The sequence below is a fragment of the Semicossyphus pulcher genome, unplaced genomic scaffold (assembly GCF_022749685.1).
Source record: "Semicossyphus pulcher isolate SPU_LCO1_2020_fin unplaced genomic scaffold, fSemPul1.0.p SCAF_19, whole genome shotgun sequence".
Classification (NCBI taxonomy): Eukaryota; Metazoa; Chordata; class Actinopteri; order Labriformes; family Labridae; genus Semicossyphus; species Semicossyphus pulcher.
The window spans coordinates 14246772-14524079 of NW_027211692.1; the positions used below are offsets into that span (position 1 = coordinate 14246772).

The 277308-nt window shown below is 42.8% G+C and overlaps 9 protein-coding genes across 10 annotated transcripts; 4 read left to right on the plus strand and 5 right to left on the minus strand.

The window, feature by feature from the left end:
- Window positions 1-27506: 27506 nt before the first annotated feature.
- On the minus strand, window positions 27507-33639 carry shox2 (shox homeobox 2). Of its 2 annotated transcripts, none has more exons than XM_069668845.1 (5): window positions 33287-33639; window positions 31474-31682; window positions 29215-29272; window positions 28937-29025; window positions 27507-28078 (listed from the first exon to the last, which is right to left on the minus strand). In XM_069668845.1, the coding sequence occupies exons 1-5, from the start codon at window positions 33552-33554 to the stop codon at window positions 27821-27823; spliced, it is 882 nt and encodes a 293-aa protein (XP_069524946.1). In that variant the 5' UTR covers window positions 33555-33639; the 3' UTR covers window positions 27507-27820. The 2 variants fall into 2 exon arrangements, with proteins under 2 accessions (XP_069524946.1, XP_069524945.1); XM_069668844.1 differs by having other exon boundaries at window positions 27507-28114.
- Window positions 33640-36188: 2549 nt separating this feature from the next.
- Window positions 36189-158854, plus strand: rsrc1 (arginine/serine-rich coiled-coil 1). The gene is made up of 10 exons (XM_069668872.1): window positions 36189-36245; window positions 36799-37020; window positions 40210-40332; window positions 57566-57787; window positions 82484-82520; window positions 94803-94854; window positions 136095-136166; window positions 154184-154290; window positions 156598-156705; window positions 158464-158854. Exons 2-10 carry the CDS (start codon window positions 36815-36817, stop codon window positions 158554-158556), a joined length of 1020 nt encoding a protein of 339 aa, XP_069524973.1. The 5' UTR covers window positions 36189-36245; window positions 36799-36814; the 3' UTR covers window positions 158557-158854.
- Window positions 158855-159832: 978 nt separating this feature from the next.
- mlf1 (myeloid leukemia factor 1) lies at window positions 159833-168011 on the plus strand. The gene is made up of 7 exons (XM_069668679.1): window positions 159833-159959; window positions 160775-160937; window positions 165762-165845; window positions 165975-166103; window positions 166410-166569; window positions 166821-166959; window positions 167148-168011. Exons 1-7 carry the CDS (start codon window positions 159913-159915, stop codon window positions 167212-167214), a joined length of 789 nt encoding a protein of 262 aa, XP_069524780.1. The 5' UTR covers window positions 159833-159912; the 3' UTR covers window positions 167215-168011.
- Window positions 168012-168818: 807 nt separating this feature from the next.
- On the minus strand, window positions 168819-170290 carry med29 (mediator complex subunit 29). Its single transcript, XM_069668885.1, has 4 exons — window positions 170124-170290; window positions 169909-169967; window positions 169706-169790; window positions 168819-169350 (listed from the first exon to the last, which is right to left on the minus strand). Exons 1-4 carry the CDS (start codon window positions 170283-170285, stop codon window positions 169123-169125), a joined length of 534 nt encoding a protein of 177 aa, XP_069524986.1. The 5' UTR covers window positions 170286-170290; the 3' UTR covers window positions 168819-169122.
- An 841-nt stretch (window positions 170291-171131) lies between these two features.
- ppp2r1bb (protein phosphatase 2, regulatory subunit A, beta b) lies at window positions 171132-183886 on the plus strand. Its single transcript, XM_069668533.1, has 15 exons — window positions 171132-171227; window positions 171847-171937; window positions 172136-172236; window positions 172419-172651; window positions 172771-172918; window positions 173029-173184; window positions 175051-175165; window positions 175294-175364; window positions 177104-177238; window positions 179337-179510; window positions 179678-179738; window positions 181228-181382; window positions 181785-181927; window positions 182051-182142; window positions 182254-183886. Exons 1-15 carry the CDS (start codon window positions 171150-171152, stop codon window positions 182268-182270), a joined length of 1770 nt encoding a protein of 589 aa, XP_069524634.1. The 5' UTR covers window positions 171132-171149; the 3' UTR covers window positions 182271-183886.
- Window positions 183887-190176: 6290 nt separating this feature from the next.
- On the minus strand, window positions 190177-231925 carry sik2b (salt-inducible kinase 2b). The gene is made up of 15 exons (XM_069668490.1): window positions 231540-231925; window positions 228388-228504; window positions 223514-223577; window positions 213195-213356; window positions 205937-206061; window positions 204727-204850; window positions 201923-202149; window positions 200502-200654; window positions 199910-200068; window positions 198152-198383; window positions 197785-198072; window positions 196211-196368; window positions 195348-195461; window positions 195051-195136; window positions 190177-194509 (listed from the first exon to the last, which is right to left on the minus strand). Exons 1-15 carry the CDS (start codon window positions 231675-231677, stop codon window positions 193867-193869), a joined length of 2790 nt encoding a protein of 929 aa, XP_069524591.1. The 5' UTR covers window positions 231678-231925; the 3' UTR covers window positions 190177-193866.
- A 945-nt stretch (window positions 231926-232870) lies between these two features.
- On the minus strand, window positions 232871-239431 carry laynb (layilin b). The gene is made up of 7 exons (XM_069668570.1): window positions 239219-239431; window positions 237745-238051; window positions 237364-237521; window positions 236276-236320; window positions 235688-235765; window positions 235406-235523; window positions 232871-235127 (listed from the first exon to the last, which is right to left on the minus strand). Exons 1-7 carry the CDS (start codon window positions 239331-239333, stop codon window positions 234821-234823), a joined length of 1128 nt encoding a protein of 375 aa, XP_069524671.1. The 5' UTR covers window positions 239334-239431; the 3' UTR covers window positions 232871-234820.
- A 6462-nt stretch (window positions 239432-245893) lies between these two features.
- LOC138597523 (zona pellucida-like domain-containing protein 1) lies at window positions 245894-249365 on the plus strand. The gene is made up of 10 exons (XM_069669132.1): window positions 245894-245987; window positions 246400-246626; window positions 247424-247614; window positions 247728-247800; window positions 247875-247972; window positions 248056-248139; window positions 248216-248387; window positions 248896-248995; window positions 249074-249097; window positions 249208-249365. Exons 1-10 carry the CDS (start codon window positions 245894-245896, stop codon window positions 249363-249365), a joined length of 1221 nt encoding a protein of 406 aa, XP_069525233.1.
- Window positions 249366-250057: 692 nt separating this feature from the next.
- LOC138596697 (apolipoprotein A-IV) lies at window positions 250058-251236 on the minus strand. The gene is made up of 3 exons (XM_069667999.1): window positions 251188-251236; window positions 251009-251102; window positions 250058-250898 (listed from the first exon to the last, which is right to left on the minus strand). Exons 1-3 carry the CDS (start codon window positions 251234-251236, stop codon window positions 250058-250060), a joined length of 984 nt encoding a protein of 327 aa, XP_069524100.1.
- Window positions 251237-277308: the final 26072 nt, after the last annotated feature.

Here is a 277308-nt window from a genome sequence, read left to right on the forward strand (position 1 = left end):
CCTTCAAATACGGCCTTCGAAGGCCCCTGGATTGGGACACAGCTGATGTCTGGGCAGTGTGGAGCCGGCAGTTGGTTTTCGGAACATTCGAAAGAATGAATCCAACAACTGCCAACTTTAGAGTGTTGAGGTTAGTTGGGCTTTGTCTGCAGCCACCTTAAAAAACAGCGCAAGCTTTACATGCACACATGCCGCTGTTCCACCCTACGTCCACGCCGTTTACACAGACGCCATTTTGCCTCTGTTACTATCTCTGGTGCTGGCTCAGAGGCAGAAAGATTTAGCCCCACCATTCCAGCTCTGTGCCTTGTGAAAACGGGGCTTGTATTGTACTGCCATCATGGATATATTATGGCTGCCACTGGTAACTACAGTTTTAGAGCGGAAAAAGACTCATTTCTGGTCATTTATGTCGCGACAATGTAGCGCTGATGGAGAATGTTACGTTAGTCAGAGCTTCACTCAATTAAGCAGCTTCCCGCCAGTGTTTCTCCAACGTTTTGGAAGACACAGCATATTAGGACCAGCTGCTAGCTAAGCTGCCACTAAACGTTAGCTCAGATGGCTAGTAGGTTTAGATTCCTTTCCCATTTGCCGTTCCTGAAGGTTTTTTAACAGGAGCCGAATTAACTGCCGAGGTCTCCTCTGCTAATCAAATGAATGGGTAATTGAAACCAGTAAAAGCAGACACAAACGAGAATTGTGTTGAAAACATCTTCTGCATAAGGAATAGTTATTTATTTCTAATGTCTTTTACTTCTTTCTCAGTTATGACAGCCTGTCAAACTACATAATAAAGGAAATTTCTCTGCCGTACATTCTCTAAGCCAGGCAATACAATACAATGGTATCAGATCAGTTCTGGGTATGGGCTTTTACATGAGTTTAGGTATCGGGATGGGTCGGCCTTCAGTGACCAGTACAGAAGTCAGCATATGTGAGTGTAGACCACTTTCCGTAGAGGCACTCAGCTCTGCTAGTTACACTTCAATAATTACTTTCACTTCGCTCTCCATCCCCGAGCACCTCGCAGCCCCCGAATCTGCGCAGACAAGTGGCCTCATTTATTTCCATGGAGGAAAATAATTTAGCAGTGTCGGGCGCTAACGAGCTAGAGCGCAGGGATTCCTAATTAGATTCACTTTGTTTGTGTCATTTTAATTACGTTGTGGTCCCCAGCAGTGGAGCCACCAGTGATCCTTCAGTCTCTCAGCTCTGCTGCCATGCACGCTGCCGCACCGGGTCCCTGCAGAGCTTTGCAAAAAACCAACAAACTGAACCTTACTTCCTGTCAACCAAAGCTACGACAGGCCGGGGTTTTATGTTAATTTGTTGATTCTGAGCATGTTTTCCTGCCGTGTCACTTTAATCTCCGAGAAGCACCACAAAGGTCACTGTCTTCTGATGCAAACAAATACACCCTCTCTAAACTTTTTTGGTGATGAATCATTATTTATTGCTGTAAATGAAAGGCATGGGGGACAGCTTTTCCTGCCTCTGTAGTCTTAAGCGGTGTGTTTATGTTCCGCTTTTGAAGGGAAAGCTTCACTAAACCGAACCACTTTGAGGTTTCCTTTGAAGTATTCCCCTAAGACACGGCTGCTAATTATTCGCTGTTTCATGATGAATTCGGCTCAGTTCATTAGACTGTTTTAACTGATGTTGCTGTCTCAGATCCTGTCTGCCTTGGCGCACACACTGAACCATTTAGATAATTGAGTGATTAATTGATACCTAATGATCAGCGCAGACCTTATGTTCTACTTTCATTTCAAACTCGACAATTTATTATCAAGTTATTACCGGCAACTTATCCAGCAGAAGGTGATCGTGTCAGTTTCTGCAGCCATTAGGCGTTTGATGTGAGGTAATACACCTTATATCAGTATGTAAAGGCGTATGAGAGTAAAATATAAAAAGGAAAGTAAACAAAGTTGCTCAGAAAGAAAACCAAAGAGAATGAAAGAAAGTCGAGGAGAGAGAAAGAGGAACCCTTGAGATGTTTGCGTCGTCCCATCAGTGGTGTTGTTAGCAAGGCTTTCATCCCATCTGTCCCATGTTGTGTGATAGTGATCAGTCTTCAGGGACCCGCCTCCACAGATGAGGTCAGCCTCACCTGTCAATCACACTGGTCCGGGCCAAGGCCTGGTCTGCTGGGGTCACCCCGACCAGGGAATCCCAAACCTCCAGACCTCCAAATTGGACACACGACTGAAAAAGAATTTGGCCGATCTTCTGTAGCTTAGCATGAAATGCTAAAATGATTATCTTGGCCTGTTTATATTCGCCCTGTGATGGAAGTACATGCTGCTTTGTTGGCAGACAATATCTCAAATCTGATTATTCAATCAAAATAATATTAACACATCGTAGTCTTACAACTTTGAAATGGAAGAGGTTTCAAAGTAACAACATTCGATAAAAATACAGACAGTTCTTTCCTGTAACAGCTTATAATATGTTTAATATGATGGTTTTAAAGGTAAAGATGTATTTCCATGTTGGGGATATCTTTCTATTAGAAATGATCCCATTATGGAATAATGAAACGAGATACAAATACAGATTACATAATTTGAGATTTTCTTGTTTCCAGTCTTTGTGCTAAGCTAAGCTAGCACAAATCTATCTGTAACTGAACAGAAGGATATAAAAGTGGTATCAACCCTTTCATCTACACCGATCACCCATAACATTATGACCACCTGCATAATATTGTGTAGGACCCCCTTTTGTCGCCAAAACAGCCCTGACCCATCGAGGCATGAACTCCTCTAGACCTCTGAAGGTGTGCTGAGGTATCTGGCACCAAGACGTCAGCAGCAGATCCTTCAAGTCCTGTAAGTTGTGAGGTTTGTCCAGCACATTGTACAAATGCTCAATTGGATTGAGATCTGGGAAATTTGGAGGCAAAATCAACACCTTGATCTCGTCGTCATGTTCCTCAAACTATTCCTGAGCCATTTTCAGAGCGTGGCAGGGCGCGTTATCCTGCTGAAAGAGGTCACTGCCATTAGGTAATACTGTTTCCATGAAGGGGCGTCCTCAACAATGTTTAGGTAGGTGGTACGTGTCAAAGTAACATCCACATTCTGCAGGTTTCCCAGCAGAACGTTGCCCAAAGCATCACACTGCCTCTGCTGGCTTGCCTTCTTCCCATAGTGCATCCTGGTGCCATGTCTTCCCCAGGTAAGAGATGCACACACACCCAGCCATCCACATGATGTTAAAGAAAACATGATTCATCAGACACCTTCTTCTACTGCTCCGTGGTCCAGTTCTGATGCTCACATGCCCATTGTAGGCATTTTCTGCGGTGGACAGGGATCAACATGGGCACCAGTCTGCGGCTACGCAGCCCCATTCTCAACAAACTGTGGCGCACTGTGTTGTGACACCTTTCTATCAGAACCAGCATTTACTTTTTCAGCAGTTTGAGCTACAGCGGCCCTTCTGTTGGATCAGTCCATGCAGGCCAACCTTCGCTCCCCACGCACATCAATGAGCCTTGGTCGCCCATGACCCTGTCGCTGGTTCACCGGTTTTCCTTCCTTGGACCAACTTTTGACCCAGTTGTCCAGCCATCACAATTTGGCTCATGTCAAAGTCCTGCTTCCAACACATCAACTTCAAGGAAAAAAGGTTCCCTTGTTACCTGACATATCCCACCCACTGACAGGTGCCATTGTAACAAGATAATCAATGTTTTTCACCTGTCAGTGGTCATAATGTTATGGCTGATTAGTGTCCAATAGAAACCAAATAAGGGGATTTACCAAAATATTAAAATACTCCATTAAAACTCGTCATTTGGCAGACATTCTTTGGGACGTGACCAGCGCGCTGCATGTGCGTGGGTGTGCCTGGATGTCCGTGTGTGTCTACTAAAACTAACACAGCTGATGAGCTGTATAAACATCTGAGCTGATCCCAGATATCTTTTTGTCCAGGATCAACATTTGAACCTGCAGGACAATGCCTGCACAGAGGCTACACAGCTGTGTGTACACACGAACCGAGGTCCATCGCTGCAGGGTCATCATACTCAAAACACAGCAGAAACGCTTTACAACAGGAAGACAGAAGCTGCACACCAGGGAAATGTTCATGTTCCTACTGTTTGTGGACCTTTTTTTTCCCCATTTGTGAACGTGAACAAATGCAGTATGTTTTGAGAGCTTGTTCTTCTCTCAATGAGACTGCAGCAGTATGCTGTAATGTGAGTACGTCAGCACTTGCTGCATAATGCAAAATTGCGACTGTAAAGCGGCCCATCTGTGATTGTGAGTTCTGACTGGAGATAAAAGATGCAAACTGTTGGTTGGATTCACAAAGGCAGTGTATTTCTAATATGCTTGTGCACTGTGCAAAACAGACACAGCTAAACACACACATACACACACTGCTGGGATGATTCGGCTGGCTATTTTTCAATGTGGGCCTTTTGGATTCACCACAGGGAATGGTCTTTGTTTCCCCCCGACAAAAACAATTAGCTTTAGAGCTGATCTGTAAATCTTGGACAGTGTATATGATACAAGTGGTGTCTCTCTTTAGCTTTATTTTACATGGTCGTTGTGGTTTCATGAGCTATTACAGATTGTACAAACCCTAGGACCCTGTAACCCTTCAATTAGTAAGAAACTACTTCAGTTGAACCAAATGCGGTGGAATTTACAAGCCTATCAAATCTACGACACAAGTTTTAACCCAGGGATGTACAATACGTCTTGCATCTCTCACCTCTATCACAAAGGCTGAACAATCATTTCATTCACAGAAAATGCTACACCAAATTTGGTAATTTGGGGTTACAGTACCGAAAGAAACTCACATAGAACCTTTATGTTTGCATAAATGTTTTTAGTGGGAATCCTGCAACATGACTAACTTTATCACTGGAACTCAATAGTTTTCGGTTAAATGGATGTAGACCAGACTCATGTTTGAGGACACTATTGATTCTCTAAAAAGAAGACTGGCTGAAGGCTTTAATGATTTTTGTGAAGAAAACACCCTGCTGGAAATGTTGGGTTGCTAAACGGTGATATTTTGTATAAAATACGCCGGCAAAAGCAACAAAATCGGCTTATAAAATGGCAAACAAAACTACCTCGTGAGCAATGCTGCTCTATTTTAATCAAAACTTCACTGAGGAGAAGAGGCGCTGAAGAATCTAAATGTCTAAATGTCATTTTGACGACTGTGATATTTGTATAATTAAAAAGGAGAGGGTATCGTCTACCCCGTATATGATATGACTCCTGCATTGATGAAATTATCTATCTTGAAATAAATTAATATGTTTATCAGGTACAGAAGACAATTTAATAACTCACCTGTCAAAAGTACCAGATTATGTCTGGGCAAACTGGCAGCTGATAATTACCCACAATTCCTGCCTGAGGTTTGAATCTTTGCAAAAGAAAATTGGTGAAACACAATCTAAATTAGGTACAGTAATCCATTCCAAGTTATGATGGGAAATGGCCTATGTAAGGTGGATAAATGAAAAAGATTCTTGGGTTAGATTTACATAACCATAAGAGCTATTACAAGCTCAGTTTCATTCATTTAGACGTCACTCTTAAGTTACACAGTTATTGTCTTTATGAGATCCATTAGGAACGGTTTTATACACAGAGTGACCTCATACACACACGCACACACACACTCCGGTTCAAACCACCTGGATGTGGAAGTGCTGTCCGCTGTCCTCTCAGGCCACATGCTAAGTGCAGCCTCAGGTCTCTATGTGTCGTCTCACTATCAGGTTAACGCTGCCCTGTCCTCAAAATCTCACTTAATGCGTCCTGTGGTCATTTCAGGAGAAATAAATAGCAGCAAGAACCCACTTCTACTGTCTCACATAATCAAGCATGAGCATGCATAAAGCAGGTGTGCAATGACCTGAAGGGACATCACTTTTCCTGTCTGAATGCTGTTTGTTGTTGGGTGCGGAAAATGTGAATGAAAAGGCAAAAGATAGTCAGGAAAAGTGTGACTTGTGTACAAATCAAAAATGTTAATATATTAAATGTAATTTTCAGAAAATAGTTGCCGTTAAGTTGTCGTGCCTTGCACTCCGTAGGTCGAGCAAGAATCAACCACAGTAGAAATAATGTTACACCTTTGCTATGGACCGCTAGCTAGTAGCTACATCATATATTATTGGCTCAAATCAATACTGTTTGTCATAACAAATGAGTGTTATGGATTATGTTAGCTGGTGAAGAAATTTAGCTTAACAGCTAACATTTCCAGTCAGTTAGTATTTTGCTAGCATAGCAGTATGCAAGAAAGCTGAGATTAGCCAGCTAACTGTAATTGAGCTAGCTAGCTAGGTTAGCTAGCTCGTAATTTATCAGCCTCAGCGACAAAGCTTATGTTAGCTACAAAACGAAACAAAGGTAGCCTACATAGTTCAAATGCCCTCCAAATGTTTCCCCTGTGTTTTGGTGGGTGCCTGTTGTTTTTTCACCATAGCAAGTGTTGCACACTGTTGGTGCTGAAGGGGAATTGAGGCAAGCACACATAAATGTCACATCAACCCACTTTCCCTGAAAATTCATCCCGAATCTTACTAAGAAAGAGGTGCTAAATTTTGTACATTTTGTTACAATTCATTCACACATTGGCACTGCGCTTAAAAGGCTATATGTAAGTTGTTTCACATATAACCAATAAATTCAGTTACACGCTTTGAGGAGTTTTTTGGCAACAGAGCTATGTCAGTATGACCAGTAGCTTATGCTAAGTACCTAGCGAATGCTGCTTTTGCTGTTATTTAAACTATGGATAGATGGTAGTATTTAATTCCAAGTGTGGGAAATGTGATAACTTGCTTTCTTGCCAAGAGTTAGATAAGAAGATGAATAACATTATCATATCTGTATCCTGAATAGGCTATTGAGCTTGAGCCGGAAGCCTGTTAGCTTAGTTTAGCGTAAAGACTAAAACAGTGACAAAAAGCTAACCTGGCTGTTTCAAAAAGTTACAATACCCAACTACTAGCAAATTTTAAGTTTACTAGAAATCTGTTTTGGTTGTTGGTTGTACCTGTAAAAAAAAATGTAAGTGTAAAATACGCAATTTGGTGTATTACAGGGGCTAATGTGCTGGACAATTCCTTGGCTTTGAGCAACTACCGGGCAACAAATGGAGACTCCAGGAAGTTAGGCGTCCTTCTCCAGTTATAAACCAGGTACAGACAAACACTCTTTGAATTACAAACACTTTTTGAATTAGCTCAACTGATTTTATTGGTGTAAGAATTTGATTTTGGATATGACAAGAATATGATTTAATTTTGCTAGCCTTATGACTCCTCCATACTTGTGCTACTGCTAGCTAGTTTTTAGCATTCGTCACTGAAACACATGTCAACCAAATCTGGCCCAAAGCCAGGAAGAAAGAAGCCCTATCTCTCAAACAGTAATGCAGAGAAAGTATGACCATCATCTCATCATAAACAGGTCACTTTGCAGTGATGAGCGCTGGTATAGATACATCCAGAGCTCTGCATATGGTGGACAGCTGGACATTTAGCTAGAAACAAGCCAGCAGAGGAGCGGGCACGGCAGGCGGCAGAGTTTTTAATCTGTCTGTCTGTGTCTCCTCTCTGTTATTAACCTCACGCCCTGACAGCCTGCTCCTCCTGACACTGACCTGCTTCACCTAATGAGCTACCAATTACTACAAATTAGGGGAGAGAGAGGCCACTGCTATCATCCACTGCACACACTCTTCTTAACACTTCTGTGGGATTTGGATGTAGCGGGATGCCCAGGTAGAATAAATAACAAGATAAAAAAAAACAAAACGTGACAGTGACGTGCATTTTGGATTTCTGGTGTGATGTTCATAGAGATGCTGTTAACATTGCGTGTGTGTTGCTGTGCTGTGGTTGCTTTAGCCTGGCACCTCTAGTGGATTTCAAAGATCATTTGTATTTGCACCTGCTCCTGCTGCACCGTGTGTGTGTGTGTGTGTGTTTGTACGCCCACATAGTTGGTCTTTAACCTTGCACACCTGGCTACTCTGCGCGACCAGCTTCTCTCTGGCCCGTCTCGATGTTTATTCATTTATTTATGGGAAGCCTGGAAATCATCGCCCTTGTCTTGGTCTCTTGTGGCAGCCAGGGAAGGCAGCCCAAATTTATGCATGGCAGCAGAAATTAATTAGGCATCAATTAACTCATGCAAATGTGTATGCATTGAATTTTTTTAAGAGCCCGCCTGTCAACTAATTTGTAAAAACTGTTTCACAGAAAACGTCAACAGTCGGGGAACAGACCAGCGTCTTGTAGGCTATTTTCTCGTGCACAGAGAAAAATATGAAATCAGAGTGGAATAGAGAAAAGCCTTGAGATGTTAATACACAAAGCTGGAGGAGGAGGAGAATGTGGCCTGCAGAGGTCACAGCGCTGGAGCCGGCTTCTCCTTTTCATTTAACTGTGTCCCTGGTCTGGTATGGCCCTTCGAGCTACACACACACACACACACACACAGACACACACGAAAACATTCATAGAAAGACGGCGAGAGCGAGAAAGTGAGATGGAGGGAGAGGAAAGGGAAGTGAGGCGTTTATTTGTTGCTTCGCTCTTAACAGGCTGCTGGTTCGGCAGGGAACCCCCAAAGGTAACGTTCAGAGAAAGCGTGTCTGCGTGTTTTTGTGTGTGTGTGTGTGTGTGTGCGTGTGTGTGTGTTTGAGCTCTCTGTCTCGGCGCTCTCTTTTTTGCCAGGAGGTTTCCAACAGCTCTTGTGTTAATAGCGGGCTAGCCGCTTCAACAGCAAAGAACACTCATTGTCTGGTTTACAGAGAAATGTCAAGGGATCACGAAAGCTGCATATAGAGCGTATACAGTATATATGGAGCTGAACATATAGCAACCACTTTAAGCATAATTCTCACAATAAAAATGAGATGTAAACTCCTACACTGGTTAGAATCATCAAGCTTACATTAAAATACACAATTATACATCTCTTTGGTTAATTTCTTTTGAAGATAGCACTCGTATCCAGGCGCCAAAAGATTAGGACTTAAAAATAAAGCCTAGCTCAGGCCAGAAAGAAAACGTTACATGAAATAAAATCCAACATCCAGCATCGAGTAACATGCCCCGTGTCATCCGACTGCTGATATATACGATGGCTATCAGGCTATCTGGCTGTGTTCTGTTAACCTTAGCCTGCTCACGATGAGGACTCTTAGCAGCGTACCGACAGCTTGATCAATAGGTCAGCGTGCTGACAGCGGTCCTCGGGGTGCTGGTAGAGGGAGACACTGGGTGGGTTTGCGGAGGAAGGGGGTAGTTAAGGGTGATCATGTATCCCGCAGACACCAGGAGCAGCTTAGAAGGATGGAGAAAACCCACAAAACACTTAGTTAACAGATGACCCTAACCCCAGACTCCTACAGGAAGTACTTGTAGTCACCTTAATGGCCAAATTAAATGCTTTATTAATGGAGACAAAATTGGCAAAGCGTCAAGTCATAATCAGACTAAAAGGGGAAAAAATGAACACTATATATATCCTTGTTATGTGTAATGTCTAATGTGTAATAATTTACCGCAGGCCATTGACAGTTTGCATTTAACCCTGTGAATCACTGACACAAGCCTTGAATCATTCCATCTCGTGTGTTATTACATCCACCCCGTCCTCGTGCCCGTCAGCCTGACAGACAGATAAAGTCTGTGTTAGACACACGGGAGATGCCGCCACAGATAACCTTGCATTTACATTCAAACAGAGCTTTTGACAAAGCCTTAGAAACAGGCTCCTTAATCAGCGGGGCCGGCTGCGCATCCCCGGCCTGCCTCCTCCTCTCCTCTCCTTACAACCATGATCTTGAGAAGGAGCTTTAAATTGGAAATTATTACACATTAAACCCTCTGCGCGCAACGCCGCGATCGAACTGGATCAATATGTTGCCCGGGACAATAAATCAGATGCTTTCTCTCCCCGTCTCCGTTTTCCCCCCCTTTTTGCTTTTCCAAGCAGCTATAGGCCACAGCTCCACTGGAACATATTTAAATTTTCTTGTAACAAATTAATTCCAACATTTTCTCTTGATTGAATTAGGGCAAGTGCTGGTGCTGTCACAAGTGTTTGGGCCGCTCCCGGGGAGAGACAAATTGCCAGGCCTGGACACGGGTAACAAGCGGTGGTGTTGAGTCGCTGATAATCTCCCCACTAATTCTCCATTACAGCAAAATGAGGCCATAAATCTTCCTGACAGCTGATCGATGTAAACATTGTTTCCCCCATGATTGCCAGCTCTCCCAGCGGAGCTACTGTCCGCTCACAATCCGCTGAAATTACTCCCGCACCAGCCCTCCCTCCTCCTCCTCCTCCTCCTCCTCCTCCCTGGAACTGGTGTGTGTGTGTGTGCGTGTCGGACTGGCCTGGCGGGGAAACCAAAGTCACTGCTGTCCTGTCGAGGTGGCCGTCTAATTTTAGCTCAAAGCCTGCTAAACAAATGGAAAATATTAATCAAAATGTCTCCTGTTTAACCAGTGGCACAAGCTATTCTTTATAGAAGAGTGATTGCTCTTTTACCATGTGGACACATGAAGTTGCAGGTTGAATGAAAAGACTAGAGAAGGGTGAAAACAAGAAACAAAGGGTGTAGCGTGCAGTCAAACAATGATTTCTTTTCTAAGCGCAGCTATCAATCCTTCTCGTGTGTGTGTAATGGCATTAGGCAGAGTAAACGGCAGTGAAAGATTGAGTTGTCAAACAGTCAAAGCACAAGGCTCGTTATCAGCGTGTTCACTGTCTGATAATATTCTACACCATTATTAAAATCCAATATGCATGCAATTACAGAGACAGGGATGCTGTTTAAACGGGGCGTCTGGCTGTAATCACAGACAGAGAAGACCGTTTTAAGAAATCTGTTAAAGTGGCATGTATAAAACATTTTAGATATTTATTTTATTCAAATATAGCAATAAAAATTTTAGAAGCATAAAAGTAAAATTGGTTTCGAGAAAAAAAAACAGAGGGTAAACTCACGTGGGCGCCATTTTTTATTTCTCTTCATCTTATTATCCGCTTGATCTTTGTCATTTCTCAAAGTTATTCCTCCACGTCGGGATCTCTGCTGCTCCCTGACATCTTGCTTCTGGCATGTTTCTCCGTCTGTGTGTCTGCTGCTAATTGGCTGGTTATTTATCACAAGTGCTGATCAAGAGTTACCCTCTTCTTTCAGGGGTAACAGAGCCGGTCAAAGCAGCTCTGAAAAAGTTTCAGACTTATTTGTGTTGGATTCTTTCAAGCCTCCCGATTTTACTTTTCGCAGCTCTGTGTCTCTTTGATGGAGTCATTACTATGCTTTAAACTCAGTGGTTAAAACTAATGCTGTCTAATACAACAGGCAAAATGTCCATACAGTTGAATAAACTGGGTTAACATTTGTACCAATTACATTCATTAGTGGAGGCCTAATACCATTGCCCAGTGCCAATGCAGGATTTAGCGTGCTATTTGAGAAGCAATCGCAAAGACACCTGTAGTGATGACCAGCAAATGCAGGTGTGTTTTTGGACCTCACTCCAACAGCAACTCAGCAGAGAAAACAGAACACCGCTTTGATTTGTCCCAGGACTGTCAACTCAACATCCAGTTGGTAACACCAAAGAATACTGCCACTGCAAGGGCTTAGTCATTTGTACATAGGCTAAATCGGCAATCATTCGGAAGACGATTGTAACTTCAGTTTGGGTCATATAAGGTTAACTTTACCCAGTAACAACAGGTGATGGTTTTTCCCCTTTGATTTGAATTTTGATGGTAATGTTGGGTTATATACCCACACTTAAACACGTTTATTTTCATCCCAGTGTCAGACAAATCAAGCTCAAGTTTTGCCTCAAATTTGTATTTTTTGCTAGCTGCACCAAAAATTGTGATTATAACATTCAAAACTGAAAAGACACATATCTGTGAAGGTTCACAGCCATCCAGGTCATGGTAATTAAAAGCTTAATCCAAAAGGACTTTATTGAAGTTCTTGAAGGCGTTTCGCCTCTGATCCGAAAGGCTTGGTGGACTGAGCTTCTTTCAAACTCTCGCACCAATCGGCAGGTATTCATCCCAAAATGCAAAGGTTCTCAGTCATCCGGTTTAGAACTGAAGAAGCCTTTCGGACGAGAGGTGAAACGTCTTCAAGAACAATCAAGTCCAGTTGCCTTTTGGATTCAGCCTCGAATGAAAGGATATGAGTGTCACTATTTTGAACATGAAACTTAGAGTGCTACAGTAGATTGTAATAGTTCACATCTATAGTTATTTAGTTTGGGTAAATAACCAAACAGTTATATTAAAGACACTTGGTTGAGACAATCCACTGCCATTGGTTTGATTGATGACACAATGGTTTTCTACCAATTGGTAAAGAGTAAAGTTAACCCAAGATTATGTCAGCGCTACATTGACCCAAATTGCCCAACTGACTGGAGACTGTTCAAGCTAGTTTTGCAATCTAGTCAGACCTGCCTCCGCCCAACATTTGTACAAATTACATTCAATCTTTGGGAAATCCACACCACACAATGAAAGCCTAATACTATCGCTCAGCGCCAGATGCAGCAGCAGTAGTTAGCATGCTATTTCAGTATAGCAATCGCAAAGGCAACTGAAGTGATGACCAGCAATTGCAGGTATTTTTGACCTCCAACAGAAATCCCAATCGCGTCCTTCTACAATCATACCTCCAATTTGTTTCCTCTTCTTTGGATTTGCACCGTTTTTTTTCCAGGTTTCATCATCTGCAGTCATCCCACATTCCTTTGCTTGTTCTTCTGTGTTGACTTTTTATTCGCAACTCAACAGAGACCAAAGAAAACAGAACAACGCTTTCACATTTTCTCCCTGGTGCACCAACCACTGCCGGGGTTACCGCTTGTGGTTTTTTTCCAGGACTGTCAACTCAACATCCAGTTGGTAACACCAAAGAATACTGCAAATGCAAGGCCTAATCAGTGGTCCACGGGCTAAATCACCAATGTGTGGAGTTAGTCTGCCTTGTTATGACTCAAAATGGGCCAAACCAATACTTATTCTGCTGCACATATATCCTGTAGCTCCTCAGATGTCCTCCACTTTGCCCCTAATGTACAGCCCCTCTTCTCTCTCTCCATTCAGTCCTCTCTGGTCGCCTGTATGGGATCATTTATGAGTCCTGTGACCACCGAGCACCCAGGGGGCATGTGTGACAGACCAGGAAACATCCCGCACTGGCTCTAAAGGTTACTCAGGCCAGCACTCCATTGCAATTGGTCCCTGTCTGGCTCTGTCACTCGCATTATGACTTCATCACCCCCGAGAGGAGAGAAGGAGAGAGAAAGAAAAACAGTTTGCACTCATCCGTCAATGTCCATCTCAAATTACAGCTCAACCAATCACTGGCCAGGATCAATAGGGAGCGGCTGGGGGGTGGGGGGGTGAGACGGAGGGATGAAGAAAGGAAGGGAGGGTCTGAAGACGCTCGCTGAAAGACAGAAGAATAACTGATCAATACGGAAGGATGGATTTTGTCATTTTGAGAAGAGCTGTCAGAGGGTCGTTCACTCCCACCTGCTCTCAGCCATATCCTCCAAATCAGACCTCGAATGACACGTCACTCCATCACGTCGCTCCGGCCCAGTCAACCTCCTTCTCCACCTTGTATCACACATAACTTTAGAGATAACCACACGCACAACAGGCAGGTATTACTTTCATTGGCTATCAATTTGCATAGATCAATGGTGCACCTTCAAAGGCCAAATCTCAAACAATGATCCGTCTCCGCACGGTTGTAATTGCAGAGCGTTTCCATTATATCATTTCATCCTACGCCTCCTCCACATTCCAAGTCACAATGCGTGTAAGAGGCTGACCTCCCTGCACCTCCTCCACGCATGAGGAGAGGAAAATACACTGCCGGTGCCAGTCTGATGAGAGCAGCGTGCGTGTACTCTGGCTGATTAACTCAATGAGAAACAAAGATCTCCTTTATTGGGATGCTCTCTGCTGTAATGGTTGTTTGATTGGAAGCCAGTGTCTGTATTGACAGGTGAAGTGGACTGATTAATGGGGGCTTAAGCCAGTAAGGATAACAGTCCTTCGCACGGCTTATTTAACTCTAAAAGAGTGACTGATGGTCCACTGCAGGAGGTGTCGCCTAAATCACTCCCGGTTGAAGCCTCTAAGCACGCTAATGGAGCCATTTATGCACATCCCTTCAGGAAACATTGATTTGAAGGATTTTAACACGACCCTCTGCTTACTTTTCCTCTCAACGTGCTTCTACTCGCACTTGAAGCTAATTATAACCAGATAATGAGAACCATGGAAGTGTTCAATATTCAATCTTAAGGTCAGAAGAGTTTTTAATTCTAATAGCTTACATAATAGGGGATGCTTTTTCCCAAAGGCGCCAAGGAACTCGATACGAAAAGAAAAATGCTTTCAACAGGAAGTAATTACATTCTGGGTGGTAATTAATAACTTTAATGGTAACCCTGGGTCAAGACTGCATTGATACTTTTAATTTAGAAGTGTAAGTAAAGTGCTTCCACTATAGAACCAGCGTACCTTATATCCAGCTGTCTGTTACAGCCCGTTGTACGCTCGTATGCTAATCGTTTGACCCAAGGTGCAGAGTTTGAAAGTAAGGCCAGAGCAGTAAAAGGAAAAGTGGTTTTAGTCCAAACAAAGCGTGCAGAGGAACTGAATGAATATAGAGCACCAGTATTATGTCTGTCATGAGGGTCAAAGGTGACTTGTTTGGGGCTCGGTTGAAGCTCTGGTTTCAATTCGTTGGATCAGAATAGCTCAAATTGACACCAAGACCCATCTGCCCACTGAATTAATCCTCCACTCTCTTCCATTTGGCCGTTTTTTTTGTTTTCTTTATCAGCTCCATCCATTTCTTTATTCATTCGGTTGACTTTTGAAAGGGGAGAGGTGACATGTCCTGGGGCGTGCATGTGTGTGAGTGTGTTTTTTTTTTAAAATAAATCCAGCGATTTCAAGTGTAACATTTGCAGACTGCAGGGTCACTGGCAGTTATATTTTCCCTCTCCCTCCTCTCTCCCTCTCTCTTTCTTTCTCTCTCTCCCTGTGAAATCGATCGTTTGTTTGTGAGGAACGGAGCGGGAGAGAAGGATGCCGAGCTCTGCTGGCAGCGCGAGCAGAGCAGAAATGCTGCTGGGGAAAAGAGGCAGGCAAAAGTCAGAAAACCTCCCCACTCTCACCGTCAGCGCTCGTGACCTCGGGGCCACGGCGAGCTGGCGAGCGAGCAGAGCGGAGGAACCGCCCAGCATGCGTTGGTGCGCACACAGAGGAATTGGGAAGGCAGAGTGGAGTGCGGGTCTGCGAGCCCGAGACCCCTGCTTAAGTGAGTGCAAATTAACTGAAATAAAACTTTTAAAGGTCGATCTAAATTTGATTTGTTGTCTGCATACTAAACCTTAATCAGATTAGAAACAAAGATCCCCTGCTCTTTGAAGCGGCTGCTCTGTTATGTTAATCTGTTTGGCTGTTAAACATGAAGGCCGAGCAACAGGTGAGGAGCCTTTATGTGCGTCTGTGGCCCCGCAAATAGAGAGAGACTGCAGCGAAACACAGACAGCAGTCGACAGTAGCTGACACTGGCTATCAAACAAACAGCACAGAGAAGATGTCTGCCAAGGAAGCAGCCTCTGGTGATAGACGCAGAGTGGAGGAAAAGGGGGAGAACAGAGCGATAGCGAGAGAAGATGACAGAATGACACACAGGGGACAGAGATGTTTGTTTTTGTCTGAGCCCTGTTGTGTGTGTGTACGCTCTCTGCCTCTTCCTCTTGCTCTGTCATAGCCGTCTCAGTGGCGACTGAGGCGCTGGAGCCCCACGGGGGTCAGCCATGTAAGGAACATAAAAGGCCAATTTAATTTAGCACGTCCGCGGCTACAAAGTATTTTAATTCCGACAGCTGTGACTGAGGAGTTAATATTTGACTTGTCAGAAGTGGGGCCGGGGCCAGTGAATCATTGTAATTCTCATTAAGAGGCTCTCCCCCAGCAGCACCCTAATGCAGAATAATGAAAGTCAAGACGGAGTGAGCTTCTAATGCCAGTTGAGGCCTATCTTTTAATATTCCCCTCTTGATGGATTAGGGAAGCGGGAAATTCATCTTAGATCATAGGGCCTAATTTAATAAGGGATCATTCCAGGAGTATTGCATTTTATAATAATGTCATTTAAAGTGTCGTCTTCCATTTTTACCGTCCCATATGTATGCTTATATAATGGTGCCGGAGGGATGTGTTTTTACACTGTTCGAATCCTTCCTGTGTCCGCACTCCCCCCTCCAGACCACACGACACTGCCTCTCTGAGGTCTGCAGGCTCTCCGCTCAGGTTTTCAGCTCATATTTTGGTCACAGAGCCAATTGAGTGAGCACTTATGAGAAGTTCAGTTACTCCAGCATGTTGCTGTTTCCTCAAATGATTCCTAATAGCATTTAAAGGGGAAATCACTGTGATATGAGTGTTGGGATTGTAAATATCACCCAAAGGAAATATTATAAAGATACATTGCATTTGCTCCGTCACAAGCTTCTAAAAACTCTCTCAGTGAGGCTGTGCTATATTTATCCGGCCCACTCACAAAAGAAAAATGGCTTTTAGGGAATAAAGTAAACAAATGTGACTAATATGAAGAAGTGTTGACGTTAGCAGCCGAGCACAGCTCGCAATTATAGCTTGTAAAGGCTGGTGTGAGTGAAACAAGCTCCGGCATATGCATTCATGTTTTTATGTACATGCAAAGCTCGACTAAAAAAACAATCACAATGTAATCTTTGTCATTTAGAAGATGCAATTTTGCACGTATAGCATGTTAAACATCTCAAACCGAGTTAGAGTAATGCTTTTATTAGCACTGGTTCAGCTCTTTATATACTGTACTCTGCAGATGAAGATTATTATATTGCTTATGTTGCATCTACCACATGTGCAGCAATAACATGTAGTTGTTTACAAGTAGTCTTAGAGATGAATATGTCCAAGTCGTTAAATTATTTCTGGCTAAAAAAGAGAACTTGTTTCAGTATAACTTCATAAAAGCAAGTCAAATCCCCGGAAAACAACGATCAGGCAACTTTATTGCATACAACAACATATTTTTTTGTCTTGCTGGCTTCGATATTTTCGTAAGCCAAGTATAGGAGTATAGCAGAAATGATTAAAACAGCATGTACAGAGGCAAGTCCTTGACACATCAGCCGCAGGTTCAACTCCGACTCGTGGCCCTTTGCTGCATCATCCTCCCTCTCTCTTCCCCATTTCCAATCTAAGACAATCTTCAGCTTCTGATACAATAAGGGTAAAAGGGCCAAAAAATATTCTTAAACAATAAAAAGTTTTCTTTGACTTTGTTTTCTCTTGGTAATGTATGAAGCTGGGGACAGTTAGCTTAGCTTAGCACAAAGAACCGGACTTATCCAAAGGGGAGAGAAGAATCCCAACACTTTAAGGGCCTGTGTCCACTGATGACGCTTTTTTGCACTGGCAGCAGCATTTTCTATACAAAACCAATGCAGCTCAGTGTTTTCAGCACTCAGCGTCCTCAGCGCAAAAACGCCCTCTGTGTCAGCTGTTTTTGTCGCTGCACTCACAGCTCTCTCAGTTAAAAATTGTTCAACTTTTGGAACACCGCCGCACTCATCAATGTCACTTTTCCCTCACCAACCAATCAAAATCGAGAAGGGGCGGGACTTCAGATATCAGTTTTGTCAACAACAATGGCTGAGGATACAATTTCTAGGTGCTGCTAATGCCCGGACACGATTCCTTTCCATTGTTTTTATGTTTTCTTTGAATAAAAACAAATATTAAGAATACAGAGAGATTTAAAACAGACTCAACAGTCACCTCAAGGAAAAGCAAAAGTCCTGCCAGAGAACCTTCGTAACCTCGCAACAGTAAGTGCCAGTGGAGTGAGTGTCATGGGCGCTGCCAGAGCCAAAAACGCTGTTAGTGGACACAGGCCCTAAAATCAACACGTTATATTTTGTGTTTTGTTTTTATCTATGCAAAAAGTTAAGCGAAGGTTCTGTCCGGGAATATTTCTTGTTCAGGTGCAGTGAGTTCCTGTAGTCTCCACTTGTTGCAGGCGACGGCAGTATGCCAAGCAGAAGTTGTATAATAAGTTAGTTAATTAGCTTAAAAGGTGCTGGAAGGTTAAGTTTATTACCTTTGGATAGAGCCAGGCTATCTGTGTTCCCTTTTCCCAGGCTTTGTGTTATGCTAAGCTAACAACCTGCTGTCAATAGCCTTATATTTAACATACAGATCCTGAACTAGCATCAAGCTTCTCATCTTAACCCTCCACTACAAATAGTGTTTCCTGTTCCTCAACCAGTACCTCCCACTTCCTCTTAAGTGTATAATGGAAGACAAAACAAAACCTTCAACAGCTAAACTTCACCGATGAAACAACAACACAAACTAGGGCCTCAAACACGACATAAGATTTTAGTGAACGTCTCGGCTCATCCAGTAAAAAGTTCAGTTATAGTATAGAAAACACAAGAAACCTTAGCTGTCTTTAATTCTCCATTGTAATTAAAAATATCAAATGTGTTGTGTGCTACATTTAGCAAGATCTGTTTGCATGGATTCAACTTAAACCAGCTACCGTCCCCAGCGTCTCTTAGGTGGTCCTACGAGAGCTCCTCCAGCACACACTGCGTTTTGTGTGACCCTTTAAAAGGGTCCCTGTCATCATTAAGATAAGAGGCCGTCTCTCAAACATGCTTTAGCTCAACAAAGTGCTTCCTCTTTGGCACACTCACGTCTTTGGCACCTCCGTCTAGCTTACCTCCTACGTACTCCTTTCTCTATCTACTCTCCTCGTATCGCTGCCCTCTTCCTCTTAACTCGGCCTGGTCTTTCTGTGGGACTTTCTCTCTGTCTCTCTCCCGCCTTCCACATTCCTGGCTCTGTAGTGCACCGAAGTCCAAATCCAATGCCAGTCGAGCCGACTTCCACTGACAGTTGAAAGTTTTTTTCAGTCGTTTTGCTTCCTTTCCTATCTGCCACAGCGAGCGTCAGCTATTTTAAGACGCATGTGATGTTCATTCTCTATACGTGTGTCACTTCCTTGAATTTCCCTCCAACGCAAAACAAAAAGATGAGAGGAAAAGTACTTTTAGCTGCACATCGGTGTTTTCAAACTTTTAAAGATTCACTCTTGTGGCAACAAATTTCCCGTTCTTTCGGTGTCTGCTTCGCAAGTTTGAGTCATCAAGGAAACCACTGAATAAACACTATCTTGCATTAAATTGTCTACAACACTAACATCTACTATGACGAGTTCTAACAGCCACTTTCTCTGTTTAGATTGCATGTGAAACAATAACCTGAAAAACAGCGAGAAAGTGTGAGAAACTCAAAGAGACTGCCGAGCGCCGAGAAGTAGCGATATCACCAAAAAGGAGGGAGGGAGCGCGAGCGAGCGAGGGCCAAGTTGCGAGCTCTATTTTTACATCCCATTTCAGAATGAGATAGTGTCCTTCTCTCACACTTCCCCACCGTGGAGGAAGCTAATGCAGGCCTATCTAATTAGACGTTGGCAGATTGTTGAGCCAACAGTGTAATCAAATAGAACGTCGCGCCGCATCGGGGTCCTGCCTCCTCCGATGCCTCCTTGGCCCCCATAATGCAGCTCAGTCAGCTCTTCACATTTTGTCTGCCCTTCTCTCAGCTTGTGACATCAATTTACATTAGCCTGCATTGAAACAAGATGCATTCTTCCCACCAGTGACTCACACACACACACACACACACACACACAGCCTACTCTTCCCAGTTGAACTTGACATGGTCCTCCTCCATTAAACATTACCTTTCATGCTCATCTTATTAGCCTTTAATAAGCCATTGGCGTGTGCGTGTGCGTGTGTGTGTGCTTCTCGTATGTATTTATCTTGCAGCCCGGGGACAGCGACTTACATGCACTCGCCTAAGGAGTAAATTACCATAGCAATACAGCTGTCAATACTGCTGTATCAATGAGGGGACACAAGTGGCAGGATCAATGAAAACATCGGAATAAGATGCCATGGATGACAGACGTTTTCCTGATTTAAAATTCTATTACTCGGAAAGCACTTGACCTCTCGCTCCCGTATTTTACTGCCCCAAACACTTATTCATATACGGGAGGGTAAACTTACATTCTCATGGATAATGCTTTAACAATCAATGACATGGAACATACAGTAGGTGACTGCATGAGGACAAGGTTCACATTATTTGGCATTTTGCTTTTTAATCACTGAGAAGCGGACAGGAAGTAAATAAGGGTTGACCTTGACCCATATGGCAGTATTAAGTCTGACTAGTCATACAAACATTAACTGAACCCAATAGAAATAAGGGAGTTGAAAGTAACTTAGTGGATTTATGCAGATCTGAGGTACTAGTACTTTTCTTAATAACACGCTGCTTTCGTGCACAGTCACACGTGTCCAATCTCTTGCTTCTAATGTGGTACAAATATAACTTTCGCTTTAGGTGGCAAAAACTAGTTTGCATCCTTGCTTCCTGTGGAGTTAAACTTTTTCCAGTAAAGTAGCAGACTAAACCTATATCAAAAAAGTTGGTTTGGTTGGGGTGCTGGTTTAGCTCAGTTGGTAGAGCAGGTGCCCAGGCTGCTCGTATGCTGCTCGCTTCTGTGCGTTCACACCGAACGTGAAGCGAATATTCGCCTCGCGTTACTCATGTGAGTTTAACTGCCTGATCAAAATTTGCATTTAAATAACAGGCGAATATCCGCCCTTCGCTTCCCGGAATGGAGGAGAGGAAGCGGGGCTTATCTCCATGGTTACCAACGGTGTCAGGAGAATCTCGATGTTGATAGGCTTTTGCTACACCAAATTCGCGTGAGTTGAAAAAATGTAATTTCCTCGGCGATTTCGCATCGCGATCATTCGGTCCGCCCAACGTGACTTCACATCTACTCTCGACATTGCATTGACTTTGTATGGAATCTCGCCGCAGATTTGCGTCTATTCGCGTTAGGTGTGAACGCACAGTTAGGGCTGCATGATTACGGCCAAAATGATCATCACGATTATTTTGATCAATATTGAGATCATGATTATTTATTAATTTTATGGACAACGCTTTCAGTTCCATTTTGTGCTGCATTCTGGCTCATGTACACATTTTGCATCAAACTAAGAATTTGCTTCTTTACCTGAATTTGTTGCATCTTCTAGAGGCAAAGAGTAATAGAAGTTGCATTGGTAATTTTGCTGTGTCTTTGGGAGTTGGGTCGATCGGATGTCACGCTGTACAGCTTCACTGTAAGAGATGTCTGACTTGACGCTGGACAAGAACAGGGAGTAGCGGCGTTATTCCTCGTGGTCTTCATACACTCATCATGCTGCACTTTGTGTTTTTTCAGGTGGTTGAACAAGTTAGTTGTGTTGCTGCGCACCGCAGACACAGGTTTCCTGCACTCTGTGCATCTTATTTACCTGCAAACAACCGACGAGCAGCCGTGGGGGTGCTGGTGTTTCGGGTTAACGAGCGACCGGCTCTCTTCCTGTTTTAGCGGTAAAACAACAAACAGCGTTCAAAACGTGCCTGAGCGTTAGTAGCTTACCTGACATGATGGCACAAACAACACTTAGGGAGCACTTGATTTACCAGCAGCAGAGTTTTCTACGGGTTAATATATGTCGGTGTCAATCCATTTTTTTTATTGAGATTAATATTTGATTATCATCCAGCACTCTCTTCTCCCAGTATTTTTTTTCTGTCTCATTAGCTGTCCTTTCAATAAAGACAAAAATGCCCAAAAAATTATCTTTAAAAAGAAAAGTGGGTTTGGTCGACCCCACTTGACCCCACAACATTTGGACACGTGTCTGTGTGTGTGTCTGTGTGTGACTGTGCCTCTAGTCTTTCACTCACATATTGTACTTTTTACTCCACTACATCTATTTGACAGCTTTAATTAGAGATTTACACCCAAAACAAATAATAAAAAAGTCAACTACAGTAGCTTTAACTCAACCTATTATAATGGTAAAAAGCTGCTTACATATTAATGCATCATAGTAATAATCCTATAATATAAATTATAATACATAACACTACTTTTAATACACTATGTGCTCTAGCTCATCAAACGTTCTACTTAATACTTGTGACATTTTTAATGAATGAAAAGGAACATTATAAGATTAAATTTGTGTTATAATTTTATGGGATGTGACGGTTGGGAAGCATTTTGAGCTTTTCCAATCGCTCTTTCCTTAAATTTCACTTACACTTCCTTTTTATGTCTCTGTCTTTAAACAGCAGTAACCAGTTTTCCAGAGCTCACACAATGTGCTTGAAGCAAACAGAGGTAAGTTTTCTGACTGTCAACAGTTACTATGCCTATATGTCTCAAGCTAACATGAACAGACGGTTACTGCAGAATATTTTGCACATTATTGTCAAAAATCAAAATCATGGACTTAACGTCAGCATGATGAATATGCCACATTATATATCTCTCTGATGCTCGCCATTATACACTTTGCCTGTTGCCTCATTTTCCAACAGTTCAGGGCCATTTGATGTAACAAATGTAGCCTCTAACATGTTGTTCATGTTTACAGATTCCTTAGGTCACACTCTGAAGTAATCACAATACATTCCTCATAAAGTCATGATGTGTTTGTGCGCAGCTACGGCGTATCCATCTCGGTTTTGTATGTTTTCTAACATCAGTAAGATGTATTGATTTTCATACTGCACATACTTAGATTTATGGCCATGTGAAAACAACAGCTTTATATGAGTATAACATTTACAGTACACAGGTGATTGATGCCCGCACTGAAAACCAGGGGCTATTTTCCATCACGGCTGAACTTCGCCTTGACCGCACACGTCTGTCACCAGTTCAGAGAGCATTCGAATGCGGTTGACAGACGTATAAATGCTCATAAATGGCTCCCTTGGACTGGATGTTGAAAAAGCCTTTAACCCCAGAATGAATGATCCCGGACCTCCCCGGATTTACCCACATTAAAAAGACACTCGAGCATCCTGATACAAATATTGGGTGATTTGTCGGCTTCTTTGTCGTTTCGTGACATTTTTTAAAATGACATTCTGTAAACTTCAGACAGCGTGAATACAATCAATACGAGACGAGCCGGGCCTGTGTTTCCAAGAGGCTTTTTGTAATTTAAGAGTCTGTGTACAAACATCTGATGATTGAAAAGCAAGTACTCGATTATACTCGCACACACATGATTGGATCTTACCGGCTTGTAAATACAGAGCGGCATGGGCCAAATGTTTAACATCACTCTCCCTCTCCCTCCCTCTCTCTCTCTCTTCCTCTCTTTTTCCTCTGAAGCCACATTTACCCGTGCACACAAACTCACCCACCAGTGCATCCACAATACACCACATGTCACCTTTTCCGATGCAAACAATGAAATCCCCTCAGAGCTGCTAATGCCCACAGGCCTCAACACATACACCCTTGTTATGTCTCCTTCCCAGGGCAGGGAGTTATACATTATGCTATCTCCCTAATCTCCAAACCAGCTGCAACTGGAAATGAATTAATAACAAATAAAATGCACCCAGTACATAAAAATGTGTAGATCGCCCCAGGGCACCTAAACAGGAAACAGTGAAACAATTAGACTTCTTGTTTTGTTCTGACCTCTGTTTTGTTTTGTTCTGCTCAGCCCGCTGAATAGAAAGGAGCTGGAGATAGAGACTGTTGTTTTTCTTTGTCTGTAATCACCACGGTTAAGCCTCGCTGGTCGTAGCAGGGGTCAAATCTGTGTGAACACCCACTTTTTCATCCTACAGTGAAATTAAATACAGTCGAGCTCTGTGAATGCTGCAATTCTCCGCTGACTGCAACCCACACCGAGTGCTGTGGTTAGCCACCCAGGCCTGTACGGTGCATGATAACAGGCAGCGATATGGCGTCCTAATTGCCGGCCTGAGTGCTATTGGAGGGAGTTTTTCAGCAGGTTTCTTTCTCACTTTCGCTCCATTTGATGTCTTTGAAGTCGCTCTTTTATCTGCTGTTGCTCCTGATGGCTGTTGTCTTTGGTGCGCCCTGCTCTTTGAGCGCTCCTAACATGTAACAAAGGCAAGCCCTCAGAGAGAAAAGAGAGGAGAGGAGAAAGCTCGCATACTTTCTCACATAAATTCGAGCACAGATCCAAACAGTGTACACAATCCCATTCAGCCGCAGCCATTCACATGCAGCTGTCAGGAGGGGAGAAAAAAAAGTGCTCTGTGCGATTGTTTAACGTGGCCTAATTTGATAAAAGGGCCAAGTGCGGGAAATGAGAGAGTAGTGTATTTGTCTCTGGGGTTGTAGTGGGGTAAATATAGCAACAAGACAGCACCAGTTGATATGAAAGATTCCATGGTGTGGAGTGCTGTTGTGACTCACCAGCAGGCTGGGATCATCGGTGTGTGTATGCGTGTGTGGGTGTGTTTGCCTACATGCATTTGGACTTAAAGATTTCTTGTGTTTTCATTCATTTGAGGAACAACATCTCTTGTCTTCTCAAACATGCAGTACAATATAGAGAGTGAAAGTGTGTGTAAGTTGAAGAGAGAGAGAGAGAGAGATGAGGGGACAGCAAGGAGCGAGCGAGAGAGGAAAGACAGTGAGAAAAAGAAAGAGAGAGAGAGAGAGCCTGCATGCACGGCTGGCTCCCGGCTGGCTGCGCGGGGGTGTATGTCTTAAGAGTGTGTTGAGAGGAGAGCGAGAGCGCTGGTCGTCTCCATGTCTAATCAGGAGAACACTTGTGTGTCCCAGTCTCATTGTCTCCTGGGCCCCCTCAGGGCGGAGGCCCTCCACTCCACCGCTACACCTCAGGAACACGCTGATAGCTGCCGGTCCACTCCGCGACTTTGGACCATGAACGTGAAGTTTAAAGGGAGGAAAATATTCCCAAAAAAAAAATAATAATACACACCTTCACTTCAGGAGATAGCTCTGAGTACTTCAGGTGCTGCTAAATGTTGTAGGAAATTTATAATATAATATAGAATTTATACACTCATTTAATTCTGTTTTACAGGAACGTCCTTGTGGTGTACACAATGTTGTTGTAGTTTATGCCATTTTTTAATCAAATTTGACCATAATATGAATCCCTCAACCTTTAAAAATCGCCATTTTTATTCTAAAGGAGAATTTTTAATGCCTTAAAACATCCTTAGATGCCTCAGGCCCAACTTTTTCAGCTTGAAATAACTGAACGTGCAGAAAACAATGCCTGAAATATGTAATAAATAATGCCTGCTAAATCTAATCAACGTGATATAACCACTATAACTAGCTTAACCTCTTTCTGTGGTCACTACAAGTTAAAACACAACGCCAATAGCCCTAAACAGCTGTACAGTGGCAGGACAGGCGCGCGCCCGACCCCGGTGTCTCCTGTCCTATCGCGGGGCAGCTGTGCACGCGCCCGGCTCAGCAGTTTCCCAGTTCCGTCTCCTCCATTACTGGCGAGGGCTCCCAATCAATAATTCAATAGTTTTGGCGTCTAAATCCTGCCCCAAACGGCGAGATACACAAACACTCCAGACTGTAGAGCAGACTCAGTGAGATCAGTATTAATTAATAGCTAAAGACGTTGTGTTTTGTGTGGAAATATCGGAAGGGTAACGCGATCCGGATTCCTATAATTATCGGCTCCCGTGTCAGGTGTTTATTAAATGTTCAATAGGAGGCGGTTAAGATGTCAGGAAATGAATCAGGCGGATTTGTAAGTCAAGTGAGGCAGCCGTTAATAAATCTTTTTCAGAAGGCTTTTTTTTCCCTTTCAGAGCTGCCTGCGTGTTTTTATGCAGAATAGCAAAGTTGAGGTCATGACACATAAACCGGCAACATTTCCATTCAGTGGAGATGGCAGGAGGCCAGATTCAAGGCGGAACATAAGGGATGCACAACTGGAATCACATCGAATACCATTAACCTATATTATTTTTATGTAAAAATGTTTATTACTGACAGTATCTTAAATGTTGCTGCAGGGGGAAAAAATCGATTAAGGCCAAATATAAAGTTCTGCGCGCGCACAAACAAACCGAGGCTTTAATTAAATTAAAAATGCGTCTTTTGTTTTATATAATTAAGAGGCCGTTGGGGTTAGCTCGTTTAATTATTGCGGAAAAAATGAAATCTAAATGAGTGAAAATAATAATAATAATTGTGTGTATTTCAAGAGCTTCAGTTAATCTTTAAACGGCCCCTGTCTCTTTATCCTTTATCTGACACTTTTTTTTTCTAGCATGTACTGGAAATTACCAGCCCTCCTCTCCAAACGCTCCATAACCAAAGTATGAATAATGCATCGCTTTGGCACCGGAGCAGCGACACACACCCATGTTCCTCACTAAACGGGCCTGTCACAACTGTGACGTTATCAAAAGAGCGACAGCTACAGGCATGAATTATTAAAGGTGGACTGCCCTCAATGGTTTACCCGCAGCAACGATAATAATAACAATAATATTAATTTAGACGATAAAGTCCAATTAAGAACGTCAAAATAATGTCAACTCGTTAAAGAAACTTTCGTTAATTTATTGTAGGAACGAAAAACATTTTGTTTGCGTGGATTCACGTTTCACATGTGATGGAAAAAGTAAAACAATTCCATGAATATTCCTTTCTTTTTTTTCTTAGAAACCCGTGCCTCAGGTAAGTTCACTTTCACTGTTATAAAAACATCAAAATTACATACAGAAAGCACATGATTTTTTTTTAATACACAGAAATAAAAGTAAAATACAAAATGAACAAAGTCCCCACGAGGCATTCGTAAAGCCACTAAATAATAAAAATAATGCATGTTTCTTGTGTATAAACATATTTTACACGTGCCCGTACCGGTTCGCATACAGTCCACCTAAAGATGGCATTTTATGACGTAATCCTTTAAAAGGGGACAAATCACCACCTTATATGGACACTAGATCCGGTTATCCTGACAAAAAAAGTTCAGCATAGCCTACACATATATTATAATCTCACATTTCTCCCTATAGTATCACCTTTTACCAGAGGAGGTCCAAACAAGGTCAAACAGGCCAAACATTCAAGTGAGAGTTCCCCTTCCTCACAGAGAGGGGGAGAGAGGAAGAGAGGGGGGGGGGGGAGAGAGAGAGTGAGGGGGAGAGATGGTTCAAATCACGTCATCCAGGAAGACAAACTCATGCAAACACTGCGTGGGCATTTTTTCTGAATTTGGGACAAAAAAGAAAAGAGGGAGAAACACTTCGATTAATGTCACTTTGTGGTGTCCTGCTCTGCCGTTTCACAGAGAAAGTGTTTTTAGAACGAGGCCAGCCTCTTTAGATTCAAAAGTAACTCATAACATTAATAATATAATATTAAAACAACTGCAGAATGGTTCGCCTTGTTTGACAAAGTATCGACCGTCCCAGCTGCATCCTCCTCCTCCTCCTCCTCAGGGTGCCATGTGGCTGCAGAGAAGGTGGCGCATGGCCCTGCTATCCATCCGTCCAAAAATCACCTCTGCGTAGGCTATCACGTGACAGTCTCTTTCATTGTCTCTTCTTTATCTCATAAATAGCCTATATTTTTATAGTTATACTCGTCGTCCTTCATTTAAAAAATCATAAATATCGTCCTTGGATAATTTTGTCTCACTTTGTCCTTGTATTGTCTCACTTTGTAAGTGTTCTGCGTCTCTCAGTCGCGCGGATGTAGCAGACAGCGCGTGCACGGCATGCGTCCACCCGGCCACCTGGCGTCACAGTCCCAGCGCGGCCGTGTGCTTTTTGGCCTTCAGTCTCAGGTCGGCGATGCTGGAGTTCTTGCTGGTGTTCTTGGCGGCCGCGGCGGCGGCCACGACGGAGGCGGCGGAGGCGGACTCGGCCGCGAGCGTCGCCAGGGGCAGTCCGAACGGCGGCGCGGGGAACATCATGTAGGGCGCGTGCGCCGCCAGGTGAGAGTGCAGGTGGTGCTGCGCGTGGGCCACGGCGCTGTCCAGCTGCAGTTGCGCCTGCACCTGAAAGGAGAAGGGCGGCACGTTGCAATGACTATCCTACAGGACGGGACGCACGGGTGGGGAGAGAAGGGGGAGAACATGCGTTAACTTTGCAGTGTGTCTGAGGGTCATTTAACTATTGTGCCACTGTTGTAGATGTGCTGTGAGGAGGGAGGATGATCTCATGGTTAAAGAGGCCATCATTCAGCTGGACTTCCGGGTTAAATCCCCATAGCGTTTATACTGAAGGGTCATTGAGCAATATCAGTGGATGTCATCTGTTTCTGCAAACACTGTTGGCTGTACTGCAGCTCTTTTTGATTCAGAGGTCAAATTCTAGTTTGTGTTTGGACATGAAATCTGATCTCATTCAGCCTTTTGTGGCCTTTGGGAATCCCTGGCCTTCAAAATAATAAACACAGAGCCGGACAGGGAATCTCAAAGCAAGGACTGGACTTCACCAAAACTAAATGCAATATAAATAATGCACATGATATGACTATTCGGTAAATACTGCCCCCACATACAGGTGCACAGTTCAATAAAGAATATACCTTCATGTGAGGTGTATCGCCTATTTTGTTGTCTGAGTAACGTAAGGAAACATCAGGAAACGTCTGTCCTTCATTATCCTGCGCTTGGACTACTTACATGGTGGCTTTCTCCAGTAAAGTAGGCATACAAATGATCCATAAAACAATAGAGGGAATTTTCCAATTAGTGTGTACAGGCTACCCTGTGTTGGCACAGTGTTTTTCTGTCAGTGCAATAAGAGTTTAGATACCCCCCTCCCTGCATAGCACTTGTGCAGAATCTGTGCCAAGACAGCAGTCCGGGGATTGGTCTGGTTTTAAGAGTAGACGCTTCAAAGTAACTTGCCTGTTGGAATGGCATCCGTAAAGCCCCCACGTTGACATATGGCGCTACACGACAAGCTTCAAACTGATTGGCTGCTCCAATCAGGACTCCTGAAGGAGAAAAAAAACACAGACGATAGCCTAATTGTGAGGAGAAGATTCCGAACCAGACAGTTTTTTTTGTGCGTAAACAGTGCGTAAAGATGAAGGTGCATGCATTTGGAATAAAATGGAATAAAATAGAAGTGGTCTTGTGTAGTTTTGTGTTAATGGGAGCATGCATGCAGGATAAAAGCGTACCTTTATGTAGCTGGTTCTCCTGCTTTCTGCATTTGGCTCTTCTGTTCTGGAACCAAACCTGCAGGGACAGAAATTAATTAGAGACCCGCTGATTGGCAGCTGCTTGTGAGGCCATGTGTAATTCCTCTCAAAGTGACAACAACCGCAGAAAAACAATATCCCCGAGGAGCCCTGAAATATTAATGACACTGCTTAACCCCGGATCTGGATTATTTCATTTAGTCTACAACAAGAAAGAGAGGGAGTAAAGGGAGGATGGCGCAGGGAGGGAGAGAAAGAACAAAAAATGAAAAGTCTACGAGAATGGAGGGACATTAAAAGCTTATTAGGAGAATAGAAACACTCTTGTTGGAAATGTGCAGCACTATTGGACTATAATAAATAACCTTGTCAGCGCTGGTTTCATCTTTCTATAGATTAGTGTCCCCGAAGAGTTGAATGGACTCTCAGATATCGAATAGCAGCAACGCTATTACGCGTTTTTGGACATCAGAGCCAGGCGATCTGAGAGCATCTCCCTCTTTCTCTTCCCTACCCAATCTCCCTCTCATTAAATGACCGCTGAAATTAATTACCCTTATCTGCACAAAATCCATGTCAGAGAAGCGCTTAAATAGCTCGCAGTTTTTTGTTTTTTTTGTCTAATCACAGCCATAACACGCAGAAAGAAAGCCGCTTCAAAGACAGCACTCCTCTCTGTTTCCCTTTGCTGTTCAAATCGACGAGCGTCACTTTCAGAGAAAACGCCTTGAAACGCAGATTAAACGATTAATCTGCTTTGAATCTCGCAGACAAAGCTCGGCCTAAATTAGCCCACAATGCAACAACATGTCAGTCTGCAATCTCCAATACATTAGGTCCTTATACACACGGTGAAAGCACGTAGAAATATCATATCGATTTGGCTGTCAGCTGGCTTCATTTATTGACCACAGTGCATGTCAATCGGAAGTGCTTTTGTGCGTTCTAATGCTCTAATTTATTGCCATGATAAAAGCAGATGCCCTCCCTCTTATTGATTGAATTTTAAAGAAGAAAATCACAATAAATGTGTGGTCCCTGCATGCAACTGGTAAAAAGATATAAGAGAGAAAGAGAGAGAGAAAAAGCTGCTTGATTTGGGTAGAAAATAATACATAATTTATGTAAATCCCCGAGCTGTGCGCCTTGTTCGGGACACAATGCGCCTTATTGGGGAGATTCCAGTTCAGGACGGGAGAGCCCTGCAAAAAGCTGCAGCTTTAACTTTTTTTTTTTTGGAAGGGGTGAGTTTGGGATCTTTTAGGAGCTACTTTTTATGATTTCTTTTTTCCACAACGAGCGCCATATTCAAGACAAATCAGTCCTCCCCCCTGAGCCGGGGAACACGAAAGAGTCTGGAATTATTCTAAGGCTTGGATAAATCAGAAGAGAGGAGTTGTGTATATGTTCATCGTCCCCCCCTCTCGCTCCTGTTACACAAGACATGTCTGACTGAGCTCTCCCCCCCCTCCTCTCCCCTCCTCTCCCCTCCCCTGAAGCCTTACTGGGTTTCTGCGCAGATGGTGTGTCCCCATGAAAAAAAAAAACGACAGCATCTCTCACAAACATGGGCCCTGTAATGGTAACACACACCAAGAATCTGAAGGCAAATATTTGGAGGCTTATTTGTTGCCGTAGATTTGGACAATGAGAATTACAACGAGTCTCGTGACACGAGCAGGACTGAGATAATTGACAAAAACTAAATAATGCAGAGGAAAAAAAGATCTTGAAATATCTTCAACTTATTTAAAACACCCATGTGGTTCATGGTTCCACAAATTCAGACCCAACTTAGTTTAGAAATTAAATCAGTATCATTGTGCACATTTATAATGTGCATGAAAAAACCTGCATAAAACAAAATGTTTTAAACTTCAGCCTGCTTTTATGTCTGATATCAAAGTTATTTTAAAATAAATTAGCCACAAATGTATTAAAAAATATCCCTCCTGGAATAATATTATTATATTATTATAATTATTATAATTATTAATGTGGGACTCTGTTACCTCTGTTTTGACACATACATGTATAATCTCACTGCTCAGGATATGATTATGAAATATAAAGGAACGGTTCGGTTATTAATTTTTTAATGTTTTTAAATTAATATGGACCTCTGCTTCATTGTTGTTATTATAATAATTAATTGTAATATTAAAGACAACATTATCTTCTCACTCTCTTGTTATGTATTTATTCTCCCCCCCCTACAGTTGGAACGCCAGCTCCTACCTGCACTCGGGCCTCGGACAGTCCCAGCCTCTGGCTCAGCTCCTCGCGCATGAAGGCGTCCGGGTAGTGCGTCTCGTCGAACAGCCGCTCCAGCTCGTTGAGCTGCTCCAACGTGAAGTTAGTCCGACTTCTCCTCTGTTTGATTTTAGTCTGTGCCTCGTCCTCTATGGGCTTCGAGTCCTCTTTCCTCTCCTTCACGTCCGTGGTGCCTGCGTGTGGAAATATCAACATCATGGATCATGGATGGAGCTGCACCGCGAGAATTAAAATAGGGCGCGTGATCTTATAAATCAAACAGCTTACATCTGTTAAAGCTTAATACATCATCTTATCTTTCCTGCTCTTTAAACTCTTTAAACCACAGAACAAAACGTGCACTACAACCCTGCTAAAACTGACCGATGAATTATTATCGACCTGCAGCAAACAGAAACAAACCCTGTGATGATAAAGAAAGAAAGGGAGACATGCCCTGGCAGCCCTCAAAGAGCAGCCAGCTATCAGAGCTCGGATGTTTTGTAGAGCTACATAAAGCTCTTTAATTATTTACTGCTTATAAATATGCAGCGCTGCATGTGCCCACTGCTGGATGTCTGATACGAGCTTGTATCGGTTCCGCTTTTAGCCACGCTGCTGCCCGGGACCAACACATGACATTTTTGACAACAACAAACTCTTGACTTCTATCTGGTACGGTTTTATTTTGAAAAACCTGGGCAAAACGTTTCACGTTTTGCCCAGGTTTTTCAAAATAAAACACAGTAAACAGGCTACACAGCTTAAAATAAAAAAGCTGCTTGATTTTTCTGAAAGTGTAAACTATAAATAAAACATTCGAACAAAATTGGATTGATTCAAAGCACAAAAGCAATTATTGATACGGTTATTTATTATTAATTTACTTTGCGTTTTCTTTTTATTCGCCACATTTTTAGTTATGCAATTTAACAATTAAAACACTGAATTATTGAGGGGGGAAAAAACCCACCTAAACTGTGCATTTGACATTTCAAATATGAGCTCGTCAGATTTGCATTCAAGCACCTGACGTGCTTCCACACCTGAACACACACATCTCACGTCCACCGAGGGAGCGCCGAAATGACAGGACGTGATTTTTCCACCTTTCATGTGCAGGGACGTGTGTGTGTGTCAGGTGTTTGATACGGCTCCTTTTAGTTGAAACAACTACATGTAGCAGAAGTATAAAGATGGCTGATAGAGGTTTAATATGCAGATTGTGATAGCTCTATTGTTAGAATGGCTCTCTGAAACTGCAGCGTTTTTTTGTTTTGATGCAACTTTACTGCAAACCAGTGCACCTGTTTTAATTCTTCAAACTTATGGTATAAAAGCGTAAGATGGGCGTAAGTCTGTTTATATAATAAAAGAATGGTTATAAGTTTGCCAGAGGCCTTGTTTATTTCTCTCAAGGCCTTTTATGATAGATTAATCTATAAATGTCTAAACTGAATAACAAACATCACCAAGCTTAAAGCCTCATATTAAGATATAAAATATAAATTATTATATAGTAAAAAATGTAAATATGGCGTCTTTGACTCTGCACAAGGCAACAAACAAAAATAAAGCTGATTTACGCTCTTTCAAAGCTGCAACTAACATCCAGATCGATCGATTATTCGGTTGCTGAAAATCATCACTTCCTTTTGGATCTTATCATAAGCGTAAATAAAGATATTTCAGCTCTATTCTCAGATAAAAGCGTGCTTCTAATGAGTGTATGGTGACTTTATTACTCCTCTATAAGTCTGTGAGTCCTGCCTGTGTTTAGTACAGCATGCATTCCTACCGTCCATGAGTTTGGGGCTCCCCGCGTCCCTGATCCTCTCCGGCCCGAGCATGTCCGTGTCCCTGCCCGGCGAGAGCGCCACGCTCCGGGTGACTCCTCCTGCCGCCGCCGCTGCCTCCTCTCGGCTCCCGGGCTCCGCGGATAAAGACTCCCTGCTCCCTGCGCGCGCGGACCCTGTCTCCAACACTTCCCTGTAGGTTATCACTTCCTTCTTCTCCTTCACTTTCTGATCGAAAGACTTAGACACGAACGCGGTGAGCTCTTCCATCCCTGCCTGCTCTCTCCTCGTTGGAAAAACACACACCTCACACACACGCACACACACTCACTCACACCACTCTTTGCTCCACGACAGCTTAAGACATCAATGGTGTGGCTCGTTTTAAAGTCGACCCCCCTTTTGGAAAAATGATGATGATGCTGCTGCCGCTGCCAACTCTGGAAAGAGGTAAAAAATATATAAAGAATGAATCTTCTCAGCCAATTCCTCCTCCTTTGGTAGCGGAGTTGGGAACCTGCTGGTGATCCTCTATTGAAGTCACAGTATTTATACTTTGCGGCGCCTTGCCCCCTTGATCCGTGCAAATTACCTCCCCTCAGGATGCCGGGATGAGCCCCCCTTCCCCTTCTTCACTGATACAGGAGAGAGAGAGAGGAAGAGGAGTAAAAAAAAAAGACATTAAGCAGCACGGTCGCTATTGGCCATTAATCCGAGATTGACAAGAAGGACTAATTAATTTAATTAAGCGCTCATTCGCTGCTATTGTCCTGAGTTAGTTTTTTAAACACCCGGGAGATGGTCATGTCTCTCTCTCTCTCTCTCTCTCTCTCTCTCTCCCTCTCTCCCTCTCTTTCTCTCTCTCTCTCTCTCTCTGCAGGGGTGTGGCTTAAAAAATCTGAAAATGACAAGAGAGAGAGAGGGAGAGAGAGAGAGAGAGGGAAGCACATGGATGAAGAGTCCTTCCTCCTCAGTATATCTCTGTGATCTGGGGGAAAATAAGTCACAACGATGACACGGAGAGAAAAGAGGTATAAAAAAAAAAAGGAGAACCAGCTGGGAAAGCAGAGAGGATGAGGAGACTGATACAAGGAGCTGAGGGGGAAAGATGCTCGAGTGAACATATTTGGCTTTAACCCCAGTTTAAACACAGTTGGCTTTAGGCCTGGTACATTTAATCCATATATTTCTGGCTCTTTTATGCATCCACGTTGGGTGCTTTTATTTTGAAACGGAATGAAACTGCAAACAGATAAAATACAATTTAAAAAACACGGGTTTTTTTAGTGGAAAGCATACCAACCTAATTTTACATTCTAAAAAATTATAACAAAAATATTTTGATTAGCCTATAATTATTAATATCCTATACAAAAACTAGATATTAACATGCATGACGGTTAAATGCGTCATCAAAGTGTTGTGGACCCTCTGAGACAAATTACTGAATGTTTTCCCGCCATGCAGCGCTGCTTTACGTTTCTAATCTGCAATTATGTATTTTAAATTGTCATCATTAGTGAGCCTATATCGCTTAATATTAATTCTCAGCGGACTTTTTAAGCCATTAAGATGTTAAATAGCAGCTAAACGCTTCATTATAATGCCTCTCGCGATGTTTTGCCACTGGGCTCACTAATTAGTAACGTTTTCATCTCGCCCTTTTTTCCCGCTTAAAAGATCGCCTATATTTGCAAAAATAAATAAACAATTGCGGCGAAGGTAAGTGAACGCAGCACAGAGAGAGCAATTAAGAGAGGAAGAGGAGGCGACATATAGCCAGAGAGGTAACAGGATACAGCGGGACTCTGAAAACGTCGGGGTGAATTTGATGCAAAATTAAGCGTGTTTATTGATAATCTATATAAAGCCCCATTTCCACACAAGAGCTCCAACAATTCCCCTAATTAAATATTAACAATGTTTCAGCTTGAACCTTAGGCATTAATTACGATTATTTCTGCTGCATCTCAAAGCAGGATGAATTCCTAATCGCACTGATAAGCAGCCTCTTGTGTGTATTTGCAGTCAAATCCCCATTATCTTGTTTCTATCAGCCATTCTTATGCATGTTATTGATTCCTTTACTCATTCTTGTTGTCAGTGAAAACTGGTCGTTTCACCCTTAGTGCCGTCATGTGTTTATGAATTTCATGAAGTAGTTATTTCTTCTATATTTTGTTGAAAATAATTTGGATGCTCTATCTGCGTTTGCAGCTCTCTTTGTCTATACGTTAATGTAAAACCATATTTTCTGAGAGGATGACCTCATGCAAATGATCACTGGCACACCTACAACATTCATTTGTTTATGTTATAGTTTGTGGTGTGTTGGTATTGTTAGAATAAAACGAAATAAGACTACAGGGATGTTAAATGAATATATACTGTATTGCTATGAAAATTAACTGGAGACGGAAATTAAAATATGGCAGATATATTCAACCTAACAGTTCAAAGTAATAAGTGGATAAAAGATGTTACTGCTTTATTAATTGATCCATGAAAGAGTGTCGATGTCTAAAGTCACACTGAAATAAGCAGTTTAAAAATGTTGCATTTTGACATGCATTTTCCTCTCGAAGATCACATCAGTCAGGAAATAGTAAATGGCGATTTAGTTTCAATTATACGTACCTAAACATCTAAATAAATAATTCTACTTTGTTAGGGTTGGTTGAGGCTGCATAATATTGAAATATACTGTATGTTTAAGTGTTTTAGACTATACTTTAAGGTGGCAACAGCAAAGAATGCAGTAATATCTGATCCTGAAGCCATAATTTTAACTAATTCGTTTAACTAACTAAATCAAACCCAGGATGAGATGAGAGAAGTCGCTCGAGCGATTGCTCTGCGTTTGATTGTACTTCCTGGACTCGATCGATGCTTTCGGGTTTGATGAGTAGAGTCTCCAGAGCAGTGCATGGCTGAGTTGTGGAGCTTCACAACGATTTAAAGGTGAGGAGCGGGATTTTCATTTCATGTCAGCTTGTCGTTGTTTTGCAGTTGCACCTTTTTAAAATGTAACGTTTACAGACTGCAGCGCGAGACATGTTTACTGTCACGCGACTACAAGGCTTCAGTCAAAGCAACAACTAGCTACAGCCAAACGTTAGAGTTAGCAAGGTTAGCCAGTTAGCTAGCCTAAACAGAAAACACGTTTCTTTTTAATGTCTTTTATACATATGTCGTGTGATAGCAGTGTTGCAAGAGCTGTAACGTTTATTTAACTTATTTCTGTTACTTCCCTTCACATAGTTAATAAGCTAAGCTACCGTTGCATGTTGTGTTAGCTAGCTAAAATGCAACTACATCTCTTTACAGACCTCTGTGTTTAAAGTAGCTACAATAATAAAACATATGTATGTAAGATATGCTGAGAAACGCTCTATGGACTTTGTGTACTTGTGCTTTATGTTCACGTCGACACTGTAAGCTTAGTTGTGCATGAAACTGTTGTGTGACGAGACTTAGCTCATCAGTAACCCTCCTCATATGTTTGTTATTCCAGCTGACAGTCAGCCAGCATGGGTCGTCGCTCCTCCGACAGTGAGGATGACAGTCGGAGCAGGAGAAAGAGGAAACAGCGTCGTCGTTCATCCTCCTCTTCCTCTTCTTCGTCTTCATCCTCCGGAAGCAGGGTGACCAGCACCCGGAGCCGGAGGTCCAGTCGCCGGAGCAGGTCTCGCTCCAGAGACAGAGACAGGGACAAGGACAGAGATAGAGACAGGAGGTGAGAGTGCACAACATGCTTTTATTTCCAATCAGAGGTTTTAGGGGTGAGCCCTCTGTAGGTGACTGTTCTGCTTAAGTGTCCTAAACAAGACGGAAAGTGTTTCACCTCCTGGGGCACTATAAACACTTCTCTGGTGTTTACAGGTCTTTTTCACAGAAGACCTTTTAGCATATCACAGTAAGAAAAGCACAGGTGTTTATAGTAGCATTAATGATGGCTGTATTCCATTTAACTGCTTCAATTTAATGGGCCCGGTTGTGTGCATGCTGACTGCCTGTCATGGCTTTCTCAGACACCTGAATAGAACAGAACCAATGTTACAGTTATTATTAACACCTGTGCTTTTCCTCCTGTTAGAAGTCCAAATGTCCGCTGTGAAAAAAAGCCCATACCCCTGTGTCTAGGAAAGAAAGAGAGAACTCATCATTCCCACTGGTGTTTTATCAAGTGCCACCAAAATAAAGTTGCTCATCCTCCGTGTTCGCAACATCAAACAAAGCTTGAAAATACCTCTCTAGTTGTCTTATGTTGGCTTATTTTATTACAGTTGATTTCTGGCAGAGATAGCCAGCCTTCACAGGACCATTACACTGAGACCAAAGCAGCTGAATAGAACTCAGCCATCGTTAATTTGATTAATTACACCTGTGCTCTCTGCTTTCTTTATCAGTCTTCTGTGAATAAGGCCTATTGTTCATTCATGTGACTGTTCTGCTGTGACTTCAAAACACTTTAGCATCCATATTCCATGTAGGTAAGCAAGTGATTATTTTACATAGAAATAACTGATAGACTTATTAGTTTGGATTTGATTTCCTCAACAGGCAGTCACTTTATGTTATATCTGAGTTTTTCAGATTTCAACATAGATCAAGTAAGAATGCTGTCCTCTCTTGCTAGTTTTGGTCATGCTCAATAATAATAACTGCGGACAACTTTCAGGATGTAATATTTAGTCACAGTAATGATACACAGGAGACATTGGACACAGAAGGACCCTCATGCTGGGAATGGGAATTTACTCAAAGACATTACAAATAGCACTTTCTGCTTTGGACCCTTTTCCTTCTCCACCATGACTGTTGTTGTTGCAGGTTTTAGTGTAGATTTGAGTCTGAAGCCATTGTTTTGCACTGCACAACTGTCAGAGTAGTAAGCCAATATTGATAATAAAGGAAATGATGAGCTTGAATATCTGTAATTACAGTGGATTCGGCTATTTTAAATTGGGTCTTTATTCTTAACCCCATCCCACACTGTTTATAATAAATGCTCTGTGAAGGACAACGCTCTGATAAGACTCGCATATGAAATTAAACAGTACATTTTTGATTTAGCCCAACACCATTAAAGATGTTCAAATGACACAAAAATAATGTCACCATGTTGAAAGTGAAAATGGCTTTTTTAGATGTCTGGTGTGTCTAGTCTCAGAAAGTAAGTGCAATCAGAAGGCGTGTCTTAGCTGAGACATGAAAGGTCACAAGCTTCTACCACTTCTGTAAGCCTCCCCTCATGTTTACAAAATACCACACTTTGTAATTTAGCAGCAGGAGCAGGAGGAGGGTTCAGTAATAATCAGACATCTTTACAAGTGGCCAGTGGCTGGACCTGGCCTCCTCCATCCACCCACAGCTGCCACTGGCTGTGTGTGGCTGCTCAGACAAGGCCAGTTGATAGTAATTATTTATGAGGCTTGGTCAAGGTCCATTACTGCTGATTGGAAGCCATTGCCTGTCTGTGTGGGGTGGGGGGCTGTGGGGGCAGTGTAAACCCTGGGACCACAGGCCCCTCATCTATTAGCCATACGTTTTGATCAATTAACCAAGACCTTGCGTGAGTGTGTTTGTGTGAAAGTAGTTCTGTAAATAGGCTCGTATGAAAGAGGACACACATGTTGAGGCAACCTGAACGGTGCAAAGAGACCTCACATGTGGAAAACAGAAGAGTGTGTGAGTGAAGAGACGTGAAACTTGTTAGGTGCTCATGTGTAAGGCTCCTCGCACTTCCCACTCGCAAGGGTTTGAGACGTTATGTGTTTAATACATTAAGTCCACGCTGGCTTGTGTGTGAGTTAACGCCACCCTGCACAAAACCCTCAGCTCACTACTGTGTGTTTTCTCTGTGTAATGTGTGAAGCGGCTGTACGAGGGCTGTGGAAGTTATTTCATAAGGGCCCCGCTCATGGGATCCAGCCTTTGGAATACTAATGGATCCTTCCTGCGCTGCTCTAAGTGGTACAAATCTGGTTTGATAGTTCAGCCTCTCTGTTATTTGTATTGCTTTCCTCTTTCTTCGCTTCCCCTCAATCTTGCAGAGCTCCCGCAGGACCGCGTATGTTTTCTTTTTTTAATGTGTGTGCTGAAAAGATTTGGGTGTTTTAGGCTTTGGTGAAACAAAAGAAGCGATTTTAAATAATGAATATTGCTCAAACTGTTTGCGCAGCAGAAGGGGGGGGGGAGGTTCTGCTTTTACATTCAGCCCCATAAATGCCTCCTGCTACATGATATCAATAGGAACGCGGTGTGAGCGGTGTTTGGAAAATAGACGCTACACACACCGCTGCAGCCACATTAAAGAGCAGCGGAGCACCAAAGGGCCCCCGTGGAGGAACTGTAGGGCAGCCTGCGTGGCTCTGCTGCTCACAGCTGCAGACGAGCGTGTTGGCTAATGCAAAGTAGCCGCCAGGGACGCTCCTAATCGGTGAGGTTGTCTGGGACATTAGGACATATTTGCTGTTGAAATAATCAGCAAAAGAAATTAGGCATACAGCATCACTCATGCAGGAGAATTTCAGATGATGGTGTCTGCTTTGATCTGGTAAATAAAGACAAATGTCATGGCACTGTGGACAGAAGGGGGAAGTTATGAGGCAGCTGAATTGGGAAGTGTTTGTTTTTTTGTAGGTTTGTTTTAAAGACGTTTAACTAAGAGAAACCATAAAATAAAGCTTAAGGACCATGTTGAATTATGACAAATAACAAATGAATATTCTCAGGGATTTTGTCTGTGAACCACACCGAGCATTCAGAACAAATTTACATGTTTCCCCGATGCAGTTTTGCCAGAAACACAAAATGATTAATTGCAGAGACAATAACCTCGCCGTCTGATTGATGTTTAGTTTTTAGGATCCTGCCAGTAATAGAAATTAACTTTGTTTGTTTTTGTGTCTGTGCGCGCCAGGAGAAGAAGACGTTCCAGCAGCAGTTCGTCCCACAGTTCATCTCGCAGGAGGAGGAGTCGCAGTGCGGAGAGGGACAAAGGGAGGAGCCACCGCTCACACAGGTCCCGCAGCCGAGACAGGAGGTAACATCATACACACATTCACATGTCACTGTTTATTCCTCTATTGTCTAACGTTTCTTTAGTGTTGCATTGTGTAACCAGCAACACAATGCTTTTTTTAAAACAGTGAAAGTTCTTTTGAGTTTATTTTGTGGACGCTTCAGTGATATTGTTCATGAACATATCCTGCTTTTTATTGTGGCTACCTTAATTTTACAAAATGACAACAACAATAAACAAAAACAATAACAATTATATTAATGCTTTCTGAAGATGTATTTCATCATTTTAAAAATGTAAATGACACTGAAGGAAGAGGTAAGAAGAGAAGGAGCAATGAGCGATGGCTGCGTCATTAAGGAGTGACCAAAAAATTCTTCTCGATGTTTGTATTACAAATCAGTATGTGGAAAGCCATTGCAGACTTTTCTTATTAAAAAAGCAATAAGACTTTTGGAAGTTTACTTCAGTGTAAACAAACACATCTTTTTGTATTTACGTCTCATGTCATCAGAGGGAGCCACATGGAAACTTGCGTCTCAGGTCTGGATTAGTGTGTCGCGTGTGCGTGTACCCGTGTCTCAGTTTTGCCCCGGCTATCCGTCTTGCTGTGTGTGTGTGTGTGTGTGTGTGTGTGTGTATTAATGAAACAGAGACCAGGAGAGACAGCAGGTCAGGAGCAACACCAATCCAATCCTTCCCAAATGTCTCCTGGCAGCAGCTCTGCTTTCACTCATTATTGCTATTAAAACATCATTACCCATACATACTCTCTTATATTATGATTATTATTAGTGTGGCTCGCCTTTTTTTCGCAAGGGGCTAACTTATTCATGCAAAACTAATGTGTACACACCTGCACCACACTTCTCTCTCTCTCCCACACACACACACACACACACACAGAGAGCGAGAGAGTAAGTCGTGTATCCCTTTCAGAAACATAATAGCAAAGTCTCTGTGTGTGGTGGTCCATGTCATTAGCATAGCTAATCTGTTGCTAATGAACCAGTAAACTGTGCTGTTTTTAAATCCCTCTCACACGCACATAAAAACATGCACAGATGCACAATTGAAGAAAAGGTTGTCATAATATATGCGTGAGCGAGAGGCCCTTTGTTTACTTGTGTATGGCTGCGGGGGGAGCAGAGATCATTTTAATCACAAAGGAAAAAAAGTGTTTTAATATCTTCATTACAGAGGTGCGAGGACAAACAGATGATGCAACGGAGACGTGTCGACACAGTTGACGGAACCATAAAGCGACCCCGCGCTGCAACCCTCCACCCTTACGGTCACAGAACATTCAGTGGCTTCAGAATAAGAAACACATTTCCGCGTTGTGGTGCGAGCTGAAACCATTTACGAGGAGAATTTGACCAAACAGTTTGTCTCAATCCTCCCAGTGGCACCGGTGATTAAAACATCAGTTAAAAAAAATGGCATTACTGGTGTGGTGCGAGATGAAGGGTGGAGGGGATTTGGGAGATTTAGAACTACAGTCGATGACATCGGTGTTTACAAACGCCGCACTGTGATTAGGAGGGTTGCGACGTGTAATCGGCTTAGCGGTGAGCGAGGAGCAGGTGGGTTGGGCTGGTGTTGGTGGGGTGTTACGAGGTGGAGGCGGTGTTGGAGGTGGGGATGTGCAAAATGATGGCATTGATGATGAATTTATGCAGTTATGTGATGGCAGCTGCAATTTGTGTCGGCGAAAACTTGGTCGTTGGCGGCCACATGTGCGCTCGTGTCAAGGGAATCAAAACAAACCAGGGGATTTAATGGATGCAACTAAAGCTGAAGTGATTATTCGAATAATTGATTTGAGATATTAAAGATAAATCACGTGGAGGTCCTGCATTCCACCAGCGACGACTCTAGTGTTTAAATCCTGTACTGTACAGCTCTATTGTGGGACACTGCACATTCTGTATCCACTGTGGTGTAATAAAAGCAGGTTGGTGTGCACTGTGCACAGGTGCCCTGACTGCCATTAGTCAGTGCTGTGTGTGTGTGTGTCTGGATGAGGCTGCCTGAGCTGGCTGAGACTCTGGCTGATGGATCAGAGGAGGATTGAGTGGACAGGACCTCATGATTGATACGCAGATAGGATATGAGGTGCTGCCTTGCCGCCCCCCACCACCGCCCCACCTCGGCCCCGCCACACCGACCCGGGCACCACCTTCAGAATATGAAAGAGCGAGGCAAAGAGGAGACCGATGCACCGGCCGCGAAGAAGAAAGAGAGAGGGGACGAGAAGTTAGAAGAGAATGGAAAAGTGCGGCGAGGAGAGGGAGAGAGCGGGGAAGATCCTGCAGGAGGAAAATGAAGCGAGCACCGGTAGAGAGAACAGATAGGCCTGAGAGGGGGATATTATTCAGAAGAAATGAGAATAATAACGTCTGCATCGGAATATTGCAGAGAAGAAGATTAGGACCATAGTGGGGCCGTCGTGGGTTGAAGGGAGGGAATATTATTACCTTCTTTTCCATCTCTCATGTATAAATAAAAAATAAAGAGATACATGAAATAAGAATAATGCTCTATCTTGTGTTTACCATCTATCGTTGCTTACTCCCTCTCTTCTCTCCTTCTCCTTTTTTTTCCCGCCCTCAATCAGAGAGCGGCCAGGTCCCCCAGAGGCAGTCAATCTTGCCCTGAAATGTAAAACAGACAAGAGGAGCAGATTACCTATTTGCCATTAATGTTTATTCTCTTTGATGTGAGCAGGCATATCAGGCTGTACGTGTGTGTGTGTGTGTGTGTACGCGCCTTCCTGTCTGTGTGAGGTTGATTGAGCGCGTGCACGTATGCGCAGATTTGCGTGTATGCGTGTTCGTGGGGGGGGTGACACGCTGTAGTCCGCTGGGGGGAGAGCAGAGCGGAGCACGGCAGCAGCGGCGTACAGTGATCTGAGGTGTACCCGGGCCAACAAAGACGACGCAGCCTCTCATCACAGTCGGATCACAGGCTTCGTCTTTAGGTGAGCGCGGCGGCGCGCTGTAGTGCCGGAGCTTTTATGGGCGGTCACAGCAGGGGTTAAATGTGTGTGGCTCAGTCAGTCATCCTGTCAGCCCTTCATTCGCTTAACAGAGGCGCTGTTAGAAGACGTGGAGGAATGGCAGGTGCGACAAACCCACCACTTGACCCATCAAAGAGAAGCTCTCATTGGTGCAGACTCTCGCATGTATGCATGCGTGTACTGCAGGGCGCTCACAAATGCTTACATTTTCCTCATTAATATTTCAGGCCTGTGTTGAGTTAGCAGGGCAGAGTGCTAGCGTCAGGGTTTAGCCCTGCTAACACCGGAGCGCCTTCATCACTGGGCTGCTGTCATGACTGTAAGGAGAGTGAGACCTCTAATTACCCGTCTTTCCCCTAAAGGAGGAAGATAGCAAGCTAAACACACCGTCCACAATGCTTGGAAGGCCGACCAGAGTCTGGATTACCTCAGACAGTTCTTGAGGCACGTAGATGAGTTCTGGGAGAGGACTCAGGGTGGGACACATTTTAAAAGTTAAAAATATGGCTGCACGATGTTGTCTCCTTCATTAAAGATATAATCTTCATAGATTTTCATTTAAACAAATGTCTGTGAAGTCACTATCTATCGCTTAATGAGGTAACACAATGGTGATTGAGCCTATGGCCCACTGATGAAAGTGCGTTTGCAGTATTACGGACTGGGTGAAAAAATCACAAGCGGCGCCCAGTTAGCGAAGCGTTTTCATCACCCAGCAGTGGTTGGTCTGCCAGAGAGGGTAGGCGGAGCTAAGCGGCTGATGTTGCAAGTAAACTGTAATCTACTATGGCTGAACAAACAAAGAAAAGATCGATGACTACAGATACAACTTCAAAAATAAGTGAAAAGAGAAACAAATTGGACGCTCAGATGAAGACAAACAGTCTAAAAAGGAAAGCGACCGTCAGCGAGGAAAATCAAGAGTTACAACCGGAGCCAACCGAGGACGTCACACATGCAGCACTGTCTGGATATCTGGGAAGGATGCTCCCACAATTACCGTTTATCGCCACAGGTGCCGCTAAAGAAAACTGAACTGAAATCTTCGAGTTACCACTTTAAGGTTGACATTAAAGATTGTATGTAATGTAATTTATAAAAGTCATAAAGAGACACTTGAGTGATCCCCTTTGCGACTTTTGCTGTCCTCCTTCTGAAAGGTCAGAGGTCAAGGTTGACTAAAGAGCGCTGCCCAGAGCTGTCTAGTTTCATACCTAAGTCTTCTTCTTGAGGCAGTCAACCACTAAGCCACCCTGTCATCTCTCGCTGCTGCTAGAGCTAGGTAATCTAGATGTTTCACTTCCACAACATGAGCTCCGCTTTCTGTGCTGGAGATCACAGAAGGACTCGAGGCATCTGGGTGTGTATACGTGTGTGTGCATGCATGTGTGTGTGTGTGTGTGTGCGCGCTGGGGTTGAGCGATGGCCTGGTATTTATTTCGCACAGCAATTTTCCCCCCGTATGAGATGAGGTGTCGTACATCTGCTAGATAGCTTTTCCAGCCGAGCCCCCCCCGACACGGAGCGAGCGTGCGCAAGGTCATCCCGGCGGCTTGGGAACAGGGGAGGGAGCTGAGGTGAGGAGCCGAAGGGAGGAGGAAAGGGAAGGTGCAAGAAGACAGAGGTGGGGTGAGGAAACTTTATTGTGGACTCTCGGCTTTTTTCGCTGCACCTGGATCAGCAATTCCCCCGTCAGGTGGCAGGGTGGAAATGATCCTGCGCTTTGGTGTCCGACATGTATGTATTCCCACAGTTTGGAGTGTGTGTGATGTAGCAGGTGGTGTTAGGTGTCGCTGGCTTCATAAGGGAAGCAGACTTGAGTGTGTTTTGAGGACATGACAAATGAAATCTGCTTGCTCAACAAGCTGCTGAGATCTCGCCTTCATTAGAGCACATTTAGACATGAAGGTGGTGCTGATGGATAGGAAATACGATGAGGAGGAATGCAAACAACCTTCACATCCTTTCTCCTCTTTTACAGAGCAGTATCCCAGTGTTCCCACAGCTTTCCAGTGTTAGTGGTTAGTCTAGTGTGTACGAAAGTCTCCTGGCTTTTCCTCATCCATCTGTCTGTTATCCCGTGGTCTTCTCCCCCTTCCACAGGATGACATTTCGCCCTTTCTTCCTTCTTCCCCCATTACCGGACTTGCAAAGTGTTGATTTAAACTGAAAGATGACCTGGTTTAGTTCGGCTGCGTCTTCTCTACTCCATAAAAATCAACATGCTTCCAGTCGTGAGATCTGAGCACGTTTGTTGTTGTGTTTCTCTCTCTCTCTCTCCCGCTCTCTCTCTCTCTTTCTGTCTTACTCTCTTTCTCTGTGTTGTCTTTTTTATTTATCTGCTGTAAAGGCCAGTCAAGCGCTGCTCGGCTTTGTTGTCAGAAACCTTTATTTACCAAAGGGAGGAATAAGTGACTGACACAGACAGCCTCTTTCATCCCCGCCTAGCCGCAAGCAGTGTTCCCCTCTACCGCCAGAGGAAAACCCCCCCTTCTCTCCTCCCCTCCCTCACTCTCCCCCCCCCCCACCCTTCACTTCTGCCAAGCCGCCAACCCTTTCCACCCCACCCCTCCATCCTGCAGGCTCACAACACACTAGCCCGTTCCCCTGGGTAGCAACCTAGCTGTAGAGTCTGCACTGTGTAACATGCACACACACACACAGCAGTCCGCTCGCATAGACAATCAAATAAGGGAGTTAGTCTGATGGTCCCAAACAAAGATGAGTTTAACATCAAAGACGTGTCCCTTTTCGCTTTTTATCCATCTGTTAAACAAACCGGGAGTCATGACGCATAAAGCCCGTTATGCTGTAGCTCTGGCTGGAGGGGTAGTTGATGTGAAAATGTGCGAGAAGAAAACCTTTGGGCCTCAGAAATAAGTCAAAACACAGATTTGTGTTTCTATCAGAAAGTTAGGAGAGATAATTCACCCTCAAGCGGTGGTAATTTCATAATTATGACGATAAATGTTCATCAACGACCATTTTTCCACGATGAAGACGAGACGTTTACGAGCTTAAATGTTAGCGGTGGGCTGATGCATTTAAAATCCATGATATTTAAAAGCCTCAATCAGAGATAACAGGTGTCACGAAGGTGGTTATGAACTTTCTGTGTAAACTCAGGCTTTCCGCTCCAGGCTCTGTGCACGCTCACAGAAAAAGGGACGCATCATTTTGACGCTTCTCCTGCACAAAATTTGTCTGTCTGCTTCAGCTGGACTGTTTCAATGAGAAGTGATGATGAAAAGTAATTTTTAGATGCCGTTTCCTCCTCGTTCTTTTACTGTTTGGATGATCTGCTGAAATTTAAAGTGTTAATTTAACCTGAAGCAAACAGGTAAAAAAGAGAAGACTGGAGGAGAGAAAAAGTTGTGACTAAAATGTGATAATTTCTTTTGACTAAAACTGGACAAAATGTTTTGTTTTAAAACTTTTAAGGGTAAAAATGACAAAACTGTGACTAAAACTAATAAACGTTTTCACCTAAAGACAAAGAATAAATCTAAAATAGCTGCCAAAATTAACACTGACCCCAAGACGTCATCATTCTCATTAATATGGTTATAAAGAGGGAATTCTGTATTTACCACATTTAGTCAAACTTGGTAATAAAGGAATTCTATTTTGAAGAATACATATTAAGAGCTTTTTCTGCAGATTTCCAAAGCATGTGAAATCACCTGTGTTAGCCTACCTTCTTTCAATTAAAGTCAGGGTATAATAAATAGGTTGTTCAAGCGTCAAACCGTTACACTGAATCACTATCAGGATGCAGAGAATCAGAAAGGTGTCTAATAACAGGTAACAGCTTTTCTTTTATTTTCTCTCTTTAGTTTCACTTTTTAAATGTGGACGTGTTTTTGTTCTGTATAAAGTGCAGATGTCCACTGATACTGTTACACACGAAACAGAGAAAAAACAACTGCAAAAAAACAAGGTACTTTTAATTAGCATCTTTACATCTAAGGTTAAAATGAAAATAATTGTTACCGTGACCTCGTGCACATTCGGTGCCTGTTTCCGTTAACCTTAATGATCTGTATAACAGATGCTTATTACAGTAAACCTCCTATAACTTGAGATACATGTTGAATTGAACAAAAGTTAACTTTAAAAACAAAGCGTATCATTTTTTTGAAGTTTCCAGCTTTAATCATTGACAACGTCTCCTTTTTGAAAGCTGTGTGAATGAACGCAAATCTTTGTGATTAATTGAAGTATCATAGCGACCAGACTACAGTAGTTACTTTATATCTGCAAACTAAAGACAAAATTTGGCCGTTTGATGACTGAAACCGCAGAAAGTATGACACTCCCACCGTTAGTTCTGTAGTAGAGACACACTTGCACTGTTTAGCAAATAAAACCTGTATAATGCCAAAGACTAATGCGATGCATCAGCCCTCATTGTGTTCACTTTGTGACAGTGAAAAGCCTCGTCCGTCTGGCCAGACCGAGAGAAAGAAACGCTTTTAGCTCTGGCATAGGAAAACGAACACCAAATGTATCTCTCTCTCTCTTTCCTTCCTGCCTTCTCTCTGTCTCTCTCTCCTATTTAAGCTTCTTGAAGTTCTTCCAAATTGGGTTTTAAATGCCAATTAGGAGGTTGAATGTAGTAAAATAAAAGCAAATGCAGGCAGGATGGCCTCACCTTCTGGCTGGTTAGGCTTCAGAGAGAGCCGAGCCGGACCTTTGGCTCCCAGCGAGGCTTTGAGAGAAATATCCTGCCTAATGAACACATTAATTAGAACCATAACTATTTATAAGATGATAATTAGAAACGAAGGGAGGTAAACTGGGCTTTTCCTGCAATTAATGGAGGATTAATTACGGGAGCTAATGAAGTGGATTTTTGAAACGCGTGGAGGTGAAGTACAGAGATGTGCAGCTCGCTTTGTGATCACTGGCATAATTATTTTCTGCAGCGCCAAAGCGTTTGAGGCCCTGGTCCTCGCCGGCTCAGGCCGGCTAATAAGCATCATTGCATCGTTATATATGCACTTAAAAAGACTTGCCACTGAAATGACTGTCTAATTATTTCTAATTGGCAGGCCCTGTGTGTTGTCATTGAGCTGTTTGGAGCCGCAGCGGAGCCCTGGGTCTAATAACGCTCTGGGCGGAGAAGGAGGGGGTGAGAGAGAGAGAGAGAGAGGCGGCGATACATAGACAGAGAGAGAGAGGAAAGAGGCGGGGGGCTCTACCAGTTGCCTGCTGCTCATAGCCGGACCTGCACATTGCCCCCTGTGCCACCGCCCAGCAGGACGGCGGCTCCTAGAACGGCGCCCGGTGCACTCAGAGGTCACCTTGCCAAGTAGCCGTTTAGCAGAGTTTTATTTTATCGGTGCTTATTTTTCCCCTTTTTAATTAACAGCTTCTGCTCTTAATTTATGCACACATAAACGCCACCGTCTGTCCACGCTTCTTCTTTTTCTCACTCTTAAACATGCTACACACACACACACACACAGGGAGGGGAGGTATGTTTATGTGCTGCGTGTGATTCAGTGGCCAGCTTTTGAGCCGGTCCGCAGAGACCCCAGCTAAGAGAGCATGCATGGACAAACCTCAGTCAGGCGTGTTTACCTTGTACTCTGGCTGTGCTCTGGCTCAAACCATATGGACAGCATCATTCTCTGGGACTCAGAGGAAGCACTTATATAGTTTGTCTTTACAATATGCTGGCACAGTCATATTCAGACCAATGCCGTGCTGTCATTTCAGCAAACATTTATCAATGGGGGCTTTAACCGTAAGTGAATATGTGCATCTTTACATTAGATTTATATTTTCATTATGCGAGGCATTGATCTCCATTCTGGCAGTGTCATATTCACATGTTGGACCTCGCATGTTTGAGAGTGTTTGAATGATGGCCTGGGATTACGTGTGTGAGCACCTCACTTAACTCGTCCTAAGCAGAGCCATGTGCGTCGTCCTGCCAAAAGAACACACCGTCATTCCTCCTCTCCTTCTCCCCGGACAACTTGAGAGCAAATTGCCAGCTAATGGAACCACTGCCTGCACTTGTCAGTTCACTTTAGACAAGCGAAAGGAACCACACAAACGCACACACACACACGCACAAGCATGTGGTTTCACTCACACGTTCGGTAATTTATTTGCGGAAAAAGAGGAGAAAAATGAAAGAGAATGGCAGAGAAATGAAACAAGGATCATGTGCGCCCTGACTGAAACCTTGACAATCTTTTTGAAAGTAATGAAACACTTTCTCAGCATGCGCACGAGTTTTTCTGTTTGAAATTTGTCTCTCCTTTTTTGTTCCGTCTATCCATTCGGCGGGTTTTGGCAGAGTCGAGGACATGAGGAGGAAGTGGAGATAGATGGATCGTCCAAAAAGGATACGTGGCCAACTGTCGTGTGATTGGCTGAACAAAGAGCAGAACGCTTCTGTGACTGGTTGAACAGAGAACTCGACGTCGCGAGTTTGGCTCCGAATCAAAGCAGGAAAAATGTAATTATTTTAAATGCAGTCAACAGTTTCGTTGGAGCGGAGGTTTGCCAGGTTTCTCTGAAAAGTCGGAAGAAGCAAGATTGCAGAGAGTGCGCGCTGTCTCTCATGTGCTACTGCAGATGTGTAATGAATAGCATGGATGCCGTAACGTGGCGGCATCTGGATCCTGCTTTCAACGGGGCATGGCAAATCAATCTTTTGACTCCATCACTTGAACTTTCCTAATGAAGATGTAATAGTTTAGAATTCATGATATTAAAATAAAAAATATATTGACCATGGCTGCATCAGCATAAAGCTGTATCCTACAATAACATCGTAACATTCATCCCCGGGCTGGTTTTGCATCGACGCCATGCTTCACGACAATCATCCTTTGACCAACTGTGATCGGTACAAGAAGCTGCTTCTACTCGGGCTACTTCTAATTCCATGCATGGGACATGTAGACTACGAGGAGCGACAGATGTTGTGGAGGGAAGACGCTTTATTCCCCCTCTCACAGGGTGGAGTGCTTCTCTTTCTATTCATTTCTTCATCTCTCCGCCTGTGTTCGTCTCTCTCCCTCCTCCTCCTCCTCCCCCTTGTTCGATCTTGACAGCAGTTCATAAAAAAAAAAGATTTTTAGAAACTTCTTTATGAGACGAGCCTCTGTTCTGTCGGAAGACAACTTTATGTTATTCCACTGAAGAGGGGGGAATTTAATAGCGCTATGTTTTTTACAGGGCACTTTTCCAGTTGTGTCTTGGGTGTTTAATTAAGTGTAGTTTCCCTTTAGTGGTGGAATGTGTGTCTGCTTTTTGTCCGCCCGTTCCTCGGTGCCTTTTTACAGTCCACCCACATGGTTTGTCTCAGCGTTTATGATTTTTCTTATACCGGAGTTGTGAGGTTCCTAAATCACTTAAGCACACGGGGCCGAGCGGTGCACATTTAAACAATAAAAGGCTGTTATGCTAAGGGCCCTCAGATCTCCCACCACTTCATAAATACATGCGTATAAAAGGCAGAAAAATACATCTTCCCTGACCAGAGAGAGAGAGGGAGAGCGAGCGTCTGAGAGCACACCTGCTAATTGGAGCCAGCTTGATGTGAAGCACGGCTGTCTGCTCCGTCCTCTCTCCGTCTCTTTTTTATTCGTACCCCTTTTTTCTTACCCTGCTTGTTCTCCACTCCCCGACTTTTAAACCCCTTTTTTATCTTACCACTACTTTTCCCTCCATAACCTCCTCCTGTCCTTCACCTAGTGCCTCCCCTTGTCTCGCCTGCGCTCCCTCTCTCTCTCCTTCACCCTCTCGCAGACGGAGGCAATGACAACCAAAACAACTCTCTCCCGACTCGCCATAACTAATTGTTCCGGGCCGTGATGGATGGATTGAAGAGGAGGGTAAAAAAAAAAAAAGTGGGCTTCAATTGCGTGAGTGGCTGCGAGCGAGTTGGCAAGTTAGCACCTAGTCTAAGCGTGACCTCCACTTGACCTCGTGTCTGGGCTGAGTGGCTGAGCCGGGGCCCCCCTAGGCTCCAGCTGCTAATGGGTGTCATGTCGGGCTGCGGCTGCACAGAGGTCAGAGGTCGCGGGTGCGCACCAGACGGCCAAGTTTAGGATTGCGATGGGGAGGCTGAGTGACACTGGGCATATGTGCCAATGAAGACGCCGGGTAATCAACACATGTGCATGCATAGACACACATAACCGTGCACGCACACACACGGAAACCACATCCTGGTGCAGAAAGTCATCTTTTCCCTCGTCGCTGGCCGCCCGTCGTAGGTTCGTATAGATCTGAGGGGGCTTTGAAGGCCTTTGAACTCTGCTAAATGACTTGACCTTGTGGCTTGTGGCTGTAACCGTGTGTGTGTTTGGGTGGGAATGGGGGGCAGTGAGTGGGTGGCCTGCATGGGGTCTCATTTCGGCTTCACAGCGTAGCAGGGCACTGCAGACGTTTGTGTTGACGACGGCTAAATTAAAAGCAAACTGAAGATTATGACAAATCTAAACATTGCTTTTATGAAGCAGAGGGGGACGAAGAAAAAACATTTCTGCGAATCTTTCATGCTCTGCCTTTGCTGTGTTAATTGTGCTCACAATCAGCTACTTTGCACTGATTCCTTGTGTGCAACTCAGTGTGTGTGTGTGTATATTTAAGTTTCTGTGTGGGTGTGCGTGCGGTATGACGGAGTCTGTGTGTGTGTGCGTGCGTGTGCTGTGAACCGAGGGAACAGATAATGTGGCTGCTTGGAAGGAGGAAGCAGCTTGGGAAATGATTTCAACAGCTCTCATAATTAGAGGAATATCATAAATTAAACTTGTGTCTGCCGTTGCGTTTGAAGAGCACTCAAAAGTAATAAATTCTGGATGGTTAACATATTTGCATTCCATTCAGCAGGCAGCGTCAGGCAGGAACAGCTGTTTTCCACGTCTTTTGGCAGCAGGAAATGCACATTGCTCACTCAAGGTGCTTTTAGACACATTGAAACGGCAGAAAAAAAAGAAAAGTTTCTTTTAACTCGAACATGAAGCTGCTGCTGTGTGCTCTCTCACTGGAAATAACTCGGCGGGGAACAGCGCATTAATGAAGTTCTTCAAATATGGATCTTCTCACTTGCAATAGGCCCGTTTCTTTTTCAATCTGTCTGTTGCTTGGAAAAGTCGCTGGCAAGCTTTTTTGTAGTCTTTGTGTGTGTGTGTGTGTATGCTTATGACTGGAGAGTACTCAAATCTAGCTTTTTACGGTTAGTGAGGTCTTGGTGCGTTGGGCAAAACGTCACCTTTTTACTGCTAAAAAAAACGTTTTATTTGGAGCAAGTTTATCAGTTTATAATTTTAATTAAATTGTGTATTTCTACGTATATTTCTTCTTCTTCTTTGTTATTGCTGGTTGAGCTCAGCTGGTAGAGCGGCCGCCCCGTATGCAGAGGCTAAAGTCCTTGATGCACTGATCGCAGGCTCTACTCCTAGCCTGCCGATCATTCGGTGCACGTCATCCCCCGCTCTCGACTCCCCACATTTCCTGTCTCTCTTCAGCTGTCCTTTATAATAAAGGCAAATTAACGGCCAATTAAAATGAGTCTTTAAAAAAAACAAACATATAGAGTAAAGGTTTCTTATGAATTTTATTATTAAGATATTAGTAACAGTTTACCGTTGTTCGATAAGTCATGCACAACCCTCTTGCCTCTGTTCCACTGTTTTTTTCATTTTAAACTTTTTAAATGACGAATGATAAAAGAAGCTGAAATGTGCAATTTTTTGTCCATACTCTGAACTTACTGGGTCTCTGCTGCTGTACGATTGTAAGATTTAATACATTTCTAATGATAGGGAGACAGAACTTTTGGCTTAGAGTCCCAAAACTTGCTCCGTGCTCGGATATGACTTGTGAGTGCCGGAGCAGCTCGCCCTTTACCCCGATATCAAATCTGCACGGACAACTCCAGAGTCAAGTTTCAGCTTTTCAGAAGCATGCATGAAAAAAGACAAATGCTCTTTACAATCATAATGATAAGATGCAACAATTATTGTTTCTGATGATTAAAAATCAGATCATTACCACAGTATCTCACCAGGAAACACATTTTTAACCTTACAGTACAGCAGTATGTCTAGTTCCCATGCTTAGCCTATTGCTGGTAAGAGAGACTCTGGTCAGACCGGGGTCATTGTCGCCGGCGTCCACTGAAACACGATAGGGTTAAAGTCTCTCAGCCATTAATCACTGCCGCTCCACACCGGCCTAATGGACAGGGACGCCGCTCGGGGCATCACTGAGAACATCACTTGCTGTATTCCCAGCGGTGTTTAGGTTTTTCTGCCACGGGACAAAAGCAATATGGACACAAACTTTGTTTCTTCTTCCTAACGGAGGACGTCGGTCAGGGGGAAACGAAGAAACAATATGAATGTCTGTCACCGCCGCTCCAATAGGGGGAGAGATAAGGTTAAAGGAACAGTGAGGATGATTGCTCTTTCCGTGTGTTTGTGTGTGCGCTCGTGTGCTCCCCGTCCCCACACTGCGTAGTTTGAATAATGATTTAACCAGGGTCAGATTCCATTGGAGTCGTTCACCTGTATCTGACACTAGTGGTATCGCGTCGCTGCCATTAATGTCCAATTTTCAATGAAAACAGAAATAGAATACAGACTGATAAGGGCAACACACCATCCAGCTTCACACCCGACCACATAATTACCCCAATGGGCCGTGGTGAGGGATCATATCCTGGCGCACACCGGGGGGTCAGCGACGATAAGCTTCAGCCGAGCTCCCGACATGCAGCATAATTACTCTATTGATAATTCAGCAGGAAAATGGGCCCAGCCAATTGCAGAGCTCCGATTTAATGGATTGGACGGCAAAACGAGGGAGGAATGGAGGAAGGAGGCTGCGAGGGGGTGTGTGGGGTGGGGGTGTTATGCGTGGGGGCCACCAGCGAGGGCCTTTTATTAGAAATGAAAATATGTTTAGGCCATAGGGGGACCCATTTTCCCTGGAGATAATAAGGCCAATAAAATGTAAAGCAGGGGAAGGGCTTGGCATGGGGTCCAACTGTGGCTGTTTATCTGTGTGTGTCCTGCATTAGCCCATTTATCCCCAGCCTCAAATTAGCTAATCATTCTCCAAGGGGAAGGACTTGGTCAGGAAATTGACATTTAGCAGCATAGGCTCACTCTATTAACTACAGTAAATTTAATTTGCTGCACACCCCAGAAGTGGGCTGTTTTCTTTGCCATCAGAGGGAGAAAGACGGAGGCAGACAGAGAGACAGGGAGAGAGAGAGAGTTTGTGTTTATTGCATCTGCTGCTTCTGGCCACAATTTGCTTGGCGGTGAATATGAGACTTAGGCTTGGAACACTGCAAGTCTGTTGTATTTCCCCTCATGTACTGTTGATTACAAACATACGCAGGCATTGTCAACACATAGATTCACTCATTCCAAGGTCTGTTTGCGCCATTGATGGATTATCTCGCCTGGAGACTCCAAACCCCAAAAAACGCCAATGTTTTTCTTTTTCCTTTTTTTCCAATCAGCTGTGATTCTCTGACTCGCTTAATCTCAGCTCCACTGTCTCAAACATGCTGAATCAAATGTCCTGTGACTGACGGTTACTTATACCTCTGCCCTGAATAACATTTTTCATAATAGTTTTTGATAATCAGTCCAAGGTGTCTGCTATTGTATCTGTTCTGCAGAATGCAAGGAGACTGATCTTATTCATGCAGGACTCTGCAGCTGCTTCAGTAACTCTTAAGTCACTTAATCAATCTGTCTTTTTTTTTTTTTTTTTGTGAGGAGTTTTTCATTGGTCATGAAACAGACTGAAATTAATTCTGCTTACTCTATATGACCTACAAAAGCAAACCAGACTATCAGCGACAAGCTTGATTATTTCTATATAGTTATTGTTAATGCCTGAAACTGCTGGCGGGGGGTAGGTGTCAGACGAAGCGATTAACTGCACGCTGCCTTTGTTTACATTTTCCAGGGTTAAAATTTAAAGTGATAAATACGACTGTTAAAGAAAGCAGGATAAGATTTTTTGTTAAAAACCACCACTTAAGCATGTACTAAAGGACTAGGACTAAATCAGCAAAGAGATAAGAGGTACGGCTTTGTCCACAGGGGGCGCCAAAATCAACACAAAAAGTTCCTCATAGGAGCTTTAAGATTATTTTTGGGGCTTCTTACCTTTAGGACAGTTAAGGAGACAGGAAATGTAAAGAGGACAGAGTGGGGGATGACACGCACCAAATGATCAGCAGACCGGGAGTGGAACCTGCGATCAGTTCGTAGAGGACTGTAGTCTCTGTACATGGGGCGCCTGCTTTACCAACTGAGCTAAACCAGCGCACCAACATTAATCTACAACTATTCTAAGAAGCAAAAAGACTCACGGGTTTTGACCAGAGCTGCAAAAATTATGTGATACATTTTTTTCCCCTCATCATTTCATCGTTTTCATACATTAAAGCTCCTCAGATGTGATGGTTGGCTCTTTTTATTGTTCATATCTGATAACAAACTGAATAATTTGGGGTTTTGGACTGTTGGTTGAACATAATGTGCAATTTAAATAAAAAATCTTAAGCTTTTGAAGGGTCAAAGTCGGCAGTTTTCAATATCTGCAACGTTTAATGGATGAAGTAAGTCGCAACCCTCATTTCTTAAATGGTTTTAACTGCACCTTGGACCTAACATAAGACATCTGAGGAAGTCCTGTCGGGCTCGGGGAAACTGTAATAGTAATATTTTCACTACTAAAATCTGTAAAAATTGTGAGCTTTAACTGTATCAAGTGACTGGAAAAACATATGAAGTTATCACTTAATTTAACCTCTCTGAGTTGAAGCTGATTCAAACGATGCATTATTTCCTAAATGTGTGGTGACTCGTCTTTGTTGATGAGATAGATTTATACATCTGACTATTGTACTCCACTGGAACTTTTCAAAGAGAGTATCTCTTTTCGAGACGTTGAACGAGCGCAGCGACTCTCCGGCGATCAGGATCGCCTCGGCCTAATTGATCGCAACAGTTGTCAGAGTGTTGTCTGTTAGGATGGCGACAGGCGTCTGAAGAAAAGATTAGTTTTCCGTCGGCAGAGAGACAGCTCTGGATGTCCCAAACTGCAAACTAATAAAGAGGGGAAAGCAATAAAGCTCGTGGACAGCAGGTTTGACTGTTTTTATAGACAAATCAATAAAATGATAGATGATGGAAAATAACGGCATCTCAGCTGCCGATTTCTACTGGGGTTTCAAATCACGGAGCTTCCCGCACACACAGGTGCGTGTGTGCCGAGGCAGGATGCAGGCACACACACGAACACGGACTGTTTGTTTAAGGGGTTTTTCTGGATTAATAGACTCATGTACATTGACATATAAATAAGCGTAAATGTTTCGGTAATTTGTGTCTCTGTGTGTATTGAGACATGAGTTACATTCTGAATTCTCTGGTGTTTAAGCAGCGTGTGTGTAACTGCGTGTGTGTGTGTGTTTATGTTTGTGTGTCATAACTAACAGAGTAAATCTCCTGCTGTAAATCTGTTTGAGACCAGAGGGCCATTGTCAGGATCAATACAGACGACAGGCCCTCCTCTGAGCCCGCCTCTAATTGGCTCAATTTCAACACTGTCTGTGTATGCGGGCGCGCCTGTGTGTGTGTGTCACAGTGTATATGATATATAATTGTATTATTAGAACCATCCATTGAAGGATGAATCGATCCACCCCAGGAACATCTTATCCTTGTGAGTTTTATTATAAGTTTTGTTTACAGATGTACACGTGCTGTTAACACTTGCATCAGCTGATTTGTGTGCGTTGTGATGATTTTTCATTACAATCCAACGTAGACGATCGCTTGATTTGTCTTGAAAAGAAATGAAGTAACTCCCCTCAACTGCGATGATGTATTTTCCTCAGTGGGAACACAAACTCCATCGCTCCTGCTCTTACTGTTTCTGTTTCCTCTCACCGTTGCCACACACACACGCGTAACTGACAGCTAAGTGAAACTCTAAGCGCCACATTTTCTGCGAGTGATCAAAAGGCATTCTGGGAAATGCAGGCAGTAATTACCTGAAGTTTGACGAGGCAGAAAGTGGAAATAACTTTATTGTACCACTTAAAATAGGCCGATCATATTTAACACAGTGATAGTATTTGAAGGCTCATCTGTAGGGAAAAGCACGAGCATCTTACTCCTATTTAATTAAGAAAAAATAACCTGTTTGTTTTATTTACATGTCTTCTAGGTCTCACTCTCGTCACCGGCGCTCTCGCAGCGGGAGCGGCAGCCGGCGAGGGACCCACAGTCGCAAAAGGAGCCGCAGCCACAGTCGCAGGAGGAGCCGGAGCAAAGAGCGGGACCGGAGCCGACGCAAGGGCCGAGACCGAGAGAGGGACAAGGAGAAGGAGAGAGACAGAGGGAAAGACAGAGACAAAGACAAGAGCAAAGACAAGGCAGAGAAAAAGGGGTAAGTGATGGATGTCCTTGAACATTTATGTACACATGTACAGGTAGAGACAAGCACACCAAACAGGTATAATACAGACTTGAATATTGAGCTCAATCTCAGCTCCTCTATCCGTCCATCCATCACTTCATCCTTCCATCCATCAGTCCATCACTGCCTTTCTTTTCTATTTCCCTTCGTGATCAAGCACTCAGCTACACCGGCTTTGTAATGTGATTTAATCCCCTCTGGGATGAGAAGAAACTATGGATATAGAAGAGTAGATGGAGGTAGGAGTTGCTCCAGTGTTTGCAGAATGTTTTGGTCACCAGATGATGTCTGATGACTTTAACTCCACTTTTCACCCTCTGAGTCCCGCTGCAATAAGCCCAGAAACATAAACAGATCTTATGCATCTCTAATGTCTTTGGTGCTCACGCCAAAAAAGAAAAGACAATATCACTTGCATGCTTATGTCTTCCAAAGGCCGTAATACACACAAGAAACCGGTTTAGTGTAGCGAACCTTAAAACAGTGGTACTTAACTACCTTAGAGGCCTCTCTGTACCAGAATAGCACCCTCTATCCCTCCCCAGCGCAGCATGCTCTAATGTGATTGGAGTCCACAGTTATATGACTGGTACCCAGTTGTCTGTCCTGTTGAGTGGCTCAGATGCATCAGACTATGAATCCCACGAGTGGTTCAAACCAGCTTCTGTGCTACACGTCACATCTAAGTGTTCATTTTTCTGACAAGTTTATTTTTAATTAGTTATTTGATGCTGTCAAAATGATGATTGACAGCTCTGTTGACAAATTCGGCTCCTGCAGCCAATCAGTTCCGGGTGAGCAGAGCGGAGGACGATCCGCGAGTGGAAACGTAACTAAAACAATCACTACAGTCATTGAAGTTTCCATACCTACGTTAACCTTAGACCGACACAGAGAAGCTGTTCTGATGTTAAACATGCCGGTGTGCGGGATCCTTGCTGTTTTTTCCGGTAAGTTAAGTGTGTGTTTGGGTTAGCGGAAGTGGCTACTTCACTCGCCGATCTCTACTGCGCAGTCTCTGGCTCCATAGGACGTCGCCATCACAAGAGGGCAGCGCCTATCACAGGGGCTATTTTGGCATCAATTTCGTACAATGGGAGCAGATGCAGACGCGTTGTCCATCTATATATACAGTCATTGGTTTTACTTAAGACGAGCAGGAATAATCCGCCTTGAGCTGGCAGTGTAAAAGGAGCTTGTTTTGCCCTTTTCCCCTAACTTATAACTTAATAACTGTTAAGTGCATGGATTAGAACGTGTCTATGTTAATGATCATCTTGTGGTTTTTATGATATACAGACCCACATGTTAATCCAGGAGCAGATTGAGCTGATATTTAATTTTTTAAACAAAGGAATACTTTTAATACTTTGCACATAAACTTGCCAGAAAGAATCTTTTTAATTTTATATCTTCATTCAGGCTTTTCATTGGATTTGTTCAAAGAAATGTTACAGTAATAGCATAATGGCATCTTATGATTGTTGCTGTTTGATCGGACCAAATATCCCCCAGATGTATCGCTGATGCAATTCGACTGTGATATTTATCATGAGAAGAAAAACAGCTTTATGTCTGAGAAGTTTTTCTTTTGCCCTCCTGTTAAACTCTCACTGCACTAAAACAACTTTTTAAAGAAGTTGCGTGTGTATTGTATCTGATTAAGTGAAGTTGATGCTAATTAAAGTATCTCTGACAGTGAGTCTTAACTCATTTTATGTAGTTAGCGAGTACTGTGCGTAGATAGCACTGTAGAAAACATAGGCATAATTAGAAGTGCGGGTTCAGCATTTACATATTCAAGCTGTGGTTTCTTGATTATTTAGAATTTGTAAATGTACTTATTTCAAGAAATGATTCAGTAGTTTAGAGAGAAATAATGCTGATTATAATAAAAGAAATAACCTTTATGAAGTGTCTGCATACCCAGCAGCAGTTTTTCCTCCTAATGGAGGATTTATTGGTCATCAATGAAGACCTCAGGGCTCAATACCTCTGTGTGAAGAGAATATGGGGATTTGCTGTTAAAGGGAAAGTGCTGCGTTTATTTGCAGCCATTACATATTGCCTTTCTCAGATCAGTATCAGTAAAACAAATAAAGCTAACAGTGAAATGTAAGGCCAGCAGACTATATCTATTTTCTTATTAAGGCTTCAATATCCTTCAGCATCGATAGGAATCTCTGCCTTTATCTCTGACCCTGCTTTAGCTTGTCTCTGTGCGTGTGTGTGCGTGCGCTGATACACATTGTAAGTTTTTTGTGTGTGTGTGTGTGTGTGTGTGTGTGTGTGTGTTGTGCATTTCCACCTGTGGCAGCCTTAATATATCTCAAACTGTCTTTCCTCCTATCTGGCCGTCCAAATTACTCGAACCAGTGGAGCTGTGATGTCAGAATGATTCTGTCTAAAGCTTGTGGTGCCGACCTGCCATCATACCAGGTTACAAATATACATATGCAACATAGATAATCCTTCTGTTGGGGTTGTTAAATCTTGACATTATAGATGCAAACCTGGCTCTTGCTCCTTTTGAACGGATCTTTAAGTTACACTTTAATATCTTGCTTTTGTAATTTACAATTTATCAGTTGTGGAAAGAAACTCAGTGTTTTGGGGATTATGAGTTCTGTGATGTATGATGCTGGAAAATACAATACAAAATGTTACAAATAATACCCACCAGATTTTACTACTGAACATATTTTAGCGTATACTCCAGCAATGTAACTTCACAGAAATGGCTTATCAATTAGCCTAGCTGGTATTCCACATACACACACATGTAATCCTGTGCAATATAACAGGTGGCTAGCCATTAGCTCGATTAGTGACTGAGTCAGAGAACATGCTCAAAAGAAACACAAAGAAGTCGCCGCCACTTAACGGAAATAATGCACACATCCCACGTGAACAATCTGTAGTTAAATTCTGTAGGTTATTTCTCACTTACTTTCTTCACGAACGCATTCACTGCTTACGACGAGGGTTCTGCAGCCGGGGCGCACTGAAAGTTACAGATGTAACCCTCCGTTCTCATTTGCACTACACTAGGACCCAGGGCTGTCTAACAGGGGTGCCTGACCAGAATAAACAACATTAAAAACCCAGTCTGTAACGAAATATTTACAACCCAGTGAGTGGAGGGGGTATTGCAGTAAAAATTGTTGTTGGTTGATTTATTTTAACAGGAATTTTACTTGATTTTTTTAGGTAATTACTGAAGGTGGAATTTGAAATTAACATTTTGACTCACCAGCCAAACAAGATGAAAAGCAAGCATATTTTTGTACTGGCCCAAATAATAAATTGTGTGTTTGTGTCACATAGACATTTCTTTCAGTACACGTTAATGTGATAGCAACGTGGTGGGTTGTGTGTTTCTGTCAGAGTCCAACGGAGGACAAAGGCAGTTTGCTCACAGATGACACCAAAACATGGTAGAAACCACAGACATAGTTTATTTTATATATATATCCCTATTTTGCTACAAACATTCAGCTCCCAGCCTTCTGAAATGTTCTCACCAGACAGAAAATGTAGCTGCATTTGTTGCACAGTGGGTTAATTGAGTAATTACAGTACCGGACTTAAGACACACTCTGCTCCAGGAAGTCAAAGTAATGTGAGTTCATTATATAAAACACACAATTTATTTATTTATTTTATGGGAGTTAATTTTCTGTAGATGTATAATTTGTGACACGATAATTTCCCCACTTTATTTTGACTTTCACCACCCCTAATAATGAGCAACATTCAAGTTAAATGATTCTACCTGTTTGATGTAATGTTATCAGCGTCCAAAAGCTGCCTGGCATAAATGCTCCTGTTATTCCCCAGATGCTCCCTCAGGAGTCTAGCTGCCTCACACGTCCTCTTTCAGCAGAAGAAAGGCAGAAGCAGCGAGATGTTTCAGGAATATGTAAAACACAGATTTCTACACTGTATCCTGTTTATGACAAGCCACTTCTTCTTCCCCTGTCTCTTCCATTCTTCTTCTTCTGCTCTTAATGGTGACAGGGGTAGGGTCTTTATGTAAGCCCCCCTCATCCTCACCACTTACACACAAACACACGCCCGCACACACTGTAACACTCCAACCTCATTTACATCCAGGTTTCCTCGCCGGGTGGTGCGGGAGGAGTGAAACAGTGTGATGTTGATGGCGGGGCGGGGTGGAGAAGAGGCTCAGGAGCTTTATAGTGTCTGTCAGGATGAAAGAGGGGCCCCTCAGAGCGGCACCCTGACACTGACTCTGTGTGTGTGCGAGCGTGTGTGTGTGTGAGACGTGTGGTGTTGTCGTCATTAAACATTTAACACTCCTCTAGTATGACAGCAGGCAACTTGGTGCTCCAGCGGCATGTTTTCATGCAAAATTTATTGAAAACGACGAGCTGTTGTTAAGAGATCTTGTTGCCTTTCAGTCGTGGCAAAGGGTAAGTGGGTTATTGTGTGGTGTCAGTGTGTGTGTGTGTTTACCCAGACTAGTGTACAGGGTCAGGAGGTCAGCTTTGCTCTGTGTAATCCTCTGGTCTCTTCGTGTTTACAGAGCAAACATCGAGCTTCCTTTCAGATTTAAACCAGCCTTAAAGCTGTTTGTTTGTTTGCTCTCTTCTGTTCATTGATGGTTTTTATTAACAAGAAAGGTTGTTTGTTTTGTTGTTTATTCAGCGTTAACATAAATATACCATACAGCACTAATGATCCAGGTTTATTCTCTTGTTTTCATTTGGCTCTGTTTGATTTATGTTCATGCTATCACCATTTAAAGTGAGAAAAAAATTGACCCTTGACCCCATTATTTATTATCTATTTTAGGAATACAAGATTTTATTCTCTCTCTTAGTATCTTTCTGCTCTTAATTGTGCAGAATGTTATATAATTGGTTGCAAAAGACTAGTTTAGGGTAAAGCTGAGGCCTGCTGGCAATTGTGTGCACACAAATGTGTGGATTTTTTATAAATGTAATTCTTGTTTTTGTTCATCCTGACTTCTCTCATCCTGGTTGTGCTCAAAAGCAATTATTATAGTGTAGTTTATTGATGAACACACAGGCTTAGCTTTTATTCTCAACCTGTATTTAGAAGACGATCATTTCTCTTACATCCTTCTTATTCCAGTCAGGTTAGGTTGCATTTGATCATTTTTAACATTTTATTATTTATCTTTTTTTTCCCTGTTTTCCTAAATCATCCATCCGTCCATTATCAGAATCAGAATTGGCTTTATTGCCAAGTAGGTTTACATATACAAGGAATTTGTTTTGGTATATTGCTGCAGAACAATGAACATGGAGTTAAAAAAAAGTGAAACACTCGTAATCAGTAGTGCTCCTCCTTTCAGTGAACTTAAACAGAATAAGATAAAAACAGACAATAAGAATAAAAATCTAAACACGTGCAAGATGATATGAGTGCAAATATTTAACAGTATAAAATTAAAAACAGTGTGTAATGAGAACAGACCGTATTCAGTCCATCATCTATACCGCTTATACAGTTCAGGGTTGCGGGGTGGCTGGAGCCTATCCCAGCTGTCATTGGGCGAGAGGCGGGGTACAACCTGGACTGATCGCTAGTCAATCACAGGGCTGACAGATAGAGACAGACAACCTTTCACACTCACACACACATTCACACCTACTGTACGAGCAATTTTTGAGTTACCAATGAACCTAACGAGCATGTCTTTGGACTGTGGGAGAACCCACGCATGCATGGGAGAACAAGCAAACTCACACACAGAAAGGCCCCCTACGTCCGAACCGAACGTCTAGCTGTGAGGCGACGATCACTGCACCACTGTGCAGCCCTGTTTCCCTAAATCAGAGCAAAGGAAATAAACCATATGTATATGTTAACAAGTGTTCATCTGCCCCTTTGTATATACTGTAATTGACAGGAGGGTAAGTTGAATGGAACAGAATTATTCACCTGATGTTTTGACCCAGGGCCCACCTGTCATTACTGAGCAGAAATGTAGAATCCATCATAGATTGATAGATTACTTTTTTCTCCACTGAAAGACAAATTTTTTCATTACAGTCGGAAAGGTTTTGGCATCATGGAGTGCTGCAGAGGTTCAGGCTTTGATTAGTCCTAAAGGAGTTTGTTAAGAGTATTGATGGAGTACAGTCAGGGCCCTTTTTGGTTCTAATGTAAAGCACATACAAACACAAGTATTCATACTCTCACTCTTTTCCCGTGACCCTCCTCAAACTCGAGTCCTTCATCAGAGAATTGTTTCTGCTCTCAAAAGGAAGCTTCATCCTTTTCATTGGACGGCGTCGACCTCTTCGCCGGCCGACTTCCTCCACATCCTCAATCAGAGAGGTCTGTCCAATTAGGCTGAACTCCTTGTCAGTGCCGGGTCACAGGAGGAGCGTCGGTCCATCTGACTCAATTCCATGTCATTTGAGTGAGGAATGGGCAGAGGCTGGGCAGCGGAGGCACAGAGGGGCAGCGTGGAGACCTCTCATGGCAGCAGAGAGTCGTCTTTTCCCTGTGCATGTAAAACCGGAGACGGAATAATGAGCTTCGGGTTAAAGAAATGAAACGACTGCCTCTCTATCATTAAAGCCTTTTCTGATGTCTTTGTTTAAAGAATCATTTAGGACCTTTTCTCTGCTGGTAAGGGGCTGCTTTTCAACATTGAATAGCTTATTTTAAGAGGGTGGAGTTTCCTCTTTAAAGTCTTTAAAATAATGTATATTACCTGACATTTTGTCCAGATCGCTGTCCCCGCCAACACCGCCCATCCTCATCTCTTTCTGTGAATGTGATTGTCTAGTAATTCCCCTCATTACTGTGTTTTCCCCTGACAAGCTAAACAGAACCCAGCCTCGCCACGGGGGCCTCATCAGGACCCGCAGGCCTCAGTTTGGCGAGCTTTGCACCATCGCTCAGTCTTAACCTCTGGAAGCCTAGAGGCTGCGAGGCAGAGAGAAAATAAAACAAGACCCTAGACACAAGCGCACACACACAATCACACTCTCACCGCTGTTGATTTTCTCTCCCTCCTCGCCTCACTCCGAGGAAATGATTGTCTGCTTCTTTGCCTCTGTTGAACATCTATCAGCTCATTAGTGTTGGTAATACACAGAGAAAGTAAGTGTGTTTGCGTGTGTGTTTGCGCGTATGTAGCCCCTGCCTGCGGCGTCCTCTCAGCCTGTTGGGAGTGTGTGCATGGGTGGTGTGGATGGGACCACTGGCTGCTGCTTCTGCTGCTGCTGGTGTGTGTGTCTGTGTGTGTTTTTGCTGCACTCTTGCAGGACTTTAGGCTGTGTCTGGCTCTGGGAGCGGGTCTGGGGAGGTAAGAGAGACTTCAAACGCCGTCCTCGGAAGGTTAGGATACACTCACATTGACTTAAATCAATGAGCTGTAAGTGTGTGTATTATTTGTGTGTGCGTCAAGGGGGGTAGCCTAGTGGCCAGGAGCAAGAAGAGGCATGGGTGAAGCTGAAGAGGAGTAGGTGTGAATGTGTTTTTGTGTGTTGTTTGGGTGGGGGTTGGGCGGTTGGATGAGGGTGGGTGAAATAGGAGTGATGCCTACATGCCAAGGGTGGACGGCGCGCACACACGCACAACCACAGGCCCCAACAGACGCACACATGCACACATAGAGTGCTGCAGCTGGAGCGTTTCTTGGCCCATGGCTGTATGTAGTCATTAGCTGCTTTTTTCCACACAGATAATGAGCATAGATTGGATGAAAAACAGCCCGGCAGTGTAAACTCCATCTTCACTACACGGACAGTTATTTACACACAAACAAGACGGTCCAGATCCCTCTTAAGACCGACACAAAGATGCAGGAAAAACCTGTTTTTAAGCATAAGCTATTGCTTTGTTATCAAGCTGTAACAGAATTATTATAGGATTTCTGTTATCTTAAAGAATGCCAACATCAAGACATAAACCATTTGTTTAGCATCAAACTCCACAAGTCTTTATATTAGCACTCAATCAAACATCGCTCTGTAATCTAAAGGGTTGTTGATGCTGTCCAGCCTGTGTAGGTAACTTCCAATGGCTGTGTAGATGGTCTATGAATGTAACCATATAACAACATTTCTTCCATGCAGACTTTCGCAGGCAGTGCAAGTAAAGTGTGAGCTCACCCTCACTCAGCCCTCTCTTCAGAGCGTGTGGGAGAATATACAGTGACTCTGAAACTCGGGAAGACAGCAGACTCCATGGACCACACCGGCTCCTTCTGTAGATATATAGAGCTTATTGTTAAGAAAACGCAACAGCTGTTATTTTGATTGGTTTTGATTAAACGAACTGGGGTTCAACTTGCGTGAGCTTTGGCCACTAGTTCTCATAGTGCGAAGAACAAAACCACATGAGTTTTGGGGAAAGGCATATTGTAGAACAACATGCTGGAAATACACAAAAACAGGGGGTAACATAATCAGTGCAAAGCTAACTAACATATTCAGGGACGCACACACGATAGAAGGAGTCTGTCGGTTATCACTGATGTCTCCGTAGTAGGTGCAGTAAACGAGTCCGGGCATGTCTCCCTCACTGCCGTGTTTCAAGAGGATGTGTTGAGTCGTGCTGCGTTCAGGAGCGCTCAGAAACATGAGTGATCAGACAAGTTTTTACACATATTTTAAAAAATCAATCTCGGGATTTATTAATCAGTACAGGTTCATTCAAATGAGAATCGATTCGAATCCGAAAAATCATTTTTTTTAAACCCAGCTCTACTCCTCACTATTGTTGTTAAAAATGATGAGGTCCCGCCCCTTGCCCTTGTTGATTTTGATTGGACGGTGAGGGAGAAGTGACATTGGCGGCGCGGCAGTGTTCTAAATGTGGAACTATTTTCAAATGAGAGGGCAGTAACAAAAAAACAGCTGACGCTGAGGATGTTTTTTGTGCTGAGGACGCTGAGTGCTGAAAACACTGAACTGCACTGGTTTGTATAGAAAAAGCAGCGAGTGGACACAGGTCTTAAATTCAATCCCTGACAGAACCCTGCCTATAGAGCCCCAAGCTCTTACACACTGGACCTGTAATGCCTGTTAAGCAGGGTTTTTTTGGTTGTCTCTGGGTGTATTCTTTAAAGGGAACATGCATGCAGGAGAATTGGAGAAACTAGTTCAGGTTAATAAAGAAGGAAACTGGAAGACACAAAAGATGATACTGCCTGTTAACAATGATGATAATGATGATTATTTTTAGGTGTCGTACTCTATTCATAAGTAATGTGTGTATTCAGTTTAATATTTCTGGAATATATTATTAATTCCCACTCACACATTATGAATCAGATCAGTGAGAGCAGCTAGAAAGAACAGTTACTGCAGGAAATACTGTCTATGCCGGAGAATGACCTCGCTCTCTGCTCTGTGTGCAGATTTGTGTGTGTGTGTTGAGGAGGAGAGAAATCTGGCCACTTTTAATCGCAGGAGAGACACCCTGAGCGAGCGATAGAGAGCTGTGACAATCCACTTAGTGCGCTCTGTAATCTGTTTAACCATTTAGTGAGTTGTTAAAGGAGTATGCAAACACTCACACACACACACACACAAGTAAAGGCTATATCAGTGCACAGGGCAGTCTGCTTCCTGAACTGGGTAGCCATTCAGCTCTGTTAGAATTATGTGTGTGTGTGTGTGACTGTGTGTGTTGATGTGTTTGAGACCTGCTGTAGGCACTGAGAGAAGCCAGGCCTGGAGCATGATGACAGAGAGCAGACCCAGCCAAATAGAAGATCCCCCAATCCAATTACCCTGTTCCTCTCTTTTATTTCCTCTCCTCTCCTCTCCCTCCACCTCTCCTCCACCTCTCCTCTCTTTACGGCCCCGGTCTTAGCAGGAGCTACTGATGGCAGTCCTGGCTGCTGTTGAAGTGGCTGGCCGCTCCGTTTTTTTATGGATCAGAAGAGGATGCAGGCGGGATTATAAGCAGCAGGTTATGAGCAGCAAACATGACAGGCCAGCTCCGATTTAGGAGGGTTATGTAAATGTGCTTGTCGACAAAATATGTTTTTCTTCCCCATCTCTCTCTCTGGGAAAGCTGGATAGTTTCGGTCGGAGGAGGCAGAGCGGTGTTGAAGGCAGGGAGGGGAGCTAAACGAGAAGATTGTTATGGAGAATGATGTGTAAAAGAGACACACCGTTAATGTTTAATTTTCTCCAGACTCCGGCGCTTATTCATCTACACCAGGGGCAAGGAAAGGTGTTGACTGAAGTCTTTATGAGAGAGGCTGAGAGTGAGAATACATTACAGAGAGAGATGTTCGTTTGAAACCTCTCCTCCGCTCGTCCGTCTCTGCTCAGAGTACCTCTCGTCATGCACTTGACCTCTGCTGCTCCCAGACAGAAATACGGCTCTGCAGGTCCGGCCTAATGGCATTGATCATTACAAGAATACCTCCTTCAGACTGCGTAAACAACAGCCGCAGACATACTGTTAAGTACCATGACTCAGTTGTGGAAGTAAATATTGCCTGAGAGAAGCATATAATAATCATCCTCAGAGGAGGTTTCAAACAGCATTTTCAGGGTATTTTCTTTCACACAGAAATGAAACAAAAAGAGGAGTTATGTGTGCGTGTATACTTGCTTGTGACGACTGATGGTAGTACTTATTTCTGTCACTGATACAGTTGTCCGTGGTACACAGCTCATCCTCCCTCTCTACCCATTTAGCCACTTTTTCAGCAGCAGTTTAGATCTCTCTTCAGATGTTTAATTTATCTGTACTAATGTCTCACTCTCTCCTGCTCTTCTTTACTGTCACATGCTCCGCCTTGTTCTTTTGCAGAAACTTATAGAGTTGTCTCACCTTGTCTTACTCTCTTTTCTCTTGCACAAACAAACAGACACACACTGCTTAGTGTTTTCTGCTGTCCACTTTTGCAAACAGTCCATATGCATTCATATTTTATTTTGAAATGCCACTTGGGGTTAGCCATTATGTTTAAAATCATTCTCAGAATATTAAAATGGATATTTCAATTTCATTGATATGTACCAATAAGGCAGAAGGTTAGAACAATTATAGAATAATTAATTTGGGCATGAAAAAATTGTATTACAACCAGTATTGGGTAACGTTACTTTTAACTGCCCTTAAAAAGTAAGTGATTACATTACTGCGTTACCTACTGAGAAAAGTAACGCGTTGGATTACTTTTGCGTTACCAGAAGTTAAACCCTCTTTGCAACTCAATCCGCATGATGTTATATAGTCAGGACAGTGTGTATTCTACTGTACGTCTACCTTTAAATGTATCGACTCTACCGTCATTGTAACTCTGCAGCCTCATAACAGGAATTACAACAGGGGCTCTTAGTCCCACCAGTGTTGTGGAGCTGTGTTTAGCTTCAGGTGCTTCTTCACGTTTGAAGGAGAGCTCTTAACAGTGACAAGCACTTATCCTCCAGGCACTACTTACATTTCACCGTCATGTTGTTCTCGTCCCTTTCCCCCAAAAATTCAAAATAATGGGAATATTTCCACAAAGTAAATGCTGTCCTCACTGCCATCTCGCTTGTTAAATTATCTAAACTGTACATCGTCCCTTTTAAATAAAACAAAAAAATAAATACATAAAGACAAGATACTGATACAATGTCAGGATTAGGACTGAGTATCAACACTGAACATAATAACCCATCAAGTGTCAAGTTATGTCTAATCTGCTCCTGTCAAACTGCACCTGCATTCAGTCCTTCATGTTTCCAAATCTAATAGAAGAAGACATTTTTATGTTTTTTCTCACAGCCAATCACTGCAGGCATACTTCGATTTTACGGGCACATATGATTGGCCCATTAATGCTGCAGCTCCAACCCATATTGTCCGCGTTGTGGAAATCTAGGGTAGTGTATTTAACAAAGTTTGCAGTTAAAATGTATTTGTATTTGTCCGTCTTAGTACGGGTATCATCTCTCACTTCTATCAGTGAGTTCTTCAGACAGATCAGGCTGTGTTGGAGGTTTCGAAAAAGATTAAACCACAGACTTTGTTTCTGGTCTTTAAGTATAAGTCAGAAACTTTGCTCTTTCCAGCTTCTCCCTCCTGCACCTTTCTTTCTTTACAAGTTTTCATCCATCTTTCTTTCCTCTCACTATCCAGCACTCATTCAGCCTCCCTCTCCTGTTTTATGCTCCCCTGCCTCCTCCTCCTCCTCCTCCTCCTCCCGTGCCCACATCTGACGGCATGGAAAGTATGTACATTTGTGAATAAATATCCTGGGCACTGCTGTCTAATCAACAGAGTGAAATAATTCATTTTTTTCCTTTAGTACACACACTCGCTGATGCAGACCGGCTGAAGCCTGCGAGTGCCGAGCTCTGTGTGGAAAACGTTTTTAGGAGGGAAAGCGGAGTATTTCAGAGAATGAAAAAACAGAGTAGAAAATCAAACTTAAATTTTCAAACGCGAATGACTCAGACTGAATGATGCTGTGGACGCTGTTTTTTGTTTGGTACATAAATATGCATAAGCTACAGTTATGTTGAGCGTGCATTTAAGGAGAGAAGTGTTTTTATGTGGTTGTATAGTCCAGTGTGAGTGTGTTTGAATGTGTTATAGTGAGGGCACTTTGATTTGAATATCACTGCAGTCAAAATACTTTTGGTTCTTAGTGAAATATATGCATTTTTTTTGTACAAAAGCCAATTTCAAAAAGGTTAAATGTGTCCGAACACAAAAAGACAATGAATGTAAAACAGCTTTTATTTCTTCACAGAGAAAGGATTACAAACGGGAGCAGACGTTCAGTACAAACTTGACGTTAACTTTTAGACTTGTTGAATACGAGGGGCTGGATTCAGGTCTTCAGACTAGGATTTTTTCTTGCAAGTTGTCAGCATGCAAGCTGTAGCAACCACTCCGTCCAAGCCGTCTGTGTGTGCATGTAAGTGTGCACCGTGTTCTTCCGTCTATTTGCATTAGGGCGAGACTCGGGTTAACTTTTCTTTGTACCGCTTTTCCTTGAAGTCTACTGACACACACACACTCTTGACATCTCTCCCTGTCGGCCAGACTGCAGAGCGCTCGGGGCCATGTTGTTTTGTCTTCTGACGGACGGACAGAAAGAAAGAAAAAAAAAAAACCCCAGAAAGACTTACCCTGGCCGGTGATTACGCCAGTTTGACACCACAGACATGGAACGAGGGGGGGAGGGTGGATCAGTGCATGAAGAGAAGTGAAAAAGGCACGTTAGAAAACGGTGTGTAGATGATATGAATAACAATATACGCGGTGTGTCTCCCCGGACCCTGATAACCTGCAGACCACAGCCCGCTCCCTGTGACAGGCCGGCCTTTGTGGCCACTTTATCCCGCCTGTACACTTGTAAGGTAGAGCCGGGATAATCGCACCTAATCTAATTAAGGCTAAAGAGGGCCATGACTGAGGCTGGCCAGAGGCAGACTGGGCACTCTCTCACACACACACATACACAAACACAGCTCAGCAGCAAAATCCTGTTTGCATCAGAAAAATAAGGTTGTCATATTGATTATGCAGATGAGGGACAAACGGGGGCTAACTGCCTCTCGGGCCAGCCGGGTACAGCTGACACAGGCTGAAGAGAGGGATGCAGAGAGAGGAAGAGAGGATTAGGACACGTTTAGCCTCCTGTTTTTCTTTCTACCATTTTGCATGTGACACTTTTAGAAGCATCGCCCTCTTTAGTACCATGCTAGTTTTGTGAGGCAAAAACAGTTGGTGTAAAGGGCAGATAACTTGTTTAAATCAGGCCTTAAAATGTAATTCGTATACACAGAAAAGCGGAAAATCCTCAAGTTTGAGAAGCTGGAACCAACACATATTTGCCCCTGATAAACTAACGTAAAAAATAATGATCAAACTTCTTTGATTTATCGACTAATGTTACCTCTGGGTAAAGTTGCTTGTAGATACATGCCTATTAATAAACAGTCCGTGTAAGTGTGTGTTCAAATGAGTTGTCGCCTGTGTACACGCTTGTCTTCAGGTGTGTGCGTGTTGTGTGTGCAGCCAGCCGGCAGCCAGATTGCTATTTCCCCCCTCTGCCCCTATAGAAAGGCCCGGGTATTCTCTGGATGAGGGTGTGATGTACAATTGAAGGGCAGGATTGAAACTGATTACCTTGTTAACTCCTGGCACCCACTGGCAGCTTGAAATAGACCTGAGCGCCAGGGCCTGATTTGCAAATGAATTACCTCTCGCCCGGCCCTCCCCTTCCCCCTCCCCTCCATTTCCCCCGTCTTTTTTTTTTTTTTTGTCCATTCGGTGCCAAGATCATCTTTTTATATTGTGCCATGACAGATGCTGTGCCGGGCTGCCATTGTTCCCCATCAGTTTTCGTGGGGACGCGAGCGGAGCCAAAAGATTTCCACATGTGATTTTAACACAAGCGCCCCCTCCTCACCGTATAGCCCCGGTGCTTTACTCTTTGTGTACTCAGTGCTGCAATCTACAGAGTTTTGGAGCCGGCGGAAATGTTGGGGAGCGTCATTGTCTCCGTCTCAATAATGGAGAGGTATTCCTCTGATTAGGACAGGTTCTAATTGGGAGGTATGAAAAGGAGCGCCGGCTATTGAGGAAACCAGGGGGAAATTGATTGCTCTCCATGTCCCCCTTTTGCATTCTCTCTCTCTGTCTTTGTCACGCTCTCTCTCTATGTAACACACTAAAAAGAAGTCAATTTTCTTTCAAACTTGGCCCCAGCATTCAATTCCCTTCAGCACCGAGTGTGTGTGTGTAGACTGAGAAGAGAGAGACATGGGCAACCTGTAGGGAAGCACCTTCTATAATCTTTTATGTGTAAATAGGTCTGTCTTACCTGCCTCAAAATAAGTTGAACATGGTTCTTTAGCCATGACCCTACAGGTGCAAGAGTTTTGACTTTAATAGCAAAATGAATGCAAACATACACACAGGCACAAGTCCCCATCGGCCTACTTCTGTGTGGAATAAGCACACTTTTTAAGTCTTCCATAATCAAAATACAACCTTAAACATTTGATGATAATGTTTCACGCAAGTCTAAGATTCTGATTAAATTGTTGTAAAAGTTTAATGGTAAAAGTAAAGCCAGCCAATACTGGATTTTTTTACCGTGTAAAAATAAACGTATCAATGCTTTCTGCTAGGGGCGGTGGCGCAACACATCGCAATTTCACCGTTATCGCAATATGAGCATTCACAATAAACACATTGCAAGAGTCAATATACATCACAATAAATAAGACAAACTTTTTTATGTAAACAAGCCATGCTTCCTCACTCAGCACGTGGAGATTCTACCTATTGCATGGAGCCCTGGGGATAATGGCCGAGCTTTCACACCATTTTGATGCAACGAGATGAAGCTAGCTACTGATGTCAATTTTGTGGTGAAAATAAAAACTTTTGGATTCAGGTGGGACATGTTGCAAGCACAGGTATTGTGTAAAACATGCAGAACAGCATCGACATCTCAATCCACTCTTTAAAGAGATAGATCAGGCTTTGTAAAGTGGGGTTGTATGAGCTACTTCTCAGAAGTAAGTGTAGAACGAACAGTAGGTAACCGTCCGGCTTCCCCTAACAGTGGCCGTGCTGACTGTATCTATTGTATATACTACTATTACTGTTGATAAGTACCTCATACAACCCCACTTAAAAAAACAAACTATCCCTTTAATATTTTGTTATTTATTTGCACTGCACATCGCAGAGTTGTCTTATAGCTCACAGGCCTACTCTTTGCTCACAAACTATGTACAGTAATGTCTTCGGTTTGCAATAGGTTTTTATTAGGCTGCTTGTCAGTTAGCATATACACTGATACACCTGTAATAAGCTCCTGATAGTCAATATACTGTATATCAGCCTGGCAGATGTATCAGTCTTGTTCCAGAAAAAATTATTCAACACAAAAACTGTTTTACACTATAACAACTGTGCGCTCAATGTCCAGCAGCCGCCAACAAAACAGAGGTTTTAAAATAGGTTTTATTATTCCTGACATAACCTTGTTTTTTGTGGAGGTGCTACAAATAACGCAGGTGGTGTTTGGCGAGGAGTTACCCTCTTGATAAGGATGATTCTTTATATTCCTGCTCCACACGTGTCTCTAGCGTTCACTTTTTAACTTGTGCGTTAACAATAACCAGGTGTCACATATGGGCCTCTTATGAACAGGTGTGTGCGTGTGTGTGTGTGTCTCACAGAGAGCATTAAGGCCTGCTATAAATCAACTCTGTCCTTTCTTATTCCTCCTCTTCTGACTTTTTTTATTGACTGCACTTTAACCTTCCACACAGAAACATTAAGTGCTGAATTTGTTAGCAGCAGTTTTAATGGACTGCTTTTCTCTACCTTTTTGGGATTATGCTAAAGCAGAGCCCCCTCAATCCTGCGTGTGTGCGTGTGTGTGTGTATGCATGCTGAATTACATACAAAGCATAGAAGCATAAGTCTGTGTTTTGTTCCCTCTTGTGTGTTCTGCATGAAAGAGTGACAGCCCCTGACTTACCCCTGCATTATCCCTTCCTGTGAGCATGTGTGTGTGTGTGTGTGTTTCCCCCCCAGCCCTCCTCTTTGCTGTATAAAACCCTGAGAGCTAGCTCTGATAGTACACACACAAGAATACAATTTCAATTTCAATTGGCAGCGCTGTTAAAAGGGAGCTATGGAGATGGCAATCAGGCCTGGAGGAAAGCTCAGCTCCCTGTATTATTGTGTGTGCGTGCCTGTGAGTGTGTGCATGTGTGCGTGTCCCTCGACTGCTTAATATCAAGCTTTTGCCTTCTATTAGTTAAACAGGCAGATGTCACTGATGTGGACTGTGTATTAGTGCATTGTGTTCTTCGTTCGTGTGTGTGTGTGCGTGTGCGCGTGCTTCAGTGTCCCCATCACATTGACTCTTTAATAAATACGCCTGCCATTCTATCAGCAGTCAAACAACATATGAATGCTCAATGACACGCTTGACAAGGCATGCAACTGTGGCAAATGGGGCGCGCGCACACACACACACTCACACACACACACAAATACACACACACTCTTATGAATGATGTCTCTTTCATAGCACTACACTGTCCTGTCTTCCCTTTGCTTTTGCTCCTCTCCTCACTATCTCTGACTGCCATCAAGCTGAGGCTGAGAGGCTGCTGTGGGCCAGAATGTTTTTCCTGCAGCTTAACTTTACAAAGAAAAAGAGATAGGCGCGCTCTAGAAAGAGAAAAAAACCGAGACATACATTCAACATCATGATATTTTTCTAATCTGCCCCAGTGAAAAGCTTTAAATGCTCAAATACAGCTTGATTCTGCAGCTCTACGTCTGAATTGAGGAGTCATATTGAGCAGTTTAGTAGAGTTAACACATTCTTCCATGTAAAGTTGTTGGCAATTTAAGATCAAACTGACTGATAGACGGATAATTCATCTTAATTAATGATGTAATTATTTATTGCTTACATAATATTCAAGCTAAAATGACAATTATTCAATATTTCTAACTTCTCTACTGTGATGATTTTGCTGCTTTTCCTTCTCTGAAGTGATGCTAAACTGAGTCAGACCAAACTAGCAATTTAACACCATCGTGATCGAATTTTGATCAACTTTTCTTTTCTTTTCTAACATTTTTACAGACCAATTAATTCAGAGAACAACCAGCATATTAACCGTAAGAAAATAGCTGTTTGCTACTACTAAATAAGCCCAAAATAAACATTTTGTCTCTTGCTTAAAGACCCCCTCCAGTGAAAGTCGAGTGTTTAACCTTGTAAACATCTCCATGTGGTGTTCTTCATGTGCTATAAGACATATCAGGGACAACATAAGCAGTCATCTCCACGGCTGGGCCTGTCTGCTTTTAAACTGCAGTGTACCAAGGACGGGCTGAACAACACGTTTTCAGACTGGCAGATTTGAGACGTCACAAACCTAAGGAGCCGATCCCGTTAATGGACGGGGTGACGCTATGCGTATTATCATGTGTAACCTATGGCAACCACTTCGGCGATGCGCGAGCCAGCTGTAACCGTTGTTTTTGCAAATGACTACTAACGTTAACGTTACTACTGCTAATTACTAAATTTCAAGCAAGCTGAGTTTCAACAAGTTGCCACTAAACGACGGCAGAGACGGTGTTTTGTTTTCATGACGGAGGGGGCGGTTGGACATTTGCATAGTGGGCGGAGCCTATGCAGATTCAGGAATTTTAATGAGAGAGAAGGAGGAGATGCCTTGGGAGGATTTTTACAAGGTAATTAAATATATTTTGTTATATATATAACATATCAGACACAATTTATTATTTCAAGCAGAGGATTTTATACGTCTTAAAAAATGACTGGTCTTTAAAAGCCTTTTGCTGTATTTACTGCCAGATGTTAGAAAACCATTTTTTAGTGTATGGGTGTGAAAAAATAACAAACATTTTTAAGCAAGATGATTCAAATGTTGTTAAAGGTTTATGCAAGACCTTCTGGTTAACAGTGGTTCTGACTATTAACTATCCACAGATCTCATAATAAGTAAACAAATTATGATAGAAGGACACAAAAACTTAATGATCGTTTTGAATAAGATGCTCACATCCATTGCTAGTAAAGGAAGTTAAAACGATGGCTGTCACATAGGGTTAAAAGGTTGATACGGCCAGTGGAAGCATGCCTGATATTAAGAGGTAAACCTAGCCGGTGGTTGGCAGTGAAAGGGTTAAAGCTCCCTCACTCAGGACAGCAGGCCAGAGAGGTAATGCATGGCTGATGAGTGCAGGGCTAATGGGCAGCTCTGTTAGCTGGAAATCAAATGACTGCCTCTGCATTTTAAGTCCCTCTGTCGCCAACATTGACTGACTAAAGATATTTATCTCTGCCGTGTCAATGAGTGGAGGGAAGAGGAGGAGGAGGAGGAGGAGGGGGTTCAAGTAAAGAGAGGAAGAGAAAGAAACAGAGAGGCGAGGGCATGCTAGAAAAACCTGCAGACCCTAATGCAATTATTAGAAACTTGACCGCAAATGACAACTCATCTAATGCTGGCTGTGTAATTAATTGCCTAGCTAGCAAGAGGGACGGGGTCTGGGAGGGAGAGGGAGAAGGCAGAGAGAGAGAGAGACAGGTGGGTGATTTGGAGAGGGCCAAATGACAGGTGAGGAGGGACACGGGGCAGGAGATGAGGTAAGAAGAGGCAACATCGTAAAGATCGTCGTTAAAGTGCGAGAGGCAGAAAAACATTTGGACACAGAGACGAGAGGGGAAAGTGTGCGATCGGAGAGGATACAAGATGGAGAGGAAAGAGCTGGAATGAGAAAGCAGTGTGATGGATCCAGTGGCCATGCTAAATTGGTCAGTATTGACCTTGCCAGAGCTCAGTTTAACACTCACACTTGTTTGTCCAGTTTTACTTAATTGACCTCGGATAACTAATTACCGTTTCCTGGAACAACAGTACATTACTCTCTCTGTCTCCGCTCCCCCCTCCCTCACTGTTCTCTGTCTTCTGGCTGGCTGCTGATTCTAAGGGAAAGGGAAGTTGGTCTGCATATTAAGTGTTGCCAGTTCACAAATATTTGACTATTATGCAAACTAGGTTGTCACGATACCATCATTTCAAACTTTGATATGATACTAGTAAAAAATGAGCTAACTCGATACATGTTTCGATACCACGGCAACAAGAATAAAAGTCCTAAGAACCAATTAAAGAGAAGTAATTTTTAATTTCCTACCTTCACACAGTGCTGAAAAAAGACCCTCCGTCTGTATTTCTATTCTTATTATTCAGCCGTGTTTGGGACAAACGTCCACTTGACAGTGGTATGGAGCTCAGCCAACAGTCCGCAGGTTGGGACTTCATGAAAACGTTGTGCCGAGGAGACATGGCTGTCTCTCTGCTCTTTGTCTGTCTGCAACAAACACTATTATAACTTTTGCATATTTATCAGACGGGAAAGAGGACTTCACAAAATGTCCTCATTTGCTGGTCTGTAAAAGAGAACAGTCTGCTGTTTCAGAGCTGAATAAGAGCTCCAGGTGTGACTGAGGGGCGGAGCTGACAGAGGGCGGAGCAGGATTGTAGGGAGGTGTAGGCGTGTTAGTTTGTTGTTTAGAGTGTAACCGCTGTAAAATCAGTCTTATTTCTGTGTTTCACTGCGTTATTTACACTAACGGCGCTCTCTTCACTTCCTGTCTATGTCGCTCGACCACAGCTGGGTGTCTGCGGCGACATTTGCGAAAAAATCACAAGTGGCGCCCAGTTAGTGATGCGTTTTCTATCAGCCAGCAGTGATTGGTCTGCCAGAGAGGGTAGGCGGAGCTAAGAGGCTGTTTTTCCGGTCTCTGCAAGTGTTGCGAGTAAACAGTAATCTACTATGGCTGAACAAACAAAGAAAAGATGGATGACTACAGATACAACTTCAACAATAAGTGAAAATCCAAAGAAAAAGAAACAATTTCAACGCTCAGATGAAGGCAAACAGTCTAAAATTGAAAGCGACTGTCAGCGAGGAAAATGGACGTCACACATGCAACACTGTCTGGATATCTGGGAAGTGTGCTCCCACAATCACCGTTTATCGCCAGAGGTGCCGCCAAAGTGAACTGAACTGAGATCTTCAAGATTACAACTAAGCATTGAAAACCTTAGTGCAAATGTATCAACGCAAACATGTTGATCATGCAAAACGTACTGACTGATAGATGGGTCGAGGATAGGTGGTTGACAGGTCAAAATTGCTGCTAAAAAGTCTACAAACATCTTTCTTATCAAACTCAGTGAGGGAGCGGTTTAACATTACTTTCTCTTTGACGAGCCTTTCACCTAAAGCAACTTACATTCAGAGGACAATTTGGGATTTAGTTTCTTGCTCAAGGTCACGTAAACAGACAGAGCGTAGGATTGGACCATCAGCCTGCGGAGCTATGAGAGCACCCAGTTATCCAAATACAATCGTTGAATAGTGAGACTACATCTTACGCACTATTACACAATATTCATATTCAAACGTACTATTTAATGTGCCAAAAGTACAGTGACCTCACTGCCATGCCTTCTCACAGCATCACCAATCGCTGTCTTCCCGTGTCTTCCCTCCATCTCTCCCTCCCCTGCTGTGTGCCGGAGCTATAATGTGCTCCTATGGTTGTAGTGAGCAAGCCACAGTGTCTCTGAGGCCTTGTGCTACACCACCATTACTATCTGGCTTGCCTCCACTACAAATTGGATGAACAGGCACTGACACATTTTCAATATTATTACATTAAACCAAGTGGATTTTGATTGATAACCTAATATTGGCCTAATGCAAAACATCAATCATGGCAAGTATATTAATTATTTAATATTGTGGCGTAATTCAGAAATCGATGTGTGAAGGCACAGAGAGCGGAGGGAGGGAGGGAGGGAGAGATAAGGAGAAAAGGAAAGCTCTGTCCCTGAAGACCTCGGCAGATTATATGATGTTTTGAAAAGAGAGATGAGGATGTAAAGTGTGTGTGTGTGTGTGTGTGTGTGTCAGCTGTGTGCCTCTAATGGATAGAGCGATCCCCCTGGCCCTGGTGCGGACAGTGCTGCCGGACAGCTTGCCCTTGATAGAGTCAAGACAACAGATGACAGAGCGGGAGATTAAATGCAACTGAAGAGCTTCATAAAGGTTGGATCGCAAAAATAAAAGAGGGAGAAAAAAAAGATGTGGTCGTAAAACGGAGTGAAAGGGAAGAAAGGGGGGGAGAAAAAAGCGAGGGGGGAATGAGTGGAGGAGGAGGGATCGAGCGCTGCGTCTCCCCTGTGTTAGATTGTTTCTCACTAATTGCGCTTCATTAGCGGATTACACACACTGTCACCACGGTAACAAATGTCTTGCTGTCTGGTTGCGGAGTGCCCGTCATGTATAATGAATGTGGCGGGGTGTTTGTCACAATGTAATGTAATTACAGCGAGATGAAGTTTGCCTTAAGTGGTTGAGTTGTCTGCTTGTGGCTCACTGACAGAGCACACAATAAACAAGGAAACATCCCAAAAACATTTTTTATTCTTTCCTGTTGTTTACTTACTTTTGTTTCTAGCATTTCTGTTACTCCTTCATTACATTATTTATAATGGTGATGATGTGGGAACAGCTTATGTTGTGGTAAAACCCATTGTGCTGTAGGGCTTCTAACTGATGGATGGATGGAGGGAGGAACAGAGGGACAGTGGGATGGGCAGTGGGATTGTAGCTATTTGAATAAATTTGCAATTGTAATACATTTCAAATTGTTAAAAAATATGTTAACTAATTATTGGTTAATTGTATTGCTGCTTATACTATATTTATTTTAAAAGGGATTTATCTAAAAAAGAATGGGACATAAAGAGATGAAAGCATAGAAGATTTTAAATAGAATTATAATCCTTTAGAATTATGAGAAAGTTTTATAAGACTTAACCGGATAGGACAACAATATAAGATATTTATTAGGATATATAACCCTTGTAGGATTGGCTCCAAAATCAAGAAGAATTTGTAATTGGAATCCATAAAATGAATCACAATGTTTGTTTACAATAAGTTAAAAGTAGAAAAGTCTTTACAGTCACATACATAAAATGTAATGGAGCACAGCAAACAAGTAAGCAACAAAAAGAAAATGGTGATTTCTTGTTGTTTATGGGGTTGCAATAAAAATTGGAAAATGGTGTAGGTTTTTTTGTCATCTGTAAAAAGAAAAACAAGTTCAAAATCAGCTCTTGGGGCTGGTTTAGCTCAGTTGGGAAAGAAGGCGCCCCATACACAGAGGCAGAGTCATTGCTGCATGTGGTCCCCACTTGGGGTGGGACAAAATATCGATACAACAATATATCGTCGTCCTGACTCGTGCAATAGAACTATCCACAGGCTGGCGCCAAATAACGATATTTTTATTTACAAATACAGCATACGCTTATATTCAGATATCGTGTGGTATCATTATATGATTGTCTTGCATCTCTGTATCTGGATATTATAATTATCATTGGCCACGTATCGCGTATCATATCGTATATATTGTATCGTGAGTTACCCTGCAATTCCCACACCTACGCCACTCTCTGCTCACCTCCTGCTTCTTCACTGTCCTATCAATAAAGGCCGAAAAAACAATCTTTAGAAGAAACAAAAAAAAGCACTTTATTACACTTATTGTCTGAAAAGAAGGGCTAGCTAGGCATTGAGGCTAATGAGCTAACGCTGTGTTTTTAAATGAATGTTAGCATTGGTTGAAACCAACACTATTTTATAGCGAGTGTCTATGGTTTATAAGCATTACAGCATGTCGATAAGTTACTTCAAGTTGTATTGGTAATGCTCAATGGCTGAGGATTGTGTCTCAGACAGTCCAACCAGCCGTTAGATGAAGTGTTTGGTATGTTTGGTTTTTAAAGTTATTGGCAAAGCAGAATATCACACAGGTTGGACCATCGTGTTTAACTGTTTGTTTAAATGTTACAGTAAAGTCTTGAAATGTTTTCCGATTTCACAGCGCTATCTCGCCATTGATATGATCTATATGTGTATATCTATAGTAAATGTGACATCATGATGATCCAGTCCCGTTCAATTCTGACTAGAGTTGTGGGCATACCGGGTATGGGACCTGGACGGAGGGATGGATGGATGGATGGATGGATGGAGGTAGAGAGGGGTGGAGGGGATGGATTAGACAGTATGTAATATTAGAGATGGTGTAGATTTACACTGGGATGCTGCTGGCTGCATTAGCAACTGAAGCCTGTCGATAAGCCTTTCTCTGCGCACACACACACACACACACACACACACAGACTCAGAGTGAAACGACACAGCCAGGGTGGAGTTGTCAGTAATGGGGGCCGGAGTTGGATGGGGGGGTGCTGGGATCGGGGATGGGGGCTGTTTGTGTTCTCTTGATCTGTTGATTTCCACTGATGCAAATTTGAAATGTGCCAAAATTGCATCTATTATTTACTGCCAATTTGCTCTTTTAAAAACCGCCCGCCTCCCCCCTCTTCTTCTCCCACTTCGTCGCTCACCATTCTGCCGCCGCTACCCTGATAATCACACACACGCTTTTTTTTTTTTATTAATTCACAGATAATAAGCTCCGAGTTCTTTCTCTGTACTTGGAAATGATTATTATGGCTGCCAGCAGCGAGGTGACAACATTAGTTAACCTCTGTGTGTTGTTGATGCAAACACACACAAATGCACACAGGACATCAATAAAAGGCAACAATCAGGATAATTATTATATATTTTGTACTCAGATTGATTTACTAAAACCTTTTTGATATTCTCCTGATAACTTTCTCTCATCATGATGACTGCAGACTGATTTAACAACTAGCCAGGTGACAGAAAATCAACTATACAAGTCTATAAATTGTTTTTATTCAAGCAAAAATGGTTTCGTCTTCTCAAATGTTCATTCTTTCTGGCTTTCTTTTAATTCTACTCCATATTTTTGGACTGATGGTTGGAAACACGCGACTTACACGCCTTTTGGACGCATTCTTTAAACTACAAACTTAATAATTTCATTGAGAAAATTATACTCAGGAAAAAAAAGAAGGAAAATAATCGTGTTAAAATGATCAGAAATTGGTTCTTCTCCTGTCTGCATATATGTGTGTGTATTTGTATGATCTTTTTATTAAATGACGTTTAGTGTCGGCGCTTTATTTACAGTGGGGGAAATGTGTTGTTGTGTTGCAGGGACGTCGTGAACATCAAAGCAAGACTAGAACATCTGGTAAGTTTTATTTGACATCCCCCCTTTTTATCCCCACACACACACGCACACGCATACACACACTTTGATATCTACATTTCTAATGATACCTCTGGAATTGGAGCTGAATACCTGCAGCTAGCGGGCAGGAAGAGAGAGACAGAGAAAACAGGGATAGAGGGAGGGTAGTGTCTCCCTTAGGGTCCGGTCTAGCTTTGATATTAGCGTTTCATTTATCCCTAATTCCACCCAAACACACACATGCACACACAGCTTTTACACTCTGTTGTCCTTAATTTTTGCATTACATTCTAGTTATTTGGATTTTACGGCATATGTGCATACCTGTTTGCACACGGCAGATCATTTTTTTGTCACATAGACCCACACCCTCCGTCCCACCTTTCTCCCCTCTCCTGTCAGCATGAGGCCTTTCCTCCGTCCTCTCCCATCCATGAATGGAACGCCCACTGGAAACGCTCTCCTGGGACGGCTCTGAAAATTTAATAGCCGACGTTTCCAGCGTTTCTCCCGCTACTTCGCTTTAATACGGGGTCAGAGGGCCGTGCAACAAAGTGAAAAGGTTCTCTCTCCTCTTTTTGGGTGGGAAGGAAGCGAGGTTTTGATGTGCCCCATATTCCAGGGGATGAATTATAGACAGGGGTCAGCGAGGGTCCCGGCTCTCTGTGGATGTCACATGCCCTCCCTCCCTTGCCTCGCTGCATACTAAAGCGCAGCTCCCAGCACCCTACGCAAATGACCCCCCGCCCCACCATGCGCTACGCAAATGACCCTGAATATGCCACATAAATGAGTGACCCTGAAATTCAGACAGTTCGCAGCCACTCTACTTAGATAAAGTTGACCTCAGAATTCAGTGTTGTCATGCTCAGTTGCAGAACTGTTCTTACTTACTGACTGTATTCAGAACTCTGACTGAAGCAGGAATAGACTCCAGATTTTGCCTCTATTTCTTCACCACTTGCATTCAAATTTTGTCCAGTTTCAGCCAAAGTTCATTCATAATTATTACATTTACAACTATAAAACAATTATTAATTATTAAGTAGCGATGCACGATATTATCGGCCTGTATCGGTATCTGCAGATTATATATTCCACCGATAAAACAACGCTTTAACCTAATGCTATGACATTAAGTCACTGCCTGCGCAAAGTTATCAACAATATACAAATAAAGACTAAAAAGTCAGAAAATTGAGCCAATGAAAAGAAGTTAAACAACTTTCACAACTCTTAACTAGCTAACGGTAAGCTAGAATTCTCGTCATTTTACCGGACTTAACAACATCAAACACGCCGAAAATACACTCGCGGCCAAAGCCGACGCTAACAGAGCGTAGCATAAACATCAGTGCAAAACTAAAGTACATATTCATGGACGCACACACGATGAAAAGAGTCCGTCGGCGGATTCAGTAGACAAGTCCGGGCATCTCACTGTCGCTCTCACTGCCGTGTTTCGCGGGGGATGCTGCATTCAGGTGCGCTCAGAAACGTGAGAGATCAGACACGTCACCTTTTGTACAACGCCTCTTCCGTCAAGCATGAAGAAGGGTGCAAGATGTCTTTGATATGGCAGTTTTTGGCCACTACAATAGGAGTAGGCTTGATATCAATTTCACTACAGGGGAGACTTGATGTTCTCTGCAATTAGGTGGAAAAAAACATGTGCTTATATATCGGTATCGCAATCGGCAGAAAAGGTTGGAAAATATCGGCATATCGGATATTGGCAAAAAATCCAATATCGTGCATCCCTATCACTGAGCTAAATCATTGAATCCTGATTTGAGCATCTGCAACACCAGTGAGACACTGTTTTTCGGCTTTTGCCAATCTGTTTTTGTTCCACTGTGGGATTTTTTTCATGCACAATAAAGCACAAAGATCTCCCTAAGAATTCAAACACTTAATAAAATCACCCACATTAAATATAGTACACAATACAGTAATGTTGTAGTTTGGGGTTTGGAGGAGTCTCTGGGTGGGTCTGGAGGTGTGATTGATGTGGTCCTCTATAAAAGGTTGTGTGAATTATTCAGCAGAGGATTACATGCATAAACAGCATGAATCAATATGTGTATTGGCAGTTATATCTTGGCAGACATTAGGCAGTTTGTGTCTCATGTTGAGATGAGTGTTCCTCTTAAAGGAGAGTGGAGGAATGTGCACTCATTTCCATAAGACACAAGTGAGACTGCAGCAAATGGTGCAGACAAATGCGGTTATACGTAACTTTTTACACACTTCTGTAGCCAAAGTCACCTTGATTTGTACATCTGTGTGTCATATTATCATTTTATACTAATGAACTAAACTGTGGCTGTGTAATGTAGATCGTCATTTATACAATAATGTCCTTGCTGCGATTGCACATATGAGTGTATTTGTCGTGTTAGCTTTCTTAGCAGGGGTTGCTGCAGCCAGTTTGCACATGCATGTCTTGTTTTTGCATTAAGTACACCTATAGGGATTGATTATAACATGTTTGCATTATTGCTTAGGGTAGCTCAGGAGTTAAACTTACACATTTACACAAATGTGCACCAGTGCATTGAGTGTTTTGAATTTATGGGTGTGTTGATGCTTATGAGAGAGATTGCACCCCTGTCGTCAGCTGCCTGGGGAGCGCAAGACTCTGATTACGATTCGGGACGGAGAGCGGTAAATAAAGGAGCCGGTCTCCCTCTGAGGTAGAGTTACCGGGCTGTTTGAAATGTTGTTTCCCTCTATACCTCACACATATCTCCCTGTGGCTTTCTAAACAGGCGTTTATGACTCTCTGTTGATGTGCTGTGCGTAAGATTAGCGCCTGAACCGTGTGGAAACATCACATCACCGTGTCTCAAAGTCATATCCTTGAGTCCTGGCTTGTTTTAATTTCTCACAGATGACTCTTCAGTCGTGATATTAATTTAAATACTTTGCAATAGTAGCCAGTAACAGTTTCATTGTTTACTCCTAACAAGTACAACTTTTCACGCTGATGTGACAATCAAGCTCGTGTTCAAATAATTCTCACGCTTGATTTTTCATGATGAATGCTAACGTTACCTCCTGCTGTTACGTTAGCAGTCTGACTGAATGACTGCTGCAGTAATTAGGTGGGCAATTAAGATTTATGTGGTCTGAGGTTTGTTTTATTGTTCCTGTTTGTTTTGTTTTTCGTATTTCAGCAGATCGACTGAACGCGTATCAGTAGCAAAGCAGAAAAACAGGCTGTAGTTAATTGCTCCCAGTGCTCTGCGTTAGTTTCTGCTTTTGTACATACACACATGTTCATCCAAGCGCGCACACACGACTACCCACACACACACACAACTTTGAGTTGGAGGATTCCTTGCTCTGGGAGAAAGCGAAAGCAGTGGCCTACAGCAGCTAATCAGTCCACATGCACGGCTTCTTAGAGAGAAAGAAGAAAGCCAGCAGCTCAATCAATACACGAGGAATCAGCCTCATCAGGACTTCTGGCTCAATCAGCAGCTGGACCCATCGTGCTACCACGCACAGCGCCCGGGGAGGGATGGAAGAAGAGAGAGGAAGAGGGAGAACAGAGGAGCGAGGGAGGTAGACGTCATCAGTCCTGGGTTTTCGGAGGAGGGAAGGATGGTTTTCAGACAAGTGCAGGGCTGCAGGTTGAGCTGAGGTCACCATTCACAAGCAACTGAAGTGTGTAATAGCTCAAGTAGGTCTCTTGTAAAAGCATTAAGAAGGTTTTGTTTAATTGATTAATTTTCCAGGTCCGAAAATTAACTAACATCTTAAAATGTTGTCATCATAAGATACATAATGTGTCTTCCTATATCAAGTTATTTTGTAACAAAGCCATTAAGTGTTTCTGCACTATCCACAATCCAAAATTGATCCTCTAAGTGTTAAAGGTTGTGCAGTAACTTAGCAGGATTTGTTGTACCTGCACATTTTCTCCTTCCAGCTGAAAAACCACATCACTCTCTTTGTCAGATCCACTGCCAGAGAAATTCTTCTTGATTCTTCTGGTACTTTTGCCCAGTGTTACTTTTGGCAGCTATTTTAAATTTAGTCTGAGTGTTAAGATGAAGATGCTTTAAGTTTTAGTCTCATTTTTACCCTTCTATAGTTTAAGTCTAGTTTTAGTCGACGACAACTCAAAACATTTCAGTCAGTTTTAGTCAATAAAAAAATCATCACATTTAAGTCTTCACATTAAGTCAAAACGTTTTCTCTCTTGAGAAAATGTGACCGCCCTCTTACAGTCTCCCTCCTCTCTTTTTTACCTGTTTGCTTCATGTAAAAATGAAGACTTTAGATGTCTGGGATCATCCAATAAGAACGATGAGGACACAGCATAAAGATGACCTTTTTTGCTGCTGTTTAACACTGGAAATTTCCACATTGCAGGATCAATAAAGGTTTTGTTATTCTTTTCATCATCGCTTCTCATTGAAACATACTGACTGAAGCGGACAGCGATGATCGCTCCCTTTTGTCCGAAAGAAGCGTCAAATGACGCATTAATCGCCACTTTTTCTGAGAGCGTGCACAGAGCCTGGAGCAGAAAGCCTGAGTCTACACAGAAAGTTCATAACCACCTTCGTGATGCCCGTTATCTCTTACAGATGATTGAGGCTTTTAAATATCATTGATTTAAATGTCCGACAGCCCACCACTAACAATTTAGTCTTGTCTCGTCTCGTTAATGAAAACATACGTGTCGTCAGAGTTTTTACTCTCAAAGATCTATTTTTAGCTTGTCAACGAACAGTTTTTATCATAATTTTGGTTGAAGAAATTAAAACTTTAGTAATGCTTTAAGCTAAGTTGATGCTAAGTATATCAGTAATTCAAATTATTGCTCGCCAAATCATTGGCCTTTAAAGCCTTCCATGGGTAGTTTCTCTATTACTAGAAAAGGGCAGCAATTTAATATAAAACAATTTCATTGCTCTCAGGATGGTGAAGACTTACTTTTTGAGTAAGTTAAGCTTGTGGAGAGCAAAGTAAGAAAAAACATGATATTTTATTATCATTTTATGAACAAATATTGTACATATACATCAAACATTTTTTCATGCAAAGATGCAAAAAAACACACGTTTGTGTTATCCAAAAACGAAGCGTAGAAGTAAGGAGTTTCACACGGCTTACTTCAGGGACCGCTGATGCCTCCTCAGTGTCCCTGTGTGAGTTGAAGAGTTTACTGAGGCAGCCTTGTTGGCCCACTGACAGATAAGAAACAGCAGCTGAAGTCAGGACACCAAGAATGTGACCAACCTGGCACCGACCTGAATGTGGCAGCGAGACGACCTGAGTAAAAAAACACGAGAGGCCGAGGAGAGTTCAAAGGTCGGGACGATAACTAACCGTTCCTTCTCTTTGTTCTGCTTCTGTCTGCGTCGTCAGGCTTTAATTATCTCATTAGACACTTTCTCTTTATCTCTCACTGTATCTCTTCCTTTGTGTTCCTTTGTCACCGTCTCTTTTTCCTCTCTAATATGATTGTATAGGATAAAGAGGTGGAAACAGCTCAGGGAGAAAGAGAGGGAGATTCTATGCAGATAAAGGAGGGGAAGGAGAAGGGGGGGGTGTTGATAATCTGCAAACAGATTTCCATGCTTATTACACTAATGATTTCATGATATTTGATGTGTCGGCGGGGGTTGGGAGGATGTGGAAGCACGGGTGGAAGAGGGGTGGGGTGGGGTGGTCCTTTTTCTCTCTCTCATCTCGACGCGCGGCTAAATGATGGAGTAATTTGAGTGACCTCTGACTTGGGGAAGGCCCCGCCGTAATTGCATGTCATTCTGGCGGGGGAAAAGAAGAGAGGGGGGGGCCTCCACAAAATCCCCCTCCCTCCGTCTTTCCCTCATCACTTGTTCCTCCGTGTCTCCTTCTCATGTGTCCCCCATCACTGTCTCATCACTGCGTCTTTTGTCGCCTGAGTGTTTCCAAAAAGAAAACACCCCCCCCTCCCCAAACAAAAAAGAAAGATTGCATTAATTTCCAAATGATGATATTACATTAAGCGCGGAGATCTCATATATCAAAACGTGAGAACTACTCCCTTACTGTATGTGCTTCATCTTAATGGTATCGCTGGATGTCAAGGGCATGGAGGAAATTAAATCGGAAAGTGCAGATAGACCAAAGAAGATATTATCTCTGGATGATTGCAGTTTTGATAGGTATTCCAGTGAATTTCATTTTCTCCGGATGGGGAGAAGATGAGTTAGCCTGCACATTTGCTCATTTTTCTTCTACATGATTTATGTGAGTTGAGTATAAAACTCCCCCCCCTCACACACACACACCCTTCCTTCAGCCTCCCCCCTTTATCAGGGAATACATGCATGCACACACACATACACATGCACATGTAGGAGTAAATTACTGCCTTTGAGGTGCATGTTGGCCGGGGCAGTTAATGCGAGTGTGCGCATGCTTCTTGTATGCAGGCAAACTGCAGTGCATGTGCATGTGTGTGTTTGTGTGTGCGAGATAGCAGCAGAGCCATCAGCGGGAATGATTCCAGGGAGACGGGGGGGGGAGTGTCATTACTCAGACTTGTTTACATTCTAAATACGTAATGAAATCTTGTTGGTAATAATGACGGGAATAAAAGTTTGGGAAATTGTAAAAGTGGTGAAGTTTGAGAAATGAGCCCCGGCCTGTGAAATAGCATTTGGGGGCAGGAAACGACATTATTATGCAGTGCTCCTGCCTGCCTGAGACATGAAGATGAACTGCTGGCGGGCCATAAAATGCTGTTAGCCCTAGCCTGAAGTATGGCACATTGTAAAAGAGCCCTGATCCCATATTGCCATTATATATAAAAGTATAGCCATACACAACATTATTTTTCATATAAGATGAGCTCAGATGCAGCGGCCCAGGCCCCCCAAATACATACACTGATAGGCAGATTTCCCCCCCCCTTCTTATAAAAAATATAAATAAACATATTGCCATGGAACCCATCTCTGCCCTGATCTTATAGACCTCGATATTAAAAACAGAAATATTGCATTTTCTAGGGGCTCTGTTTTCCCCTGTCCTCTTTTGGGTATGGGATATATGTGTGTGTTTGTTTGAGGGGAGGCGGGAGGGAGGCGGAGAGGAGGAAGAGGAGATGAGGAGGAGGCCCGAGCGGAGTGCAACAAATGAAAGAAAATGGAAACAGATGAAGACTTTAAAAATATAATGACATGAATATTGAGCATATCAGCTCCAGCATAGAGAGAGTCAGCTGAGGTGGGCGTGTGTGTGTGTTTATATTGAAACTGTTTATTGACAGATAATGATGGGTACAGTGGCGCAATTAAGATTAATGTTACAGTAGATGGACTGAAGATGTCATTGAAGTCCCATGTTGCTCAAGTTAGGGTTTTGGAGACACTTGAGACTGTCAGGGGAGTTCACTGGAAGCCATTTCTCACCGATGCAGTCGCTCGTTCGTTCATTTAGATTCTTCACTTTTTAGGTGACAGGAAAGTAACTCATGACAAACGTCCCCGGCCTCGAGCATTCACCTCCTTAATAAAACTTCAGTTTGTCTGTTGACCTTGAGCTGTTGGGTCTGTTAAACTTTCCCCAATGTTTTTTTTTGGTTCTTAATGCTTACAATTGGTGAACGACATTTAAAAGACTGCGTGTAATTAAGCAATATCACACGAGAGGGAGGGATGTTGTACGAAATATTATCACCTGTGGCTGAATCACAGCCGTTATGATATTCACTCAACATCACAACCTCCAGTGTGATATTGCTTTTACAACAGTAACACAAGCAGCAAATAGTAGTAAACTTATTTTAGTAAAGTAAATTATTTTTTGCTCCACCAACGCAACTAGTTCCACAACTTAACTGAAACTGGACTTTTGTTGCCAAGCAACCCAAACATTCTCCTGCACCCTGTCTAGATCAGCTGTTTTTTATCATGTACATTTATCTGTTTTAATTCATCATCAACCAGTGAAATAAGAGTCTGCTGTGTGATTCAGAGGTACCAGCTTCATTAATGTAGACATACACGCTCTGCTGTGATGTTACTTAACAGTATTCAGAACATGTGGCTGAGGCGGAGTGATACACAGAGTGAAAAGTCCCAGTGATGTAGTACTCTATATCGCCACTCATGGAATGCTATTGTCTGATCAGATTACTTGGTCAGAAGTAACTGTTGTATAACCTGGCTTATCCACGCTCCAAGAAACAACCTACACAATCCTTACATTTATTGATCTTTAATAATACTTAAAATTGTTATCGACGAATTGAATGTTTACACTAATGAATTATTTTTGTAAATTAGCACCTTAATGGGCACACTATACTGGACTGGGGTCGCCGGTATAGCTCACTGGTTAATCACACAGAGGCTTTAGTTCTCGATGCGGCAGCCCCAGGTTCGACTCCCACCCTCGGCCCTTTGCCGTGTGTCAGCCCCACTCTCTTCCCCTGTTTCCACACTATCCACTGTCCTCTCTCTCAATAAAGGCATAAAAGGCCAACACATAAGAAATGTATTCGACTTTGAACCATTTAAAGTCACTTAGAATTAGATGAATATCTGTTTTATCTCCTCATATTGCTTTGAAATAATGTAAAAAATAGTTATATACTTTAATAATAATAATAATACACTGAAAACTATACATATTTTTAATCATTTATGACTGTAGGTTTAAAATTACACTATAAATAAAACCTTTTTATATAAATCGATTAATCGATTCTTCCAAATGCTTTTAATATTTCATGACACATCCTTTCACAAAATACCTACTTCTTAACTTTTCTCTGTACCATATTCTGTGCACTCTGCGCATACAGTACTGCTCATTCTGTAGAGTCGTATCAGAGTTGAGCTGCACTGTCTTTGCCCCTCAGAGCTGCCTGTGCGATGATCGGTCACTGTGTCTGCAGGTTCCAGAGCTCTGCTCGTCATCAGGACGACCAGCAGCGCTTCACTCTCTCTCTCTTTCTTACAGTTTCTATCAACACCTCTGGTTCCACCGTGCCCCGCCCTCTTTCCTTTAGTCTGTTTCCCACTTCCTTAACTTTTCGGTCGAGTCTCACCTGTGCCTGGAATTGACTGTAACTGAATGTGGTTAAAAGAGGTGTGTCCTTCTTTCTGCTCAGTCATGACTGAAGTTGTTGCGTAGTATGAAAGAGGGATTAAATCATTTATTGAGACAGCAGTCTGACCGTCTGACCACAGCCTGGCCACAGAGAGCCTCTCTGACGTGCTCTGCTTCGTTGCGCCTGCTCTAACAGGCATTTATTCATCTACTGACCCATCATGCTTTGCTTTGTCTGGTCGGCCTCAGGCCTAATAACAATAATAATACTCTCTTGGACCAGGGCAAGACTACAAATAGATGAAATTTCCCGCATGCTGTACCTCATTATAAACAGCGTAGCATTGTTTCTACTAAGCAGAGTGAGGGTTGTTTATTTTTCTAATGGGATGTGTTTATTTTTGACTAATGGGACGGACGCCGGGCACTTAGGCTCGGCTACGCGTGTCTTGGAGTGTCCGTCAACGCTGTGCTGAGGTAAGAGAACAAGCTGGAGGCCGACTACGAGCCGACTTCCTGTTACATGCACAGCAAAAGTTAAGGCCATGTGTGATCTTGTCTGTCTCTGGTCCCTTCTATTATCATATCATTTTTTTTATTTCTTCCACACCCTCTTCCCTCCTCCTTTTTCTTTGCCATACTTAAAAAAATAAAAGCATCTTTTTCCGTCTTGTCTTTGGTCCCCCTCTGCCTCCTTCCCCTTTCCTCACAGTGTGATAATCTAACATAACACATCCTATAAGGAACACGCACACACACACACCCAGCCCCTCTCTCGGTGTCTCATGTTTGTTTGTGAGCGTCGGAAAAGGCGCGGTTCTAATTGAGGGGCAAAGCCACTTCAGATGTGGCGGGTGCCTCTCTCCCAGTGGGGGGAACACAGATCCGCCTCTGGGGAGCACAATTAACGCCTTTTTATTGTTTACTAATGAATTACACGCAGAGGAAGCAGGCACGCATACAATGCTTTATGTGTGTGTGTGCGTGCGGACTTGTGTGTGTGGTTTCTTTGTCATAATGTTTACTTATTTGTGAGCTGACTTCTAAGTACCTTTCACATGGCTTTTGATGATGATTTGATATTAATTAGCCTGTTTCAGCCTCCTAGAAGGACAAAGATGTCTCTTATTTTTACCAGTTTCTGCCTCTCCTTCTACATTTATTTGAAGGTAATTCAATGCAAAATCACACGCGGCATAAAACTTGTAAAAATGTCGCACAAGTTTTAGGAAACAGGATTTTTTGACATCAATGTTTGGTGTCTTAAAAAGCTTGTTGTTTCGGAGCATCAGTTTTCTTCCCTGTGAGATTCAGTGTCGTATTACCCACAGCTGGCAGGACTGTGTGTGTGTTTGTGTGTGCGTGCATTGAGGATGCATGGTCTTACGCATGCCTCTAGGCCAATGTAAACAAATGCTAATGTAATTACAGAGGGGGGCGTCGTAATAAACTGTAACTAAGATGATTGCACAGCACACAATGATCAGGTTAGTTAAGCTGTGCTGCGTTATTGCTTTAAACGACGGCTTGCACCGAGACCGATTTCTGCGTCGATGTAATTGTCGGGCAGGCCGAGCCCCGTTCAATTTAACAGGGTTTGAATTATACCCAGGGCTTTTATTTTGTAGGATGCAATACTTCCTTATTCTGTAAAACAGTTCCGGTAGAGGAAAAGACGCCAAAAAAGCAGGAAAAATAGACCCCAATCACTTCTTCATGAGAGCTAATGGAAAGTGTGTGTGTGTGTGTGTGGGCGAAGGCCTCAAGTGTTCCTCCTCGTCTCGGGTATAATAGTGATTAGTAATTTCAGCTGTCGAGCGGTGCCAGTCAGTGTGAGCGTGATCCACTGTGTCACCTGCTACAGGGGATACACACACACACACACATGTGCGCACACACACACATCCATGTTGCATTAAGTGTGCGTCAGTCTGTCTGCAGTGCCTTGATGTGCGTTCCATCCATGCTACAGCACCCTGACATCGCTGCATTAAAGGGGGTCATTATATTTCCCCGGCTGCCATCGAAAAAGTGACGTTTTTACAAAGTGACACGTTTACAGTTTGATAAATCAGATTTTTTTTTTTTTTGGGAAGGGGCGGGGAGCCGGGATAAGGAATTGTGGGAGGAAGGAGGAGGAGGAGGAGGGAGAGAAAAGCGCTGCCTGTCAGCGTCGCCCCGGCCCTGTCGTCTAAATGATGCTCCCAGGCAGCGGATTCAGATCCCATCCCCATTAGCATTTAATTTCTCTCTAATCCTACACACGGGCTCCACCGCTGCATCGTAACGAGGGCCGCCGTGCCTCCGCAGACGCTGGAAAAACCTCCGAGAGCAATCTGCAGCGCGCTCGCCTTTTTTTACAGCGCGGCGCCCTGTCGTAGCCATCATTCTTCCTTGACAATTAAGACCCTCAAATCTAATAGCAGTGATATTGGAATTACAGCAAGGCCCTTTTGAGGGCATGTCAGGAAAAAGGGCTGCACCTCCCAATACAGCTGTCAAAGCATAAGGCCCTCCCCCCCGATCGTGCTCGCTAAGCGTTTCTGATGCACACACACACACACACACACACACACACACAGTATGGGAAGGGGAATATGTTGAGTCTTTTGGCTGTGATCTCTGTAAAATGTGCTCTCAGTGCCCTCTTATCCAACTCTCCAAAGACTTGTTACAGCAGCTTTTGTTTTCTCTCTTCTCTCTCTCTCTCCCTCTTTGTCTCTAAATTTCTCTTCATCTTCTCCTCATTGATTCTCCCTGGTGTGTCAGGGATGTTGTTGCTTTCTGTTTTTCACGAGCGGGGCTCTTACAGACGACTACGCTGCTAGATTGGTGAAGTTGTCCCCTGGTGCTCCGCGAGGACAGTTTAAAGGAACATTCGCTCAAATGGTTGCAGTTAAAGACGATCAGGGGTAAAATATATTTCCGCCTAAGGGACCCAGCAGTTTTAGAGTGAGATTACACCAATAACTGCGCTTTGTGATATTTCAGGCAGCAGGGTGGTAAAGTAAACAGGTAGATCATCCTTTGAGCCTCTGTGTTAACAAGTGTCTGTCCTGCTTTATGTGTCCTGCTTCTTCAACATGAAGAACCCCGTGACCCCTGACCTCTGTCCATGTAGAATGAACAAATCCTTGTAGAAGTCGCATTAAATATTCCATTATTATTATACATGTACTCATTATTGTCTTTTGTTGCCTGTCTTTTCCTTTTCCGCAGACTCCAGCAGAGCAGGCTAAAGTTCGGATGCATATGGTCCTCCAGGCTGCAGGTAGGGATGACTCTCCTGTTCCACTCCCTTCTGTCTCTTTGTGTCACAGTGTGGTTCAGAACGGTTGCCATGCTCTCACACTTGCCAATTGTGGCCACTCGCTCATTCAAGGGATGGTAACTTGAAGGCTGTGTGTGAGAGGACTGTGCAGAGCCTCAGTGTGAAGTCTGCCTCACTGAATAACAGGCAGAGATAGGGCGTTTCTGTCTCTATACTTTCAGCAATGTTACTGATATTGGCCTTAATGGCTCTAAGGCTGGTTGGTCGGTCCACCACTTTTCCGATACAAAATGTAACACAGTGATGTTGCTAGGTACGCGTCCTGCGTCTCAATACATTGTGAACAAGACCTGTAGTGAAACTCGTGTTAAAATCACAGTAATCTGTATGGGAAACCTTGCTGTCAGAGCGCCGCTGTTTCAACCCTCTGCACATCTAATCAGCGCAGAGGAGATTGCGTGTACGCAGTCTCGCGACATGCTGTTAGTTAAGCCGCAACAACTAGCCAGTCACCACGGATTTCATTTCAACAATTAAGGATACGAACTTTGTAGTGGTTAACAAACTCACGTTTCCATCGCTCACGTTCGGTTCACTTCCCAATGGCGGCCTCAGTTTTCTGATGCTCAGACGACGTCTGCGCATATATCCTGTTATCGCTCACTATGCAGTACTATTAATCATTGACAAATGCTATGGACTTGATTTACATTCAGGCTGCTCAGAATGCACCACAAACATATCGGCATCATTTTATTATATTTTCTTATTTTATGTTTTGAAGTTTTTGAAGTTACATTTTTGTGATAAAAATCACGATTGACTCAGTTCATTTTCTGATCACTCATAATCACTCATAATCACAAATCATTTGATTTAGTAGATGTTCAGACTTTTGCTAACAGTTCATTTTGAACATACGTGAATATATCTGTTCATTCTAACAGTATCATGCCAACATCAAACATGAGTTTGACACAATTTCTCAGAACCAAAAAATTTATTGGGGATCCTCTCAAATCACCACTCGTGGGTTCCAAGGACTCACTACATTGAAAACCTATCAACATCACTGGTAACATATCAGTTTATGAAACGACAGATGGTTTAATTCATAAATATGCCTCTGTGATATTACAGAGGATCTGCAGTACAGCCAGTGTTTACATTATATCTACTGTATGATCATATATATATTGTCATAACAAACTGAAACATATTTCTATGCTTATTATTTGGTCATTTATTTCCTTTTTTTTTTTTTAAAGAAACTTTTTGTACTGTGTAGACATTTAGTGCAAGTATCCGGATTTTAACAAAGCCTTGAAAGTTTGAGAAATGCTTCATTATAGGCTTTATATTTTTAAGGTTCAGAATATTATTGAATTCACACATATTTAAAAAAGCTTGATTTTCAACACTATCTGGTGTTTCATTTACACAATGATCTTGTTAACCAAAGATCTTCTAATATTGTAAATGGAGCAACCCTCTTGTCATATTGTTGTCTCCTGATGTCTCTCATGAGATGTAGAATGGGGCTTGAATGGGTCTCATAAAACGAAGCATTTTTCCATTTAACACTGTGTCGAGTTTAAACCTGTTATTATGATGGTGACGGTCTCAGAACATCATGTAAACTCTATTTTTACATAATAATATTTATTAGTTTTATTTATGAGTAAATGATAAGATCTGGAAATCTTTGGTTTGGGTACTTTTACTCTTAGAATGTTGCCCGACTCATGAGGTATGACTAGCTCTAGCAGAGCACCACTTAAAGGTGCTGATTTACACGCGAAGCCTGAGATAACTCCTTAAACGCCCCTTTAACACTGCTGGTTCAAGGCGGTATTATTACGCCTCGTCTTTTACGAAAAAAGGCACAGAGGCGGAATGGTGGGGCAAATATTTCAGCCTCTGAGCTGGCATCGGACGTAGTAACAGAGGTGAAACGGCGCCAGTGTAAACGGCGTAGCCAACAGGACGGAACAGCGGCGTATTTTTTGTTAACTTGCCTTTTGCTTCCCCGACGGCAGAATGCTCTGTATGGCGGCAAAGCTTGGTTCAATGTAAAATGGCAAAGGCTGCAAAACGGCACAACACCTGTGCTCTACACTAAACATCCTACTGTATATTCCAGTGATAACCCAACACTTATCTGTTCCATTAGTGATGGAAAGCTTCATTAACTTCAAGAATACGTAGAACTATAACATATCAGGAAATAAATGAAAAAAATAATACGATTTTCGCAGCCCCACCACACACATGTTCCTGCACTGGGCTGGGACTGAACCACACTCACTCTCTTACTTGTTTCCCCACACACACACACAAACACACACAGCCTCCCAGCTCCCCTCCCGTCCCTGCACACACACCACAATCTCACACACACACAGACAAATGCATACACACACAGTCTCCTGCCCTCCACTTTGAGTGCTTCTGGGCCCATATTCACTGCAGCTTAATTTCAAACACTCCTCCCAGTACATAAGTCATAGATGTCACCATGCACGCCGTGTATATATTCCAGTGTGTATTCGAGGGGTAGAGTTGCGAGCCAGATGTGACAGGCTGAGATTGACTGTGGAGAAAGATGTCTTCATGTTTACAGTCATGCACGCACACACACACACGCACGGCCGCAGCACTTCAGAACAGGGCTCTAATTTCACCACAGGAAATATATGAAAGAAGCAGGCATCTATACATCATCTATAAAGCACCCAGCAGCCACACAGCTACATGCTGAAGGCTCGTTCGGGCTGCTGTTGGCCGCACAACAAGCCTGCAAAACCCCACTGACTTTGTAAGGTGCATTTTACATACTTTTTAAAACTTTTAATTAAGCTAGTTTTGTTTACATGCCTGATTTATGGAGTGGAGGAATATTTAACTTTAACTGATTTATAAAAGTTTTCCCTTGCTTAATTATGTTTTCTGTTCTAAATAAGACCCCACACACTCCCTGCACTGCCACCTCCAGGCTAGCCTTGCACTAATGGTGCTGAAGCATCATAAAATCGAGCATGTGTCTCTGAGTGCAGCGGGCCAGACCCCGGTGCACACGCAGACTTAAAGCCAAACGGGGGACGACAGGAGAGGCTTTAATGCCCTGGACGTGTCTCTGCTTTTCCTCTCTCTCTCCTGGAGGCTTCCACAAGAACAGGTTTATGGCGCCGTCAGAGATTGTCTCCACCGGAGAGCCAACGACGCTGGCTGATGTTCAGTTAAATACAAACGACAAGAAGTTTATATTTGGTACTTGGGAGTGATTTATCTCTTATTCCAGCCTTGTTTTCTGCTGGCTTTCCTTTGTCGACGAGTGCCCACGCTAATTTAAATCATGTTAGTGTAATTAGAAATATTAGGGATATTTTCTTCCCTCTGACCCCACAGCTGCTGAGTCTCTTGCAGCCAAATCTTCTAAATTCATCCCTCTTATATCTCCTCGTATTCTTTCCATTTGCTTTCCTCTTGTCGCTCTCCGTCTTTGTTCCAGTGTTGTTAGCGGACGGAGTGATGCAGGGATGGAGGGCGAGAAGGAAGCAGCAGATGTTGGGAGGTTGTGTGAATGTTAATGTCCTGACGTAGCTGTGGAGCTTAAGCCTCCTCCTCCTCCTCCTCCGCCTTCCCTCCGTTCCTCTCTGAGCGCCCGCCAGGCTTTCTCTCTCGGGGTCTCCTGACATCCTTAAAGCCCGTGGCTCTCCACTCCTCTCCTCTTCTCCGCTCTCTTCCACCTCTTTCTCCCCCATTCCCCTCCCTCTCTCTCCCTCCTTTTGTGCGTCTATGGACTCTCTCTAGTCAGTAGAGAGCAGATCATCCCATGGCTAAAGCGGCTCAGGCCTTTGTGTTGGGGGGCTCTGTGGACCTGTAATGAGCCCCCTCGGCTGGCCCGCTGGCCTGCTTAGCGCTCACTGGGGGCTTTGAGAGTGTGTGTGTGTGTGTGTGTGGAGTGGGATGAGGAGGTGAGAGAGGAGGAGGGCAACACTGGCCCCCAATGAAAGAGCTGGATGGATATGTTTATGGGTCACTTCCTGCTTGGCCTACATATCAAACACACACACATGCACACACACAAACACACACACACACACACACATACTACACCTCATTTCCAAGACAAACTCGCTCACTAATTTCTTCATTAAGTGAATGATTTTCACAATTATATTACTTGTAACTTTGATTAATATTATTCACATGACAGAAGTAAACAGGCCTTTTTATTGTCAGAATATGCATAAATATATACATGGGATGCATACATTTAACATTAGAATATAATCATATTATTATTTTTTCTGACATATTTGACTCAAAGAATCTGATGATTATTTTCCATAAAAACTGATCAGTTCTTTGTCAATAAAAATGTCTCTTAATGGTAAGAATCAAAGTGTTTTGAAAAGCCCTCAATGCCTTGTTTCGTCCATATCCCAAAAATATTTAGTATCCTGCTATAGACGAGGAAAGAAACCAGAAAATATTCACATTAAAGAAGCTGAAATAAGATTTTTCTGTCCCCTTAAAAATAACCCAAACTGATAGTTTATCAAAGTAGTCGATAGGTAGTTGCAGCTCGTCTCTTGAAAATTGCAGGTTAAAGATTCTGTCGTTAATCTTCAGTGCTTGTCCCTCGTAGGCTTCCTTATCTCAGCCTGCATTACCAAATTGCAGTTAAACCTCTTGCACAGGTTGAGGAAGTTAAGCACTTTTTTTTTTAATTAAACACAAGATACATGTGTCATTATACTAAGGATAAACCCCTCCCCTTGTTTCCTTATCCAAATACTTATAAGCCTCTTTCCCACTGGTTAAAAAACCCGCTAACACCCGGCTTTTTTGCTTAGTGGGAAAGGTTACAATCGGGTCGAATGACTCTGCAGTAAACCAGGGTAATTATCGCCTGGGCAATGATGGGATCACAAAACCCGGGTCGACACGCTAATCTCCGCCCCCTTTCCGGTGCGATGCTATGACGCGCATTGAAGTTCCGGCCGCTGTTGCGTAAAAACAGAAGAACAACATACGACCACAAATTTGTTATTTGTTTCGTGCAAGATGCAGCAACACTGGCTAGACAGCGAGGTGAGAGAGCTTCTTCTGATCCGAGGGGAAGTTTGTTGTTCGCCCCTGCTTCCGGCGCGTTTGTGAAGTCAGACGGTGACGCAGCAGAAAAGAGACGGAAAGGTGTATACTTCACTGGCAATGGGAAACAATCTGCATTTATTAGCGAGTCTTCCCGGGTCTGAAAACCCTGAATCAACGCGCTAATTTTGGTGGGAAAGGTGTAATAATTACCCTAACCTACCCAATCAGCATTGCCAACTTGAACAGACCCAGGCTTCGTTCATGCAAGCTAATACTACCTACCCTACTGCATGGCTTCTACTGGCCCCCACATCTGAATTAAACACACAAGAGAAAAATATAGAGATGAGGATAGAGAGAAGAGTTTGTGTTAGAAAGATGACGGGGAAGGCAGAGCCAGGGAGAGGTGCCCTGTCTGGGGATAGTGCTCACCCCCGCTGGAAATCGTGGGACAGTATAGAGGGGATGTCACAGCAGAAAGTGTCAGAGTTTCCTCCATATGGGACCCTCGGTGTGTTCAGTGCATCTGTATCTGCTCTCTTTCTCTTGTGTATTTGAAACCTGAGTGAGCACCTATTCAAAGACCTCTTTTACCTTTTGTCACCAGGACACACAGAGGACATTTGTTCCTCTGCAGTCTCAGCAGTTTTTCTACAATCTAAACTAAAGCGATCACAAAAGAAAATACTTTTATTCATCCATATATACCTCCATGCAGCCACACACACACATACACACACAGCAACTACGACACCCCTACACATCCATTATACTCTTTCCTTTTCAGCCACTTGCTCACTTCTCTGCTCCTTTCATTGCGGTGTCCATTTCCACTCAAATGAGCATGAGTGCTGTGCGCGGCAGCGGGCCTCTACTTATCCACACGTCAATGGGGAGTGTTTGCAGAACACCCACTAAGGACCTGAGGGCCAGGGGTCATCAAAACCTCCGTCTTCTCCCCGTTTGAACCTTTGACAGCAGCAAAACAAACAATGCTTAAGATCTCATCAGAGGCTTGAACTTGGCGGGGGCTCGCTGGACTGAATTAACTTTCACTATTTAGTTTGTCTAAGTTTGACACCTGGATGGAGGCGGTAGGAGGAAGTATATCAGTATTTGCTTTGTAAGAAGACCCACACAATTACAATTACATCATTGACTGCTGCAATTCCATGACGTATTTTCAAGTACTTAAAGTCTAAAACAGAGTGCAAAGACGCAACTATACTTCCTGATGTACAACTATTTCACTTATTGGGATAAATTCAGACTTTTGCGATGTGTTTATTGTGAATGCTCATATTGTGATTTATGTGCAGCCCTAATACTGACCCACCAGGACACCATATGTAACTACATTAAAGGAAATGATCAGACATGTCTCTCCTCCTTTCCTGCAGGTCTGTGATGCTGCACGTTGCCTCATGTCTGTACGAGTGTCTCACTTGTTTGTGTCTGTAACTTTCCTGTCTGTTTATATCAGCTCTCTGATCGAGTGACGGATATAACGAGGGAAAAGGGTGGGGGTGGGGGTGAGTGGGGTTAGCCAAGCTTAGCAGCATCATGCGATAGGACTAATTCTTCCACAGTAAATACGGGGTATTAAGCTTCTCTGTCGCAGCAGGGGTCCTGAAGCACACACACCAAACACACACACACACACACACACACCCTTTCTCTCTGCTTCTCTCCTCCGTCTTCTATGTGCCTCCAGTACCCACCGCCCCCCTCCCACCTCCCCAGCCCACCCCCTTAGGCCCTGACAGATGTGTTCTGAACGGACCACATACATGGAGGGTGTCACCTTACCCCCTCTGGAACTAAAGGGCTAATGCACCACATTTAGGAGGCTGCCGCCCTTTGTTCTGCCCGGGGACGGGGAGAGTGACCCGGCTCTTTAACGTGGCACAAGTCTCCTTCTTTATGCTCCTCACCTCTGTGCATATTTCTTCCTCTATAAACTTATTTTCCTCCTGTTTTTCTCTTTTGTACCTTCTCAGATTGAGCAGTCATCGCTTGAATGCAGCACGAGATCTGTAGGAGGTAAATTACAGTTATCAGACATCGCTGTCACTCCGGCTGAGGCAGCAATTTTTTGTCACAAACGCCAGTCGTCAGTGACCTTTATCTTAAAGGGGATTTCTCATGAAAAAAAACAAGGGAATTGCCCAGTAATAACTCTTAACTACATGTTCTCTTTGCTGGACGTGTTATTGTAAAGACCTGCGAGTATTTAGAACCAAAATAAGGGCTTTTGCTGCAACAACGACGGGGGATTTTTTGGGCCAAAAGCCGGTAAACAACTTGATGACAGCTTTGTTTTGTGAAGAATACAATTACTCTGTCTTATTATGCTCTGCTTTGCCTCTCTGTATTACGGCTGCTGAATTTGGATTTTCTGATTAAACGTGAACGGTTCAGTCAAAGATCAGAAAGAGCAGAAAAAACGGGCTGCAAATGAAACAGCTAATCATGACTCACGTAGTTTAATGATTAAAACAGCTCGGTCCGTGGAGAAGTCTGCTAATGTTTACCCTGCGGCACTTTTTAAACACCAGTTTTAAAAGCTTCAGCTTAACAAATTAGAAGAGATGCTTTCAGCTTAGCTTATTATTTTGCTTTCCTCTGTTTTTGGCTGAGATTTTAGTTTCCACTATATTCAAATAAACGAAACAATAACACAACAGCAGAAATCCCCTCAGCGTCTGTGCAGGAATGCGTCTCCTGTTGTCCTTTGGGAGCATAATGGCACGGGGGGTGTCTTGTAATTTAGTCTCTGTAACCATTGATCAGCTGGATTTATGTGCCATTACCTCACTGTTCCAGTCAACAGTCGTAATTATGTCTCACAGACAGAGAGGGAGAGCGAGAGCGAGAGAGAGAGAGAGAGCGGGGACCCGAATACCTGAATAAGCTTTTATCAAACAGCCCCCGCCGCTCACTTAGCAGCACATTGACACGGGTGGCAGAGCGACTGACCTCCAGATGAGAGGGGTGGATGGATGGATGGACGGGTTTGTCGAGCTCAGTTAGAGAGTCATACCTCACAGCGAGAGCGCCGTGCCTCGAGCTGCTGCTCTGTTTACGCTTTAAAGGTGCGTTTAGGTTTAAAGAAGATCTCTGTGATCCTCTCTGCAAACTATGAGCAGATTGTATCAATCTCAGGAAGAAATAAGCCCCGAGGTTCAAAGGTGTGTGTCAACGGCAGGGCAGACTGAGTGACCTAAGGACTGTATGGATTAGACTTTTATGTACAATTGATTTTTTGTTTGTTTTATGGGGATAATAAACAGAGGTCCTGCTACGTCCTGGTTTTCTCTTTGCTATAGTAAGCTTCCAGTGCAGGGGCCTTTTGGCAAAGTCGACATTGAAATTGGAAATAACGGTAACGTGAACAGAAATTAATAAGAAGAAGTTAATCAGATATTTTGATGTATCGTTATATGATTGTCTTGCAATATATCAATTATCATAGAAACGCTGTATCGGGATATTATCGTTATCGTGGGCCACGTATCGCTCATTGTATCGTAACGTGAGTTACCCTGCGATTTCTCACCCCAAGGTACAAGCCTCTCAGTGTGACTTTCTTCTGTGCTGTGGGACAAAATTTTAACAAAATATTGATATCGGCAATATATCGTCGTCCTGACTCGTGCGATACACTTACGGATATGCTGGCGCCAGTTATCGATACTTTAACTTACCAATATTCTGCGCTCTAAACAGTTTTCCCTGCGATTCTGACTCACAGAGTCACCACTTCATGACTCCTCACGGTGGCGCTTATGACGTGAACGAGGGCAATGTGAGTGGAAATTAGAAGTTAATCAGATATCGTGATGCGTCATTATACGATTGTCTTGCAATATGTCAAGTATCACAGAACCGCTGTATCGGGATGTTATCGTTATTGTGGGCCATGTATCGCGTATCGTATCATGAGTTAACCTGTGATTCCCACCCCGAGGTACAAGCCTCTCAAGTGTGACTTTCTTCTATGGTACTAAACTAAATATGTTTGTGTTTTAAACTGTTTGTAATAAAGAATAATAAAAAATGTGAGCTAAGGTCCATCGGAAAATCGCGATCATTATTTTGTGATCTTTTATGACTATTAGCTGATTAATCAAGAAAAGTATCGACAGATATTTTGTAATGGGGTGGGACAAAATATCGATACAGCAATATATCGTCGTTCTGACTTGTGCAATGTTGTGCGCTCTAAACTTTTAAACTCTAAGATTTCCCTGCGATTGTGACTCACCACGTCACTACTTCATGACTCCTCGCGGTGGCGCTTATGACATGAATGAGGGTAACATGAACAGAAATTAATTGGCCGAAGAAGATAACAGATATTGTGATGTATCGTTATATGATTGTCTTGCAATATATCAATTGTCGCAGAATAACTCTTGTGATTTTATCGTTATTGTGGGCCAATCGTATCGTGAGTTACCCTGTGATGCATCCCTGATTGAAAAATAATAATGTTCTCTGAGGTCGTTTTTGACGATGAGTCAGACAAAACAAGGACTCTGAAGAAGATTCTTCTGGCAATTTTCATGATTTTCTTCCACTTCATTGACCAAAAAAATGAACCGATTAGTTGCCCTGAAAGCAGTTACTGTATTCAAAGCATGAGTAGGTGTTCTTTTATAGCTAGCCAGCGTAAATGTCAGCTGTCCTCATCTCTCTAGCACTTCCCTGAGATTGAAGGTCTACGGGTGTAAAAAGTACTTGTCAAATTAGTGTACAACTTTCCCTGCCGAGCTTTAGTGAACAATATATACTGTACAAGAGAGAGGCACTTAGAGGAAACTCTCTGATTCTGTGTTTGTGTATGTGTGTGAGAAACAGTGAGAGAGAGAGAGAGAGATGGAGAAAGCTTTGTTTTTCTTCTGTGGGCAGATTTCAAACAGCATCTGGTGAGCTCTTGAAAAAGACCGTTATGAGTATGTTCAAATCCAAACTGAATCATTTCTGCTCCCTCCTCCCTGTTTTCTCTCTCCTCCTTGTTGTTGGAGACACATGGTAATATCTCTCCTCCCTCCCTCCCTCCCTGTTTTTCTCCTCTCTCTCTCTCTTTCCTCTCAACATGTAGACATTTCCATAACAGAAAAAGAATATTTTTAATTTGCTGCTTTCCATAATTTCGCAACATATGGTATAAACGATTTTGATGCAAATGTATGTGCTAATTATTTGCAGACGAGCCTTAAACAGGCCGGCCATTGAAGTGGAATGAAAGCAAATTTGCAATCACCTTAAATTTTGCTAACCATTTACTGTTAAGTAAACTTTGCTAAGTAATTTAATTACCTTGGACCGCTGGCAGGCGCTCAGGGCTTTTCGGGGAGGAGGGGGCGGAGGGGGAGGCTGAATGCAAAGAATGCAGAGAGAGATGAGAAGTGAAAATACTGCTAACACCAGTGTTATTGACTTCTCACCATGTGGAAGGTATTTCTGGAAATGTTGTAAGAGATCTTTTACAAATCATCCTGTGACATCTGTTCTTTTTAGATTGGACCATCTCCTATGTTTCAGTGCTTGTACATGTTTCTACAAGGCTTTATAGGATGCAGCTTTCAACATAAATAGATTTTAGACCTGTAAATAGCCCTGGGTACGTGGGCCATACATCCGCACTATTTGGTGATCAGATGCCTTAACAGGTATAATAAGTAGGATTTTTCCTTGCACTTTGTCAACAACACGTTCAAACTGGGCCCCGCCTCCTGGGCTCTTCGTCACCTGAAGCTCACTCTCACTCTCTCGTTCGAGAACACGCCCACCCCGCCGAGCTAACACCGACTGCATCACGGTTACCTTTGCGCTAGCATGCTAACTGCCAGTTTGCTTGTCCTACCCGGTTTGAGGCACCTACCTGTCCAACAGAAAGAAGGCCAACTCTGCATCGCTCTTTCGCCATGTTCGCCGGTCTGAATGGAGCCCAGTTGTTAATTTGAACCACTCCCACACTCACCTATACGCTGTGATTGGCTCAGGGAACCACAACAGCGCCCCTCCTGAAAATGTCCCTTGCAAAGCAAAACAACAGAATAGATGCAGAGGGAAGGGTCTCACAAGGGTCTGCACACACACTCACCAACACACACGTATAGAGGCCCATAAGAGATGATTTATATTATATTATATTTGTAAAAGTCTATATTTTATTTATCTTGAAAAATCCTACTTATTGTACCTTTAAGATGAATTGGTGTCAGATAACTTTGGTGGCAACTTTTCTGAAGCTTTTCAGAATTATTTCCAAGTTATTATTGATTTTTTTATAATTGTATAACATCAGAAGGATAGAGGAACTGTATAGTTAACACACTTAAATATTTGTTTTTGGCATATCATGTTGTCGCTGCAGTAGTGGACAATGTTCTTGCACATTACAGATTTTCCTCATATCTTGTCGCCCTTCTGAAATATCAAAGTGTAAACCAATCGCAACCAAGTTGTCTCTTTACAAATATAAAACACAGAATGTAAGTCTGCCTATATATAGCGCAACAGAATCATCACCTTTCACTTGATCAGTAAAGAGTTCAGTAGTTTTAATTTCTTTGTGTGTTCAAATCAGCCTAACACACAGTCAGTTAGCATTTGCTACTTGTGTTTCCTTGTGTTCTTGGTTCCCCCCACTGACTGCATGTCTAAGATGTTTTTCCTGCCTTTCACCCAGTGCATGCTGGGACAAGCCCCAGCCCCCTCTGTGACCCTGAATAAGAATAAGCAGGAGTAGAAAAGGGATGGATGGATGTTCAGTGTTCCTGTCAGAGATGGAGCAGGATGTGTTGCTGCAGGGACCTTGGCCTTCGGACAGTAATCACAGTGGATTCTTCTGATGACTCTTGTGTGTTTGAATTGATCTGTTGTATCACTTTAAAGGCAGCAGCGACTCCACGGCTTGTTCTATGCCGATGTCATGACACTGACATATTTCACACATTTTGGCTAAAAATATTCAGTTTTTTCCCTTTTTTGTTTATTTTGTCATGCATTTGAACAGATGAATTTATAGTATACTCATTAAACAAAGATCAAGTGGTTACACATGTTTTATCTCGTGATACTCTAATGCACAGCTCAGCTGTTGAGCTGCATCCATGCATGATTGAGTCACAGGGAAGGGCAGATGTAAATGCAGTCAAACAGGGTGAATGATGTGTCCACGACGCCTGTGATTGCTTGCTGTGCTTCATGTGAATAATGGAGGAATGTTGATTTGATAGTACAGTGGGTGTATATTGTGTATATAATCAGTGTTTCCTACACTTACATTTACAGCCACCCAAGTATATTGTAGCATTTTCCTTTTCTTATCTCTATAAGATGGCCATCTACAATCAATAAGGCTTGCCTGCCTGTGTGCAGATGTAACAAAGTCTGCCTAACAACACCTCCAAAGCTCCAAAATCAGCAATCTGTCTTTTTTAAAGTCTGTTCAGAAACGTACGTTTAAACAAAACAATAGATACAGTATATATATGTTTTTGCAGGACTCTTCCTGAGATGGAAACATATGTGCATTTCTCAAAATGTCTTAACTTTGCTGTAAGGCTTTCTGAACTTACTAAATGTGAACCTGCCTGAGCACTTGGCCAACATTTCAAATCCTTTATGCAGCTATAAGGATATTGTAAAACTATGCAATTAAACCCAGTTAATTCTACAGACCTTCTGTGATGAAGGCAGTGTTTGATGTTGTTACGGCTAACAGTGAGCGGCCTGGAGAAAGCTGGAAGCTTCTCTGCTGGACTTCATCAGGCTGGTTAGCTTCTTCAAGCTTTACATGATCAAAAACAATCCGACTTCTGAATCTGCTGTTCCTCTTTTTTCATCTCTGTCAGCCTCTGCGTGCGTGCGTGTGTGTGTGTGTGTGTGTGTGTGTGTGTGTGTGTGTGTGTGTGTGTGTGTGTGTGTGGGTGAAATACGCTCCTGTATGTAGGTAAATGTGTGTTTCTGTGTGTGCTTCTGTAACAAGCTCGCCCACTGATTTCAATCAGAAATGTAACTGTTACAGAAGTTTTTAGGCTGTCTTTTACTATCAAATACAAACATCTGTCATTTCAAACAAGTCAGTACTCGATAAAGTTTTCCGATTTCTTCACGTTGAATCAGCCTTCTCCCTCCTTTTACACCAGCGAGGCTCCTCAGACACACACAGGCAGGCGAGGGGCTGCGATGGAATTGAAGTAATAAAAACCTCTTTGTTTTAGTTTGTATTGGACCATTCATCATCACTTTATTTAATACGAGGCTGTAATTGTGCCATCCCCAACCATCGCTAATGGCTGTGTTCGTCTTGTGTTTGCTTTGTTGATGGAAATGAATGAAATTAGGATAAACAACCGCAGAGTCGCGTGTAATCAAGCCCTGATTAATGTACCCGCGTTTCAGCGCCGTTTCTCATTCCACAACACCTGATATCTTTCCCATAAACAAATTCTGTTTGTCTAAATGAAGAAATTAAATGACGCATTTGATGAGTTTATGATTGACCCGGTCCGGCTCGTGGCTCATTATTCTCTGTCTGTTGAGGCCAAGAGGTATGTGACTAATGCTCTGTCACTTCCCACACAAGGATTTATCACCAGCGCTGATTAATGGCAGCCAAACAGCATTTTAATAATTTTATGATTGTGGTTTCTGGCAGTCGCAGAGAGAGATCGAGAAGGAGAGAGAGAGAGAAAGGGAGATAGCGGGAGGGAGGAGAGGAGAAGGGAGGGGGGTGTTTAGAGGGAGAGGGTCCAAAGAGAGAGAGAGAAAGTGTTCATCCCAGATTAAATGTTTGATGCCAGTGCAGCCTGTGCAGACGGGAGGCATGATTATGCGCCGTATGAACGTCCCCATGAATCTCCCTCTCGCACTTGAAAAGTATTTCATACACATGTTTAATGAATTTCACCCGCCTCATTATTACATTTACGTTTTCCACTGGAAAGCAACAAATTGGCAACAAATCTGCGTAAAATATCCCAGCAGTGAGCGATTGCTTCCCCCAGGGGGTGAAACGTGGAGCTGGATCCGGGGAATACGGCTGATTAACAGGTTAGGAAGAGGAAGGGGTTAAAACCAAGATTATCATACAGCTTATCTCACAGCAGATACTGGTCAAATGAATAAACATGATGTTATGGACTTGGGAAATGATTGTCAAGGACATTAATGTTTAAGGCCAGTGTCATCATACCGGCTCAGCTCCAACGTTAGCTCTTCTTTTCTTCCTTTACTTACATTGACTCTTCCGTTTAAATGCTCTAGCGTTGTATGTTTTTGCATCTTGACCACCAACTGCTTCAGGCATAGCCTTAAATACAGTTTGGTCAAACCCACTAATTTGCTGTTTACCATATTAACACAATAGCTTCACAGAAATTAGGTGCAGAATCAGCCTTTTACATCTCCGCAGTGCATCTGATTTCAGATAAAACAATTTCAGCTCATTAGCATATTTAGCTTCTTTGTTTTTGTTTAATGGGAAAACTCATTACAGTGCTGAAAGAGTTGGTTATAGGTGACAAGAGCTTGCCATAACAGGGACTTTGTAGCAGTATTAAATTACATGCTGACATCTGATTAATTCTGTTTTTATATAGAATCCATCACAATCTGCTCTCATTAAACCCGAGCTACATGCTGCTAACACTGTCTGTTTAGCAGCCAAACTGCTGGCCGGTGTGGTCCGATCCAACAGAAGAGCTACTGTAGCTCAAACTGCTAATAAAGTTAACACTGGTTCTGATAGAAAGGTGTCAGAACACAGTGCACTGCAGACCGGTCAGGGTGCCCATGCTGACCCCTGTCCACAGCTGAAAGCGCCTACAATGGGCATGTGAGCATCAGAACTGGACTGTGGAGCAATGGAAGAAGGTGTCCTGGTCTGATGAATCATGTTTTCTTTTACATCATGTGGATGGCCGGGTGCATGTTCGTCGCTTACCTGGGGAAGACACGGCACCAGGATGTGCTACGGGAAGAAGGCAAGCCGGCGGAAGCAGTGTGATGCTTTGGGCAATGTTCTGCTGGGGAACCTTGGGTCCTGCCATTCATGTGGATGTTACTTTGACACGTACCACCTACCTAAACATTGTTGCAGATCACGCACACCCCATCATGGAAACAATATTCTCTAATGGCAGTGGCCTCTTTCAGCAGGATAATGCGCCCTGCCACACTCTGAAAATGGTTTGAGAAACACAACAAGTTCAAAGTGTCAACTTGGCCTCCAAACTCCCCAGATCTCAATCCAATCGAGCATCTGTGGGATGCGCTGGACAAACAAGTCCAATTCATGGAGGCCCCACCTCACAACTTACAGGACTTAAAGGATCTGCTGCTAACGTCTTGGCGCCAGATACCTCGGCACACCTTCAGAAGTCTAGTGGGGTCCATGCCCCAACGGGTCAGGGCTGATTTGGTGGCAAAAGGAGCTTGTACACAATATGGTCTTAATGTTATGGCTGATTGGTGTATAATATGGGATCAGACCTGATGTGGTTGTGCACTGCTGGTGATCTGCAGAGGCCTGTGTGTTAACTGAGATTAGAGCCTGCATGTGTGGAGAGAAATGTTTGGATTGACAGACGCTTGATGTGGTTAGTCATGTGAAGGCACTTTTTTAAAGGGCACATGCCTGATTACAACTCTAGGTCCATTATAATAAGCCCAGCACAGCTGTGACATGTTGTTTCATATCCAAATTTAGGAGTAAAATGTTCATAAGTGAGTGTGTAAACTTCAAAACTAGAGCTAGACGGTCCTACAACACTACAAAATAAATGTAAACAATGACATTCATGCTTTGTTTTTATCGTTTTGTTAGTCTTACAGCACTTTGTATTAGCTGTCTTTATTTGAACGTATTCATATATATATTTTATACATATATTTGACAAAAAATGTCTCATGAATTAAAAAAAAAGCACAGTGACATCTGTCTGTTATCCATTAAGCATGCAGTGATTGTGCACATGACCATACTTTTGAAACAAAAGGTTGTTTTAGTTTCCTATAAGATAGAAAATGACATATTATGTAAGTCTACAATTAAGCTAACCAGCTACAATGCTACCATATTTAAAGACATACAGATGTAATCTAGAGCTTAAAAATCAGCTACATCTTATCCTTAATGCTTATTATAAACATATTACTCATTCAAATCTGTAGCTAATTGTGTGTGAACATACTTTTAACACTGACTATTTAGTGTAAGTTACATATTATGACCTTCTTCTGTAGGATTGATTTATTAGCGTGTGTACGCGTGCTTACATCTGTGTTCACTCTCACGGGAGCAAAGAGTTAAACTGAACATGCCAAAGCACATACTGTAGTGACTCCAATAGTTCTGAACAGCATGTGTTTTATTCCTGCCCACACCAGCAACCTTTCAAAGTGAATGTTAGTTTGAATTAGATTAGTGTGGGTCATTTTTCCTCCTAACTCAGAGACACAGGAATAAACGCAGCGCGGCTGATAAACATTTAGACACCTGTCGTCTCCAATCTCACGTTCCCGGCCTCAGTAACAGATGGAAGTCATGAGTTGTTTCTAACTTCTAATGGAGTCCTAATTTCGTACAGATTGCGCTGTTACCCTGCCCCGACTAACACACACACACACAGACTCAGCTCATTAAGTCTCTGTTCCCTCTCCGTCTACATGCTTCTGTCTACCCTTTCTACTCTCAATCTACTCGTTTCTTTTTCATTCTTTTTCACTGTACTATAGACTAATCCTACAGCTGGAAGGAGACGCAGCGGCAGGCTCAGCGGGAGCAGTGTCCTCCATATTGCTTAGGAGAACCACAGGGTTAGCAGAGTGGATGGTTCCCTAAATGGACTGGTAGAGGTCAAAATAAGGCCTCACTAGCCGTCCTCTGCCGCTCCGGCCATTCTGTTCGCTGACTTGACGGAATTTCTTCTGCAAGCTCGCGCTGCTGCAGATGTTTTGCCAGCCTTTACAACATAGGACCATCCTTCACTGTCCCGCTTATATGTCGGTTGATTTCGTCTTCTGCTCAAATCGTAAGGAGCGTCCTGACCTCGATACCTCCTGTTCGACATAGTTGCGCCTCTCGTCTTCTTCTCCTCTAACAATGCGGGCAACTTCATCTCTTCTTTCGTAGTTGTTGGTCGCATAAATATTATGTGATCGTCCGTCACAAGTCAGTTCCGCAACGTTATCTACTGGGGCAATTTCACTCGATCAAAGTACGTCCACAAAAAGAGTAACCAGAAACAGAAGTCAAGGAGAAGTCTCGCTCTGAAAATCTCGCGGAGAGGATTTACCCGATTTCAACGATGAAGATGAGGCATTCGAATTCAATGGCCCTCCCTATTCATTTGAGCCAGAGTATCCGACGAAGAGCTCATAGAAATTGAATCGAAAACGAGGTGATAGAGGAGGATAAAACAAATACACTAACCTACGCTTTCAGTACACCAACACAACAATGTCTACCAACATGTCTCTCCAACTCTAACTCACGTTTCCACCGACCTGTTCAGGTAACATCTCACCAGCCATGTGATTTTAGAGCGAGACTTCTACTTGGGCGAGACATACTTACTCTTTAAAAAAAGGACGATTTTTGTTGGGATCATTTCCGTAATGTTGTCGGACACCTGGAGTAACAATCTGAGCCTGTCAGTGGTAAAAACAAGCACTTTTAGTGGACATACACTGGTCAGACGCAGGGGATTATGTTGCAGCCATTGCAGCCGTATCGCAGCTACGGCAGAGGACAAAAGTTTTTGTTCCTTTGGGTCATTTCGACACCCGAATTTGTAAAGGTTTAAAAATACCAACTTCTCCTTGAAGACCTGGTCAAGACGACAGCAAGATGGCTTTCTGCTGGCTGATCATACTCTTAAAAGCTGCTCCAATAAGACACTTAAGATTTGGTAGAAGAAGAAATTTAAAAGCTCTCATCAATCATGTCTCAATTTTATAAATAACCATTAAATAATCACTTTTGCATTTTTAGCTGCATGTCGTCCAGGGGCTGCTACAGACCGCAGAGCCTCTGACTTGCATGTTTCCTCACTTATACAAGATGGGTTTTTTTCTGATTACAAAGCAATTTTGTTGATTTATAACCACAAGCTGGTCAGACAGGGTACCTATTTGTGGCAGACAGCGATTTCCTGCCCAAACTTTTGTACTTTCACTGTGGTTTTAATGTGCTCACTTTGACTCCAGCGCTGCTCTCATGTCCGTGTCTCTAAGGAGCGCAACACATTAATCAGCTGGCGGTTTCATTCTGAATGGCTCTGATTACATGTGGTCACTTCTTCCTGACACATACTGTAGATTTATGTCCGCTGTCTTCTTATATCTATCTTCTCTTATACTGTCTCTTTATGTGTTGTACATGAAGTCTTGGCTCAGACGTAACGGCTCTCACAGCCTTCCTCTGTGCGGCTCGGGCGGCTGATGACAGAGACATCCACCCTCGCTCATTCAAAAGGGCGGACGCTGCCACTTTATTTACAGTAGGCCACACGCACACACACACACAATTAGGAACATCGAAATTGTTCATTTGTCCAAAAGCCACACCCAACAGCCCTGTACCACCGGTTCCAGCAGAGGGGTGAAGAGAAATAAACAGTTAATTAATCCTCCATCGGATCGCTCGTGCATATTTCTGCTTAATTAGTAAACCAGGCAATAAGGGGCCCCTGGGTGCTGGTCTCCTCCCAGCCAGGGCCCCCGTCTCCAAGACCAGAGCTCCAGCCGTGTGTACATCGCTCCTCTTTCATCTCCCCGAGCCGAGAATTTCTGTGGGAGAATTAATGTTCATTTAATTTCCCTTCTTTCTTCTGCTCATATATTCGCATTCCTCAGGTATTTCTTGTCTCTCCATGTCCTCCCCCCCCTCTCTCTCTTATACACACAGAGAACAGGGGCCTTTTTTAAAGCTACTACATCTGCAGGACACATGTTCGCTAAATGTACATTTGTAGGAGAGTGAAATAGTGTGTGTTAGCTCGTAAGAAAGATGTCCGGGCCCGTATCTGCTGATGGCCAGACTATATTTTTCTGATGTCTTGGACATTATTCCTTGTTATCGAGGGCCCGTCTGTCACTCACACTTTGATTCATGTACTTCTAGAGCCAATAGAAGAAGCCGATCCAGGCTGCAGACTCGAGCGCAGAGTCCGATGCCATCAGCTCTGTTCATACTTAGAATAAACCTGTGTTGATCTGCAGCTTTGTGGACACGTTTTAAGCTATCTAGAGACGTGATCCAGGCTCCTGAAGGGGTCTAGCTGGTAAAAGTTGCATACCTGAAAGGTCACAATGGCGAATGGGTTTCTGCTAAATTGAAATCTCTAAGGGTGCATTCAGACCTGACAGCTTTGGTCTGAAAGTTCGGCCTGTTTGGACAGGTGAGAACACACTTTTGTTTTTTGGCTTTTTGCCTTTATTTACAGGACAGCTGAAGAGAGACAGGAAATGTGGGGTGTAGAGACTGGGGGATGACATGCACCAAAGGATCAGCCGACCAGGAACCTGCAATCAGCGCAACGAGGACTGTAGCCTCTGTAGATTGAGCGCCTGCTCTACCAACTGAGCTAAACCAGCGCCCCAAGAACACACATTTGAACTGTGGTGAAGACCAAACCGCTGGGCCGTGATCTGCCAGAAAAGACGGGACTCGGCCTGTTTCCAAATAAACCACGGCCAAGCAAACCAAAAAACTATTGTGGGTTGTTAAAGGATGTTGACACTGGCAGAGACAGCCACGCAGCCAGGCAGCAAGATGAGTAGAGGACAGACGTGGGGGAGCGACGAGGTGAGGGCTCTAAGAGAAATATGGGCTGACCATTTAGCAAATGCTTGTGGAAACGTACAAGAAGACAGTGTTCAGACTGTTAAGCGAAAAACTAAAGGTGGATTGAATTCGTCAAACTGTGGAACAATGCCGGTTAAAAGTAAAAAACACTGACAAAAAGAGATTAAAATCTATCTTCTTATTCTCGCTCTGTGTTTACTTCAGGGAGTTTTCACGCGTGGTAATTCTGACCAATCAGGAAGCAGATTCCACGCACATTAAAACTTCTGGGCTGTGTGAACACAAACCAAACCCAACAGCAAAATGCAACATTGTAACAATTTGGTCTTCGTCGGATCAAACAAACAGACTTTAGGTGTGAAAGCGACCTAAAACGCCAAGAAGGGAGTTCACCTTTCATTTGAGTAAATTATTTTCCTTCCAACTGCTTTATTTCATACAAATTTTATTTGATACAGCATTTTTGTTTTAGATGACTTTAATCAGAACTTAGACAATTTTTGTTTTTACTTCTATTTGAGTTGCAGTACATGTAAATGTGAATGCACGGATGTGTAACCTCTTCCCAGACTATCTATAACTTCTATGCTTTTCAGTGTCTCTTAACCTCTAGTTGAGAGAGAGGGAGCACACGACCGTGATCTATCAACAATATCTGTCTGAGATTAGCTTAGCCGCAGTAGTGTAATCTTATTTCTAATACTGACTTTAATCCCCCTTCTGTGTTAAAACCTGCCCGGGTCTTAAAAAAACAGGTACGACCTTTGACCTTGAACTGATAGAGTTTATGGTCTCTTATTGGAGTCTTGATTACTCCTGCTGGGACCAGTTCACTAACTGAGAGAGAGAGAGAGAGGGACACGCAGTAAGAAGGGGATCCTCAATTTTGTCAAAATTTCAGCATGTTTGACAAGAGGTAGAGGTGAGTGGGAGTGTGTGTGCGTGTGTGTGTGTGTGTCGGGGGGTGTCTCCAGATCAGGACTAATCGCTGGGATCAGCCGCAGTGAATAGGCGAGTCGTTATTCTGAATTGGCCAGGATATGTCGTTATATGATAGAGAGCGAGGGTTTAAATCCCTCAGCCGGCATTGTTGGGCCTTCTATACAAGCGGGCTTTTCTCCTCACACACACACACACACACACGCACACACACACACAGGAGTACGAGAGCAAGGATGAGCATCAATGATAAATATATAATCCCCAAACACACACACACACACCATTAAACCCAGTGGATTACAGTTTGGGGAATTACAGCAGGGATTTCTGTTGTCTCTCTTTCCTCTCCTCCTCTGCTTTCACTGCCCTCGCTTGTCAACAGCTCCACTTGGCCCGGGCTGCCAATCCACAGCTTTGATGAGGCGGTGTCAGCTATTTGTTTGGCCGAGCACAAATGCATCTCTGAATAGAAAGAGCGTAAGAGAGAGAGAGAGAGAGAATGGCCGTCCTGGCATGTGATAATATTGAGACGTAATCTGCCACCTTCTTCCTCCTACTTTCTGTTGTCTCCCTCTCAGGTCTCTCTCTCTCTCTCACTTCTTAACTCTCTCGCCCTTTATCTCTTAAACGCAGACTGTGCCAGTGTCGGCTTGAAGCTGATTACCGGTGTAATCACTCACATTTTAGATGATCTGATAGGAGAAAAGGCCTACAAATCATCTTAACACCCCCCTGAATCCGCTGAACTCCTTCTCCTGAAGACGGTGGCCAACAACAACTACTTTATTTTTGTCCTCAATATTTTCTCTCTCAAAGAGTAGGCCAGAAAATTCCCTCCGAAAAGCCCAGTTAGAACAATGCCGGGGTAAGCCCATTCTGCCAATATCCGCTGCTTAGTTCAGTGTAATGTAAGCCCTGGATTTGCTAGTGTAAGTAGATTGAGGCACAATGTCAGTACAAGTGGAGTTGATGTAGTTAACTTTGTTCTAAGTGGCAGCTTGCTGAGTCTCAGTGAGGGCTGCTCTCTGCCTTTGTGGAGTTAGAGGAGCAACAAACAACTGGCTGGAAGTACAAGAATTTAGTTCATCGAAGTTGTGTTGTTTGCTGGGGATTGTGTTATGATGCTGACAGCTCTATAAAAAGGAAAGTTTAGGTTTTTTTGAAGTGGGGTTGTTTGAGGTACTGATCAATAGTAAGTGTTCTATGTACAGTAGATAACAGTCAGCACGGTCCCTGTTTGGAGAAGCCGGCCAGAGTTCCTATACGTAAGCTAAGCTATGTACAGATGTAGACGGCGAGGAGAAACTTTAGCCACTTTAAATAGTCCTACATACAGTATACACTACACTACCAGTCAAAAGTTAGGACACACTTTCCCATTCACTTGTATGAGAATATGTGTCCAAACTTTTGACTGGTAGTGTGTGTGTGTGTATATATATGTATATATATATATATATATATAAAAATTAGTGTACACTATATTTTTGAATATTTTCTCTGCTTCACTTCGATGCCAGACGGCCCTTTCCTTCAGCAATATGTTTTTATCCGTCCAAACTGTTCCCTATCCCTTTCACACAGATGCCTCTGAAAATGCAACCAAGTTTAACACCTCTTACATCTTTAGCTAGTTAGTTCCTACAAAAATGTTGGTTTATAATTTCTTTCCTCATAAAGCCTTCCCATCAGAAAGCAGGAAGAGGTCTACCTGAAAGTTGCTGGTTCAATCCCCCCAACTAGCTTGAATATAGCTATTTCATTAGCGTGACATAAACGATAGCATTGTACTGCAGCAGTAGACGCGTTTTCCTATGGCCCCTAGTGTGAGACTGTTATGTGATGCTCTCAGAGTGCTTATGAGTTTCCCTTTTAATGTTACGTTACAACATTGCTGTTTCCCTCCAGTATATAAACTCATGTTGCTTCTGTAGTAGCTGAATTAAGGTGCATACATGAATCAAATATCCTCTAATAAAGTGAGTAAATTAGTCATGATCAGAACAGACTCAGTGAATGGCAAATTTACACAACTGTCTTAATCCAATTGAATCGATTTGAAAAAATAGCAGTCCATATAAACATCGTAATTGCTCTTTTCAAAGACCAACAATTTTTCTTTTGCTTGTTTGTGTGTGTGTGCGTGTTGCAGCTTAGGAACTGTTAATTACACATGAAGGGCTCCCCTAGCAGCAGGCTCGGGGGCCCTGAGGGGCCAGTGGTGGTGCTGGTGGGACGGGGGGGGAACAGATTACGGCGGTCTCGGGGCACCAATAGATGGCCAGATGAACCAGCAGGGGCCCCTTTCTTTTATTCATTCCCCCAGCGGACCCCCTCTACAGGTCCCGGACATGGGGTCTGCTCGCGTTGGGCTGGGACTGTTTTCTAGAACGGTTAGAAAACTTAGTTAATATAATCGCTTTAATTGAGTATGTGAAAGTTGGAGATGTTTAGTGTAGAAGCTCAAATTCAGCTTCAGATGCGAAAGAAATTGTGTGTGTGTGTGTGTGCATCATATGAGTCCTGTAACCTACTACTGTAATGAGGAGTGTGTGTGTGTGTGTGTGTGTGTGTCCAGGGGTGATAATCCCGCCTCCCGTCTGCACAGCCCCACTGAAACCCAGTTAAGCCACTTCATTCACTTTGATCCAGTTTTGAGGCACAGTTTAATTTCCCATAATGCCGCTGATCAATGATTTCCTTTCAGCGCTGATGTAATTAGTGGTTTTAAGCCACTTTTGCGCTCCTGTCTGACTGTGTTTGAGTAGGGGGGGGGATTTATTATGGGGGAGTTTAGAAGAGAAATCAATATGAGCTCACACAGAGGGTGACATCAGGGAGTGAGTGCAGCAGTAGTTTCTATTAAGATTATTCTAACTTGCATCACTTTTACAGTTACATTTCATTGTATGCTTTTAAAGTATTGTACTGTCTGTTTGCCTTAACATACCGTGTGAGTAATCGCAGGACTCCCTGTCAGACACGCGCACACATGACCAAACAGTTTCCTTAAATTCAATTAAGCATGTTTGTTCTTAAAAGTCGTGTCCAGTGTGAATTATTGAGCCGTCTAACAACTCAAGACAACTCCCACAGCTTCCCAGCTGTTATTTAGTGGGCCGGACTGACCTCCTCTCCACTCTGAAACAAAGACCAGAGACCGCTGACTAAATGCAGGCCTGCGCGTGTCCCCTGTATTTAAGCACACGCAGGCTGACGCTGTGTTAGTAAACTCCTGACAGAATCCCACTTAGGCACAATGAGCAGGCGTCGTGTTGATTGCTTTAATTTGTGCTGAGTAAATGTTAAACATAATCACATGAGAGCTTCAGGGTTTGTTCGGCGCGGAGCGAGACTGTTGTCTAAAGTGTTTTAATGAGTTATACGTCACTGCATCATTGTTGTAAAAACATCACCAGCTGTCTTCAATTTGGTAGAAATTTCACTTTAATGGATGTAGTTTGGAAAACCGTTTATTTATCAATTTTAACACAGTACAATTTTAGGCTCAGCCGAGATGTTAAGGCTGTGATGATGCAGAAAATTAGTTTAGTAGGCTTTAAGGTTAAAACATACTGATGACATTCTAAATGAATGAATTAAACAAAATGACAGAATGCGGTGAAAATAAGTCCACCATGTTTTCCCAAAGCCAAAGATGACGTCTTCATGTGGCTTGTCCAAAACCCAAAAAGAAAAAGTTACGAGAGAAATCACAAGACAAAAAAAAAAATTAGAGGTTGGAAAACAACTAGTTACAAAAGCAGTTCTTAAATCTTTTCCATTTTTTATATTTGCTTCAAATAATAAAAAAATACAGCCTTTAAAATTGGTGTCCCATATACAGAGGCTACAGTCCACGTTGCAGTGGCCCGGGTTTGAATCCGACCCTCGGCCCCTTGCCGCGTGTCATACACACTCTCTCTTTAGCTGTTTCCGACATTCTCCACTGTCAACTCTCTAAATTAAAGGCATAAAAGGCCCCAAAAAAGTGTGATAGACAACTTTAGTGCACATACTTGAGCAGCATCTTCCCCCATCCTCCCTAACACAACCAGTACCGCCACCACCACCACCACAAACACACACACAGAATTAAACCCACAAACTGACTGAAATTTGATGTTCAGTTGTTTTGCAGATATGACCCCTTATATACGGTCCCTACATGTTAAAGAGGGGGTATGATGCTGTGTCACACAAGACATATATATGATGTTACAATGTTACAATGTTGGATGTCCAGACTAAACGTGGCTCAAGTTTCAGATCTGTAGTTAGAAGTATGTTGGAGTAATCCCAGTAATCTCAGTCTGCAGGCTGCTGTGAACGCCAGGTTTCACACAGTTTTTTCTACACAATGCACTTTGTGACATCACAAAGTCCAGCCTCAGCAGGCCAATCAGAAGAAAGTGGGCTTGTAGAGGGTGGGGTTTCTTCAAGGGACGGACCTGACCGAGTCCTTTCAGGCAGAGGCTGTATGAGGGCCTGCACAGAGTTTTTTAAACTCTACATTAAGCTAAGCTACTTCACAAGAAAGAAATTAGCCCTTTAAAGAATTAACTTTTATTCCTACGGTTAAGAATCAAATGCGATTAATAATCACAATAAATCTCATCGGTTGTAGAATTGCAATACATATAGATTCAGCTAAATAAGTATTGTGATATGATGGTAGGACTAGATGGTCCCAGCCTTGAAGAAAAGCACATGAGAAGCTAGAGTTTGGTAATTTAGCGAAATAATGCGTCTGTATTTTTGAGTGGGGGGTCGTTCCAGTTCTGCATGCAGTAGTTGTTGCACGAGCCTCATAAGAGACATCGTTATTTTAGACTTCAGGGATAATTCTTCCGACGCTGCCCTACCTGAGTCTAGACGTTTCCATTCCCTCCTGACCCCTCCCTGACAGAGACCTTGTGTTCATCACTGACCAGCAGCCTGGTCTCTCATTTACCTGCCTTTTCTTTTGAACTGCGCTCGCTCTGCGGGGCTAACACGCTCCTGTGGAAGGCCAGAGCCTGAAATTATCACCAGGCCCTCTGCCAACGCCTGGCCAGGTAGTCATTACCCCCAAAAAAGCCTTTGAGTTTTTCACCCGTTTGAAGTGTGTCAGTACTTAGAAAGATAACAATGCTCCCGCCCTTTGACCTTGTCGGGCTCCTTAGCTGTATACGTGTGTGGACTTCGCTGTTTCAATTGGGCTGACCGGTCTTTAAAGTTGCTCACTGGTCTGGTTACAGCCAGGGGATGAGGCTCGGCATTGAGTAGTTTCAAATGGAACCAAACTAAGCCTATATGCAAACAAAACCCAGGGAATTAGGGGAACTAAGCTGGCCTGTTCACAGCAACTCCTCGGCCAACGCTGAAGCACAGAAGAGAGAGAGAGAGAGAGAAGGGAGGGAGCGACCGAGCAAGCAAGCGAGGGCTCTCTGAATTCTCATGAAGGGCCTGTTCTTTTAATTGTGTTGAACAAAACAACAGGGGCTAAGTAATGGGGTTTTAAAGTGAAGCACATTTGGATAGATTGTGTAACGCCCTGTGTGGGTGTGAGGCGGGGAGCACAGAGGAGAGAGAGGGAAAGAGAGACACCGAGGGCGAGTGGGCGGTATTGTGTGGCGAGAACAAAAGGCGAAAGTTGGCAAACGGAGGCACCCACTGAAAAGCCTGGAACCAAACTGGCCGGCTAATTACTGACATGCATTGTCAAGGAGGAGGAAACACAACAAAACGGGGATAAAGATAAATTTTCTACCTCATCCTCCTCGCTGTCAGACACACAGAAACAAATCCTGTAAATTGAAAATGAAGAAGAAAAAGCGAGGCGAGCAGATAGAGGTAGAAGGGATCAGAGGGATAAATCTATAGGAGTGTAGCAGCACAAAGCAGAGCTAGTAAGGCGCCTTTTCTTCTGTCAATCCCTCCTCTCGAACACATGCTATACACTCGTCTTTATGTTTCTTAGCTGAGTCTTCTCAAAGAAAAGTAAGGAGTGTTTATGAAGCAGAAAGGGGAGGATAAATAGGCCTGAAGTTGCTGCCAGTGTTCGTATTTGTAGGTCAGTTATAAAAGAAGTCTCGTATGGCGCCAAAGGTTGCAGAAGTGGCCAGAATACTATATAGAGGCTGCAGTTAGGAAACACAAAGGGCACGATCGGGAGTGGGTTGTAATGCGGCGAGATCTTAGAAGAGAAGATGAAGAGCAGAAAAGTTTGGAATGAGTGCTCGGATTATTAATATTGGTGTATTTCCGAGCGATCGCTAACACCTCCTGACATGTTTGTTCTGCATCCAGCTCATTTTTCTTATCCTTTGCTCCTTTTTTTTTTAAAACTCCTCTGTTTTATTTTGACAAGTGTTTTGAAAAAACCGCCTGTCATCCCCAAACTACGCCAGGCTCTGCTTTTCTTTCCCCTCTCTCTCTCTCTTTTTTTTTTTTATTACCATGGAGGGTTCACGAGCACACATCGGCGATTTGGAGATGAAAGGGATGGAATCATCCCGATTCCTGCCCTGCCACTGAGCCGCTCAAACTCCCTGACAAAGCTGTCAGACTCCATTTTGGCTCAAACTGCCAGAGTAAACTTGCTCTGCCATTTACAATCAACAAGAGGCAGCGCAAAGTCCCGTGTCAGAAACCCTCCGACTGCTCCTCTTTTCTTTTCAGAAGCATAAAAGTCTATATTTTCTTCTTGCTCTCTTTACATCATGTCTGGCTGCTTCTATTTCTCGCTCCTTTCTTCTCCTTTCTCTGTCTCCTTGTGTATCTTGCGAGGTTGGAAACACTCTGGTGGAAACTCTGCTGAGTGTAGTTATAGATGTTTATAGCCGACATAAGACATGTGCATGGAAAAACACAAGCGCACTCATACTGCACAAACACTTTTTTGATCTTTTCTATTGTTTGTTTTATCATATTTTCATGCTCTGTGCTCATGTTTGACAAATCATCCGCTGTTTATTTTCATTGCATGCTGTCTGCCTACAGACATATAATGCCTTCTGATGATGGGGAAGATGCTCATGTTATATTCCAGCGAGGCCTATGGCTGCTTCCACACAGGAAGATGATTATGAGGTGAATTCCACTTATATACAAACAGGGGATTCCCTAGTGTCCCTGTTTTTGGCATCATGTTGGTAGGCTATGTAAAAACTGTGTAGTCAGAAGGGATGGTCTGCAACTGCTGATTTATTTTTAACACATTTATACATTTATTTATTATTCAATTTCAATGCTCTATCCAAAATAACACACATTTCTTATACTAGAAGAAGTATAAACTATAAAATATGAAAGCCACTTGAAGCCCACATCAACATCAGCTTTCCAGGTGTATAATTTGGGATTTTATCTACGTAACTGTAAGTATCTAAAAAGTTAGGAAAGTATCTTAAATCTATATTTGTATTTTTGTCATTGAAGTTTTTTGTTAACTTGTCGCCTGCAGCTGTGTGTTTGTTTTGGGATGCAGGAGTTAGGTACTGGCCATCCAGAGTTACTTGCGGCAGTTGTTAATATGGCACTAGTTAACGCAGCGGAGCTACTGTTTAGCATTGCATTCAGATCTGAACTGGTGGGCTTCTCCGCTAATGTTCTTAATGAGACTCAACTTTGGTATCATAAAAGCACTTTTACTTTTTCTGTTTAAATTTTCAGAAGATTTAAATGTCATTTGTCATGAAAGTTTTTACAGTAATACAACTGCCGACTATCTTTAAAAGCTTTGAATGCATCGTGAGATATTCTGCATCCAGCAAAACTACATAGCCTACATTTGATTAGTGTGTGGAAGGTAAGAGTTAGCTGCTAGCTGACGTACCGCACCTTTTTTTAAGTCTTACACAGCTGTTAATGTATAAGTATGTATAAGTATTCTAAAGGAGCATGTTTTATGATATCGTAGGGCCAGATTATAAATGATTTGAATAATCCTTTAAGTGTTTGCTTCTCAGTCATATAAGGGAGGAAAGTTTAAGCATGTTTTCAAGTTTTTTTAAATTTTACATTCATCATTTTATACGTCACCGCCACAGAACCAGGAGCTGCTCCTCTGAGAGAGCGCAGAGAGACACAGAGACAGCGAGGGACAGCACATATAGACATGAGAGAGAGAGAGAGAGAGAGAGAGTATGCTTGGCTTCTCTCCAGCAGCGGTGATCCTGGTGTGAGAGAGGAAGAGTCTCCATTCTCTGGCTGCTCTTTCATGTAGAGACACCCAGGAGAGAATGAAAGGGAGAGAAACACAGAGGTGAGAGGGAGCAACGAGATGTTTACGAGCTAACATTTTAGCTCGGCTGCACGTTTAACAGCGGCCTTTGAAATTATCTGCAACTGTTTTCATAACGAAACAACAGATTTAGTCATCTTTTAGGCAAAAAATGGGCCTCAGATGGGACGATTCAAAGCTTTTTATGTGTCAAAACATTTAAAGACGTCACCTTAGGCGCTAAGAAATTGTACCAATTATACCAAATGATTAATCAGTTAAATAGAGAAAGTAATTAATCTCAAGTAGTCAGATCGCTTGATGACAGTTATTATCTATATAAAACTGTACCTGAAATATTGATCACCCTGGAGTCAGAGTGACTGCAGAGAGCTGTAAATCTACCATTAATGCAGCCACAGCTCGACTATTAATGTCTGATTTGAGTGTTTCTATCTGTGACAGTTTGTGTTTGTGCACCTGCACCATGGTCACTTCCATTACTTTGAAATAAAACCATTTCCTGTCCCGTTTATTCTGCCTCCCTCATCCCAGCCAGGCCCAGCCCCGTACCGTCGGCTCGGCGGGTCTCAGCGTGGCCCGACTCGGCTTGGAATGAAACGGCGCGTCCATAATCTCTGTGCCGGCATGTTAATTTTCAAGTCAAAGGGGCAGCTCCCTTTTCATCACGGCGGAGGCTGTGGAATATTCAGCGCGCTGCAGATGTTCATGAATAATGTCTGTGGCCAAACCCCTGGCTGAGGCTGAGGGGGGGTGAGGAGGGAGAGAGGGAGAGGAGAAGGGAATGGGGGAGGGAGGGAGGGAGGGAGCGAGGCCAGATGAATTACACGTAGGGGGGATCTGACAGGCGGCGTGGAGCTTTGTGATCATTCCAAAGTTCTAATAATCTCTCTCACCTTCTCCATCTCCCCAGTAATGAAAGAGAATAGGTGATTGCACCCCGGGCTATGTTCCCCGCGTAATGACTCCTCCAAAGGCACAGAGCCGCCAAGGAAAAATGAACTTTGAATGAGCGGCGAATTGGCTCTGACAGAGTGATAGACCGTGACACAGATTCTGTAGCAAAACAGACGTAGTGCTAATTGATTATCAATATTTTAAGCAAAGTGATGAAAATAAGCATTAAGAGATGAGAAAGAGGAACGCTACCTTCGAGGGGGGCTGTCGTTTGTCCAATCTCCCTCGCTCTTTCTCTCCCCCTGTGCTTCTTCGAGCCCTCCTGCGGCCAGGCTGTCTCCCTGGTGCCACTCTCAGTCTATCCCCTCTCTCTCCCCTCTCATGCATACTGTCTGTTATCCTTTCTCCTCGTTTCAGCGTTAATTGCCAAATATGTCCCTGAACCTGTATTAATTTTGTAACGCTTTTCTTTATTTATTTCTCCTCTCTCACCTGCGTTTCTCTCTCTGATGTTCGGCTCAACCTCGTTATGAAGCCGGCCATACTCACCTTGTCCCTCAGAGGGTGTCTTCTTTTGTTTCAATCACTTCTTCATTGTCTTCTTTAAAAAAGAAAGATAACTTTATTCAAATACATTGTTGGCAATGTCGGCCTGTATCCCTAACAATGAATACTTTCGCTGAAGTATTACATACACAGACACACACTCCGGGAAGTCCGCACCAAAGAGCAGGCCGAGACCACCAAGTTTGCGTGTCTATTCTGCAGTGTGTGTTTGTCCCTGTAATGTGGTCAGTGTCCCCGAGCCCCATTGACGCCGCCAGGGTCCCCGGCTCTCCTGCCTTTCTTTTTCTAAGTGGCCGCCCTTCTGAACCTCCTTGTGTCAGCCCTGCGATTAGCGGCTCCAGTTTACCTTTCATGTGCGGGGGTCCTGATAGACTAAGTCCCATCGCCATCCCCCGCCACCTCCACCTCCACCCATACCGCACACACATGAGACACACACTCAGTGGTGTGCCGTCACAATGGCTTCCAACAGGCTTTCAGCAGGGGAACCAGAGCCTATTCTCCGCCACACAACAGCACGCTCAAGTGCATTCACACTGGAGTAAATGAACAGATATAAACACACACACATGTAGACACACACACACTTGGGAAGCATATTTCTGCACTGAAATTGCAGCACATGTTCAACCTATTCATACCAGGATCAAACTGTTTGATTGTCGTTACTGGGGCCTAAAATTTAGGCAACTTTTCTGGAAAGTAATTTAAAGAATTGCTGACTAAAAACATTCTATGTAACAGAACGCTTTATTTTGAAAAGGTCATATTTCTTTAGTGGTCAGGCACTGCTTATTTCCAGTCAGTCAGAGCTCATTATTTTCTTTAAGCTCATAAACCAAGTCCACAATATCCACATCTGTAGGATGTGTCATTCCCACTGCACAGCGACAAACTGTCAAAGTAGCTGGAGACATTTCATTTTATACCTGGCGTCCGGGATTGTTTCGTCCGTGCACAGAGTAAAATGTCGGACAAACGGAGTAGTGACGCTGCCGACGTTGTGTTCTGTCCACAAAAGCTGTCGCTCTTTCTGCCCTGATCTCAGAAGTAACATAACGGCAACCTCCTAGAGTGTCGCCATGTCTGTTGTTTGCATCCCACACATACAGCAGTCGCACGCGGCCTGAGCTCTCTGGTGTGCCCTCTAGAGGTATCCTCGAGTAACGCGGGTAGTGCATAGGCAATAATGTGAACAATTACGCTCATGCTGCAGACGGTTGCGTTAGACAACGCAAGGTTATAAAGCAAGTATATCTCCAGCCTAAGAAATCCTGCAACAGAGACCAACAGAGCTCCTTAAAGAAAGGCATGAAGTTGATTTAAGTTTGCGCTCACACCGGCAGAGGCGAAGCAAATGGTACTTCTTTAATTTTGGGATGAGGACTGTGAGACGTGAAGCAACAGAGAGTTAAACATCACAGAGAGCGGAGCAACAGCTGGCAGAGAGATCTCTGATTTGGTGGCACTGGATGTGTTGCAGCAAAGGCCATTTGAAGGATGTGTGACCTTATGTCCGTCTGTTGTATCATTTCTTTTTGCTTTAGATTCAGTCTGTTCCTTTTAGTGCTCTAAAGCTGCTCTCCTTTGTGTCCTCCTCTTGTCTTTATTTGGCTAAAGATGAGGTTGTTGAGGTTTTACACAAAACAATGCAACATAATTAACTAAATATAGTCTGAATGAATGTCTCGTGATATTTACTTACAGTTTGTTGCTTCAACAATTGGCTTTGGTTTGTGCACTTCCACAGGAAATCCACACAAAGCCAACAAGTGACATCAGACTCTCCAGCCACAGGAGACAGATACTTACAAAGTTCTGTCAGTCTTATCACATTATAACAGATGATTTGGCATCATTACTTGATCCTCCTCTCTCGCTCAGGTCGTGCATTGTTGAACCTCGGGAGCGAAAACAGATCTGCAGTGGCCCTTTTTTAAGGAAACAAACATTGCCTCGTCTATTTGTGACAGGTAGCCGGGCATGAATGGCCAAATGTGGGCTGATTCTATATTTAGAGCCCTGTGAGGGATGTGTCTGTAAACAAGGCATCGCTAACATCGAGCACGCAGCCTCCTCAAAGGTTAAAAGACGCAACAAACCAGGAGAGTGTTTAAAGAAAGAAGATAAAAGAAGAGGAAAAATGGAGAGGCTGCGGCTTGTGGAGACATGACAGGGTTGAAGTTGAGGGTGAGATGTCATTCAGAGGCCCCGGGATGCTTAATATTTTACCGTGTGATCCCTGCATTATGGATATGGTCTGATTGCCCTCTCAAGACTGCTGTTATGCACTTACCTGCTCATCTCAGTCAAGTTCTCCTGACAGAACTTTTGTACTCATCAAAACCCAATGAAATAACTGCAGAACACAAACATGTATTAATGTAGCTTTAATATCCACTGTAAGCCCTATAAGGCGTTTGCAATTAACATGTGATATTGCCATAGTGAGGCTTGAGCTTGAACTCTGTGTGACCTGCTGGTTACATTATAGAGGCTTTGTTGTCTTCTCCTTCCCTCAGGCTTTTTGTGTGTGAGGTGCTCGTCGTTCTTATGTGGGTATATGGACATGCGTGTGTGTGTGTGTGTGTGTGTGTGTTCCTCAGGTGTGTGTGTGTGTGTGCAGCCCATGGCAGTGCGTGGTCCTCAGAGTAACCTCCCTCTCTGATCTCCCTGACCGCTGCAGGCCTCCGCTCCTCCCCACCTCTCCTGCCCTTGCTCCTCTCTGGCCCAGGGTCCGGGGCCCTCCGTTTCTCTGAGCAGACGCAGACTCGGGGGGGGGATGCTCGTTTCACCCTCGGGTCTAAAGGGCAGGTTTGGGGGTGCAAGGCCCGAGCCACCCACATGCAACTCAAAGGCCGCGCTGCTCAGCTGATTATTTGCTTGTTTGCCCCAAACATGAAACCTGTTCTCAACCCCAGAGCTCCTGAGCAAGGCTTTTACCCAAAGGATATAAGACCCCAGACCCCAGTGTGTTGTCTGGTGCAGAGGGGTTTGGGGTTATTTACTCCCTCATTAAATGTATTAAAAGTGTGTCATTTAGACAGAGAGACAGGAAATAAGGGGAGTAAATGTCATATAAATGCGTTGGTGTAAATACATTGTGGTCAGAATGTGTTCAGAAGGTAGTCTGGCTCTTTGTGATCTTATGCAGGTTAGTGTTAGGATTGTAAACTCAGTACGTACAGCGTGCAGGCATCTGTACCCATGTCTTCATGCCGCTCTGGACTCTGACTTTAAGTTTTTCTCTGGAGAAAAGAGATCAAATCTTTATGAGAATAACGAGAATGCATTAAAGTAGATTAACATGTAAATAAAATATCTTAAAGTTCTGTTTTGTTTCTATGGCGATAAACGGTAATTGCGGGAGCACACTTCCCAGATATCCAGACAGTGTTGCATGTGTGACGTCCACGGTTGGCTCCGGTTGTAACTCTTGAGTTTCCTTTTTAGACTGTTTGCCTTCATCTGAGCGTCGAGTTTGTTTCTTCTTCTTTGATTGTCACTTATTGTTGAAGTTGTATCTGTAGTCATCCATCTTTTATTTGTTTGTTCAGCCATAGTAGATTACTGTTTACTTGCAGCACTTGCAGAGACCAGAAAAGCAGCCGCTTAGCTCCGCCTACCCTCTCTGGCAGACCAACCACTGCTGGCTGATGGAAAACGCGTCACTAACTGGGCGCCGCTTGGGATTTTTTCCGCGAATGTCGCCACAGACACCCAGTCTGTAATACTGCAAATGCAAAGGCTTTCATCAGTGGGCCATAGGCACAGTCACCATTGTGTTACCTCATTCAGCGATAGACAGTGACTTAACAGACATTTATTTACATGAAAATGTATTACTTTAAGTCTGGATTACATTTTAATACCATCTGTAAATGGGGCGTTCAAGTCCAGCTCTTCAGTCGGGTAAAACGGGTCAAAAGAGGGTTCTGGTTGTAGAAAAAATTGAATGAGTTGTTTTGTGTCGTCTTAATAGGGGTTAGCTTTTTGTTACAAGTCATTACTAGAAACTGGAGTCACATCTACCTTTGAAAATGTGTAGGAAATGATGATTTAAGAGAGATTAGATCTGAACAGGTAAGGTAACGTTGGTCTTGAATTAATGTTGAGGGCTTCAAACTGCTTGTTTTTGTCGAACAACAGTTTCAAAAACCAAAGATTTTTCATACTCAGGCCGTTGTCTCCCCTAAGAAACATTAATGAAGTCCCTCCACCTTCTCTGATGATGTGCCTTTCGATCAAGCTGCTGCCATTTCTCCTCATCCTTAATATCTCGTTCTGTTCTTGTTCTTAAGGTGGTTCTGAGTCTTTTTCTTTTGCCTTGTGGGTTCTTTCAAAGACAAAGAGAAGCAGGGAATCTTTCTGGAGCAGGAACCAGCAATTTTTTTTTGGCACTTTTACTTTTGCCTGTGGGGGGGAAACAATCCTGGAGAAACAGTTTGACTTTGAGTAAATTCAGCTCATTGATTATTTGAAGAAATGTTTTGGTTGTGTTCTGCAATGTAAAAAGAGAAAGGGGGGGGAGGAAAGGAGACGATTTGTGTTCGATGCCGGCAGAATTTAGTTTGAAAAAACATTTTGTATTTTGCATCTTTGGCCTGTGATTGAAAATGAGTCAAATGAAAATGTTTGCATGAGCAGAAGAAAGTTTTTTCCTTAATGGACTGTATACACAGCGGGCAGGAGGATGTTTACATCCAATCTACCGCGTGTTGGCCTTTGGTTACTGAGATGTTCTGTAAATACAATCTGAATCTGAATTGTATGAGTCTGTGTTTGTAGTCTGCAGAGAAAATGAACTCTGGACCGAGTTACCTCCTGTTTTTCCCTTTGAGATGAATCTCCTCTTAGCTGCTCACCTCTTTGGGTTTGACAGATGCAATCCCAGCATGATCACCGAGAAGGAAAACACGAACCGGGAGCCCAGGTGTCTGTAGTTAAGAGGTTGTTTTAAAGATTAATCGAACAAATGCCGCGTCAGAACGGCTGCAGAGTTTTATATGTTGCTTCTGACACACGGAGGGGAAGAAGGCTAAATCTCCGTCTCCACCATCTCTCCAACTTCATGCGTAGCTTTGAGATGATCGTGTCACTCTTCTTCTTATCAAGCTCATCTGCTACAACACAGTGTCAGCGTGCAGCGATGGCAGCTTGCATCTGGCTCCTTCATGACTCGTCTCTGAAGCACCCACGGCACCGCAGGAGTACGAGCCCTAATTGATGCACGCCCTCCCCCTCCCCGCGTCAGAATATAGCTGTGAAACAAAACAGAAGCTTTTCAGACGATCGGCGATGAATAATTGATTGATTTTGTAAGATATCTCTCTCTAATTGTTTGGTTTGTAAATATTTCATGGGTGGCGTTAAATCAGGGCGATGACAGATGCAGGGGGGCAGCCTGCGACAGCGATCGCTCAAGTTCAGGTCGCGTGTCGTCAGCCTGAAGGAATGCACTCGGTAACATTTCACACATAGGAAACAATCATACACTTACGACTGAGACGCACGGATTCATATACAGCAGAACTGGTTACACTTCTCCTGAAGTTGCACAATGTCAAACACAAACTGCTGCTTTAAATGCAGGCGTGCCCTTGAATGCTTTTATGCTAAATATTTAAATCACTTCATGTTGTGTCTCTTCCTGTCTGCCCGTCCAATCAGAACGCAGGTACATTTGTTTCCCGTGTCAAACGATACGTTACGGCTACGAGGTCTAGATGAGCTGCTTTTTGATAGAGAGATCTGTACAAGCACACAGGCACCTGCATTTAAAGGCCAGAGTGGAGTCTGCAGCTTGTGTCGTCTGCATGCTCTGCCACCTAGTGGTTGCTTTGGGTACCTGCGCCTGCCTGTGATCCATTTAACCTCTACACCTGCTGCACATATCATCACACCGCTCCTTCAGATGCACTGGGCTTCTGGTGCAACGTTTTTCAGTAAAGAAAGAAGCTGAATTTGACATTTTTATAAGTTGATTTAGGAAAGTGTTTCATTAATGATTCCTCTATGTTGATGTAATCTACTTTATACAGTGCATTCAGTGTTATCCCAGCTTTGTTTGTGGAACCCAGGAAGACATGTGAGCCTCTGATTTAGGGCCATCCCTCTCTCTGTCTCTCTCTATGTTAGTATTATAAGTTATAAGCATTCAAAGCCCAGCCTCAGCATCTTTCTGTGGCGTTGGAGCCCCAAACTGTCTCAAATTAAGCTTTTTCTTTTCCATGTAGATCATTCAAGAACTCCCGGACGAGTCTCTCTTATTGTTGGAGCAGCGGTGCCGTAGAGCTGCTGAAAGCAAAAGGAGCAAAGTCTGCTTAAACCAAATCACGTTACAAAAGAGAACACATTAGAATTTCTTTAAATCGACAGCTTTTATAGAAACTAATGTTTTTTTTTTTTAGTTGGTTGGCTCTTGGAACTTCAATTCGGCTTTCGTCCTTACACTTTAATGTAATAAAGTTAAGGCTGGCAACCTTGGGAAAAAAGCCTCATGATGGTGTAGGTTTGGCTCATTCTTTTAAGTAAATAACAACCTAAAGCTGTACTAGGTCTTCCTTAACAAGTCCATCACTTCTGTTGTTGCATTTAAAGCCTTTTTAATACCATCATATTTATTTAATTAAGTTACTTACCTCTAAAATTAGTCAGGGAGTAATCTGATTGATGTTGGGCCTATTGTCTCTCACTACATTTCATTCCTTTACAGAGGGACTGTAGCACTTGTGATATTGTTGCAGCAATTATATATTTCTCTGTACTATGATTATCCAGTTGTCAGTCCGTCTGCCCAGCAGTTTGCTGTCTGTCTCCTCACCTGTCCGTCCCATCTTCTTACCTGTCAGGCCTGTTATATGTCAGTTAGCTTGCCTACCTGTCTGTCCCCCTGCCTCATTGTTGCTCTTATGTTTCTTTGTCTCGTCTTTCTGCCTGTCAGGCCCGCTATCCGTCACTGTGCCTACCTGACTGTTTGTCTGTCTGCCTGTCTCCCCACCTGTCTGTCTCTTCTTTATTTATTTATTGTCTTACGTGTCTCTCTGGTATGCAGCGCCGGTCGGAGGGCCCGGCTGCCGAGCTTCACTGTAAAGTGCTCGGCTGATTGGAAGGGACATTTTTCCAATGGCGCAGCGCTGCCTCTAATATTCTGTTTGTCGTTGGGTGTGAGGCTGATTTATCACGCCTCCTCTCCTGCTGACATTCAGATTCACTTTGATTGGCGGCTGGACCGAATCACACCCACCGCTACCAACGCCGGCGCAATCCCTAACTGCTGCTCTCGCACGCATGCACAAACCACGCGCAGTCAAATGTGATACTCAAAGTCAGGTATGCAGTGGATATGAATATGCCTGTTACGCCAACACATTCCCACTTACATTTAGACATGAAGACATGCACGCACATACATACACCCAGTGATAAGCTCACGCAGACTAAGTGGATAACTGCCGCGCTGACCTCTGTCTTCAGCAGCTCCAGTTTGTAAGTGTTGTATCGAGTTTATTGAGCAACGTGGGCAGACTGCTGCTCTTCTGTTGTTCTCTCACCTCACGAACTCTATAATATGATCGCCTCTCTCACTTCTAATGCTTACTGTAGCCGGCCTTAGGCCCGAGCTACCACACTCCTGTGTTGAATAACATCTCTCCTCTCCTTTTTCTCACCCTCTCCCCCCTCCTCAATCCCTCCTTAATAACTCTATAACTCACCTCAGCCTTAGATTTAATTGCTTATCTGTGTGTAAACGTATTAACCCTCTGCTGTATCTGTTTTGCTGCCGTCCCGGGGGCCCGACAAGCCTCTCTGACTGCCGTGCCTTACATCCAATGAATAGTCCTTCTCTGAGTGGTAATAGGGAATCAGCATCGTAGCAGCAAGCATTGGCGGCGTGTAAGAGATAAATCAGATTGGGGGTCTTGCTTTGCCAGTTTATTGAATCTAAATTGCGTGCGCGCGTGGCCCCCGCCGGCCCTACACGGCCCATCCATCTCCCGGCTGATAATGGAGCGGGCCCGATTCCACCTGGTGGGAGCATTATTACATTTCCCCTCTAACGAGACCCAGCTAATCCTGCCAAGGGGAGGAGGACAGGAGAGGAGGATAGGAGGAGGTGAAGAAAGGAGGAAAAGAAAAGAGATAGAAGAGGAGATCCTGTTTTAAAATAAAGGAATTGCAAACATTCTGGCAGGCTGCCTCTCCCTCCCACTCTCCCTCTCTCTCTCTCTCTCTCTCTCTCTCTCACTTTCTTCCTCTCCCTTTTGCCGTGCATAAAACATCTCCTAGCGCCATCGCAGCTACATGGCCCCTGGGCCCCTGAGCTGCAATTACACTCATAATCACAATGCGATTTCACTGACGCTCTCCGCCCCTTCCTGCTGCCATCCCTCGTCTTTTCCCTCCGCCCCTGCAGCCAAGACCCAACGAAGTCTAAATGAAGTGAAAGGCCTCTCCTCTCCCCAACACCGGGCCGTTTATTACCCGCGCTAATAAAAGTCCATCACAGAATTATCCTACAATGAACTGGAGCTGCTAAGTTGGCGAGAAATATACTTCCAATAACATCCTCTGCACACAGACATGTCTGTGTTTGCAGATGGGCTTTTCACAAATACAATGTTAAAAGACTTTTCATGATAGTGCAGCAGAGTGTTGCTGTAATGTATCTTTTTGTAGTTTATCTTTTTTTTTTAAAGCAGAGCTCCTTATTGATGTAATTAAATCGTATCCCTGGCTCAGCGCTCAGGCCTACTTTCATTGTTTTGAGGGGGCAGGAGCCCCGTGAGGCAGCGCGCTGATGAGAGATGGATAAACAGTTTGATTTGCTGCTATCGCCCCCAGGCACAGTGTACTGGAGAGATGAGCAAGAGGAGGAAGAGAAAAGCATGAAAACGGGGAGGGGTGGGAGAGGGCAAAACAGAAGGAGAGAAGAGACAGCGAGAGGATGAGAGAACCTGTTGGGGGAGGGATGAAGGGATCGAGGTGGAGGATAAACATGCAAACAAAAAGAGGCGACAAATCACTCCTGTTGTTTGTGTGAACATGTTTGTGGCAAGCTTTTTCCTCTTATTTCTGCTCGTTTGTCTCCTTCCCTCACCGTCAGTTCCTCCCTTTTTTCCTACGCGGCCCCCATCTACCTCCTCTTTCTCCCCGCCGTCTCTCCCTCCTGCTCCATCACACCACCAGCGCCGCTCTGTTTCCTACCTGCCTCTCGGTAGCCCCGAGCAAAGTGGGAACTGAAGAACACAGAGAGGAGTTCACTCGCTCGCACAAAAAAAAACACACACAGACACACACACACACACACACACACACACACACACACCGTGCATACAGGAAAACTCATGAATGCACTCGCAGAAAGATGCAGGACGGTGCAGCTCATGGTTTGGTATTTTTTGGCACACAGACTGACTAAATTATGACTGTGTTAGCTAAGAGAAATAGATGAGTTGCATAGACACACACACGCATGCACACACACACTGTAGCTGAGGGAGGTAGAGGAGGGTTCAGTCAACCATGTAGAGTCATTGTTAGTAAAGATGCGGAACCTCCAGACTTAACCAGCCATAACAGCAGTGTGACGGGTTCTTTGTCTACGCCAATTACTGAACAAAAACAGCAGCGCAGTCACACGGAGACGAGCGCAACCCCTGGCCTTCTGCATCCACACACACACACACACACACACACGCAGGGACGTGTTTTTATGTAACATCTTTGCTTGCAGCGCAAAATCTAACACACAGCCAGACACAAAACGAGCATATACGTACAGCGGCATCTCAAGTGGTGCATTAAACCACATTCGGACACCCACAGCTGTGCCCTAACACAAACATTCTGTAAGCGCTCACACCCACTCCTATGTTGTATAAACTTCCCCAAAACAGTGCACAGCTCTCCTCCTCCCCTTTCTCTCTCATCCGCTCGCTCTCCTCTCCTGTTTCTCTCTCCTCCTCTTTTTTTTTTCTCAAAGTTTAAACTCATTAAGTGTAATGATATTGGAGACTCAATTTTACATAGCTCACTCATCAACCAAGTGAGATAGCAATAAAGGCAAATGGCTCCGCCGAGGCCCTAACGCTGCGAAATAAATGATGCGCCGCAACGGAAATGTAATTAATTTAGAGGCAGTATTGATAGTCCTGCCATACATGGCATTATATTTTTTAATGTGGCTTAACATCTTGATTATTCAGGGGGAAAGGCGGCGTGAAAAAAAGGGATGCGCGACAACACGGCTGGTGATGAGAGATGCTTAAAACGCCCTGACGAGTGTTTACTCCCGCTGCCTCACTTTCTCTTAAGCTTTTCATTATGCCGAGACGATAAACACCTCTCAGGAAGACGCGCTGACTTTTACAGGGGTATGAAGGAGAAGCAGAGACGGGTGCCGAGGAGAAGGAGGCATGATTCATGTTTTTGTTGACTTGTTTTTTTTTACATTCTCTCAATTTGTTTCAAAAAATAACACCTCCCTCAGAAACAACTCGGTGTGCAAATATGTATTTTCGTAAATAGGAAAATCAAATATAAATAAAATGTGTTTTGATTAGATTGTCAGCACGAACATCATCTCTAAAAAAAATGCTGTAAATATTTTGTGTAATGAAACGAAGGGCTTCTGCTCCGCTCCTGACTCTGCCGTGTGCTGTTCTTTCTTCTCAGCCAAGACGGACGAGGTGCTGAAGGCTAAAGTAGCCAAGAGAGAGGAGGAGGCCCGCAAGAAGCAGGAGGAAGGTGAGTAATGTGTGTTTCTGTCCGTCACAGATCCACCGTGGAGCCTGTGATCAATACTGTATCGGCTTTAACAAACAACAATAGAGTCACAAAGGAAAACAAAAAGCATTACAACATAACAAAAAAATGTTTTATTAAAGTTGAACATAATGAAATAACACTGTGAGATACACATCAGGTTTTTACATGATGCGATTAGACACGTTTTATAAAGCTTACATGATAGAAAAGGACACAAAATATATCATTTTAAACCTCATACCAGCTACTGTTCTCACTTAAACACTCTTAACAAGTTCACATTTACACATTATCTCACATCCCTGTGTCTTGTAAAGCAGACTTCTTCCGTCACAGCTCGTCTGTACGTCGCACAAACACAAACTTTGATCCTCATTGCACTCCTTAGTTCTTTATTAGACCGCTGTAATCTACATAAAGATGCATAGTAGGTGTGCAACACTGAAATCTGCTTAGCAGTGCAGGCTGTAAATTTATCCTGGCAACCTGAAACCCCCCACCACCTTTAGCACCAATATAACACACGCACACACACACATAGATGATCTCGATACACATTCAAATAAAGTCAAGAGTAATTTGCGGTGGATGTTCTGGCAGTAATGAAAGTCCTTAGATAGAATAATGACCCTGGTCCCTGTTCTGACCAGAGCATAATATAAATATCACATGTGCTGTTATCACCTTCAGTGTGTGTGTGTGGCGTGTTTAGTAGCATAATTTGTTTCAGTGTGGGTGTTTTTATATTGCAGGATTCTCCCTCCGCTCTTTCTGTGTAGTTTTAGCATCGAGCAGGCGCCGCATCGTGACCTTTAAAGTTCGCTGACCTTTCAGCCAAATGAAAGTCCAGCCATCAGAAACTAATTAGCCCTGCTCTCCTCCTCTTGTCGCCGCACTTCCTGGAAGAATTCACTCCCCCCTCTCTCCTGTTTAGTTTTTTCTGCCTCGTTCTCACATTATTACATCTCATCTCTCTCGGCCCGAGCGCTCTGTCTCTTCCTCTTTCCTCTTTCTGTTTTCTCCTCACATTTTCCGTCTTTCCTCTCAACTCCATTTGTCCTCATAAAACCATTTACCGCCCCTCCTCCCCTGCCCTCTCCTCTGTCTCTTTTTCACTACTTCCCTTCCCCTGCTTCCCTCTTGCTCTGTGTGGAAGCTTTGCCAAAGTGGTGACTAAGTGCCTCGCTTTGGGCGAACAGAGCAAGGCTCCCAGTCAAACAGCTTTCTTAAGCTAAGTTCACAAAGCACTGGTGCCTCTTTTTTGGATTCATTCGACTCTTTCTCCCCTTTGCTCACAGCTCTCTCATCCTTCACTCCAACTGTTCCTTCTGTGTGAAATAAGGTGTTGTGCTTGGTTGTGTGGAGGAGCAGTGCGGTACGGCGTGCTGTGCAGGCGATGCCTTCGAGGACCATTATTTTATTCTTCTCCCTGCACGGGGACACATGAAGTGAGATCAGAGAGCCGTGACAAAGTGGCCCCGATGACTTGCCCCTGCCTCAGTTGCGAAGGAAGCCTGTGGCAGCGTCACAAACGCACACACACACACACAGGCATAGTTAGCTAGCTCTATCTTTTGCCCTTCCTCGCAGCGCAGCTAAAATGGAGGAGGTGGGCCACTGCTGCTGCTAAACATCAGATCACCAGGGGTCTCCTTATTCCCCGCAGGGCCTCTGAGAGGTCAACACAACTAGAAAGTTTACACTTGAACCGCTAAGTCGACTGAAATGAGAAAACCTTTAAAGAGAACGGAGGGGAGAAGTGAAGAACACATCCACCTACACTCCTCGTTCATAAATAGATTCACATCCTAGACTGGCGATGCGTTTGAGTTAGTTTAGCCCTAATCGAAACCACAGAGATCTGATTCATGCTATGATATGCACGCTATTATTGTAGCCAACTGTGGCTGCGTACTGCGGAGCCCTGCGAGAAGAGAGAGAGAGGGAGTTTTATCAGCAGGGTTTTCACTGAGAGAGAGAAAGGAAAGGATCAATAACTGACCCCGTGGTCATCAGTTAACAAAGTAGTGTTCACTTAAAAGGAGTGTTTGGCTCTCTGGTTAAGGGCAGCCAGATGATGCTGGTGGTTGAAAAAGGAAACATGTGATATGAAAAGGGTGCAGGAATGAGCGGGGAGGATGGCTCCTTTGTTAGTTGCTTGCCTTGTTTAGGCTATTAAAGCTGAGAGATGTTGTTTGTGTGCCCAGGAGGCTTTTAGCTCACATAGTGTGTCCAGCTATAATAAGAAGGAGCGACTGCCAGTGTTACACAGGCTGTTTGTGTGTCAGCTGGCACTTTAAACAGGCTGCTGAGCATAACCGGAGTTACTGCGGGAGGTTTGTAAGGTCGGACAATTAACTAAGTATGTGACGCAGCCGAGATTATGAATCAAACCTCCAACAGGAGGGGACGGGCTGCTTTGTGTTTCATTACTGTCAGATACAGGAAGTGCTTTCTCCTCCTCTTTTTTTCTCACTTCAATCATGTTGCTCTTCTTAGAAACGTCTTTAAACGGACAATAACTGCAGAAGAAGAAGACTAACCTACCAATCATCTCAGTGCGTTTGACTGGTCTTACCCTCATTAAAAAAAGATAAACATATAAGATGTTTGGATTGTGATTTCCAAAATTATCAAGACAAATACGTGGATAGAAGAAAGAAAAAGACACCAATTGCAAAAATACACAATTTATCAGAAAACATCCCCCAGAATCAAAAATAAACAAAGAAATAAACAAGGAAACAAACAAAAGCGCCTCCCAGAGCCGCTTGCCACTTGGTTACAAGTACTCAGAACAATAGTAATAATAATATTACAGATTATACATACAGAAATATACATACACACACATAAAAACATCATACATATATGTATATTGGGGAAACAAGGGTTCAAATCACTTTGAGATGCTGCCTACAAGAGGAAGAATCATTTTAGTCTCACATTTTCCATCAATTGAAGCAGGTGATAACTCCAGATAGATAACACCCAGCAATGAGACAGTGATTTAATCTTTACATTATTAAAGATATTCAGTTTACTGTCTTATATGAGGAAGAGAAGCATCGCATCCTCACATTTAAAAAGCTGTTAGACGGGAAATGCCGGCTGAAAATGGTATTAGATAGCACCAAAAATCTGTAGTTATTGAAGTAAGTCTAACATTTGTTTTCATTTAGATTTTACTTTGATTTGTCGTGGAGTTTGTTAACGTGTTTTTCAAAGTTCAATGGATTCACAGAGCTGTTGCAAATAAAGTTGTATCGATTAATTGATTAGTTGTCAACGATAAAATGTTTTGATTTTAAAATTATTATTCAAACTATTTTGTTTAATTCTCTTTTGGTTCCTTCCCGCATATAAATGTTTGTCCAGTTTCTTTACTCCTTTAGGACAAATTAACTAACTGGTTGTGGATGAAACAAGACTTTGGAGGAGCTATTTTATGACATTTTTTATTTTTATTTTTATTTTTTGGGGGGGGTTTATAGCTTTTTTACACATAGATACAGACAAAACAAAAACAGCTAAAACAAACAAAAATAATAATTATCTCCCCGTACCCACAGAAAGAAACAACACATTATTATTATTACTATTATTTAATGTTATTACATTTATATTAGATTATTAGATTTTTTGGGGGGCTTTTTGCTTTTATGTAAAGCCGAACAGCCGAAGAGAGACAGGAAATGTGTGGAGTAGAGACTGAGGGGATGACATGCACCAAATGTTCGGGAGTCGCACCTGCGATCAGAGGACTGTAGCCTCCGTACATGGGGCGTCTGCGCTACCAACTGAGATAAACCAGCGCCCCAGAAACAACACGTGCTTGACAATAGCAGCCACATCCATACTTAGACAACAAACAGAGCAGTTTCTCATTAAAAGGTAGACCAATGAGAAAAACATGTTAGAACTAAGGGCAGCAAAGTGGTTACAAATTAGTGCTTACCCTGAACAAACTTCAGTAGAGGGTCCCAGATGTTATCACACACACTTCCTCTGTCTCCACTATACACGCTCAGACTCTCAGTAAAGTGTTTTGTAAAGCCATTCTTTATATGAGGGAAGTATTGATGAAGAAGATGATTAAAACGCCCTCCTCAGTATTACAGCATGTTTAAGTGTGTGATCAGGTTTGTCATCAGTTAAAGCCCCATTAGGCTTTATTAGGTTTCTTCTGTGTCTCTGCTTAATGTCCAGCAGAGCTCAAGAGAAAGGAACCAGTCGGCTTGAAAATTGGTGTCAAATGCTTCATAACCCCAATTTGTCCCCCACGCACACACCAATGCTTCATCAGGCTTTAAACCCACCTTGAACGAGTGAAAGTAAAGTGTTGTGTGTCGTTCACGAGGCGCTGACGGACGCATCGTTTCATTTGTGCCCCCCTCTTTCAGCGTTATGTAGATATGTATTGGACACCAGCCTATAGCCTGCGGATGGTGTTTTAGCCCTTCTGCTGCTCCGTCCCCATTACCTCAAACCAGCACCAGATTGGGAGATCATATATTTTAATGAGACGTATAATAGCTCTTTAACCCATATCATTAGGGGGATATATACCTACAGTTTGCTCTTTTGGCTGCTAAACGAAAGGACTGTTTCCCTAATTACGCGGTGTGTAGGACAGGTCATGGGTTGGGTGTGTACCTGTGTGTGTGTGTCTGTGTTCAGGAATTATATGACCATTAAATATTCAGCCGCAGGCCCCCCTCCAGCTCAACGCCACCACCCCCCCCCTCCCCTTCACTTCCTCGACCTAGCATCCATTAACGCCTCATCACCGTTTAACTAGCTCTGTTGTCAATCACCACGAGGCCTCGGCTGGAGCAGAAAATGTCTGGGTTTGGTTTCCCTGCCTCGCTTGTTCAACATATAGAAAAGAGACTTGTAGGATGCCTCACAATCAATATAAGAGAAGTGTCATTAAGGGTGCACGCGGCCGCTCAGTCATCTGTTTGAAATAATATTCCTCTTGTTAGGTGTGATTACACGCTCGGCTAGACAATTTGTCAGTCAGCTAAAATTTCCGCTCGGCATGCAATACCAGTGTGGGTGTGTGCGTCCGTAATAAACGGTGTGATCCCTTTTCTAATTGAAAATAATAACTAATCCGCGGATAACAAGCTCTTGTATAATCCAAAGCCGTATCCCTTCAGTTCGGGCCTATCTCGCCTGTAATAAAAGACAGGAAATGAGAGGCAAGTGAGAGTGGTGGCTTGGACATTGACGCTTAATGTAATCTGCCTTGAAATCAAATTATTTGACCTGGAAAGCCTAACAATACAAAACTCCTGCCGGGCTGCTGTTAAATATTTAGCACGTGCCTGTCATGAATACAAATGGTGCGCAAATTAGAATCTACAGGCGCGTGACCCCCATATCACACCCCGGGAGCACAGGGGGGCTGGCTCTGCTTTAAATGTTTTAATTACCGGGGCCGTGGTGTGGCGTGCCGCGCCGCGCCTCCTCGCTTCTGCCACTTGAAGGACAAGCGGTGAAATTCATCCGCTGGTAAACACGAGTGATCCTGTGTCCATGATCTCATCACATTAACTAAAACATGGGGATTCAATAAGGAGAGTGTCTGAATTATACTGAGCTATAATTATAGTTCCCAGCATCCTCTCTCAGGGTGGATAGAGCGTTATACTTTTTTTTACACCGTTCTCTCCTCTGGATATGTGAGCCACCCGAGGACTCCGGGGAGGCTCTGTATTGCTCTTGTGCACTCTGCGCTGAAGGAAGATCTGTCTCAGTGATTTTGATGTAAGAAAATCTGCTTTGTATCGATTGAGTATTGATTAGAGGAGTTAGCCTCATCTCCTGTCGTTACTTCAGATAAATGGCCTTATTTGTTGTGTTATTATGTTCAACACAATCATGCCAGGAACAGTCAGAGGAATATTGAGCCGACACTTCATGGGCTTTATGGCTTCTATTTGTTCCAGGAATTAAAGGATGTCTCCCGCCTGTATGGAGCTGTGAGAAGAAGCACACTGACAATCAATTACGCTTTAAAGGTGTATTTCTAATATCATCCTACAGACTCCACACTTGTGTCTGATTTGTGTCCTGCCTAAATAATGACTGATTTGGAGATGAATAGTGCCACAGATTCAGTCGAGCCATCCCTCTCCTCTCTCCTCCCTCTTCATTCAGGTTTGTGGTTCCCCCCACGTTGAAATGATTAGTTATGCAAGGCTTGTAAGCACTGAATCAGAGTTATGGTCCCCGGGGAAATACATTTGGCAGAAAATCAGTGTGAGAAGATTTAATTATCACGAGGAGACCTTTTTTCCTTGCCTTGGCCCACTGAAGCCCAAACTCCTCTCCCCTCTCTCTCTCTCTCTCTCTTTCTCTCTCTCTCCTTCTCTCTCGCTCTCTCTCTGCAGCCAAAAAAACCCTGGCGTGCGGCACGGACGGCAGCCCTCTCCTTGCCTTCCTTCTCCTCCCAATTTGTTTCATTGCACGGTGATAAGCCAAGCAATTACTGCGTTATTGATTTTTCATCACTGCAAATTTAAAGTTGATTTTCTCCCCCCACCCCCAACCTAACCTCCCGCCCCCCCCCTCCCCACCACCCCTTTTCTCCCTCGGAGACGGCTCGGCAAGGTGATTAGGTGACCCCGTTGTCCTGCTGGTCCCGCATGCCGAATTCCGCTAACCCCGTGTGACCCCTTGTTGTCCCGGGGTAATGGGATGTTGATGCTGCCCGGTGTGCGGCTGTCACTTCTGCAGCGATGGAGCCTATAGCATAATCATTTCTATAAGGATATCTATGGGATGGCATGTTTGACCTGATAGCAGCCACGCTATCTCTGCCATAGGCTAGATTACACAGAAATTGAGCATGCAAGCTCCCAACCTGTGTTCACTCAGGTCAAGTGGACGGATGATGGACAGCAGCCTTTTACCCTCTGTGATTGGTAATCGTTCCTTGGGTCACCCTTATCAATTAACCTGCTACCAGTAGATGTAGATGCTACCATGTGCGTTCAGCAACCTGGCTTGAGTCATCAGGCTGATACATTTCCCAGATTTTTCCTATGTAATCTGTTTACATTTGGATAGTATTACAGAAATTTGTTGAAAATTAGGCATTAAATTCAAAAACATCTATTTATTTGTTAAATGTTTACAAACTACATCCAGTTTTACGAGCTAAATGTAGCATTACATAATGTTTTAATAGCAATAGCAAGAGTTTGCTGCGCTAACTGGAAACATTCCCGGTCTGTCAAAGTAGCTTTCTCACACACACACACACACACACACACAGAGACATGCGTGCGTCTGGACATGATCATACACAGCAGCAGTATACTCGTGCGGTCTAACAGGGTGGTCACACTGCAGTGATTAGACACACCCGCAGACTGTTACAGGTCAAAGTGCTGGCATCCTGGGTGGCTCTGGCCATGTGGTGGCCCATGACAGTTTGTCATTAGACATCAGAGGTCACTTAACAGAGTGTGTGTGTGTGTAAGGGGGGGGGGGCTGTTATGCGTACATGTGTGTCTCTATTTAAGAATATGGTGTGTGTGTGTGTGTGACGGGAGAAAGGAAGTTGTAGGAGAGTTCCCAACAGATGTGTGTGTTTGTGTGTGACGGGAGACGTTCGCTGAAATTTAAAAGAGTATCTTTTCAGTAAACAGAGAGCAATGTACCAGAACAACAATAGAAAAAAAACAATAAATAATGGTGGCAAAGAAACTATTTTAAACTCACATGATGCATTGAAACCATGTATGTCCACTCATGCAAGACTGTTGGCCTGTCAGTTCTTGGTATGAGCTGAAGAGTCACCTTAAACTGCAGTATTTTAGTAGCACAGATGATTCTAATTTTAGGACCAGTGAATGCACATTTCTTGTTCCTGCTTAGCCTATTTATTGTTTGATGTAATTTCTCTTTAAAGGCTGCTGTCTTGGCCAGGACTCCCTCGTACATCCTATCGTGTATCCTATCTCAATTAGGATATTCTCAGTAAAATACAAGTTAAAGCTCCTGTGAGGAGTTTTTATCTGGTCATGAAACAGACAGAAATTAATTCTGATTACTCTATATGACCTACAAAAGCAAACCAGACCATCAGCAACAAGATTGATTATTTCTATATGGTTATACTATACTGAAACCGCTGGCGGGGGGGTAGGTGTCAGACGAAGCGATCAACTGCAGGCTGCCTTTGTTTACATTTTCCAGGGCAGAAATTTAAAGTGAGTGATACATACGACTGTTAAAGAAAGCAGGATGAGAGTTTTTTATTATAAACCACAATTTAAGCATGTACAGGAGAAAATGAGCAAAGAGATAAGAGGTACGGCTTTGTCCACAGGGGGCGCCAAAATCAACACAAACCAAAAGTTCCTCACAGGAGCTTTAAAGAGAAATATAAATACAATATGTCATTGTTCACATGTGAAGTGGATCTTGTACACTGAACACAAACTGAAAAGTTTCGTATCGATGGTTTTCAAGTGTTTGCCTTCGCAGAACTTGTGTGAATCAGCTTGAGTACCGCAGCACCTGTGTTTTTCTTTCTCCTCACTGTCAGTCTGTTGACATCATCACCATCTTTAAACACCACCGTATCCCGTGCTGTGTTCTGTTTAATGTGTTGTCTTAATTTTTGTCCTGTCGTAGCCGTCAGTTTTTGCATCCTTTAACCTTTAACCTTTAACCTGTTTTTATCTCTTTTCTGTTTTTTCCCACTGTAAACAAGCCGACATCAAATTTACCGGACTTCTTTAAGTGGATTGATATGATTACAGCTAGCCCTCAGGATTGTGTGATCTGAGCTGCACCCCTAGCTACGGTCTGTTCTTCATGGCAACGGTGTATTATCGAAAAATAACAGACCTCAGAATGCCAACCAATCAGAATCAACTATTTAACACAGCCTGATAACATGATGCACGTCATCCCGTGATCTTGGGATTTTAATTAACCCTATTTACACTATTTGTCTAAAAATGTCAGATTGTCAGATTCGTGTATCTGTAGGGTCAAGAGGTGGCTGTGACATCAGCAGGAGGAGGAAAGAAGGAGGGTCATGAAGAGGAGGTTGTCAAAGTGTGTGGGATAAAGTGACAGTCAGAGAATGTAGGGGGGAAAGGTCATTACATGGGGCATTACGCTGTTTTAAAACTTGAGCACACTCATAATGTAATGCTGGGAGGAGGATTGACCCCGCCCCCTCTCACACAGCTGACAGGAATCAAAGATATCAGCACTGACTGGACATTAAAGTCACGCAGCAATTCATGCATTTCTTCCCTGTAATTTCAGAGTGAAGGGAAATAATTTACAGTGAGGATGAGGTGAGGTTTGGATTTACATGCAAATGATGATGTCACTCTTGTTTTGTCATTTTGTGTGATCTCGTCCAATAAGGCTACAGAAGAAAGGAGGGTGATGTATTACTCGGTGCCAAGGTCATTAGACTACAAGTGAGGTCAGAGGAGGAGGAGGTGGGGGGCCATTTGCCTAATTAATTACTACTCAGACACACTCATACACGCGGCCGTGACCTTTACTAATATAGTTTGTAGCGGACCACACAAACAGGAGCCTCTCTGCGTCTCAGTCCCTTCTCCTCACACACACACGTACACACACACGCACAGCCTGTCAGGAGCCAGCATAGTGAAAGGGAGAATCAATTACAACCCAACTAAGGGAAAAGAGTTGGTTGCTTGATGGCTACATGTCAAGAGGACTGTAGGTCATGAGGTGCGCGTGTGCCTGTTTGTGTGTTGGCGTTCATGTATGTGAAAATCGAGCCCGTTTCCTGGATTCAGATTACATCATTTTCATTTTAAAGACCTTGCTCCAATTAAGTAATTAGCTGCGTGGTGTTTCTCTTAATTATAGAGTTGTTCATAAAAGAGCTGCTGACCAGCCGGGGATCGAAAAATGGAGAGCGCTGCACTTTTTTTTCTCCCCCCCCCCCCGCACGCGCACACACACTCAAACACACACACATGCACAGCGTAGTTTAACATCAAGTTAATGCAGTCAAATGCGTGTTATTTCTGGTAAAGGGCAGGGCAGGACTCTGTATTCTAATCACGCTAAAACAGCACTGCGCTTAATAAAGAGCTCCTTCAGTCTCGCAGACAGTTTATGCTCCTTCATCTGTGTTCTGCTTTATTTTAACAACACTTGTCCGTTATCTTCCAAAGCCTCTCCAATTTAACGGTGAATTAAAGCTGTACTTAAGCAGTCTGTGTGGAGAGTGTTTAATACCAGCTCTAACCAATGAGCACTTACTTAAAGGGCCAGTTCGCCAATTTTCAACCTCAGTCCTATCATGTTATTATGAGGGGCTTATGTCATTATGGTAGAAAAAAATGCAATTTTGCTCTGTGCCTTTGAAGGATGGCCAAAAAACCTCCACCAGACTATGTAAAATGTGTCATATGGCGGAGGCCAGGGAGCTTGCTAAACTAGTGGTTCTCAACTGGTGGGTCGGGACCCAAAAGTGGGTCCCGGAGCTGTTTTCAGTGGGTCCAAGAAGTGTATTTTGAAAAAAAAAAAGTTGTGGCAAAAAGTCTTTGCTGTGCTTTTATTTTGAAGGACGTGGGTTTCCTATGACATGCATGCGGTAGAAGTGTAGTTTATTCACGCTCCATGTATCCACTGATTGGGTAATCCTAGCTACAGTTATATTTACTTTCTTGAAACTTGTTGATCCCCACAGTAGTTGCCTTTATATAGCACTTTTTTTTGTTTATTTCTGTTGAAAAAAGGCTGATTGAATGAATTGTAGAGGGATTATGTTCTTCTTTTGCAATCTGCACAGATTTTAATTTCATAAAATTGGTTAAAAAATGCGGGTCGCAATTGGTCACTAGGGAGGCGGTGGTGGGTCCTGAAGCGGGACAAGTTCAGAAACACTGTGCTAAACTACACTTCCTCAGTGTAGGACGCCCGCCTCCGATGTCATGTCTTGTTCAGAATCGTCAGGTTTGAAATGTTTGACTGCAGACCCAAAGACTTTTTAGACGATCCAGTATATATACGGTATATTCTCGTTGGATTTCATATTATTTTCGGAGACACCGCCTGCAGCGAGACGGTACTATTTCACTCCAGCGTCTCTCGCTGGGCCGTTCCTTTCAGAGGAAGGGGCGCAATGCACGCTGGGTGATGTAGGATTGTAGAATGGCCCAAACCACAAGCTGTTTGTGCAACTTTCTCCACAGCCATGGCGCCAATTTCAAATATTATTGATTCTATCGATTACAGAGAACACAGCTTTGACTGACAGTGCCTTTTCCAGGGGCGAATTGCTCGTCATAATGCACAAATGTTACTGGGGAAAAATTCTTTTAAAACATACTTTCTCGTGACAAAATTCTATACATAACTTACTCATGAGTTTAAGGTAACAAAAGCAGAACTTTCTCACAAAGGAATGTAATATTTGAGTGCAAAGAAACAAATGAAATATAAAGTAAGGAATGCCCCGAGTCCCGTCGACAGAGAAAGTGGCTGTGATCTTGAAGATCTCACCACTCAGCCTGTGAAAGCTTCACTATTTAATGAGATTCTGTGATGCTGCCCAGGCGCAGGACATCGGCTAACACTCATACTGCTCTCTTTCTCTCCCTCACACACTCACACACACACACACACAGCGAGAGAAACACACCCACCTGGTTTTGGTTAGCCCCCTTTTAGCACGGCGCAGTCAGGTCAGCCGGAGCAGTCAGGTCTTAGCTTGGATTTCAGATAAATAGCAGACTTATACGCGGGAGATATACAGTAGATGCTTTTAGACTTTGTTTGCACTAGTTTTCCCCGAAAGGTAGACCCTTGTTTTTAGCGATGAATGAATTATTTATACCGGCGATAGTGATAGCTACAATGTCAACAAGGCAACAATAAACATGTCGTCTCTGATTAATGGGAATTCTCCTTTTGATCCAATTACACGTAAATACTGTATGTTAGCTTTCTGGGCTGTAACGCAAACAGTGTCTTTGAAAGCAAGAATGTAGCATTTGTTTCACGAAATTTGTCCAATCAAAGTCTCATAAGTTAAACCTGATGTTTGTGTGACAGATCTATGAACAAACAAACCCTTTAGATCAGCCAGTTTTGATGGAAAGAATCAAACAATTACATGCATCATCTTTCCTTGTAAATAGAGCCTTTGGCTTCAGATATGCTGCATGATAGATGGATTGATGGATTAAAGGATAGACTCAATCATTGTTTCACAATCGGCATAGACAGAAAGAGGTTAAACATGTGCGTTTGATTGTATTTTTTTTTGTAGAATCTGAGGGGGAAAAAAGTCGGGTCAGCTGAGGAGAGGAAGTCAGATGAGCCGAGCGGGGGTTGAATGGCAGGGGAGAGAGACGTGGTGAGCAGGGAGGGATGATGTGGAAGGAGATAGCCGAGCATGGCGCGTGGCTGCCATGTCATCCTGTCATTAGCAGGTTGTTTGGGTCTTTAATTCATCATTCAGACCTTTATTGACTGGAGAGTGGGAGATCGCTATCACTCGGAGACACTAGAGGAGCGTGTGTGTGTGTTTGCCACTCAGTCACCAGCTGCTCTTCATTTCCTGATGCCAAATAGATATCGCATAAGATATCGCATAAACATATCACAGGCCATTATCTGCTAAGGTCAAACAATGCTCATCTGAAGAAAGTGATCATTTATGTTTGTTACAGAGAACTTATAGAGCTGGTTATTAATATTAAAGGCCTACAGGAGGGAACTGAGCGTTACACTGACAGGAGTCGTCCTGAAGCTCCACAGAGACCAGTTGACACTGTGATAACAAGGTGAGCACCGCGGGGGATCGCTCGGCCTGTGTGTGGCTGAAGGTGCATTGTTGGGAGACACGGGGGTGGGGGTTGATATATGAGTGACTGTGCGTATTATGTGTGCGGTCTCGTGGGGACGCACATTAGACTGGCTTAGCCACCTGCTCCGTCATTGGACATCTCCCCGCTCGCACGCTTACAAACACATACATACGCGCACGCTCCTCGGGGACGCACTGCGAGAGACATCTGGCTCAGCCTGTCAGAATTTTGCTTCGTTTTGTGTGACCTGTTGACCCCCCGAGGCAGCCACAGGCTTCCGACAGGCATCACATCTCGTCATTGTTCGCTGCCTTAAAGACGACCTACACATCTTGCTCTGGCCTTGACATTTGGATTGTTCTGATAGTTCAGGTGCTTCTCTTCCTGCCTCCTCGTACCCCTCTGGGTTGCTGATCTGTATTTTTCTCCTATTTCTGAAAGCATCTCTCTCTTTCTCCCTTACTCATTGAGGTCTCATTTTTCACTGCCTCAAGCTGCAGGGTATTAGTTATGCAAATATTGACGTGCAGCTTTGGCCTGCTAGCTATCAATTGAAATCAGCAAATCGATGGGCCTAATAGCTGCTCATTAGCTACTTGATGCATTTCCAGGGCTAACATCAGATCCTGTCAGCGGCCCTCTAATCAATACAGTCTAAAAGTATTACCTAACCAAGGCCCACAGCAGACACCTTTTAATAACGTAAGTTGGCTGTCTGGTGTTTTCTGTAGAAGAAGAGGAATTAGTCTGACTCTCGGGTACGGGCAGAAGGACGGCTTAAACTTCTCTGTCATAAAAACAAAATATCTAAAAAGCAGCAACGACCCTGCTCACATTAGTTCTTTTAAAGTGACAGTGTATTTAAATCCTCACCCCAAAGCGAAATGTCTCGTATCCTGTAATTTAGTGCTGGTAATGATTTTAATAAGTAACCTATTGTTTCATTTTTTTCCTGTTGTTGCTCAGTGTAATTCCCGAGCATGCGTCGGAGCAGCCTGTTGTTTGGGCCCGGAGAATCGTACGGTAAAGACTTTGATGCAGCCAGGAAGCTGCTGCTGAGAACAGGGCCAGACCGGAGCCCCTCTATCGCCCCCAGCACACAGCCCTGCTAAGCTTAACTCAGCTGTTTGATGCCAAGCTCTGCGAGTGTGTGCATGCTAGTGCATGTGTGTGTTTATCCAGCTCAGGGGTTACATAAACAAGAGCAGCTAGCCTACAGGTAAGACCCACAGGAGACCTGACGAGAGAGAGAGAGAGAGAGAGAGAGAGCCAGTCTCTTACCTTGGCATTCCCCTGATGTTGTCGCCATTGCTGGAGCTGGATGTTCGCTAATGAAGGGCGAGCTGGAAAATGACTAAAGGAGATAGTAAACAAAGTTGCTGCACACACACACACAAACACACACATTGAACAAAGTCGTACACATGCGTGTGTGTGTTAATGTAGTTAACTTGGTGGAGGCAAGCATCCGTGCATGTGTTCGTGTGCATCCCTCATGTATCTGGGGCTGCTGTAAAGAGATGGGGAGAATGTGGGCGGATGGGGGATCGGAGGCGGAGGCTGGCAGCGGGGCAGTTGGCCGCTGGTGCAGAGACAGAAAGAGTGGGTAAGGGGATTGGAGGGAGGGGGGAGGACGGGGGGGTACAGCGGAGATAAATCATTAGAGAGCAGGTTATTGGAAATGCAGGGAGATAAAAGAGTGAAGAAGCCAGTAATTGCCTTAAAGATCAGACTACAAAGCATTACTTTGGATTTTACAAGGCCAGCCAGCAACAAAAGAGCAGTAATTTATGAGCTCAGTGTAAAAGAATAGCATAATTACATTAAAAATTAATGCTAATGAGGGCTAAAATGGGTAAGGTGGTTATTATGAAAGTTTGTATTCATCTTCCCTGGGTTGAATGATGGCTAGTGGCTTGATTAATGGCTTAATTTCTATCAATTAGCAGGCAAAAAAAAATCTCCACAGAGACGGGCCTAAATTGAGCATTGAATTACACATCTTTACCGCGGTGCAGGGAGAGAGGTGGGGGGTGGGGGGCAGAGGGGAGAGAGGCCATTATTGAAACCTGGGAAACCAAGAGATGCTGCTGCGTGAGCGTGTGCACGGGAAAGCAAAGCACGGGTTACAAAACTTAAGTAAATGTTTCTCTGTTTTTAAAATACACAAGGATAGAGGGCGGGCTTTAAATAATAAATAAATCTTAAATTAGTTTCAATTTATAAATAATCTTTTCTTTGATTAAACAGGCCAAATTTAAACGGGAGTGAACGTTTTCCTTTCATAAGAGTCCCAAATATAACTCTTGTACTTGTCATAATACCCCCCATAAATCCAGCTGCACAGTTTGCCCTTTCTTTGCTACTCATTTTTAATACATTCATTAAATGCCTCTAAGCTCTATATTTGCCCTATAATTCCAAAACACTGTCAAAGATTTGCCGCAATTTGCAAGACCTCAATAAAACAAGCAGTTAGTTATCCTCTTTATTTTTTTTTCTCCCCACCAACAACAACAACAAGCGCTGCGGTAATTTAGCCGGCGCGCTAGTGCACTCAATTACTGGAATTAATCAGCAGCAGCAATATATTCAGCTCGGCTGCTCTTGATTGACAAACTGTAGACCAAAGTCAAGTGTACAAAGACAGCGCTGCCATCGCCCCGAGGCCTCTCTCTCTCTGTGCTCGTACGGCGTGTGGACATGTGTTGTTGAACAGCTCCCTCTTCTGGCGGGGACGTGTAACTGCCGCTCTCGTTCTTCAAGGCTGAAGGAGGAGATGAGCTGAAATCTGTTTTCATTGGCTGGTTTGATTTTCTCTCCTGTCTTCTGCTCTTAATCAATGAAGTGGACAAACAGCTATTTAGAGAGAACAATAGCCTATTGATTGTGAGCCACTCATCAGCACCGCTGTCTGTCCAACTAATTTCAGTAATGAGATGGCGAGTGAGTTTTCTGCCGCCCTCTTTTAAACACGGCGCACGCACACACATGCAGGGACACAAACACATGTTAACACACGTTGCTCGGTCACTCTACATTATTTTAAGCTGCTGATACAGAATAAAAGTGTATTGATTATTAGCTGGATCTTTTCAGGTTCACTTTAAGGCATCTTGGCTTCACACACAAATGCTACAGAGAGCTAACAAAAAGCTAATCCGAAGCAGCACGCACTCTTCTCCGTTTCCTCTCTCTCAGCTTTCACTTTATCCGCCTCCTCGCTGACAGAGACGCGTTCCTAATGCGGTGACAATCGAGTCGACCTGTTAAATTAATTTGCCAGATAATGTGTCAATATTAAATATCAACTTTGACCTCTCTGAGCTGCCGAGCGCGGCTCGCCCCGGCTCGAGTATTGATTTTTGTCTGCCTCTAAGATCGCCGGGCCCGCACTCAAAGTCCATTATTTTTGATTTTCTCATGAAATACATATCTTTCCCCGCTGACATCTGACAAACAGCATATGGAAGTCATTTTATCTACTAATAATGTGTTTGTCAAAAAGTCTGAGGCCTTAATGGATTCCTGCAGCACACACGGACAGCGCGGCAACAGACGGGCCTGCCAGGGAGATGCTAGCAGATACGCTGTGTGTGTGGATATAACATGGCTACTCCGGTTTCATGTGTAGTTCCTTATGTAGGGCTTTTATATTTGAAGAACAGCGGAGAAAAAGTGGATTATTTCATTGAATAGTTGAAGGCGTTAATTTCCATCTGAACACACACACGCTCATGCAGCAATGGACGTGTTGGTGACAGTGTAGTGACGGACAGGCCGCAGTCTCCAGGAGGATATTGGGCCAGTGTTCATTCTTCATCTAGCAGCCCAGTCAGGGTAATGACTATTTTTGGAGCGGCTGTGCGATGCGTCTCCGCTCGCATCTTCCCGCGCAGGATGACAAGCTCATAGTGTGTCATATAGGAAGGCTTAATTCCACTTGTCACTCAGTTGTCCGATTCTGCAGTGCATTTAAATCAAAACCCAGTTTGTTTGAGTGCTATTATGAACTATAATAGGGTGTGTATATGTGCTGTTTTGTGTGTGTGTGTGTGTGTGTACGTGCGTGAGATAGCATGTGACGCTTTGCTGTGAAAGCCGGAACAAATATTCATTTATTCATTAAACACCAGAGCCATGAAGATCTGTTGTGACACCCTTTCTGTAGCTGCTAATGGATTCAATTAATTCCTGCTATTAGCTCCAATTGCACGCTGCATGTGTGTGTGTGTGTGTGTGTGTAAGGTGAACATACGTATGCAAGCCATGAGTGCAAAGTATGAAAGTTTGCAAACACACATGTACACGTAGGAGTACAGTGTGTGCGTGTGTTTCCATTTGTGTACCTGTTTTCGTGACACAGCCTACATGAGCGGAGCAGAGAAACATGGATGTCTGCTGGATTGACAGATAGAGAGATGGGAGAGTGCAGGAGAGGACGGATGGATGGGGGAGAGAGGGATGAATATTGACTGATCAGCGGAGAGATTGACAGCCGGAGAATAATGGGAGCATTCAGACTCTGACGTTCTCTTTCTTTTCTGTCGCTAACTTTCCTGGCACACCTATTTTTTGCCCTCCTACGCTCCGGAAAGACTGCTCTTGAATTCTCGGAGTGATTTATCATCTGATATGCAGAATCCTGATGTGTTTATATCCCAGAGTCATTTACTGGAAACCCTTTCAGTCTTTTTGTTTGATTGGACGAACCCGGAGCAAAATACTTCCTGATACATGAAAACTGTATGAAACCTAATCTCATTTAGCCTCCATAATGAAATTCTGCTGCAGTGAGTTTGTGTTCATATTTTGATTATTTTAGAATGCATTATCTGAGTGTAATTCACTGTCTGGCTATTATCTTGTTAGTGTTTTTCCCCCTCTTGCCTTTTGTAGCAGCTCTTTGCCCTTGGCTAAGAAAGAGTCCTTTTTCATGGAGGCCAAGATTAAAATAGGGGAATATCAGATATTTCATATCGTACGTGTCAGGGAGCATTACACAGAGAGATAACATACAATCAACTAAGCCCAGTCCAAATGAAATCTGGTGCCTTTCACAAAATGACAAGGGAAGGCTGAGCCTCTGTGGCTCTGTGTACATGTGTGTGTGTGCTTTTGTTCATTGCCTCTCTTCTGTGTAACATGTGTTTTCAGAGGGAACTTCTCTGGAGGAGCAAGTGCGAAGGATAAAGGACATCGAGGCCATCGAGAGTGATTCCTTTGTTCCTCAGGCTTTCAAATCATCCCGGGATGATATAAAGGTGCGTTCTGTCTCTCTTTCTCTCCCTGCCCCTCACTCTCGCTATCTTTTCACTCCGTCTCTTATTGAATTTACCTCTCTGCGATGCTGTGCCGTCTGTCCAGAGACAGCCCAGACCAAATCAAACATTCATTCAGCGCCGTTTGTTCCGACCTGAGACGGTTTTCATCAGACGCTCCAGTGTTCGCCGCCTCCAAAGCGGCAGCACCCACACAAAAGCCACAGCAGGCACCATCGAGCCTCGGTGCTCCGTCTCTGTGTCTCTCTCTCCCCCCTCTGGTGGTGCAGATGCAGACAAAACGCACAAGTCATTATTGAAATGTCTCTGAAGGAGCAGGAATTAGATTTGTTGGGGCTCATGGCTGTTTTGAAAAGAGAGGCGACAACATGTGACAGCAAACCGGCACAGACGTTTGGGATGTTTGACAAAGGGCAAGAGCCGTGTGGCTGCAGACTGGACGGGACTGGATGGACTGCACAGATTGCAAATAGTTTACTCGGCTTTATTTAAGGCCTTTAGTGAACTTCTACTGTACAGCTACAGAGCAGCTTCTTTTTCACATATAGATCTCCTTTACGAGAGAAAAAGGTTAGATTCATACTGTAACTCACCCTCACAAAACATACAGTTATAAAGAAAAATAGATTTTCTTCAAATTCTAATGAAAATACGGTTTGAAAAAGGTGATTTAGTTCTGCAGGGTTTTATGCCTTTGCTTTTTAGGAAAACAGTTCTTTAATTAAATACAAATAAAAGTTTAGACAAAAAACAGCTTTTAAATTAATCTCTTGGGTTTGTGCTCATCTTCAGTCAAATATTACTTAAGATATCCAAACTTTTCATCCTTCGTTGGGAAGATTTCATAGTGTTTCAAAGTCTTTAAGCTCCATCACATCTTTGGCTGAGATAAAGAGAAGAATGACTTAATAAACTGTCATAGTTTGACCACTCTTTAGCAGAATCCTTTTGTTATTTGATGAAACCCAGAATTTGTTAAACCTTTCTGAACTAAATAGTGTAAAAAAACCCAAATATAACTAACATAATTGAACATGATGGGCGCCAGTTTAGCCCAGCGGCTAAATAGTGCGGCACACGTACAGAGGCTTCAGTCCTCGACGTGGCGGCCCTGGGTTCAACTCCCACCCTTTGCTGGTGTCATCCCCCACTCTCTCCCCCTGTTTCCAACACCGTCCTGTCTCTCTCAATAAAGACAAGTTTATTTGTTTATTTGACTTGTGTGTATAATGTATTATCTATGTGGTTGTGACCATTCATGATTTTGTGGCCACATTTAATGAGGGGAGCCCAGTGAAGCCTTTAATATCTGCTTCAATACATCCTGAAAGACTTTTTTTTCTCTGTTTCTCGCAGCCGGCCTTCATTAGAAATGTATATTCAGCATGTTATTACCAAGAATTCTGATGAGCAGTTATCCCGTCTGATATCTGGCACATCACCGTTCTTATTAGCCTGTGTGTTTTAAATCTTGCTCACTTTATGTATCCTGCCAAATGAATTTTAAATAGAGCTTTCCAACTGGGTAAACATTTGCTCCAGGGCTGCTTTTAGGAGCGTTTGAAACATGAATTGACTTGGCAAAGTATTAATTTTGATGTTTTTTCTTCATCAAGTACAAGGAGGAGAGGCTATCCTTCCAAATACGGGGCTGATTATGGATTTAAGTGATAGCTCTCGGGATGGAGGAAGAATAACGTCTAAATGTCTGTTTCCTTCTATTGGCGTGGACTGGAGAACTTTAATCCTTCAGTGTCATCTGTTACAACATGTGTCAAATTATATCGGGGCTTGACTGGCAGAGCTACGGTGTCATACAGCTGATTCTTTACATGAGACGATCACATTGCAGTTGCACAATAGGACTCACCTACAGAACTAATACGGTTGAGAATTTAAGAGGAACACGTCCACTGGTAGATGAGTCAAATAAGGAAATAAGAAATTACTATTATATTAGGATACAAGCTCATTACTATCAATACATTTCTCTCTAGAAGCCTATTGCATGAGATGTACTTCACTGCCATCTGCTGGACAAAAGTTGTACTGCACAATTCTTGTCTTTGTCACAACTCTGCTACATTCTAAATATTAATTATATAATATGTACGTATTGATTATATGTGTGTAATATATTAAAAAAGTATATTTTAAGTGCTTCACACCAACAGGAAATTGAGCTGCAATTTGTTGCTTCCACAATTGGTTTCCTCTATTTTATGCATCTATTTAATCAGGTTTCTGTTTAAGTAAATATTATAGCATGTTCTGTATATTCCTCTACAGACTGAGCCAGCAGACATCAAGCAGGAGACTGAGTGGACAGACTCTCACGACGTCAATCTTCCCATCTCCATCGTCTACAACGACACTGACACACTCGCCCATCCCAGCGTAAGTTCACACGAGGCAAACCCCTTATACTGTTTCCTGTTTGCTTCAAAATCACACCAAGCTGTCGTGAAAACTTTTTAACACCCAACAAAGCAACTTTCAATCCTGTGGCACCATGAAAGTGCTTCTTCATTTTATCTTCATGTGGTCTTGTTTTTATGACTTCGGTGCTCATTGGTTGCTCGACAAACTTTGCAGACTTCTTCTTTTAAAAGTAAAAACTGCTTCATCTGAAACCAGCCCCACTTTTTACACCATTCCTGCATATTCTGATGCTGTGCCTCGTATAGTATAGGACACTGCGGTACAGTAGATTACAGCCTCCTAACATCACCTCCTCCCCTGCCTGCAGACCAATGATGAAAAACGAGAAGGAAACTTTAAACTCCAATAACGCTCCCTGGGGCTTCCCAGTCATCTATCTCCACTGGGGAAACTAAGTTATGCCCTGACGTATGCAGATAACCCTCAAATACACACACACACACACTGCCCCCCCCAAGCTTGAAATGCACACACACACACACACGCACACCCTCAGACAGGCTGATGTATGGCAGCAATATGCCCCAGGCGGGCCCCGGCCTCAGCTTCAGCTCCAGCTCCTCTTCCAATTAGAACAGATGAGTCCCATTAGCCCGGCCCAGATACTGTCATCCCACACACACAGCCTCATTAGCACCGTGACACCAGCGCAGGGCCGACAGACAAGAACTCACTGGTGTTGAATCTAACACACAGATAACACGGGCGGCAGCTGTAAGCGGCGTAGCTCAGGGGTGAAGGATTGACGGGTTTCCTCTACAATCTGCATAATAACAGACACATATCATCACATAGATGTACATTATGTACACACAGCCTGCATGTCAACATTATCTCTCACCCCCCACACAGTCAATATAGAAATGATCTTCCAATTGTTTCCCTATGGCTCAGCGCCCTGCCTCTCAGTCCTATAGTCATTATGTTACTTCCTAATAAACAGATGCCTTCATTCATCAGACACTTGCAGCAGCAGCAGCTTTATAGCCCTCTTACAATCAATATCATTACTGCGGGTGATGTAGTGAGACGAGTACAAGTTGCATGTGGAGGCCTTTTCTGTCGCCAGGCTCACACACTGCGAGGCACACAGAAATAGATGACTAATATGTTTTATATAAAGTTTTTTTTCTCATTTTTTGCAATTTGAAGTTAGACAGGGAAAGACTTTGGAGGTGTTAGATACCACAGCCTTCACTCTAGAATAAGGTCATCTTCAGTGTGACTCCACATGAGGGTCACGTGGCTGTCAATGGGCGGTACTGGCGCAAGACCTCACTAGGAGACATAGCTCATTTATCCCTGTTACATTCTTAATGTGGGAGCTTTTGGACTGAGCAACCATAGCAATACAGACACAAGCACTGTAGTCAAGAGTGCCAGAGTAGTAGTATAACTTTCACTGCTCTTGTAAATTCAAGAGAGGCTAACCTTCACGTACATAAAGTGCAGTTTTTAATGCTCCTTTTTCGGTAGATTTAAATGCCCTTTCATTTAGAATTAAATCACTTTGATTATCTTGGTTTGCTTACAGAGATGTTTATCCATCACTACGGTCTTATGTTTTTGTCAATGCATGCTAACAATTTAAAGCAACATTATAGTTCTTGAATCCATGGCCAGATGTCTTCACTTCATCCCAGCTTTTCCTCGGTGGTTCGCCTTCTTTGTCTCCTGTTCTTACTAATGCGTCCTCTCTAAACTCCTCTGCAGTTGTTCATGGACAAGGAGAAGGCCGAGGAGCTGTGGCTCAACAGACTGATCTCGCTGCGGCAGGAGAGGCTCATGGGAAGTCCTGTGCCCTGAAGAAAACCAGGAAGATCATTCGTTTTGTTGAGGCAGTTTGAATCGCTAACTTTGCCCCTCCATTAATGTCTCTTTCCTGTTGTGTGAGACAACTTGAGCAAATTGACAGTTTTGGTCCTGTGTGTTTTTTTTAAACAATTTAAGTATAATTCAAATAAACAATCTGCTGTTCTTTATTTGGCTTCATTTGCTTTTAATGAAATACGATTGTACTGTCAAATGAGGGGTCCTGTTTTAGATGTAGCATTTGATACATTTTGTCTTTTGTAATCAACTGAGTCAATAAAGATTGCTGTGATTTCTTTGAGTGATAGCTGTCTTGTGCTTTGTGGGTGAGTGACGGACATAAACCTGTAAGTGGGATCAAATTTAAAGAAACGGCATCTCTCTCTTCATAAAACACTTGTGACAGCACTAGCTCCAGATAGATTCAGATAAATGAGTCACCCTACTATTCAGTACCTTTCTAAAAGTAGCCTGACTCACCCTGAGGTAACATTATCTCTTACGGCTGAATCATTGACATTAAACTGGAGGAAACATCTTCTCACCTGCCCTACCCCCCGTTTTGCTCTCACCTCATACTAATCCATGTTTATATATGTTTGTTTGTTCAATGTTGTGTGCCTGGTTGAGCAGGGATTCAAGGCAGTGTAGAGTCAACACTCAGGCCTATTTGTGGAACAGCCAGATGGTAAAGCTATACTGAGTCTGGGACACGGTGTGTCACTCCTATACTCTCCAAATAGTCAGCGTTGTAATGTAATAATAAAGGAGAATGTATAAAATTATTTGTAAAGGCAAGCACACAAATTTATATTTGCTGTGTGGATGAGTGCTTAAAGTGAGTGAAATTTGTCTTAAGTAGTTCTCCTGAATGTATTCACACCCTACAATTACAGTTACGTTCATTTAAGGAATAAATGTAAAGTAATTTAATTTAATCCTTGAAATTTGCCTTGAGATTTATTCTTCACCTTAGCAACCATTACTTTTAATTGTTATAAGTGGCTGGATATAGGTAACATAGCCAACTGGAGAGTAAAAGTTAATATAAATAATATTTACATGTGCGTTATATCAGAAAATTCTTAAGTGCCGTCTCCATGGCACCCACACACAACATTCAGCCCGCGGATGGAGCCTATTCAAAGCTTTGAATAACCAGCCAATCAGCGGGCCGGATTCACGTCATGTGACTGGTGTCAGAGTGAGTTTGGTTCTAAATGCTTTTGCATGACACCACCTCCATAGTAACCTTACCCTGGCTGAGCAGCGGAGCTGGGACACCTGTGACAGAACGGATTATTTCTTGAAAAATCTTCGTTTTTGTTTACAGTTTTAAAGTCCGTCAAAATGTTCAACAGTAATCTCAGGGAGTTGGATGAGGATCCGTTTTTTTCGTAAGTAGATGAATAAAACTTTATATTAAATGTATAACTGTTACTGTTAGTTGTAGTTGTTTTTGTTGTTATTAATCTTTTAGATCAGAGTAGAGAATCAAAAGCAGTTTAAGTAACCCTAGTATACGCAGGTCAACATAATACGGTGGACCGTTAACAGAAAAACTTGAAAGTATGCCCACAAGCTAATTATGTAACGCTGCAAGTGTTTTTTGAGTGACTAGCGAAGTGGAGAACTCAATTTTTATAATTATTTATTTAGATATTGTTAATTTTCATATTACTACCAGTCTGTATTTTATGGAAGTATTATGTAGAAGCATTAAAATTCATAACTTGTTTCCGCTACATTGAATGCCAAAAGAGTACAATGTAGCCTTATACATCTGCTATAGCTAGCTACATTAGCCATTTAGTTTTAATCTAAAGAGCTGTTTCCCAGCATCAACTGCTGTTAAGACGGAACGACTGCTTTGAAGTCCGACACATGTTGTTATGTAACTTTAGGCTTTAAAAAGCAAGTTTGACTGACACTGACTGTGGGCTGCAGTTACTTTGACTTATTTCATGAGTGGACACCTGCTGAGTTAGCGTGGTCACACTTGACCCGACTTCTAAGGCAAGTGTAAATGCGCTGGAAGTATTTCAAAGGAGCCTCTTATTTCAGTGTGTTGTGTTGTGCTGCCTTAAGAGTCTGTTTAGAGATCCCTCTCCAGAAATCTTTATCATGGTTTGCAGTCCGGACATCTTCTTGCTGAGTTTATTTTTGAATGTTGAGATTAACTTTGTCTTAACTTCCTCTTCCTCCTCCATAGTGATCCATTCAGGGCTCACAGGGAACACATGCGGCAGATGATGCGGAGCTTCTCTGAACCCTATGGAGGGCCCTTGATGCCCAGTATAATGGATGGGAGAAGCCGTGGTCGAGAGATGATAGAGCATCCCGGCTCATCCCACGCACTCAGGGACGAACACAGGGTGAGAATATACATTTCAAGAAGCACTCCTTTTGCCATTCTTAGTTATTAGTTTCATGTAATAGCCAATAAAGCTCTTGCCAGTGAACAACAATATCTATGTTAGTACAGTCGTGTGTCTGACTAACCTACATACATATCATTGAAGTCTATGAGGGGGCAAAGGATGAACCCAATGCCTCAGTTGGTCTCTCATACAGCCCTTATGACCGCCTTATGTCTGTCCACTGCTCATTGCATATAATCACAGAAGCTTAGCATTTGGAGGAGTGCAAAGTTTACTCAGGTTATAGCAGAAGCTGGCCACTGGCAGCGTAACTGGAGCACCACTTACAGAGGTATGGGGCCATGTGAGTCTCTGGTTTTAGTGGAAGGGCAACCCCCTTGGCCTCTCAGGACAGTTATATCTAGCCCTCAGGAGCCCTATTTATAGTGCATTGTTCCACTGACACAGTGCTTTCTTGCGAATACACGCGCAGACTTCTTTAACACTCAAACCAATAGCGCCCAGGAGAGCTCTGCTCTGCTGTGCTGCAGCTGAAAATAATCTTATTCTTGTTGGCCTAGTTGTCCTGTTAATGTAAAGATATAGCTGGTCTCAAATATAACTGCTTCCCTCTTTGACTTCGTACACTTATATATTATTATTTGCTCATGTTGTGGTGGTTAGAGTCCATATTAACCGATTGCTAAGTCTGGCAACATTTTGATTTGTTTTGAGTTTTAATGAACAGGCAGGCAAGAGTGTGGTTTTGATCTACCATTTTTTGCGCATTTCCCAAATCGAATCAGCCCCTGCACTAATTAGATGTCCCTACAAGTCAGACTTAGTCCCTGTCACTTGCATTAATCCCACCTGTTCATGAGAGCCAGTATGTTCATCCTTGATAATGACTTTCATCAGATGTCTAGTCTCAGCAGCCAGCAACCTGCTTTTCTTCTATTAGCATCATGCCATTTACTAGCTAATGCCAGCTGAGGAGGGACTAATTGACCATAACGTGATATTAGCTGGGAAGTGACTGGATGCTAGCATTAGCTGTTGTCTATGTGTAGTCAAATATGTTGTTTTACTTTGATGTATGGCCCGAAGCCCCTCCAGATTTTCATTATGGTCTTTTCAGTAGCTTATTAATCGTGAAGTGGTGAATGAACACACTTGATGTAATAGGAAAGTGGCTGCAGTGTGAGTATGATGGATGACCTCAGTGACAGCAGGTGAAATGTAGCTACATGTCCATCCAAATAACTTATTTTGTGTAATATTGGGAGTAATTTAGTGTTTTTCAATATATGCAGGTGGCTTAGGAAAAAAGGGATTTATTAAGCCTCCTGATCCCCGGACTACTTTGTTAGTTTTCACAAAAAAACAACCTTTTGTATGGCTAGACACATAGGAATAAGGTTGAATATTTATCACACACACTTGAATTTATCACAGACACTCCCACACAAGATAAGGAGCGGTCTTGTGGTCAGAGAGGTTGAAGCTCTGGTGCCGTGTTCTTGGCTTTGTAAAGGCATATGTGCGGATGTCATGGACACTCTGTTTTCTCATTGTTGCTCTTTCGGTCCATCTGTTTGGCAGGACGTGCCTTGGCAGTGCTGGTGCTTTAGCAGCCAGATGACAGACAGGCAGCTCACTGTCATACCGCTCTCCAATATCACAGGCGCAAATGTGCACACAATAATGCATTCATACTCACACACACACACACACACACAAAACACGCTGACAAAAATGCTGACAAGCATTACACAAAGTCACAGCATGCAAAATAACACAGACACACTGGCATGCAAATACACACATACAGACATGCACACACACACATATGATGCTGGAAGGCTTGTGCTTCTTGCTAAGCGTTTGATTCCCGATGGGAAAAGAATCCCAGTGTTGCCTTCCAAAGCGCTCGCATTTCCCAGTGTCCTGCCAGTAGCCACTACCTGGTTTATATCACTTTTCAAAGCACTCATTCATCCGGGCACTTGTTTATAAAAGTGCTGCTGAATGACAATCAAGCTTCAGTATAAGTTAGCTGTGCTGTCTTTGATTCTGCGGTTTGTACTGAGCTAGAGGGACTGGGGAGGTTATAACTGGGAATATTACATTTAGATTTTTACCCTTTAAGTCTGATCATTCTGCAAAAATAAAGTGAGACTTCCTACACTTCCTACACCTCTTATTCACCTACAGCAGCTTTAAAAACATCACAGTCTCCATAATCACATTCAGTACCTCCTTATCTCCTCTGTGGTCCTCCAGTTAAAAGAGCACACATATAACAAAATGCCTTTTAACTCCCTGGTGATACATCACTTCCTCAGAGCTGTGCAAGCCTCACTTTCCCTTTTAAGTATGAATCATATCGACTCTACATGTCTGCCATGGTGTAACTCATATCTCCTCCAGGAGCAGCCTCCCTCAGAGGGCACGGTGGCAGATTCAAGATCAGATTGCTGGAGCGATCGAAAGAGAATGTCAATCTGCAGTTGTCCAGACAGCCTAAAATAATGTGTTAAAGACCACTGGGTCTACGTTCCTTATTTTGCACCCTCAATCTCTCCTCTGCTCTGCCCCTCGTCTAAATATAATGCTGGCAGATATGTAACTGGCATTTATTAGTTCATACATGCCACTCTGGGATAAAATAGGCTGTGAGGCTTCATAGATAGCGATAGAAGCGTTTTACATCAGCTTGACATTTGAAAAGAGCTGAGAGAGCAGCCTTGGACTCTGTGACCCATGTTAGATCCCCGTCCTGACTGGTCCGTCCAGCCTACTGCAGCCTTCCCAGAATGAAGCTCAGTTTCAGTGTTAAACCCACGCTAATCTCTGGCAATGCGACCCAATTACACATGGAACACAAGTCATTCAACACCTCACTGATTATGCACAATACCCCTGCGCATCACACCCTCAAAAAATACACACACACACACACACGCGCGCGCGCGCATAGCGAAGGCTGTTGAGATGCTTATCCAGGGCTGTGGGTCATAAACACCTGTGGTTTTGGCCCAGAGAAAACAGGGTCTGACTGGAGGCCGGCGGGCTCCTCCCGCCTCACTTGTGTGTCACTCCTCGGTGCTCGCACTCCCTGAGGGGTTCACGGCCTTGGAGGGCTGTGCTTCAGGCCGTCAGGAGAGCTCTGTGTAGCTCTGTCAGGGGCTTAGTGACAGATGTAAGACAACCTAGCAGCTTACAGGCAACAACCTCAACAAACATGCAAAAAGTCAGATTTACGTGTGTGTGTGACTAGCTATGGAAAATACAACACTGTACTATGTTTCTTAACTCAGATTGTTTGAATCCTCAGGACATGAGCCGGTCATTGCTGCCCTTTGGCAGTACTGACAGCACGGTCAGTAAAGTTGCATCACTACATGATGAGTCTAATGTTCAAACCCAGACTGGCCAAGGGCATGCTCTAACTCTATAACTGACTCTATCCATCACTTTGTAAAAAGGAGCGCTCAGTGAAGTGATCACAGTGTTTCCTCTTCAAACCATCAAACAGATGTTTTTACACATAATGCACTTTTTCAATTATATTTGAACTCAAAATAATTTGGTTAAACCAAAATCCTAATTGCAATTTTGCTTACTTTTTACCTGTTGTTATTGAGGCCACAACACTTGGGATGCGGAGGCTGTAAAGGGAGTTTTCAACTATGAAGTAAATGAACTGTGCTTATATGGCGCTTTTCTAGTCTTCAGACCACTCAAAGCGCTCTTACACTACATGTCACATTCACCCTTTCACACACATATTCACGGCAAAGGCTTGTATGCTAAGTGCCAATCTTTAATCAGGAACTAACTACATTCATACACCAATGGCTATGCCTTTGGAAGCAATTTGGGGTTCAGCGTCTTGCCCAAGGACACTACAACATGTAGACTGTAGCAGTCCGACTGGGAGACGGCCGACTGTATCACAATGTTACAATGTTACAATTTCATATAGCAGATGCTTTTGTCCAAAGCAATGTCCATCTGAGAGTATCACTGAGCCACAGCTGCCCCAAGTATAAAATGCTGTCTGCCAAACAGTAAACAGTATTTGCTAATTGCTCATCCCTTTAAAGACACTTAATAGCAAAGTATGTTGCTCATATTTGCTAGAAAAATTATTCAAATCTTTATGTAAAGCAGACGTTTTATCCCAGAATGCCTTGCTTCTAACTTACAGTAATACATTTAACTAGTAAGTAGTTGTAGTTGGGTTAGTGTGCCCGCCTTCAGGCCACTGAAAGATGTTTTAAGAAGTTGGTTAAGTTTGCACGGGACAGAACAAGCCATTTGCAGAATGTTTTGAATGCAGCACACAATTAACTGACCTGTTGTTACATTTTGAGTGCATGGGGATGGATGATGTTGATGACTGGGACATGCATGACTGACATGATCGGCTTAAAATTAGGCACTGGTTGTACGTCAACAGAAACTAAGACCTGAAGGCAGTCTGTAAATTATAGCCCTGTTACATTAATAATAATAGGCCACCTTTGAATTGTATATTATGCAGGATAAATATATAAATACTTTTATGTTTGCATGCCCAACTTGGCTTACAGTTGTCTTATGAATGTCACCAGGTCACATATCGTGAAGTGATAAAATGTAAATGTACAGTGTCCTAGATGGCACACATTGCAAGACACATTTAGCTCACTGTACTCACTGTGCATGTGTGTTTGTACACATGACGGAGGTGCTTACGAGCTGATAATGCCCAGTGAACATGTGGCGTACGAGCCCTGCCTTTCAACTCTTCTGGCCTTTTAGCAGCTTTTTTTCCCTTTTGTGTTTGCACAGGACATGATGAGGAACCCTTTAGGCATGTTCGACAACATGATGTCCAACATGAGAAACCGGATGGGGGATATGCACAGAAACTTTGTGAGTTCAGTTTACTCATCTAATGATTTTGTGTTCTCTTCCTTTTTATGCTGCTTTCTCCGACTGCTGTGCTACATGGCCTGTGGTCGCTTTACTGTCTGCCTAACTGTTTGTCTGTGTGTTTGTCAGGAGAACATGTCCACAGATTCAAACTCCCACTCATTCAGCTCCTCATCGGTCATGACATTTTCAAAGGTTGGAAATGAGCCTCCCAAGGTCTTTCAGGCGACCTCTTCGACACGCCGTGCCCCTGGAGGGGTAAGTACCCCATCAGATGTGTTACTGCGTTGCATTAGAGCACATTCAGTACAGCTCACACAGGAAGTAAATCTGCCTGTGGAGGAATCACTCTCTGTCCTTCCTGAGTGATCACGGTGATTACTTCCCCCCTGATATTTCCATGTGAGAAACATTGCAAACTTTTCTTACAGTGACTAATGATGGTTCTGTTCCATTAGGCTTTACCAGGGTTGTGTTGATGAGTCTTCTATCTGACTAGATTGCCATGGAAATAAAGCAACATGTTTTTTAATCTCTGGTAATGCGCTAACATTATATCACCAGATTAAGGAGACAAGGCACGCACTTAAAGACTCTGAAAGTGGTGTGGAGAAGATGTCCATCGGTCACCACATCCAGGACCGGGGACACGTTGTTGAGAAGAAATTCAACAAGAAAACAGGAGAGAAGGAGTGCAACCAGGACTTTCAGAATTTGGATGAATGTACGTTAAGTGAAAGGCTGCTTTCCACTCCCCGATAGTCTGCTGTCAACTCTCTAAATCCTGCTCCTTCTGCTCCATAACCGTAGAGGGTCAATATATCATAGCAGAATATGTCATATCATGTATTTGTAATATTAAAAAAGATCATACATTATAATGTGTTTGAATTTGTTCAACACAATATTATTCCATAGTAAAAGCCACTGTCCACATACAATATTTCTAACATGATCCTGATCCTCCACCCGCAGCTGAAGCACAAACCTTTGACACTGAGTGGCAGCAGGAATTGTCCAAGTTTCAGCCGTCTGGTCCCATGTCTCGTCGGGCGGAGCCCCGACTCCGTGGTGTTCACAGGGCAGCCCTCACAGGTCCTGAGCAGACCCACAGGTCAGTAGCACACAGTCACACTCTATGTAGTGTTAAAGACAGGCCAGAATCTGCAGTTCAGGATGTGGAAAACAGTGGTTACATGCACATACAGTAGGCTTTAATAGTATATAGTTACCATGTTATGAAACTGAATTTATTGTAGCTTTTGAATTGTGATCACTCATTTTGTTTCGTGTTTTCCACAGCGACCAATCAGAGGACGGAGCTGAGGGTAAAAGCAAAGTGAAATTCTCAGGCTCAACGATGCAGTAAAAGCATCTGTTTGTGTTCTCATTAAGTCTTTAAGGCATCATACAGTCCCTCTGGTGCTCTGTACCCAGACACACACACACACACACACACAACCTGGTTTTATCAGTAAGATAGGCAGAATCAGAAGGCACCAGACCCACACTATAATATATTAAAGAGACTTTACGTTTTAAATACATACCAGAATCAGAATCACCAGTTTGTTTTAATAAAAAAATCTGCGGTATGCTTTAAAAATGGATGACTGGAAAATTAAACACATATGACTTGTAGTGTGTTGGCTAGAGAGTCGTATTTCTATGGTGTTAAACAGATAAAAGTCTACTCTACCAATATAAGACATACATCGTCATATAATTAAGGCTTATAGGAAGTATGTGTCATTACACATTAACAGTCACAGAGCAGTTAGGTTCTCATGTTATTTTCATAATGCAAGAAGACACAAAGTGTAGGAACTTACTGTGTGAACTCCACTAATGCACTCAGACAATGTCTAAACTGTCTATTTGGTCATGTATAATCCAGTACCTGATGCTTTAGTTATATATATTGTATCTGCTGTAATCTTTGTAAAAAGAAAAATAATATTCTTCCCTTTTTATATGTTACTCTCGTTTTCATCGGATGTACGCTGTGCCGCTGAGCACGACATCTTCTTGACAATGACTGGATTATCCTCAATAATTCTAGCCTTGTTATTGTATATTTTTTCAAGCTTTAAAAATAAGCTGTGTTTCAATACAGCCTGTTGTATGAAAATAAAAATGTGAAATATGAAGACTTATGTACTTACTGTGGTTTTATTAATTCCTAATCAGCAAGCTCTGTCTACACTGAACAAAAGAGTGGCCTTTTATTGTGGCCAGCCTAAGGCACACCTGTGCAATAATTATGCTGTCTAATCAGCATCTTGATATGCCACACCTGTGAGGTGGATGGATTATCTCGTCAAAGGACACACAGATTTAGACAAATTTCTGAACAATATTTGAGAGATATAGGCCTTTTGTGTTCATAGAAAAAGTCTTAGATCTTTGAGTTCAGCTCATTAAAAATGGGAGCAAAAACAAAAGTGTTGCGTTTATATTTTTGTTCAGTGTATGTATTTATCTTTATCTGGAAAAATGGGATGAGAATTTATTGTGACTTAAGGCTTGCATGATGCCCATGAGAGCATGTATTGCGATGAACCTTTCATGCCGGTTTGGTAGTGACCCAGGGCTGTATTTTTGGACAAATGCTTGTCAGTAACTGAGATTGGACTGAGATGTTACACAGCTGCGAGCGACACCAGTCTCCCCTCTCACATGCTTGTGTATCAGCCTTTATTTATGTCTGAGCTTCAACCTACAGAAAGGGGGGAATCAAGGAGTCTCTGACTATTAAATAGCTCAAAAAGTATCCAAATGTAAATCAATTCGTCATTCAACACACTTTTCTCTTCTGCCTCTGTAATATTTGTGTCTGCTTTTCTGTCCTCTGAATACGTCCTGTGTTAAATCATGTAAAGTCAGCTCTAGCATGACACACTCCTCATCAGTGAAACATTTAATGATAGACCAGTCTTTCTTTGTGCATCTTAAATCATGAGAAAACATTAGTATCAGTTAAAAAAGGTTTTAATATTTCATACAAATAAACTACAAAAGACTTGTGAATATTGAGTTGGTGGGTACGACTCTGCCACCACCTGCTGGTCATCTTAGGACATGACTGTTTTGTTAGGAATATTTACAGTGTTCACAACAAACAAAATGATCTTAAACAAATATACAGGATCTTGAGAAATGAAAAAGCATCTTGACCAATGTTGGGCAAAACTGACATCTGATAATGGGACAGCCCCAAATATGAAATCCATCAGCACCTTTCTAAAAAATGTCAGGAGAAGCAGAAGATCCAGGACTACATGATTCCCTGAGGCTGTCCCTTTCCTGCGATCTTCTTTGAACACTCCAGCAGAGCATTGTGGATGTCTTTGGCACAGGAAATCTGAGACTTGATCATGCCGAGGTACTGGGCATAAGACATGGACTCTGTCTGCACTGTGTCTGGTTTGGTGGCTGTTGGGACCAGGTTAGGTGAATGCTTGGCGCTGTCGATGCTCTGGGAGAGGCATTCATACGCCAGCCGCTGCACAGAGGAAAAAAAGTAGTTTATGTAACATACAGTAGATCTTAAAAGTGTTAACTATACAAATGAGAAGAATTTCCAGTGTTGTCTTGATGCAGTGTATACATCACTGTACCTAATGTTATAGCAATGCTGTATTTCACTGCATTCATTTAAAATATTGATAATATTTGAAAATAAACCCAGATCATTACATGATAGTGAGTCACTTTTTAACAGAGTATTGAACTTACTTACAAAACAAAGAAATTGTGTATTAAAGCAGTTGAATTATTGCAGGAAATGACGCATCCGTTATGGACTCATTACGATATTACAATGGTATGTATATGTATGTATTGTCTATAACACTTACCAAACACAGCTCCAGTTGATCGCACAGGGCATAAAACTCCTCAAGGCTTTTGTCAAAGCGCTGCACAGAGGTGTCGCTGCTTTTGCTAAACCAGAACAAACAATAGAGAGACAGACTGAAAAATCAAGGCATCTGTCTGACAGTAATATCTTTCTTCATTATAGGACCATTGTTGTAACGTAGCCCCCAAGCAGGTAACTTACATGCCGTTGTCAATTGATGTGTTGTGGGCTAAATTCAGGGATGCAATCTTCATTAAATTCTGAAAATTAAAGCATAAATAAAGCGTCACTATTTAAGCAGGTCTTCAGATCTTTAAATTATTCGTGTAACTACTGAATTTCGACTGTGAGCTCTAACTTTAGCTATGCACAGCATTGCAGACCAACATGTTTTAGGCATTTCCTTGTTCAGTTACCTGCAGACTTTCCTTCAGCTGAGGAATTAGCATCTTAAATCTGTGGACCGGGTCAAAGTCTTGCTGTTGGCTCAATTGCTGCTGTTGTTGTTGTAATGAAGTTGCTTGTTGTAATCCAGGCTGAGACATCGGCCCTCCGGGTTGCTGCTGCTGAGACGCCATCTTTCCCGGCTCTGACGGACAACTTCCGGAAAAGAGTAAAACATCCGGTTTGTCATGATTCAAAATAAAAGCGTTTCGTTATATAAGTGTCAGTAGGCTATACTCACTGCCTTCTTTCTGTAAAACTGACCAACACAGAGCTACCTACTATCTACCCTTTTCACACTCATACAATTTTTTGGTAATGATACCAAATCAATAACAAGTTTATTATTGTAGGGTACTTATGGCAAATACTGTCCGACATAATGTAAAATAAAATAAAAAGTAATGTATACTTATGTAAAATCTATATATTGTATATTATATATACGAAATAAGATTTTGAATCTTATTAATTACTAATATAGCAGTCAGCTGGATGTCATGCAATAAAGGTGTATCTTATTCAGGTGAATTATGATTTTCTCTATCTCCGTTAATGATTTCTATAGGCTATTTATGTGGAACAAATTTGGTCAAATCATCTGACTCAATGTTTACTTACATTTGTTTACTTTACTTTGTGGGCCTACTTTTGGTGCAAATATTTTGTTAACAGAAGACGACTCAAATTTAATTAAAATAATGGCAATTTGGCTGTTAAAAGACAATTTTATCTTTTGATCTTGTAACCAATGCGTTAGTTTATTTATTCAACACACTTTATATGTTCTTATATAATTTAACTTTTTGTTTGTTCAACATATTTTGTTTAAGCTTTAATGATTCGTACTCTCCAAATATATTGGCTCCTTGGCGGTGGGTTCTTGAACGCAGCAGCGTAGCAGCAGAGGAGGGAGGGGCCCTGCAGCCGCTCTTCTCTGGCAGAAACCCCGTAGTGCATCACAACAGCGCCATTCGGTAACTGCAGCAGTATCCAAAATGGCAGGAGCTGATGGAGACGACTCTCTGTACCCTATCGCCGTTCTCATTGATGAACTGCGTAATGAGGACGTTCAGGTAACAACACTAGTTCTGACTTTAATCGTAATGTGCTGTTTAAAGTAAAATGAGGGCATTTGAAGGATTTTCACGCCCGGGCATCTGATTACGCCTAGCTAACTAGCTCTTATGCTAGCTAACGTTCCCGGCCGAGGCCTATCAGGACTCCTCCTGCCGGGCGCACCCTGCCTTCAGATCCAGCTAGCGACTTTGCAGTTTTGATTTAATCGTTCATCGGGAGTTACGTTAACGTTGAATGTAATTTTCGCTCGGTTGTTACTTCTATCAGTTGAAATGTGAGCATAGTTGGGTTGGACAAATCAATCAGGTCATTGGATTAGCCGCTAGCGCTAACGTCGCATCGCTACTAGTGGTTAGCACAATGCTAGCTAACGTCAACTGACAAACGTTGAGTTCAATCACAACAGCGGGGCGTTTAGGGCCTCAGTAGGCAGAGCTTAATGCTGCCGGCGGGTTATTTCTTGTCAATGAATGTAAGGTGTAACATTTAAGCTAGCATTACCACTTTTTTGTCAATAAAACTGGAGTTACAGGGGCTACTAGAGGCTTATCGTCAGTCCTTAACACTGGTTATCCTCATAAACATGTCTCTAACGTATGTTTATTTTGTGTGTAGTTACGACTGAACAGCATCAAGAAGCTTTCCACCATCGCTCTGGCCCTTGGTGTTGAGAGGACTCGCACTGAACTCCTTCCCTTCCTCACAGGTAATAAAGTTATTCATCTAACTCGTTAAAATCAGCTGATGTTGAAACACCAGTGATGACCTCAGTGCTATTGAAAATGGTTATTACATGAGCACACTGGGCGGGTTGTACTGAAAACAGATCTATGCATTTTCAACAACTATCAGTCATAGTGTCACATGTTGTTTTTTTTAAACAAGTCTCCCTGTCATCCTTCAGACACCATCTATGATGAAGATGAGGTGCTGTTGGCCTTGGCTGAGCAGCTTGGCAATTTCACTATGTTGGTTGGAGGGCCAGAGTACGTCCACTGTCTCTTGGTAAGTTATCTACCTTTTAGATTAACCAAATCTTAAATACCAAAACATTGTCTATAAAACTTGTAAAGTATCTGTCTTTTGTAATGCATCTACCTAAAAACAACGCACCCCATAATGTCTTGTGTTAGAGCTTAGTTAAAGCACATTAACCCCATCTAACCTTATTCCTTCTTGATATGCAGCCTCCTCTGGAAAGCCTTGCCACAGTTGAGGAGACAGTAGTCAGAGATAAAGCAGTGGAGTCCCTGCGGAAGATCTCTCAGGAGCACTCTCCAGTTGACTTGGAGGTCCATTTCGAGCCTTTGGTCAAGCGGCTGGCCAGTGGTGACTGGTTCACTTCTCGCACATCGGCCTGTGGCCTCTTCAGCGTCTGTTATCCCCGTGTCTCCAGCACTGTCAAGGCTGAGATCCGCCAGTAAGGGAAACACTTTGTAACAATACTCAATAATAATACAATAATACAATAATTTTGTGTCGACACATGTTCTGCAGTCAGTTTTGTTTGTCTGATAAAGTGTCTGTCGCTTTCTCTAGGCATTTTCGCACCTTATGCTCAGATGACACTCCCATGGTCCGCCGTGCGGCAGCATCTAAACTGGGGGAGTTTGCTAAAGTCCTGGAGCTGGATTATGTAAAAAGTGACATTATTTCCCTCTTCACTGCACTGGCCTCTGATGAGCAGGTATGAACACTACTAACTTTCTTCATTGCCTAAACTGCAGTTGCACTCTGTCTCTCAGTCCCTTAAATTCTTTTGGCTGTTTAACTAATGTAATTACTTTTCTCCATCAGGACTCAGTGCGGCTGCTTGCAGTGGAGGCTTGTGTCAGCATTGCCACTCTGCTGCCTCAGGAGGACCTGGAGACACTGGTGATGCCAACCCTGCGCCAGGCTGCAGAAGACAAATCCTGGAGGGTGCGCTACATGGTGGCTGACAAGTTCTCTGAGGTAAACAGCTGACTTATTGTATTCCTCCTTCTGGTCAGCCTGGTTAAAGTACATGAATGCATTCAGCAAGAATACACCTGCTCCAAGTCAAAGACCAAAATATTTTTGAAAGTCTGGGGTCATTTTTCTGTCCAGAATAGGGGCAAAATACAACACAATATATTACAAATGTTTACACTTAAATAGGCAGTGCAGGCAATTAATTACACAATGTTGTTTTCCCTCTTGTTAGTACAAGTCTGTGTTTGAGTCACTGTAATCATCAAAGAGACACAGACAGCTGAAGGATCCTGGAATAAATGTGTCTATTTTGAAGATCAATGATTATGAATGCTTTTTGCACTCAAAAGTGTTTTGTCTGTTGACATGATGATGATGATGATGATGATGTTAAAGCCTGTGTCAAGCAGCAGCAGATCTTTCACAGTGCTACTACTTCAATTTTAGAACATTTCACCACACTTTTCTTTTAGTTTGTGGCTGAAAATGTTCATTTTGTTGAGATTATTGTCACATTTTGTCAAACATACGTTTCATAGCGCAAGAAAGAGTCGAGGCATGTATAAGTGGGAGTGGGTGAAACTAAACCGAAACTGCATTTAACTGTATTTGGTACAAATAGTATGAAATGTAATTCTATAGTTATGCAATGGTTTGTATGAAACCAGACTTGTAGACTCAAGAACATACCAAAGTGCAATGTATTCACAAGGTTTTCCATATTGTCATGTCTGCACGAATGGCAGCTTGCTGTTTCACAAAGCCTGCCCTAATGAAGGTGCACGGTCAACAAAACCCAGTCAGGATTTTGAATGTGCTGGTGACTAGCAGCTAGGTAGCTAACATGCAAAATAGAACAGTATTAAGCTGTTAAACTGTTGTTTTTCACCAGCCGGGTCAGGCTTACTGGTTGAAATTCCTTTCATAAACATGTGCCATGCTGGACAGCATGTCCAGGACAAATCTATAAACTGGACCCACAGAGATACAATTAATTACATCTTCATATGACTCTGGGTTCGACCAAACAACTTTGTTAAATATTCTATGTTCCTTTAAATCTAAATTTAGATAAAGGCCTGTCTGATAATGATTGCATTAATGAGGATTGCCAATTTACTCTGAGGTTGTTTTTTTTATTTCTTAAAGGCCATCCCTATTCCTGTCAGAGCGTCGGTGAAATAAAGGGAGTCCAATCGGTTTAACTCGTTAAAAAAAAAAATCATTTTTACATAATATCTTTGATTTAAAAATGTTTGGAACAACAAGCCAAGTCATAAAGTGCAAACAAAGCTGCTCATGAATGTGACACTACATGTCACATTCATCCATTCACACACTGATGACAGAGGCCATTGAGGCCGACCCAGTTGATAAATGCACACATCCCCGGAGGTCAGCGCTTGCTGGCACATATTAGCTCTAGAATTGCCACAGTTATCCAAGTAACGTTGGAGCAATCAAAGGAACCATAACTGCTTTAATGAGCCATTTGCAGTTTCACTGTACCGGCCGTTTGTACTTAGACTTGCAATGCTTAATCTTTGAGATAAGCATATGCCAATGCATATTTTATGTTGGCAATGATATGATGGTATTCTACCAGCATACAGTGCATATGTTCCCAAGTAATCTACTTTCCAGGTCAATGTGCTGAAACATAACGTCAATTAAAATGTTCAAGTTTAATTTCCATAGCCAACATTTACCCTGAATTTGGCAGGTGCTAATTTAGGTCCCTGTATTTATATTCAACAACCTTCTTTCATTCTTGATCCTCCACTAGAATCTAAAATGTCTTTAAATTGATATTTTCCCACATGCGTATTAGTATATTGAGGCGTTCTGATTTCTCTGTGAATGTAGCTCCAGAAAGCAGTGGGACCAGAGATCACCAAGAACGACCTGGTCCCGGCCTTCCAGAATCTTCTTAAGGACTGTGAAGCTGAAGTCCGTGCTGCTGCAGCCAACAAAGTCAAAGGTCAGTACATGAATACACATTAGTTAATAAATGTCTCGGGAAGTTGGAACAATTCCTTTCAGCTTCTTTTCCAGCCTGTTGTATATTTTATTATTTTATTGACGCTGTACTCTTCTTGCTTTTGTTAGAATTCTGCGAGAACCTCCCAGAGGACAGTCGCGAGCAGATCATCATGACTCACATTCTACCCTGTGTCAAGGTAAAATTAATAAAACCTCTGTCTGCACCGTTGCTGCATTTCTCAGCTTCTGCTTCACTTTTCAGCTGGACAAAAACACTTGTGGATTTCGTATAACATAATTCGGTTTGATAATAATTTGTTAAAACTGGCTCAAACTGTAAATAATCTAAACAAGAATCAATTAGGAAGATCTAAGAAGAAACAGAAGATGGTTGGACTTTCAGGAGTGGAAATGCGATGATGCTCTTTCAAAGAGTAAACTATAAAACTCACACACAGCATTCGAATAGACTCAATTAACAAAGATGGTCTGAATACATCCCTTTTGAGAAAGCAGACCTTAAACAGCCAGTTCACCGATTTTCAGCCTCAGTCCTATCATGCTATTATGGGGAGCTAATGCCATTATGGTAGGAAAAAAATTCCGTTCTGTGTCTTTGGAGGACGCTACCCGCGTCTCCAATGGGCCCGGGAAAACCTCTGCCAGACTACGTAAACGTGTCATCTGGCGGAGGCCAGGGGGCTTGCTTAACTACACTTCCTCAATCCTGGATGCCCGCCTCTGAGGTTTGAAATGTAGACTGCAGACCCTAAGATTTTTTTAGACGATCAACCAGTATATTCTCATCGTATTTCGGATTCTGTACCGCTCTGAGCCATTGCCGGCAGCGATCAATGTCCTTGACTGGAAAACGATAGCATTTCACTCCAGCGTCTCTCGCTGGGCCGTTCCTTTCAGAGGGAGGGGCGCAATGAAACCACGAGCTGTTTGTACAACTTTCTCCACAGCTATGGCGCCAATTTCAAATATGAATGCTTCTATCGATTACAGAGAACACCAGCTTTGACTGACAGTTGCTTTTTCCAGGGGATAATTGCTCCTTTAAACTAGAAAAGATGCCCTTAACAAACGTAATGCTGATGGCTATATGTGGGGATGGGTTTTATGTGCTTACAGAACACAAATAGTGAGGCATCATGTGTCTTTGTGCCAGTGTTGGTCTGATTTGAACAGCAGGTGGCACTGTTGTTGCATCTGTAGCTCTACTGATTAAAACATCTTATATCATTGCAAAGTTTATTTTTTCTGCTTTTATTTCACTAATGGTCATAGCAGCACAGCTCGACCTGCTTTGAAAGTCCTGCATCAGTGGTTTATTGTTTGTAAACGGTACGGATCATAAATGATCATTGTGCTTATCCTGTCAACATATCAACAGTGGAACAAAGGTGTACAGGTAGCAACAAACTGACACAAAAACCTTTTAAAAGCTGTAGAAACTTCACATGGTATTAACTGGGGACATGTGACCTATGATACTTTCATATAGTATATAGGGAAGGTGATCTGCTCAGGTTATTTAACATGTTGCTAATAATATGTAGATTGCAGCTTAATTAAAAATGATATCCTGAAAAGTGCTTCCACGTGATGTTTGTTGGAACAGTTATGTTTAATATAATCAGCCAGGGTGACACTAAGTCATTTCACTTCCCCTTGTTTGTTTTGCCGTTTCTGTCTACATCATATATGAACCTAGTCCACCCACAGTAAATAACTGCAATGGCTGCTGTCTGCACTAGCATTAAGTCCACTTTGCTGTGTATTTACAAAGAAGTCAATTACAGCCTCCCTCTCTGCTCTGTGTTGTAAATATGACCCATAGCAGTACTCTTGATGTTTATGTACCTGCTTTCTGTCTTAACTATTTGTTTGTGCTGATCTCTCTGTCTCCCGTGTGTCCCGCCCCGACCAGGAACTCGTTTCAGACACCAACCAGCACGTGAAGTCAGCTCTGGCCTCGGTCATTATGGGCCTGTCGACCATCCTGGGCAAGGACAACACAATAGAGCACTTACTGCCGCTCTTCCTGGCTCAGCTCAAGGACGAGGTAAAGGAAATGCACACTTGTAATTGTGGGACCCCGATCTTTCTTCTATATTTTAAACCGCTTTAGAAGTATTAGAAGCCCTCAAGGCGGTGGTTACATTCACAACAAAAGCTTCCTGTGAGGCGCCTGAGTTTGACCAACTTCTTTGGGCCTGATCAGCGCAGCTGAGACGGGGTTAAGCCACTTAGCCACCGCCACCAGATGTACCTGTCTGCCACCTGGCTGGGTCGGAGGATGATTCTTAAGTAGGCTGAGACCTTACAATTAGAGACTGAATTGCTGTGTCTGGAGGGAGGAATAATGAGGTGCTGGACACTGTGCAAGTAGATCCACTTAATGCTCGATGCATTTTGATTGTATGTGCAGTACTAAATGTAGGTATTTACTGCTAAAAGTAGGTTAAGCAAGCATGTTGTTGTAGATAATAATAAAGTTAAATTCTTCTTTTATTAGTCTGCTTTATATTTCTATACGTTTTGTTATCGTCAGCATTAGAGATGTCCCGATCAGTGTTTTTCGTCCTTGATCCGATTTTGTTAATATTGAGTATCTGTCGTTACCGAGCCTCGATCCCATACTTGTATTTGCCTAGATAATAGAGATGCACCCCATTTTTTCCCCTTGTATGTTGTCACAAACCTAGCTGGACATCTCCCGTAAGGCGGCGTCTGAAATTTAGTGTCGAGACAGCAGGACGTACCATGGCCCCAAAGCGCCAAAAGAAGGCAAAAATCAACCACCTTCAATGTGATCTTTTTGGCCTTTTCGCTTTCTCGAGGATATTCATCCTTCCTTTTAGAGTCCAGCGGTTGTTGCTTCGGCGCAGCCTTTTCCTCTGTTGCTTTAGTGAACGCGCTGTATTTAGTTGCACGTTTAGTTTTTAGATGTCGTATCAAATTGGTAGTGTTGAACGCAGCTCTACTGCTACCACTTCGCAAGACGATTGCATATATTGCAAGTGGCCGCTGGAGTGTTTTTGCTTTCTTTAGTTTGTCCACACTGCTGATATTTTTGGCCGCGGGGTTGCTACTGCTAAGTTACTTGCGCGTTTCTGTTCTGCCACAAATTGTGCTCAGTTTACAACAGCTGACGTAAATGATCGGGTGAGATGATCGGCTCAAATTGCAGATCCCAGATCAGTTAAAAAAGGCTCGGATCGGATCAGATAGTTGAGATCGGGACATCCCTAGTCAGCATACTTACCGAAATGATTTGTTCCTGGAGCTGTGAGTGTAACAAACTGTAACGCCATCAACATAAACTTCTGTTTTGAGTCTGCACGTAGTTCTAATGGGCTGATGAATGTCCTTGTACATGCAAAACGTAACATGTTCATGCACAGCTACGGTGGCTCGGTCACATTCCACATTTCCATGACATGAATTTTGTGCGGTGAGATTACAGTTTGGCAGGTTAGACACAAAGATATCTGAACGTTAGGATGGCTCGAGGCTGTCAGCTCTTCCACTGCTTTCCTTATTCCTATTTAAAGATGGCCCCGTTTCCTCGCAGCGCAAACACAAGACCAAGAGTGTCTAATTAGATTACAGTCTAAAGTGACAGCTTTGACGTGCAAATTTCAATAATTCAAGGTGCATCTATCTGAGGAGCGAATTAAAGGGAGCAAGATGGAGAACGTTGTGCAGACATGTCATTCATGTGAGAGCTGAGTAATTTCAAATTGTCACTATGCCTTACTTGGCTGCTACTCCGCTCCCACTCAGTAAACAAGCGTGACTGAGTGTCAAATCATTGTGCAGTGTTTGTAGTTTTTGGAACACGAGGGTGAAAAGTTTTGTTTAGCTTGTCCAGTCGTTAATATGGTGTCCCGATCAGAACTGCAGCAGATCTCCATTTAAGGCTCTCAGATGTAAACAATATTTCTGACAAATCTTTTCACAAGTCTGTTTTGTTTAGTTTGATTAAAGCCAAGAAATGTGCCCTTTGGAAGGAGGGAGAAAACAGAGCTATTGTTCAATTTAAAGCTAAACATGTTTCCTAATGATAAAGTTTGAGACATGACGAACATCTGATGTTGTTGGGATGAAGCTGCTGCCATAAGCTTACCACACTCCTCTCAATAATCTTCCTGTCACAGTGCCCCGAGGTGCGTCTCAACATCATCTCCAACCTCGACTGTGTGAACGAGGTGATTGGCATCCGTCAGCTCTCCCAGTCGCTGCTGCCGGCCATTGTGGAGCTGGCAGAGGATGCGAAGTGGAGGGTCCGCCTCGCCATCATAGAGTACATGCCCCTGTTGGCAGGACAGCTGGTGAGTCATGGAGTCCAGGAACATTGAGACCCATATAAAATATGTTTTAAAGGTCTTCCTAATTAGTACCATGCGTGGCACCGGGAATATCACAAGTGTGCAGACAAACAGACTTCTGTGGACTTTCAGGAAAGCGCTCTAATTACACTGTGTCCGTGTTTTCCCAGGGAGTCGAGTTCTTTGATGAGAAGCTCAACACCCTCTGTATGGCCTGGCTTATCGACCACGGTAAGATGTTCTCATGGGTTTTCAAAGCAGTTATGTTTGATTAAAACAAGGTGAAGCCAAAAAATGAATGTGCTGTGTCATGCCACAAAACAAAAGATGTTGTATTTGTAGTATGTCATCCTAAGAGTAAAGATCTAGTCCCAAATATATTCCTTAACCTCCCCAACAACACTAAATTCCCAAACCAACTTCATGGAGAAAGATCCCCAAATCCATTGTTCCATCTCAGGCGTCACTGCTCATACCGACCCGAGCCTAACCATTTGGCAGACATGACTTCTGCTACCACTCTTATCCTGTGTTATTACCACAATTGTGGTTGAGGAGAAGAGTTTGATGAGCTTAGAGGATTGCAGAGAGAAAATTGGGGGCTCAGGTAGGGGTGAGATGTGGTAATCTGCAGCTCTCTGACATCATGCTAATAGGAGGTTGTTAGGAGGCGTCTTTCTCTCTTTGTGTGCAGTGTTGTGTAGCTGCGAGGAGGAAAATAGCAATGTGAAAGATGAGGGTTTTTTATCAGAATTAATGTCATAGTGGAATAGTTGAGCTACTTCCTGTTTCTATTACTGAACCCGTTGAGCTGTAACCCTGTTCTGGTAAGCCTCAACCTGTTGTACAGTTTCAGTACGTGGGTTAAAACTCGCACTGTGGTTGGGTTTATTTCTAAGAAAGTTTGCTCTGTCTGCTACCCGGCATGTCTGTGACAATCACCTATATGCTGTTAGAGCTGTGTACTCGGGGAGCTACACAACACGCACTGCTCTGTTTTATAACCCACAACATGCTCTTTGGTCTTTTGCATACATTTTTCACTCCGAGTATATAGAGTTCTCTTCACATCAAGTTTTCTAATTAGACAGACACATGCTGACTATCGAGGACAAAGGGCCAGCTGGGTTACATCATTGGAATGCAGCTGGTGTGAGTTTCCGTACATATCAGTGTGTGTGTGTGTGTTTGGCTGTGGCTGGGGTTAGGGCTGTGCCACCCTTACGTAAGCCCTTCAAAGACAGACAGGACTAGAGAAATCAGCCCAGAATCTTTTCCTCGCTGACTCTATTACAAAGAGATCTTTTTGTTTCATTTCACATGACAAACAAACTCCACAGTTTCTGCTGCTTGTAAAGCTGATGATTGGAATTTTTTCACACCCTATCTACACAGAGTTCTGGATTAATTCTGTGCCGCCTATATACAGTTTGTAAGATGTTTCCATCATATGAGTAGGGGAATACATTTAAGGAAACAGGAGGAGCAACAGAGGAGGGATCCCCCTTTCATGCAGAACAAACATGCGGTCATTTCAAAAAGCCAAATCAGAAATGGACAGGATGTGCGACAGATTGTCATCTGAGGAGCAGTGAAAAACATCACTATGATTTTAAAACTTGGACCTGGGCCTCACACGTGTCTCTCCACCATGCAGACCTGGAAACAGATTAATTTCAAGCTCTCTAATCATGCAGAACGTTATCGCTGTGTTTTCTAGTGTACGCCATCCGTGAGGCAGCCACCTGCAACCTGATGAAGCTGGTGGAGAAGTTTGGAGCTGAGTGGGCTCAGAACACCATCGTGCCCAAAGTGCTGGGCATGGCCAACGACCCAAATTACCTCCACAGGATGACTACTCTGTTCTGCATCAATGTGAGTCATTGGCAGCTTCTCCTTTAAGCCTGCTCTTTTGTTTAGGTCTCAAATTATCATTTCATTTTTAGGAAACTGTCCAATTTTTTAAACATCTTTTTTATTGGGAATACAAAAGAGTAAAATTAGAGGCATTTCTCATTTTTGCCCAGGGGCCTCAAAGAGGGACCCTACCCACTCGACAACAAGAACAGAAAATAACAATACTATTAGTATTTGTAGCTTATATGAGTATTTAAAATATGTATATATACAAATAATAAACAACCTGATCAAAAGTGAAAAATCAAACACAGAATAATTTATTAATAATAAATTAATAGTGAAACAACAAAAAAAGAAATTTTAAAAATATAATTTAATGGAACTCCAAAAGTTAACTTTTGTCTGTATTTGTGTCAGGCTCTGTCAGAGGCATGTGGTCAGGATATCACCACTAAGCAGATGCTTCCAGTGGTCCTCAAGATGTCCAACGACCAGGTGGCCAACGTCCGCTTCAACGTGGCAAAGTCCCTTCAGAAGATCGGCCCCGTCCTTGACAGCAAGTATGTAGCTTTTGTAATTTCAGCACGATTTTAGCAACAAAAAAAAAGTGCTATCACACATTAATCAAGAACCAGCATTGATGATATTTTAATAATTCACACCCTCTTGTTTTTGCCACAAAGTGCCCTTCAGACAGAAGTGAAGCCAGTGCTGGAGAAACTGGCCACAGACACAGACATGGATGTCAAGTACTTTGCCCAGGAGGCTATCAGTGGTAAGCCCTTCTCTCTTCCTCTGTCATAATTGAAAGACATGAATCATATTTGACATGCTTTCCAAAAGTTGCATACTGAAATCCCCTTTCTCTTTTCTCTCCTCCTTCCAGTTCTGGCCCTAGCATAAAACCAACCCCACATCTCTAAACCAGACAACCATCCGAAACAACAACGCAAACACTTTTACAAGATATTTATTGATGTTCAGGAACAACTGGTTAATGTATAGAGAAAGATGTTAACAATGGTTTTATCTTTTTCTTTCTTCCTTTTGTTTACTGTCCTATGGTAGAACATGTCCGGGCATAGCACAGGCTTCTATGTTAACTTCCTCTTTGCTGTAAATGGGCGCTTCAACAAAGGCAAAGTGTAAAGACAATGCATTAAGTGGTGCATGCTGACTAATGTGCTACTGTACTAGCTAGGCATCGCTAACCAGAACCCCCTCTCACATTCCTCCCTTTTACATCCTTGGCCACTGTCGTACTTTAGCCACAGTCATTGCAGTTTACCACACGTCTACCCAGCCAAGCTAGCTCCCTGTGCCGCTGCACTTTTCTCCCAATGCTACGACGCTAACTTTGAGCAGATGGCTCAACAAGCTGTTTATTTTTGCTGAGATCTGTAAATTCGATAGCGCTCTTTTCCCCGGTGTAGATCTGCAGAGAAGTGATTGAAAGGACTGTGCAGGTTTAGTTTATTCCACCAGACCAAACCTGTTGTGTCTCCTAAATGCTTCACAGCGCTGTTTTGTACCGCGCTCTGACAAAGAAATAATGGGATGTCCATTATTGCATGTAATCCGATGAACTCTTTCAATGATTGCATGTTCTAATCAATCTCAAATGGAGTCGATTCCCAACTCCGTCTACCAGATTACCCCACCCCTCTGCACTGTTTGTTCTCTGCAGCAACTCCGATTGAATTGGTCAAACAAATTAATTACCTCGGCCCACTGTAATAGGGACCAGCTCAGTCGTAAAGTGTTGCTCGTAATTATCCCTCCTACAGATCCTCTGTGATTTGTGTTGACGTGCTAGGGTGGGAAGTAGTCGTCAGTTGTGGTTTTCTGCAATATCTTTCCCGGCATTGCTCTTAATCTGTGTGCCAATGATTTTGATAAGCAGTGGTGTTTTCTTTTAGTACGCCTGGGTAAACAGTTTTCAGCTGTCCTGTCCTTTTCTGTACGGCTACTTTATTCCTCTGAGGTTAACGTGATGGTAAGACTTAATTGACTACAGCTGGCAGGACCGTGGGACTTACCAAACCACGGCTCACATGTGTCCTCGAGCCACCCAGTTTTCCTTTAAATCCATGCTAAGTCCTCCACTGTGCGCGAGATTTAAAAGCATAAGGTCAGTGAACGTGAAAGGCCGCCCAAGGATTCCTGCTTCAATCTCTACACGATGGAGAACAAGTGCATGCTTTCAATGGAAGTAGGATGGTGAATATGGAGCATGTGTACGTAAGGCTGCATAATGTTTTATTACGGGGTGGGAGCGCGGGCGGTTATGGGCGGGTTGAATAAATGTGCCGTCTGTGTTGATTAAAGAAACTTTTGTCTTTCTCTGAACTACTCCAGCCGTTCCCTTCTCCTCCCCCCTCCCCTCTCGTTTTGTTCTCTGGAATAAACCTTGATTGTTGATTGTCCTGTACCACAAAGACCGTGCTTTTGTTTTTATTTTGAATCCTCTTCACACTTGGGATGCTGTATCTTGATCTGAATAAAGTAACACAAAGGAACTGGTGTAGTCTGCTTTTTATAACTAGTTCAAGTACATCAAGGCCGCTTTTAACAATTAGGTTGCAAACAGCTTTTAAAGTGAAGAGAAATGATTGTCGAAACCAACCACTTCTATTAGACTGAAGAATAAAATATACATTCACATCAACTTACAGTGGATGTTTGATCATAGAAGTCGCTTTTATAATTTTCGAGTGTATGATTGAGTTTGATGTCACGAGAAGGGAAATGGAAACAACTGAAAATGTCAAGGACAGAGTTCATACATTTCCTTTATGCAAAGCTGGAGAGCCCATGTGACAAGGCAACATAAAGTACCATGTTTAGTTTATTATATACCCTATAATATACACCGATCAACCTTTACAATTACATAGGTCCCCTTTTTGCCACCAAAACAGCCCTGACCTGCCGAGGCATGGACTCCACTAGACCTCTGAAGGTGTGCTGAGGTATCTGGCACCAAGACGTTGGCAGCAGATCTTTTAAGTCCTCTGAGTTGATAGGTGGACCACCAGGCCACCTTCTTCCACTGCTCCGTGGTCCAGCTCCGATGCTATCGTGCCCTCTGTAGGCGCTTTGCACAGGGGTCAGCATGGGCACCCTGACCGGTCTACGGCTACGTGGCCACAAACACAACAAACTGCGATGCAACTGTGTGTTCTGACACCTTTTCTATCAGAACCAGCAGTAACCTTTTCAGCGCTTTGAGTTACAGAAGCTCTTCTGTTTGACAGACCACACAGGCCGGCCTTTGCTCCATGACCCTGTCGCCGGTTCACCTCTTGTCCTTCATTGGACCACTTTTGGTACTGACCCCTGTAGACCGGGAACACCACACAAGAGCTGCAGTTTTGGAGACGCTCTGACCCAGTCCTCTAGCCATCCCAATTTGGCCCTTGTCAAAGTCACTCACATCCTTATGCTTGTCTATTTTTCTTCCAACACATCAACTTCGAGGACAATACTTGCTGCTGAACATATCCCACCCACTGACAGGTGTCATTGTAGTGAGACAATCAGTGTTATCCACTCGACCTGTCAGTGGTCATAATGTTATGGCTGATCGGTGTAAAATAATACATTATTAGTTTATGGACACATATTTTGTCCATCTGCAAACAAGCTCAAACTCCAAAGCTTGTTGGTGAAAATAAATGCACAATATTTTAAGTCGTGCCATAAATTCTGGATTGGCTCAAGGTCTGGTCTCTGACTCAGCCTCTCTAGGATTGTTATTTTGAAGCGCTTCCTGTGTAGCTCTGGCTCTGTGTTTGTGCTCATTTTCTTGCTGCAAAATAAATGTTGTGCTGCAGACGGTAGCAGAGTTTTCCTCGAGGATTTCTCTGTCTTTTACTGCAGTCATTTTCTGGGACGTGCTGCGGAGAAACATCCCCAAAGCAGGTGTTATTGGTGAAGTGTTTTAAGGAATCAGTGTTTATAAAAAAGCAGGAAAAGCTTCATTTCGGCCTCCCTGGACTGCGTCAGAAAAGGCCTTGTTATATCCTCTCTGAAAACCTGAAGTCAGAGACGGATAAATACTCTTTGTTAGCTCTCTGTTAGCTTTGTAACAACAGTTCCTCCAGCCTGTAAACGTGGGATTCATTTCACATGTCCCTGCTCTTGTGTTTGGTCAGCTCTAACCTGGTCGGCAGCTGCTGTGGAGATGAAAGCGCAGGTCCTCGGGGCTGTTTAGGCTGCGGGGAAGCGTGCAGAGCGGGGCAGGGTCTGCAGCTGACACCTGCCCTCACTTTGACTACTGCTGGGGAGGAACTCTGCAAAATAAGGGCTGGGCTGAGAGGGATTTTTTGTCCTCCTCAAGCAAGTGAAGTTTGAAAGTCTGAAAAACATGTTTATATCATTTTTGAGGAAAGTTTCCTGAACTATTGACACAGGAAATTTAGCTGTAAGATCTTAAACGCACCGTGAACTTCTTTTCCCTTTTTGTTGTTATTTCCAGATGAGCAATCAGCAGAGAGGATTAGGGCAATAAATCAGATGGCACGGACCTTTATGAGAATCTTAACCTGCCTTTTTTAATCTCCTCAAATCTCCCATCAGCCCTCCTCGGTGCCATGTGTCCTCCCAATCCTCCACCCAGCCCTGTTTGGCCGTGCGCACGTATTCCTTAATGCACAGGTTGGTTGAAGATGTCGATGTGTCAGCACTTTCTGCTACAGAGAGACCACCTTGAGAGCTGTTCAGAATATAGCCGAGCTTTTCATGAAAGGCTGCGATGGAGCCTTTGGGACTGCTAACAAAAAAACAATCCGCACTTTTGGACTTTTCCTCGCACACACCATGTGACGAGGAGTTATATTTTTAAGCTGGTGTTCTGAACGCAGAGGGGAGCACGCCAAGCTTTGAACCGCAATTTTTCCTACAAGTGAAAATCTTCATTAAAGCACGATTACTTGAGGACGAGGGCTAATCCGCCCCCCCTTGCTAAATCCACCAGAGTTCATGAGGCGGTAATGAAACAGCAGCAACCTATTTCTTTCTATTTAGATCCTGTTATTTGGGGGGATTTTCAGCAGCCGGAGCCCTTGACAGCGCTGAGAGAGCCCTGACGTCAATGCAGCTGCCTCCCAGGACTGTGTCATTTATAATGAAAGGAGTCAAGCAAAGCCCCCACACAGCACACACACACACAAACACACACACAGTGAGGTCAGACACTCGCAGGGTGACAAATGACAAACATCAGTCAGGGAGAAGAGGAGTGTCGGAGCTCTTATCTTCCTTAAGTCACCTTGTCACTTCCTCCTCTCTCTCCCTCTTATTCATCTTTGTCATCTTCCAGCAATGCATCATGGGATCTATAAACCATATAAACTTTCTCCTCTACATCACACCTTGGCTCGGCTATAACATTCAGCCCCGAGCCTGCAGGAGCTGGTTTTCCAGGCACTACTGGGTCATCTGTACTGGGATTTGTGCCTCTGTCCATCTGCTGGCCAGCTTGTGTGCAGCGTGGATTCAGAGACAAAGAGAAAGATGGAGGTGAAAAATGGGGGACACATGGAGGCAGTATGACCTTCAATGAGGAGCTGATTTTATAAAGGAAAATCACACACCATGCTGAGCTTCTTCAGACTCACACGCGTGCTTTTATATTTTATTTTCAGAGGTATATCAAAGAAAACGTGCAGCTTGTTACAAGTTCATTTTACCTCCAGCATCCCCGAGCCTCTTATTTTGTAATTCTTTGCAGCTCTAATTCTGAACACTGCTGTGATCTCCTGCTCTAAAAAAGACGCAGTAGGATGTTGTCATCCACCCTCCTCCCGTTGTCACGGCAACCATTGATGTCATTACAGTATACTTTGGCCTGATGAGTGAATGAGGCCTCTGATATTGTGATATTTTAGCGTAGAAAAAGAAAGGATTACCGCTGTCTGTCCTCGTATCAGCACTCTCTTTCTCTGTCTGTGTCTCTTCCCACACGAGTATCTGTGACAGGCAGCCTGCTGAAGGTTTCCACAGCAGATAATGGCACTGAATACGTACTATAAATAACTACATTTAGCTGGAAAATGCTGCCATCTTGTAGGGAAATTTGCTGTGAGGTCGCTCTTTACAAATGTGGAATTCAAGTGTGTCAAATTGCTCTTTATGATTTATCAAGTGTTTTTTTTCCCCTCTCATTCCAGAGTAAGAAGACATATATTTCCATTTTATTTTGAAAGGGTGCATCACATTTAAAACCACAGCTCTTCTTGCAGATTCAAATTAACTGCATCAAAGGCAACAGATTCAAAATATGAAGCTCCGTCGACTGAAATCAGATCAAGAGGGACTTTTCTGCTGAGTGTGACTCATCCCACATTTCAGACTTATCAGTTTGGATCAGCAGCACCAGCGGCGTGTTGTGTTCAGGGGCTGATCCCAGGAAAAGAAGTGAGACCCTGGTTTCCATGAACAGATTGACCCCCACCCACCTCTGCTGGTATATTAGTGGGATTAGCTGTTCTCTGTCTGAGTGGGCTGATTGGATTGACTTGTTCTTTCTTCATGATCCTTTTCCACACAAGTGGGACAAACCTGGGCTCTTGAACAACACAGAGGTGTCTGTTCATTTCCTAGAAGCAAATTTTACTCTGGATGCTTTTCAGCGGGCTACCTGCCATCTGAGGTCAACCAATCAGGGCTCGGCTCAGGACAGGCCCCCTTTAGCCTCGGTTCACTATCAGAAAAGGTGTTTGAGTTTCATGTAGTTTTGTAAATATTGACTAAACGTGATGTCAGATCTGTGATCTCAGCCACTGGTCAGTTTTTATCAGTAGTGCTGAATTATTCAGTCCCTCCTCCAGCATGTGAACACTGAGCATTAAACGTTCTGTGAGAGCTGTGGCTGACTTCTGGACTTACAAAATAGAGTAAAAAATAAAGTGTAATACTGACATGTGATTTTAACCATGAATATTATTCAGGTTTTATTTGTCCATGTTTTTAGTTATCTGTCTGAGATTCTGCTCTTTGTTTGCTGCCACCAGGGGTAGCCATTTTGTGCACTTGAAGGTGTTTGACCGTGTTTATAAAAGGTTAAAAAGTCCATGAAACGAAGGAAGGCATAGCTGTATCATCTGTGTAGCATTATTCACCTGTAGGCCTACTAAACTTAGACACTAAAGAACAACCTGATTAATTTCTGTGTGCCGACCCTTTATTGTACTTTTTTAAGGGTACCATGTTGAATTTTCAGAATGTTGTCATCAATAACACCAATGAAATTGTCCAGGGTTACGTTAGTTATACACCTGTATGTGTCTACTGTAAGCTACATAATTTACTGTTAGCCAAAATCAATGTTTAACATAATACAAAATGAGTATTGTGTAGTTTGGTGAGCTAGCAAAATAAGCAGATAACAAGCTAATGTTAGCCAGCTAGCTAGACTTAGCTACCGAGGAAATTCCTCGGAGGAATGTGGCTTTGTAGCTTTAGCTGATAAAGTTGTTTGGAAATGGTTAGCTAGATTGGCAAGATAGAATGGATGAATTCGCTGATGTTATCTGCGTAAGAAAGTATTTTGCTACGTTAGCTTGCTAGTAATTTATTCGTGTGAGGGAGCAACTTACTGTTAGGTAACATAGAAATTAATGCCACCCCACCAACTGAATGCCCTTGGTCACATTCTGGTTTGACCAGTACAGCCTCACTCGCTTAATGTTTTTGTGCTTTGTGTTGGACTGTTTTGATACACATGAACTTCCTATCCTTTGGACTTTCTCTACAAAACATTCCCGTGACCTTTAAAATAAGCCAATAGGCTTTTATGCCAACTTAAAAGGAAGGAGAAGCTCTCATTTAATATGTCACAATCTGCTAACACATTGGCAATACAAAGCAACTTGCATGTAAATTGCCTCACACATTTAAAGCTATGAGGAAGACAAATTAAATGCTTTTGCTCAATCCAATTGGAGCGGGCAACTACCCTCAATTTGATCATCTTCAATGTGGTGTATCAGTTTGTGTTAATTTGTTTACTTGCATAAGGATTGGGGATCTAAACCCTTCCGAGGGATGTAAATGTGGTGTTGGATGTCTGAATTCTCATGTCGTGCTTCAGTTTGGCTTCATGTAAATTCCCTCTTTGCAAACCAAACAGCACTTGGAAAAAATACTTCACCTCACCTGTTAGACAGAGCAGATCGGTCGAGTTGCCTGCCTCTGCCCAGGTAAACAAATTATCTTTTAAATACTTCCTCCTGCTGTAACATTCCTGGTGCTTTTTCTTTTGTCCTGAGCGAATGACTACACATCTGTCATCTCCTGTACAGTAGCGACTAGAAATATGTGACGCATTTATGACTAAAAGTGGTTCAGTATTAACCCTTTAAACGTTTTCTTTTTGTGTTTAGTTTAAGCCTAGTATAAGTGAATATAAATATTTAAACTATGTAAGAGAACCAGTCCTGTTGCTCCTGCTGGATTGACCGCCCTGGGAGCTTTAGTTCTGGTTGAAATGGCTTCAGGTTCAGCTGTGACTCAACAGTTTATATGAAGCACTCGGTGTGATTCATTTTTCCAGGTCATTAACCCACGCCTACACTGTGCAACCCTTGGGTGCTATCAGACGGCTGCAGTTTATGGTTAAAGGACGATTGGATAATGTGGAGAGGATAGCAGTTTGTCGAGAAGAAAATACTGAGCTCTATAGCACACAATAAAAACACAAAACACTTTTATGTTCAATAAACCTTTTTTAATCTCAACAGCAAGTTAGCTTATGTGTGGTCAACATCAATGAAGGTAAATATAAAACTGGATTTCTATTGATAGATTGATGTTTTTGTTTTATCAGCAGGAGGTGAAATTATGATACTTGGAAACACGTCCACTAGAATCTTCATGACTTTAGTCTTCAACTAGAGAAATATTGCTATAATACTTTTAAATGGCATACACTGATTGACCAACGAGAGAGAAAAAAAAGCACGGTAGAGAAGCTGACAGAGAAGCTCCAAAACTCCACACGGTGGGTCGTACAGGGAAACTTCTGAGGGACTTTGGTTTTGTACCTTTGTAAAACCTGGCTCTACGGATACAGAAAAGAAAAATGAAATCATAATAAAAATGATAAAAGGGTCCAAACAGAAATAATGGTGCTATTGAAAATCTTAATTTAGATTGAAAAAAGTAAAAGGCACACTGAACACGTTTCACGTTCAACACAAAATCCACCTCGGCGAACCGGGGATTCACTACACCTCTAATTTGTACAAAGAACACTCATCGTGTTAACTCTTTCTCGGATTAAAAATCAACAATCAGATAAAGTGTTGCTGTGTCTGGTCTTTCTTTGAAAGAAATGTGTTTTGTGTCCATTATTGGTGGGGAAGAGAGAGAGGAGAAAGGTGCTTCCTACAGATTACGGTTTTCGTTTCATCTGCCAGGAAACGGCAGAGCAATACAAACCTTTTCCACCTCCTCCTCTCTCGCTACATCTCCTCTTCCCGCGTTGTCAAAGTGCTCCAGTATTCAACTTCAACAGATCAACCTGTGGTCGCTTTAGCCTGACCATTGACAAAATAAAAGATCATCTTTATATTCACATAAAAGGAAAAAATCCACCCTTTAACGCTCCCACACTGACATTAATACTCTTCTGCTTGAGTTCCTTGTTTTTCTAAAAGGACATTTTCCGCATGACCTGCACACTGGGTGTGAGCTGATTCCTGTCAATAACATGTGGGTGTATGACCACATAAACATAACCAAGTAGTTTGTAAGTTTTAGGGTGGAACTATTAATGCAACCACAAGACCAGTTTTGCAACATGTCTTGTAGCTGCAGTGCACTCTGGTAGACAGAGGCCATTGTTGCTGGAGATGTTAGGATCTCTGTCAAATGTCAGGGTGAAATGATGACCTACTAAGCATGTGACCTTACATCCTGAGATATCGACAGCTTAATAGGTGTGTTACATACCATAAATAGACCAATGCGATGTCATACTGTTGATCTATTTTACACCAATGAAGTAAAAATAAGAGGGACCTAGGGAAAGTGTTGTCTGTCTGTTGAAGACATTAGCAGCAATGACAGTGAACATATCACATAAGCCATGTTCTTGCAAAAATTGTGGCAAATTTGCACGTTATTGTCCAGCTTTTATGAAAGTAAACACATTATTGTTGGGATTTTTACTGTTTTTCGTGTATTTAATGAATCAAGAAACCACCCAGCAGATAATTCGATCCCTTGTTCAGCCGTGATCTCTTGTGAATCAGCGTTAAAAAGGTGGATTTTTCCTTTAAGTCTTGCACAGGACTGCAACCACAGTTGGTCCATATTTTCTAGCCATCATTTAAGACTGTTAACTCTTACTATCAGGACAAGCTCTGGGTATTTGAGAGTCTCATTGTGAACTCTGCCCTGTCCAGTCTGAAGGCTAATCTGACCACAAACACTCCGACAGTTTAACACGCGACCTCTGAAGGTCACGCAGTCCGACAGATGGTCTCAGTCCAATAATCTCAACCCTCTGACGTTCGCCGTCCGGTTGTTCCGTGAAAAGTCGTTTCTTGTAAATCGTCGTCATCTGTCAGAGGAGATACATGTGTGCGCTTCAAGTAGATTGAACACAGTCTAAGTGCTGTAATAAAAATCTCTCGCCCTGTTGCGGGCTTGCTGTTAGTCAAAGAGAGCGGTGGTGAGCCTAAAGTCAGAATCCAGTGTCAGGCGAGTGACGTCGTGCTCGTCTTTGTCTCACAGCAGCCGCCCAACGTCAGAGAGGAAACATTCGTTCATGAAATCAAATGCAGGGAATCTTTAAGGGGTCACTCCATTATTACAAACATTATTAAAATCATTATAGAGGCATGACCGGAGCAGTGAGGATGTAAACCAGAAGTCATCTAAAAGCTACAGCTGACTGTGCACTGAGGGAAAAAAGCACAGTTTGAGTTGTTTTGAATGAAGGCGTCAATACAGTGTTTGTCATTTTCAGTAATGACGACGAGGATTTGACAAATTTGAAGAATGAATTGTGCAAACATACATAATCACACTCACTTTCTCACACACATATACACACACGCACGCACACACAACTGTCTCCGGGCTCGTCCCTGCACTTCCAGGGGGCGAGCGGGGGAGAGATTATCTCCTGGTTACATCATCAGCTCGAGTGATGTCACTGCTGACGATTCAAGAGGTCCCCGGGAACCAATCAGAGTTGGCTGTACAGGTGATGCTTCCATTCATCCTCCCTCCACATTAAGGATTAATAATATTGCTTCAGTATTGCCACAAAAATAGAATAATATCGACTGTCTAACACGGCTACTTCTCAACCGAACACGCGTTAATTACATCAGCCCTCATTTATCAGGCACACGCACGACCCACAGTTCAGCTGTTAAACAGATGCGTGGCCATTTCGCCTTCAATAATTCTCAGCTTATTGGGTAAAATGAAAACGGGCTAGTGTGTGCGATTGGGTGAAAGCTGGAAAAGCAGTTCAGTAGTGTTAAAATAAATCAGGATCAGTAGTTACAAGTTACAAAAACACAACGACAAAGAAAACTATTATTCATGTCACATAGCCGGCACAAACGGCTGCAGCTACAGAACTGTGTTATATTTTTAGTCGTTTAGTGAGAAAAACAGCTTGGAGAGAGTGCTTAGCGTTAGCGCTTAGCTTTAGCATTTCTGTAGCACAAGCACAACGAATGGTGCATTACTCAACAAGCATGTTTCACTTTATTTGTTTAAGCAAATGACAAACAAAAGCTGTTTTGCGTGCTAGTGTTGAAACCTATTCAGAATACGACCATCGTGTTCGAGGTCAGAGTAGTGTGTGAATCATTTTGATAAAGTGGACACTTTTAACACTTGAATCTGTGGTTGTATCTCTGGTACCGTGATAAATGAGGGCCTTTTTCTCTTGTTCAGTTGTATTTTTATCTACTGAAATAAAAAAAAGTGTTTTAAGAGCCAGTCTATTGTTGTAAGGTGTCCTATTTTAAATACAAAAAGCACTGCCAGCCATTGTCCTTTTGGTTGCCTGTCAGTCAGTCCTACATTAGTTCACTTCCAAACCATTTCTAGGTGAAGCTGCGCTCCGGCAGCCTCCAGGATGTGCAGCAGCTCCCCGGGCTGCGCGGCGCAGTCCTCACAGGTGGGGAGCAACATCCGTGACAAGAGCGGCCTCGCCAAATCAGCGCGGCGAAAGGTCGCTTTTTGCGCCACATATCGGACCTGTTCCTGCCTCACGTGGCTGATGAGAACGAGAACAGAGGAGAGGGAGAGAGGGAGGTAGGCTAAGGGAGGATTTTGGTAGAAAGGTTGTCTGAGGTTCGTCACAACTAAGAAATGAAAGTTTGTATTAGTCGTACAAAAATTAACACTTCTTCTTCTTCCCTGTTGCTACGCTTGTGGCCTCCGCTTATATCTCCACTCTCTCTGCTCTTAGTGCTGCGTGGGTTCTCATTGCTTAATACTGCTTCTCTCATCCCCTCAGCTGGGTTTAGTTGACCAGTACAAAGCCGTGCTGGGAGTCCACGGTCTCCATCATCTCACTGTCAAGGAGGGAGCCCTGCAGCTCAGGCAGGCCAAGGCCCTCCGACTGCCCAGTGCAGGCCATGACCCCACCCACAGCTCCGCCCTCAGCGTCTCCCAGACCAGGCGGGGGCAACAAGGAGGGGTCCAAGGCGGGGAACTCGTACTGCTCTGGGAGGAGCGCCTCGGTGGAAGGACCCAGGACCTGCTGCTCACAGCCCGGAAGGAAGCTGAAGCCCAGGCCGCTGGCGGAGGCGTCGTGAGGCTGCAGGTTGTGGAGCTGGTGGTGGAGGTGGGATCCAGGGGCAAGGTGCTGGGCGTAGTGGTGGTGGCTCATGTAGGGATCATAAACCAGACCCTCCCCTGGTTCCATCAACGGGCTCAGGCTGTGGCTGAAAGGAGGCGAGGCTTGAGGGCTGCCCTGCTGCTGGGGCTGAGGCTGATGTGCGGCTGACATGGGGGGGCCCTGAGGGGAGCTCTGAGACGCCGCCAGGTCCAGAGCAGGGCCGCCTGTGGGGTAGGATCCTTCGGCTATCTGCATCTGGTTAAAGTAGACCGGCAGCCCCATGCCCGGAGTCTGCTGCTGCAGGTACATCCTCTTCTGGTTCAGTCTGCGGGGAGAGCAGTAGAGCTCACTAAGATCGAACACACAAACAAAGAGCTTGCAAACATGTATGAAGAAACACTTGTAGACTGAAATACAATTGGGAACAATTCTGAATTCAAACATGGTATTTCCTGCATGTTTTGCACATGTAGAGGTCATTGTTTTAACCCTTGAATGTGATGTTGTTAGCCTGTTCTTACTTAGCTAACTGGAGAAATAACAGTAAAAAAGAGGCAAGCAGGATGAGATTGACGCATGAGTTTACCACTTCAGACCAAGTAAGGGCTACAAAAATTTAGTAACCACTTTAATACTAAAAAACACAAACATAATGTCAGTGTGAAAGAATGTTGGCCAAAATTGACTGAAGCATCATTTTTGTTGTACGACATCTCGTTTCATTCCTGCATTTGGCAAAAAGCATCCTAGATGAAACATGTGTGACTTGTTTATTAGCAACTACAAATGTTTGTTTACTCTTAATACAGAAGGAAAAACATTGTTAAAAGTGATAGAGTAGAGTAGACGGCCGCAGCGTGAGTTACCTGTGTTCCTGCAGCTGTTGCTCCAAAGTTCGAGTATCCTTACAGAAAAGTTGGCAGCTAGCAGGACTGTTAGCCAAGACGTTGGCCTTTTGGGCAGAAGAGAGATTGAGAGTGATGTTCAGGATAATTACCATGGCAACAGACTACAAACTGTTCTATTATTGTTGCATCTTGATAATCCTTAGATGTACAATTGATAGCACTGAATGTTAGCTTTGTTTCTGTATCAGGTATTGTAAATCAGCTGATCATTGATTGTAGGCATTATGAGTGTGTGTAGCTGGTGGCAGACAGTACCTGTAGTCTGTGAGTGAGGTATTGTGTCTCCAAACTCTGTCTGCGGGACAGGAGAGGCGGATGCGGCCCACCCTGGTATAAAGCTAGGCCCTCCTGCTGCTTGGATGCCTCGCCCTTTAATCAGATACATAAAACATTAGAACAAGGAACTCTTACGCTCATGCACTTGCACACGCATGCACACGGACACGCGTATCCAAAAGGCCACTGTCCTGCCGGGTAATAAAGCTGTGTCAGGGTCTGGGTGCTCGGTCGTGAGCTCTAACTGGATTATCCGTGCCGTCTCCTGCACAAATGCCTGCGTAGTGACTGATCAGCCAGATGCCTTTCTCTAAATGGCATGTACCACAGGGATTACACAGTCGTTAAATGAAATGAAAGCAAATTAAAAGGATGATGGGGGCCTGAGCATCATAACCAACAAAGAGCTGCGTTATTGCATTACGAGAGATGGGCAGAAGGAGGACAGTAGATCTTGTCGTTTTTTTTGCTTCTGGTTTTGTCCTCAGATGGTTCCCCCTGTGTGTTTATGCAAGTGTATTATTTTGTGTATATGTGTGCCCGTCTTTGTGTGTGATTGCAGCTTTGGCCTATTGAGTGCCAGTCACTACTATGGTTAAGTCTGACTGACTTCAACAATGGCTGCATTCACTTTGGCCTAGGCTCCAGGCCCCAGGGGGACGGGGAGACAGTAAACAAGCCACAGTTGGCTGCCTCTCCTGGGATTACACAACAGCCCGGGTGCCCGCTTCTTTTTTTTTTTCTGGCCAACATGGGGGATTGGGGCTGAGAACGAGTTTGGGAAGAGAAAGATTTTCTATGGGTTTGTGTGTCTTGTAGTGTTTTTGTGCGATAGGACTAACCTCCAGGAGGTTGTGCAAGTGGTGCTGTGGTCCCAGGGGGCCCATGGCGGCCCCTTCCCCGGAGCCCATCTGCTCTACCAGCATCTGGACTTTGTTCAGCTCCAGGATGCCTTTGGTCCTCGCCAAGTTCTGAAGGTGCTGCCGAAAGGCAACCAAACCTGAAAGCACAAACACAGAATCGGCATTAAACCTTGCAGCTGAGAAATAGAATCACTTCTCTTTTCATAACAGGAGTCTTTGTCTATTATTAGCGACATTAACTAACTGGTTGATCGGTGAGCACTTTCATCGCCCCTCCTGACAGTGAGACCGGATGACGTCATGATCTCCGGGGTGCGTGTGTGCAAAAGTGACAGTATCTGTTCTGATCATACAGTGGCGATGAGCTGTGAATGATGGGACCTGACTCACCGCGATGGTGGGAGTTATTTAAAACAAGAGTCAGCAGTCTGACGCAAAAGAAACCGCCCCATCGACACTCTCCAAAGAGGATTACTAAATTAAATGTATAAATAACCACAAATACCAACTCGGAGTGTAACAGTGCAGGCTGTCAGCGAAGAGCATTTTTTAAGCGATAATTATAGTTTGTACTTGGCTACAGCGCAGGTGATTTACAACAGGCAGGCGCAGAACAATGTAGCTGTAAAGGAAGAAATGGAGGAGGGGATAGAGGCTGCTTAACGTTCACTTGTATACATTTTTTCCACTTCTCTTTCTCTCTGATGTGGCGCAGAGACAAACCGTGCCTGCCGCAGACTGAACTTTGAATAGAGAAAGAAAAGCAAGGAAGGGGAGCTGGCGGTACAGAGGAAGAGAAAGAGAGAAGGGGGAAGAGAGAGAGAGAGATATGTGGGCAGGAACCTTTAAATATCTGTCTGTGATTCATAACTGGAATCATCAGTGTTGAAGTCGTCAGAGGGACGGAGAAGAAGAGAGAGGAGGAAGAGACCGGGGGGGGGGGAGTGTGAAAGAGAGGAGGGAGGGCAAATGACAGAGTGAGAATGAGGCACTTTTATCCAGAAGGCAGTATACATATATATATGTGTGTGTGTGTGTGTAAGGGTGTGAGGGAGCAGCTGCAGCAGGGGTGTATCGTCTGTGTCATGAGAATCAGTGCTCTTCCTCTTGACTGGTGCTCTTGGTGGAGGCTCAGACATCTGCACTGTGACTCGCTGCAGCGTGTCGGATCAGCCGATTAATTTAAGTTACTGATCGATGATTTTAAAGCATTTCTCATGCAGCTACAAGCTGTCTGACTTCTTTCTAAAGCCACATCCTCAGAACGTGTAAGTGTACTTTGTGCTAGTAGCTTTGTCATCTTTCCGATGTTCTTTGAAGCCAGCTGTCGCCCTCTCATCCATTAACCTGCTCTGAAAATGCAATGTAACAAACACAGAGAAATCTTCTATAATGGTGGAAGAATGGCCTTGTGTTATGAAGGTCGACCTGAAAATGGAGTGTCTGGGTATATCAAGAAGGATATTATCACCATTATGAAGTCACTTAAGTCTGAGTGCCTGTGGAGAAGTGGGTAGTGTGAGAGTGAAGACTAGACAAATGGTGCTTCTGACCTTGGGTGAGTGAGGTGTCGGAGGCTCTGCGTCCCTCTCTGAAGCTGATGGGGGAACGGTTGTGCGCCTCCCGATGTTGGGATGTCAGTGCGGCCATTGCTGGGTTGGCAGGCCGAGTGCCCATGAAAGTTGTACGGTTGACACCGGAGCTGTTGGCCTGTACCACCTCGCTGAGAGAGGGGGAATCCTCCAGCAGGCCGAGGTCGCTTTGCATGGAGCCCATGTCGTAGCCCATGTCCGAGTCCACGCTGCCCATGGAGGGGTTGTGTCCGAGAGTGAATAGTTTACCTTTTGAGGGGGGAAAAGTTTGTTGTTATTTAATGAAGCAGAAAGAGTCTAAAGGTGGTGTGATCAGGTGACATCATACCCTGGTTGGAAGGCCCTGGTTGGTTGGTCACTTCAGACAGGGTGTGTCGCCGTTGGCCGAACCGAGCCGTCTGATAGGCCGAGAGCAGGTGTGGCGGATCCTCCTCTGCGTCGAGCTCCTCTGTCTCAATGCCCTCATCAATCGACGTCTCCATCATGTTGCTAGGCGACGAGGTGGAGGACTTGCGGAGGACAGTGGGAGGAGGCAGGGGGTCCAGCAGGCAGCCATTCACCTAAACGGGTGAGGAGATTAAAGGGAAAGAAAGACGATAACTATACATCAAAAATAAACTCAAGGGTCCATCATCAGTTGGAGCTTTAATTGTCGGTATGGTGGCCACTTTATAGTATCCATTAGTGACTCCCCTCCACCCCCCCACAGCTGGTTTCATACTGGGAGTGTGCGTGCGTGTGTGATTGTTACAGCATGCAGGCGTGTGTGTTGGCCTGTGAGGTGGAGGGTGGGGATAAAGGAATGTAGGGACAGGAAGTGAGCTTCGACTGGAAGTGCTGTGTGAGTGACACACATACACACACACACACACACACACACACACACACACACGCTGACACGCAAAGATCATCTGCATGAGTGGCGGCAGAAACCAGAAAGCCTGGTGTCGGCCTAGAAAGAGAAACTTTGCCCAATTCCCCATCTGCTTTCTGTAGCGCGCTGGGATAGGAATGCTGTTACTCAACCGACACACACACACACACACACACACACACACACAGGCGGAGGACAAGAGAGGGAAACGACATTGAGAAATAGACGATGAAAAAGGGGAGGGGGTCATTAGGGGAGAGGGAAGTTAGAGGGTAAAAGGAGAGAGAGAAGAATCTGAATGGAAAAGAAAAATAGAGGAGGAGGATAAGAAAAAAAGAAAGAAAAAGATGAGCTGTTGGCTGATGGGTAGGAGGTCACAGCGGTGAGATCGCAGCTTCCTGTCCATGTGTGTTCACTCAGCTCCGCATTAGGTCACATCATCATCACAGGACCGGCTTACATAACCAGGCTCCATTCACGCAGATAACGCGCACCCTGTCTCCCTCTCTGCTCAGCACACACACACACACACACACACACACACACACACACACAAAGCAGCATACACATCGCTGTGTATTGGAGCCAGGGGAGGAGGTGTGATGGAAAAGAAATCTTGAAGAATGATACAGCATTTTATGTGTGGCCCTGAAGCCGTGTGAGGCCGACAACTCAAACCACTGGTGTCTGTGTTGTTTAATAGTCGGTCAGCTAAACAGGACTGGAGGAAAAGGTCGCTGGTTGGCACAGATAAACAGGGAAGAAGGGTGTGTGTGTGTGTGTGTGTGTGTGTGTGTCTGGAAGCCGTGTGGGACAGGCAGCTGTCCTGTCTGATGTGAGTGCTGGCTGAGTTCTTACATAAGAAAACAAGTCAGCTGGCAGGTTGACGGAGCAAGCAAAGGCTCGAAACCGCAAAGGAGTCTGGTGCACGCACACACACACACACAGTGATTCACACGCACGCACACACACACAGTGATTCAAAATGATATGTTGCATGCTTATCAAAGCGAATCACTGTCAAGCTTATCAGGATAATTTATCAGGACATACTTGTGTGAGCTTAATAACTACAACTTCCTTACAAGAAGAGGCTGATGTGAGTGAGCTGTCATAAGAGAACAGAGGACAAACACACGCAAACAAGGAGACATCAACGGCCCTCAGGCCTCATCCTCTGATTATTTTTTTTTCCACTTGTATTGGACCTACTTTGGGCGTGTTGACATCCTCCACCATGAAGTTCTGCTCTAGGGGACATGCAGTCTGGGGGAAGGTGAAAGCATCGGAGGAGGCTTGGGGCACTGCAGGGGAGCGCAGCAGACGAACGCCCTGCGGGAGCAAACCCACCTGGGCTGAACCACTGGTCGACTGCAGGGAGAGAGAGAGAGACACTTTGACATCACATGAAAAAGAAACCCTCCAGTTCATAGCAAACACTCAACATTAATTATAATGCAATTACGGCAAACTGAGCTGCTGCGAATTTGACATTGTAATCCAAAGAGACAAAAAAAACAATCCTAGACGCTAAGGCAAATGAAAGAGAAACCGTACAGAGTCGCTAAGAAGAGAGAGAGAGGGCGAAGAAAAGAAATGAATAATGTAACTGAGGCATTAAGATCAAGGCTGAAAAGACGGAGACAAAGCGGCGAGGTGAAGACAGAACCCGGCTGGGTCGTGTCTGCCCGCTTGCTTGTTTGTTCCTGGCTGCAGGTGTGAATAACACAGCTTTGATCACGGAGGTGTGGAAGATAATCTCCGTACACGTTATTCAGAACCCCCCTGGCCGCCCCGGCGTTACCTTGACAACAGTCTGTTCGGCGATGGTGCTGGGTCGTCGCTGGCGGGCGTCGAGCCGCTGTTCGACGGGGAAGCTGCAGCGATGGGCCTTGAGCCGCTCCACCAGCAGGTAGTAGATAGCAGCAAAGTGGTTGTAGCTTTTGTTCTGCAGAGACTGAAGAGGACAGACAACATCTCGGGTTACTCCTGTACTTTATAACTAAACCGTCCTCTTAGGATGACTTGACAGCTCTTAACATAGGCTGAGATAATTATGTATGTCTTTTTCCTGTGTGGAATTGGGTTATTGCAGCAGCTGAAGAGCAGAGTACTAATTAATAGATGGAATATGTTTAATTAGAATATATTTAAAGACAGCATATATAAACTGCAGCCTCTACACGGCTCTAATACCGAGCTTTGAAAGACTTCAGTGGAAGAAGAAATATTTCGCCTAAAGGTTCAGATGTGCTCAAAGAAGGAGTTTAACAGGAGTCTTATTATCTATTCAGGGCAAAAAAAAAAAAAACCTTCACGTGTTATTGTGCTGACTTTTTTGGAACAAATAAGTAGGGATCGACCGATTATCGGCCGGAACGATTATCGGCGCCAATATTCGGCATTTTGATGCATATCGGCAACGGCCTTTTTTTATTTATTTTTTTTATCCGACGGCCGATAAGAGTGCAGAGTGCTCACACACACGGCGGAGAGGAGAAAAAGTTCATTTCTTTGCAAAGTTTATTTAACTTTGTTTTATTTACTTAATAAAACTTCAGGAAGTTATTTATTTATTTATTTATTTAAATTTTCAGTTAACTTTATAAGAGATGCTGCTGACCCTGGGAACTCCCTGCGCTTTTTGTTTGTTTGTTTAATAAACATATGCTTAAAGGCATTTAAACAAAGTTAAGTGTTGGAGTTTCTAATATTCAAAATTTTGACGCCAATATTTTTACTTTTACTGCAAATGAATATCGGCTCCAAATATCGGTTATCGGTCTCCTTGACTACTAATAATCGGTATCGGTATCGGTATCGGTATCGGCACTGAAAAAACCATATCGGTCTATCTCTACAAATAAGCCATTAGGCTAACTGTGTTCTCAATTCATGACTGCACACACCTTTGTTCACTTATAAAGTCACTGCTTAATTATTGTAAATAGTCATCAATGCAAATCCAATATAGCACCTGACGCAACGACATAATATAAACAAGACTTGCACCAACTGTCCTTATGGTGTTTGTCAGGAGGCATGTGAGGCTGAGCTACTGTTATGTTTTATAACCACTTTCCAGTTGGGATAAACATTAACTACTTAGAAGGGAACAACCCTGGCACATAAGCGCTAGGGGATACTACTTTTTATTTCTACCTTGCAGCGATGATCCTCACCCTTTATGCCCGTGCAGAATAAATAAAGCCACCTCCTCCTCACCTCCACTGTCTTGTGCTGGTCGATGCCCAGGCTGTGCATCAGGCGGAGCACCTGCTCGCTGTACTCCCCCACGCCCGCCTCGCCCTCAGTAGACAGCGGCTGCTGATACAGAACAGGCCTCTGCACGGGGACATACAGAGCCATCCACTTGTGCTCCTTGATCTGAGCCACGGACAGACGCTTTGACGGGTCCAGGACCAACATCCTGCGGATCAGGTGCTCACAGTCTGCGAGGGGTTGGAAAGAACAAGCATAAGAGGATGTGAGAAGGTTTTTTATAACCTTTCATATTGAAGATTTAAAAAGGAAGAGGTTGTTTATGTTTGATAACGCTGTGCACTTCTTGTGTAAGCTATGATGAAGCAAATTAAGCCTCAAAGCATCATGTCCCCGTCAAAGCTGCACGGATGAAGTGGAGCAGAAATAAAAGCTTAAATCTGCTAAATTCTTTAGTTTCCTCTGTCGTCACGTCTAAGCAGCGTTTCTAACCTCTTTCCTCCTTTCCTCCCCTCCTAATGAGAGCTCCTCACCTCTAGTTAGTGGCTAGATGAGTTTGACGTCAGACGCAGCTGGGTTCATAACAGGATTACAGTTCCCCTGGCTGTGCTGCTTTGGCCTGCCTGCACCCCTACTGCCTGCACAGCATTCCTGCCCACCACACGGTATCTTTACCCACAAACACGGCTGCTCAGGTCTTACAGCAACCAGGTGTTATTTCCAGAAATAAGCCCTGGATATGCTTTAAAATTAATCATCTCCACCTTGAATTTGTATAGTGATTAAAAAGTGAGCATCCAGTCTTCTGTCAGAGAGTTAGGCAATGGATCTGTCTGCTAACGTCTGCTAACATCACATTTTTCTACCTTGCATAACCACTGTGCCTTTCGATGCACGTTTACCACATGTTAGCAGCTTAGTAACAAACAAAATACAATAAAAAGATACAATTTCGAAGTCGCTCCGGCTCTGCTCGTTGCTACAGCCGTGTTTATAGCAACAGCTGAAGCAGAGCACATGTTTCAAAGCTACTACCCACCAGGGGAAGGTCGGACTATGTGAAGGGGCCCGACGCTGCGAGCTCGTCCAGGCTGGCTCATTGATTGACACTCTGCTCCTTGCCAGTATGTTACACCACCATGACTTAACCACAGAACCATCCCAGTTAACACTTCTGCATCCCAGCGGTGTAGAGTTGCAATGAGGGAGAACAGACTGACTGCTGCACGGAGTTGAAAAGCAGAGAGTGGGTAGATACGCTACATGCACACGTTTAGGAATGAGTTGCAACACAACCTGCATTTTAAGCCTTCAGACGTCACCTGGAAAGTGGCCCTGTTGCGTGCCTGTGTGGGCTGTGATTGGCAGTACTGCTGCTACACAGCAGAAGAAAAGGATATGACAGAAGCAGCTGATGTTCACAAGGGCGAAGCTGCCTGCAAAGTGTGTGTTTCTATTTCCAAATGGGACTGTGTTAGAAGTCAACCAGTAGATTGAATCAATTTCTTTAACAACAGGAAAACAACCTATTTGCGGGCATCTATTTTAACTTGAGGAACTTGTGATAGCCTTTTTAGCCTTTCCGGCCTTTTGTAAAAAGAATGATTCACAGATTGATAAAAAAAAATCAGCTGTGCGCGTGGAGTGTCAGCTGCAGATGTCGTGCACAGATAAAGAATACAAACTGGAGGGCTGGTTTGTTTGCTGTTCTGGATAACATGACTCTAGGCTATCCTGCACTACTCTCTACCAGGACTGTGCATTATGCAACAGCAGGATACACATAAGACAACATCCACGTTTGTTATTAAGTTGGGAGTAAACCACACTGTTCACAGCGCTGGGTGAGAGTTGACTGCGCGGTGCAAGGCGGTGCTGTGCACCACAGCCTCAAACCGGTGAGAGAAACAGGAGGAGATGAGATGGACTGTTTCTGGATGAAGAAATCGGCACACTCTGTTCCCCTTGTTCGGGGAACAGGGGCTGGACTGGGGGTGGGGAGGCGGATTTGGATGTCAGTTTGGCCAGGGAGCTGACATTACACTCCTACATTCCCCTAACGTCCTAATTGTTTCCAGAATTAAAAAAAAGAAATCTGGTCGACTCTCTGAGCACACCCCCTGTGGAGAAGTTGCTACAGACTTGCAGATGGGATACAGAGAAACAAGAAGAGGGAAACAGACAGGGCCGCAGACGGGCTGGAAGATGTCTCACAGATAGGGGAGTCGGACAGACAGACAGAGAGAGGCAGAGCCTCCTCGGAGAGACAGACAGGCGAGCTGCTGGAAGGCTTCACTGGCTCTTCCCCAGGTTACATAAACAGCTCCAGCTCTGGATTTAATCTGCTGCCAGCTAGCTATCTAGCACAGCCGCTAACAGCAGGGCTGCTTTGAGACGGTTAGCCAACCTGACTCACCCAGCAGCCTGCCTGCGTGCGTGCACACACACACACACGCCGACACACGTACACACATCACCGAGGACAATGACAGAGTGTCTCCCACTGTATCCCCCTCAAATGAGCGTAATGTTCTCTCGCTAATGAAATGACCCCCTGACTGGTAGCAGCCACAAGAGAACCTGCCGGCCAACATCTAACAGTGTGTTGACTCAAACAGGAAAGCGGGATCTATTCATCTGAGCGGCAGAGTCCCCTCATGGGAATCTTCATGCCATTTCCACCCCACTTCAACTACACACTGTGTTAAGAAAGACTGGAAGATGTCTCACAAATACACTGCATGCGTGAACATTTACAGGACTGGGAGGTACTGAGGGAGTCTCATATCTTGTGTTTCTCCTCTTACCTTCAGTCATGAAGTACGGGATGCGAAACCTTCCTTCTAGGACTCTCTGTCGGAGCACAGGCAGAGTGGGCCCGTCGAAGGGCAACGCACCACACACCAGCACGTACAGCACCACCCCCATACTCTGTGAACATGAGAAGATGCGCACGCGTAGAACAAGGTCAGGGCACTGGATACGTCAGTCAGAGGCTTTTGTTTGCATCACAAATCTACACACACACAGAACATGGAAATATGGTGCATTATATAGAAGGGGTTAAAACTGGGGTTGGGAAATAGCCACCATATGACAGGAAGCAAAGCGGCTGACTCAATCATAAATACCATGACATTTTCAAGTGAACTGTCTCTGCTGAATTCATGGGGCTGAGTGAAGTAGCTGTTTAACAGGCAGCACTCAAGGACAGAATCATATTTCCCATATTGATACCGGTATCAGAAAGATCTCCTCAACTGTGGTGATAATACATTTTAGGCTCAGACTAGCAACTACTGTTTTGGAGCTTCGTGACTGAATATATCATGTGAAGATGAACAAACAAATACGGTACAATGCTAGCCAACAGTTTTACAGTTTTTCTAATCAAAGCAACTAGTCCACCAATAACATCTATATTTGCCTTTTATCTCACTGGTATCAGAGGGGTGCCCCGTATCAGCAGGGTAGTTGAGGTCTAGGTACAAGAATTGGTATCAGGAAGTAAAACATGGTTTAGGAACAGTTTAAAGAGGGGGCATTATTGTTTCACATTTTAAGACATATACAGTATATACTGTTACGATGTTGGAAGTCCAGACTAAACGTGGGTGAAGTTTCAAATCTGTAGGTTAAAGTATGTTGGAGTAATCCCCAGGCTTCTCAGCTCAGCTTCTGCCAGGTTTCACACAGCTTTTTCTACAGCAGGCTTCAGAGAGCTGGCCAATCAGAGGAAAGCGGGCTTGTAGGGGCGGGGTTTCTTAAAGGGACAGAGCTGACTGAGTCGTTTCATGCAAAGGCTCTACGAGGGCCTGCACAGAGCACCAGTGTGAGAAAAAATTAGGAGTTTTTTAAACTGTAAATTATGCTAAGCTACTCCACAGGTATCACAGAGTGAAATATGAAGCTTGGAATTAACATAATACCCTCCCCCCTTTAAGGTTTTATTGTATTTGGAAAAGAAACATTCAGTATAAGCTGGAATTGTCTCCCTCATGTGATCACACATCTTACCCAGATGTCTAGTTGTGGGCCCTCATACTGTTGGCCCTCAAAGACTTCAGGAGCAGCGTAAGGCGGGCTGCCGCACCATGTGGCCAGAGGCTCCCCGGGCTGGAAGAAGTTCCCGAATCCAAAATCTACACATGAAAACAACACAAGACATTACATAACATTAAAGTTTGTTAAAGCCTTTCCCAATCTGCTGCACTCGTGGTGCTGTTAGCAGTTTCTGCAAAAAAAGGCAGCCTCTTACTGTACGTGTTAATGCGAGTGTAAAAAGGGAAGAGGTCAGGCACATGGGGAATATTTACAGCAACACTGTGGTGATTGGTTTGCTGAAGTGGTCAAAGTGTGCAAAGCAAATGTCTAGAACAAAAGGTGGGTTATGCCTCGCGTGTCTCCAAGGGGTCTGCAGGTTTTGCATAATGCGCCATGTGATCCACATATTTGAACGGTGAGGAAATGGGCCTTTGTATGAGGTAACTCTACCCTGGAGACTGACATGAGGTCATCAATTCTGAGCCCTGATTGGCTGTGTGCGGAGTGACTAACACTCGGATTAGACTGTTCAGAGGAACAAGACAGAGGAGTGCAACGTACACTTCAGCGAATACGCACAAAACGCGGGGAAGTTCGCGTCTGCGATTCATTAAAGTCCAACTAAAAGCTGCTGTAATATCTGCCAAATCACACCAAGCCAAGCAGCAGGCCTGCAAGCACTCAGCCAGACCCCCTTTTCTTTTTCATCAGTTTTTATCATGCTGCCTCTTTCTCCCTTTTCCTCCAGTAAATCATCCTTTGTCTCCTCTTTTGATTTTAAAGACTTGTGCTAGTGCCTGCTTAGGGTGCAGGGATCATCACTACTTTAAGGATTGATTCATAACTCTACACTTCCTGGTTGTAGCTTCTCAGATTTGAGGGTTTCTCAGCCTTGTAATGAATGTTACTGTAATCTCTTTGACTTCAACGTGTACCGGTTGTTATTTTTAAACATTCGAAAGAGAAAAATTACATAAGAAAAATAATAATCCCATGCTCAGTTGATTCATTATCAGCTGGTGGTGTCATGAGACCAGACAGCTACAGGAGCAGACAATCGGGCTCACTTAACCCTCACCCACCCCCACCCTTCTTTTTCCATAATTCAACACAGTTACATAAACAGAAAAATGTAATGCAAAACAAATAAATAACACTGATAGAAAAAATAAGTCTGTTACATAATGGGGCTGGAGGTGCAGTGGGTTCACACACAAAGAGAGAGACACACACACACAGACTTAGCAGTGTGTGGAAGAGACAGTAACCTTTTCCTTTGCTCTCATGATCATGATGCTTAAATCTACAAGTGCCCAACATCATACTCAGATTGACAAGCAAATATTTAAAAACACGCACACAGCTGGCAGCCACACAATCTCTAAGGGTGCCTGCAGGGTTGGAAATTGACTTTTTTGTCCACCAGCCACAGCGGCAGATGGACTCACATTTTTTTACCCGCCACTTTCTCATTTCAACAGACAATGTGTAACTGCATGTGAAAAATAATAAAAGATGAACATTATTATTATTAACTCCTTTATTTCATAAGGTAAATATTTAAATATAAAATAAATACTGACATTCTTCAGGAAGTGCCGTATCATCCGGGGCTGATCTTTTTTACACTCAGACTACTCCTGGTATTTTATGGCTAACAGTTTCAGGTTTTTACTTCCCACAATGAAACTATTAGTTCCCTTATTGGTGTCCGAAGTGTGTTTGTGGCATGCCGAGCAGAACATCACCTGGCCTGTCTCCTCGAAAACGAACACACCTGGGACTCTCCATAGTCGTCTTTTCTCCACTTTTCATAAAGAAACGTTTTCTAACCCTTACCTCTTCGGCCCGTGTCTCTGACCGTGTTTAGCAAGCTGCTTATGAATTGTAGTGAGCAAAGCTACCAGTTACTCTGCATTAAATTTAGCTTCACTGCGCTGCAGCTACCCCTCAGAGAAATGTAGCAAGCTAAGCTACAGCAACATGGCAAACGTAGCATGCTACTTTAAGGCTATTTTCATTTACAATGCTATTTATATGCTATTTTTATTTGGCTTAATTATTATATGGTTTTAAACATTGGCAACACTGCCAACTTGATTTTAAATACTTGTCTCTTAACTGATTTACTAAAATGTTTCCTTGCCAACCCAAAGAATGTGGCCTACATAATACTGGCCTACTTCCTTCTCCCACCAAGCTACAGAGAAATGCAACTGTTTGTTGCGCCATTACTGCGCAACACTGCAACTGCATTAGCGGTACTCGTTTGTATATGCTACCCGCCACTGTGGCTGGGAAATTCCAAAATGCACAAAAAAATCTGCATTTGGCGGATGCTTAGTTTCCAACACTGGTGCCGAGAAATGCATCCCCAACTTTAGATTGTTATATTAAACAGTAAATTGTATACTATTGTTTATATTGTATTTATAAATAGTATGTATTGTTTAGGCTATAAAAAAACTGAAAAAAGCTAATCAGATTTTAGAGCACAAGGTGTCCTCTTTGAATATCTTTGGGCTTTGGTACAAGATAAAACAAGGTATTTAGTTTGCAGTTGCCACTTTACTGGTAACACCTAGCTACAATTAAAGAACTAACACAGCAGTCCTGCGATAAATCCTCCCTTCATGGCGGTTATGTGAGTTTGTGTTGAGCGGTTGCAGAGAGATGTTGATTGAACCTTATGAACGGTTTGTCTCAAGATGAAGCATGCATCACCCCACTTTTAAGGTGCTTTTGAGCATTCAGCTGAAAGCAGACAGCAGAGGGAGAAGACACTTGGGGAATGTTATAGCTTCATTACAGTACGAAAACAATCAGCAGTTTAATCGATAAGTCATGGGAAAGAAAACAAGCACCTTAAGCTAGTAACTTATCAAGGGACAGTATTTGTTGCTTGAAGCTTCTTAAATGAAACTGCTGCTCTCCTGTTAAAACACTGAGCTTATTTGGTACACAACTAACACTAATGCAGTCCAATACAACAGTCCTCCCTCACTAAAGGTTATAATGTAAAGCTAGAGTTTGATTCAACTGTATGGTCATTTTGGAGGATCTTCTGTTGAGCTGTGTTGCATTATACTGACAGGTTTTTTCTGTTCATGTGTCCACACCATTTAAGTCACTGAGAGTGTGCTGTATTTAAAAATGGGGATGAGGATGTTGTTGATGATGAAGACTTAAAACTGCTTGCTGTATTTTTAATGTAGAGAAAAGACAGGGTGCAGGAAATTCTCCCTCAGTGGGAAATAAATGCAGGCATCGGAAGAGATTAGCGCAGAGCAAACTCCACCTGCAAAGGAAATAGCAGGTTTGACACCAAGCACGTGAGTTCATGTATTCAATCCATTTAATCACTGCGGAGCAGACAGCGGCAGGTGCGTGGTGGAAATAAAGCCACAGAGGGGTTTATTACAAGTCTGTTTACTGTCTGATGCTGCTGTGAAGGTGAGATGTGAGCCGCAGCCGCAGCAGAGAGGAGCAGTGCATTCGGTTTACCGTCAGATGCTGTGACCCATTTCATGGAGCTGAATACTGAGCAGACTGGTTGACGTCAAACGCTCCAGCACGCTGCGGGCTACTAACAGCACTCGCAGCACCGACAGGAAGGGCGGGGAAGGGAGACGGTGTGTGTGTCGCGCACAACAGTATTAGCATAATATTAGCCTAAACATGTCACACTGGAGTACACTCCGGCTAATGGCTTATAAAAGTCTGTATGTGCGATGATATGACAGGTGTGTGAGTGATGAAAGGACAGCATCCAGCAGTCAGAAACGTTAGCGTGTCTTTGCTAATAAGGTTTGAGCAGTGAGACGGCTGCAGCTCAGGATGCACGGCCCTGGATTCACTCTCTCCCTCCTCTTGGGCCTCCTCTCATCCCTTTTCTCTCTTCTTGTCTTTCTCTTTGTATGCAGCAGTTTTCCCAAACCTCCTCAGGACATTTCAATGTTTGAGTCAGACTATTCGACTGTTTAAAGGTGACGTAACAAATTCTTCCTATTGCAAATAAAAAGTTGAATTATTAAGTAACAGAAACAGACTTGCTGAATTCAGAGCACTCAGGGGTTTAATCATTTAACCCTACTTGTCCTGTGTGACCTGTAGATAATGGTGGCTAAGATTAGCATACGTAACTGGGACATGTTCAAACATTGACTACTTTTTAGTCAGAAGTCACATGGTTGCAGTAACCTTAAAAGATTACATGACCTGTTGTTGACTCCACTCCGAATCTAACATGGTATATATTACTGTGTATTGAGTATGTGATGCACAACCTGCTTCTTAATAGATATAGGTAACTGTTTAGACATTTAAAGGCCCCAATCGATCTCCATCAGCTTCTTACTGTGCTCTTCTCACTAGTTTAAAGGGGGCAGGACTCAATTGTAAAAAGGTGATGTCATGCACCTCTTATCCATCAAATATGTCCAAACACCAAAGTACAGCCACACAATCCTGATGGTGCAGATAAACTGATTTTTTGAGTGTCTAGCTTAAACACATACGTAGAATGTTTGAGTGAGTGGGGATATACTTTGTGTTGCTTCTTTAATCATGGATATTTATTGTCATTAGGGGCGGAACTGCAACTCACGATGGTGGAAACTAATGATACGATACGCGACCCACGATAACGATAATTAATATTTAATATCACGATACAGAGATATTTGATAGACAATCATATAACGATACATCCCGATATCTGATTAACTTCTTCTTTGGGCAATTGATTAGCCGCATTCAAGTCATAAGCGCCACCGCAGGGAGTAGTGACACAGTGAGTCAAAATCACAGGGAAATCTGGTTGGTGCTTATCAATAATCAAGATAAGATAAGACAAGGTAGACTTTATGGATCCCCTATTGGGGGGAAAATCACTTGGTATAACAGATCAAAGTAAAGGACAGGGTAAAACAAGTGATGGCCCGCCCTTATTGTCATAAAGGAACTAATAAAAAAATAAAAAGATCATCTGCAAAGTGAACGATGAGGTGAGACTGCACTGTCCTCAGCGCTTTCCAAGGTTAAGAATTGACTTCAAAGATTAAAGAGAAATTGGGTTTATGGGTTAAACACCTGCCATATCCGACGCCCAATGTTGTGTAAGTATCCTGTAAAACAGATAAAGCGAGAAAGCAGTGCCGCACACAGATTTATAAAGACCAACATCAACCAATGGTACAAGATGATAGAGAAATAAGGAAGAAAAGTCTCTTGATTTGATGTTTGTCGCCTACATAACTCGATTTGTTTCTTACTAAGAATCCAGTGTGTACACAAAAATAATCAGAGACTGTTTGCCCAACAGGTGCCCTCGATCTGGAGATTGTTTGTACTTTCTACACCTTTTAATGGAGCATGAAACACCTTTAGGCTTTGGTGCACTTCCAATGACATCACTGCGAGGATAATTACAGCCTTGAAAGAAGTCACATAACAGCTAATGAAGCTATACACTTCTGTTAACACTTTGGTGATGTTAGATGATGTATTAAAGACTGCATTTTGGTTCTCCAAGACCAACACAAACAAATAGAAAGATAAGAGGGGATACTTTTTTTCCTGCTAAGGCACAAAGCGCTGCCTCCTCTCCTCCTCTGATGCAGCACCTCACTTTTGTTTTTGTTATTTCTTCTCCTCCTCTCTCTCTCTCTCCGTCCACTTCAATCTGTCAACTTAACCGTAAAGGGGCTGTTTGAAGTGAAACATGAAGGGCACCCCCCGCTGCTGCTGTTCCCCTCTCCTCTGAGCCTGACCTTTCTTTGACTGACCGCTGCCTGGTTAAGCTTCATACTGACTGTCCAGAGGTGGCCTTTAGAAAGCAGGGACACATCGGTGGGCTGCAGGGAGAAACCCAGAGGCAGAAGACAGTGGAGAGGCGGAGGCTTTGACATGCATTCAGTTAAGAAACAGAAAACTTAAAGACTTCATCATGGGTGAATGGATAGGAAAGCTAAACTGAAACCAATGTTTCTAACGCAGTAAGAAAACACAAACTGTTTTGTCACGTGCAGTACAAACGTGTTCCCAGACTCCGTGTCCCTTCCAGCAGACCTGTCAGACCATGCTGTGGGTAAGAGCAGTACAGACTGTACTTTGCTGCTGATGTCCTCCCCAGAGACGCTTCCTCTAATCACAAGCCAGGTAATGTTCTGTTCATTGTTTTCCTGCTTCTTCAAATCTAATCTGCCGCGCAGACAATCGGCTGTGAGTCAGACATGTTTGTGAAAACGACTGCTGGGGTTAATCACGTCTCCGGGTTATCATCTCGGACCGCTCAGAGAAACGGCGGACGAGTAATGATGCAGGTGACACACTCGGTTCTCCATCAGTTATTGAATAGCTATGTCTAATTGATTTGACCTTTTAGCATATATAAAAGCCCCTGAACACTGGCCATCACTTGTTTAAAAGGTTAACTAGGACGCTCATTAGTCATTTTTTCCCCATGAATTTATCTAAGCACTAAACACTGATTTTATTCTATTATCTGCAGTCCTTTGAGGACAAGAGGCCTTATTCCCCGTCGCAAACATCCCTACTCTGTGTGTCTGATATCCTTTCACACCTGTATTTATAGCCGTCCCCATGTGGTCACCTCACCTTAGATGGATTTAAGTATCAGCTCGGAATAAAGCCCAAGATAAACCTCTGCTTCTGCCACCCTACTCCTTATCATCCTCCCTTCTCCCACTCATACGCCACTCTCTAAAGTAGCCAATCCATATCATCGCCTCCTCTCCTCCCCCCTCCAATTAAACCCTTCCATCCTCCCCTTCCTCCTCCACTCAGGGAAACAGCGATAGGGTGACATTCTCGCAAGCTAGCTCTAAAGGCCAGTTGCTTAATAATCACACTTTAAAGCTTGTACTACAGACCTCCGGCTTTGTCTCAAATCTCTGCCTCTGGGTCTCTCCATCTTTAATGTTTCCACCTTAAAGCTAGGGGTCACCGGGGAGGGATATGAAACGGTGGCACAAGCCTTTAGTTTTCTGTTGTGGCATCTTTACGCCAACAGCTATCTCACAAGCAGCCTCGGAGCACTTCTCAACACTGTGCAAACTGCCTAGGCGGGTAGTTAAGACATTTCTGAAGTACGCCGGCGCTGAGATCATGGCAGGCGATCCATCAAAACTAAATGATTCCATGCAGACATCCTGTACTGCTCATCTATAAATTAATATATAGGCCCTCCTGCACTAGGGGAACAGGGTACCTGCAATCTTGATATTCATGTGGCCGTCCAGCAGCAGATTCTCCGCCTTCAGGTCCCTGTGGACGATGTTGCGGTTGTGACAGTACTCCACCGCCGACAGGATCTGCCAGAACTTCCTCCTCGCCTCCAGCTCGCTGAGGCGGCCGTGCTTCGCCAGGTAGTCTGCAGCAAGAGAGACAAAGAAAGGTCGTGTGTCATGACAGAAGTACGTTATATTTTACACCGACTTATATAAGAGCTGTATCGGGTATCGCTTTGTGCAGCTGAAAAGAATGCATTCGTGCAGATTTTTCATTCCTCTGAGCGTTGGTGGCTGTGTTGAGAGGATAATTTACTTTTGATGAGGTGCAGGCCTGGTGCCAGGAGCGGTTTACAGCTGTTGTACATTACGGCATGCTTTGTAATTCAGTGCAATATAGAAGACGATGCTTTAAATGTGTGTCTGTGTGTGTGTGAGAGAGCCGCAGTTTACAGAGGAGACTGGAGAATGCAGTGTGCTGTCATAGCAGGAGGAGATTTCCGAGAACTGGTCTTCTGCTACAAAATGTTCACATTAGTACAAAGTGGGGGGGAGGTGGGGGTCAGTGGGAGGTTTAATAATGATGCAGTTTGTCAGTGAATGTTTGCAGTACACACACACACACAAAGACACAAACATAATCAGGGGGAGATATCACGATTCCAATGTGACCAATTAAACTGATTTCTTACCGAACGTAAGAGAAACATTTATCTGTTTCTGATTTATCTCCTCACTCCGTCCGACTGACTTTGTTTAGACAGAGCCATGAAAGTTTACATCGTCTCCAGGAGGCCAAAGTCATAAATCTCACTGTCCTCTTTCTTCAAGCATCCAGATCACTGACCTTTTTCCTCATTGTCTGCTCTCGCGACGACCTCGCCGTTTCTCTAACCTTTCACACTCAGCGTTTCATCTTTCAAAGTCAACCCGACGCACTATTTTACACGTTGCTTGATGTGTTTTTGCAGCCCCCGTGAACTTTGTGAGAGTGTGGCGTTTGTTGCTGTCGGCAGGGTTCCTCTTCACACCTCTCTGTCCGGATAGCTCGCAAACTCTTCAATTCACACTCTGCGGCAAACAAGATAGGACGCTCTCTGCGATGGCCTTCTTTTCCAGCTGGCATGGATACAGACCGGCAGCGAGCGAACCTGACGACAATACACGGCCACCACAACAAACCCGGCCGACAAAACCTCACATAAGAGTAAACAGAGAGTGCAAAATATTGGGAAAGCAATTATCTCAAAACCCACAAGGTCGATCTCATAACGGAGTGTTTTGTAATCACAAGGCAGACAGGGAATCTCGGCTTAGTTTGCTATTTGAGATATTATTTTATCTGGTCTTTGCATTTGTTAGACACAACTTCCATATTTGTCTTTTTATCCCAACAAGTTATATCCCTGTGATCTCCCTCTTCTGCACACATTTGTGTAACGACGACAAAACACTGACAGAATTTAAAAACTAGGCCTCCGTCAAGATGCAAACAGAAGTCACACTAAGCCAATTTCACAGGCCAGAAACATCAAAAAACATTCTTCCATCAACTAAACGTGAGGTTTGCAAAGTAGAGCAACGTCTGTCCTGAGGCCAGCGACATGCTTCACGTTGTAAACACCTCAACTCAGGGTTAACTAAGGGGCCAGCAAAGAAAGTACAGTAAAAATGTAGCTGTTCCATCACTAACAGTGTGGTTGATAAATAGCTAACATCTGACGGAGTGAGAAAACCTGATTAGACAGTAGCTGGTAAATTCCCCGCAGTGACCAGGGCAGCTTTCATGCTACGCTGCTAATCAAAAAACACACCGGGGAGGGGAATGTGTCGAGGAGGTCCGAGTATGCACCTGCGAGGAGAAACAGACTCTGAAGTAACAGCCATCCTGGGATCAAACCTCTGACTCTCTTGGTCTTTTATTAAGCCGTCAGTGTGCTTCAACAAAACAGCTTGTCACAGTAAGTTCAGACCACTTTTCCTCAAGGAATTCATGATGTTGTACTTTTTTATATACACAAAATGTAACTGAAGTCATATTGTGAGTCAGTTTTGAAGTACACCTTTAGTTTTAAATGGTTGAGGGTCCTCAAACTGCCTCGACAGCCACTTTCTTTTTGAATTTGAACATCCAATAAGAACTGAGCGATAAGAGCTTTTTTGTGCAATTTGAGCACCATAGCCGACACTACGCTCAACAATAGTTGATCAGAAAATCTGACGCTTTATCGCCTCCGCACTCCTGGCCAATCACTCAACATCTGAAGAAAAAGAAAATTGTTGGACAAAGTCCTGGCAGTTGTGATGTTTCTACACGCAAACCCTTACGTTACAGCACACTGATGCCTTAACTCTCTCTCACACACACATTAACACACTTACACAGGCAGTTAGTCATTAATAGCAGAGGGAATTGCAGGGTAACTCACAATACGATGCGCGATACGATACGCGATGGGATACCTGATACGATATTATACGATACGATAAGATGCGCGATATGATGCACGATACAATACGCGATACGATACGTGGCCAAAATCACGATACAGCAATTCTGCGATAATTGATATATTGCGAGACAATCATATAATGATACATCACAATATCTGTTAACTTCTTCTTCAGCCAATTAATTTCCGTTCATGTTACCTTCTTTCATGTCATAAGCGCCACCTCAAGGAATCATGAAGAAGTGAGGCGGTGAGTCAAAATCGCAGGGAAATCTGTTTAGAGCGCCGTATATTTGTAAATTTAAATATCAATATTTGGCACCAGTCTATCTATAATTGTATTGCACGAGTCAGGACGACGATATATTGCCGTATCAATATTTTGTCCCACCCCAAGTCTTTAATGCCCTGAAATAGAAATTCCTTCTTCGGTAAACATCTCAGAGTTTAAAATAAGACATCGAGGGCTGTAACTGACTGTTATTTTCAATATCAATGTTACTGCCTTTAATCGATTTGTTTATTAATCAGAGGTTTGGTCTATAAAATGTGAGAAAAATGGCAATAAAATTAAACGATGTTCAAGTTGACAAATTACCAATTTAGTTCCAACCTAAAGATATTCATTTAACTATTAAAGAAGACTAAGAATCCCAGTAGATATTCACTTCTCAGGGGCAAGAACCAGTAGACTTTGAAAATCTGAACAGATCAATCAATTATCAAACGTGTCGGTGATTATTATCTGCCAACTGATGACCTTGAGAAATCAACCACTTCTTCCATCTCTATCAAGAATCCTACTCCACTGCTTTCACACTTTAAACTCTTAAATGCTAAAAAAACCAAATGTGAACACCACAACTAATCATGATTCTGTATGAACAGCCGCTCTGTGCTGCTACAGCTTGTAGCAACTGAAAAACAAGCTATTGCTGTCTGAGCAATCAGCGCTGCTCAGCCACACACACAAATGCACACAATGCGGTATGTTGCCCCGGTGGAAGGATGAGTAATCCACTGATACAATGTTGGCGAGTGCAAGGACCTCAGCACAGTGAGGCATACAGAGTTGCATTCTGGGAAAGCGAGCGGTATGAATCATAGGGGTATTAGGGAACAGCTCAACAAGCACCGTGTTCCACTTCTGCAGAGAGCTGGCCGACGAGCTAAGTCTCTTAACAGCTGCTCAGGTTTGGAGGGGACAAACATCATGGGTACAAACTGGCTTGTTGGCGAGGCCTCTGGCTGGACTTCAGATATCGCCGTGAGGCAGGCATGGGGAGCGTGTGTGTGAGTGTGTGTGTGTGTAGAGGACATGGGGCAAACACACACTCTGTTACCACATCAGTAACTGATACCCAAACCACTTAAATAAAGCAGCCATATTAAAGGTTCGTCTACGTGGGTGTTGATGGATGTTGGTGCTGATTCAATCCTGGCACCCTGAGGGGTTAACAGCGACCGCAGCCAGCTGGAGCTGAGCGCTAACCTTTCATCCGAGTTACAGAGATCAGCTACAGCTACTGGTTGTTACAGTTCACTTATCTTCCAGGAGATACTTTAAGGGGCTCATTCAGGAGGCTTTCAAAGTGCTCTGCTGGTCAATACAAAAAGGAAAGTTAATTATAGTTTAGTTTATCTAACATACTGTAGGACTGAAACTCATCTAACACATTCTTTATACTCCTTTTGGTTTATTCATTACACGAAACACTACGCTGTCTCCAAATGTCTGCAATCACTGAAAGAGATGAGCACAAATTACCTCAGCTCAAACACGTCAAGTTTATTCTGGCAAAACATTTTCTGTCTTGTAATTTTTCCTTCAGCAGGAGGATCTTTGAACGAGGCGGCCTGTCAGTGAACTGTCAACACTTTTTGTAAATATCAGGCATCACCAAAAAACCTGCACAGAAAGGTAAATATCAACTTCATCTGTTGGAATTTAGATAGATATGAATATATATTTATACTGAAGCAGGAGAATTATAGTTTTATTCAGTGTATATAAGTAGTTTGTTTGGATATAGCCGGTATTGATCGGGTCTGAAAGATGTGTAACGTCATGTAAGGTCACCAAACAGAAGTCCTTTGTCCTTCAGATCGGCATTGATGGGAACACGCTAATCTCCGCCCCCTCTCTGGCGCGATGCTATGCTCCGGCGGTAACTTCTGCGACTTGTCATCTCAGCTACAAATTCCGCCCGTCTCCATCCAAGCAACGCTCGATCATTGTTCCAAATTCGTCGGCGCCGAGTTTGATACACAGAATTAATGAGTAACAGATACAATGAGGACCTCACCCCCGTAACATCTTCACTGTTTACTAACCCTGTCTAGCATTTAGCATCTTGGGAGAAATTGCTAAATTATGAGGACTGCAAAAGAATTCATACAGCGCCTTTTTAGGAGCACCAGCTTCTTTTTTCAGTTGTTCCCAATGAAGACAGAGCGCATGCAGCCGCCTGGAGAAAAAGAGCTGCACCCAGCAAGTTTTTTTCAGAGCGCGCCACCTTTTTTCTGCGGCCACTCCGAGCGCTTTGAATTGAAAATCTCTGAACTTTTCAGAAAGGCGTTGGTGTCGTCACCACTGCTTTTTATAAGACACCAATCAGATGGGGGCGCCACTCGTCACCCTGGTTACCACCAAACAAGGAGGAGCAACTCAGAGCTGTACGATATGACAAACAAACAGTATCACAATAGTGACCGAAAAACCCATTTGTGGGAGCAGATCGGCCGGACACTAAATGCTGCTGGTAAGTGTTGTGCTTTTATCGCCCTATGCATTTTAAGCTTGTTGTTAGCTCTGTAATAAGTTAAACTTATTGTTGTCATAGAAACAAAACCCGCGTTTTTCCTCTCCCCGCATCAGCGCTTCATCCCAGCTCTCCCCAGCGCCCTGCCAGCGCTTTTCTCCCGGAAAAAGGCGCAATGTGGACACGGGGCATTAGTCTTTTTTTTAGTATGACATTAGAGCAACAGTGTGTGGCTTCCCGTCACGCTGTTTCAAACTGCAGTTCACTCTCGACTCTACTTAAAAGCCAGTCCAAAATGTACTGTTTTCCTCTTGCTCACTTTCTAGTATTCTCTCCTTCGATTCCTCCATCAACGTTTTCTTCAGTCTTTGCCTCAGCAATAATATCAGCACTGATAAAACCGGGGAAGTAGCAGGAGAAGTTGTTCATCCTTTCTACCAGAGCGCTTTGCCGTTAAGCGTGGCACCCTTTAAGTGGAGATCGTACCCGCTAAAGTTATATAGTACAAGAAGAGACAATATTTGTTGCTTTAATGACTTGATTTGGTACCAACTGGACCTACTTTCTGTGACCAGTCCTCTAATCATATGTTTCCATCTTCTGGTCATCAAAGTCAAAGCCGCCACACCCCGTCTGCTGATAGATGTGCAGAAAACTGACCCAGTAAATATGACGGATGGTTTATGGGGATATAGAAATTGACAGGCTAAGTACATAAGAATGTCTCAAAAAACAGCCTGAGTATCTTTTTGAAGTCTCCCTGTCTCATTCCCTCTCCATCAGTCAGAGCAGAAATGTGCATGAGTGATTCTTCTCACTGTCAGCTATTATACTCCCCTCTCTCCAGCAGTGCTTTCTTAAATATGCATGCCCTACATTTCCCCACCACCTTCCAGATTCAGATGGATGTCCTCTGCTTTTGCCTCCATTCTCCTCTGCCTCCTCGTCTCTGCTCCCTGCAACTCCGCTTTATTTGCAGCTGACCCAATTTTCTAGGTTTGATCCATAGTGCAGTTTTGAGGCTGTGGAGCGGCAGATTGACTGACAGACAGTCAGTCAGACAGACAGACACAAAAGCACATCAACTAGCTGGCACGGATGCCTCTGCTGTGCCCATTACGGCGCCCACCCACCCCTTTTTTTTAGCGAGAATGAACCCATCACTCTCCGCCTCCTTGTGCCAAACGCAGCTCCGATTCTTTGTCTTTATGGCTCCAGACACGCACACACACATACACTAACCCCTCCTGCTCCTCCACAAAACCATTTACTGTTTGGTCTGAAGAGAGAATCGGAGGCTCATCCATTGTCTCGCTGACTCGCTGTAGCGGGGCGGGCTGCTGCCGAGCATCCACAACAACTTCACATCTTCCTCTCCGTGTAACCTACGGCCGGGAGCGGACCTGAGGAATTCATCATGTCAGAAAAAAAGCGGAGGCAACTCTCAGGAGGACGATAGAGGAGGAAGAGGCAGGAGATCGGACTTGGCAGCTCATCATTTTGTCTGAGTTCATCATGACTGAATGACTTGATCCGTCTCCAGGAGGCGTATTTAGAAATCAGAAATAATTGTTCAGTTTTGTAAAGATTGGAGACTGTTGTGCCTCAGCTAGCAGCCAGTGTGCGCCTGGCTGAGTCAAAGCTGCTATTGCTGCAGCTGATGATGACATATAAACGTCTTACATAACTATATTACATTGTGCAATCAGGGCAGAGGGGTCGGAGGAATCAGGACACAATGGTTTTATAATACCTCCAGATGATCCATGAGAAAATCTATGTTTTTTTGGAAAATGAGGTTGGCCAAACATGATTGGTTATTTCAAAGAATAAACTGACATTTTGGAAAACACACTCTTTCTTGCTTTCTTGGCAAAAGTCAGATGACAACATCAATAACTTTCAAACTATGCAGCTACAGCCGTGAAAGGGTTAGCTTAGCTTAGCATAGAGAAAAGAAACGGGGGTGTAAACTGCTACTCATAACATGCTAATAAAATCCACACAAAGAAACAAAAGGTGAGTAAAACTTGCTAGCTGCTTTCCCCAGATTTGTGCTAAGCTAAGCTACCTTTCCCTGGATGTAGCTTCATATTTAGCAAACACATACAACTATTCCTTAAAGGGTGTACTGTAAAGGGAGGAGATTGTACCATTCCTGTCATGATATAGCTCGGCTAGGCTAACAGAAGCTGCTGCTAGGCGTAGCTACAATTAGCTGCAGTGGCTATAAAATATGCACTTCCTTTACATTTTTAACCACGCTCTTTTCTCATTCATTTCTTACGTCTGCTTCCCAGCTCTCTCTAGGTCACAGGAGCAGGAGTGTCTGCTGCTGAGTCAACATCACAAGTGGAACACTGGCCTCGAAATAACACGCACACACACACACACACACAACAAGACACGACTAATAAGTTTACGGTAGACTACAGCTAAAGTAATCCTCTCAGCTACTGTGCCTGGAACTAGGCTAAGTGCAAACATGCTCAGACTATCTAATAGGTGAGGCCGACACAAGTGGATCATGGTCCACTTACAGGTAGTCCACATCAGACAGGTCTAAACTTGTGTTGGAAGTTCTTGAGATATTTTAATGTTTGATTTAGTTCTATGATCAGAACTGGCATGAATCCGTAATTTTCCCTTTCTGCGATATTTGTTCTACAAATGTATAATCCTGTAACAAAGGTTAAAAAAGAGCAATAAACTTCCTCTTTCTTCAGGCTCATATTCAGTATCTGGAGTGAGCTGACAGTGTGTGTACACGTTGTACAAATAGAGTGTGCGTGTTGTGCGAGTGCAGCAGCGATAGAGCGCATGTGATGCTATGGCAGACTAAGATAATTCCTTATCTTCTTGCACTATTCTTGCTATGTTCTGACTTGTCTGTCCTTTCCAGCACAAGTGTCTGTATATGTGCTTTATTTTGAAGGCAGTGCGACTGAAGTAACTCCTTATTGTAGATCTTTGAAGTCCACACTCTCTATGTGAAATAACTTGTTATATGTTTACATGGCAAATCTGAGCCTACTTTCTTATTGGCCACTTTAGTCTCGCAAAAAACTTGGTCAGTTAGTTAATTACATTCTTGTGTCATTTTATTCTCTGTGCTCTGCTTCCATGTGTTGCAAAATGAGTCAAAACGGCATCATCTGGTCCCTTTTAGTCATTTAAAAATCATTATGAAATCCCTTCAGGCTGCCAAGCCTCGTGAATGCTTTGTGAAATCAATCAAGCTCCACTTACGACTGCTGTGTTCACTCTTCATATTGCTGATTTCGGAATACTCGTTATTTTGAATGTTGGGATTCTGGATAATTGGCTGACATTTAAAAAGTTGAAAAACTTTAATTTCATTTCATTTGTTTAGTAAAAATGTTAAATATTTCCCTATTCTAGCTGCTCAAATGTTACGATTTGCTGCTTTTCTTGTCCTCTGTGATATCTTCGGAGCGTTGGTTGGACGAAACAAATTGTGATGGACATTTGTTTTAAAGGGCCAGTTTGCCGATTTTCAACTTCAGTCCAATCATGCTATAATGTGGAGCTAATGCCATTATGGTCGGGTAAAATGCAATTTCGCTCTGTGCCTTTGGAGGATGCTATCTGCTTCTCCAATGGGCCCTGGAAAACCGCCGCCAGATGATGCGTTTTACGTAGTCTAGCGGCGGCCAGAGAGCTTGCTAAACTAAACTTCCTCAATCTAGGACGGCCGGCTCAGATGTCATGTCTTGTTCAAAATCGGCAGGTTTGAAATGTAGACTGCAGACCCGAAGACTTTGTCAATGATCCACCGGTATATTCTCGTCGTATTTCAGATTCTGTACCGCTCTGAGCCATCGCCTGCTGTGAAAACGGTAGAATTTCACTATAGCGTCTCTCGCTGGGCCGTTTCTTTCAGAGGGAGGGGCGCAATGCACGCTGGGTGTTGTAGGAATGTATGGCACAAAGTTCAAATCTTATTGCTTCTATCGATTACAGAGAACACCGGCTTTGACTGACAGTCGCTTTTTCCAGGGGCGAATTGTTCCTTGAACAATTTAAGGCCAAACAACTAATTGATTTTAAAAGAAATAAGGGAAATATTAAGTTTGATCCTGATTATTATAGAGTTTGTTATAATTCCAACATTTAGAAAAAACTCATCATTACATTTGATCATGTTTTTTTTAAACTAATCTTGATGAACAGCTATCAGCGTTTTCTTCCCTTTTTCTTTCTTCTTTTACATGATTATAATTTCTTCAGTGGTGAAGCATTGCTCTTTAAACTGCATCTTATGTTTTCCTTTATATTTTGTTTTATCTCAGTGTGCATATTATTTTGGTGTTTTTAACACATTTTTGTAACTCTTGACCTGGGGAAAAGTCCACTGCACGAGCCTACAGTTTGTTGACCTCTGCTGTCACGTGTTTCATTTCGGTTACGGGTTATTACGCTGTTTGTATGGTGCAAATAAACAGCTGCACCTGTCTGCGTAAATGACAAATGTGTGTTTAACTGAGACTTGAAAATACTTTTTATCAGCTCCAAAACATCCCCACAATTAAGGTTCAAACTTCAAAGCAGAACAAAAGTTATCAGACAGTAATCCAAGTGGTTTTAGGCGAGCATGTAGGAAGTTATTGTCATGTGAACAATCCGAGCATGTGAGTGTTAAACCAGTGAGCAGCAAGTTATTCTGCAACACATATGGTAATAAAAGGAGCATTTTCTCTTTGAGGCTGCCTCTCTGCAGTTTTTACAGGCCGTATGTGACGTCATTTTATACGACAAGAACTCAAAGTCGGCACATTCAGCAAGCCAAAAGCAGCACATGACCAGGGCCACATCAGGACATTGTTCTCAGATTTCCATCAATCGTCTGACCTTTGAGATTACATCGTGGATAAGTGTAGGAGCTAGGCCGCAAACTCAACAAGACTTTGATACTTCCTTGTTTGTCAAAAACACAGCTGACGCAACAGAGCAGATTTTTTTGTGCAACTGATATGCGGAGGACGTGGATCAACTGGGTGGGACAGTGTTTTATTAAGATACTGGAGTCAGATTGAGCTTGTAGTTTTAAAAAGGATCACTCACCGAAGATCTCCCCATTCTTGGCGTACTCGGTGACTAAGTAAAGCATGTTCTTCGTCTCCATCACCTGAGAGAGGGAGAGGGCGAAGGAAAGGGGGCGAGAGAGGGGAAAGAGACGAGAAGATTGCGTTACTAATGTCATCAGGTAATTCATATTAAGAGTCTCCTGCAATAAGAGAGGATTAAAATCAGGGAAAAGAAACATACAATGACCAAATTATTACACAATAGTCTGATACCAAAAAAGCCAGGCACAAAATAAAATACATGAATGGCCCAGAGTCTAAATATGGCATCAGTGTAAGAGAACGGAGGTGGACGGTTGGTGTTTGCCGAGTATATCTGAATGGTGCTTCAAACCTCTCAGTCCTCACACGGTGCAGTGTTGTGTAGGAGGACGAGAACCGATTTAGAAGCAGTCAACACTCGGGAGATGAATAGAAATAAATGCGGAGGAGAGAATCAGATGGAGAGGCGAGGATGAATCAGACACAGCGAGCCAGACATTCACACTAGAAATCCCACGCTTATTGTTTGTGATCAATTTTCCATCTGTTACACTGACCGATTCACGGATTTAGGAAGTGAAAGCCAGTATTTGTTGCTTTTTTTTTATGGTTGTGTAACAAACACATTTAGTCCTCTCTGTGTTACCGCTCTGGAATAAAACTGACTAATGAATTAAGTGCACTTATAGGTCAAAACAAGAGCACTAAAAGCCATTACAGCATCTAATCTGGGAAATAAACCTCCCTCACAGCGCACAATTTAGCTCGTCACAGCAGGAAACGCACAGGTGTAGCTAATAGCATTAACGATGGCGCTGTTTCATTTAGGTGTGCCAGTAAACCAGCGTGTACAATAGCAGGGCCCTGGCACCGGCACACCTGAGTGGAATGCAGCCATTATTAATGTTATTAGTTACACCTGTGTTTGACGAGATAAAATATCAGGCTTGGGAGAGGTCTATTTCCAAATGTTTGTTGCTGTGACGGAAACCTACATGCTAACTAGCTTCATGTTTCGACCTATCATTGATCACAACAGATGTTTTTAGCAGCTTTTTGAAACTTTAAAGTCGGTCTTGTAAGCAGCACTTGGTCCTGTCCAACCATTTTTAATTGCTTTTATTTTATTAGTTTGTTTATCAGACACAGCACACATTAATTAGCGTCAACATGATGTAGCTGTGTCAGATTGGTGCTGTCCCCTTGCAGTTTTTTGTTACATACTTATACATACATACATTTTTTGGACACATAACTTTTAGAAATAAGATTTAGAATAAGAAATAACACTTTTTCCAATTTAACAAAAGTACCCAAAGTTTCCAGATGTTGACTAAAATAGGCCAAATTATCATTTTAACCAGGAACTGTCTTGCTTAAACAAGCAAGCAAACATGATTATTTTTACAGATTCAATGCATGACTATTTATACAACAAGGTTGCAGAGGTTTGATACCCAACCCTACTTGACAAGGCCCGATATCAAGCCAAAATGATGGCTACTTTTGTTCAACAGGATCTTAATACAGCGTCTCATATCTTGCTTTAACTGTAACACTTCCATTAACATTACATACTGCTTAGCAGTAAAAGCCTTCCTGCACCGACAATAATCACTACAACCACTTCAACACAGTGGAGATAATACATTAAGTACAGTATTATACAAAGTACAGCACCTTGAGTGTAATTCTCGCTCTGGACTCCGAGCTAAGAATAAAGTGCTTTTGGGGGAAACAGCTGAAGCCAAGTCTCTGTCATGTCATAAATTGTGAAAGAAGAATTCAGAGTCTGATATCCACATACCAAGGAGCGCTTCACAGGGTCTGACACTGCCTTTAATCAAACAGGGATGAAACCAAATATTTGCTGTTGGTTTTGTAGAGGGGATGACATTACAAAGTAAATTTGAAATCCATCCCAAAGACCATTTTTCCCGAATCCAATCACATCCAATCGCGATGCGGAAGGGCAGCTGCAGCCTCTGTGGTGAATCGCATGCTGAATACAGGCTAGACTGCTTTATGTTTTAATACCACACTGTAAATTAATAATTTATCAATTGCATATGTAGTTATTTTAATGCTTTAAACAAAGTGGGCATTCATTGTGGTGCAGAGAGGATTGAAAAGTGGCCATGATTAATTTAATATTTAGAAAACAATATCCAGAGATAATTTCTGTGCTTGGCGTAAGACTCTTTCTGTGTATAATAAGAGGGGAAACACTGAGAGTCAGAGAATGGTGAGATGTAAAAGGGGACAAAGAAGTGATGATGGCAGTCTGGGGTCAATAGAGGAGAGGCCACGCACCACAGGACAAACAGGAGAGGGGTCCACAGTTGGGTTGTCTGTGTGAGCCTTCATTAGCCAGGGCTTGCTTCCTTTTGGGCCACGGGGCCAACCACGGTTTATGAGACTGGAAAGGAAATCGCTAATTGACCCGAGCTGATTGGATGGATGGGCCTTTGGAAATAATGATACACTCCAAAATAACACAGCAGAGAGCTGGAGCAGTGCCTCATGGTTGTGTAATGATAATGAACACTCATTTACTTTCCCTAAACTAAACAAACTAAAAGGACCCAAAGGCTTATGTAATACAAGTGAATCACCAAAACTGTTAGTAGTTAGGCTGTTTTGTGCCAGACAGCCGACATCACGGTAAGTAGGTGAGACAAGTTTCCCTTTGGCTAGTTATCGTAGCAACATAGGGCACCGGCCAGAACTAATCACTTCAGAAAATAAACTTTGATACTGGTTAGAAATGTACTACTTTATCTACTATAAAAGATCACATGGGTGGCATGATATTTAAGAGATTAACTTGTATAAAAATGCACAACAGTTTAAGATACAAGAAAGACACAAAGGCCCTTAAATAGCCGACATTTTGACACGTCATGGCAGGAACAGTGAAGGTGTTACAAATATCATAGTGAAAGTTCTGTTCTGTAAAAGTGTCCAAGTGAGCCATAATGCACATTACCAGGACCACGAACTCTAAAGTGTGTGTCGAGAGGTTGTCATGCATAAACAGAACCCTTCAAAGCACTTTAGACACTACTGCATCTTTAAAAACTTGTAACAGATATCTTCTATTCCACTGCAGCCCATTTTGCCGTTGGGTCCTTTTAGCTGCATCATTGTGCAATATACCCACACTGTGTCCTCATACTCCAATAAATACTATGTCAAGGTCCCATAAAGTGAGGGCCCACTGACAAGAATGAATAACCGTTTTTAACAAGCAATAAAACCATTCGGTCCTAAAACTGGACATTTTACAGGTGAGCTGACAGTCAATAAAGAGTGTTAACGTAACATAGATCCATACTGATTTTCAACATCTTAAACTACTAACATTATTTAGCTCACTTTGCAGAAAACACGGAGGCACACAGCGCCCAGTGTCAGTCAGTCAGTCATTAACTCTGCTCTCATATCTGAAACCATTCAGCAGTGGCAGGTTCTGCTAGGCAGCAGCTGTTTGCTAATGCATTAGAAAATGACCTGGATCAGTCCTGCGCTGCAACACTCGGCCTGCTACAGAACATGGAGAGAAGATCAGCAAGGAGATTCTGCCACGAAACTGATTTGTTCACAGATTAGACCAAGGCAAGGCTGATTCTAGGCCCTTCCAACAAGTGTTATGTTCAGCACCTACTGCAGTGAATGTTACACACAGGGACCATAGTGTTAACCCAACCTGGACAGATGCATGAAAGATAAGCTCAAACAAAAAGGACTGACAATGTCCTCACTGTTGTATAACACCAACAGGTTACAGCAACAAGTTACAAAGCACATTGGTGTGACATTTGGTGCCAGCTGATCGGTTAGCTCCGTAGCTTGTTAGTAAATTAGTTATATTGAGTTAGCCCGGGGGTAATGGAGCTCATTTTAGCCTAAAACAAGTCATAGCCTTTATTTTCCATCACCTGTTTAACCAACATTACACTGTAATGTACTTGTCAATGTGGTCACCCTTTATCGATATCTATAGAGGAATTAATTCTCTGCATTTAAGCCCTTCAGTATTAGAAGCAGTGGGCAGCTACTGTACAACAGCACCCAGGAGGTCTCAGCCAGCGCCTGATGGCCGTGACAGGAGAATTAACCTAACAGACATGTTTTAGATGGCGGGGGGAACCAGAGCACCCTAGATGAGGCTCTACCCCAGCAAGAATTCAAACCCAGGATCTTCTTGCTGTTTGGCAGCGGTGCTAACCACTTAGCCACTGTTGATCAGACAACATACCAGTGTGTGATATACTGAGTAGACACAGTATGGTGGCGCTGCTCACAGTGACAGAAGTCGTGACTGGATGGGTCCGAGGAAAGTTAGGAGCATCGAAGACAAGACTGATTGTCCTGAATAATCTCTTGATAGACAAAATTTGTCAAGCGAGGGGAAAAAACAAAGATATAAAGTAAAAAAAAAACTTCAGTTATCTGCTTCCGATAATGCAGTATCAGCGAGGATGAACTGAACCAATACACTTAGCAATTAGCCCCTCCCAAAAAAACCAATCAGTGATTTTCTCCCAATATTATGCATATGCTATTATCGCACTTGTATCTATGGGGTAATCAGTATCGGTCAATACTCAATCAGGTTAATGTATCAGGAAGGAAAAAAAGTTTCTAAATGAACACATTTATCTTCACACAACATTACATTGGGAATAACAGCTTCCAAAGATAACAATTATAACACACAAGATAAACTCATGATGTGATCTCAGATAGCGGAAAGAGAAAAGCAGCACCAGTAAAAAGATGATAAAGTTTTTGTCCACATCTTGCAGCTATGCAGTCAAAAGATGCCAAACTACAGCACTGTAAATAGCACGTTCAGATGCTCACCTGGTACAGCTTGATGATGTGGGGGTGGTCCAGCATCTTCATGATCTGAACCTCCCTGTAGATCTTCTCCAGGTTGACGGCATCCAGCTGGGTCTTATCGATGATCTTGATAGCCACCTGCAGAGCGATCGAGCATTAACACCGATGCAAATGTAATCAGTCGGCTCATCAGACTTAAGTGGCAATAAGAAACACACCCCCCACCCCCCATATTAAAATACACACTCGTACAGACTGGAATTTAATAGGGGACAGAGTGTTCTTGCCGGCTGTGAGAGCTGAGATCTGTTTCTGAGGCACAAGATTGATGCTAGAATACAGCGTGTGCTGAACCTTTATAAACAGTCTGAAAATGCGAGGCATGATGACATGTCACATAAAGTTACAGCAAAGGCAAACACACCCACGGTGACACGTACATGAGTAAATCACACGCTCACAACTTCAACACTCTCGGCTTTGATTAATGAAGTCAACAAGGAAACATTAACATCGCTCCTTCAGACTGTCTGATAAACAACATTTCAGCAGTGTGATGTGTCGGAGGAGTAAGGGACGAGAGACGAGTTGAATTTAGTTAGAGAACTTGTATTTTTTTTGCCAAACAGAAAGAAACTAATAGGAAAAATCTTTATCATAAAACAAGATCCAGGCATGTTAAAATATTAGCCCCATGATTATGAAGGTTGCTCGGATGCACAGCAGTAAGGAGACAGTCAGTGCCGCAGGATTTTTCCTCTGTAAACTTATCACAGTGAGGATCATTTTATCCTCCATCTTTACAATCACCAGAGAAAACCGCAGAATCGCCCTGATTACATAACAAAGTATTTTACCAGGAATGTGCAATGGCATGTATTTGAGTGGCTATCACAGTTGCCAGCTTATGTCACACTTTGAGCCAGGTGTGACATTTTCGGCTGAACGACCTTGCCCTTTTTGTTCTGGCATCCCTGATATGTCAATACAGTTGGATTATTGTAATAAATAATGGAGCTGCTTGTTTCATTCTGTACTTATGTCAGTCTAAACACAGCCTCTGACACCTCCATCGCGCTGACACCGCATCTGATCCTCTAAGGCATATTTAAAGTAAGCACTCGTGCTACAAATGTGTAGCAATGGGCGTTTTATTACGTTTAATACTGTCTGTTATTATCTCCAGCCTCACAGTACAGACGGGTGTGCAATTTGGCGTTAACTCCTATGAAGAAATCCAAATCTTTTAATGGCTCTCCAGCTACAAGTCAAGACTTCTGGGGCATTACATTTAAAATAACTGACAGGGATTACAGGGTACTTAGCATGGAAAGATGTGAGATAACCGATTACTTACACACACACACACACACATATATAAGATTTCTTGTGATCTCCGCGGGCACAAGGTCATTTAAGGACAATGGGTTGCAGGGGAATTTAGCTTACACACAAAGTAATGATTGCAGAAAAGCAAGGCATTGCTGTGATCAGAGACGGATAATTGCACAACAGGCTGATCTGACTGACAGATCCACATGGGAACAAGCAAGCACTGTGTGAACCCACAAGCTGCTGTATAGACCTAAAGGGAGGAATGGGTCAGTATACCAGACAGGGGCAGTAAGTGGAAAAGTAGGCTATGCACACACAGGTAAACCTATCTAGGAATACGCACATGAAGGCATCAGATCTGCTGTTTCATGTGTCATTAAACCCTGGTGTCTTTATACACACGCTCCGGGTTAACATCTCCTCTGCCCTGGCAAATCCTCAAGGCAGATGGCATCACATAAAGTTGATAGCCGCCGGCCTCTCCAGCTGACCTTGGCGGCTCTAACAAACAGCCTGGCTCTGACTCTGGCTCCGGCCGAGCCAAGCAGCTGCAGTGGCCCCTCCGTACTGACCGGCGCTGCTGAGTGACCTCCACCAAACCAGTGGCCTGAAAACCAGCATTAACACGCAAGTATTCATTCAACCCAAATACCACAGCGGCTAAAGGGAGCGGTGCAGCCACTTCTGAAATGAAAACCTGCATTCGCATAGGTGTTAACAATACATGGTAGCAGATTACCTGACCAGACTAACCCTGCCCACCTCACAGGCTTTAATAAGAGCCATTTTCTTGCCGTGTTATTCATTAAACCCACCGAGGCGCCCTGTCTGGATGATGTAAATCTTTGTTTTTTGTACACTGCGATAGCTCACGTTCAACAGCACACAGTTGGAGGCTCAAAGATCAAAGTGTGCTTTCACAAGTCTCCTGGCCTATTTCTTATATCCCTCTCTCTGTGTGTCACGCAACACATCTCTACACAAAGGCTGCACACTTTTACATTGAATCTGTGTGTGTGTGTCATTACAATAGAAAGCCATGGCACTCAGTGGTACTGGTCAAGAAAGGCCTCACTGTAGAGAGCTGACATACTGTTAATTCACACAAATCCAAGCCCTGTTCCTTCTGCGTTCATGCTACACCGCCTGAGCGTGTGTGCACTAATGTTTGTAATATCAAACCCTCTCTAAACTAGGCGCAGACCCCACAGCGGTGTCAGTGGGTTGCTGTCTGTCTGCATGCATGCGTGCGTGAGGAACACTTTGCTTTCCAATTACAGAGATCTGGCTGACATATCCTGCTACTCACAAAGCTCTTGGCACTAGAAACCACTAAATCACATCATTATTTGGATTACATAACAAGACCACCGACCCATGCTGCATGCCCCAGATACAGCAACTTGGGATGTTTACACCAGCCAGACTCTTAAGTTTAGCACACTGTAGCTCCGTCTGGGTCATTATCACCAAAACTAGTCCCGGTGTCTAATCCTGTTCTGGTGTAGGAAATAAAGCATGTTTACAGTTTGTGTTTCCCAGCAGCAGCAGCAGCTCTGCTGGTCAGACCTTTTACTGGCAGTGTTGGCTCAGGGGGGTAAACGTGCAGTCAGTCATTGCTCCTGTTACCTGCAGGATTCAAACACATCAGCTGTTGCTCTGCACTGGAGCTGCTAAAGTGTTACCTGATCCAAGTTTCTAATAGTGCACGATGTGGACAGCATTACAGTATCTGCTGTGAATATCTGGGGTGTCAACTAGTGCATAAAAGTTATGTAACTCAGCTCAACAGTAGCCCAAGTTAGCTTCCAGGCTAACTAGTTCACCGACACACTCACCTCGGTCTTTGTAATGCGGTGTCGAGCCAGCTTCACGACAGCGAAATTGCCCTTTCCTAAAGTGCGCTCGATGTCGTAAAAGCCCACTCGGACCGGACCCCGGATCTGCGGTTTCTGGACACTGTCAGCCATGACCATGCTGTTCAGACTGGGACTGTTTAGTGGAAGAGTAGGAGGTAGCCAGACGGAGCAGGGGGACACACGGGGGGCTCACGCGGGCAGCTACAGATAAAGACGAAAGGAAAATAAACCGCCCGCCGCCGCCGCCACCACCGCCGCTTCTGCCGCCGACCCTGCTCGAAGCGTGTCCATTAAAAATAGACAAAGTTGATTTCTGTGTCGCCCTGCCAGCTTGAACAGCAATGTGGCGACACTCTCCCGTCAGTGTTGCGATACGAAGCAGCAGGCCATTTGCTGATCCCGGGGGCTGTCAGACACCACGTTCTCCAGTACAATAGAGCTATAATATTTCAGCCTGAGGTACCTCTATCAGCTACAGAGCACACGAGTTGACTTGCAAAGAGGCATCATGTTCTCCGGTTGACGTGTATTGACGTCAAAGCCATGGGGGTATTTGTACAGGGGGCGGGGCCACGGAGCCGCTCCACACTTCAGTGCCAATTGGTTGCCAAGACAACGAGACCCACCTCTTACGTCAACCGGTAAAATTGCTATTCCGAAATCTGTTTGCTCGCCTGCCCTTCTTGATTGCACGCATAGGTAACTTTGAAGTCTCGCCCTGCAGGTGTTTTAATAAGCTTCTCTCGGCTGCGCGTGACAAAAGCAAGCAGACGGGTTACATTTAGTCTAAAACAGCCTGAAACTCACCTTTTATGTTGCTCTTAGCTCCGCACATGTTGATAAAAAAATGTTTGTATATATTTAATTAGAAAAAAGCTAGGATTTAATATAAAAAAAAGGAAAAAACAAAAATATTCCACAGCATTTCTACTTAAGTTATATAATTCAGCATAAAACATGCAAAGTGCATTATAAGTGTAGTAAATTATAGTATATCATAAAAAAACATCTTAAAATGCAACATGCAGGACCTCAAGTGAAACTAGACAATTCATCAGCCACAAAGACATGTTGGTCAGCTACATAACAGCACCATCTGTTGGTAGAAAAAGATAATTGAAGCAAGGCTAAACTTTTTCTTATAAAATACTCTTTTCACAATTTGTTCTCTCAGAAACCGGCATTTTACATTCACATGCATCCAATGTGACACAGACACACACTTAAGCACCTGTACAAATACAGAAACATGTGAATATAGCCATGTTATTGTTAAAGGAGGAATGCAAATACAATTTCATGTAAGCAAACTTTATTTGACACCCACAAACCACGTCATGTTTGAGATACAGCACACATTCACACCCAGCAGTCGTTCTCTTCAGCTCAAGCAGTGACAGTCGAGCACAGAGCAGTGGATTACTAAGCGGGCAGGCAGAGCAGCGCTGCGAAGGCCTCTGCTGTCACGCATAGACTTCCTGAATGTAAGAGTTCCAGATGTGCTTTTGGCATTTCCTGTCGAACATTCTCCAAGAACACACTCAGCCTCTCCTTACTGGGCTCGCTACAACTTTCCAACACACAGGCCCAACAGCCCACTCAGTCGACACTCAGGAGAAACACAGGCATTTTTTGTTCAACTATGTATATCCATGATTATTTTACACATTTACAAAGCAGGCATCTTCTTTTATAAGGAAAGACTGATGAGTTCCAACTCCATCACAGATCAATGGCAGGGATTCATTTCTCACACAGTCAGGTGGAAAGCCCACAGTTTTGAGGTTTACTGGGGTCAGCAGAGTTCTGTCATCAATGTTTCCGCATGTCCTGTCCTTTTCCCTGACATCAGAGTCCAAACAGGAAGTCCTACGCAGGGCCAACACCACTCCTCAGGTTTGGTGAAAGGATAGTCCCTGAAAAGGAAAACTCTTCTGTCATCTTTTTTGTCCTTGTGTCTCATGTGGTGACGTGACTGGAAAACGAGTGGTTTAATTTGGGATTGTTTACAACATGAGTAACCTTGCGTGAGTCTCTAAAACTCACACTTAAACATGGGTTAAGTGAGCAATCTACCATTCCAAATATAGCAGCACTGCTGCATCATTAACTGATCTGACTCATTTGTGCTTGCTCGAGCCTCTTAATGCCTCTTTGACACCAGAAGCCTCAGTACTGCTGAGAAGTTACATAATTTGTCAGAATCTCAGTAACATAGCTCCACCTTACAGTTGACATTTGGGTTTTGGATGAAGTGTCTCAACTATTGTGTGAACTGTCACGAACATAAATGTCAACCTCTGGATTACAGTGACTTTGTGATCCCCTCACCCTTTATCTGTTTAGTACTTTAGTTCATAACTAAAAATCAAAACAAATGAAATTCCCAGCAGCCTAAGCTGTAGGCTAACTTTTTGTGTGTTAGCATGCTAGCTAACTAAATTAACTGGGTGAACATGGTCAATATTTGGCTTTTTATCTTTTCAGTACTTTAGTTTATAACTGGCTTTTAATCTGTTTAGTTTTTTGGTTTGTAAAAAACAAATCCAATGAAATCCCATCTACCTTAGCTATGTAGCTAACTCTGGCCCAACAGTTGTGTTGTCCATGGCCCCTTAACTCTGCATCGTTTAGTGCAAATTAGCAAACGCTAGCAAAGCTAACAAAACTAACATGATAAACATAGCTTTTTGCTCAATAGCTCTTTAACCTTTTAAGTAATTTGGTTCATAACTGAGAACTAAAACCAATGAAATTCCTATCAGCGCTAGCTGTGAGCTTTGTATTAAGTGCTAATTAGCCAATGTCAGCAACATGGCCAACATTTAGCTCAAAGTACCGCTGTGCCCAAGTTAAGCGTCATTGAGCTGCAAGCTGTAATTGTTCCATAATTATAAAATGTATTAAAAATATTTTACATTTATTATTGATTTTATATAAGCCACTTTTGAATCCAAAGGTATGCCATGCAAGATCTACATAATGATATACAATTAGAGAAATCGCTTAAGTTCTGGTCATTTTGTGGCCTAAATATGGAGCCGTAGCTGGTGGGCAGTTAGGGAACCCCGCTTTAAGCATAAATCTGATATAAAACATGTATGCTGTGCACTGGAGATGAAAACCAGAGTCCAGACCGACACAGCCACATGTTTAGTAATCCTGCACCACACAAGTAACCAGACAGGTGTACAGGAAGAAAGGGTTAGCAGGTGTGAGATTAAAGGGCACTCACACAGACCGCATGGGCGTCAACAGTGTTATCCATAGATCTCATTTTCCACCCAGCCTGTTTGAGCTTTGCAGGTCTCATAGATGTCATTGGTCACAAAGCCGCTCTCCCGGTTAGCACATGACACATTCTCATAATCGTCACACTGGTCCTGAAACGGAGCACAGTTGTACTTTGTCATGAAGTCTGCTGGCATGCTGCTGTCCAGAGTCATGTGAGGCAGTTTGGTAATGTCACTGAAGGCATAAGGTCCTTGTATAGGGCAAGGTGATGCTGTTGATGTTGATACCCATGGTTTTGATCTGCCGGGGTGGCTTTCTGTCACTGTCTTCCTCCTGGATATAAAAGAAACAAACAGAGATACAAGTGTTAAAACAGTATACACTTTAATATTCCACAGTGTAAGGGAGTAATCATAGTAGCTAAAACTGAGTTTTTACTTGCATTAGCACTGAATCAATGTGTCATATTGATTGATTGAAGATCTATAAATGCATTATACACACAAAGATTGACTTGTTCTACATAAAATGGTATATTGTGCAACCAGAAACACGTTTTATATTTAAAGTACAACATCTAAGTACATGGTTTGGTTCTTTTATTTTTTTACCTCTTAGCATGCTGTTTGTAGCAGATGAACCCAGCAGCTGCAATCAGCAGCAGCAGCAGAGCAGGAATAGTTGCATACAGGATGTAGGAAACATAGAGGGTGTTGTCTGAGATAGACACTGCAAATAAAAGAATATTACGTGGGTGGCATAACTTCAAAATAATTTGTCTTTTGAGCATGGCATTTTCTTTGAATAATCACAATACTTTAAACAATAATTTAAAGCAGTTTCCCTCAACAAAAAAACCCCATAAATGTTATTTATGTTTCTAATTTTCTTACCTGATGACTCGGGTAGTCCTATTTTTAGCCTCTCATTACTTTCTGTAGTTGTGAGTATGTTTGGCCTTAGAGATGGAACTGAAGCAGTGAGAAAATATTCACATCATCAGAAAAATTATGCTATTAAATGTATTCCCTGTTAAAAATTCCTTGATCACATGTGTCTCGAAGCAAATTCAGCTTAAGTAGTCAGTTTAAAGTTTTACAGAATGTATGTCAATAAATATGTTGAATACGTTTTGAACATGTGTTCATTCACTTTGGAAAACTTAATATTTTTCCTGAATATTATCTATATTCAATGAAAACAAAAAATAATTTGCTACGGGGCACAACACACTGTACTATACTACATGTGACCGACAGATTAAACAAAGTCAGCAAGCCAAATCCTAGTACATTTTGACCACTAGAGCGCTTTATTTACATAAAGGAAGTGGACAAATTTGACTACAGAAGTAATCAACAAGACTAGTGATGTGGTTTAGTCTGACTATTCTTAAACTAAGTATAATTGCAGTTATTTGTTAGTATAAACACATCATACCTACATGGACACAATGTGTGTGGGGTTCATGTGAGTTGTACCTGCATGTGCAGTTCTCTCTTCCTCAGTAAAGACCGGTACTTTGTCTACAAAAGACCAAGAAAAGAGTGAGTTCATCATTCGTTCAAACTTTTATATGTTGCATTTCTTTAGTTCTGTAATTAATGCTGCCTCAGCAAAGGCAATACATGAATGCACATTCAAAACTGTTCCACATCTGTTTAGAAAATAAATAAAGTTAAAAAATAGACTAAGAGTTGAAATTGCACATGACTTGTTTAGTGCTTGCTGTTGACAGCTGTGTCCACATTTGGTCTTTTGAAGATAAAATTCTGATTGGGCAGATCCACAAACCCTTCAGATCTGTAAGGCGATATTTTTCTCTTGAGTGAAAAAGTCATTATCTTGAGCGAAAGAGGGAATTATCTTGTGTGAACTAGTTATTTCTAGAAAATAAGATATCTTGTGCAAACAGGATAATTATACTGCGCGAACAAGTTATCCTGTGCAAACGAGATCATTGTCGTATCTTCTTCACTCTTCTTCCAACGTGTAATTATCTTTTGGGAACAAGTTATTATCTTGTGTGAAGAAGACAATCATCCAGTGGGAACAAGTGCAAACAAGATAAGTTCATTAACTTGTGCCACTAGATAATTTCTTCCCACAAGATAATTAATCTCTGTCGCAACAAGATGGTAAGTAATTGACTTGCGCAAACATGTTATTTGACTTGTGCGAATACGAGGTGAAAATCTATTGTCTTGCGCGAGAAAAGGGAACTATAGTTTGGGAACAAAACAATTAACTTGTGCAAACAAGCCATTATCTTATGCACATTCATCTTTCTTGTGCAAATAAGTTATCTTTCTCGAACAAGATAATTATCTTTTAAAAACAAGTTAGTTATCCTGTGTTAACAAGACAATTATTTCGTTCCAACAAGTTATGTCTTATGTTAACAAGTTATTATCTTTTGAACATTAGATTACCATCTATCCTGTGTGAAACGCAGCAGCAAGATAGTAGCTTTTTACAGACTTTAGGGGCTTCATAGGAACCAAATCAAAGAAATATTTGTAAATGTCAATAAAGTCCCTGTACTTCACAGTGTCTGTGATCTACTAACTTTCTGAGTATTTGCAGATGAAGTTGTTCTTGGAGTTGCAGTTGTCATCATTCCACTGGAACAGGAAATGACCTTCCTCGTCAGGTGGTGCAGAGGGCTGGTGGTACAGAACCGCACACATTTCACTTCCACATGATGGCTCGTCCCAATGCCAGTTCCTACAGCAAAAAATAAGAAGCACAGTTTTAACATATGTCTGAATTTCTCTTTCCCAAATTCTTACAAAGGACTGAACACATTCCATCACTCCCACACACCATCGTTTGATCGTTTTAAAGGCACAACCAGCTACAGCCAATTTCCACAGATACTTCTGTTTTGATTTCCCTCACAGCTTTTTTGTTGATGCAGCTGTGTAAAATGTAAAAACTTGAGAGAGACCTGAACTTGGCCTTGCTTCCATCCAGCCAGTAGTACTGCGAGGGGCAGCCTGGGCCTGTGGCCCCTGCCCTGTAGCGCTGTGGGCTGCGGCTGAGTCCGATCCAGAAGTCTCCATCTCCAGCCTTGAGCCTTTGTATGAACCTCTCCATCAGTTGCTGCTCGCTCTCTGTTTCAATGCTGAGCAGCTCGCCTCCATCCTGCCGGCAGGCCTGCCTGGCATCCTCAAAGTTCAGCCTCCGCCTACTGTCCTGGATGTAGGACACCTTGTAGCATGGACGCTGTGTGCCTTGTCGACAGATCCTCTGGGCTGGATACCACAGTCATCAACAGGGAGATATCAAGAAGAGAAGAGGTTTTTAGTTTTCTGAAGACTTCCTGTGCCCCCCACATGGCAGGAAGAGTACAAGGAACCTACAGTATCATGCAGGAGTTACGAACTATCATTTTTTGATTGCATTACCTTGCCAGAGCCTTCTCCCATTTCTCCACCACAGGGTTGAATTAACATGAGATTGTAGTATAAAACCTTTGTTTTGAAAGGCTTTGACTCTATTTTTATAAATTTTTGAGTGAGAGCATCTCATTTATCATTTTTGCTGTACCAGCATAATGAGTAGTTAAATTATTTACTGATAGCCATTAAAATTGTTCACAATAAACCTTGAATGCACGGATGGCAGGGGTGATATGTAATGTTTTCTTTTATTTTAAAGTTTTTCAAATAAATAAAAAAACTACAAATTAAAAATGTCTTAATAAATATACCAATTTATATAACGACAGACAGAAATGGCATGATTATAATGTGAGATGTTATTTTCCATATTAAATTTCCTATTAAATTAGAAAATAATAATAATAACCATAAGACGAAGAACAACACTAGTAATCATTCACATTATTTTTTATCTTATCTAGCAAAAAAATTGGGCCAACCTAAAAACTCTTATATGAACTATTTCGTATTAATTATTGATTATAATCCAACATTATAGATTATTTAAAAAGTGCCTGTTGCACAATGTAGAAGTTACTAATGGTTAAATTAATAATACTGTTATCACTATTACTAGTTGTATAGTTATGATGTAGCATCACGTTATTACGATATTGCTACCCCCTGAATCCAGGTCAGTGATCTGAATCGCAAACACTGTTGACGTTCATTTTCTACCACGTCACGTGCTGCTCTGCTGCGTTTGAATGCAGCCTGTTTATCGTAATAACGCATAGATTGTATACTTTGGGCTTCTTTATAGCAGTTATGCTAGCAACCTCTCAACATTCAACTGCTTAAAAACACGTAGTAGTAGTACGTACCATACAACAAATGCCCAGCAAGCATTGCAAACTTCTACAACACTCCTCGGTAAAAATAGAGAAAGTCGAAGTCTAACACTGGAAATAAAATACGCACTTTTAAAATCCTTCAGAAGAGTTAAAAAAGGGAGTTTTCGTGTTGCGAAGTTCTTACCAATTATATCAGAAGCGGATCCATGGTGAAAAAAAACGGCGATAAAAGTGCCAAACAGCTTCATACAATCCATCTCTACATGTTCACCCGAGTGTGCAAGACGATGACCCTTCATCAAGTGTAAAGTACTGTCCTAGGAAATGAACTTTTCCAACCCTGAGATAAACACAGACAAATGATATAGGCAGCAGAGTCTGTCCTGTCTAAAGTGGGTCGACCAGTGAAGGCGTGCATATGGCGTCTGTCTGAAGGAAAAAAACACGGAGACAGTCCAAGATTTTTTCTTTAAAAAGTCACAGTATTGTTGCTTTTTGGTTTTTCCTCTTCTCTCAAGATTTGAAATCAAACCCATGAAATATGAATGTGTGCATTTGTGCATTTAGTGTCTCGTCTTTCTTCCATTTAAAAAAAAACCAAATTTAGCAAAATCCCATCGCACATAGGCTACTATAGTTATGTCATTATAATAGGATGAATGGAGTCTTTGTGCAGACATTAGTATCATGCTCTCTGCATTAAAAAAAAAAAAAGACTTAGTATCTCTCATTCTTTTACCACACACGCACACACACACAGCCTACACACTGAGTGATTGAGTGCTGTCTGGGGAAAAACAGCTCACAGGAGAAAATGAAGCGAGAAAACAGAAACAGATACAGGGTTGACTTCAGAAATCTTAAATGATGCGTGTAGAAAGTACAACTCAGATTTTCCTTTTCTGAGTCTGGTAAACAGGCCAATCTGGTGTTTATCGTTCCATTTATCGGCTTTAGTCATGTCTTATGTGGCTGGTGAGCCTCATCACAACTCAAACAAAACATCCAGATCTCCAGTACAACAAGCATAAGCATTTTAAAGGAAACAGACTCTGAGCACTGTGTGAAAACACCATGCGAAGAGACACACAGCAAGGACAAAAAAGGCAGATAGGGAGAGAGGTGAGAGATAATAAGGAGAGTGTGTGAGAGAAAGAAAAAGCTAGTGGAACAGGAAAGCTTGCAGAGGAGGAAGAGGAAAGGATTTTTTTCCACACTTCCTGACTTTGCTTTGGTTTAGTTTCCAGGCACTGCAGCGTCATTTCCAGAATAAGAATGATTGTAAAAGTCTGGAGCAGTCATGTGGGTTACGCAACAAAAATAAATCAGTTCACTCTTCTGTAAATGTAACTTTCACTGACTGACTGAGAGGCTGACATGTAAATTAATGGCCTGCATGCTTTAGTTATGGTTGAATGAAAGTGCTGTTGTTTTTGTTGATTTTTACAAAAGCCGAGAGCTGCCATGCCTGTAATTATAATTTTCATTTATTTCATTTTAAATCATTTTTTAACCTTGTAAACATCTCCATGTGGTGTTTTTCAAGTGCTGTAAGACATATCAGGGACAACATAAGCAGTCATCGCCATGGCTGGGCCTGTCTGCTTTTAAACTGCAGTGTACCAAGGACAGGCTGAACAACACGTTTTCAGATTAGCAGGTTGAAGACATCACAAACCTAAGGAGCCAATCCCGTTAATGGACGAGGTGACGCTATGCATATCATCATGTGCAACCTATGGCAACCACTTTGGTGATGCGCGAGCCAGCTGTGACCGTCATCGTATTTTTTTGCAAACTCACTACTGACTACTAAGCTAGCTAAGTTTCAACAAGTTGCCACTAAACGCTGGCAAAGACGTGTTTTGTTTTTTATGACGGAAGGGGTGGTTGTACATTTGCACAGTGGGCGGTGACTATGCAGATTCAGGATTTTTTAATGAGGAAGAAGTAGGAGATGCCTTGGTTTTTTACAAGGTAAACACATTTTGCAGAAAAACATATCTGACACAATTTATTATTTCAAGCAGAACTAAAAGTCTAAAAACATGACTGGAGCTGGTCTTTAAAAAAATAAGAAATTTAAACCATTATCTCAATAAACTAAAAGGTAATCTCCTCTTTTACGTTTATCAACGATCTAGAGCGCTATGCTAATATGTATTCTGTAGTCATAGCAGCAGAGTTGAGCTAAAGAAGTCGGTTCAAGTAACACCCATTACCCATTAAATCACTGTTCTTTCATGAATCGTCTCCGGCAGTCATGTCAGTGATCTTGAAGGCTGATTGTGGAATCTGGAGAATATAAAGTATTTATCTATAGATAAATTCTACAGATAAATTACCTTGTTATCCTTTGAAATCAGCATTTAGTTTTCTCAAGATAAGGATTTAAAAAGCATATTATAAAAAAATAATTCAGAGATAGTCTGACATGCTGTCTGCTTTAGGCCTCCAAAGCGCAGGCCTATATCTGAAACCCATGTTCTTGTATCGTGTACCCTCACGCAGCGTATACTACGTGATAAGATACGTTTTACATTTTCAAATCCTGATAAATCTTATGAAACAAGACATGACGAGACACAGGCCCCACCCAACCCTGTAGTTTATCCTCCTGTTTGATTTGAACATCCATCATCAGATGACCTTAGCAGCAGAGTAATAAACAGCAGCTCCTCTCCATGGAGAGCTGAGAGAGGCAGACAATCACAGACTGTTTTTCTGTGTGTAGGTCTGTTGTTTACATCCTGGATTCTTTCCATCCCTCTATTCTTCTCTCTCTCTCTTGGTAACACACGTGTGTCTGTTATGTGGCATTCTTGTTGTCAGACTGGGCCTCTCGTTTCATGTGTGACCTGGGATGAATTATCTTCGTCTGGGTCTTTCAAAGGTTCCGTGGTTTATTTGATTACTTGTTGTAGCATGCACATGTTTGTCATGTGATGAAGCGCTCTGACTTGGCCTCAGTTGAGCTTTTTCTCACATCAGCAGTGTGTTTATTTCTCGGCAACAAGCTGAAAAATGATCTAAACTGAAGAGGAATGTACCAAGGATAATTTGTCAGCAGGACTTTCATGTTTGGTTGTATATACAGGTGTTATTATGTAATTAAACATTGGAATGACTCATGTGTATGAAAATAGACAGTCACAACAAGCAGGATGGCCACCTAACAAATAAAAAAAAACATTAAAAAATGTATAAATAGATGCTTAAACAGACTTTTTATGCTCTCATGGGATGGCAATTTAAATTAGCTAATGGGCCCCCAATAACCCTTGTTTGTTTCACTCATGTGTGCAGCATTATCTGTGCCGAAAATACTCCCTGGAACTATATTTGCTTTGCGGCAATTTGATCAACTCAAAATTATCTATAAACCTGAAACATATTTACCCAAAACAGACTACATATTGAGACAGAGGCCCTTTTCTTTAGTTACAACTCTTATGAGGGGTAATAAGAGTTGTTGGCACTTACTGACTTTGTTCCCTCCTGTCTTGATCATTGCTTGTGTTGTATTAACTCTCAGACAAACGTCGCTTTGGACAAAAACGTCTGCTTTTGTTATAAATAGTTCATCAAGCCCACTTTCAGAGGAGACTTTTCCCATTTGGTGCAGAACAAACAAAACCTGATGATTTTCTAGATAAGGGGAGTTACTTTATTTTTGTGTCTGTTAATTCAAGATGATTTTTTTAGCCTTATTTTTACTGGAAGTAAAGTTATTAGAAGTATTTTTCTGAGAACCAAATACACAATGGCTGGCACTGTGCTGTCTGTGGATTGAGGAGGAAGTTGTGCCTGTTAGCTTGAACTTGACCCTCGATGGTGAATCACGAGTCCATTCGAAGCAGACAACAGGGCCTTTAGTCGCACTTTGGCCAGCAGAGGGCACCATAGTACTCATGACATAAGGCTGGGGCAGCAACAACAACAACATGTGCGTCTGAACTGAGTCAGATCGTGCAATGACCAATGGTAGAAAGTTAGGAAGATGGGACCAATATTTACTTACAGAGAGATGTTATTCTTTTTTATGGAAAAAAATATCGGGACAGAAATGTTACCTTTTTTTTTTTTTTTAAACCTCCTCCTTTTACTTTGAAGATTTTATAACCATAAATGCAAATGGTTGAAAGGAAACCCAATATTCAACACTTCAAAAATGAAATTAAAATGTATTTTGAAACACTAAAAGGACTGACACATGGACAAATTACTGAACTACGGCCATTTACAAAGCCTTGAAAAACTTTTTAATTTAAACTTATGTTTTTTGTTGTTCTTTTTTGTTTCTTACTGTGGTTCATTCCTCATGTTTTGTCTCTGTATCATCTATTCGTGATTTGTAAATAAAGGTTTATTTAAAAAAAGAAAGTTACTGGGTAAATATACTTAGTAATTACATACATTTTCCTCCTTTATGCTACTTTCCCTTCTATTTCATTACATTTCAAAGGGTAAGATTGTCCTTTAACTGCACTAAATTTATTTCACAGTTGGACTTAATGGTTACTTTTAAGATTTTAGATTAAAAACATATGATATGCTTATAAAAAACGCATTAAAAGATAAAACTAATGGCTTAGACTTGTAACTGCTTCTCAATGTCTTGTGGTGACTATATAAAGGGTCGAATTATGAAGTATTTAAAAAAATAGGAAACATTTTTTTGTCTTCTTGCCTCTCCCATTAGTCATCTGAACAACCTTATGATTCAATTTGTGACTCTTTGGAGAGGCCTCGACCCCTCGGTTGTGATACGACAGTAAAACACGACTTCAACATGAATGCATACATATAAACAGTCTACTATGTCTGTATATAATACTCTATTGGTCACAGGTGACATCATTCGACACAATGGGTAGTTTTAATTTAAATCTCAGAGGAAACTTTGCTGTTTAAACTTTTCTGAAAGTGTCAGTTTTACATTCTTAACTTGTAGCGGAGGACGTTTACAACATCTGCAACGCAATTCAGTCATAGTTATCTATATGATATTCTACATTCAGTCCCTCAGGGGTCATTAGCTACATTGATAATCCTCTTTGCTGTACATGCCCACAGAGTACAGTACCCTCTCCTCACGAGCTTCCCAGTGTATCCTCTTTCTTCCCAAACTAAATGTGTCCCCTGCCCACGGCCTTGTTTTCATTGTCTTCTAATGTGATTGTTTGTCAGGAACTATTGTAGCTCTTGGTGAAATGTACATAATCATAATGGCAGCACATTGTTTGAATAGTCCCGGCTGTCATGTGTTTCTAACTTTAGCATCCCTACTTAAGATAACGGCTGCTTTATTTAAAGATTTGAGATACGTGGTTTCACTGGGGAGCTATGAAACGCTCTAAAAAAAAGATCAGGTGATAAATGATGTGTTTAAAGCACTTAACAGGTTTATGTAATGGGGTGTTTTTTTGGGTAATGCTGACCTGTCAACCGACAGACAGGCAAGCATCATCTCCATCCAGACGTTATTTCTGACCCTGCAGCCAGAAGGATTACAGGAAAAATGAAACAGAGAATATGATTAGAGTGCAGAAGAAAGGCCAACGAGATGTTTCCAAACTGGTGAACTTAAATGTCTAATCCTCAGACAGAGACGAGGACTGAAGAGATTTTAAAGGAGTGACGCATGTGTGGATAGAGTAACAAATGTCTTCTCTCACCATGGGCACTTCGGTAAAAACACTGATGCTTCTTTACATTCTATATTCCTGGGGAACAATGGGGCGTCTCAGTTCAGCTCTAACAGCCGTGGCCTATAGCTAATGTACAGATACAACCTGCAATGCAAGTCTATGGAGACAATGGAGGAGAGGCAAATTAACAAAGGTTAGTCCTGGTTGGCTGAGGACTTCATAGCTCGTGGCTAACATGATCGGCTTTCAGGCATTCAAAGTGTTTCATTCTCAAGACAGGAATCTTTACAGTGAACCACAACATGTGATTTTGGAAAGATAATTTGCAACTGTTTTGAGAGTTTTTGATGGTTTTGGTTCTGAAAAAGTCAACTCGTAATCTATCTGTTATACAGAACAGTTTCTCAGTTTTTAAATAAAGTGGTTATACATAGAGAATAATCAGAATTATAATATAAAAAAAGTCTTTTCAGTCAGTGTATCCATAGCATGCAACTTTAATGTGCAGGTTTTTAGCAACACTTCCTGCATTTCCCCCCAAAATTTATGAAATTAGGACGAAATTGCTTCATAGCTAATTATCATGTTAGTATAATGTGTAAATGTAAGCTCTTTTACATGTGCAAAGCCAGCCAACAACTATAACTTTCACCTCCTTCCTCTTTTTTATTGACTTTTGTTGGAGAGATACCTGAAAATGAGTTGCAGTTAACCTGCAGATTCTGTGGCAAATCCCACTGACACTTTAATCTGCTCTGTTATAATCTGACAGCGAGCCTTGTCATAAAAACATGGAGAAAGTGTGTGTGCATGCGAGTATACATAGGGGTCTATAATTAGTTGAAGGGAGGGCTTGAAAGTCACACCTCTGTGGTTTTAGGTGTCTTGAGGCTGTCGGACACTATATATACTGCACTGGAAGACACCTGCTCAGGTACCAGCTAAGGTAAGACCATCCTCAGGTTGTCGGAGTTTTTACTCTCGACAAATTTAAGAGATTTTGAAATGTTGCAATTTTTTAGATATCAACAGTTTTATTTGGACAATCAGAGTCGTGTAAAAATTCAGGTTTTTTCTAAATAACCACTTGCATTTTTGTGCATCTGACTCATTTGAACAGGTTGCTTTGTTTTTCTCGAAAATGCTGATATTTATTTCTTCATCTGAATACAGGAATATTCAGTTTGACTTCGCCTCCTTCAGACAGCATGAGTCTTTATCTTTGTCTCCCTCTGCTGGTTGTGCTCCTGCAGCCAGCTCTGTGTCTCTACAACTGCTCTGCTGAGTATGAGAGGACGCCAGGTTAGTTCAACATTACTTTGACTTAGCGAAATGGCTTTTTTCCCCTACTGCTTAATCTTATGGAAGTTTTCTCATCTCTGTATTTGTAGCTGCGACTGCATAATCCTATTGTAATAGACTTTTCTATATTTGTTAAGATATGGGATGTGCTCCTGTACGTAAGGTGATGTGTCCCTCTGTGTTGCCGTAGGGCGTGAGACATTTGTTCTTCTTCTACTGTTCTTTTTTTCAAGTTTAGAATTTAAAATGTAGAAGAGCGGTGCTGGCAGCTGACTGTTACATCGACTATCATAAATTAGTATCAAGTACACAGAAAGGCGAACCCCGGACGCTCGGTTACACTATTAGATCTCCCCTCAAATTTCACAATATAAAGACATACCTCTTCTATTATCTTCGTCTTTCCTACTAGACAACGCAGACCTGACAGTTGACTGTGGGGCGAGCGTAATCACCCTAGAGATCAACCTGTGCACGGCTCAGTGGGCGGGCTTCAACACCTCGGACCTGGCACTGAATGGTAACCACAACACATCGGACTGCCTGGGCATAGTGGACAACAGCGTGGACCCTCCAATCATCCGTTACCAGCTTCCTGTTAACCACAGTCAGGCCAACCCCTGCCGCCAGTCTCTGCAGGTCAGAAGGTGTCTGGTGGAAGATGCTGAGTGATGCGGCCATTTTTCTCTGACGTCACGCTTAGTGTGGGCGGTTCAAATGCTGATGTCGAACTGCTTGCTTCCAGGTTGTAAGTCAAATACATTTAGGGTATCTGACGAATTGTTATCATCTACTGCATCTACATTTTCTCAGCAACTTAAAAGACAGTTAACAGTGAAAATAAGGGGGGATCTGACCATATTTCAAGATAAAACAACATATTTGATAAGCCATTAGCTACGTCAGACAACAGCTACCATTAGCCACTAACTAGCTAATATAACCGTTAGCTAGGAAGTGACTAAAGCTGTTACTTGGTTAGTGGTACACGATATAACAAGAAAGATGTAACTCAACTTAACATAATGTTAGCTAGGAAGTCGTTGAATGCTAACATTAGCTGTTATCTATAGGTAGCAGTGTATCTATTAACATCATCACGTCATTTTACATTGAAATATGGCCAAGTGTATATTAAGATGTTTACTATCAATTGTCTTTTCAGTGGCTGATCAATTATGAAACCATAAAATGCTAATGTTTGTCAGGTATCCTATATTTATACAACTGGAACACAGCAGTACAACATTATGACAGTGTTTTAGCTTTCCGCCCTGAGTGTGATGTCAGAGGAAAATAGTGCCGTCTAGATATGGTGAAATCCTGGAAATATCAGAGAGATATGAACACAAATTGACAAATAGTTTAAACAGGAATCTATGTTTCAAAATAGAACAAGGCCATGTAATTGTTGTGTTTTTTGTTGTCTTGTTCAGATTGTAGATGAGGCCCCAGACCCCTCAGGCCCCTTCAGTAGCTTCTTAAGCATCCAGTCAGTTATCATCACAGGATACATTGACACGCCCAGATCTGACACGGGGCTGATCAGCTACTCAACAGACCTCTACTATCACTTCTCCTGCCGCTACCCTCTGGAGTACCTGATCAACAACACACAGATTGTAGCGTGAGTAACTGTCCATCTTTAAAATGCAGGCATTGCACAAAAGGGAAATTACTGATTAAAATTCATTCAATCATTTAAAAAAGTTTTTAATTGTCTTTTCCATTATTTCTTAGCTCCTCAGTTTCTGTGGCGACCAGTGATAATAATGGCACCTTCATTGACACACTGAAGATGGGTGTTTACAATGTAAGTTCATGCATTAGCCACACTATAGAGCTTTCTCTTTGCACCTTTTTTACACTGGTGATTTCTTCCTCCAGGACTCTGACTACCTCTACCCGTTAGTGGTGCCTTCAACGGGACTTGAGCTACGAAGCAGGATCTATGTAGAGGTCAAGGCTGTAAACCTGACAGGAAAGTAAGTAAATAATTAGCTGCTTTTGAATTTTAATGAATTTTAATATGCAATAGTAACTCACTGGCCCATTGTCTTGTTTTTAGTTTCTATGTGCTGCTGGATCACTGCTTTGCTACTCCCACAGCGTATAACATGTCGCAGACTGAGCAGCACAACTTCTTCACTGGGTACGGCAGCATGCATCATTAGCGTCATCATCATTGCATTTTCGAATATATCTAAACAATTCTTCTCCTCCACTAGATGTTCAGTGGATCAAAGGACGTATGTGACGAACAACGGCCTTTCCAAGAATGGTCGGTATAACTTTGAGGCCTTCCGCTTTGTTCAGCATCGTGACCGGCCCAAGTCAAGCATCTATCTGCACTGCATACTGAGACTGTGTGAGCCCAGCAAATGTCAAGAGCTGCTGTCTGTAAGTCAAGAACAAATGACTCTGCTTTAAACACGTCAGAGCAAATGATGCTAAATCAGATTTCAAAGGTAGTCTAGATGGCAAAGATGTTTTCTGTATCTTAAAAGTAAATGAAAGTAGAAATGAAAATGGAGAAATAAGACATTTTCGGTCCTCATTTTTTAGCAGATAATAAGTGCATTCAAACGCACATGATACATGTAAAACACATTGCATTTGCTGCAGATAACATTGCTAGAAGGATGTGTTTTTTAGAGGGCACTTTTGTCCTTTTAGATGAATAAATGTAGGTAGAGAGATGGGAAATGACTGGTTTGGAATCAGGGAAATTATGGTTTGCCCCTTACATCACTAGACAACCAGGGCAATTTGTCTTTGTTGTGATTTATTTTCCATTTTTTACCATAGAATAAAAATAATGAATTACAGATTACTTAATAATATGCATACTGAAAAGTTTTACATCATAAAACACAGATCAAACTAACCTCAATTGTATTTTTTCTAGGCCTGTAACAACAGGAGGAAAAGATCTTTGACGCCTTTTGGAGAAGAAAGCACCGACTCTGCCACTGTGTCAGTCGGACCTCTTTACACCGCCAGCGAAGGTGAGACCCAATCAAAAAACAACACCACCGTGCTGTTAAAGTTTTTCACTGACTCTTGTTTTTCATCCCCTGCTACAGACAGGCCATATGCAGCTGGCTACAGTGAGTATTGTTTGATCACATTCAATAGTCTAGAAATACATCTTGATCTTGAAAAGACGTTACGACAACCAAAATAAGTAATGTGGATTAATCTCCCTCTGCTACATCAGGTAATAACATGGCGCCAGAGAGGGATGATGGGAACGTGACAGGCCTGGTGGTGGGGGTGGTGTTTGGCTCGGCTGCTGCCGCCCTGCTGGTTCTGGGTGGCTGGTTCGCCGTGAAGAAGTTTTACTGGGCGGGAGGATTACTTCACACCTATGACTGACAGCTCGACTGGCAAATCGTCTTCATGCCTCAACACCTCAGACCACTGTTTTTTTACTTAATATACATTATGTCTGATAATTTTGTGGTCTATCAGTGATAATCAGATGTTCTTGTCAGCTGATCTACTGTTACCACATCTGTATTCAGAAGTTATTTACTGTTTATGGAGGATCAATCAAACCTCCACTATGTTTATTTGAAGAATAGAGTCAATTTTATATTTTATGTTTTTATGAATTTGCTTTGACACATTTACTGTATATATACATTGATGATTCTGAACAGCCTTTTTTGATCATGTACAGAATCTTTATTCCATTTCTTTTAACTGTAAAAATATATTTTTGTTCTATTACATCTGCATCGTACAAGATGGACATGTTTCTATATTTTATACAAATTAAAAATAAGGTTTGAAATCACATGGTGGTGTTTATTTTACATAAACAACTTTACTCTTTACAAGCAGCATCTTTTTACATGGTTAATATATACTAAAAGCTACACACATCCACATACAGACTGAAACACATACATCTATTTAAAAGCATGCACTCAGATATATTTACAGGCTACTTATTTTGTACTTACTAAGTACAATGGCAACAATAAGCCAAATTCATGAACTATAAAGCGAGTCTAATATCACTTCAATGTGATCACAATCAAACTGTCCAGTTGTCTCTGTCTCTACACTGAGTGCAGGATGTCTTGGATCAGAGCAGAAAGTTTAACAGAGAAGTCCTCCTGCAAAGAGCCGCCTTGCGGTATGGACGAGGAGGAAGATGAAGAAGACAGGCTGGAGTCTCTCTGGACCTCCAGCTCCTCTTCCAGCCCCTGAAACAGCCTCTCCATGCGGGCCTGAAACACTTGGCTCTGCAGGGCTGCATTCTGGCAGAACAGCTCGATACTGGCTGTCACTTCTGTCTTGTGAGGATTTGCAGTTTCAAACAGGGAGGAAAGCTCAGTTTTTAGCACTTCGATCCTGCTTTGTGCCTCCTTTTTTAGTGAACTCACTTCCTGTCCCAGCCTGGAGCTCACTTCTTGCCACAGCTTTGACTTGGCTGCTTCTTCCTCTTTCAGATGTTCGATCACCCCTACTGTTTTAGCATGGAAGTCGCTGATGATGTCGTCCACCTTGGACCTGCTGTGCTCCAGCGTTTGGCCCATCCACTGAAAGACTTCCTGGTAGAAAGCTGGACCGGCCTCCGCCTGGGCCTCAACTGTCTCCATGCCCTGCAGGTAGAGGCTCAGCTGGCCGCACAGGTCTTGGGTGTTGCTGCTGAGGGAGCTCTGGAGCTGCTGGATGAGGGGAGCCAGGCGCTCCCTCATGCTGGCCAGGGTAGAGCCGAGGTCGGCCGGAGATGGGGACAACCTCTGCCGCAGCTCAGCCAGCTCTTGGCGCAGGCGGATGCGCAGGCGCTCTGACTCCATGTTGAGTTTTTGTTGCATCTCTTCTGCCACAGGGGGTTTGCTCTGATCGTCTGGGTTGTACAGGCTGCTGCTGTCTATGTGGCTCTTGTAGATTATTCTGAGAAGAGAGAGACAAAACCACTTACATTAGAAAGTGTTTTAATATTCATTTTCTTAAAATATTTCTCCTTGGATGCAGATTTATTTCAGGTGTTTTGCAGAACTTACTCCTGATCCTTTGTGAGTTCTGTCTTGTCATGAGCCTGGTTTGCTTTTGAATCAGTCCAGATTGCGTCTCTGGTGTTACGGTGAATTGGGTAAGCTAAAAACAAAAAACACATACATGAAAAAAAGGACAAACTTGCACAATAAACTATTTTAAATATCATTTCAGGAGCAATTTATACCTGAAGTTGTCAAGAATGACAGGGTGAGGATCACAACTTTAAGATACATGTTTGTCTTTCTGTAGGGGGACAGATGAGAGAAATACATCAGATTAGACAACAAAATGATGACTAAATACTGAATATTTCCATGAATTATCTATAATCAATTGTACACACACTCCTCTCTCAGTCTAAGAATGAATCCAAGAAGATCAATATGTGAAAAAGCTGCCGGCCTTTACCTGAGGATCAGAGGTCTGCAGACTGACTGCACCTCTGAGCGGACTTATAAAGGTCCTTGTTATCAGAGGGGCTGCCCCAAACTCTGCCTGTGTCAACAGTCAACACGTGGAGGGTCACAATGATGACAGAACACAAAACGCATTTACACACTGAGCTACACGCACACAAACAGTGAGCGAGGCCCCGCCAATAGCCTCCACTGTTCATAAAACTTGACGGGATTCTTGCAGCATTGATTTATGGAAATGATGTCAGAGTCTCGAAGGGTGAAAGTACTGTGATAAGTAGTGAGATGGAATAAGAAAAAAAGTGCAATAAAATAGGAGCGCTGTTGTAATGTTGATAAAAAAAAAAAAGCTGCCAACGCAACAACTATTTTGCAATCTTAATTTGGTAATCAGAGTAAGAATGAGGTTAACGTCTTTTGGAGCAACAGAAAAGAAGTTCAACAAGTTCAAGTTTGTCTGTCCGCAGCCAGATAACAAAGATGCTGGATTTCTGTCTTTACGTCAAACGCTCACTTTTCCATGAACCAGAATGATATGAATATTTACAGTAGGGTCACTTCTTTGACCCACAGTGTTTGTTGTGGCTTTTTTTTCAAGTATTGAACAAGTTCTGAGTTGGAATTTTGTGTTTTTGCATGTTTGAAATTGGGTAAGAATTCAGTGTATCCAGTTTTGGACTGGGTCATGGAGACGGCATTATGAAGGCTTGTTTTGAATTCTTGGCAGTCAACAGTTTACACATCAATGTTTGTGCTGTTATGCAGAATGGAGCAGCTCATTACTGCCAGAGTAAACACTGCTGATTGTGATGAAAAAAAAAAGTGTTTTTCTGTGTTGCCACCAAAACAAGAAAGAGGTCAATGTATGAGTCAACTTGAAGGGAAATATTGTGTTTTCATGCTTATTTACGGAGTGTGTTTGATGACATGTCTATGATCTTACTAACTTAGCGTAGCGTATACGTGAATGTGATGTGGAGGCAACATGGCTATGTGGGTGAAAGTTGAATCCTCATCAGTTAGGTAAGTTATGTGACGTCACTAGAGGATCAGAGTCCATGGCGTCCCTGATGAAATATCTAGGTTATTCCAGTTATCCAAAGTCCACCATTTATTTCAATACAATAACAGTAGAGAAGGTGACTGTTCATGAAAACAGTTTGTTGGATGCTTTCTGCGGATGTGCAGTTGATTATTGAAGAGTTAGCAACATCAACATACTGTATGTGCACACAGATGGCCTTGTTATTTACATACATGAATGCACATGAGCAATCATTTGTAGATGTTTGTTTAAGGTTGTGAAGTGACTTGACTGCTCAAAACACTGGGGTTGATTCTTCTGTTTGGAATACAGAGCAATTTTACCTGAATAACTGTGCATAGATGTGCATGAACTGTATGCAGGTCAAAGGTCAACATCTATTAAAAAAAACCTTACTTTATATTTTGATAATATATGTTACACATGTATTTATTTGGCCTTTTATGCCTTTATTCAGAGAGATAGGACAGTGGATGGTGTCGGGGGCAGGGGATGGGAACGTGGGGATGGAGGGTGTTTGTCAAGCCTGGGGCCGCCATGGGGCGCGCTATTTAACTGCTGAGCTAAACTGGGGACCCTTAATCCAGGAGATATTCATTTAATTAAATGTCTGTTAAGTCACTATCGCTTAATGAGGTAACACAGTGGTGATTGAGCCTATGGCCCACTGATGAAAGCCTTTGCATTTACAGTATTTTGGACTGTGTTTCTGGTGCGACTTTTTACGTGTTTTCCATCAAGTGCTGCGAGTAAACAGTAATCTACTACGGCTGAAAAAAAAAAGAAAAGATCGATGACTACAGATACAACTTCAAAAATAAGTGAAAATCCAAAGAAAAAGAAACAAATTCAACGCTCAGATGAAGGCAAACAGTCTAAAAAGGAAAGCGACCGTCAGCGAGGGAAATCAGTTACAACTTTCATTTCAGTTTATTTCCATAGGTGCCGCCAAAGAGAACAAAACTCAGATCTTCGAGATTATAACTTATAACTATAATGAGCCAGATGCAGGTTATATGTAAGGGATAATGTATAGTGCATCTTTTAGCTTTCACCTTTTTTGCTGTTTTTGTCCCTTTCCTTTTCCCCCCCCTGTGAACAGACCAACGTGAAATTTTCCAGACTTCTTTCGGCGGCTTGATATAATTACAGTTAGTCTTCGGGATTGTGTGATTAGAGCCAAATCCCTAGCAAAGGTCTGTTATCAAGAAATACCAGAACTCTGAATGCTGTGATTAACCAATCACAATCAAGTATTTAACATGGCCATGTAATAAACATAAATTAAAGCATGTTTGAAGCATTTTTCTGAACTATTCTACGTTAACTGTGTCAGCTTCCCAATAAAACACTATTTATGCAAATGACATTGTGGCCACAGAGACCTTGACCATGGTTTTATTTTGCTTTATCAAGATTGTGAAACAAAATCAACAAGTAAACACAAATAAAGAAAATCAATCATTTAAATATGTTCCTTAAATTGGCTCATTTACAAGTTAAAAGTTGCAGCTTGCTGAGTGAACTTCACTGTGAATTCAGCAGCTGCTGTGACGCACTGAGTTTTCACCAGACTCCCTTAAAGCAAAGTTGCGTCGATGAACATCAGGAGCCAAATCATTAATCAGTTTCACGGTGGGATTGAGAAGAACAAATGCAGTAATGTGATCCGGCAGCAGCAGGCAGCTGTGCTCTCTGTTTTGTGCTGCTATCCAGTCCCTCCACTCTCGCTGTCACCTTACCTCACAGGCCCCATAAATCATTCAGCGGGCCAGTGAAAGTTATGCAGACTAACTAGCCCGCTGCTTAACTCACAGCTCTGTCTAACGGACACATCAGGTCATGTGTGCAGAGCTGCAGCAGACAGGAGATGTTCATTAAGGCAGAGAGGTTGCTACTAACAAAGTCATAACTACTTTCTTTGCTATGACCCAAACATGGCGGGCAACCAAGAGACTGTTAACAGATGCTGGATGAAGAATTAAACCTTCAATCTAATTGGCTTCAGCAGGTGGACATAATAACCATGCTGAGGACATGCAGATGCTGGTGTGTGCTGTGGCTGATCCTCCTCTCTCTGGTTCAAGGGAACAACGTGAGTCAACATGTCCAGGAAAGGCGGCCCTGCCAGCCAGGTAGGCTGTCCTGACTGCACACGACTACATGACAAAAAACATTGATCAATACCATCAGATCAGTTTTTTCTTTAAGATTGTCTGCATATATTTAGCCCCTTGGATAATATATTTAGTTTTTAATAGTTTCACAATCATTTTCACAAAATGTATCTCTCCACCATGGAACTCTTTTGCAAAGATTTTATGAGTTAGTGTGATGATGGCAGGAAAAGTGAAGCGCTGTTCTGCACCAAATGAGATGCGTTTTTTTTTACTTCATGTTTGAGAAATGGTAACTGGTTTTGGAAATAGCAAAAATGGGCTCCAGCGATTGTGAAGATTTTTTGCTGTTTGCAAATGAGACATGGCTTCTGGTTTCTTTGAAGTTTGTGATGACAAGGGACTGAACCATGTGGGACCTTTGTCGTTCGTTTTGTTGGCATTAATCATCACTGATAGTGACAGTGGTGATATTTTTTTCCCAAAGGTTTCTTCTGTCCATTGGAAAGCCTCACTCCTGTCCCCTGTCCAAAGGGGACCTATGGGCCCTCTGTTGGTGCTGCGTCCATAGACAGCTGTTTGAAATGTCCTCCTCACCACTACTGTCCACGACAGGGCCTGCCGGCCTCTCTGCCCTGCGGCCCTGCAGCTCAGCAGCCTCTCGCTGGTCAGGACACATGTATCTGTCTGGGAGAGGGGCAGAGTTTCCAGGTGTCAAAGTGTGTGTCTGATCTGTGTGTTTATGTGAACATGAATTCCTTGTTTTCATACCAGCACCCTCCACTGCGCCAGTCACCTACTTTCTTCTTTGTCCTGTGAGCTCTGCCTTTATTAACCTAAAGAAAAACTCTGATATTGCACGCCTATGATTTTTAGTGTGTGTACACTAATGGAAAAATAGCTTCTCTAGGAAACTTTAGACAGAACAATCTGTAGCTTGAAGCTGAAAGAGCTCCTGATCAGGTTCCCCTGCAGCAGGGTCTGGTTACCTGGATTCTGCAGCTTGCATATGTGTTGAACCCTCCACTCATCAGATCACAATCAGGAGAATGAGATTTTATTTATCTGACTAATGCATAGGGTTCGTGAGAACTAATGTGAATGAATGTATATAAGAAAAGGAAGGAAGGAAATACATTTACAGGAATCATAAAGTAGGGAAGGAAGGAAACCAGGTAAAGAATGCAATAGATAGATTGATAGATAGATGACTTAACTTGCACATTAGGTAACAATGTGACCACACAGTGAACCGTACGTGTTGTTATACAACACAATGTTTGAACCCGGTTGCCTCTTCTGCAGAGCAGCGATGGGCGGTGCCAATGTGTCCTCAACTACCAGCCTGCCAACAATGGAGAAGCATGTCTTCACAAACTGTTTGATGTCTGCAGAGACGGTAAAACCCGAACACAGTACGGAGGCTGTCTGGACAAACATCAGTGGTCACTTCACTGCAGGCAAGAGGTTAGACCGTGTGCCATTACTAAAGTAGAGCAAAGGTGACAGAACACATCCTGAAGATCTGTTAGAATGATACTGATAAAACTGTACATCAAAGACAAGGCTAATGAGTACAACCCAGATGTCTTTGCCCTTTCCTCCGTGAACCTCACAGTAGATTATCTAGTACAGACTTGGATCAGTCTCACTTAATATTTAACTATATAGGACTTCCTATGACTGTTAGCTAGTGAGGCCTTCAGTGTGCAGTGTTTATTTTTGTCACTGTCCTCCATTGGTACAAATGACCTTCCACCTAGTTACACTCAAACCGAGCACAAGTTGAGAATGCAACAGTTTTGATGTTTTTAAATGTAAAAAATACTCCCAGAAAAAAAGCTGAGATATAGGATATTAGAACAAAGTTGATATAAACTTTGCATTTGTTATTTTCCTGCAGGTGTGTCAATCTGCAGAGGACTACAGGGGTTATGATGGAGAGCTGGGTCTGTGTGTTTGCAGAGAGCCTCCTGGAAGAGCTGCATGTGGAGGCCTATGCAGGAGAAGACCGGCTACTGAGCTAAAGCTCCAATGCCAGTCCTACGGAGACATGGAGCTGGTGTTAGGCCATGACAATCAGGTTAGCAAGTACAGCTGCAGATTTACAACAACAGTCACATTCACCAGAACATGCATACACAAAAGGGCAAAATCAAGAAAAGATACATTATAGTATTTTAAAACACAGCGTATCTGAAAAGTCTCTGTGTCTGAGAAGTGTTCTATTCATGATATGCATACCACCACAAGTCCTGCAACACACACGACCACACAGATTGTTTGTAACTACCCTCAAATAAGAAAGAAACACGTCAACATCGGTTAAGGTTAGGGCACCAATACTACTTGATTTTTGTTTAGAAAAATAAATCCTATTTGGTTTAAATAATTATGCTATTATATTAGTTAAATTAATAAAAGTTGCGAGATTTTAGCTGGTTATTAAAGTGACTCAATGTAATTCTGATTCCTCTATATGAACCACAGAAGCAAAGCCAGACCATTATCTTGAAGAATTATCTCTATCCAAGTCAGTTTCAAAGGAGGCGATTAACAGCATGCAGACCGAAAGAGTCTTTGTTGTCATTTTCTCCTGTATGTAAAGTCACATACGTAATTAATGTTACGTCCTGTAACCTGTCTTCACCTTTTGTATTACTGCAATTCCATATAGCGCCATAGGGTGGTGCTTCCCTTAGTTTGGTAGTGGAGTCGAGAGTGAAGTGTTGACATACTACCCCGACCATCCGCTACACACAGACTTCTCTTCAGTAACGACTTGGTGCAGGGTATATCTATATTTTAATTACATTGTATGGTTGAATAATGTCAAAAACTCTCCCTTTCCTTGTCTTTGGAGTGTCTGAGCTATTTGGCTAACCTGGAGGTCCTGCTAGCTAACATCCAGCTGCATGCTGTCGCCACTTACTAGACAAGTGGAATTATGCACAAAGCCCTAAAGAAGACAGAAAAAAGTTGACTTATGGTTGTACATGGGACTCAAACGCCAGGCTCCCCTGGGCTAAAGTCCTGTGGTTATTGGACCAACAAATCACCCCTGGAGCTCTGGATGAACTATTCAGCTCTAAAAACAGATCACTTCACTTTTCCTCTGGCATTAGCATTACACTAATAATGCTAGATTTTGCCACCTGACTATAAATGTTGGAATGATTGCAATAAGCTGTAACACAGGCAAATGCATGGTTCATTTTTAGTGCGGACTTCCTCTCATAGCAATATTTACACACAGCTTTAAAACTCTCAGAGGAACATTACCTGGTTAGACAATGCATACAAAACCATCATACAATGTCGTCTTTATTACACCAGCAGCCACATATCTTATGTTGCACTGACCTATTAATGGTAAACACTGTTATTGTGTGTTATTGTGTTTGTGCAGGCGTCAGGCATCTCAGGCAGCACGCTGGAGACTCTATTTAAACAGTGGGACTCCCAAGGGACTCTTCAGTGCAACAGCTACGTTAACTCATCACATCCTGTCTATATTGTTCAGACAACAGGTGGAGACGCATCATTCCCTACACAACGCTTAAGGGAATCTCTGTCTTGCTCACATCTCTATATTTGTCTGTTTGTCTCTTACATCTTTTTTTCTGGATGTCTGACTGTAGAGGCAGGCTTTCTCGGACTACTCAGCGGCCTCCCGAAGGAGCTTCAGCAACTGTTACCTGTCACTCAGAGCTCAGCTGGTTGGTCACATCCTTAAAACATGAATAACTTCATAGACTGTAGAAAAAATGTACCTTGCCTCTTGGTCTGAAAGGTTTTCTTAAAACCAACTTTTTTTCTAATAGCCAGCAGTGGGCGACTCAGCTGAATACAAAAGTCTAAAAGTGTTAGAGAATTTGATGCTACTTCCATTTGGATTTCATTATAACAATGAAGGTCTTGTGCTGTTGTTTTTTAGAAAGCGATTCTGACGTTCAAGTTGAATATATAAATAATGCCAGAGAAACCAACTCCAGCAGCGAGAAAGGAAATAAGGACAACATGAACGAAGACGTGAGAGAAGCAAGTGTAACTGGAGTTCTGAACCCCACAACGTGTCTCCATTTGGGTGATGTTATACTCTTCACTGTCGAGACACGTCACTACCCTCAATATGATCTGTAAGTCAGATGCTTGTACAAGTTTAATGTCAACATTATGTGTTTATGTTGACCTGCTTTAAGCTTCTTTCCTCATTCTTTTAGTGACAACTTGTACAACACAAACAGTGACTTTGACTGGGGTGCATTCAGACGGCTAGAAGAAGAGCTGTCTCTGTCCTGGACGCCTCCCAGCTTCTTCTCAGTGGTCTTCAGCCAGCCTGGAGTTTATGTTTTTACACTGAGCAGCCATCAGCACAAACACATGGTAACTAAAATTAAAATAATAATAGTATTTTACAACCAATATTCCTCACCAAATTGCGCTGGCTGTCCTATAACCAAACAAACCTTTTGAGTGCATTTCTTACCGACATTTGCAAAGCCATTTTTTCAATGTTGTGTTATGTAATGATACTGCCTTTCAGACTGTTTTTCTTTTGATATAACAGCAAACAGAAGTGTGTATTTAGTTTCATGCTCGGAGGCCCTCATGTATTTGATGCTGCGTGCTTGATACAAATTATTAATATTTCTCTACAGCACCACGAGTGGTCAAACATTTCATAGGGGGGTCTTAACCCGGGAGACATAAAGATGAACATGATCATGCTGTCTGTCCAGCATTAATTATGGCCACTTTATATAAATTTAAAATGAAAACATTTAAAACAAGTTAATTAATTGAAGTCTAAGTGAAGTTCTTTCCTACAACTCCTAAAAACGGATACAGTTGAGTATTCCCTTACATTGTGAGTCATAACTGACACCACACTATTATTCTTTCTCAGTATGTGCGGGTGATGCCTTCAGGCGGGCAGTGTTATGAGCCCGACACCTTCTTCCCCACCCTCCCTCGTCATGTGACCAGGATGGGAATCAGTAGGAGACGCAACCTGTTACTGAGGCCCGACTGGCTGGTGACCGGAGGACTGCTATTTGGAGCTGTTGTCATCCTCTGCATATGTGTTACACTTCTGGTTAGTGTACCTACACAAACACATACAATCAAGTTAAAAATGTATCAAAAAATACGCAAATCTATCCCATGTGTAGATTCTCTTCCGTGAGTATGGATGGCCTGAGAAGGAGCCAATCAGAGCGCGGTATCGCTCGCTGCAGTCGGCCTATCACATGGACGATTACTCATCAAAAGGTTCGAGGGTGGTCTCACTCAGGAAGATTCACCGAAACCAACAAGCGAGGATGACACAAGACTCCATTCAGCCAGGTGCAATACACACACACACACACACACACACACACACACACACACACACACACACACACACACCACTCAGCACATTCATTGGAAAGCCTAAAGGACAAAATGTTACGTAACTAACATTCAAACATAATCTGCAACAAGTCAACAAATGCCACAAACACGCACACATTCTTAGAGATTGACAGAAACACCCTGACTCTTTGTTGGTCTTTGAAGACCCTTGTGTCTTCTTATGTAACACTGACACTGACCCCTGGGCTTCGCTCCCACCCAACCAATTACGGTTGAAAAGCCTGTTGTCACACACCTGATATCACGTGCAGTGACTAACAGTAAAAATGACAACAGTTCAAATGTCACAGGACTTGGGAAATCACCCGTGATTACATAATGTGATGACATTTGAGGATCACAAGTCTCTAATAAAGTGCTAAATCTTACTACCTGAGGTTATTTATGGTTAAACAGTTCTATATTTTCAAAATAAGGCACAGGTTTTAATTTAAAAATAAGAAGAAATAACATTTCCTCACCTATGCCTACACCTAGTTCTTACAGAGGAAAAAAAGTTCATCCAAAATGGCCATGGGAAAAACAAGGGGAAGCAGTTGGTACTGTTGGTTTAAAAAATATTTATTAAAGCTCACATACATTAAGCTCAGAAAATGAAATAATGTGTGTATTTAAAACAAACAAACATGGATCTAGGATGGTTGACATGTTTCTAGCTTGTTAACCTTTTAAGGCTGCCCATTATGCTCCTTGTTAAAAGTCCTTTCAAAGAGAGAAATTATTTATTTTTAATGCATTTTATTTATATTGATCTCTCTTGTTGTCTCCGTGTTTTACTCTCTTGCTTAACAGTCTGTGCAGACACCTTGGAGGAGTTCTGGGATTACGAACATCAGGTGGATCTGGAGGCATTCAGCAGCAACACCTTCTACAGCCTCCTGCTCAAACAGAGTCTGTCTGTCACCACGCGGCTGGGACAGCTCACCACTGAGGTCTGAAGCTCTTCATTTAAATGCTAAATAAACAAACAGATATGTGAAAGCATCTCTGAAAAGGTGTTTACCTAAAAAAATGATTAATATTAAATCTAAAACCTGCCAGTTTAATGTTTATGAACATCTTATGAATATATAATTCAGTAAGAGGCCTCAGGCAACAATTAATATAATATGGCTTTTGTTTCTACTTACCCAGTGGTAGCAAAACATCCTGCACACATTGAATCACTTAAATCTCGAAACACATCTGTGTTATAATCAGTGCAAATTATTTTAAAGCATCCTTAGTCAAAAGTTAGACATTTAGAGATATAGACTTATTTAAGAATTTTAAGATGTCGGTGACATTCTCATTTCAATACCCTAAATATAAAGATATTATCTGCAGGTCTAAGTTAAGCTTAGCTTAAGGGCTTAACAGCAAGCCAGGCTGTTTTGAAATTTAACAAAGTCTTACTATGAGTACCTGTTAACGTAAAAAATTAGTGTGTTTTATCTTGTTTGTTTAATTTGTACAAAAATGTAAGTGTAGGAAAGACCTTTTGAGGAAAGAGGGATTATGTGCCGGACCATTGCTTGGCCGAGGGTGGTTACGTTTTTACACAACTAATGATTCTTTTACCAATCTCTAACTGTAGTGGAAGAGTACAAAAAAATGTCCACATAAACTCCGATATACTCTCTGTTTTAAGCTAAGCTAACCAGCTTCTTGATGTATCTTCATATTTAAAGTACAGATAAGAGATTGGTAGTGATTTTCTCATCCAGATCTAAGCAAGAAAGTACACGACAAAAACATGGGTTATTCAATTTTTTTTTTTTACTCATGCTTATGTTGGTCTTTGGTTTTGCATTTATTTGGATTTTATGGGATGAGAACCACTGCCCGTATCGTCACATGTCTTATAGGTGTAATAACAGCAAGCTAGAGGAACATCAGGGCTTGAGTTTGTCCAAATACGGGGGAGAAGGGCAGGACTCCAACATTGTTTTTTGTATAAAGTGGCCTCATTTCTAGGAAGCATTGGTTCAATCCAATCACTCACTTCTTATCTCTTACACTCTCTTTTCTCTTACACCCACTACTGTGCCTTCCTAAAGTTCAACTCCTATTGAAACAGATTGGGTGTCACACTGGAATGCTTTTGCACCCCTCTCTCTGCTGCGTCCTTCCTGTTTGTACCATAAAGTTTCTGGCTTCGGTGTAGGAGACGGAGGGTGTTGTTACAGCCTTCAGGACAGCTCAGGTGATAAAGATGTAAGGGGAGATGGCACATCTTGCACCCCCCTGTCATCCCACAAACATGCACGCACGTGACTTATTCAGTGTCTCAGACAGTGTTAGCATGTTAGCTAGCTTCATTTGGGTGGGGTCTTATGTGTGATCTGATGATACTGTTTATGTGGCAGTTTTTTATTTCATATATGTGTGTTTCCAGGTAAAGGAGCTATACCAGGGAGTGCTTGGGAAACTGCAGCTGCTCCACCCACGCCTGATCACAGAGGAGAGGATGGGAGAGGGTTATGAGAGGATGAGGAGGGAGGTGGAGAGGGAGGTGATGAGACGCAAGATGCTGGCCTCGCAGCTGACGACTCTGCTCGAAAGTCAGCTCCAGGTGTTTACTTTAGATAAACAAATAATCAATATTCTGCTCATTAAATGATTAATTGTTTCAGCTCTAGATCTTTCCGTAGTTTGTGTAAGTCTGTAAAGTTAGGTATGGCTGCTTTGTTGGTTTCTGCAGGTTCTGAGGCGAGAGCAGCAGGCCCAGCAGAGGGTCCACAGTGCGTTCACATCTCAGCTCAGAGAGAGCACCAGGCTGCTGTCCAAGGTTTATAACAACAGCCAGATACCCTGTGAGCTACACCAGCAAAAGTAAAGCTTTCATTTACCATTATATAAGTGTCAAAAACAATAAGTATATCAGAGTAAATCCCCCTTCAGTTTCAATCTGTCGCTTCCCATCCTCAGTTTGATCCAGAGGCTGACATCGCTGGTGGATGAGATGGGAGAGCTGGCGTCAGCAGAGTGCCAGCGTCAGGGGGCCTGGGGGTTGTTGGGTGAGGGTACAGGGGCCAAGCTGCTGTGCCCTGACACTGGAACTGTGCTGACCAAGGACCACATCTTTGGTGAGTTAAGTTGGATTACAAATCTGTCCTTGAATATAAGAGACACAGCACCATCTGCTGCTAAAAACCTGCACTGCAACAACAAGATGCCCTAACTAAGAAAAAAAACACATCTATTACATAAGATTTAGCCTAAGAATGATTAAATATATTGAAATCTCCACTTTCTATTGTGGTTTTAAACAGATACACCTTCACTTTTGCAGAATTACTCTTCACAAAATACACTAGGTTCTGTAATCTGATCAATGGCACAGTCTGAGGTGTATGATATCTGCAAGAACTAGATAAAAAAATAATTGGACACTTCCAGAAAATGAAATGTTATTGTTAAGGTCAGGTGCAATATGTTCTTTTAGGTATCTCATAAAGTGGAATATAGGCCTTTAAGTAACGATAACAGTTCTGTTGGAGGGTAACGTGTATCCTTATGATAAAGAAACAATTTGACCTTAGTTTATACACCTTATCATTCTTTTTAAGAAAAAAACACCAGAAAAAAGCTGTCCACCCTAAGTTAGACTGTACTCTAATTTTAAAACAACTTCAAGATCATTCTCATCCACTTCTCTGTCGTCCTCAATCCAGGTACGGACGGGTCCCTGCGTGCCTGTCCGGCTCTTCATTGTGACTCAGTCACTGGCCTCATAAGGCCAAACTCTCACAGCCACATGCTGCTGAACAGCGGCCACACCATGGCGGTGCCCCCTGATTTCTTTCTCCACCCACAGACTGGCAGAGTTTTGCCCATAGCTGGCAACGTGGCGTACGATCCTGCAAGCTCTTCTCTCGTGTTTACCACTGACTCTTGTTGTACAGGTAACATGAGGGGTGCTTTGGGGTTTTTTAGGGGGTTGCCTAATTAAATTATCTTGTTGTGGCTGAAAACATTTGAAGCACATATACTTTAGTCAAGGCTGTACTGTCAGCCTCATAAAGTCAAAGCTCATTAGCATCTTTATATACTAGCCATTTTCATAAAGTTTAATACCATCTCATACATATCTCAAGATAAAGCAACATATTTAAAGACTCATTAGGTACAATTACACAACAACTAACATTAGCATAGTATCATTTCCCAGCTAACACTACACGATACAAATCCTTAGCTTACAGTAGAGGTTAGCTAAGAACAGGTCGAATGCTAACAGAATTCTAGCTGTGTGTGGTAGCATTCAATCAAGTCCTATCTAACACTGTCTTGTTGTGTTACATGATACAAATCCTAAGCTAATAGTAAAGTTAGCCAAGAATAGGTTGAATGCTAGCTGCAGGCTAGCCGTTGTCTGTCGTAGCATCAATCAAAGTCTAGCTTACATTACTGTTTGATATTGCTAGACAATACAAATTCCTAGCTTACAGTTAGCAAGAAATTCATCGACCAACTTTATGTTCATCCTCAGGAGACAACAGGAAGTGGGACAGAACCCTCCTTCCTTTCATTCCTTACCCAACCTCCCGACACTCAGACCAGCCCCTGCCCAGCACTCGGCTCAGAGGACTCAGACCAGGCCAGAGACTGCAGCTGGGTGCTCCCATGGCAGACCCAGACACGGGGGTCCCGGTGCCCATCCTGGCTGTAACTATCCACCCGCAGACAGGACTAGTCTACCCACTGGGAGGGGTGCACGTCTGTCCTCTCACCCGCCTGCCGCAGCCCATACAGATTGGCTATCCCATGCTGGACTCCAGGACGGGGAATCTCGTGCTCACTGTTGGGGTCAGTTTAGATCCAGTAACGGGTAAGTCCTGCAGGTGGTTCTTCAGCACAACCTGTGTCGAGGTTATTATATCCTCAGTGTGATGATTTGGTTTTGTGTGTTTGTGTAGGAGCTGTGTTGCCAGTAGGGGGAGTTCTGCTGAGTGAGTCCTTTATAGAGCCTCTGAGTGGACGGATGGTGAGGGTGGGAGGGGCCAATATACGGGCCGGGCAACTGCTACCTAATGCAGGAGGATACCAAGCGCTTCTCGACAGCAAGGTGCATGACCACACTTGCATTTAATTACAGTTTAAAGCTGCAGTAGGTAAGATGGAGAAGAGAGTGGACTTTGCTTCAAAATTTGAAAGATTACAACCTATTTTCAGCCGCTCCACCATGAAACAATGCTGAACAGTAGCCACACTGGGAACAAACCAACGTTAGCCTGACTGCAACACCAACGTAACACAACGTCACAGTAACTGCAGACATCTTAACAATGTGAAACATAAAGCAGAAATTAAGCTGGGGTAATAACCTGTCGAGCAGAACTGTCTAATTCAGCATCGCTTTTTTATCCTCTCAGGGCCCGTAGCTCTGTCCACCTCAGAAATGCCACTCTGATGTTTACGCTCGTTTTGTTTCTGTCTTGTTCCAACTCTTTCTTTTTAGCTTGCTTTTCCTCTTTTGTCTTTTTCCGGTTGAACAGTCTTTTTAGTGTAAGACGTAGTTTGAACAAATATGACAAAAACTTAGTTTTAATAATGTTACCTACTGAATCTTTAACTGTGTCAATTACATTGTATTATTGAATAAATACTCCCTGTTCAAGCTGTTACTTGTGGTATGATATATTCTATTTTTTGTAGTATAAGTAAATTAAATCTATAAAAGACTAGGACAATGTAATGAGACGGATAGCAGATTTCTTTAGCAGATGTTTGACTTTAATAAAAGTTGGTCTTTCATATACTGTAGGTCCTGGCAGTGATGTTCAAAGTGTTGGAGCTCCTGAAGCCTCTAACTGATGAGTGGGAGTCGGATATAACTTTGCAGCAGCACCACCGCAGTGAGAGAGGAAGTGGTCGACAAGATCATCTTCTCGCTGCAGCCAAGGAGCTTCAGCAGGCCTGGGGGAGGAGTCTTCACTTCCAGCTGCAGCTGCAGACCAGGCTGGAGATCCAGCTGGGCTGGGCGATAGGCCTCCAGCAAGATGGAGGGACTCTGGGTGAGCAAATGCCAGTGAGAGGACACATAGATTTCAGCTGTCTTTTATGAGCTTTACTTCACAAATGTACTTTTTAAATTTGTGCTCCTTCTGCACTGATGTCTGATATCTTCCTCTCCCACTCCTCCCTATTGTGTTGCTATCTTTTTTATCTTTATCTAAAATGTTATCTTAAAAGCCTCATAAGCCTACCTTTACGTTTAATCTCTGCTTGTCATCACTGACATAAATCGGCTTATTGCTGAGGAGAAAAATATGAAGCTTTGTATTTGCTAATCTGTTTCTTTTTAACCCTCTGTAGTTTGATATGTGAGTAGAAATTCTGAAGGCTGTGGATGTAATATTTACAAAAGCAATGCAGTCTTTGAATAACTTTAATGCTGTTCTAATGTTGTCCTAAAGTGCCTTCTAAAGTTTCTTGCATTAAAGAGCTGATGTATTTTTGTAATTTTAAAATGAGCTTTGGAAAGGTTTCATGAGCCTGAGGAGGATGACATTTTCTTCTCACGTGGCCTTTATGTGTCACAAGCAACCTTGGCATGTGACCTGTTGTCCTACTTAACCATAATAGCACATATGTATATTCTAGGATACAGGAAACACAGAGTGGTATCTCTGACATAGATGCTATACTCACTCTGCCATAACACATAACATCTTCAATACTGTTTGAAAGATCTGCCTTATCTCATAAAGTGGCATGTTTAATAAAAGTCTCACTCCAATTAAATTCTTTAAATATGACAGCTAATTGCCCCATAAGCTCATGTTCACATGTTCCTTTTAGTTCAATAATGACATTATGTCAGTACTTCAGCTCTGCTTCTACTCTGCCCATTATGTCAGGCATCATGCTCTCTCCATTTTGCTTACATTGCAACTCTACTGTGGCTAATTCAGCGGCTGTGCTTGTATGGTCGTGTGCTCTGCTTGGTAATCTGCTAATTAGTTTTGCTTCTTATATTGTTTTAATATGCTGAGCCTGATGCGCCGTGCAGCCACAATCCTCTTTCCTGTACCACACTCTGTCTGTGTTTAGTTTGTCTTTGTTTGGAGGCTTACTTGATCTAAGGAAAGTGTGTTATCTTTGCTTTAAGGTGAAGTAAAGTGACTCCTAAACACATTCTACACTGTTTACAAAGTTTTGGAGACTTGATTCTGTTCTAACTTGCTAGTAATGTGTGGCAGGGATACTTTTGAAATAAATATTCGAGCATTATCACACTGTTTCCTGCACTCTGACCCTTTGACTTCTCCTGTGCTGCTCAAACCAGGAGACGTGCCTCTCTCAGGTTCAGATATATGCGTGCCAGCTCTGCTTGGGATGGAGTACCCTGACCCCATGGGATCTGGCGTTAGTGTTCCTGTGCTGGGGTGTCAGACCGACCATGTCTCTGGGCTAATGATACCATTGGCAGGAACCATGGAGGACCCTGATGGAAAGGGTAAAATAACAAGCTTATTACAGCTGACATTTAAATTCCGCTGGACAATTCAGAATCAAACGAGTTAACCTGTATGTTTGCTGTGTATTTCACAGGCCTAGTTGCAATCCGTTATGCATCTCAGACAGTTGATCCAGTGACTGGAGTGCTGGCCCCAGTGGTTGGAGCCAGGCTGGATATGTCCAGAAAAACCGTCGTACCTGTCACAGCTTCCTACTGGCTAATGATGATGGATCAAACTAGTAGTGTGCAGGTGGGAAATTAATTAAGATCTTTCATTGATTAAAAAGAATACAACTTTCACAAAGTGAATCTTATGTCTGTTTTTATAATTAATTCGTCAGAGGCAGATTTTTTTTTACTTTCACTTAACTTCCAGTTTTTCATTTAGCAGCCTGCTGGATTCATGATTCCTGACATGGAATTTTTCAGAATCTGATGTTTGTCCTTTTTTTTGCTGCTATTGTGTGCCAGGTAGAGGCGCTGCAGAGAGAGGTGTGTGTGCGAAACACGTTCTGGCAGCAGCAGAGGCAGCGGGAGGAAGATATTCTCTCTGATCTGGACTCAGCTCTATTCCAGTGTCTCTTTAAAGCCACAGAAGCAAACTCTTATCAGGTCAGCAGGAGTTTTGGTTGTAAATATCTCATATAGCCCCGGACTCAGAGTGTAGGAGGAAAAAATCAAAAGGGACTGAACCTTTTGAACATTTTGAAATGAGTAAGTGGGTGTATAAAAGATGGAGGCAACAGCATAGAAACAAATTCTACAGAAGCTTTTCATATACTGGCATGAACTGGGAGTAAGCAAGTTTGTGGTTCAGGTTTTTAGGACAAAGTGCAAAGTCACTCTTTGTATGAGTGTCTGCTTTTGTGGCTTTTGTATTGCAAATTTCTGCCTCCACTTTTTGTCTTCCAAGTGTGAGCATGTGGTCTCTGCCGCAGGTGCAGTGGTCAGGGCGGCAGCTGAGAGAAGCAGCTGTGGAGCTGCAGGATTCATCGCAGACCGAGGCCCAGAGGAGAGCGGCTCAGCGCTCCCACTTGGCTCTGATCTTGCCTCCACATGTATTACACATCCTCACACTGGGTAAAATTGGCTCGCAAGTTGGCAGAATGAAAAGCGTGAAGGAGATTACACTCATGACCTGCTCTGCGTTTCTATTCATCGCTCTCCAAAAGAGAGAGACGCTTCACGCCAGCGTCTCCTATCGCACTCTTCAGTTGCAGAGTAATTTACATAATTTCAGTTTTTTATTTGGGTTGGCAGCACGTCTCTGTCTGTCGTCTGTCTGTGTGTAGGTGACGAGGAGGAATGGGATCAGCAGTGTGTTTTGCACTCGGAGCTCATATCTGGCCTGGAGAAGGTGGATGTGTGTCTGGAGCAGCTGCAGCAGGACCAAGAAAAAAGGATGACACAGGGACGAGACCAGGCTTCAACCCTCCATGCTATGGTCTGTGTAGTGACTATCCAATGTCCAATGTTCTACCTTTAGGCACTTGCATATGTGTGTGTGAGAAGGTCTTGACGCGGATCCAATGATTAATGTCCAGCATGAAAATATATTTGGGTGATGTTCCCGTTTATTGCAATGAGTATGAGCAGACAAAGTGATTACCGTTTGATGATATGAATGATGGTAAATCTGTTACTGTGATTATGTTTGGGTCTTATGGTAGGAACCGTGTGTTCCCTCCACCTATGCCCCTTAACTTCCATTCACCTGTAACCTATAAACACATGACCTAGTCATGTGACCAATTACCCAACACAAATACACACCCTAGTAGTCAAAGTAAAAAATTCTAACAATATGTACACCAAACTATTTACAAACATTAGAACACAAAACTGGCTCCTACAGTCTAAATTAGGGATCGACCAATTATCGGCCGGGCTGATTATCGGAGCCGATCTTCGGCATTTTGACGCATATCGGCATCGGCCTTTTTTTTTTTTTTTTTATCCGATGGCCGATAAGAGTGCAGAGTGCTCACACACATGGCGGAGAGGAGAAAAAGTTCATTTCTTTGCAAATTTTATTTAACTTTGTTTTATTTAATTAATAAAACTTCAGGAAGTTATTTATTTATTTATTTAAATTTTCAGTTAACTTTATAAGAGATGCTGCTGACCCTGGGAACTCCCTGCGCTTTTTGTTTGTTTGTTTAATAAACATATGCTTAAAGGCATTTAAACAAAGTTAAGTGTTGGAGTTTGTATTATTCAAAATTTTGACGCCAATATTTTCACTTTTACTGCAAATGAATATCGGCTCCAAATATCGGTTATCGGCCTCCTTGACTACTAATAATTGGTATCGGTATCGGCCCTGAAAAAAACATATCGGTCTATCTCTAGTCTAAATTATAGTTTTGTGGTCTATTTTGTGGCCCTGTAGCTTAATTGATGACACAGGTTTACCCTCAGTGCAAAATCTATATGACTCATGCTATAGGGAGCTTTAAATGTCTAGTACTAAAATGTTGATGTGAGCTTTGTGCTGTGAGGTGCAATCTGTAACATGTTAATGTCAATAGGAACTTCCTGCTTTTTCTTTCGTAAGCCCGTTTTTATTCATCCCCCAGGACAAAGAGCTGAGACAGAGAGAGCTGTGGGAGCAGTGTTGCTCCGTACAGACAGAGATGGAGGCTGCTGTTGATGCGCTGCATTTTGCCAGACACCTTTCTCAGCTCCGGGCCGACACTGCTCAGGTCAAATGTCACATACAAAAAGACAATTTCTTTCTCATTATGAACTCTTTTGCCAACAATCTGTTTCAAAGCTAAAGATGAATTATTGCATAATTACAGAGGGTCATCAAGAAGTTGAGAAATGATGATTTGCTGAGCCACATCCTTCTCTCTGTTTGTGCAGGCAGTGCTGTGTGGGAACTTTTGGTACAGAGAATATGGTCTACTTCAGTGCAGTGTACACAGACACACTGTAAAGGTCATGGGTTTGCTACAGCAGAAGGCTTTACCTCTGCTGCAGAGACTGAACCAGCTCCTGGAAGACAAACAGCCCGCCAGCTTCTCCCCTAACACCTGCAATCAGCACATCTCCGGTCAGTCACCAGATAGGGGCACTACGTGTGCCACATGATACGGGGTATGAACACATGATAGGAGGCAAACATTCAGAAATATATCACATGTTGTTTGAGAGAAAGTCCTCATTGAATAATGCCATTTTATAGCTATACTTATGTTCTGCTTCTGTCTGTGTCATTGGATCTGCTGGTTTGAAGTGTTTTGATATACAGTCTTTGAAATTGCTGTCCTGCAGCCCACGATTCCTAGTATTTACAGCATGGGAGCCTGCATATTCCAGATATGAGGACGTTATCTACATTTTCCTACACATTTCTGTTATTGTGTTTAAATAAGTGCTCGATAGACTGGAAAGGTGGGTGGGCCTCTCTGGTGTAAATCATACTTGCATGACGGGGACTATTTTGTGTCCTTTGGTAATTATGAATCCGAGTGTAGAAAAATAATATGTGGCGTTCCCCAAGGATCCATTCTTAGGCCCCTTCTATTCAATATCTACATGCTGCCACTTGCTCAGATTTTGGAATTAAACAACATCTCTTACCATGCTTATGCAGATGACACACAACTATATATATCAGTGTCATTACACGACTACAGTCCCTTACACTCACTGAATATGTGTATTGAATTTTCTACAGCTAAATAAAGAAAAGACTGAAATGATTGTCTTCAACCCTAAGGAAGAAAGGTTAAAAGTCAGTGCTTACCTTGACTCCATGACACTAAAATCAAGCCAGAAATCTTGGTATAATTATGGACTCAGACCTAAATTTTAACAGCCACATAAAGACTAAGACATTACCATCTTAAAAAAATAGCAAGAATCAAAGGATTTCTGTGTAAATAATACACAGAGAAACTTGTTAATGTTTTTATTTTTAGCAGGCCAGATTACTGTAACGGTGTCTTTACAGGTCTGACCTGAAGTCTGGTCTCGTATATAAAGCACTAAATGATCTTGGGCCCAAATACCTATCAGACATGCTAGTACGCTTCGAGGCATCCAGGCCCCTCAGGTCCGCTGGGACAGGTTTACTAAATATCCCCAGAACCAGAACCAAGCAGGGTGAGGCAGCTTTTGGTTTCTACGCTCCTCAACTGTGGAACAAGCTACCAGAGTACCTGAGGCTGTCTCAATCAGTTAGAAGGTAGAAGGTTGAATAAACAACAAACTATATTTTGCTTTTAGAAATCATGTGATTGTAACATCTCCAAGGGGTTGGAACCTGTACAGGTCAAAAGGTTGTTCTGGGAGCATGACTTATAAGTTTAACTGACGAGTTAAAACTTCAAAAGGCGTTTCTAATACTTTACGTGTTAGAAAACGTCCTTAGGGAAGTAAGCATATAATATTGTCGTGTTCTGACTGGACTTTTGTATCTATTTTTTACTTTGTGTCACATTTCTTTTGTTTTTAATGCTACTGTGTAAAGCACTTTGAATTGCTTTATGTATGAATAGTGCTCTATAAATAAACTTGCCGTGCCTTAAAGGTTAAAGCTGATTGCCAACAAAATCCCATGAAAAGAGCATGAAAAGCAGAACTAAGCAAATTACAAAAACTCATCAAAAAACGTAAATGTTTAATTAGAAAGAGGCTAGCTAATTTTGCAATGAAGATGGGCTCTTTGAATTTAGCAATTAAACAGGAAAGAAATAATGGAAGTAGGTAAATATTTAGTGAAAGTACCCATGGTCACTGTTTTTGATGTCTGTCTGGCACAGAAGAGCACATCAGGCCTTGACTAAACAGACAGTACTTATTAGTAGATTCAGTTCATTGTTGGTTTTGGTCTTTTCATTGGATTTGTAGAGAATAATATGAAGAACATCTCCAGACCTATCCTTTAAGCTTGATTCCTGGCTTGTTTCAGGTCTATCGACAAAGCAGGCGTATGGGTTGGAGATAGCCTCCAGAGTCTGGACAGCTTCTGTGCCTGTGGTGAAAGGTATGTACTTTTCAAGCCACTTGAGCCTTGTGATTAAGTGTACAAAGAGTGTGAGACAGCATGAAGCAAAGTATGTTGGACATCAGATTGCAGGAGGATAGAGCAGTGTAAATGGGCACTGTTACTGTTTTTGCAAAAAATAAGAAATATTGTCTCCAGAGTGTTATTCTGCCTCTCTGAAGAATCAGTTCATTATGTAAGGGATAATGTTTAGTGAGCAGGTTTTTACTGTAGAATGGAACCCTGACAGGGTGAGCAGGACTTTTGTCTCACCCTGCTCACTAAACACACGGCTTTTTAGTTACGAAATGAAGTGACGCAACATATTGATTTGGAAATGATTTTATTAATTTTAAAATGATTATCTTTCCGTTTTCCATTTAAAAATAGACTCAAATGGGCTAAGCTAGTTGTTATCACTCACATTAAAATGAGCGAAGCTAGCTGTTATTAGTCACATTAAAATGAGCTAAGCTAGCTGTTATTACTCACATTAAAATGAGCTCAGCTAGCTGTTATTACTCACATTAAAATGAGCTAAGCTAGCTGTTATTACTCACATTAAAATGAGCTAAGCTAGCTGTTATCACTCACATTAAAATGAGCTAAGCTAGCTGTTATTACTCACATTAAAAACAGCTAAGCTATGAGGTAACCTAGCTATTTTTACTCACTGTAAAAATGAGCTAACCTAGCTGTTATTACTCACGTTAAAATGAGCTAAGCTAGCTGTTATTAATCACATTAAAATGAGCTAAGCTATGAGGTAACCTAGCTGTTATTACTCATATTAAAATGAGCTAAGCTATGAGGTAACCTAGCTGTTATTACTCATATTAAAATGAGCTAAGCTATGAGGTAACCTAGCTGTTATTACTCACGTTAAAATGAGCTAACCTAGCTGTTTTTACTCACATTAAAATGAGCTAAGCTATGAGGTAACCTAGCTGTTATTACTCACGTTAAAATGAGCTAACCTAGCTGTTTTTACTCACATTAAAATGAGCTAAGCTATGAGGTAACCTAGCTGTTATTACTCACATTAAAATGAGCTAAGCGAGCTGTTATTACTCACATTAAAATGAGCTAAGCTATGAGGTAACCTAGCTGTTTTTACTCACATTAAAATGAGCTAAGCTATGAGGTAACCTAGCTGTTATTACTCACGTTAAAATGAGCTAAGCTAGCTGTTATTACTCACATTAAAATGAGCTAAGCTATGAGGTAACCTAGCTGTTATTACTCATATTAAAATGAGCTAAGCTATGAGGTAACCTAGCTGTTATTACTCATATTAAAATGAGCTAAGCTAGCTGTTATTACTCACATTAAAATGAGCTAAGCTAGCTGTTATCACTCACATTAAAATGAGCTAAGCTAGCTGTTATTACTCATATTAAAATGAGCTAAGCTATGAGGTAACCTAGCTGTTTTTACTCACTGTAAAAATGAGCTAACCTAGCTGTTATTACTCACGTTAAAATGAGCTAAGCTAGCTGTTATTACTCACATTAAAATGAGCTAAGCTATGAGGTAACCTAGCTGTTATTACTCATATTAAAATGAGCTAAGCTATGAGGTAACCTAGCTGTTATTACTCATATTAAAATGAGCTAAGCTATGAGGTAACCTAGCTGTTATTACTCACGTTAAAATGAGCTAACCTAGCTGTTTTTACTCACATTAAAATGAGCTAAGCTATGAGGTAGCCTAAGCTAGCTGTGTTATACTCACATTAAATGGAAACACTTCTACTGATTGTGAAGTAAGACAAGGTGAACGGAACAGCAGGAATCATCGAGCACCTGATTTAGGTTTTCTGTCTCGTCACTGTCAGAGTCTGTTGACATTTTCTTTTCCATTCAGTCTGTGTTCCGTATAATGTTTACTTCATGTGCCGTCTTCAGTTTTGTAGATCTCTCCGTGGTAGCCTACAGTTTTTACATCGTTTAGTATCTTTTTTTCCCTAACCGACATGAAATTTCTTCTTTCGGCGGATTAATATGATCACAGTTAGTCCTCCGGATTTTGTGATTAGAGCTGCATCCCTAGCAACAGTCTGTTCTTCATAACAACGGTCTGTTATCGAGAAATAACAGACCTCGGAATGCCGTAATTAACTAATCAGAATCAAGTATTTAACACAGCTGTGTAATAATATGATGATAGGTGTTCAAAATGAAAAGGTTGGCAAGACATGGCTTGTATGCACAGTATATGGCAGAATCTGTAACCAGAAGGGAAAGTGTTTCACTAAAAAGTTTATATCAAACTTCAGCCCTCTGAAGTAAAGTGCACTACCTTAAAATAATTAGTGGGTCTTCAGAGAACTAACTCTACAAAGCAAAGCCTAACAGCTGCTTGACTTCTTTGCTATAGATTGCATTGATCTCTGGCTTGCAGTCTTTAAAAGGTCTCTGACAGTTTGTGTTTCTGAAGGAATCTCCACTCAGTCATTGAGGGAGCCGGCCAATTTAGCTCAGTCCCAGGACACAGGCCTGCAAACCAGCTCAGCGCCGACACACAACTCACAGAGACGCACCACATCTTCTGGCATTCACTCCCAGGGTGAGACGACGTGCAAATCATACAGCAGGGCTGAATTTAAGACCTCTTTCACCCTGTGTTGTTCTGTGCTGTGCTTCTTTACTGTGTGTGAGAGGCTGTACTGTTTGTATGTATTTTCAACAAGAGTCTGGTAAATTACCCACAGATCAATACTAGATACATTGTTTAAATCCTTGCAGCACAACATACTTCTCTTACTTGCCAATAATAAGATGAAAAGACAGGAAATACTCCTATATTTGTCCATCTAACATGAAGCTAAAGCCTGCAGCCAAACAGCTTAGATTAGCATAAAGACCACAAATAGGGGGAAACAGCAGCAAAACTTGAGCAACTTGAGAAAAACTGAAGTAAAGACAAGTTGTGGTTTCGCAACAAATTGACCTGAAAGTAACTTCTTGGAGTACTGCTGTAATCAGACGTGGTCAGGCAACCAGTAGAGACTCCAGGATTTCACTACACTTGGTTAAGAAAAAGTCCTGCAGATACAGTAACGCGTGTGAAAGCACACCTTGTCCTTTTTTAGTCCTTTTATACAGATTAAATTAAGGACATGTTACAGCCTAATTTGTGAGCTTTAGTGCTGCTGATGCACTGATTTTGTTATGTTAGATGTAACCTAACCGTATGTTGCTGTTTCCCCCTTCTTGTGCTAAGCTATGCTAAGTGACAGCTAGCTGTGATTGTACTTTCTCTAACCATGATTTCCCTACAGAGAGCCAGCAGATGAAAGAGTCTGTGCAGCCTACACATATATCACTCCCCACAATTCCAGGTAACATCATTATGTAAAATAATACAAAGTTACAATATATGACATGTGGTGTGGCTCATTAACTCCATCCATGTTGCCTTTATCCTCCAGAAGAGGAGTGGAGCAGGCTGCTGGAGGTCTCTCCTCTGTTCCAGCTGTTGAAGCGGGTGGAGCAGCAGCTGAAGAGCTGGGCCTGTGGGGCAAAGCTTCTCAGAGGAGAGCTCACCGGTCAGTCTGCTGCGGTTGGGGTTGCCTATTTTTTCGACAGACAAACTGTTTTCAGATATTTACATACTGTATGTTTGCACACACAAACATTAAGAGTATTCCCTTCTAGACTTGATGAAACCCAGGTTGTAGAGATTTTCTGAGCCTTGAGTGTTCAGGTATATTTTAGTTTGTTTGGCTCAAGGGACTCAGGATTTGATTAAAAGACTTCACCAGATCTGTCTTACTGACGGGCTATCAAATTATGTTGCACACAACATTTTGTGCTTGAAGTTGCTTGTGCTTTGACTTTGACTCCAGACAGAGGCCAGAGTTTTGTAGACGTCCTTGAAGCTCAGTGGGAATGCGAGGGAGAGCTGATCCCTCTGGACTTGTCTGTCCTTAACCCGAGAGAGTTCCTGGTCTACCAACATGGATTATTCCTAATGCACACGTTGCATAATTTAAAACTGGTGGGTGCCAAAATTTCACTCTTACTATCAACCCTGCTGCTTGTCTGTTTTTTAAATGGATTTCCTGTTTGATTTTGTGGCTTTGAGCAACATGGCCCCAAGCAGTCTTTCATATTTTAATTTCTTATGAGCCTCATGTGCAGCATGCAGTACAGGAAATCTCCTAACTATCCCTGTAAAGACCAAAGGTGACTTGGCTATGATGTGAGAGCTCAGGGGCTTATACTGACCTTTATTTTTTTATTTATTCTTCTGTGTGATTTTTGTATTCCTGAGAAGGCGTACAGTTATGAAAAAAGGCTTTGATTGTTGTTCTCTTTTCCAACAGACTCCAACCATTTCACTTCAGATAGCAGCAAGTCTCCCAAACAACAACTACACCAACAACGCCCTCAGGAACTCCTTCTTTTATCAGGTAAACTTAACGCTCTCTTTTGGGTAATTGAGACTTTCTTTGTACATTGTAGTACCAGTACTGTTTCTCTGTAATGTGTGTTGTCATCACATAGATTGATATTTCTACAGTAATATTACAGATTAATTCACCAATAACTTGTCCAGTAAAATAGACGGTGCATAATAACCTAAACTCCCCAAATACCCGAAAGATGGATGTAAGAAATACAACCAATTTCACGGATATTTGAACATGACACACTGCCTGGAAGAACTGCCAACTGCTTGTGTAAAGGGTGATAACACTTTCATTGTAAAAAGAGTGTCTGCTGTGTTCAATGAAACATACTGACATCGGGAGATAAGATAATCTAAAACCAAACAGGCTGTAGAGATTAGTTTGCAGCTATCTGGAGGCTCAAGTATCAAAGAATTTCACACACTGAAGCTGCAGGTTGTTTCACTCAT

Coding starts and splice junctions, on each gene's coding strand:
- shox2 (XM_069668844.1), bottom strand. CDS start 33,554: ATGGAAGAGCTCACCGCGTTCGTGTCTAAGTCTTTCGATCAGAAAGTG. Junction 31,683..33,286: donor GAGCCCCAAACTCATGGACG/GTAGGAATGCAT, acceptor TTCCACACGCAG/GCACCACGGACGTGAAGGAG. Junction 29,026..29,214: donor GGAGAACCAGCTACATAAAG/GTACGCTTTTAT, acceptor TTTCTCCTTCAG/GAGTCCTGATTGGAGCAGCC.
- rsrc1 (XM_069668872.1), top strand. CDS start 36,815: ATGGGTCGTCGCTCCTCCGACAGTGAGGATGACAGTCGGAGCAGGAGA. Junction 40,333..57,565: donor TCCCGCAGCCGAGACAGGAG/GTAACATCATAC, acceptor CATGTCTTCTAG/GTCTCACTCTCGTCACCGGC. Junction 94,855..136,094: donor TATGGTCCTCCAGGCTGCAG/GTAGGGATGACT, acceptor CTTTCTTCTCAG/CCAAGACGGACGAGGTGCTG.
- mlf1 (XM_069668679.1), top strand. CDS start 159,913: ATGTTCAACAGTAATCTCAGGGAGTTGGATGAGGATCCGTTTTTTTC. Junction 159,960..160,774: donor GATGAGGATCCGTTTTTTTC/GTAAGTAGATGA, acceptor CCTCCTCCATAG/TGATCCATTCAGGGCTCACA. Junction 166,570..166,820: donor CTTTCAGAATTTGGATGAAT/GTACGTTAAGTG, acceptor CTCCACCCGCAG/CTGAAGCACAAACCTTTGAC.
- med29 (XM_069668885.1), bottom strand. CDS start 170,285: ATGGCGTCTCAGCAGCAGCAACCCGGAGGGCCGATGTCTCAGCCTGGA. Junction 169,968..170,123: donor AGCTGAAGGAAAGTCTGCAG/GTAACTGAACAA, acceptor TTTAATTTTCAG/AATTTAATGAAGATTGCATC. Junction 169,351..169,705: donor ATCAACTGGAGCTGTGTTTG/GTAAGTGTTATA, acceptor TCCTCTGTGCAG/CGGCTGGCGTATGAATGCCT.
- ppp2r1bb (XM_069668533.1), top strand. CDS start 171,150: ATGGCAGGAGCTGATGGAGACGACTCTCTGTACCCTATCGCCGTTCTC. Junction 175,365..177,103: donor ACATTCTACCCTGTGTCAAG/GTAAAATTAATA, acceptor CGCCCCGACCAG/GAACTCGTTTCAGACACCAA. Junction 179,511..179,677: donor CCCTGTTGGCAGGACAGCTG/GTGAGTCATGGA, acceptor GTGTTTTCCCAG/GGAGTCGAGTTCTTTGATGA.
- sik2b (XM_069668490.1), bottom strand. CDS start 231,677: ATGGTCATGGCTGACAGTGTCCAGAAACCGCAGATCCGGGGTCCGGTC. Junction 223,578..228,387: donor ACATCATCAAGCTGTACCAG/GTGAGCATCTGA, acceptor TCCCTCTCTCAG/GTGATGGAGACGAAGAACAT. Junction 200,069..200,501: donor CCGAACAGACTGTTGTCAAG/GTAACGCCGGGG, acceptor CTCTCCCTGCAG/TCGACCAGTGGTTCAGCCCA.
- laynb (XM_069668570.1), bottom strand. CDS start 239,333: ATGAAGGGTCATCGTCTTGCACACTCGGGTGAACATGTAGAGATGGAT. Junction 235,766..236,275: donor AGAGAGAACTGCACATGCAG/GTACAACTCACA, acceptor TCACTGCTTCAG/TTCCATCTCTAAGGCCAAAC. Junction 235,524..235,687: donor AGGACTACCCGAGTCATCAG/GTAAGAAAATTA, acceptor TTTTATTTGCAG/TGTCTATCTCAGACAACACC.
- LOC138597523 (XM_069669132.1), top strand. CDS start 245,894: ATGAGTCTTTATCTTTGTCTCCCTCTGCTGGTTGTGCTCCTGCAGCCA. Junction 247,615..247,727: donor AACAACACACAGATTGTAGC/GTGAGTAACTGT, acceptor ATTATTTCTTAG/CTCCTCAGTTTCTGTGGCGA. Junction 249,098..249,207: donor GCCATATGCAGCTGGCTACA/GTGAGTATTGTT, acceptor CTGCTACATCAG/GTAATAACATGGCGCCAGAG.
- LOC138596697 (XM_069667999.1), bottom strand. CDS start 251,236: ATGTATCTTAAAGTTGTGATCCTCACCCTGTCATTCTTGACAACTTCA. Junction 251,103..251,187: donor GTCATTCTTGACAACTTCAG/GTATAAATTGCT, acceptor TTTTGTTTTTAG/CTTACCCAATTCACCGTAAC. Junction 250,899..251,008: donor GAACTCACAAAGGATCAGGA/GTAAGTTCTGCA, acceptor CTCTCTTCTCAG/AATAATCTACAAGAGCCACA.